Source organism: Lontra canadensis, unplaced genomic scaffold (assembly GCF_010015895.1).
Source record: "Lontra canadensis isolate GAN:19392208 unplaced genomic scaffold, GSC_riverotter_1.0 scaffold70, whole genome shotgun sequence".
Lineage (NCBI taxonomy): Eukaryota > Metazoa > Chordata > Mammalia > Carnivora > Mustelidae > Lontra > Lontra canadensis.
This window is the reverse complement of record NW_022631064.1, coordinates 6,829,514-7,117,871: the sequence shown is the minus strand read 5'-3', so window position 1 is coordinate 7,117,871 and position 288,358 is coordinate 6,829,514. Positions and strand designations below refer to the sequence as shown.

At 37.7% G+C, this 288,358-nt stretch overlaps 1 protein-coding gene and 2 pseudogenes across 6 annotated transcripts; all 3 read right to left on the bottom strand.

The window, feature by feature from the left end:
* Window positions 1–114,963: 114,963 nt before the first annotated feature.
* On the bottom strand, window positions 114,964–243,498 carry MPDZ (multiple PDZ domain crumbs cell polarity complex component). Of its 6 annotated transcripts, XM_032880579.1 has the most exons (47): window positions 243,439–243,498; window positions 240,265–240,431; window positions 217,052–217,261; window positions 216,517–216,656; window positions 215,665–215,878; window positions 214,814–214,942; window positions 212,583–212,792; window positions 210,164–210,278; window positions 209,736–209,824; window positions 203,291–203,474; window positions 202,239–202,310; window positions 200,451–200,560; window positions 198,074–198,220; window positions 197,041–197,205; window positions 195,127–195,315; window positions 193,176–193,385; window positions 191,355–191,471; window positions 188,863–189,030; window positions 182,851–183,135; window positions 182,456–182,579; window positions 174,097–174,295; window positions 167,863–167,967; window positions 164,238–164,330; window positions 154,847–155,024; window positions 151,935–152,045; window positions 147,310–147,408; window positions 146,497–146,568; window positions 143,864–144,026; window positions 141,953–142,149; window positions 140,742–140,833; window positions 140,430–140,520; window positions 138,052–138,132; window positions 131,661–131,753; window positions 131,501–131,575; window positions 130,201–130,375; window positions 127,892–128,037; window positions 127,064–127,147; window positions 126,739–126,932; window positions 125,909–126,056; window positions 124,265–124,351; window positions 123,126–123,216; window positions 122,136–122,179; window positions 121,163–121,285; window positions 119,858–119,962; window positions 119,178–119,290; window positions 118,241–118,364; window positions 114,964–116,377 (listed from the first exon to the last, which is right to left on the bottom strand). In XM_032880579.1, exons 1-47 carry the CDS (start codon window positions 243,452–243,454, stop codon window positions 116,231–116,233), a joined length of 6,291 nt encoding a protein of 2,096 aa, XP_032736470.1. In that variant the 5' UTR covers window positions 243,455–243,498; the 3' UTR covers window positions 114,964–116,230. The 6 variants fall into 6 exon arrangements, with proteins under 6 accessions (XP_032736470.1, XP_032736471.1, XP_032736472.1 ...); XM_032880580.1 differs by lacking the exon at window positions 146,497–146,568; XM_032880581.1 differs by lacking the exon at window positions 167,863–167,967.
* LOC116880991 lies at window positions 177,712–180,741 on the bottom strand (annotated as a pseudogene).
* A 37,066-nt stretch (window positions 243,499–280,564) lies between the features above and the next one.
* Window positions 280,565–281,250, bottom strand: LOC116881028 (annotated as a pseudogene).
* Window positions 281,251–288,358: the final 7,108 nt, after the last annotated feature.

Here is a 288,358-nt window from a genome sequence, read left to right as displayed (position 1 = left end):
AGATAAAGAAAAACAATAAAGCATGCAAGAAGGAATAAGTAACTAAGACTATAACAAAGCAGAACACAAACACAGATAACTCATGGTGAAATAAATCTGATAACAGGCAGATAACAATATTTAAAAGAAATAAATATAAGAGAAGAGAAAGTGTTTCAATTATAGCCTTTATAAGATTTTCTACATATAAAAAACTGTAAAGGTTGGATAACAAAATTAAATAGATGCAGTGTAGTATTGGCAGATGAATAGATATATAAATCAATGGAAGAGGATACAGAAATGGGCCCTCACAAATACATTCAACTAATTTTTGAAAAAAAGTATGAAAGCAATTCAGTAGAGGGACAGTAACTCTCCCAACAAGTGGTCTGGTGCAATTAGACATCCATAGTTTTTTTTTTTTTATTTAAATGACCATATATAAAAATGAATTAAATGACCATATATAAAAATGGACTTAAATATAAAACATAAAACTACAAAACTCATTAAAAAAATAGAATAAAACTTTCAGTATCTATGTTTAGGTAAATGATTCTTAGATTTGACACCAATATCACAATCATTAAAAAACTGATGAATTGACTGTCATCAAAATTAAAACGTTTGCTGTGTGAAAGATCCTGTTAAGAGGATGAAAAGACAGACTGAAAGAAGTGAAAGTGAAAGAAAAAATTTATATATCTGACAAAAGATTAGGAGAATGTATAAAGAATATATAAAGAACTAGAATACATAGAACAAGAATATGCATGGAACTCTGAAAACTCAATGTAAAAAAAAATCCTGCAACGCAACGAGAAAATTGACAAAAATCATGAAGAGACATTTCACTGAAAAAGATCGACATTTGGCAAACAAGCATATGCAGAGTTGCTCAGCATCATTAGTGACTACAGAAATGCAAATTTAAACCATAGTGAGCTATCTCTCCATACCCATCAGAAAAGGCTAAAATAAAAAATAGTGATGACACCACATGCAGGGAAAGAGACAGGAAAACTGGATCACTCACGCATTGCTTATTGGAAGCAAAATAATACAATCACTTGGGAAACTTATTTTTTTTTAATATAAAACAAAACATATGACCTAAGAATTGCACTTCCGGACATTTATCCCAGAGAAATGAACACTTAGGTTTACACAGAAGTCTGTACCTGAATGTTCTTAGCAGCATTATATATAATAGACCCAAACTGGAAACAGCCCAGATGTCCTTCAATGAGTGAATGTTTAAAAAAAATAGTGGTATACTCAGAGTTAAGATAAAGGAGTAGTAGGGGAACCCTGGGCTTGCCTCCTCCGTCAATAAAGCTGTCTTAATGTCAGATCATTTAGAACGCATAGGAAACAGATCTGGGGACTGGGAAAAGGATCTACATAGTTGGAAGGAGAGAGTGTGGCAGGTGTGAAGTGTGTGTGGACATGAACCAGTGAAGAGAAAAGCCATGGTGCTGTGGGGGGCAGGGAGCCCTTTCTGTAGAGGGAAAGAGAGAGGAGGAGAGACTGGTGTTACCAGGTTTGTGCAAGAAAAAACACCTCCCTGGGACCACTGACTATGGAGTCAAGGGGAACTGAGTGTCATAGGTTTTTGCAAGCAACACATGGAGCTCAAATTCTGAGGTTTTAGAGGTTCATGACATTGGCCAGAGTCAAGCTATGCATGTGTTCCTGGGGAGAAGGAGGGTACAGTCCTGGAAGTGGATAACCTGGTGTACAGATCGCCGGGTAGTACTGGGAGAGAATGTTCCCCTTCCTGGAATACATTGAGAAGAGCTATTTGGTTCTCCAAGGACAAAAGACCCTGCAGGCACCATAGAGCAGGCATTCACCGAGCAGGGGACGGGAGCACTTGCAGTGGGCTGATAACCTGGTCCCTGCTTTTCACTGTGTTTCACCAGAGACTCAGGGCATATGCACAAGCTTGTGACTGTTTCTCTGGGACAAAAGAGCACCAGACACACCGCAGCAGAACTCCCCTCTGGAGAAGAGGAGTGTATCCACGCCCTGCTGGGTCCTTTCAGATCTGGAGTTTTGAATCCCAGCTGTGCGCCAGAGATAAAATGTGGGAGAACTGTGGCACAGAGCTCACCAAAGCCCTGGACCCAGACAGGGTAAAGTCAGGGATCTGACAGAGATCTGCACATGAGGGGGAGAAATCGTTCATTTTTCTGTGAGTGCTTTCTGAACAGGCTCAGCAGTGGCTTCCTCTCCCCAGGCAAGACAGCAGGGTGATGCCATCTTCCTCCTCCCCCCCACCAGCACCAACATTCAGTGAGCAACACAGCACCCCCAGTGGATTCTGGAGCTGCTTACAACAAACCCTGTCCCCCTGCACCTTGCAACTGTAGTTACTGGGACAGGTTTGACAGTAAGCAGCATAGTGGGCCTCTCCCCCAGAAGACAGGCACAGACAGGCATCCTGCATGCAACAAGTGTACTGATCATAGAGTGCTCCAAAGTGTCACCTTCAGTTTTTGTGGAAATAGGACAAGGCTTTCTTTTTTCTTTCTTTTTTTTTTTTTTTTGAATCAGGCTTATAGATCTTATTTTTGTTTCATATTATTTTCTTTTTTTTTTAATCAGATTTCTTTGTTCTCTCCCCCCCCTTTGGAATCAACTTACGGTTTTTTGATTGCCCGTTTGGTTTTTTTCATTCCTTTTCCTTTCCTTTCCTTTTCTTTTTTTCCCCTTTTTATTTATTTATTTCATTGTTGTTGTTGTTGTTTGGGGATCAGGATTTTTTTTCTTTTTTTCCAGGCTTATTTTAAATAAAAATCAAATCACACCTAGTTAAAGGTCCAAATATTCCCCACAGCAAGCAAGGAGGAACTCTACAGAAGACTGACCTGTGAGAAAGAGCAGCCAAAACACAACAGCAGAGTGCAAGGTAAACACCAGAAATACTTCTTGAAGTGCCAGGCCCTGGAAATATATATGATCCCCTTCTTGATACAGTAGTATTCTCAGGAATAGGAAACATACAAAAAAACAAGATGGAGGAATTCTCCGCAAAAGAAAGATCAAGAAGAAATCAGAACCAGAAATTTTCTCAAAACATATACAAGCAATATTGCTGAACAAAATTAGAACAACAGTTAAAAGAATACTAGCTGGGCTTGAAAGATGCATAGAACAGACCAGAGAAACTTTTGCTGCAGAGATAAAAGACCTAAAAATTAGGCTAAAATTTTAAAAAAGCTATAACTGAGATGCAAGCCAACTGGATGTAATCCCAACAAGAATGGAAGAATTAGAGAAATGAATAGGTGATATAGCAAATAAAATTATGGAACATAACAAAGCTAAAAAGAAGATGGAAAGAAAACTATTTGATCATGAAGGTAGACTTAGGGAACTAAACCATTCTGTAAAGTGCAATAATAGCCATATCATAGGAATTCCAGAAGAAGACGAGTGGGAAAATGGGGCAGAAGGTTTGTTTGAACAAATTGCAGCTGAGAACTTCTCTAATCTGGGGAAGGAAACAGGCATTCAAGTCCAAGAGGCACAGAGAGCTCCCTTCAAAATCAACAAAAATGGATCAATGCCAAGACATATCACACTGAAACTTGCAAAATACAAAGATAAAAAAGAGAAATCCGAAAGAAGCTAGGGACAAATGTTCTTTACCTACAAGGGTAGACGCAGAGGTTAATAGCAGATCTGTCCACAGAAACTTTACAGAAGAGAATGGCATGATATATTCCATGTGCTAAATGGGAAAAATATGCAGCCAAGAATACTTTATCCAGCAAGGCTGCCATTTAGAATAGAAGGAAAGATAAAGAGTTTCCAAGACAAGCAAATACAAATTAAAGGAGTTTATGAACACTAATCCAGCTCTGCAAGACATGTTAAAGGGGATGTTTAAAGCAGGAAAGAGTGACCAAAATCAATAAAGACTACAAAAGAACAGAGACAGTTTACAGAAACAGTGACTTTACAGTTAATATAATGACACTGAATTCATATCTATAAATAATTACTCTGAATGTAAATGGAGTAAATGTGCCAATCAAAAGACATCAGAATGAATAAAAAAAACAAGAACCACTGATATTCTGTTTACAAGAGACTCATTTTAGACTCAAAGGCACCTCCAGATTGAAAGTGAGGAGATGGAGAACAATTTGTTATGCTAATGGACAGCAAAAGAAAGCTGGAGTAGCCAAACTTATATCAGATAAACTAGATTTTAAACCAAAGACTGTAACAAGAGATAAAGAAGGACACTGTATCACAATAAAGGGGGTTATCCAACAAGAAGATCTAAAAATTATAAATATTTACACCCTCATTAGGAGTAGCCAAATATATAAATCAATTAACAACAAACTTTTAAAAACTCATTGATAATAATACAATAATTGTAGGGGTCTTTAATATCCTACTCACAGCAATGAACAGATCATTTAAGCAGAAGATCAACAATGAAACAATGACTTTAAATGACACACTGGACTAGATGAACTTAACAGATATATTCAGGGCATTTCATTCTAACGCAACAAAATACACATTCTTTTTGAGTGCACATGGAACATTTTCCAGAATAGATTACATAAATCTATTTATGTCACAAATCAGGCCTCAACCAGTACAAAAAGACTGAGATCATACCAACCATATCTTCAGAACACAATACTATGGAACTTTACATGGAGATTAAAGAACGTCCTACTGAAGAATGAGTGGGTTAACCAGGAAACTAAAGAAGAAAATTAAAAATACATGGAAGCAAATGAAAATGAAAACACGACCTTTCCAGAAGCTTTGGAATGCAGCAAAGGTAGTCTTAAGATGGAAGTGTACAGAAATACAGGCCTTCCTCAAGAAGCAAGAAAAATCTCAAATACACAAAACGTTACACCTGAAGGAGCTGACAAAAGAACATCATGTAAAGCCTAAAACCAGTAGAAGAAGGGAACTAATAAAGATTAGAGCAGAAACAAATGCTATAGAAATTTAAAAAAAAAAAAAAAGTCAAACAGATCAACTAATCTAGGAGTTGGTTCTTTGAAAGAATTAACAAAATTGATAACCCCCTAGCCAGACTTATCAAAAGGAAAAGAGAAAGGACCCAAATAAATAAAATCACAAGTGAAAGAGGAGAGGTCACAACCAACACAGCAGAAATACAAATAACTGTAAGAGAATATTATGAGCAACTATATGCCAACAAATTGGGCAATCTTGAAGAAATAGGAGTTCCTAAAACATATACACTACCAAAACTGAAGGAATAGAAAATTTGAACAGATCCATAACCAGCAAAGAAATTGAATCAGTAATCAAAAATCTCTCTCACTAAACAAGAGTTCAGGGCTAGATGGCTTCCCAGGGGAATTCTACCAAATATTTAAAGAAGAGTTAATAACTATCTTTCTGAAAGTGTTCCAAAAAATTGAAATGGAAGGAAAACTACCAAAGTTATTCTATGAGGCCACCTTGATCCCAAAACCAGACAAAGACCCCACCAGAAAGGAAGATTATAGACCAATATTCCTGATGAATATGGATGCAAAAATTCTCAACAAAATACCAGCAAATTGAATTCAATAGTACATTAAAAGAATTATCCACCATAATAAGTGGAGATTTACTCCTGGTCTGCAGGGTTGGTTCAATGTCTGCAAATCAATGTGATATGCCAAATTAGTAAGAGAAAGGATGAGAACTGTATGATCCTCTCAATAGATGCAAAAGAGGAGAGAGAGAGAGAGATTTTGACAAAATACAACATCCTTTATTGATAAAAGCCCTCAAGAAAGCATGGATAGAAGAAATATACCTCAACATCAAAAAGGTCCATACCAAAGGCTCACAGCCAATATTATTCTGAATGGGGAGAAACAGAGCGTTTCCTCTAAGGTGAGGAACATGACAAGGATGTCCACTCTCACCACTGCTATTCAACATAGTATTAGAAGTCCTAGCCATAGCAATTAGACAACATAAATAAATAAATAAATAAACAAACAAACAAACAAATGCATCCAAATCAACAAGGAAGAGGTCAAACTTTCACTCTTTGCAGACAATGTGATACTCTATGTAGGAAACCTGAAAGACTCAACTAAAAAATTGCTAGAACTGATACATGATTTCAACAAAGTCACAGGATATAAAATCAACATACAGAAATTTGTTATTTTCAGATTATGAAATAATTGGAAACAGCAGCAGAAAGCAGCAGAAAGAGAAATCATTTATAATTGCACCAAAAAACATTAGATACCTAGGAATAAACCTAACCAAGGAAGTAAAAGATATGTATATAGAGAGCTATATGCAATTAATGATGACATGAAGAAATGGAAAAACATTCCATGCTGATGAATTGGAAGAACAAATATTGTTAAAATGTATATACTACCCAAAGCGATCTACACATTCAATGAATCCCAATCAAAATGACCAACATTTTTCACAGAACTAGAACAAACAATCCTAAATTTTATGGAACCAGAAAAGATTCCAATTACCTGAAATAATGTTGAAACAGAAAAGCAAAGTGGGAGACATCACAGTCCCAGACTTTAAGCTCTATTACAAAGCTGTAATCACCAAGACAGTATGGTACTGGTACAAAAAAAGACACATAGATTAATGGAACAGAATAGAGAACCCAGAAATGGACCCACAACTCTATGGTCAATTAATCCTCAACAAAGAATAAAAGAATGTCCAATGGAAAAAAGTCTCTTTAATAAATGGTGTTGGGAAAACCAGGCAGTAACATGCAGAAGAATGAAACTGGGCCACTTTTTTACACCATTCACAAAAATAATCTCAAATTGATGAAATACTTAATATAAGACAGGAAACAGTCAAAATCCTAGAGAAGAAAACTCTTAGACCTCAGCTGTAGCAACTTCTTACTAGACACATCTCTGGAGGCAAGGGAAATAAAAGCAGAAATGAACTAATGGGACTTCATCAAGATAAAATGTTTTTGCACACTACTGGTAGCTGTAGTCATTTGAATTAATCTCCAGGGAATTGTGCTAAGTGAAGAAAAAAAGGCCATTTCCAAAAGTCACATACTGTATGATTCTATTAATATAGTCTTCTTGAAATGACAGAATCTTACAAATAGAGAATAAATAAAGAGCCAGAAGTCAGGGACTTGGGAGAGGGGTACAGAGCAAAGGAGATGGGTATGACTACAAAATCATAGCTAAAATCATATCTGTTTATTTTTCAAATAAATAGAGAATGAGTAAATCTTAACTATTAAGCTGTATAGGCTTAACTATATAGGCTATAGAGTCTGAAAATACAGGTGAATATATATAATGATATATTCACACATGTAGTTTTATGGCTATTACAATACCTAATGAGTTGAATAATGCTATATTGGTGTGTTTTCCAGGCTTTATGACCATCTAGTATTTTATAGCTTTCTTCCATATTTTTCTATGGTGATAGCAATATACAGATATCATTGCCTGAACAACACTCATTTATAGTGGAAAGAATGCATGCTCTAGTCTGAAATTTTCAGTAGGAGCCAAATTGCCTTTTAATTTGCTATAAGGTCCCAAACCTAAAGCTCAAAAGAAGCTATGTCATGCCTTAGAGTGTCAAGCTTGATGATAAGCATTGGGAACCAAGTTAAAATTCATCCTATCTTACCAAAGTTTTTTATTTAGTCTGTTATTTACCATAACCAATCTGTTGTCTAATGACACTGATGCAAATTAAAACCAAAGTTAAATCTTTAATAAAACACTGTTATTTTAAAAAAAAAGATTTATTTATTTATCTGAGAGAGAGAGAGAGAGAGAGTATGCACAAGCAGGAGGGCCAGAGGGAGAGGGAGAGAAAATCTTAAGCAGACTACATGCTGAGCACAGAGCCCAATGTGGGGCTCTATCTCAGGACCCTGAGTTCACAACCTGAGCTGAAATCAAGAGCCAGACACTTAACTGACTGAATCACCCAGAAGCCCCAATAAAACAGTGTTCTTAAACTTTTTATGTTCTTACCATTAAAAAAGGGTCCCAAATGCCATGCTTTCCCATGGGTATACTCAGAGTTAAACCCAAGTTCTAGTTTGCCAGACATAGCTTCATTCCATTCTTGTATCATGGGACAAGTGAACAATGACATTGCTGTCATGAGTATAATGATCCATTTCAATTTGTAGATAAAGTAAATAACTCACTAACCAGATATGAACTTCATGAAGTCAGGCATTATTTTTTAGTGAAATTATGTATCATATCTCTACCACCCTATACAATGTAATAAATATCTATTGAATAAAGGATAACTGAAATAGTATAATTTTCAGCCAGGGTAACTATATTGAAATATAGTTAGAATATGTTTTAGAATACAAACAACTATAGACCTTTCAAAGGGAAAAAGACACAGACCAAAGATAGAGCCAGATTACTTATGTGTGCTTTCATTTCTCTTTATTTTGAACCAATTAGTAATTGAAAGCTAATGCATGAGCCACCATAGGGATGCTTAATCTTAAGAAAATTATGGAATTTGTAAAATAAGGGTCTGTTCTCTCCACCTGAGTTAATTCTACTGTCTTTTTATCTTTGCTGCCCTCCTCTGGAATTTTTATATTACCTGGTTCTCTTTTCCAAAGGATATATGCTTTATACTTGCCTTTAGAATAAAACTATAGAAGGAAATTTAAACTTTTTAATTTCTATTTTGCAGTGCTTTTTGCTCCAATTTGATGATGACCTGGGGGAAATGAGAAAGAAATAATTTCACGTCATCCCTATGTTTTTCACCCAGTGGCACATTTGTGCTACTTTGTAGAACTCTCAATGCCACCTTCTGAACAATCTAGGAAATGGTTGGTTATTTTGAAATCTCTTCTGTAATAATACCATTTGACTTTTTATTCTGCTATTAAGAAATACATTTCTTTCTTGCCATCTTTTATTTAATAATCACCTTTCTTTCCCTTAATCATTGTCACTTGTATCACACTACATTATATGTCTTACTCGGTGTTTTAATTATGAGCAACAACTTTAAAGAGTGTAAATTTAGAGTATTTATGTGAATTTTCATATAAATTTTTCTGTATGCTTTCTGAATATGTTTCTCCATTGTAACCAGTTAAATAAGTTAATATATCGAAGCACTTAGAACAGTGCTAGATAAATAGTATGGGCTTTAAGCTCCAGAAAAATTTAATATAGTAACAATACCACTCATTTATTCCCTGAGAGTAGATTATATTTCACTCTCCCATCTCCTTTGTAACATAACAATTATAATCTTTTGCATCCCTTAGATGAGTGCTTCTTAAATCTTAACATGTATATAAACTACTTGGGGAATCTTCTCACAATGTAGATTCTGATCTGAGAAGCACTGACATTCTGCATTTCTAAGAAGATCTCAGGTGTTGCTGATGCTACTGGTGGTCCAAGGAGAACATTGAGTAACAGACCCTAGATCAGTGCAGTTTAGTAGAAATATAATGTGAGCCATGTATGCAATTAACAATTTTTCTAGTAACTGCATTTTTAAAAAATACAAAGAGGGGAACTTGGGTGGCTCAGTGGGTTGGGCCTCTGCCTTTGGCTTGGGTCGCGACCTCAGGGTCCTGGAATCGAGTCCCACATTGGGCTCCCTGCTTGGAGGGGAGCCTGCTTCCTCCTCTCTCTCTCTTCCTACTTGTGATCTCTCTCTTCTGTCAAATAAATAAACAAAATCATTAAAAAAAAAAAAGTACAAAGAAAGAGGTGAAATTGACTTAAATTGTATATCTTATTAACCTGGTATATCACATGACATCGTATATTATCCCATATATTATGTATCAAAATATTGTATTAGGTCAATGTGTCTAATATATTATGACCTCAACATGTAATCAATATAAGAAGTTATTAAGATATTTTTACTTTCTTGTTTGCATCCAAAATATTCAGAACCTACTGTATATTTTGCACTTATAGGACATCACAATTTAGAGAGGTCACATTTTGGGTGCTCAGTGCTGTATGTGACTAGTGGCTACCCCACTGGACAGAGCAACCCTCTACAGAAACACAAGGTTTATACCACTGATGTGAAGCCAAGGGTTAATGAACTTTGGGAGTATGCTACCAATGGCAACACCTAAGAAACTGTGTGTGATAGATAAGTCCTATCTGCGACCTATCTCTAGTATCCACAAAAGACCAAAAAAAAGATGTTCATCTATGCACGTATTCTTGTTTTCCACGGTACCCACAAACAGAAGAATAAATAAATTTCTTCCTGCTGAGGGAAGCTATTTAATTTGTTGTAACATTTGTTATAACAAAAGAGGACTTTCCTTGGTTTTTATTTATATTTCATTCATCTTTATGAAACTCAACCCGTTCGACCCAAGAACAATTCTCTACTGCAACTGATGAACTAGATTAATTAATTTATCTAAAACCTCACTTATGCATGTCATTATGTTATTGAGGATGCTACAGAATATTATATGATTTCCTAATTATTCAGCATCACTGATCGGTGATGAGTCTTATACCTCTAGTGTATCGCACATGGAATTCTGCACTAAGTAGCATTATTATTATAAATATTGTTGTCCACACAGTGCATGGCTGGCTTCCAATTTTTCCTATTTTATGTTAATTATTCAGTTTATTCTCACCCCCTGGTCTTCTAAAAATGACTTTATGTTTTATATCATTTTCAGAGATTTACAACACTTTAGATTCTTTACTACTTTATTCTGTGTATGTAGTTATGGTTGTATTTTATATATCTAGCACAATATTAATCAGTTTTCTATTATCACAAGATTTTTCTAAGTCTGGTCTGGGAGGCAGTCTCATGTACAGACATGTTGGCTTTTTGTTCCAGAGCTAACTTTGGTTAGTCTTGTGTACATGCAATGGGTATATTTTACAGAAGAGGATTCATCTATTATAAAATAAGCCAATGCTAATTCAACTCATAACTCTTAAACATTCTATTTCTAAAGATAATTTAAATCACTGTACAATAAATAGCATGTATAAAATAACATACTTAAGGGAAATACCAAAATGAAAGTAAAAAGGAGGAAAGGAAGAGAAGTAAAGAGTGATGGAGAACCTGGATTGCACCAGATTTTGTGCTAGGTAATATTTTCACTATTTCATTTGTTTCTCTAGCGCTGCTCATTCAGCGGGAGACATTGCAGTGTAGTGGTTAAGATTAAACCTGGAATCAGGTGTGGTTGAACCAACTCCAACATTTAGTTAGCTTTTTTGGTCCTTTGTTTTTTTCACCTATAAGATGAATGGGGGTGGCAATTCAGTATGCACCTCATTAGGGGGGTCTGAACACTATAATAAGGTAGTTTATTACAACTCAATGATTCAACAAAATTCTATTGAGCACCTACATTTCAAACTGTTGCAATCCTCAGGAATTCAGTGAAAAAAATGATCAAAATTCCTCTGCTCATGGAGCAAACATTCTAATGAAGGGAAACTACAAAGCAAATATGATTAAGTGAACATTATGTCAAGTGGTGACAATGAAGAAAATTGAAATAGGATAGGGATAATGAAGAGTGATGGCAGCTATTGTATACAAAGTGATCAAAGATTCATCCTAGGAAAAGTGGTATTTGGGAAAAAAATTAGAAGAAGTTATAGAACGAGCCATATGAATATATAAGGGAGTCCCTTCCAGGCAATGGAAATAAGTGCAGAGGCTCTGTGATAGGAATATACTTACTGAGTATAAGAAATGGCAATTAAGCTAGCATGTCTGAGATACAGTGAGTGAGGAGAAACATTTTAGGAATTGAGGTCAGACAGGTCATGGGAGACTCAGCGTGTGGGACTTTGTACACTACGTTAGAATTTTATATTTTATTCTGAGGGAAACACTTTGAGAAAAGCGGTTCCTTTTTTCATGTCCTACTTTATGTTTTTTAAAGGATGACTCTGGGTCCTATATGGAAAATAGACACAAGAGATGAGGGCAAAAGCTGAAATCATGTAATGACGAGGACCAATGTAGTAGTCATAGGGATGGTGAGAAGTGGTTGGGTTTTGAATCTCTTTGAATAATAGTGCCATCAGATGTGCTGACTTACTGGAAATGAAGATGAGAGAAAAATAGATATTTGATATAAAAAATTTAGCCTAAACTACTAGAAAATAATGGTGCCATTTACTAATATATGAAAGAATGCAGGAGTAGGGCATTTGTGGGGGGGAGATGAAGAGTCTGTTGAAAACAATTTAAGTTTGATAATGACATTAGATATCAAAGTAAGTAGTTCTATATCCAAGTTTTGAATATTGCTTAAAAAGTCTGGACTGGAGATATACACTTGAGTTTAGGAGATGAAAATACAGTATTTAAAACCATGGGATTGGGTAAAATTGTTTAGAACTAGCTGAAACCCAGGAGAGTTCCAGGAAATAAGGTATTTCAAAGTCTAAAAGTTAAAAGATAAAAAAAAAAAAAAGGAAGAGAAAATAAAAATTGAAAAGGAACAGCTAATGGAGTAGATGAGGAACCTTCAGAGATGGATGTCAGATGGCAAATGAACAAATCTTTCCAAAAAGGAGAGGGGAGCACAACTGAATCAAATGCTGGTAATGGGTTGATTAGATGAGAACTGAAAACTGACCTTTGAATTTGGCAATGTAGAGATCATGATGATGTTTTATAGTAGTAGTTTCAGAGGAATTCTATGAACAAAATTCTGATTGTTTTATTTATTTATTTATTTATTTTTTGCTTAAACGTAGTCTTTTTTTTTAATGGGAAGAATTCTCTTCTTTTCTTTTCTTCTTTTCTTTTCTTTTCTTTTCTTTTCTCTTATTTCTTTCCAGTGTTCATTGTTTATGTACCACATCCAGTACTCCATGCAATACTTGCCCTCCATAATACCCACCACCAGGCTCGCCCTACCCTCCACCCCCTTCCCCTCCAAACCCTCAGTTTGTTTCTCAGAGTCCACAGTCTCTCATGGTTCATCCCCCCCTCCAATTTCCCCCAACTCACTTCTCCTCTCCATCTCCCAATGTCCTCCGTGTTATTCCTTATGCTCCATGAGTAAGTGAAACCACATGATAATTGACTCTCTCTGCTTGACTTATTTCACTCAGCATAATCTCTTCCAGTTCCATCCGTTGATACAAAAGTTAGGTATTCATCTTTTCTGATGGAAATGTAATACTCCATTGTTTTCTTTTTGTTTTTTAAGATTTATTTATTTATTTGAAAGAGAGAACAAGTAGTGGGGAGGGGTAAAGGGAAAAGGAGAGAATCCCAAGCAGACTCCCTGCTGACCGTGGAGTCCTATGAAGGGCTGGATCTCATAGCCCTCAGATCATGACCTGAGTGGAAATCAAGAGTTAAACGCTTAACCAACTGAGCCACCCAGGTGCCCCAAAATTCTGATTCTTTAAAAAAGAATGAAGTGGGGGGGAGAATGAAGGGGAAGAAGAGGCAAAAGTGAGTCTTCAGAACTTTTTGGTAGAGTTCTGCTCTGAAGGGAAGTAGAGAAAGGGGATAGGAGCTGGAACAACAATATGATATAAAATAAAATGGAAGTAATTATTCCCTTCCCTCTGTCCACATCACATTTGCATTGTGAGATATCATGTGAGCTGGCCAGGTTACTCATTTGACCATGAGAATGTAGCAGAAGTGGTGGTATTCTAAGCATCAAACCACTTTGCACACTCCTCTCTTTCTCTTGAAATCCTGCCCAGTCACTATATTTACAAGCCCAAGCTTGATGAAGACATGTGTCCCAATCACTCCATCTCCTTGGTTTACTTCCCTCTATCACCCAGGGCTCAGACAACTGACCCTCAGATGCAGAGCCACTTAGCCAAATGACAGTTAACCATGATGCATGAATGGGCTAGTCAAGAGCTTAACCACACAAGAGCTTAACCCACCCTAAATTGTCAACCCACAGAATTGAGCTAAAAACACGGCTGTTGTTTTCAGCCACTGATTTGGGTGGTTCAATGAAACCTATCTGATACAGAAAGGGTATTTGTTTGTTTGTTTGTTCACCAATGTTTACTGTTGTTTGTTTTAACATGGGAGATATTGTACCATGTTTGTCAATGGGAATAGTGCAGCAGAAGATAAAAAATGATTATGAGTCTGGGGACAATTTAAGAGCAATATTTGAGTCAGGAAGTAAGTGTGGGTCTCTGTGCACTAGTGGGAGTACTGACCTTATAGGAGCATGGATAAATCACCGATGCAAAAAGGAATTGACAGAGCACCACAGATTACAGTAATTGCTCAATAAATGGAAGCCCATATGTTTAAGTGGTATGACTAATCCTTGAGGACATGAATTTCAGATGTGGGCATGTGACAATAAGTCTTTCTGGTTCCAAAGCCACTTCTAACAGCTGCTAGGAATCTGCTCTTTGCTTTGTTTGGAATTCTTTTGTCCATTATCTCCATAGATCCAAATCCCATCCATTCTTTGAATACAGAAGTCTTCCCTCACTTTTGCAGCTGGAATTAATCTTTCATACCTCAAAAGCCTGTAACAATTGTCTCAGTGATTTCAAATACAACTTACAACTTTCTAACTTGTCCTGTAATTGTTTGGGTTCATAGTGTCTCTTCTTTAATGAATTATAAACTATTAAATATAGAGTTTATGTCTGATTTATTTTGAATTACTGCAAAATTTACCTAAACATAGTATGTAATGCACAAATATGAATTAATGAAAAGGTTAATATAATTAAGCATTACGTTTAACATCATGGCATACAGAGCCAACTGGGGAAAAATTTCAAAGCTGACCCAGTTTAACGAATTATTCTGGGTGATAACTGACTGTCTATCTTTAGACACTTGAAAAATCTACTCATTGGTTTATGCTCATGAATGGATAGATTAGATGTGGTGGAAGAGTTTCTCAGTGATTTCCTGTAAATAACAAAATTTTAATTTCTGAACTGGAGACTATTAAGTTCAACAACTATCCTTTTGCAATTTTTTTTTGCCTTTTAAGGAGACACTGTTGCTCCTCTAATTCCTAACAGTTCATTTAAATTATCTGAACATTGCAGATGCTGAATATAGAAAGTCATCCTTGTGGACTTCAGCCAATGGCAACATAAAAAGGAACACACAAAAATGCTTAAAATAAACATGCAAAATAGTGAGTATGAGGCCTCCCATATACAAAATTCTTCTTCGTTTCTCACTTTTGCCATAAAAAATGTATTCCAAAGCAGTAAATTATTCTAGAAATAAAACCCAAATATTTCTTTGCACAGCCACCAATATCTGTGTATCATAAAATTCCCCTAAAAAGAGAAGATAGATTCCTCTATTCAGTTACACAACAAAGAGATATTTAGGGAAAAATAAATCATGCTTATCTGTTACCTATTGGAATGATTAGGTAGAGCACTACTTGAGGAGCAGCACAACCAGGGCCTGCCTGTAAGCTGTAGGGATCACCATTGTACGTGCCTGTGTTATAGACTCATCTTTCAAAAGAGCTATAGCCTACGTATGAAACAATAACAAGTATGAGTTCTCCCAAAGAGGTGGGTCTGTATGTCTCTGAAAACCAGCTCTTTTAGATTATTTGCTGGTCCATTTTCTAAAGAGGGGTACCAGCACTCAAAGTAGATCATACACCAAAATGGAAGACCTAAAACTAAAACATCTAGAAAAAAGCATAACTTTCAAAATTCAAAAAGACAACACGCATCCCAAAGAAGAAATGAGAATGGCAAATAACAATATAAAAGATGATCCTCATCTGCTATTATTAGGAAAATACAAGTTTATAACCACTAGGAGAGACTACTACCCAGCCACTAGAATTAATAATATGAAAACACCCATCGTACCCAATTTTGGTTAGAATGTGGAAAAAACTGAAATTCTCATTCATTTCCATGCAAAATGACACAGTCATTTTGAGAAACAGTTTGGCATTTTTAAAATAAGGGTAAACATACATTTACTAACCAGATATATACCCAAAAGAAATGAAGGGATATGTCCACACAACAGCCTGTATGTCAATCATTACAGCAGCTTAAGCAGTAAATGCCCCAAACTGTAAACAACCCAAATGTTAAAAAACTGGTGAATGGATAAATCTGATTTGTGAGTAGAATACTATTCAGCGGTAAAATAGAACAAACTACTTATATGTGCAACAAAATGAATGATTCTTGACAGCATTTTAAGTTAATGCTTATAAAATACTGGTGAAGTTAGAAAGCTTGGAAAGTTAGACTCAAAAAACCAATACTGTACAATTCCACTCTAGGGTAGTCAAAAAACATCAAAACTCTGGAAATGGAAAATAGATCAGTGGTTTCTAGTGGCCAAGAATGGAGGAAGGGGACTGACTGAAAAGGGGCACTAGGAAGACTTTTAGAGTGATGAAGATTCCATATCTTGATTCTGGTGGCCATTATACAACCGTATACATTTGTCAAAACTTGGAAGTAGGTTTTCTGTATGTAAGTTGTATCTCAATTAAAAAAGAAAAAAATTAAAACCGGTATTTAACCCTGTTCAGTCAGGGTTATGAATCATTGCAATTGTCAAACAATAGGTATTTTATCTGTACATGAGTAGAAGTTGGTGACTATTCCAGTTGTATCTGAAATTTCTTGGTCAAAACTTATCATTGAAGAAGAACCAGGTGCATCCTGATTCCAAAATGTCTAGTTAACTCAAGGAAACAAATGTAATTTATCTTACAATACTTTTCTCAAAAGAATTAACGAAGGAAATTGTCACTACAGGAAGTGCAGTGGCTTTAAAAATTGTGGAACCAAGTAAAAGGTTAGCAAACAGACACTAGATTGGTTGATGAGGTTCTCAGAGAGAAATAATAAACAAAGTTTAGCATAGAAGTAAACTTCCTTAGCTTTGTTCTTTCTTATTATCTTGGATCAAGATAAATTCTGCTCAGGCTAATTTGGGGTATGTGTGTGATTCCTCGAAGGTTTTAGCAAAACAATCTTTAAGAAGTCTGTGCTTTTTTTTTTTGGTTAAAAAAAAAAAAAAGTCTGTGCTTTAAATTCCTGTAAAATTCCTGAACGTAGAAAGAGCGGTTGGTCCCAAAGAACATGTGTTTAATTTTATTTTCATTCATAAGGAAAAGTATAAAATATATAAGATAAACTGTTAACCCTTACTCTGGCTGCTGCACACAGAAGGGTTTGAGATAGGAAATGAGAAGAGGAGGTCTGCATTCTTATTCTGGTTCTTTAATGAAGAAGACACTTCCTCAGTTTCTTAATTAAAAAAACACCTGAGTTCCTGTTAGTGTTGGTTCAAGCAGAACACATTTATCTAGGGACACGACGGGGCTGGATGTGACTGCCAACAAATGCTTAGGTGGCAACATTTATTATGCACGTCCTTTGTGAATTCCTTTTCAGTGGTACCCAATGGACTATAAATTTCTTTTGCCATTAAATGCTGATTTGTGCCTGAACATGTTTGACCACATCCCAGAGTAGTTCATTTCCAGTTCTCTTGTAACACACCTCCAACATTTGCATCTTTGCTGTATTTTTTTTAAATATCTTACCTGCTTTTCTTGCTGACTTTAATATAAATTAAAACTCTGGAATCAGGGGCGCCTGGGCGGCTCAGTCAGTTGAGCGTCTACCTTCAGCTCAGGTCATGATCTGGGTGCTGGAATCAAACCCCACATCTTTGCACTGTCAGGCTCCCCTCTCAACAGGAAGTCTGCTTCTCCCACCCTACCCACCACCCCCACTTGTTTTCCCTCTCCCTCTCTCTCAAATAAATACATAAAATCTTTAAAAAAAAAAAACAAAAAAAAAACCTCTGAAATCATTAGAGGGACTTTCCTGCTCCAAGATCCATGAGCATAAGAAATAAACTATTGAAACTAATGTTTTCACTGAGGAGGTATCTAAATCAACCAAAGTAGTAAAAGCAAATTTTTCTGAACCAAAAAGGAGAGGAAAAATAATTTTCAAAAAAGTTTAAAAATTCTGAATGTATATGAAATACACATTTTTTTATACATTCTTGAAGAAATGGTCACCCAAGAGAGCTTTATTTATGTGTGCTATTTTATTCAGGTCATTATTCAGCTATTTTCTGTGGCTGTCAAAAGCAGTAAGTATACATGTAATTACATTCTGTAATATAATGTCTGCTTAATCACTAGATGTCTGTCTGTGTTTTGTTTTTCTCTTTGGTGTGCCCTACTTTTAGCGTAGAATGAGTTGTAATAAGGAAAGGAACTTTCCACATCAGAATTTATGTCTAGAAGTCATTACTAATAAACATATCCTTTCTTTATCAATCTCATTAGATGTTCTAAAGTGGCCTGAAGGTCTCTGACAACCTTGTTTTTAATCTAATAACATATTAAGTGGGGCATTTAACTGATCCACATACGGAAAATACTTCAATTACATTATATCCATTCTCTGAAATCAGACATCATGGGGTTATTGATAAAATATTCTGTTTAAAACTTCTTCTCATGTTTGTCCTAACTTTGTTTATAATGTGCAACATTCAAAATGGATTAAATGCCTGACAGAGGACAGTAGTTTTAAAAGATTATGGTATATCCATAAAATAGAATATTGCAAAAGGATTTATAAATCTATAAAAGCATGGATTTATGTTCATGAGGTATTGCAAAGTGAGACGATCAGATTACATAATAATATGTATAATAAAATGCAATTTGGGGAGAAAAATGCATTCTTTGCACATGAGGGAATTTAGAGAAACAATACTTAAAACAACAAACACTAAGATGTTAACAGAGGCTATAATTTGGTTGCATTCTGGGCAATAGTTTCTTCTCCTATTTATATTTTCTCATTTTTATAAGGAATATGAAATACTCATGTAATGGAAACAACTATCTTAAAAGTCATTAAAATCCTCAAGTCAGATTCTTGGACCAAAGAAAATAACTAGAAACCAGATCTATTAAACCAGAGCTATTAAAATAGATTCTATTAAATAGATCCTATTAAATTCTATTAAAATAGAAACCAGATCTATTAAACCAGATCTATTAAAATAAATACAGAAAGCTGTATTTTAATCTGTAAGTTTACAGATTTTTAATATGCTAAATTACTTCTCAAGATAATGTTCTGCAAAAGTAATTGTAAAGTCAAGAATGAAACAACAAATACGTTGGTTGGAATAGAAAAGGCAGTTTAATGCCTATATCAGCATAAGAGGACTCTCCATAAGTTTTCCGGTAGTTTCACAGAAATATTCACAGAATATTACCAATGCCTTGACTCATTCCTCCTAATGACCCAGGAAGGTGTCTGTTGATTAAAAATAAGTTACTACTGCTACTGTGAAATAAAACCCATTAAGAAGCATGTCATAGTAATAACAGAAATAATAATAAGGCACTTGATGGGGTTTCTGGATGGCTTAGCCAGTCAAGCATCTGACTCTTGATTTTGGCTCAGAGAGTGAACTCAGGATCATAAGACAGAGCCCCATGTCGGGCTCTGCACTCAGAGCAGAGTCTGCTTGTGATTCCCTCTCACCATCTGCCTCTTCCCCTCTGCACTGACTATAACTAAATAAATAAATATAAATATAAATAAATATAAATAAATAAGCACTTGTTCAGTGTTTCACCAAACAATGTCCTAAATGTTTTACATGTAAAACCTTCTGACTCCTCAAAACTCTATGATATTATCCCAATTTTTTAAACGAAGAATCTAAGGCACATAGAAATTAAAAACTTACCAAAATACAGTTCATTAGTGGCATGGAAGAATCCAAATGTAGGCAGCCAGAGTCTTTTCTTCATGACTATGATATTCTACTTAATAACAGAAATCATATCCACAAGTAGACAAAATTTGTGTTATAGTAGAAGCTATTTTGGTGGACTATAATGGCATGTTCTATCCAGAAATCTCATCTGCTAGTTCCGAGAAGTTTTCTCCCTGCACAGATGCACCCAAGGCGCTTATGGGACCTTATATGCTCCAGGTCTAGATAATCTCCTTCAAGGTTTCCATGTTGCCCACAGTGTTCCTGGGTATTTTCCACTTTCTATATGCTCTGAGATATATTCTGCACACTGTGCCTTAATGGAATAGTGTTGACAAACAAAATAACTGGAGGAAAGCAGAAGAACTTCCCTCCCATATCTCTTCTGGAGAAGCCACCACGAATTCTCTCAGCTCCTTGACCCTTCTCCTATATTTTTTGGTTTTTTTTGTTTTTTTTTCACTGAACCCAGGAGATGAGGAAAAAATAAGGCCCCACCATGGCCCCACATGTAAGGGAATGTCTTGAACTTGGCCAACACTTCCCCTGGTAATAGTCTAATTAACCCTCCATATTTTTACCAAGTTTCATATGTTTTAATTCAAGAACTAGTCTGACAGATTAAAATTGTCAGCATGGTAAACTCTGGTACTTGTTAACACCAGGTAGCAACACTGACTTAAACAATGGGATACTTAAAAGGTTAAACAGCAGCACAATTTATAAAAATATGTATCCTTTTCTCATTAATTTCTTAACTGTTTTTAACCTTTGGGCAAAATAATGCACATTTAATAATATGCAGAAATACAAAATAATTTTGGTATTACCTTTTGCCCACTTAATTTATGGTTTGTAATGGCCTAGCACCAAATTTGTGTAGTATCATTCAGCTAATGCATTTTGATAAATATTCTGTGAATGTTCTCGAGATGATAGTTGGGATGACAAACCCCTGAGTCTCTGTTCCTTTTATCAATCCTAAATTTTCTGGCCATAGGTGAGTGGATTCTGTAGTTGATACAAACAGAAGAAAGAGCTGGAGGAACACAGCTTAGCCAACTTCTCTGTTTCTATTTTACTCTGAACTTGCTACAACCAGTTATTGTTTTCAACCATGCTCCAGTCACTAATATAATGAATCCAAATCCGGAGAAAAGTCTCTGTGTCAGAATAACTAGTTCCCTATAGGACAAATTCAAAATCTCTGAGGCAAAAGAGAGAGCATAATTGCTTTTGTCTGTGTCTCCTGCCTCTTCCGTACCATCAGTTCCACCCCCTTTCTCAAGGTCAACATTCAAGGAAATACTTAGGTTTAGAGATATCACAAGAACCCTTTATGCCAATGCCTAGGTGACTTCAGCTTTTTTCTTTTCTGCCTAAATGCATTTGAAGTCCTCAAATTCTTTGACAGGCTCTCCCCTAGATGATTTAGCGAATGTGTGGATAAAACAGAATACTTACATTTGAAAATCCTGTGGAATAAATATAGAACAGATCAACTTTTTAAAAAGAAATGTGCTTTTAAAAGAATGTTTGAAATTTTCTCAGTGACAAATACTCTTCGATCTTTCAGGTGGAAGAAACAGTCACTAAAAGGTGAAAGTAGGTCAATTCACATTGCTATCATTCCCACTCTACTGACTCACTCTCATTCAGTTTGGGTAATGATTACAATTACATGATAACCCAAATTTTCCACCCCCGAGCTGTGCATTTGTCCTAAGGCTGTTGCTGAACAGCAAAATTGCCTCAGGTGACTATGCCCCCGTGCATGAAATTATTTTCAACAGCCTGAAGCATAACAGAATGTTTTATGTGACAAGTTTAAGAAATGTTCAAAAAGATTTGAATTTTTGAAAAAAAAAAATAACTTTCATCATACTTGCTCTGCCATTTCCAGAAACAGTGTCAAACTAATATATAAATAAAGTTGCTTTCTAACACATGAACACCCTTATTTTCATGCCATCCCCTGCATCCTGCCTGAGATAGTTACTAGCTCCCTTGGATTATTATCATCTTTTGAAGAAATGCAGAATCAAACCTTGTCGAAGGAGGAGAACTGAACAATGACAGGTAATTAATTCAGATTGACTTTTTGTTAATTCCTGAAAGGTACCGGTTTGATGCTTGATAACATTCAGTAACACAGGAGCACAATTTGGAAGAATCAGTGAAGTATTGACTCTGTTCTAGACTTATATAATACCATTCTTCGCGATTTTCAGAGCCTTTCCAAGTATAAGCCTGTTTAGATGAGAACAGCATCTGAGCAAACAGCTACGAATTAGAAGACGCCCACAGGCATGTATCCTGTTCTCTAATACTTTGCGGGCAGGTGATTTACCTCAGGGACTTTCAACAAGACACAGTCAATAAGGCACTAGGCAAGCAGCATTTCAGAAAACTCTACTGAGTTTCTTTTTTTTTTTTTTAATTTTAATTTAACATTATATCTTTTTTTTCACATTTTATTTTATTTTACTTCTTTTCAGTGTTCCTACTCCCAGTAATAATTGGTGTCAACTAAACTTTTTGAACCTTATCAATTTATCATGCATTTATTCAAATGTATACCAAAAAAATATCTACGAAGGGAGAAATCCTATAACCTGGTAGTTCCATTAGTCAAAATTGTCCATAGTGAGTTGACATGTCAGCTCATGACAGTCAATATAGTATTTCCATGAGTTTTTCTAGAGGAAGAGAAGGTAGGAGAGAGGAAACAATGAAAGGAAAAGGAAACAACAATATTAAAATGAAAGGGAAAATGGTGCATTGAGTATATTGCTGTCTGTTAAATTTGTGATTATAAATAAGAAGATGTATAGAACAGATTTACCTGGTTTCCTGGATGATTTTCACATTCAAACACTGATTTCATTTGTTCTCTTTTTTTCTCTGCTTCTTCCTGTCCAATCAATCTTTTTCATTATCTGACTTCAGTGTATAGGGTTTTAGGGGAACCTGGGTGGCTAGGTTGGTTAAGCGTCTGCCTTTGGCTCAGGTCATGATTCTAGGGTCCTGAGATCGAGCCCCACATCGGGCTCCCTGCCCAGTGGAGAGCCTGCGCCCCTCCCTGCTCATGTTCTCTCTCACTGTTTCTGTCTCTCTCTCTCAAATAAATAAAATCTTTTTAAAAAGTATATATAGGTTTTGAAAGTTATATGCAACCAAGGGGCATAGCAGGCTTCAGAGAAAAAGACATGAGATGTGGAGGTCTTTCGAAGCTTGTGGAAGAATGTGGGCAAAGGAACAAGAACCAGGAGGTAACAGCAGATACTCTCTCTGATGAACAAGGAGCAGAGACCACACTACATCAATGGAGGCAGGCAGAAAAATGGTAGGATATTAAGTTAGGTAGATCTGATAGATATGATATGAGCCCCATACGGAGATTTAAACCTAAGGTACTGTATTCGTTTTTCATTGTTGTTGTCAGAAATTACAAACATAGCAGAGTAAACCAACATCCGTTTATTATCTGCCAGTTTTGTAGGTCAGACGTTCACATCTCAACTCAACTGGGTCATCTGCTTTGAATCTTAAAGGCTAAAATCAGGTATTCTCAAGGCTGTGTTATTTTCTGCAGGCTCTAGGGATAAGTTCATTTACAAGGTTTTAGGTTGCTGGCTGAATTCAGTTCCTTTCAGGAATAGGATTAAGATGCCTATCCCTTGCTAGCTGCCAGACAGAAGCCTGTCTTTGCTCTTAGAGTATGCTTGCATTTTTTCTCATGTCTTCCATGTGGCTCCCTTAATGATGGCCAGACAAATCCTTCTCACACTTCAAATTTCTCTACTCCCCCTTTTGCCATGTTCCTGTGTGTACAGCCAGGGAAAGTTCTCTACTTTTAAGAGCTCACATGATTAGAAAGTGTCAACGCAGATGATCAAAGGTAATCTCCTTATTTCTACATGCCAAATTTCTTTGCCATGTAATATCACATATCCACAGGTTTCAGGGATTTGGTCATGGATGTCTTCAGAAAGCCATTATCTGGCCTACCTTATATACCTTCTCAGATTCCGTTGACTGCCTCCTTCCCTCTCTCTTTGTCAGCATCCTTCCCATGCAGGTGGCCCTTCCATGTTTGGTCTAAAACGAAACATGATACCAAGGCCATTGACCTTAAGCTTCCTAAATGACCACTGAGAGCCCTAATGATATAACCTGAAATGTGAGGAAGTATGTTCCTTATAGGGTGAATCTATCTAGGGAACTTGCCAGTGTCCTCCCTTGGTCTCTCTCCAGTCTACTGTGAAATTTTAACAGCATGGTAAGGTATTAACCACATTGCTTTGCCTCTTTATTAGCTTCATATCCTCTTTTCCTTATATTTCCTCCACCCTATGCTTGTATCTCCTAAATAAAGTATTAGTCTTATAATCTTTGCCTGAGGCCCTACTTCCAAGAGGACATTGACTTTTTTAGCTGTCCCTCCATAGAGGTGGACTCTAGTAAGACAGCATTTGACCTACTGGCAAAATTGAATGGAGGAAATTTGAGATAATACCTTTATTCCAGAAATACAGAATTGGGCTAATAAATACTAATCTCAGTCTCCTTTTAGTCAAAATTGAGGTGACATGGATCACCACGTATACTGAAAAGCAAAGAAAGTTGGACTGCTCAAAGGGAAAAAGAAAATCAGATTTATGGAGGAACAAAGATTACAGACCACGAGATCTCTGACGGATAGGTTGACTCACAGAAAAATGGAATTAATGCTTGCCTTTGTTCCTGATGAATTTTCAGTTTCTGTTTTCAGGTCCTCCTGATGAGAAGCACTTGTATTTTCAAATGAATTTTCTCCCCTTGGATTGAACTAGTTTGAACAGTGGTTCTGCTATTTACAATTAATGAAACTATTTCAGTTGTTGTTCTGTAACAAACCATCCCAAAGCCCAGTGGTATAAAACAGCTATCTTATTGTCTGGGTTCTACGGATCAAGAATTTAGATGGGATATACTGGAAACCATTTATTACTTCTTCACAGTACCTGGGAAGGTACTGTGAAAGGAAGGCTTAAAAGGAAGACTTGAAAGCTAGATGTGGTGATTCAATAGCTGGAGGGTGAAATCATCTGAAGGTGTCACCACTCATGCATCTGGTGAATCTGGCTATTGGCTGGGCTCTTCACCAGAACATCTTAACATAGCTTTTCTATGTGGTCTCTCCCCATGGGCTAGTTAGACTTCCTCACAGCATGACTTGAACATTCCAAGAGAAGAAAGAGGTGCATGGCATTTTTGTGATCTAATCTCAGGAGTCACATACAGTCATTTCTAATACACATAAGGTCTGAATCATCAAAAAGGGCCACCTAGGTTCCAGGGCTGGGGATATAGACCCCCACCACTCCATTGTTGGTGGGGGGGATGTCAACATCCTACTGTAAGAATAACATGTGGTATGTGAAACCTTGTTACAGACAATTTTGGAGAATACAATTTGACACAGAAACTGACACTAAGACAATAGGCAAGTTGGAGCCAGATTCTGGAGGTTTCAATGACAAATGGAGGGTTTGGAGTTCATTGTGGAGTCAAGAGAAAGTGATGATTCTTGAGCAGAGATGTGAAATGGGTACAGAAGACTTAGGTGGCTAGGAAAAAGGATTGTCTCATTTAATATGTCCAGCAGTTTTATTGTCTAATGACTAATCTATTGTACTTTGAAGGCAAAAAAGACTGACACTGTCATTACCTGTATCAAATGCATTCCCAATGGTCTTGTGTTACTCTGCCAATGTTGTTTCATCACAGAGCTAAAAACTAATGTGAGCCTGTATTTTACAAACAAGTATGCAGAATAAATCCGCAGATACTAGGGTTTATGGAACCAACATAAAGCCTATGTTGTTTTATTCCATTGGAAAGATGGTTTCCATTGTCTCTCATTGCGCTGACTATATGTAAAGAAAGTACTACTCCCTCATCCTTATTTAAGCTCAACATTAAAGGATTTCTTCGCACAAGAAGTTTTGGCTTGAATGGAAGTTTTTTACTGTCTTTCTATTTTTGAGTTATGTCAAGTGACTGCAAATATCTTCACAGTTATTTACCTATTTTGTCTAATCAAGTGGAAAAAATTTGAGCAATACCTGACATTCTCTCACAAACATAGTCTGAGTATGATTTCAGATTTAGGATGAAATCCTAAAAGCCAGTGAGGAAAGGAAGCGAAATAAATTATTGGTAAAGTCTTTCTCAAAGAAAGTAGTCCAAAAGCTTTCATCAGCAGCATTACTTTTTCCTTCTTCTTGCCAGAAAGCTATTTATAAATACTATAGAAATACACATTTTTTTATCTATCATCAACCTATAACATTGCATCTAGAAACTTGTTAAAAAATCTAAAAAGAGTAGCATGAATTAAGGATACCATGAAGAATGTTTTGTATCCAAAAAATTGCCAGGTACATTTATTTTATCTATTTCAAAAGCTGTTTACTTAGCTTTAAATTTACTGGAAATTTCTTTGCTTACATCTTTCAAATGTATTTGGCCATTTTTTGCTTAATAAGAGGGTATAGAGATAAATTCAGCCTTTTTTTTTTTTTCTTAAGTAACCATCTTAAAATAACCCAGGGAATTGTTCTGGAATAAAACAAAGGTTAAAATATACCTTAGATTTTCCTATTCAGTACAGTACTTACAAGAAAAAAGACCTATTGTTTTATGAAAAGATTTTGGTTAAATGGGCTCTATGGAAGCAATATTTCATTTCTTAAAATAACTTCAGTTTTCACAGGAGTTCCAGTTTTGCACTCATAATATGCTTTACACTGGGGAAATCTGCCATTTCCGTAGGACTGATCTGCAAGGTGTTTGCTTCCTAAACCAAGGCAGTGAGCGTTACTGAGAATAGGCATACAGGTAAAGAGTACACCCTATTTGTTTCATAGGTTTAAACACTTTCTTGAAGTCTGAGATGGTATCTTTTTTTTTTTGAAAGTATTAAACAAGAACTTACTGAAAGGTTAGTTTTTATACAGCAAGAAATACCTAAGCTTACTACAACCTACTGCAATGGCTGTCTGCTACGCCTCTACCATCTGATTATTAAATTCTTTGATGACTTAGTGGACAGAACTTGCAACTGTTTATCAGGTCACAATATGCATGATCTTGAACAGCCACATTAGAAGACATATGTGTAATCCTTAGTTCTGTCAGCAAGAGTCAAAATATTTGATTCACCTTGAATCTGTGACTGAGACATTCAGTTTCATTAAATCACAAAGAAAGACATTAAATTTGGAATAAGAATATTGTTATTTTCTTTGTTTTTATCATTAAGAATCTATCTGGCCTGTAATGTATGGTCCCAGATTCTATGTCATTGCTTGAATTCTCCACTTGTGCTTCCTTACAACTGCTGATCTTCTTGGAAATTCTTTCAATGGAGAAGACAAATAAACAAGCCATGGATTGCAATGCAAATCATCATGACCAGTGGGAAAGGCTCAGCTAGGTTCATTAAATGATCCCCCTTCCTTGCTAGGTAATCAGAGGCAAATTACTCATTCTTGTCAAGCTCCACTTTTCTCAGGTGAAACAAGAGCTTCACACAACCTCCCACGGCATTTAAGAATGAGTTCATGAATCAAGTAGTCCTACCCTTACGGGTAATGGGCCGAGCACAGTGCCTGGCTGCGCATGTGTATCCAGAAAATGCTATCTGTGATGGTGTGAGCATGACTGTTTACTATAGAGATTGTATTCATTCACTGAAAGAAGCTTACAGATATCTACTATCTATCTAGGTGATGGGCTAGTACCCTTATGGAGCTTATATTCCAGAAAGCAATACAGAAAATGAGAAAATGAACAAATAAATAATTCAACAGGCTGAGTTAGGTTTGGATTTTTGTGTGTGTTTGGGGGAGGGTTGTATTTGTTTTGTTTTGTTTTTTTTCTGTTTAAAAAATGAGGTCTGAAGCAGCAGTAAAATAACACGGTCTGCTCTCTGCTGTTGCTGCCTTTCCAGCATCAGCCAGAGAACGGCAGTTCTCTTCAACCTCAGCTGGAAGATTGCACAATTTTTCAATTTGTTAAGAGGCACCATGTGTGAAACTGTGGGAATGAATCACTCAGCACTGGTTCATGGGACAGAAACAAAAGGGACTGCAACTCTAAGACATAATCTAAGGGCTCATGAGTGAAACATGCCAAAGGTTTAGTCACCGGGATGAGAGGCAAGCTGGAAAGAGAGAAGCCACGCCAACCAGCCTACCAGAAATGTAGGACAGATGTTTGTCTAAGAGCAGATGGAAACAAAGCCTGGCAGCTACACGTCTCCTCAGACGGGCCGCTGTTCCTCTGGGTGTTTGTGTGCGGCGCCATATGAACTGACAACTAGAGAATGTGGATGTAGGGCGAAAGGGCGGCTTTACTGTCCGTGAGTTCAAAGAGTGAAGACGTCATGGTCTAATCACCACTTAATTTCTGAGGCTCAGTCTTCAAACCTAAACTTGATTTTTGGTGTTTTGCTTTGCCATGACACTCACCGGCCATAAATAAATGGCAACAATATTTGTCTATGACTGTGAGACAGCTTGATTTTTCTCTCTGCCTTCAGAGCTCTAGGGGTGGCTCCTTCTCCACACCTTATGGATATCCCAACATGCAGGTATTAAAATGTCCAGTATGATTCAGTTTGATTCAAGGCCAAGGTCTGTTTGTACCTTAACTTTCCATCTGTTTTTATCAGGGCAGAAGATGGGGGAATAAGGGAATAGGCCAATGTTGTAATATTGTTGCTAGGATAACCGGGCACCTGGGTGGGCTCATGGACAGTGCACCGACTGGCTGGCCTCTTCAAATATTTTCTCGGTTTGGGTACATCACTGGCAACTTATACTAGGGACCTATAGGCAGGACCCTCTAGATGGCTCAAACACCCACAAGATCTTTGCCACACCAAATGTGGATCTACAGTTTACTCTACTGTGAGTCCCTCTCTCTTCTCATGTATCTATTTCAGCCAGCTACTACTTCTCTAGATAAAGTCAGGTGCCAATTTAAGTCATGTTTCTAGATTCCTGTAGATACATGTCAGGTTCTCCTGCAAGAACTGTCTCATCCAGTGGCTTCACAGAGACTGGACCAAGAGTGGCTCAAGCTTGTCCCTTCCCATAGGGCTGAGAATGGTCAGATTCTATTTTTTTGCAGGCACCTGCATTTTCTACATTTGATTCTCCCGAGCTTCCCTTATTTTGGCCTGAATGGGAATGAGGATCAGGTAACCAGCCTCTTCCATTCCCTACCCTTTCAAGGGAAAGAGAAAAATCAAACCTCTCTTTTCTCCTAAATATTCCTTTCAAGGAACGCTCCTCTTAGACTTCTAGGGGTCGATCATCATCACTGGATCAGTTCTTATTAATAAGTCCCAGATGCATGTATCTAGCAACTAGCTCTTCTAGAATATGGCATGTTACTATCTATTATCCTAAATTTGAGATTAGCTGAAATCCTAAAACAGCAGAAAAATCCCATTAATAACCTACTCTATATTCATATTATTAAGTTTATTCAAACTGTGATCTAAACGGAGATGTCAATCAAGGATTCTAAAGGTGGAACTCAGAGCACTGGGGTGGCTCTATTGGTTAAGCATTTGCCTTTGGCTCAGGTCATAATCCTGGGGTCCTGAGATCAAGCCTTATGTTGGGATCCCTGCTCATTGGAGAGTCTGCGTCTCCCTCTCCCTGCTCACTCGTGCTTTGTCTCTTGTTTTCTCTCTCTCCAATAAATAAATAATTTTTTTTTAATTCTTAAAGGTGAAACTCGAATACAGAAATCCACAAAACTTATGTGGCACTTTCTTTTCTTTAAAAAGGAATTTATCTGAATAAAGATCTATTTGTACTCTCTCTTGTTAGCAATGAGCTCCTGTTTCCTTCTGTCATTATTTGCAACATCAGACTTTCATCTGTAAGATGGATAGAGAAGCAGAAGTTCATGGGGGAAAGGTAGGGAAAGGAAAAGGAGAGGAGGTTTATGAACAAGTCAGAATTTTTAGATGGTAATTTTAGCCTATTATTCTGAATTTCTTCATGCCACGTTTCCCCCAAAGGGGGGAAAAAAACTGATAAATGATGTATCCTGCTTTTCATGACATGACCTACATCTTTCAATGGATGTGTGCCTGTAGGAGTGTTTTGAGAACAATATATGTGAATTTATCCTGAATAACAGCAGAAATGATCTTCTCGGAAGCCATATCATTCTATTCTGAATATGGCAGGTTGTTCCCAGCTGAGCTCAAGAGGCTTTGAGATGCGGAGGCTGGCTGACTCCGTTAGGATGATGGCCCTCAGGCATCTATTTGCAAGACTTGATAAGCCTAGGGACAAGGGAACCTTCAAAGGTTTGTACTAGGTGCCTGGAGATTTTCAAAATACATTAAACTGATGGATAGAAAGCATCAACGTCCCAGCCTATTGGCTAAATCAGATCCCCATCAGAGAGGTCTGAATTTCCTAGGATTTCCCTAACCAGTTTATAGTTTCCTTAATCCTACTAACCTTGAATTAAAAACCTGTTTGCTTTATTGTTGGTCTTCCAAGACTCTTATGCTCTATATTTGAGTTGGAAAATTTCCTTATCTTGATCTTGTCTTGCCTTCCCTCAATAACTATAGTGTATTTAAACAACAACAACAAAAGAATGTTTATGCACTTGATTATGAGATGTGGACAGCAGCTTGACAAACTCTTACTTTATCAATATCCCAGTATTGTGAAAAATCCTTTGTACTTGTTGTATGAACTAGGACTTAAGCCAGGAAAACCCAGAGTGTTGAACATCCATGATTGGTAGCATTTGTTTTCAACAACAAGGGGTAACTTTGGTATAGGACTTGAGAAACCATAATTCCATGACTAAGAGCAATCTCTGTATATGCCAAGACAATGCCCAAGGAACACCCATGTCCTCAGACCTCACTGAACATAACGCAAAATGACTGAAAGTAGTAATAGCAAAAATTACTACCTAATCTCATTACTCATTAGCCTTCCCTTGCCTAACTGCCCAGCCTCTGCTACCCCCATGACCCCCACTCTCGCCTGTATGCATTTTCTTCTTTTCCCTTTTAACAGCTATCTTATTTTTTCCAGTGTTGGCTTTTTGCCCACAATGTAGCAAAAAGTAAGGTCACTGAGAATTCCCAAGGTCTACGTTTTACAGACTCAACCACACAGAGAAAGAACAGACCAACTACCTCTTGAGCCAAAGTGTTAAATCAAAATGCACAGAGACACATTGGCCCAGCTAGGGTGGTGACCAGTCCCTGAGCCAATTAGCTATAATCTGGGAGCCAAGCACACTGCCATGGGCTACTTTCCTTTCTCGTGGTAACCTGAGGACTATGAGAGCTCTTTCCTAATGGGAAATTAAGGGCTCAAGTTTTCATTCTTTTACTCATGGCCCTGTGATTTGCCAATATTTTACTACCATTAATAAGGATAGTTCTTCTCTAACAAGACATGTTATGGTGGAGAATGATAATTTAAAAAGAAACAAAAGTTCAGTAAAATAGCAGCTATTTTGAATACTTAAAAAAAATCATGCCCCACACTAAATACTTTATATGTATTATCTCCCCTAGTCTTCATAAAACAGTAGGTTCACTTTACAACTGAAGAAAACAGCAGCTTAGCCTGGCAGTGCAACTTATCCCAAGTCACACAGCTAAGAAAGCACAGATTTAAGATTTTGAGAGAGGTCTCCCTGACACCAACATCTGTACCCTTCTAGACCAAGTTGTACTCTAAATGCTATTCTGATAGAAGTGCACAGAAACAGGCACAGAACAATGACTTTCATGGTCACGGGAAGGTTCTGAGAGGAGCTAAAGTATAAACTGGAACCCTAATGATTAATATAATCTATCTAAAAAGGAGGTGTCATGTTCTAGATAAAAGCAACAACGTAAGGTGTACCTGGGTTTCTCAGTTAGTTAAGCAACTGACTCCTAATTTTGGCTCAGGTCATAATCTCAGGGTCATGAAATTGAGCCCCGCTCCGGGCTCAGTGTTGAGGATTGGAGCCTGCTTGGGATTTTCTCTCTCTTCCTCTCCCTCAACCCCTCCCCTCTCTTTCTCTTTCTAAAAAAAAATAATAATAATAATAAACAAACAAGCCAAAAAGACAAAACAAAACAAAAAAAAACCAACAACATAAACAAAGAAATGGAAGGGAGATTATGATGGTTGAGGAAATGAAAAACCTGAATTTTCTCTGAAGCATGAGAAGGAAAAAGTGTTGAAAAGAAAAGCTAGAAGAGAAGCCATTCATATTAGTGCAGGGATCAGTAGGTCATTCCTTCTCATTGTTGAATAGTATATCATGGTATAGATGTACCACATCGTTTATCCATTCACCCATTGATGGCATTTTGTTTCTGGTTTACAAATAAATCCACTGTGGGGGCATCTGGGTGGCTCAGTTGGTTAAGCATCTGCCTTCAGCTCATGATCCCCAGGTCCTGGGATTAAGCCTTGGGTAGGGCTCCCAACTTGGCAAGGTGTCTGATCCTCCCTCTCCATTTGCCTCTCCCCACCCACCCACTGTTTTGCTCTCTTTCTCTCAAATAAATGAATAAAATCTTAAAAAAAAAAATCCACTCTGAAACATTTACATGTTCATTTGTCATTCTATAAACATATCTTTTATTTCTCTTTGGATAAGCACCTAGGAATGGAACAGCTGGGTCATGTACATGGTAGTATATGTGTAACTTTGTAAGAAATTGTCAAATCGTTTTCCAAAGGAGTTATACTATTTTATATTCTTGCTGTGCTATTTAGTATCTCCTTGCTGTCTTAATTTGCATTTCCTGAAAAAGTTGAATATCTTTTCATGTAGTTATTTGCAATTTATACATCTTTTTTATAGGTTTTTTTTTCTTTAAAGATTTTATTTATTTATTTGACAGACAAAGATCACAAGTAGGCAGAGAGGCAGGCAGGGAGAGGGGGGAAGCAGACTCCCTGCTGAGCAGAGACCCACTGATACAGGGCTCGATCCCAGGACCCTGGGATCATGACCTGAGTGGAAGGCAGAGGCTTTAACCCATTGAGCCACCCAGGTACCTCATGCAATTTATACATCTTCTTTGATGAAGCATTTTTTTTTTCAAATCATTTTCCCATTTTTTAAACTAGATTGTTTTCTTATTATTGAGTTTTGAGAGTTCTTTCTGTAATTCAAGTCCTTCACAGATGTATGATTTGCCAAGTATTTTCTCCTTGTTTGTGTGATTTTTCCCTCTCTTACCAGTGCATTTTGGAGAACATAAGTTCTTAATTTTGATAACATCTAATTTAGTAATGTTTCTTTTGTGAATCATGTTTCTACTATCTTATCTAAAAATTCTTAACCTAATTCTAAGGTCACAAAAATTTTCTCATGGGTTTTATTTTACAACTTTCATAGTTTTAAGTTTTACATTTAGGTGTATAATCCATTTCAGATAATGTTTTGAGTCATATGGAAACTCAAAGGCCCTAGATTAGCCAAAACAAAAGAACAAAGTCTGGGTACTAGCTGATGCCAAGGGTTATGACACAACTACAATAGTCAAAGAGTGTGGTATTGGTCTAAAGATAGACAAATACATTGATGGAACAGAACAAAGAGTCCAGAAACAGGCTCATTCATATACAGTCAACTGCTTTTCTTATCTTTTTAAGACATACAATGTTTTTCAGTTTTTTAGATTATTCAAGTATAATTGACATACAATCTGATGTTAGTTTCAGGTGTACAACATATTGATTCAACCGTTCCATGCATTACCCAGTGCTCATCAAGATAAATGTAGTCACTGTCACCGCACAATATCATAACAATATTACCAACTCTACTCCCTATGCAGTACTTTTTATCTCATGACTTACTTGATTTTCAACAAAGGTACATAGGTAATTCAGTGGAAAAAGATAATCTTTTCTACAAATCATGTTGGAACAATTGGATATCCACATGTAAAAATAAATAATAAACTATGATCTATACTTCATGAGATCTAAATTGACTATAATTATTTGTTGTTATTTATTTATTTGAGAGAGAGTGAGAGTAAGGGGAGGGGCAGAGGAAGAGGGAGAATCCTAAGCAGACTCTGCCAAGTGTGGAGTCTGACAAGGGGCTCAGTTTCATGACCATGAGATCATGACCCAAGCTGAAATCAAGAGTCAGACACCCAACTAACTGAACCACCCAGGTGCCCCTAAATTGGCTATAATTATTAATAAAATTGTTAAAACCTGTTGCCAAAGATATGACTAATAAAATCTTGATTAATGCAACAGATACATTAGTCCTACCAATAATGTCAGGAATAAAATGACATCTATTTAAGAGTAAAAATACCAGAAGGGGGCAAAGACTTCATTAGAATAAGAATATCATATATATGGTACATAGATAAAAACAGTAAAACAAAAAAGCAGGTGCAAAAATAAAAAGTCTTAAATTAGATCAAAGGACTTTAAAAATGAAATGTCATCATTTCAGAAAAGAACATTTCCTTATTCCAGTTGTTTTCAAGCCTATTTTTAGTCGTGGAACCCTTTATTCAAGGGAAATCTTAAGCAGACATAAAAACAAATAACTCTGGTTGAAGCTAGGGTATTTACATTAGCTTACCATTTCCCATCCCCATCTTTTACTTACACATAATATCTATCACTGAGGTCCCTACAATACTTTAGGGAGACCTCAGTTTGAACACAAGGTTCTCTGTGAGAAGGTGAGAGGATCTGTCCAGGGTGAGTAGAATTGTGGATCATCAGGAGGTTCGTTTTCAGCTTTATTAGATGTGTATAGATAGTTTCCTGAGGCTATGATACCAAAGCGAGACTGGGTGGTTTAAAGCCACAGAAATGTATTGTCTCGCAGTTGCATAAACCTAGAAATCCAAAATCAAGGTGTTGGTTAGAGCCATGATCTTAACATTTATTTAATATAATTTTATATATAATTATATATAATATATATAATTTATGTATATTTATATATTACATATTTATATTTTATATATTATATATAATTTTTATATAATTTTAAAGCCCCTTACAGCTTCTGGTAGCCCTAGAAATTTCTTGGTTTGTGACGGCATTTCAACTCTAATCTCTGCCTCCATTTCCACAAGGTAGTCTCTCCGTGTCTTTACATCGATGTCCTCTTATAAGGACATTAGTCACGTTGGACGAGGTGCCCACCTTCTTCAAGTATGACATCGTTTAACTAATTACCTCAATTACCGCAACAATCCTATTTCCAATAAGGTCACATGCTAAGGTACTAGGGTAAAGACATCAACATATCTTTCTTGGGGGGTGGGCACAACTCACTCCATAACACTACATAATTCCAAATTACTCTTTAAATTGGTTGTACCAATGTTCACTTCCAGTAAAAATGTATTAGAATTCACTTTTTCCCACATGTTAAGCATTATCAGACTTTATAATCATGTCTAATTTTATAGCTACAAAATGGTACTTCTCTGTCCACATTCCCCTGACTACTAAACAAATTAAACACCTTTTTACATGTGTAACAAACATCCTGGCTTCTTCTTTTGTGAATTTCTTTTTAATATCATTTTCCTAGTTTTCTATTGGGTGGTATGTGACTTTTTATTAATTTTCAGGGGGTATTTACAGTTTTGGGGTACTAACAGTCAGTGGCTACCTAAATGTCTGCTGCATTTTACATGTTTAGAAATTAAAGCTCACTCTTTCAGATAACTAACTCTCTTGACCAAAAAAAGGCAGAAACAAAAAGTTGGGGACAAAGGGTAATACACAGAGTTCGCCAACTATTGTGGGAGCAGGAGTATGGAATTGGTTCACCATTATACAGACATTCACACAAACATCTCCATGCTGATTAATTACTCTTTTTTTTTTAAGATTTTTATTTATTTATTTGAGAGTTCGAGATTGAGAGAGAGAGAGAGAGAGAGCGTGCAGGTCAGGGTAGAGCAGAGGGATAGCGACAAGCAGACTCTGTGCTGAGCACAGAGCCTAATGCGGGGCTCCATTCCACGACCCTAAGAGCATGACCTGAGCTGAAATCAAGAGTTGGATGCTGAACCAACTGAGCCACTCAGGCATCTGATGATTAGTCTTATTTCCATGGTAAAATTGCTACTTCATGCCACTAGGAAAGCTACATGTGATGACAGGTCCTTTAGCAGAGAACCCAGAGGGATTTTCCATGACATAACTAAGATTAAGGGGAGAACCAAGCCCCAATAACTGGTTTCAACAATTTCCTCTAATCTCCACAGAAAATATTACTGAACTAATAAAACAATATGAGTACCAGTGTGCTTGGAAATATCATGTACATTTCAAAGAAAGACTTGAACGATTTAACAAACCATTTGAAGGAAGCCACCAATATGAAATCTGAATTGTGACCATGGATAAAAGCCAGCTCATCTTTAGGGTTTATTCTACTTGCAAACATTTAAGAACATGACTAGAAGAAAGAATACAAAGATCTCTGAGTTAAAGGTAGTTGTCTTCTCTTTGTGGCTCAGTAGGATTTGGGAGACAATGACTTTTTAAAGTATAATTTATCCATTATAAAAGAATTGTGTATGTGTTTACACAAATTAATATGGAAATAATCAAATATAAAACTGAGAAAGCATACGCTAAAGTCATACTACTTTAAGTCAAGTTCTCTCCAGTTTTTTCTAAACATAAATTTTTGTCTATTTTTTTTTTTTTTACTTGGTTGATGGGTATGGTAGTCAGCATAAATTGCAGGTTATACTACAGCAAAAATTAACTGTCTTAATACAACAAAGACTTATTTCTTTTTAATTCTGAACGTTCAATGCAAGAACACTTTCCTCTACTCCACAATGTCTCCAGCTGATGGAAACTCATAATTAGAAAGTTGTTTCAGAACTCCTTTCCTAGAACAGTAGAAATAGAAAAATTGCATAGAGGCTTTTCAGCTCACATTTCAGGAGGAAGGACTAGTCAATGGCCCCACTTAATGGCCTGGGATCTGGGAAGGGTAGTCTCCCTGATGCCCAGAAAGAAGAGAGAACTGAATATTGGTAAGCATTAAAATGTCTACCAGAACTAATATGCTTTATTTTCTTTATTTTGCAGGGGTGGTATTTTTTCTTGTATAGTATAGTTTCTGAGGAACTTGGTCTTACACTGTTTCATCTTATGCAATCCAAATTTGTCTCAGACTCATTGGGAATTTCCATGGGTAATGTTATGTTGGCACTTTTTAACATAAGCATATCGCTCCTAAATTCCTTTCTGGAAAGGATTAGCTTAATATAGTAAGGATAAAACTGATGGATATGAGGAGAAACCAGTGGTGCAAGGTAGCAGGCCAGAAGCACTCCTCAGCTGTAACCTCTGTGAGCTTGCCTTTTCGAGAATTTCCAGTCTCAGCATTCCAACAAAACAGGATTTTCTCATCTTAGGTATTAGAATGTAATGTATTTTAATTTATTATGAATTTGAACACTATCCCTTCTCCACTAATGTGGTCATTTCCTTTTGATTTTACTTTTCAAGAAATATTTAGCCTTTTCTCCTTTCCTGTAAAGAAGAAGCCATTGATGAACCACAGGAAAGACCAAGATCATCCAAAAGATGTGTGGGGTGGGAAAGTCACTTTCAGGTTTAATAATGTCCAATGTGCATTTTCATACCTTTGCGGGAAAAAAGAGGATAAGGTTAAAATAAAATTATAAGAAGAGATCTGACCTTTGATCTGGTCTGTAAATTTGGAAAAATATTTGCTCTGCCTTATAGCATTGGAGAGGTTTGACAGAAAAGCCTTTATCACTGGACATGTTGATCAGTGTTCACAGGCCTGCCATTTTCTAAGGGATAGTTCACTCTAATTTCAATCTCTGTTTTTCACACAATACTTTAATTTGAGGAGGGGGAAGACATAATGTATTAATCACGTGTTAATGGGCTTTGTCACCTGAAATTTTAAAATATTATTTGTTCAAACTAATGTTCTAATGTCATCTCTGCCACATGTTAGAACACGCTAGAAGAAATTATATGTCCATTCTCTTGTCAATTCTTGCCATTTGTAACCAAATCCTTTGATAAGGATTTTTGTTGTTGTTGTTGTTGTTGTTAGTTAGTTAGTTAGGTGCTTGATTTCTAATTGATTTTGAACTACCTGGAAAAAAAAGTACATCTTATTTCATGAAAAACACAAAAACAAAAACAAACACAAACAAACAAACAAAACAGTATATTTCCTATGACTGCTGTAATAAATTACCACAAACCTAGTGGTCTAAGTCATCGGAAATCTATTCCCTCAAAGTTCTGGAGGCCAGACATCTGAAAGATTCAGAGACAAAATCAAAGTGTCAGTGGGGCCACACCCCTAACGGAGGCTCTAGGAGAGAATTTATTATTCCTCAGCTTGAAGCAGCATCATTGGAACACAGTATACACTCAGGAATACCTTGAGAGCAGTATCTGTCTGATTCTTTGTCTCTCTGATTGAAGTGTCTCTTATTTCTACTGCTCCTGGGATATTTTCTCTTCTGTGGACTGACCTCTGGGCTCATCATCAAAGCCAATCCAAAATGGCAGCCTTCATCATAGGGACTACATAATGTTCCACCTTGGTTCTCCACAGACTACCAATTCATTCATTATCTCAATGGCCTTACTCCAAAATTTACCAGAGAGACTATCTAACCTGTTCTTTGTGTCAGGTAGTGACTCTCTGTGCAGGCAGCTTATCCCAGTAAAAAAAAATTCAGAATTATGGACTTTGCAGATTCTCTCTTAAGGTGGTGGGTCTGGGAGGAGATATAACTGGTACTTCTAATGTGGTGGACACATATGATAGACACTTTTATTCTTCAGTGGACAGGTTTGCTAATCAGAACCAAGATTAGAGGAAATTAATTGAATCACATTCTTTTCCTTTTTTCTACATAGTATTTCCAGAAATGTGGGAATTCTTTTTTGTTTTTTTTTTCTGGACACACTTTGCCAGGCACCACAAGAATTAAACCTTGGAGATCTTCTGGGCTCAGGCCAAGACATATTATTTTTAACCCCAGTTAAATATTCTACATATTTTTATGTATGACAACTTTTGACAAAATCTATTCCTTCTCATTATAATCTCCCAGATTAAGTAGGGCAACATTGTGCTTAACATATCATTCTCCACTCACTTGAACAACTTCAATGTAAAAATATTCTTTGAGTAATTGAGAAGTAATATACTTTTCTAAATGATGCATTTTCTTATCACTCCAAAGTAAATCATATGATCCACTTTGAAATCCAATCATAAAAACAGAAACAAGGAAAAAAAAAGAGAGAGAGAGAAGTTCTATTTGGATGCTGCCAACAGGCTGGAAATCCCCTTTAAGAAATATTTTAAAATTAAGATAGCAGCTGGAAGCATTTAGTTATTCCAAAATACTTCAGCATTCCTGATAGACTGTCATTTAAGGAAGATTTTTAATCATGCATTTTAAAAAGAAACAAAGGATGGGCTTATCAGCTAAGTGGTTTTTGGAAAAATTGCTTTCTTATGTCTAAGCAAAACAGATTCTTAGATACTTGGCTCCAGAATAGCCTTTTTCTTCTGAATATTCAAGAAAGTATCTCTGAATCTTGCCTGCTGCTTCCCCAAGCCCTACCCCCACCCTTTCAAAGGGCTATAGGCAGGACATGGAAGGGTGTTAATCTCACAGATATTGAACGAGAAAAATGTTTATGGAATTTCCTCTTAACATTTATTACATGCTTTTGTCTGCCATTTTATGGCTTGAACTTTAAAAACTTTGTTTTCCCAAGAGATTCATAAGCCTCTTCCTAAAATACTTCCATCCTTTTTGTTTAATTCCTGTCAAATTTTCCCAGGACATTCTTTTGCTCCCTGAAAGTAGAGACATTAATTTAAAGGAAGTTGGTTAGGTTTCTCTGTGTGAGAGTTGTCCTGGGCCCTCAGCACAGATATCTGCCATATAGTTTAGATGTTGGCCAGGCTGAGGTCTGCTTTACTTTAATGTCTGCTTGCCTACTTCTCAAGTGAGCATAAACTATATGTCACATGAACCTTAATTACTGTTAATTAAGCACACTCATACCCTCATAGGAAAGATAGTACTTAAGATCAAGCTATGACATTTATATGTTAGTGATAAATATACTTTATGAGGAGAGCACCATAAATTCTTTGAGGAGAGAAATTTATCCTGACAAGATTTTCACCTTTCCCTTTGATTTAGAAATTTCACCATCAAAGACTGGTACAAGAACAAGACAAAGAAAGATCATAGTTTAAGAATTCTAAGGAAAAGAAAGTATGGATTAGACAACAGATATCCTTTTTTCCTATTCTGAAAAGTCCAAGTTCCTAAATTTGCTTCCTTTCCAAAGCTGGGTATTAGGTTGTTGTGAGGAAATCTTATGTTTAATGAATAATAATCCATGGCATTTAAAATATGCCACTGGTTAAGTGTAATTAGGGCCACCTCACTGTTAGTCCACATCAGACTGGCATATATGTGTAGTATTCTAATAGTCCATGCCACACCCACACAGCTATCTGTCCCACAAAAAAATTCCCCCTCCCTAAAAGTCCCAAACCTGTCTGACTAGCCAAAGTCACCCGGTGGTTCTTAAGTTCCCAGTTTCTGCCCTGTTGTATTAGTAAAAAACCAAAAGGAGTTTACAAAACTTCAAAGTCAAATTAATATACTATGTGTGAATCTTCTCCCTATAAAATGCAAATATTCCTCTCAAATTATTGGAGCATATTTTCTTTTAATTTCTGTCAGTGGTTTATGCCAGAAACTTGGAAGGACAATGAACCAAGAGTACACAGGCAGAAAGAATTTAGAGTGTCTTCAAGGAACTCCCTGCTACTTGACAAGATAAAATTATCTGGAAAAGAAATCTCATATTACCTAAATTTTGTGTTAGAGAAGAGATAGATGAGCTTCTCTGTCAGTCTTCATTGACTAGATACTTCCTATCACTCAACAGAAGGTGGGAAAGACCACAGCACTGAGTTGTACTTGTCCTCCTCCACTCTGTCCTTAAAATCTCTGAATGTTTGAGAATAAGTTTTTGCAAAAAGTAATGAAGGAAAACACGGCACAAAAATCTGTCCAATTTACAATTGTTCCAGTACTAAATGAAAATCCCTGTTTCTTGTCACCATTGAGAATTCTGATTTAACTTTAACAATGACAACAAAAACCACAAAAGAGCCTTTGTCAGTTTGGTAAGTAAAAGCTGGCATAACACTTTAAAATTTGCATTTCTAACTTTACAAACTCATGCCTTTTTCCCTCAGAAGGGAGGAAAGTATTCTTTTTCTTACGTACTCAAGTCAGCTCTCTATGTTGAACATGTTTTTCTTATACTGGTCTTTGTTTTATTAATAGTTTCTTAAAATGGACTGGGTTTATTTTTTGTTTTGTTTTGTTTTGTTTTGTTTTTTTAAGACGGCTTTGTTTGGGGTTTTTTTAGAGAAGTTATAGGTTCGCAGCAAAATTGAGAGAAAAGTACAGAGATATACTATATACTCCCTGCCCCCAGACATCCATAGCTTCTCCCATTATCAACATCCCCAACCAGAGTGGTGTATTTGTTACAACTGACACATCATAATCAGCCAAAGTCCATTGTTTATCTTAGGGTCCAGTCTTGGTGTTGTACATTCTATGAGTCTGGATAAATGTATGACATGTATTCATTGTTATAGCATGTTACATATATTTAAAGCCCTAAAAATCCCCTGTACCCTTACTATTCATGCTTCCCTGCCCCCTGGCAACTGTGGATCTTTGAACCATCTCCCTGTATAATATAATTGAATATAATTAAAATCATATGGTATATAGCGTTTTCAGATTGGATTCTTTCATTTTTGAAATAAGCATTTCAGTTTCCCCCATGTCTTTTCCTGGCTTGATAGCTCATTTCCTTTTAGCGCTGGGAAATATTTCATTGTCTACATGTACCACGGTTTACTTATCCATTCATCTACTGAAGTCTTAGTTGCTCCAAATTTTGGCAATTATAAATAAAGTTGTTATAAACATCCATGGGCAGATTTTTGTATGGACCTAAGTTTTTAACTCTTTGGGTAAATACCAAGGAACACAATCACTGTATCATATGGTTCATATGGTAAGTGTTGTTTAGTTTTGTAAGAAGACACCAAAGTATCTTCCAAAGTGGGTGTTCCATTGCATTCCCACCAGCAATGAACAAAAGTTGGTTGCAGCGTATCCTCCCCAGTATTTCTTGTTGCTAGTGTTCAAGATTTTGGCTGTTCTAATAGGTGTTTAGTGGTGTCTTGTGGTTGCTTTCATTCATATTTACCTGATACAGATCAGGTGGTATGTCTTCTCAAATGCTTATTTGCCATCTGTAAGTCTTCTTTGGCGAGGTGTCCATTAAGGTCTTTAGCCCTTTTTTAATTGGGTTGTTTGTGTTCTTATTGTTGAATTTTAAGACTCCTTTGTAATTTTGGATAACGGTCCTTTATCAGATGTGCCTTTTACAGATATTTTCTCCCAGTCTGTGGCTTATCTTCTCATTCTCATAACATAGGCTTTTATAGGTCAAAAGTTTTTAATCTTAATGAAGTCCAGTTTATCAATTATTTCTCTCATGTACCATATCTTTGTGTTGTGTCTAAAAAACTGTCATCATAACCAGGGTCATCTCAGTTATCTCTTATATTATCTTCTATGAGTTTTACAGTTTTGTGTTTTACATTTACACTCATAAGTCCATGAACAACTCTGATTTTTGTGAAGAGTATAACATCTGTATCTAGATTCATTTTTCTCATATGGATGTCTAGTTGTTTCTAGGATCATCTGTTGAAAGGATTATCTTTTCTCCATTGTATTGCTTTTGCTCCTTCATCAAAGATAACAGTACCATACTGTCTTGATTACTGTAACTTTACTTATTTACTAATCATGAAATCAGGTAGTGTCAGTCCTCCAACTCTGTTCTTCTCCTTGAATATGGCGTTGGCTATTCTGAGTCTTTTACCTCTCCATATAAACTTTAGGATTAATTTGTCAGTACCTATGCAATAACTTGCTAAGATTTTGATTTGCATTGCATTTAATCTATAGATCAAGTTTGGAAGAGCTAACATGTTGACAGTATTGAGTCTTTCTATCCATGAGCACAGAATATTTTTTCATTTATTTTGTTCTCTAATCATTAATCAGAATGTTGTAGTTTTCCTCATATAGATGCATAAATATTTTGTTAAATTTATAACCTAAATAGTTCATTTTGAGGAGACACTAATGTAAACATTTGTGTTTTTAATTTCAAATTCTACTTGTTCATTTCTAGTACACAGGAAAGAGACTGACTTTTGTACATTAGTACCCTTGTATCCTGCAACCTTGTTATAATTGTTCTTTAGTGCTAGAAGTTATTTTGTCCATTCTTCTGTTTTGTTTTGGTTTTTTTTTTTCTTTTTGGAGACGGAGGTGTGAGTGGCAGAGGGAGAGAAAGAGAGAGAGAATCTTAAAGCAGGCTCCATGTCCAGCAGGGAGACTGAAATGGGACTTGATCTCATAACCCTGAGATCATGACCTGAGTTGAAACCAAGAGTTAGGAGCTTAACGGACTGAGCCACTCAGGCACCCCTCTTCCAGATTTTCTACATTGATGACCATGTCATCTGAGAAGGAAGACAATTTTACATCTTTCTCAGACTGTACACCTTTCCTTTTCTTTTCCTTTCCTTTCCTTTTTTATCCCTTTCCTTTCCTTTCCTTTTCTTGTCTTAGTGCATTAGCTAAGACTAAACTGGTTTTTTTTTAGTTGTATTTTTTAAAATATTTTATTTATTTATTTGACAGACTGAGATCGCAAGTAGGCAGAGAGGCAGGCAGAGAGAAAGGGGGAAGCAGGCTTCCCGCTGAAAAGAGAGTCAGATGCGGGGCTTGATCACAGGACCCTGGGATCATGACCTGAGCCGAAGGCAGAGGCTTTAACCCTCTGAGCCACCCAGGCGCCCCTAAACTGGTTTTTAATGTAACCAAATAGCTTAATCTTTTCCCTTACCTACAAACAAGGCAAAGGAAGGGGAAAATGTAAGAATGGAAGAAGCTCAAGTTTGACAGAACATGGTAAAAATAACGTATTTTTATAAAAGATTATATGTGTTCTACCATATATATGTGTTTGATTATGTTCATAGCTGACATCAGTTCTTCGAAACAAAGAAATCATTTGAGGTCAGGATTCTGACCTTTGAGAGATCTGAGTTGAGCAGCAGTTTTCTCAATTGCAAGGGTGGAAGATATCCATAATCAGCTCCTTGTGAAAGGATAAGACTTAAAGGTAGATGACTCACACCATGCAAATGCCAGAGACCTCCAAATGAATGTATTCATTTAAAACAGGAAAGAGGCTAATAAACAATCATTTAGTCATCAACTGTACAGTCTGCTCCTTAATATGAGAAGTCAGAAGTTCCCTGAAGTTTGTAGAACTAAATAAAAAGAAGCTAGTGATGGCCTAGCCTTATACCTGCCCAGAAATGTATTGAGTGAAATAGTCTTAAATAGCAACTGAACAGATTATTATCTTTTAATTTTTCTGAGTATGAGTAAACTAATAATATCCTTTCTCTTATCATCACTTCTGTGACATGTAGCATAGTTTTTATCAGTAAATAATTATAATATTTGATGAGCTGCTTTATTGTCTCTTTCAAAGTATCCAGACAAATACAAGATTTGGATTCTTCTTGAACTAGGTGAATTGACTTGTTAGTTTTGTAGTTTATTTGGGGGGTTTCCCTCACATCAACTACCATGTTAAGCAGAATTTACTCCTGAAGGACAGTTTTACTGAGTTGGTGAATAGGACATGCAGGTGTGGAGAAATGCAAAACTAATTGAAAGATAAATGAGTCTCTGTTCTGCCCTGAAACCAGAGAACAGCAGGTAACACATCTTTGCTTTTTCTTTATTCCTTTTTTAATGTTTTCTTTGTCAATAAGAAATCTCTTTCTTTTCTGTACATTTGTAAGTTAGCTTTTTAAAATTTTTCTCCTATTCATTTCCAAGCTCTCTTAAAATGTGTCAGTTTGTTTTTAACCCGTTAAAACAATTAGTCTGCATTTGTAGCTTTATATAAAGTAGAAACTGGTTTCCAACAGAGGAAAGGGTGGTACATAAACACCATTTTTTACACTCCAGCCAACATCCCACATATGCATTCTCAGATATTCTCACATATGCATCACCATACCTAGGTGATAAACGAAGGTTTAAATTTTTGGTTCTCAATATAGCCTTCTAATTAATTATCTGAGTATCTATATGGCAAGTATTCTTTTTAGCAATTTCAGAAAGGAAACAAAATCTTGCTCTTAACATGGCTGTTAATTCTTTGATAAGACACCATGAAGTGAAAAGGTGAACACCAGGAGAGTTAAATAGTCTATTTTAAAGGAGTAGAATAGACATCTCTGATCATTACACATTAATAATGATATAAACAATAAGAGCTAGAGAATTCAGAGAAATACAAGGGCTAGGGGTCTGTACATAAACTTGGTCAGAGATTGTTCCATGGCTGGTCAGATTTGAAGCATGGGTAGGATTCAGAAAGAAAAGGTGAGGGTACATCTATGGATGGGTGAAGAGATTAAGTGGTGTAAACAGAAATGTTACAAATAAACATGTTGTATCCGAAGAGTGACTTTATCAGTTTAAACATATGGAGATCAAAGTTAAAACTCTCTATCCAGTATCTAATAGCACATTTGAACACTTCTTCTTTTGTGTTCTTGGGGACTATTTTAATAACATTATAATGGAGCATGCCATCTTGCTTAATTCTGCTTTATAGTCTTGCTCTTCAAGTCAACTGAGACTTCTCAGAAGCCGGGGCTATATTCTTGCTCTTTATTACCACTAACATTTAGTATATAATCTTGTACCTAAAAGTCATTTTCTAATCCTTAGTTAGATAAATGAAAGAAGGTGAAATAAATACTAAAAAATAAAATTAATTACTGGAGTTTACATTCTCAGTAACGAAGGCATGAGATATCTGAAGAATGTCTGATTCCAAATGAAATTCTCTTTGGATTTCCACTAAAAAATGAGACCAATTAAAAAATACATTTGAAAATGCTGAGTTAAAATTTAATGGGTTTATTTTTATGTATTTATTCATTCAACAAATATTATTGAGTGCCTACTATGTTCTGGGCATGGTTCTAGGTAAAGTAAAATAAAGATAAGTTAGTTAACAAAATAGATATTAAAATCCCTGCCTTCCTGGAACTTATATTCTAGTAGAGGGAAACAAACATTTGAAGTAGAATCTCTAATATGTATGGTTTGCAAAAATGGTCCAAACTGTTCACCTCTTCCTGTATCCACACCCTTTGCTATGTAACATTGTAGAAACCACTCACTCTGATGCTGTGGGTGGCCATGGGACCAGCTCTGGCCAATAGGACATTAGCAAATTGATTTAAACTCTCTGAAAGCTTGCTGACTCTCACTTCTCTGTGACTGCTAGGAAACCAGAGTCTCTGCTAGCTTAAGGAAGGATAAGAGACGCATGCAGCAGAGCCAAGACACTGCAGTCATCTCCTTGGGACCCTCCTACGTTAGCCAACATCCAGGAGACCCACAGACACGTGAACAAGCTTAGCCCATATCAGTACAGTTGCAGGAATGACCCACAGTCAGCCAGAGAGTAAATTCAGGACATGCCAGATAAGCACAACACATCTGACATGAAATAAATGTTTATAGTTACATACTATGAGGATTTTAGGGGTTTTTTGTTATTGCTGTTGTTGTTGTTGTTGTTAACGCAGCCTTATTGTGGTTATGGCAATAAGTGTGATCGAGAAATATAAAGCTAGAAAGGTCAATAGGGAGTGCCAGGAAGGGACAGTTTGTAAGTTTAAGATAAGGTAATCAAGGGGCGCTTGAGTGGCTCAGTGGGTTAAAGCCTCTGCCTTAGGCTGGGTCATGATCCCAAGTCCTGGGATCAAGCCCTGAATCAGGCTTTCTGCTCAGCGGGGAGCCTGCTTCCTCCCTCCCTCTCTGCCTGCCTCTCTGCCTAGTTGTGATCTCTGTCTGTCAAATAAATAAATAAAATCTTAAAAAATAATAATAAAAAAAGATAAGGTAATCAAGGAAGGCCTAAGAGGAGGATATTTCAGAAAAGACTTCAAGAAGGCAAGACGGACCCTAGCAGGTATCCAGGAGGGAAGAGGGAGACTTTCAGGCTGAGGAAATAAAGTATGTAAAGAAAATGCTGGTGGTGTGTCTGAGGAATCACAAGAAGGCAGGTATAGTCAGAGACAGGAGAGTGATGTAGGAAATGTGGAAGACGTGGGAAATGAGGTCAGGAAAGTAAAGGGAGCAGAAGAGATCCAATTTTGTAGAATTCTAAAAATTCTCAAAGCCTTACATGCTAATAAACCCTGTGACTGTCAAAAAGGAGATTTAGAGTTCTACAATGCCTCAAATGTATTTGATAATCGAAAACTTTTTTTTTTTTTTTTCCCCACAGAGTCTCTGAAAGCACTAAGGTTCTGCAGAACCCACCTGTGGGTAGATTTAATCTTCAGGATCAATCTTCAGATTTAACCTTCAGGTCCCACGCTGAGATAGAATGCTCTGAGACAGGCAGAAACTAGGACCCTGCCAACATCCCAGAAGGTCCAGGCACTTAGGTGGAGTCTGCTCCAAATCATGACCTTCCCAGCTATGAAATTTGACATGCAGCAGATACATTGGTTTTTTCATATGAAAAGTTTCATCTGTGGCATATTATGTGATCACATAAATTTTCCAAATAAAATAAAATTCTACTGAGAAAAAAAAAACTAGTGTGTTAAAATACATTGAAGGTATAAATCACAAAGCCTTCCAAGCTTTCCATTAATAAGAAATAAGGGTAGGTTCTCCAGATGTTTCTAATCCACATCTTTGGGATGGAGAGACAATACTTGAACTTGTCTCAGCAAAGAACATCTCATTTCTAAAGAAAAGGAAGAAATGGAATTGCTATGATGATTTTAAAGATGGATTAACATTGGGGCACCTGAATGGCTTAGTGGGTTAAGCCTCTGCCTTCGGCTCAGGTCATGATCTCAGGGTCCTGGGATCGAGCTCCATGTCTGGCTCTCTGCTCAGGGGGGAGCCTGCTTCCCCCTCTCCCTCTTCCCACCTCTCTGCCTACTTATGATCTCTGTCAAATAAATAAATAAAATCTTTAAAAAAAAAAAAGATGGATTAACATTGAAGTGACTTTACACAGAAATGCACATGGCTATTGAATTGTTATAGGAAGTATCAACTCAGTCCAAGATCCCTGAAACTGGACAGATTTGCTGTTTCTGTTGAATTTAAACCACATCCCTTAATTGCTTCATTATACCTTTAACCCCACTCCTTCCAGTAACAGCTACTTCTTGAAGAGTAAAAAAGAATTTTAAGGGCAAAAATGTATAGCATCTCCACCCCCCAAAAAGTTACTATGTGTATCATTTTAATCAAGATTTAGATATTTATTGCTTCCTGAGAAACCCAGTCTGCTAGATCCTCAAAGATACTCAAAGTATGGGAACAATCCTGGCCAAATGTAAATACACTGTGGCTAGGGAGGTAAGGTAGCATTTTTATGTAAAAACTATTAACTGTTCAAAATAAACTGAATTCCTCAGATACTAACATTATAGAAGTTCAGTAGAGTAATAGCAATTACTTTTTGGGATGACTCAGGCGATCAGGGAAAATTTCAGAGATGGGAAACTTTTATTTCAGCCTTATCACATACACCTGAATTCAGTTACGTAGGTTGAGAGACATGGATACGGGTACAAGCAAGGCTCTGGGTAGAAACGTATATTCTTTCCAAAACAAAATGAGCAAAACAAAACTGTAGCAAGTGTATCAGCCACCTATCCTGGGTGGAGAGGGGGTACCAAACAAGAAAGCCAGTTTTCCTGGATCTAACAGCCTAGAGGAAGAACAAACAAACAAAGAGAAATGAAAAAGGGAAAAAAAAAAAAATCCCATCCAATTGTGGTAAGTGTCGTGAAGAAAATAAAACAAGATGATGGTAGAGGGCAGGGATAGAAATTTTAGCCAAGATGGTCCGAGAAGACCTTCTGAGGTAGTGTTTGACCTGTGACAAGGACTGGAACAGAGAATGTATAGGGCAAGATTTCCTCAGTTCAAGGCTATAGATTTCTGGTGTCCTGAGAGATATCTAAGAGTGACTGAGAGGAAGAAAAAAAGACAAACCCTCTCTGTCGTGATTCTTAGTGGAGATTAATAATGCACATAAGCATATTAAACATGCCTGAAAGTCTTGCCCTGAAGAGAACTTATTTAACTCAATCTTTCTGCAGAATGCCTGAACATGATGGTCATGTTTTTAGTGTGATATGTATCTGGGGGGGGGGGGGGGGAGGTAGGGGAGTAGAGGGGCAGATTATAATATAATAACAATTCTACTGTTGGTTGTCAAAATACTGCTTCATTCCAAACCAAGAAATTTGGAGATTCCAATAAAATAAAACCTGAATAGGGCTCCCTGAAGTCATGCCATATGGCAGCCTATTTGGAGTCTGAACTGTAGTAAACAGGAAACCCATTTAATTTTTGAGCAGAAAATTTGCAAGGTAGTTGCGTTTCAATACAGTTACCCTAACAGTGAGAACACGGGGTGATATAGAATTTGGGAGCCTAATCAGGAAACTATAATTCTAGCCTAAGCAAGAGTGCTGGAACCAGGAAAGAGCACCAGGAATGAAGACTGAGAGGGGGAGAAGGAAAACTGGGAATGAAGATTTTGCCACACAAGAGGGAGTCTCGTCTGGAACCTGAGAGAGATAGTACATGGTGTGTTAGAGGCAGTGGGTTGGTGCTGGGATGGCGGACAGAGCAAAAGAAAATTAAATGATGACTGACAAGCAAAGGACGGGCCAAGATGGAAAGATGGACTAGCGACAAAGATTGAAATGAAGTTGAGATTATGATACAAATGGCCCAGAGTGGAAACTTGAGTTTATTACTAATTATTTTATTAGCAAGCTACTGGGGTCTTCTTAGTAGAAATGATTCGAAGTATGTTTTAGTGAGTTTCATTGGCTGCTAGTATGTATGATGAATTGGAGAAGAGAGAGAATGACGATAAGAAGAGCCATTCAAGGTCAACTTCAAAAGTCCAGGTGGCAGGTAAGTAGTGCCTAAGAGAGGATGGCACAGTGGAAACAAGAAAGAGGGGAGAAATGCTGACCCTGTTTCACAGGTGGGTGCAGGAGCCAAGAGAGACCAAGATTGTGGCCAACGCTGATGGAAAAGAAGAGTGCAGCACACTGGGATATTTAGGGATATTTACTGGAAAGATAGGTTACAGGATTAAAGTAAGGAGGGAGGTAGCAAGTACCCGGGAGCAGATTCTCCGCTCAGTCTAGAACATGCTGAGCTTGACTATCTGGTGGGTTATTCAGGAAGAGATGTTCCACAGCTGCTGTGTCTGTCCTCCCTCCAATCTCCGTGTGACTCTGAAAGATACTTGTCCTTTCTATGACTCAGTGTCCTCCTCTATAAAGCAGTGATCATAAATACCAACCTCATAATGTTATTGCAAGGGTTACATGAGTTAGTATACTTATTAGTATCCTAAATAGTGTATGAGTTAGTGACCTGCTTAAAACAGCGTCTGGCACACAGTGTTTTCTAGGACCACAGTTAGGTTATTTTAATTGTTGTTGTTACTGTTTTTAAATGACACAGATGAAGGACATTTTTTAAAAGATTGTATTTATTTGAGAGAGAGAGTGCACACAAGCAGGGGGAGCAGCAGGCATAGGGAGAAGCAGGCTCCATACTGAGTAGGGAGCCTGATGTGGGACTCAATCCTGAGATCATGAGCTGAGCCGAAGGCAGAGAAGCTTAACCCACAGAACCACCAGGCACCCCAGATGAGCGACTTTTTTTTTTTTTTTTGACAGACAGAGATCACAAGTAGGCAGAGAGGCAGGCAGAGAGAGAGGAGGAAGCAGGCTCTCCGCTGAGCAGAGAGCCCGGTGTGGGGCTCCATCCCAAGACCCTGAGATCATGACGTGAGCCAAAGGCAGAGGCTTTAACCCACTGAGCCACCCAGGCGCCCTGATGAGATACTTTTTAAGCAATGAACTGGAACGATAATCTTCAAATAACTTTTTCTACTCTCAGAATTTGCTTATACAAGCCTTCTTATTCTTCGTGAGAATGAATAAATAATGCACGTTGCTATGGACTTTATATTTTGATTTTCAAATGCAAATTGAGAAAAATGGCACAGTAAAGGCATAAATGCACTATATCGTTGCTCTATGTGCATAATGGTGTCAGTTTCTTTGCAATAGTTGATTCAACAGGCCATTTTAGTAACATATAGACCCAACCTAGACTTTGAAGTAATTTTTAAGACAGTTCAAGGCAGTTAAATTGGGGCAGATTTGAGCAGGGGGGAAAAAAAAAGTCGCTTTATTCCTGAAGATTCTACCTGAACTGTTCACATCACTGACACTCTTCATCAGATTCAGATTGGACACAATGAGGGCTAAGGTTAGGAAAATTTTAGGGACATAAATTCTCCAAAAATATACGACTATGAGCGTATTAACCAGTTTTAGTAGAAACACCTGTTTATTTTACATCAGAATATTCAGCGGTTACAGTGTTGCAGTAACAATGCAAAGATGATTACTGCAATTTAATGAAGCTGATTGTAAACTGCTACTTAATCCAGCCTGTCTCTCAAAGTGGCCCTTCACAAAGGAAAGGATTATCTCACCAATACATCCTGCTCTGTGGTGGAGTGAGGATGCTTCACCGGTTCAACCGATGATGGTTTTCGGGAAGCAGCTAATACCCTGAGGAGGCAGGCTCGGAGGAGAGAGGTTCCTCTTCACAAAGGGAAAATGGTTGGTTCACATGTCTGAAAAGCAAACGCCTTAAAAATAAAATTGCAAGGCCTGCTTTTGGGTGACATTTTAATATCTGAAAAAATATTTTCATAATGTATTTTTTAAAGATTTTATTTATTTATTTGACAGACAGAGATCACAAGCAGGCAGAGAGGCAGGCAGAGAGAGAGAGGAGGAAGCAGGCTCCCTGCTGAGCAGAGAGCCCGACGTGGGGCTCGATCCCAGGACCCTGAGATCACGACCTGAGGCGAACGAAGGCAGAGGCTTAACCCACTGAGCCACCCAGGCACCCCTTTCATAATGTATTTTAAATGAGGATTCTGTTTATTTTAATTCAGCCTGTCCTCAGAGTGACCGATAACATCTGTTTAAAATTCAGATGAAACATAACTTGAGTTCCGTGAGGAAGCATGTACAGATTAGATTGATGTCTTTACAGGTTTGAGTCAGAGAGACACAGAAGAAATTTTTAATATTTCAGTTTTGGTAACAAAGGTATGCGGACTTACTTTTTTAATGCCAACCAAGCCATGGAAATAGAAAGTGAAGCAGAGGATGTTTTCACTTTTGAGCACAAGTTTCCTGGTTTTGGCTTTTGCAAAGATTCTGTTTCTTTCCTCTCAAACAGTACCAGGAATGGAAAGACATTTTTCTTTAAATTCGTAAAGAGCATAACGACAGTTTGGTGTTTAATGTGTAAAACACCTGGAACTAAAAGAAAGTTGCCACAACACACAATTTACAATTATACTTTATATGAAAATAACGCACAATCTCCAGTTAGCTTTAGTTTTAGAAAAAATCTCTCTGTACATTTGAGTTTATTTTCAGAATCTTTTCAGAATCTTCCACCGCTGAACAGGAAGTGGCCATGCTTACAAGTACGGGGCACTGGACTGATTAGTTTGGTGGGGAAAGTAATTGAGTCTCCTGGTGCCTCCCACATAATATAAAGTCTATAGTGATTTAGCACAAGCCGGATGGTAGAAGCACTTTCCAATTTTTTTTTTTTTTTTTTTTTTTTTTTTTTTGTAGGGGGAGATGACCTCATTCTAAATACCAACTATTCGGTATTTATACTGGGCCGTGCACACAGAGGCAAAGGCCTGAAAGAATTAAACTGACACAGAATGAGATGCATTCGTGGTTAGGTGAAGAGTTTCAACTCCTTGAAAGCATAACCATAAAATCATTCTTTTCTCCCCAATAACTGTTAATAAATATATGCCATTCACTGATCACATCTTTTTCCATGTTGGTAGTAAGTTCAGTCTGGTTCTTCCAATTTTCTCTTTTTTTAGGTCATTGGAACGGTCCCTCTTTCTTGCGCTGGCTCCCCAGTGTTGGAACAGAGGGCCTGGCTGAGGCTGCAGTTCTCCCCCGGGGCCAGACAGCGGTGGCTGCTGAGGCCTGGGGCTGGGTGTGGACACAAGCCTGCTGCCAGCTTTCTAGTACCTGCTATTTAGATTAGAGAATCCTGAGATTGTTGATGTTTATTATATGCAGGACCTGAAAGCAACCAGGAGAGACTGACATGGGAGGTAAGCTGACAAATGAAACGTTAACAGAGCCAAGATTAGAAATCTCATCCCAAATTCCCACTTCACGGCTAACTAACACATGAAACCCAAGTGAGTTCTGAGCAACAGGAAGTTAGGAAAATTTCCAGAACCCCTGACAAGGCCATGCTGATTTAAAAATCTCAAACTAACTTAAAATAGTTCAGGAATTGTTCACAGTTCAGTAAGTGGGGAATGGACAACCCAGGTGGGAAAGAGAAAACAAAAATAACAAAACTAAACAGGCAAAAGGTAAGAAAATAGCTTATGTATATACATAAAGGACACATTCATCTTGATTGTTCACTTTGCAAGCATAAGCTGGATGAAAGAAGATTTTCTGTCTTTCTCCACTGTACCTGTATTCCCCAGCACTTACACCACTGCCTAAAACATAATAGGATGTCAGTAAATAGTTATTGAAAAAAATCAATAATTATAGCCGGATTTTAAAGAGCAGATATGGCAAGTGATATAAGTAATAGGATCAACACAGGCTTTCAAGGCAATAACGGTATTACAGCACCAAGGCGGAAGGGTGGGCGTGATGGCCTCCGGAAAATTTTAAACGTGCCCATTTGGCTCCTGTGATGGTAGGGGCTCTTTCATGCCTGCGTTAGAGTATTGATTAGATTGGGCTAATGTGTTGTTCGTAGGTCTGTCTTCCTTACTAGTCCATGATACTTGCTTTTCTCTTGCTTTGTATAGTGCCTGGTCCATTATTCAATAAATACTAGAAGAATGAAAAGACAAATCAGTTACCTGAATAGCAAACAAGATACCAGATGCATTAATAACGGAAAGACCAAGAATTCCTTCTGATTTTAGATGAAAAAGAATTATCGGGTGATGTCCTTCTCGAGGTTTTTCAGGCCCTTTGGACAATTTTGGTCAATTAGTCCTTTCTTTAAACAGAGTAGGGGAAAGAATGCCTTCTTCCTCTGAAGTTCCACCGATAACCACATGATGGCGCTGGCGCTGCACCGTAAATACAGACGCAGCTGGGCAGTGTGGATTCCCTGGGCCCTTCCATGTGCCTCCCTCTCCCTTCTTTCTGCCCCCAGTCTTTTGCTGTGTTTCCCCTCAGGTCCTCCTTTCCATCCAGTCAAGCCTGATACATATAATACTTGCCAAGAAGCTGTCAAACTAGAACCGGGTACTGCCCACCTGAAGCTGGTATGTTCTTTGTTCTCTGGCAGGCCAAATTCTGTAAATTCCTCCCATCTGAAAGAAAAGAAAAAAAAATAAAAAGAAAGAAAAAAAACTAGAAACATTTTGAATGCTATTTAAAGCTGTGCATTCTTAGTTTGAGATATAAGTATTTTTATTTCGCACTTGATTGGCCCTTGCAAGAGACCTCTTCTTCCTAAACAAAATAGCCAACAGAGTAAATTATGTCCTGATGAGTTAGTTAGTAGAATCCTCCCAACTAAGGAGACTGAGACTTAGGGCTTTGACAACATATACAAAAGAAGTAGACTCTTAGAGAGAGAGTGCATGGCATATGGATGCCTGCATCCAATGTAGACTAGAAAAACAGAGAACAAAAATAAATTACTTGGAAATCACCTACTTGCTAAGAATTAAAAATAAGTATAGAAAGCAGATAATTAATGTGGTTTTCAAAACCAAAAGGAGAATAAAGATTTTCAGTGTAGCAAACTAATATTTTATTTTTCTATTTTGATTGAAGCAAATATTATAAATGGTGAAATGCTCCAAGATTTACCTTTCTTTATAAGCAATTTTGTTGAGATAATAATTTATATTTTATAAAGCGCATCCATTTAGGCAAATAGTCCAGTGAGTTTTGACAAATATGTATCTGCTAATGTCCACCATCACAATCAAGACACAGGACATTCCCAATGCCTGTGATCATTCCTACAGGCCCTCTCAAGTCAATCCCTCGTCTCCCTGATCCTGTTTTTATTCCCTCTGAGAATCCTTTTACTTGACCTAGGTCTTCATATAAATGGACTTATATAACTTACATACCCTTTTTGTGTCTGGCTTCTTTTGCTGTTTTTTTTTTTTTTCCTTATTGTTCATCTATGCTTTAGGGTATATCAGCAGTTTATTCTTTTTTAGTGCTGAATAGTGTTTGACTATCTAAGACAATTTTTTATTCATTCGCTTCCTGGACATTTGATTTGTTTCCAGTTTTAGTTATTATAACCAACACTGATATGAACATGCTTATCTGAGTGTGTGTGTGTGTGTGTGTGTGTGTGTGTGTTTATGTGTGCTTCATTTCTTTTGGGTAAATACCTAGGAGTAGAATTTCTGGGTCATAGGGTAAGTGTGTATGTTCAAGGTCCTAAGTAATGGCTGAAGTTTTCCAAAGTGATTGTATTAGTTTCTAAGGGCAGTCATTTCCAACTGGACAGATTAAAACAGCAGAAATGACTGCTCTCAGAGTTCAGAAGTCCAGGACTCCTGAAATTGGGTAGTGTGATACCAAGTTATTGTTCCAACCAACCTCCCTCTGAAGGCTCTAGGAAGGATTGTTTTCCACCTCTTCCGGTTTCTGGCGGTCACTGGGGATCCTTGGTGTTCCTGGCTTGTGGAAGCAGAATTCCCATCTCTGACTCTGTCTTCACCTGCTTTTTTTCCTGTACGTCTCCTGCGTCCCTGTGTTTCAGTTTCACTCTTCTTGTAAGAATCTACCAGGCACTGGCTTTAGGACCCATCTTAATCCACTATGACCTTATTATTATACCTGCAAAGACCCTATTTCCAAATAAGATCACATTCGGAGGTTCCAGGTAGACAGGAACCTGGGGGGACGTTGCTGGGCCCAGAATCGTGGTTGCTTGAACATGTTTAGACCCCCCACCAACATCTATGAAAGTTCCAATTGCTCCGCATCCTTGCCAATCTGGGTATTGTCCATTTTCAAAGTTTTAACCACCCTGGTATGTTTGTAGCAGTATCTTATTTTGGTTTTAATCTGCAATTCCTTGATAACTATTGATGTTGAGTATCTTTTTACATATGTATTGGTCATCTAGGAATCTTCCTTTGTAAAGTTTCTAAGATGTTTGTCCATTTAAGAATTGGGTTGTCCGGGGACCCCCGGGTGGCTCAGTCAGTTAAGCGATAGCCTTCAGGTCAGGTCATGATCCCAGGATTCTGGGATCTACTCCGGCATCAAGCTTTCTCCTCAGCCGGGACTCTGCTCCCCCTCACCCCTGTCTGCCTTCCTTTTTCTCTCTCAGTCAAATAAATAAGTAAAATCTTAAAAACAAGAATTGGGTTTTCCTTTTCTAAAATTGATTTGTGGGAGTTCTTTCTATAAACTGGATATAAATAGTTTGTCAAATACAGGTATAGAAAATATTTTCTCCCAGTGTTTTTCTACAGTGTCTTTTAATGAACAGGAGTTTAATTCTGATAATGTCTGATTTTCAACTTTTTATTTTACGTTTAGTGTTTTGGTTTTTTTTAATTTTTTTTTATTTTACATTTAGTTGTTTTTGTGCCCCCTCTAAGAGATCTACCTAAACCCAAGTTTGCAAAGATGTTATATTTTCTTCCAGAGCCTTTGTGGTTTTAAGTTTTATGTTGAGGTATCTGATCTGTAGTGAATTAATTTCTGTATATAATAGTGCAAGGTAGGAGTCAATGTACATTTTCCCCCCCACATTTATCATGATATTCTGGCTCTGATTGTTGAGAACACTCTTCTTTCTCCATTAAACAGCTTTGTCTGAAAATTGACTGTTTTGTTGAAAATTAATTGGTGGGACATGTTCTGTTTCAGTGATTTATTTGCCTATTCTTGCCACATTGTTTTAATTACTGTACTTTTATAGTCAGCCTTGAAACAAGATGGTATGAGTCTTCCAACTTTTTTCTTTCTCAGGATAATTTTGGCTATTCTAGGTACATTTCTTTTCCAAATAAATTTCAGAATTAACTTTTCAATTTCTACCTCAGAAACACTTGTTTGGATTTTATTGAAATTTAATTTAATATATATAGTAACCAGACTTTTTAATAGCTAATTTGTAAAATCCATTTTGTTAAGACAATCTCATTTTCTAATCTTTAAAATTTTCCTTAAATTGCCCTGTCTTTGAAAAATATGTATAACAGTCTTAAGCCAGATCAGAATTTATTTTGAAATTCTTGGAATTCATCCAATCCATTTTAAGCTACTCTTCTTTGGAAATACATAATAAAATAAGAAACTCAATAATTCAAGTCTGAGAAAGAGTTTTTCTGACATTAGGAAAAAATGTACATACTTATAAGTAAAAACACAACTTAAAAAATGTCTTGGAAGCTTTATTTTAAAACAATCAATTCCCATTTTATTTGTTAGTTTTTAAATACTTTTCTGTGTACTAGATTTGATAGAAAAATATATTGTGTTGTTATTTTAAATCCTGTATTCAAATTATTGAAAATTAAAAACTAACTAGTTTTATCCACATTGTTCTTTTAGTTCCCCATGCACTTTAATTATACATTTGCAGTATATATGTACAGAACATCTGAAAAAACAAACCCCACTGAAGGAAACAACTGGCATAGTCTACTTTTCAAATATTCTCAATTTTAGCTTATTCCCATTCTTATTTGTATTCTTCTCTACATGGAATATTTCAGTGTTCAGGAGGTAAAACCGTGAGAACAGAATGTTAATTATTGTTGTACTCCGACATTCTTTCAAATACCCTGTTCCATGGCAGTGCCGCATTTTAAAGAAAGCAACCCCACCTCCATTCTCTCCTAGAGACTTCCATTCACATGATCCCGACCTCACCCTGTTTTTCAGTGACTGAAATACCTAGACTGCAGTATACTGTCTTTTATCTTCCCAAATGCAAAATGATGAAAGCTGCAAGAGTAAGGAACCATTGTCTGAAGCGTCACAGTGATTCAAAAAACCGCCCCATCTAAGAAGAGTTGGAAAGCGGGTCTCCATGTTGCAGGTGCCATCTGCTGGGATTGTCGGGAAGCACAGAATTCAGCTTGCATCTCCCTCACTGAGATACCGTGGATGATTCCTATATTCCAGAAAAAGTATTTTTCCCCTCCGTATAATATTTCCTGAAATTAGGATGTATTGGAAAACCTATGTTAAGATTTAACGTAGGGACTAGTGTTTCTTCCAATCAAAGAAACAGATAACTGAGTTTATTATAATTAAACCAATGCAACAAAGATTATGAGAGTAGATCAGTTTGGGGAGTGGTATAAAGACTATTTATAAAGAAATTAATTGAATGAATTCTAAAAATCAGTATTATGAATGCTTCACAGTTATTAAGGATTATGTTTATGAAAATGCTTAATGAAAACAGAATTGTTTATATTACTATAATACTAATGAGGAATAAAAGACAAAATGTATATAGGATTTAAACTCAGACTAAAGCACTATTGTACCTGGTTAAGAATGAAGGATTCAGCAGCCTTGGGTTCAAGTCTCACCTCCACCCTTTATTCCCCCACATGATATTGGAAAAGTTAATCACCCTGAGCTCAGTTTCCTTATCAAAAAAATGTTTAAAATTACAAAGTTCATAGGTTGTGAAAACTAAATGAATGTGAAACCCTTAGAACACTCTCAGGCATAGACTACATTCTCAATGGAAATAATTATGAGAATACAAGAAAAATAAAACAACTTGGGCCAAAAATCAAAAGTTAATTTTTGAGAAATATTTTACATTTTTCATTAAGGATTTTGGCATTTCCTAATTTTCTAGTGTGAACATATTTATGTCAATAATCAGGTAAATAAAGTAGAAATCAAAACAACAGGTATTAAAGGTAGTTCCAATGGGGCAATTACACATAACAAAAAAACTGTAACTAGCATCAGGCTTCAATGCAAGCTTCAGGCACCATAGACCGGCTTTCGGAAATGCAGCCACTCCCAGGCCAATCCAATGTTAGTCCTAATTAGGACCGTCTGTAAAAGACGCACTGGGCTCCATTCAAAACACTTGGACAGCTGGGAACATCAAGACAGAGAGGCACCGCTGTCAGAATCTTCTGTATGGAGCTTTGCAAAAGCACAAAGTAATTAATGCAAAAAAGTGATGGGTCTATACTTCCTGCAGCAAGAGATAATGTTCTTGGTTTCTAAAAGTAAGGATTGTGCAAGCCTAGCATTTCCTAACGCATTTTATGCATACCCGTCAGGGAGGTGGGAATAAATCTCTCATGCTGGTAGTTATGGTTTTCCTTTAAGATCCCATAAAAACAAATAATCCTTAATTACGTAAAGATAAAAGGGAAGGTCATAATGAAGAAATTGTTAGAAAGGTATGGAAAAGCATTGTAATGCTAAACCCTGTACTATGGCAGTCAGGAGTTGCAAAAGATATCAATTTTAATGATATGTAAATGTTCCCATATATTGTGGTTATACAACTCCTAATAATGTAAAGGCCTGTTAAGCTTACACATAAAGAATAAATATAACACAGAAATTTTATATGCTTAAACTTGGGAGTGAGATTATGTCCTAATATCTCATCTTCTTACACCTAGTGGTTTATGTGTCTATGAATTTACATATATAAACGTACAACCACATGCATACATGAATTTGCTTTTGAGGTTACAGAAATGGAACAGTTTATTGTCTTTAATTACTTAAACTTGATTCCAAGCACCCATCCCAATGGGTTGTCTGGGAATCCAAAGTCCATCAGTATTAGGACTTTCTCTTTTTTGCTCCAAGGCCATATGATGCAGCAAAGCTTAGGAGTTTTGTTTGGCGTGGGGTACGGGGAAAGAGCGAGCACCAGTCATCTGGAAACATTGGCAGCTGCTCAGATGCCGAAAAGGTCATTACTGCTTCTGTGTCATTCTTGGGGCATGTGAACACTTGCCCAGCATGGGAACCTCGATGTCGGGAGCCCACTCTCCCCTTCAGGTCCCTCTCTGGTCTCTTGCCACCACAGTCCCTTGGGTTAAAAGGAATTGGCTCTGAGCTTCCCATATTCTGTCTGTGGCATTCCTTCTATTTGGGGCATAGAATACTATTTTATGTTTTAATCAGGGAAAGATAAAAGAACCTAGATAATTCTTTCCACTCTCAATAAATCCTGACTAGCCTTTGCCTGGATGAGACTGCAAAACCTCCTTACTGAAGGATAGAGACTAAATATTAAACTAAATGAATGTGATGCTTTTTGTGTTGCTATAATAACATTCTTAAATCTTCTCTACTCCCCCGGCCCCAATGCCTACCCCTCACTTGGATCAGGCAGGGGTTCAGCTGAGGACACCGAGGGAAGCATGGAAACAGAAAAGCAAAGAGGAGCAGAGCTCCATTCATCACGGTTTCTCTCCTACCACCTCTGACAAGATCAGTCACGTACTTTGCAGGGTCAAGTTCAAAATGAAAATCACGGGATCCCTTTTTCTAAAATGATTAAGAGTTTCAAGACTTGACCACAGAACATTAAACTGAATGCAGAACTTTCTAAGCATGGGACCCTCTGTGCCCGCACAGGTCACATGCTCCCGAAGCCGGCCATGACCCCGGCTTCATTCAGTTCTCCATCGCCTCCCTTGTGATTCAAGTCCTTCCTAACTGATGGTCCTTCGTTAGATTTGCTCCCTTCAGAATCGTCCTATAGGCACCTTCCAAAGAATTTGTTCCTAAAGTAGATGTCTGGTTCTGTCCCATCCCTACTAAAACCCTTCAGTAAACCCCTACAGGGTGATGTCCAAGTTACAGGGTAAGCTTGGAGGCTTTCTTCCACTTGGCCTCTCATCGACGGGCCACATCCAGCTGTTCCTGCTCTCACACGCTGTGTTCCACTCCGTGTCGAAAAGCAACACCTTTTGGGGATCATGGAGTCAACCTTCAAACAAGTGGAGGGAGGCAAGACGATACTCAACGGTGCTACACACAAAACCTTCATTTCCCGTCACTAGTAGTCTGTCCTTTCAGGAGATACGCAGCTACCAGACATGGTAATTCATCAGCACAGGGAAGCTCAAGGGCCAGAAAATCAAATGATGTTTCAAGTGTGCTTGACATTTGTAGACACTATCAATGCCATCATTTCTAATCCCGTCCTGATACAAATTCTCAAATGTCCTAAGATCTAGAGATTTCCTCATTCCTACATCTGTTATGTGTTTGTTGATCCTTCGACTGATCTTTCCTGTCCGCTTGCTGCGTGTTGGACACTTTGCTAGATCTGAGGCCAGGAAGACGAACAAGGAAAAAAATTAGAAAGCTGTAATCCCTTTTTACAAGGAGGTCATAGTTTAAAGGATATGAAGATGACTCAGTCAACAAGGTGATCACAATATAACATGCTGTGGCTGCCGTGTACTGAGCCCCTACTCAGAGTCAAGCACAGCATTAGGGATTTCATACACGTGGTTGCTCATCCTCAAAAAACTTGGGCATTCTGGGAGACCTGGGGCTCCAAGTATATAACTAGCATGCTATAGTAGGAAAAGTTAGGATTTAAGTTTGTTTGATTCCAAAGCTCTGTTCTTTCTACTATGCCATGATGCTATTTCTCATATATATTAATAGTACCCCCAAGTTGACACGTACAAAGAGAAGGAACCAGCAAACCTTACCCCCCATTACAGAATAAGTGAGGCAAGAGTAGAAAAAGTGATTGGCCTCAATGGACAGGAGTGAAGGGTGAAGGGATGGCAGACCACAGTAATGTCCAATTCCAGGAACCGCGAGTAGTCTGGAAGGAAAGGACCACGTGTGCTGTTGTGATGTTTGGAGCCAAAATGTAGGGGAAGGACCACATCATAAGACATTTACAGGCCATCTATAGAGGTTAAACTTTGTTCAGGATGTGATGGGGGGGGCACTGAGATGATTCAAGTGGGAAATGACACATCAGGTCTGAATTTTAGAATTTGGAGACCAGAATAAAGGACAAAGAGACTGCAAGTAGAAAGACTGTTCAGCAGACCATTGTAGGCAAAGAAAGTAAGTTAGCCTGAACAATGTCAGTGGGAAGGAGAGTAAAAAGAGGGAGCCCAGGAGTGCCTGCACAGCTCAGTTGGTTAAGCGTCTGCCTTTAGATCAGGTCATGATCTCAGAATCCCAGGGTTGAGCCCCTCATTGGGCTCCCTGCTCAGCGGGAAGCGTGCTCCTTCCTCTGCCCTTCCCCCCCACTCATGCTCAGTCTCTCTCTCTCTCTCTCTCAAATAAATAAATAAAATCTTAAAAAATAATAATAAAAGAGGAAGCCCATTTTAAGAAATATATAGCAAGAAGAGAGATTTGGTGTCCAATTAAATCAGGATTTTGTGATGGGCAAAAAAGGAATCTGGATAGACTCTAAAGATTTTTAAGTTAAATATTTGAGTGAAAGGCCCTTAAACTCAATTTGTCACTCTGATCTATAACCCCAACTGAGTTGGTCTTGCAAATTTACCTTCTGTTATAATCTTCCATTTAAGAAACCATGATTTTTTCTTTACGCTGAAGCCAACCTTCACTCTCTGTTTTCCGAATCCCATTGTTTTGCTGTTTCTCTTTCAGTAGGAGGCCTATTTGAGTTCAGTAATAACTATGGACATGTTTTCCTCCCTTCTCAATTATTCTTCATGTTATCCCAGGATAAAATATTCCACAGCTTATCAGCGTGGTGACTCTTTCTACCTCTACAGTTCTCTACTATATACACAGCATCTCCACAAACAGGTACAGTCTGATCCCTTTTGAGACAGCCTGAGAGGACTTAAATTCCCTATTTTAAAATGAAGAAAACGGCACTTTCAGAGAGCTTGTGCTTTTTCTGTCCAAATAGGGATACAGCCCTGATTGCAGGTTTTCGACGACAGCTCCGTTGGTCTCTTAAGACTCCTTCCTCTCCCAGCCAAACAAGAATTTTCTTGACCGATAACAGTGAAACGGACACCAGCCTTGCAATTAAGCGTGAGTATGTGTTCTTTTAAAAAGTAGGGCACAAACAACTTTCAAGATCTGGGGAACCTAAGGCTCAAGCCAGTTTCTATTAAATAAGGATTCATCTGGTCACTTGAATTTCCTCCTCACCCTCCAGAGACATTATGGGTGATTGGATTCGGGCAGTTTGCACAACACGGTGATCAGCTAATTGCCCCACTGCTTACTATAAGCACAATTGGCTACATTGGTTGGAAAACCAACCCAGGGAATAGGGCTATGAAATTGGTATTGAAGCTTTGGCAGCAGACGGGCTGACAAGGATACTGAATGAAAAGCTAAAACACAAAGCACAGCTTGTTTTGTTTGGTTTAGTTTTTTTAACAGTAATTTCTAGTGGCGGAGACAGATGTTTCTTGAAGTGGCAAGAGATCTGCAAAGCAGAATGTTATAGCACTTACTGTAATTGCTTTATTAATATTGTATGTGTTTATGGCTTCTATCTTTTGGCTTGTGGCACCTCTTACTTTAAATGACTTTGCGTTTCCTGATGACTGGCAGTTAATCTTTCCTTCAGAGATCCTTTGAGTCACATACCCAGGTCTGCTCCTGCACAGTGAATTATTTCGTAGGAAGCGGCCGGGATTTTTGTTGTTGTTGTTGTTGTTGTTGTTTTGCTTTTATTACACTTAGAAGCCCTCAGGGGGCACTGGAACACCATCAGAGAGAGCAGTAGATGCAGAGGGACCTCTAGTTTGCTGAGAAATCGACACCCTGATATCCATCCGTCCCTGCCACAGAAATGACCCATTATTCCCCTTGCCCGGTCTCAGGACTTACTGTCAGCTCGAGTATCCTGAGAAGGACCTGAGCGATTCCAATCCAGGAGACTGAAAAGGCTAGTTCTGTTTGGAAAAATCAAGCTTGCAGTTGGTGTACCCTAAGTAACCTCTTTTTGGGTGTTTGGTTTATTTCGCTTCAAAGAGTAGAGGTTGTGCTTTCATTCTCTTCCAATGCGCTACTGCAAAGAAGGAAGAAGGAACTAACAAGGAAATAAACCAACACAGCAAAGTTAAACTTGGAGTTGGTATTTTCTGAGAAGGTTTGTTAGTTTTCCCAGTGGCCTTTGCATGTCTTCCCTTCCCAGGCCGAGGGAATTCTGGTTCTTTCTGTGTATTCTCCAGTAGACCCCTGTCAGGCAGCCTGTTCACTGAGGTTTCTGGTTGCAGAGGGGAGAGGGACTTCCTTCAGTCTTAGTTTTGCGGTTGACATTGTTATTGCTGTAAATTGCTTCCGGACTGCCCCTAATGAGAGCCCGTGAGTTCAACATAGGCCCTGCTCAGCCAAAGGCCATAAGGGGCACATGGGAAAATCAGCAAGGCCTACCAGAAGATCCTGATCACCAAGACATTGCTCAGAACTGCTGGGACTTCCCTCAGCAGCCGGCACGCGTGCCATCAGCATTCGGCACCACGTTGTGACCGTCCCATCCCTTCATGCCACTCTCACAACTGGAGTCCTTGATACTTGGCTGGTGAGAAAGAAGCACCTTTCTTTAATTCATGTCTCTCAGAGAAAGCCTACTCAATATTTAATTTTAATCTAACATGCCACATATTTTCCGTGCCAAGAAATTGCCCTCTGGTTATGCATAATTCATTGTAGTGGACAAGACCTCCATCAGTTGAAGAAGACGTGCTCTGGGGACCTGGGGGCTGGAGCCAGCAGGGGCACCTTCCATCTGGAGGAAGGCATTTTAAATCGATCAACATAGATTGCTTCTATAGAGAATGAAATTACTAGTAGGAAAGAAGAAAAACACACCAATGGAGTAAAAAATATGTGGAATTTTTTAATACACCTTATACAAGGGCATAAAGAAGAGCAGCTCAGAGCTCATCATAGACAACCTTTCCGAACGTCAGGCTTCTCACCCGGGGCCAATGGCCTTTCTTTCATAATGTGTGAAATGGCTTTTAGAACGACCCAAGAGAAATAAAAAGGACTGCGTGTATCTATTTCCAAGGTGTCCCATTTTTTTGTTGCTTTTACTTTGCAAATATTAAGAAAACGAGCCAATATTTGTTTTTTTTAAATTCTCTTAGTCAAAAAATGCCTAATGATAAAGATTACGAGAACCTGCATTCCACCATGACAGATCTATAATCACCTCTGTTTTTATCCTCAATAATCAACACTCCCTTCCCCCAATCTAATCTAATTCCTCTCCTTTAAAAAAACTTAAATGAGGGGCACCTGGGTGGCTCAGTTTGTAAGTATCTGCCTTAGGCTCAGGTCAGGATCCCGGGGTCCTGGGATGGAGCATCGAGTCTAGATCCTGCTCTGTGGGGGGCCTGCTTCTCCCTCTCCCACTCCCCCTGCTTGTGTTCCCTCTCTGTCTCTCTCTCTGCCAAATAAATAAATAAAATCTTAAAAATAAAAAGAAAGAAAAAGACTTAAATGCTACTTTGCTAATATAAACACAAGAGGGGGAGTGAATACCTATAGACATTACATTTCATGTACTTAGGCTGATAACATCTTGCAGGTAAACAGATTATTATAAAAGGCCAGGTTACCAAATAATATTATTAAAATACTGCTATTCCCTCAAGCTGTTCAACTGCACCACCAATCTGACACATTAACATACTGCATAGAGAAAAGGCTGTACTTGCTATATTTTCCCCAGATTCTGTTTCATTTAAAATATTGTGTACCAAAAAAGTCCTTTTTGAGATATTGCTTATCCACAACATCCCTGAAGTGCTTTGACAGCTAAGAGACTTTTTTTTTTTTTTAAATCACTGAGCCATGCATTTGTTCCTCCTTCATGGGTTTTTCTGTTTTGGTTTGGGTTTTTTGTGTTTTTTGGTATCACTTACCAGCATTTCACTTTTCCTTATGGTTAGTTCGTAAATGGTACATTTTTTTTTTTTTTCTGTGTGGTAACCCACTTTCCAAAGGGATATTGCTGACTGGAAGCTACCATACTTTATTTTTTTAAGATTTTATTTATTTGGCACAGAGAGAGAGCACAAGCAGGGGAAGCTGCAGGTAGAGGGAGAGGGATAAGTTGTGGATGCCGGGGTTCTGGGATCATGACCTGAGCCAAAGGCGGATGCTTAAATGACTGAGCCTCCCAGGAGCCCCTAGAAGCTACCATATCATCCCTGTACCTTATTTCTGACATGCTTTTCTGGCCCAAGGTTGATTTTTTTTTTTTCCATTAGAATAAAGAAGAAGAAGGCAGAAAGGCAGGAAGGAGGAAAAGGGTGTGAGGGAGGGGGAAAGAGAGAGAGAAAGAAACTCATGGATATTTTCCCTCCAATTTCTCATTTTCTTCAATTCCAAGATGTGCAATTCTCAAGAATATTATGTTCCCTGGGCTGATCAGTATTCTCTTTCAATAAAACCGCAGGACATAGCTGTTGGGCACGGAAACTAAATGTCATGAATTCAGTGCCCTGCTACTTGGCAGGAAACTCTGGCTGCATGCTTTTTATGTAATGTTTTTTTTTTTTTACCTCCACTTCCTTATTGTGCTTTTTTCAACAAAAGTTAGACAGTAATAACTAGTACATTTACACACTGCAGTTAATGATTGTAATAGTATAAGGTAAGAGGATAAATACTTATTAACACAAAAAAAGTACAGTATAACCCTACGATGAATAGAAAAAATTATTTCAGCAGTTAATGAAAACATGGATACATTTGACAGAATTACTTGGGGGAAGAAAATCGCTTGCATGCCTCCCGGGGGCAAATTAACTGGGTGTGTATGTGTTTAATCCTTTCAAGACTGTAAAGTATAATTGTTATAAACTGCCACCCTCTTTGCCTCCTACCCAAGTCAGAGTAGGCACCCCCCAGTCCTATCTTACCTTTTGGTAACTAATTTGAGTTTCTCTTCCCAAGATGCACCACAGTGCTGCAGGAAAGGAGGCTAATAATGCCTTCCTAGGAAATTCTAGATTCTGTTCCCTGGGGTTAATTGTTGATCGAATAATGGCCAATCAGAGCAATAGCCATTTGGATGAAGGGGGGGGGGGTGCTATGGATAGAAAAAGGAATAAAAGGAGACTTTCAGAATACATTCCATAGATTATCTAAATTCATTTTTTGTTATTAATTAACACTTTTATGTCTTTTGATACTGCCCTGTATATTAATGTACTGGTGTAATCTAATTAAATAAAAATATATAAATGGGCTTTCCATGATCCTCTTGTTCCTTGCTAATCTATCCCTTGACAAAGAAATTTCCCAGGGATATATGAAATATGTACTGTTCAGAAGAAGGCACTCATCCCATGTAGGGAACTAATCTATCAAACCTCAGAGGAGTAAAATAATCTTAGTTAAAGACATTAGGAAGTAATTTAGCAAGATTAGTAAATGAGCAGCATAGAGGGAGCTAAGATCTGACACTTTCTGATTAAAAATGTCATGAAAGTGAAGAAATTCTCTTGAGACAATTAACTTATGAAGGAAATTCATTTTATAGTTCTTGCAATTTGATATGAATCACTCAACTACTCTGGCCCACCGCTCTGTCATAGCAACTGTAAAAGAACAGGGTTGGGAAGGGTGGCTACAGCTCTAGAATTATTTGCTTTAGGTTATATTTAAAATTTGTCACTATTACCCAGAAAGTGACCAAAGACTTCAGGAGATGAGGACGTAAGTATATCATCATAGAGCTCTAGATAATATTGACTTTTGCAAAGTAGATTTCAGCAAGTCACATGTAGAAACATAGGATTCTACTGCCAGAGAACTTAAGAGTCCCCCCAAGAAATGATGGGAGACACTAAACTTTTCAAGAAATCACAAAGAGGAAGAAGAGGGAAATGATTTAAGAAAATATGTCACTGGGCAGCAGACATGAAAACAAAATTTGGGGAATAAGAAATTTATTGGGGAGGGGGGGGATGATACCCAAGAGAGACAAAAGGAGAAGGAAGCTGGTTGAGCAAGGAAAGCCATTAAGCAGGGCAACAGTGCAGATCAGACCCTTGTGAAAGGAAGGCAAGGAGGGGCAGGACTGGCCAGGGGAGTTTGGACAAACTTGGACAACCCAACAGGAAGTGCAATAGAAAAGCGCTGACTAGATGTGTCCTGACAAAATGGCCACGTCCTGGAATCCCCTCCACGCTCAGACATGGCTGGGGACTTTCCAGAAAGCTCATGGTCCTGGCCCAAAGCCGAGATAGTGATCTCTTGCTGTGGTTTTGATTGGCATTTCCCTGATTATTAGTGATGCTGAGCACCCTTTCATGTACCCATTGGCCATTTGTATTTCTTCTTTGGAGAGGGATGGCTATTATCAAAAAGACAACAGGTGTTGGTGAGGATGTGGAAAAACAGAAAACTTGTGCACTGCTGATGGGAATGTAAACTGGTGCAGCCGCTATGGGAAACAGTATGGAGGCTCTCCCAAAAGTTAAAAATAGAACTACCATATCCAGCAATCCCACTTCTGGGTATATAGCCAAGGGAATTGAAATCAGGATCTTGAAAAGATATTATCACTCCCATGTTCATCACAGTGTTATTCACAACAGCCATGAAAACAACCTAAATGTGCATCGATGGGCTGTTTTTTACTTAAATACAATTTTAGTCCTCCATTTTGCTCTAACTGTTGCATCTTGTAATGTATTGTACTATGTGTGAGGTTCTAATGCATCTTTTCTAGTGTCTTATATAATAAGCACATCACCGATCTAGTCAGTGCCAACAGATTAATTCAGTTCAAAATTTTTTTCTATGCACCAATGCAAAATTATAATGTGTTTATTTGAACATCCTAAGAAAACACCACAGGTTATGACATCTATGAAGTTTAATTGGTAATTTAATTGAAATTAATGCTTTTATAATGATAATATTGTTAACTTATTTTTCCAGTTGAACAACATAAGTATGGAAAAATTTCATAATTTAAAATAAAGACATATTAGTAGAGATAATGATTATGACTGAAACAGTAAAGAAAAAAGAAGGAATAGATTTGTCACAAATACATAAAATGGAAACTGAAATTTGTTGGAACAAAACAAAATAGTTGTCTGTTGTATAAAATTTTTAAAAATTAAGATATTATGATGCAGTTTTGATGCTTTTGTGAATGCGCTTTTGGATAAGATTAACATTTAAATCGGGGTGCCTGGGTGGTAGAGTTGGTTTAGCGACCGACTCTTCATTTTGGCTCAGGTGGAAATCTCAGGTTGTGAGATCAAGCCCAGCATCAGGCTCTACACTCAGCACAGTCTGCTTAAGATTCTCTTCTCCCTCTGTGTCTCCACCCTATGCTCTCTTTCTCCCTCTCTAAAATAAATGAATAAATTAAAAAAAAAGATTAACATTAAATCAATGCACTTGAGTAAAGCATATTGGCTTCCATAATGCTGGTGGTCCTCATTCAATCAGGCAAAGGCCTGAATAAAACAAAAGATTGACCTCCCCATGCAAGAAGGGATTTCCCAGGATTTGACCTTTGGACCTGAACCATAACACAGGCTTTTTCCTGGATGGTGGGTGTACTTGCTCCGTCATTCTTTCATTCCTAATGATGGCCAAAGCAGGGGATCTGACAACTTCGCAGAACTTCCTCATTTCCTTCCTTTGGCTCTCCCTTCTGAAGGCTCTGTTTCTGAGAAGGACTCATGCTGGAAACTGACATCCTCAGGGATTATGGACCTGGGTCTTCATAGAAAGGAAAGTATAAGTTCAGCCCTTGGAAAGCACAGAGTCAAAGGGCAGAAGCTTTCCTGTTATTGTTCCACCTTTGGTCCTCTTCCTGAATCTGTGTTGATGCTTTGAGACAAGAAAAAATGAGAGCCCGGGACTTAGTTCTTACTCTTCTCTCCCTTAGACAAACTGAGGACATTAATTATTCATGAATAATGTGCTTTTCTGCACTAAATTAGGACCAGTTTTCCTTGCCTGTTATTCATTTTTAAAGTAGATAAAACAGTTTTCTGTTGTTTCTTCTCCAAAAAAATCAAGTAACCAAGGTTTCCCGTATAAAGTCCTCAGCTGATATTCCCACCAGCCGTTTTTTGCAAAAGCACACAGATCTTCAGATCTTTAGAAACATCTAGCTCCATTCAATAGGAATCTCTTCCCTAAGCACAGCTGGGATAGCATCTGATCAGCCTCTGCTTTGCTCTCCAAGTCAGCCCTAACACAAGAGGGAGGATTGCCCCCAAACACACATGCCATGAAAGACAGCTGATGAGCTGTGTTAAGAAACTGTCCCCCTCAGGTGTCCTGAAATGCCTTACAAAGTCAAATTACCACCCATGAGTAATAGCATTTGGGATTTACCCTAGGACCTTCTGCCACACCCAGGCAGATGGTCTGTGAATTCTGCATGAAATCCTAGTTCCCACTCTAACCTCTTCCCTATCCAACTTGCTCCCTCAAAGGATCATGTTTTACTCCTTCCTGAGAGTTTCCATGTGTCTCTCTGCTCCAACATGACTTAGAAAAGTGAGAAGAACAGGAAAAATGAGACTCAACTTCTTCGAGGGGGCAAGGTTTAGAGTTTCCTTATCTGATTTGGGTCTTTTTCCCCAATATTGATTAAAAAAAAAAAAAAAACAGTAAGAGGATCCATATCCCCAAAAGAACATAGAAAATCAAATCAGAATTTCCCAGGAAGTAGAACTTGAGCTCATCCATAGGACAAAAAGTGTTCCCAGAATAAAGGAGCTCACTCTGCATCCTCTGAAGCTCTGAGTCCACAGGTAACTGGGCCCTGAGGAACACATATGCCAGAGTGGCATTCTAGGCCTGCATCACATGGCTATGGAACGGTCATGGAGGGTTCCTAAGGGTACAGGAGATGACAGAAGGGGAATAGTGCACCCACTATCTAGGCCACTATATCCCCCACCCTTTTCTGGACCTTACCATTTTCTACTCCATCACTCTCTATGTCATATATATACACTAGTACAATTTTCTATTTATTCCACATATAGCCCAGATGCTAGCTGGGTTCACCTCTTACCCTTGGAGTTTTTGGCTTTGAACCTGTCAATTCTATGGCAGCCTTGAAAGTCTGCCATTTACTCTAGAATTTCTGCTAATTCCCTGGAATTTACACTCTTGAAATCTCCTCCATTCTTCATGCCAGTTTCTCCACATAATCAGTTTCAGCCTTGCATCAACCCTAACACATTCTAAAGCCTCCTGTCCAAGCATCCCCAAAGGAAGCCATTTTCACAAAAAGACTCAGTGAGCAAAATTGCTTTTACTAAATACTCCGTACAGATCACAAAGTGTGGATAATCCATCCCACTGCAAACAATACACATTCTTCTCTTGGAAACTGTTTTCTATCTAAAGTGCTTTTGGGAACTTTATGCCCTTCCAGCTCTCAGCTCTCTTCCCTCTACCTGAATAGTGTCCTCCCTTGTTTGTTCTCTTGTCCCTCCCAGGTCTCCACACCATCACCATCACAATATTTCAAACTCTCTCTTTTTCGTATAGATATGTCAGCTCTCTCAATCCACTGCCCAAACTTGGATAGCCAGACACGTCCTGTTTTGGAGGGTGAGTGAGCCCTTCACTTTGGCATAACCAACTTTTAAAGAGAATTTTTGGAGTGCTATGGAGCCATATTTTCTGCTTGTTTTGAATCATATCTGTACGTTAATTCTTTTATAAAGGTTTTCCCAATTTTTCCCATCAACTTGCTAACTTTTCATCAAAATCCTTATTGGTCTTTCAGTACCTATTAGAAATAAATGTTGGTGGAGCCCCTAGGTGGCTCAGTTTGTTAGGCAGCCAATTCTGATTTCAGCTCAGGTCATGCATGATCTCAAGGTTCTGGGATCAAGCCCCACGTCAGGATCCTTATTCAGTGGGGATGCTTGAGGAGACTCTCTCTGACCCTCCTCCCCTTCTCTAAAATAAATAAATAAATAGATAAATAAATATTTTTAAAAAATAACTGATGGTGGTTACCAGGGGCTGGAGGGTAATGGGAAATGGGGAGGTGTTAAACAGTTGTAATGTTTCAGTTATGCCAGATGAGTAAGTTCTAGAACTCTGAGGGGACAACACAGTGCCTGCAGTTAACCATAACATTGTACTCTTAAAGTTTTGTTAAGAGGTTAGATCTCTCCAAGCCTTAAAAAAAAAAAAAAAAAAAAAAAAAAAAAGAGGTTAGATCTCCAGTTGTGTTGTTATCACGAAGAACCATCATCCCAACAAAAACCAAATAGGCAAGAGCCAACTTTAAGAGGGAATGGGTTTGTTTGTTACCTCGCTCATGCTAATGATTTCACAAATGTAAACATATGTTCAAGCCTACCAAACCGTACATGTTTAGTACCTACAGTTATTTGGATATCAATTACCCTTTCATAAAGTTGTTACAAATGAGTTGATATTGTGGTATACATGTTAGCCATACATTTAAGAGATTTATACTACTTATGGCCTTATTCTTAAGATTTTACACTGGAGAATTTGAGTACTATATCATTTCCTTACTTTGATTTCTTCAGTTCTGTTTTTAATGTTCACGAGTCACTTTGCCCAGTATTCCCAAATCTTTCCCATCCATGGTATGTGGCCTCACCGGAGGTGGTAGCTCCTCTCTTCCAGTTTCCTTCTGCATCAGTAACTTCTCCAGAGTCACCTACCTACAAAAGGCTTACATTTCAAGCTCTGCCTTACCCTTATCTACTCTCCCTTCAGAAAAAAAAAATAATATATGTATATGTATATGTATATGTATATGTGTGTGTGTGTGTGTGTGTATCTTTGCTCAGAAAAGTCATTCCGCACATCATAGTGTTTCTGGCATTGTCATTTGTGGCCTCACTCTACCCCTGATTGATAGTAAAAACTCCCATATCTCTAAGTACCCTTTCAAAGTTGAGCAAAATCAAGCTCTAAGAAAACTATTTCCAGGTAGAGTGGGACTTAAAGAAGAATGGGACTTAAAAATGGCCCAGCAGCTGCATTTTTATAAAATGTCAAAATCAGAAAAGGCAAATCTGGAGAGTTGTTCCAAATGAAAAGAGACTAAAGGATCACAATAAGTAAGTATAATATATGATCTCTAACTTGTTCCTGCACTGGAGGAAAACCATGTTGTAGAAGGCATTGCTGGGTAGATAAACTGACAAAACTGAAACAGAGATGGTGGCTAATATAAAAATCCAGAGTTCGCATCAAATTACACAAGTTGATAAATGTACTGTGGATGTGTAAGGAAATACTCTTTTTCTTAGGAAATACACACCAAAGTATTTAGGAGGAAAGGGCCAGGATGTATGCAACTGCATTTCGAAAGTCTGGGACAAAGAACAATGTTTATAGAGACAAAAAGAGAGCAAGTGAGACGAATTATAAACACTAAGTAAATTTGAATAAAGGGTACTGGGACATTCTTGCAACTTTTCTATAAGTTGCAAATTGTTTCCTAAAGAACAACTTTGAGAAATAGCCCATTGATCAGTCCCACTAAGTTTTAGTGCCCCTTGAGATGAACAGACTAATGTCCACCACCATCACACTCACACCCAACTCTTGAAACTGAGGAATTCCAACTTTTAAACGGTTTTATCAGGTTGCTATCTCAGGCAAAAACACTGGGATTGTCTGATTACAACTGTAGTTGTAACGCTATCAACTGTCAACACGGGTTTTAAAAAAAGATTGGAAAAAAAGACAAATGGAATAAAAACATATACTACCTATAAAGACACCAGAAGAATCACATTAATCTCACAATTTCAAAACCTTGCCCTGTAACATACCAGCTGTGTGACTTGGGAAATGTCATTTTACATCTTTCTTTTTCAGTTTCTTTCTTAGGAAAGCACAGATAAAAATCCTTGATCACATAATAAATAGTAGTTGTGATTAAGAATACTAACGGAATTAATAGGAGATAAGCAGACCTGAAATGTCTATTTAGAAGATCCCAATTTTTCTGAGTGCATCTGTCACAGCTCCCAGCTTAATAATGCATGAGCCACAGTCCTACAAGCCCATAGATTGATTCTCTTTGCCAACATGGAGTGCACCATTCTCTTCTTTCTGTGTATCAATATTACTGCCTCAGAATGTCCATCTGCCCAGGACCCACTCCAAGCCAACCACACCACACTTCCTCCTGCCCTGGCCATGCTCCAGAGCCTTTCACCTCAGGCTTGTCTCTTCCTTTAGGCCCCCTCCCAGGGTTGGGTTAGGCATATTTCACTCAAATTCTATTTCTCTTCAAACCTCTTCTACATTGGGATATACCAGTCCTGTGTTGGTTTTACCATGCCTTCTGTTTTGGTACTTTTTTCTTATTCTTCATTTCCTCTCTAAAATAATCAACTGATAGTTGTCATTTTCTACTAACAGACACCTTTTGTTGCCAGCGTCCTACAAAATAAAAATAAATATTCAGGTACAGGCGTCCACTATTCCTTTCTATGTACATCAGTGTCTCCATCTAGAAAGAAATCTATGGCTTCACAATGAGTGTGACTTTGCATTTGGAAATTGCAGATCACGAGATCTGGGGAAGAAGGGTGTACTTCACCAGATTCTTGGTCAAGACAATGGAAACTCCCAATCTGAAAGCTTGAGACAATAAAACATGAGGCTTTATTATGCAGCCCAGTGAGAAATATGACCAAATGATTTTTATTAAAAAGACAAGAATACAAAGGTTTTGGCACTTGGCTTATGTCATTGCAAATACATACCACAATTCAGAAATGGTTTTAGAAATGTTTCTTTTGAAGTAATTTTTTTTTTGGTCTCAAATACTATTTTTTCCAGGTGTTACTTTTACGAAATCCTATGTAGCTTTAGCATTTCAGGGTTTCATATAATAAAACAATTATTTGAGGAAAAAAGGGAAACTTTTCAAATCCTAACTAACTGGAAGATTGTATGATAGCCAGTATTTCTGTGCTCTGCCTTCCTTCCCCAAAAGAGAAAATAATGAATCAACTTTATTTCCAGGAATGAGAGAAGAGATTTCAACAATGGAACATAGGATTGTGAAAATGGGTATCAGACCCAGGTAAGGATCTAAGAGTTAAATCAGTTTAACTCTCTATTTTACATTATAAGGAACTAAGTAAGTTCCGCAGAAGGTTCGTCCAGGACTACTCATCTGCAAATAGTACATCCAGGACTTCGTTGGCCTCCTTGCTCCTGCTGCAGGCATCATCCTACTTCATGGCCCCGCATATGGCAACTCTTCCACAGCCTTGTCTCCAATATTCCTTCCCCTCATCAAGGCCTCTTCAGGGCTTTCTAGACAGGCTGCTTCAGAATCACATCTTGAAATACTTATTTCCATTCTTGTTTTCCTTCTGTGATATTAAGATTGAACGTGAATGGAAAAACCCCATTCTTGTTGATTGAAGCCCAATTTGATAGCATCTGTATCAAGGGCTCCTTTCTTATTCCTTTTCTCTTACCTCCATTTATCCAACGTTATTGAACCTTACTGAATGCAAAGCACTGTGGTAGATGCTGAGGAGATGAAGAAGAATAAGACAAAGTTCTTTCCAGAAAGAATTCAAAGTATTCCTTGAGTCATTTCTACTGTCATTACTGAGGATCTAATCCATTCACCAGTTTGCAGTTCTCTTAGTTCTTGCTTTTTTTCTATTTGACAGGACACGGCCTAGCTAACATGAGCTGTAATTTGTTGACACGAATACTGATACTGTCTTCCCATCTATCCATCAGTCTGTTCTTTATCTGTCCCTTCACCTATTTGCTCCATCAGCTGAAGATACTATTCTGTTGTCTAGGACAACAAGCTGCCCAATTTATTAGTTGGCCTAGTATAGGCATGTTTCATTGCATCACCTATTTCTCATAATGAATGGTCTTTTGTCCGTGGGGTAAATAGTTTTGAGTTATGTAAAATGAAAACCTGTCATACAGTGGTTTGTACTCTTGTCCCCTTAGGGATGAGCATTCTAAGGGGCTTCCTCCTATTTTTTAAAGCTATAAAATGACATTTAAAAATAGTACCATATAATCAAATCTTTTCAAAATACCAGAAAAGAATGGGTAAATGTATGGAAACTTGAGTCTTCATGTTCTTAATGGCTAGTCTCTTAATTAACAGCTCAGAAATCCCACCTGCTGTCAAAATACTTGTGCATCTTTTCACTTAATTTTTATATGACCTCAAAGACCCCTAGTTTTGTTTTTTTTTTTTCTTTCTTTCTTTCTTGGAGATTTACTTTACTTCCCACTTCATGTTTCTCATAATGTGTTTCTTTCAATACACCTTCTAACTCAAGGAAAACCTGAAAAGAAAGACTGTTTTCTTTGTTAAAATACAAGAGTCTTCTTGACAGGGAGGGGCTCTGAAATAAAGGGAGAAGTCTTGTTAAAACTTTGAGCTGTGCTTGAACACATCCTAAAATGATTAAATTGTCTGTTCCGGTTATAAATTATAAGCTGGGTAGTTTAAAGCCAACTCCCATTAACTAATAAAATGGAAAATATTGGAGTAGGCCAGATACTAGTTTTCTGTGAACTGCTTCTTTATGAATTGCAATGCAAAATGTTCAGTACAAGTGACAGTAAACAAAAGTTGGATTAAAAAAAAAATGCCTGGAGGATATGTGATTCACAAGAATTATGGAATCTGTTTCTGCCTCCAGATAAAGTCTACTAATAAATTATAAGCACATCCATGTAGCTGCTGATACAGTAACAAATATTGATGTAAAACAAAACTCAGAATACATTTTTTTTTGCAGCCTGAATCTTACAGTCCAGTCTGGCAGCTCTATGTTACTCAGACATTAATGAAGGGGAAATTATTTATTTATTTTTAGATTAAACAACAACCATGGAAAGCTGGATGTCTATCTAATAAGGAGGCATTAGAGTTCACATGAGAGGAACGAATTCTGGGGGAGACCAGATTTTGTATAATGCTAAGTCCCCCTAGAGGTCAAATAATTGGTACCTCTAATGAAACTAGCATATAACAGCAATAAAAGATGAGCTTAGATACTTGCCTTCTTGTTGCTTCAAGCAAAACCACAAAATGTAAGAGTCTACCTTACCTTTCCTTCACAAAATAATAATATCCAATATTTTATCTTCAACTGACTAACTGCATCTTTGTCCTTTGCTTCCCTCCTGAGAAGACTTCCATTTTGAAAACTTTGATGGAAAAGTTGACTCTTTGTGATTGGCTTCGATTTTTAATACACACTGGAAAGAGCATATACTCAAAAGACCCCCAGTATGGAAAAGAAATCCTGGATACTGGTTTAATATCTACCTTGATTTAGCTGTGAGAACATGGGGAATTCGTTTAGCATCTCCGCACCTCTGTGTTTTCAGTTACGACACTAGAATGTTGGCCTGGATGACCCATATGATCGCTCTTAACTGGAGATTATGACTTTGTCAGCTCTAGCTTGGTACCCCCAAGGCTCGTTAAAACTACCCCAAAAATGTAGAAATGAGAACATGATATCCATACTTCATCCTGAGATTTTCTGATCTAATCGATCTGGAGTGAGTCCTGGCTGTGACTATTTTTAAAAGGCTCCCTGAAGATTCCAATGTGCATGCAAAGCTGATGACCACTGTTCCATAAAACCCTCCCAAGGCTTCCCATTTCTCAGTGCTTACTGAAGCCATATCCCTGAAACCAGACACAATAGTCTGAATCATCCAACTGGGCATTTCTTTTTTTAAGTGCTAACTTCAGCTTTCCTTTCTGGTGAGGATTGTAAATGTCTTCCTGTGTGTCCACAGAGTCTACTGCTGCTCAGGGCAGGTCCTGAATGCATTTTGATGACCGAACCATTTTTTACTTACTGGAGATATTCTTGAATTGCAAAACAGTTACAGCTTTTGACTTTATAAACCCTAAACAACCTTAAGCTTGCAGTTTCTACCGTCTAAGACCATCACCATGTGTTGTAGTCCGTCCATTCATGAGACTCCTGTGCTGGGCTGGAAGCTCCATGGGAGAAGGCCATCAGTATAAAGCCCTGTATCCTATTACCTCGTTTCTAGTTAAACACATCAAGGCATTGAATCAATCACTGTTGAATAATTTAATGAAGAAGTAAGTATGTGAATGAATGCATTTAAAGTCATGCCAGCGTATCATCTTGTTCATGGAAAGTAAGCATCCCGTCTTCATAACTTGAGATGGTCTGTGTATGTGTTCATGTGTACACATGTGCATGCGTGTGCATGTGCATCTCTACGCATGTTGTGGGTGTGTGTTTCAGATGCACAATCACTGTGAGCATCCTTAAGGGGATCCAAAAGTTGCTGAGTATTCCAAAGGATCCCTCAGCACCTCTTGGTTCTGCACAGCTGGTAGCTCAGCTCGCCGTAGCTATAGTCCTGGGAAATATGGTATTAATATCGAGTGAACAGATGGTGTAGGGTGTGTTACTTAAGACAGTTTTGCCAGGAGGTAAATTTATGCTTTATAAATGTACTTCAAAACTATGCTATTTGATTTAATCACTTAATGCAAAGACAGCTGCGTACTATATTTGCCTTAACTGCAGTTATATGGGTTATCTGCCAATCTGTTAATTATAGTATTTTGAAAGGCTTCAGGAAAAAAACAGTAATTATACAGATTGGGGAGGGGGGAGTGAGAGAAAGGAACATTTTTGAAGCCTAAATTCAGACATTCATTCCCAGCTAACACAAACTTATTGAAGATTTAGAAAACCTGTTAGTAAAATGGGAGTGGATGGGATGGTCTCCCTTTGAAAGATACTCTGTGAGTGTGTGTGTGTGTGTGTGTGTGTGTGTGTGTGTGAGTGAGTGTGTGAGTGTGTGTGTGTGTGTGTGTGCTCTCAGTGGGCATTAGTTACCATGGGTAACCACCAGGGAGCTGGGAATGAAGCAATTGGACAGAGCTCCAGCCCACTCTCTAAGGTCTTTGGGCAATTGCCCCATTCCATAACATTTTTAAAGAGGAGGAGGAAGATAAAGAAGAGGAGATTCTACTTTAATTACAGACATCATTCTGCCCTTGATTTTCTCATACTCTCCCAGAATCCACTTGCCTCCTGAGAGGTCTGTACCTACATTTTCTCTGCTAAGCAATTGCAGTAATGATTAAGCAGATTTAATTAACACTATATAGGGGGAAAGGAGTATTTTAAGCATAGTCTGACAGCTTCCTTTTCTTGCCAAGGACTAGATGCCACATCCTTGTAGAAAAGTCTGGCCCATTTTCCCCATCCCCTGGGAATTATGTTCAGGGAATTTCATTGTCATTTTGAGACCAAGATTTCCCCTCAGTGGGCAACTCTACCACAATAAGAGGTTTAAATGGAACCTGCATTATAAATCAAAGTATTCTGGAAAGGGCATTACAGATTATCTGATCCAACTCCCTCTTTTCACAGCTGAGGAAACTAGAGACCCAAATCTTTAATTGATTTGCCTTCCCATATTAGTTAAGGAAAAATTGGGAATTTGACCAGTGTCACGGAGGGGAAATTAAAGTTCATGCATGGGAGGCCAACATTCCAAGACAGGAGAAATTTTTTTCTGGTTTATACAGAATTGCTTATGGCACAGGGTTGAGTGTGGGAGTGTGTGTGTGTATGTGTGTGTATAAAATAGCTTCCAGGGAAACTGCCACTAGCCCAATTACCCACTTCCGTTGTTCCAAAGAAGGCATTGTTCCTAGGAGGTATGTCAGCTTTGGGGAATTCCAGCTGTTTCCAGATTCACAGGCCCACATAGAAAATCTAGGTGTCTCCTGGAATCGTCACTTAACCAGCAGTATATTGGCAATCCTTTTCTTAGATACTGTGATTTAGAGTAAAAAAAAGAAAATCTCCTACTGTCATCAAAGTTAAAATCTGCATCTGTGTATGCCATTATTCTTGTTGCTTGGAGTGATTTCTGAAACAAGGGAGCAAAACCAACTTTATTCAGTCCTCTACCAAATTCAATTGAGAATCCTCTCTTTATAGCTCATTTGTGTTTTCCATATTTATAGTTCTTTCTATTTTAGAAATCTAGTAAGTGTTATTTTTTATTTATTTTTTATTTTTTTAAAGATTTTTTATTTATTTGACAGACAGAGATCACAAGTAGGCAGAGAGGGAGGCACAGAGAGGAGGAAACAGGCTCCCTGTTGAGCAGAGGAGCCCGATGCAGGGCTCGATCCTAGGACCCTGGGACCATGACCTGAGCCGAAGGCAGAGGCTTTAACCCACTGAGCCACCCAGGAGCCCCAAGTGTTATTTTTTAAATAGGGAAAAAACACCAGATCTGCTCAATTTCAGTCAACTGGTCTTTGTCCAAAAAGAAAAGGTGGTTTTAAAAAAAAGCATAAGTTTTTCGACAAATGGAGCTGGGATAACCATGCATTCATATGCAAAAACATAAATCTAAACACAGACCTCCTATTTTTACAAAAAAATAACTGAAAGTGGATCATAACTTTAAGAGTAAAATGAAGAACTATAAGACCTCAAGAAGATAACACAAGATGTCTAGGGGGTCTTGGGTTTGGCAATGAGTTTTTAGATAGGACACCAAAAACATGAGAAAAATGCAAGAAAAAAATTGATAGTTGGGTTTTATTATAATTAAAAACTTTTGCTCTGTGGAAGTCATTGTTAAGAGAATGAAAGGTGAGTTCAGGCTGGGAGAAAATATTTGCAAAACATGTATCTGATAAGTGACATATCTAAAAAAGACAAAGAACCCTAAAAACTCAAATATAAGAAAACAAACAACCCCATTTAAAAATGGGTGAAAGATCGGAATAGACATCTTTCCAAAGAAAGAGACATAAGTGGAAAAAAACGAGTGTATGAAAATGTCATATGATATACATCATGAGGGAAATTACAAGTTAGAACAAGGTACCACTGCTTACGTAATAGAATGGGCTAAAATCCAAAATACTGACCACACCAAATACTGATGGCAATATAAAGCAACAGGAACTTTCATTCATTGCTGGTGGGAATGTAAAATGGTACAGCCAGTCTGGAAGAAAATTTGGCAGTTTCTTGCAAAAACTGAACACATGATCCAGCATTTACACTCAGTGGAGTTGAAAGCATCTGTCCACACAAAAACCTGCACATGAGTGTTAAGCAGCTTTACGCATACTTGTCAAAATCCGGAAGAAGGCAAGATGTCCCTCCATAGGTGAATGGTCAAACAAACTGTGGTATATTCACATAATGGAATAAATTTAGTGATCAAAGAACTGAGTTACTAAGCCACCAAAACCATAGAGGAATCTTAAACGCCTATCGGTAAGAGAAAGAAGCCAGTCTAAAAAGGCCACATACTGTATAATTCCAACTGTCTGACATTCGGGACAAGGCAAAACCATAGAAACCGTAAAAAGATAGGTGGTTGCCAGGGGGAGAGTGGAGATATTAATATGTAATTTTTAGGATGATGAAACTTTATAGCTTTATGATGCTATAGTGGTGGAAAATGGCATTATGCATTTGTCGAAACCCATAGAACTATCCAACATAAAGAATAAGATTTAATATAAACTATGGACTTCAGTCATAATAATGTGTCAGCACTGGTTCATTAATGAATGCAAATGTACCACACCAATGCAATACAATAACATGGACAACTCTGTGAAGTGAGTTGGGGAGCCATACACAGAAACTCTGTACTATCTACTCAAATATAAAGTATCTTTAGGGGCACCTAGGTGGTTCAGTTGGTTAAGAGTCTGACTCTCGATTTTGGCCCAAGCCATGATCTCATGGGTCATAAGATCCAGTCCCATGTTGGGCTCCCACTCAGCATGGAGTCTGCTTGGGATTTTCTCTCTCCTTCTGCCCCTCTCTCCACTTGTGCGCTCTCTTTCTCAAAACAATAAATACAATCTTTTTTTCTAAACATTTTTAAAACATAACATTTATTTTGAGAGGCCAGAGTTTTGGGTGATGATGTTACCAAAATAAAAGTCTCTGGAAAAAGGATGTGGTGCATTTTTTTGAACATCTTCAATGCTGGCAAGCATTATTTTTATTGTAAGTTTCTGAAATAATCAAAAGTCCTTCCTTAAAATGTAACATAGGTGAAAACTTCTGTTTATAAATCTAGGAAATAAATTTGTGTTTCAAAGACTAGAACTAAATATGTTTATGGTAAAACATATCTGTGAAAGATGGATTTTTAAAAAGATTATGAATGATGACAATGTTATTAGCAGACTGCACAGTTTCCCAAGATAACTGTTGTGGAAGACTGCCTTCATTCAGAAGCTCAAACTGATTTTCATAAAATCTGTCAGAAATAATAACCTGTTTCATCGTACACATACACAAGGAGGAGTAAAGAACTAAAAATTTGAGAGGAACAGAAACTTGACAGAAAAAGCAGCAAGAGAAAAACATGCACGGGATAATACTGCCAATAAAAAAAAGAGAAATAATTCCTCTTTATTTATAAGGCATTTTATTGGTACAATAAATAAATAAATAAAGTTAAGAATAGGTTAAAATTTAAAATGTATAATATGTATGGTAACAATATTTTCTTATAGAATACAGAAGATACCCAGCTAATTATGGGAATATAAGTTACATGTACAAGATCATCTCTATTGCTTAGTATGGCCTGAGGGACAAGCATATGTATCCTTTGTTCACAAAACTCTTCTTTCTCATAGATTCTGCTCACCTACAGCCACACCTTCTGTACTTTCAAGTTGCCCTAGAGTGCCTTTTAAGTCTTCATGCAGGAAGACTTTAGATACATGATTTAAAAATGGATTAAGCCAACAAAGGGTGTTACCCAGTGCATGCCCGTGGCTGTCTGAAGCACAAGCTCGGACAGAGAGTTCAGGATGCAACTTCTGTCTGAGAAATGCAGTTTCTCTTTGCCCAGGAACAGTAGACAGGATACCACTGAGAAGAACAAGACTTTTCCAAAGAATGAGAATGGCTTTTAACCCTGGCGGATTTGCGGTATCATGATGTGTATTGCTTACGGTCCCAAGAAGGAGCCTTAAATAACTGAATCCCATTGGATTCTTGTGAATATGATGTAAATTAATAAGTTTGAGTTCTCTACAGAAACCAAGGTACACTGCTGACTTTAGCATTCATTTGGCACTACCTTCAATTTTCCCCCCATTACTTATTTCCCCAACTAAACTGTAATTTCTTTTTTTAATTTAGAAATGCCGTGTCTTCTTTTTTGGCTTATAATACCACATTGCCTTGAACATAGTACATGTTGAAAAATATTTAATTTTTTAATTTTTTTAAAGTTTCACTTAGATTTTAATTAAATATAAGTAGTTATTCGAAAACATACATGGTGCAGGTTGTAAATTTTTTGTTTCCCCTTTTCCTTCTTGAATGTATTATTCTTTTAAATTTATTTCAAAACTATATCAAAATCAACCTAACTTCCTTTCTCTTTTTATTTGCACCAAGATTATTACAAATCCTATCACATTAATGTCATATGCTACTTACTGTATACTTAACAAACATGTTCAAGAAAGGTGTGAAGATGGCTGTTATAACATAATCATCTGGAATTTTAAGAATTCCTATTTGCTCTGAATGAACACTTCAGTTCATTTTCAATTTCAGCATTGAATCATATTTTGATATATGTGTCAATGTATTTAGAAATAAAATACAAAATTTGACAAGACATAAAACAGATTTTTATAGAACAGTTGCATTTCTACAGTATAACTTACACATAAATTTTAAAAATTAAATCCAAAGTGTAAGCTTTTAATTTCTGACTGTGTTTAAATAACTTGTATGAGACCTACAGTCTTGCTGTTAAAGAAAAATAAATAACTATAAAACTTAACAAAATATAAAAGACAATTATATTCAGATAATGAAAAATAGGCAGTGCAGAACTATGATCTAAGAGGAAAAAAAATAACTGAGATCATTCCTATACTCTCCCTGATGACTATAGCCTTAAGGTTTTTTTTTCTGGACCATTGTGCAGGACAGCAGAACTCAAGCAAAGCACAGATAGCAAAAATCAGAGTTTGGGGAAACTAGAACAACTGAACTTTTCAGGAAGATTACAAGAAAGATAGTAACTATGCAGAAGGGATCTCCAGAAGTTTGAATAGGAGTCCCACTTAATCTGTTGCTGAACATTACATTGTACACACACAGGATGAAACTTCACAGGAGAGCCATTGAAGCCCTGTAAAATAAAGTTTCCAGGGCTCACACAGCTTAGAAACAAACCTGTAGAGTCTTTGTTGAAAACCCAGGGCATTCAGTATTGACCATTAAAAAAAAAAAAAAAAAATTTGCCTTAGTAATAGAGCTAAACTAGCTATAGAGTAAAAGTTACTCCATGCCATCCCTGATAGTGCTGAAAAGCGAGATCTAAAAAATGAAGCTGATGTGTAAATGAATTAACTACCTCAGAACCATATCCACCACTGTTTAAAGAAAGACAATAAAACCAAACAATTACATGCATAAATAATCAATATGAAATTTCTAGAAATAAAAACCATAATGTTGAGATGTCCAGCGTCCAATAAAAATGGACTAAACATGCCTAGAAGCTAAGCAATATAGCCATTAATAAGGAAAAAAACAAAATCAGTAGAAACATGCATTTATGAAAGTAATAACAGAATTAATAAAGACTTTAAATGAATTATTATAAATCTGCCCAAGAGTTAGAAGAAAATCTAATATCATACAGAAAGAAAAGAGATAAATATCATTCTTAGAACTAAAAAATATCTGAAATCTTAAAATTCACTGGATACAGCCAATGACAGACAATACAGAGGACCACTAAAATAAAAGACCTAGCAGCAGAGAATGGCAAACTGAAACATAGGAAGAAAAAAATTGGGAAAATGAACTGAGGAGGAGGAACCTATGGCATAATAGTAAGTGGCCTAAAATACATATAATTGGAATCCCAGGAAAAAGGATGGGTGATAAAGCTATTCCAGTAGTAATGACCATTTTTTCCCAAATCTGATGAAATCTATGATTTAACACATTCCAAGCAGATAAATCCAAAGAAAACTACATCAAAACAAACCATAATCAACTTGCAGAAAAGCAGACATAAAGAGAATTCTTAATTACAACTAGAGAAAAAAAGGACACACTGCATATTGGGCAATAAAGATGAAAACAGTATCAGAAAATATGTAAGCCAGGAGGAGTCAAGATGGCGGAGAAGTAGCAGCTGAGACTACTTCAGGTGCGGGAGATCAGCTAGATAGCTTATCTAAAGATTGCAAACACCTACAAATCCAACGGGAGATCGAAGAGAAGAAGAACAGCAATTCTAGAAACAGAAAATCAACCACTTTCTGAAAGGTAGGATTGGCAGAGAAGTGAATCAAAAGGGACGGGAAGACAGACCCCGGGGGGAGGGGCCGGCTCCCGGCAAGCGGCAGAGCAACGGAGCACAAAATCAGGACTTTTAAAAGTCTGTTCCACTGAGGGACATCACTCCAGAGGCTTAACTGGGGTGAGGCCCACGCGGGGCCAGTGTGGCCTCATGTCCCGCAGGGGCACAGAAGGATCGGGGTGTCTGAGTGTCGCAGAGCTCGCAGGTATTAGAACGGGGAAGCCGGCTACAGAGATGGAGCCGAGGAGTGAGCTCACAGCTCGGGCTTACCTTGAACCGGTCGCAGGCTCGGTGAGCTCGGAATGCGGCCGGAGGCCAGGCAGACGGGAGTAATTGGGCGCTGTTCTCTGAGGGCGCACTGAGGAGTGGGGCCCCGAGCTCTCGGCTCCTCCGGGCCGGAGACTGGGAGGCCGCCATCTTCATTCCCGTCGTCCAGAACTCTACGGAAAGAGCTCAGGGAACAAAAGCTCCCGAAAGCAAACCCGAGCGGATTACTCAGCCCGGCCCCTGGTAAGGGCGGTGCAACTCCGCCTGGGGCAAAGACACTTGAGAATCACTACAACAGGCCCCTCCCCCAGAAGATCAACAAGAAACCCAGCCAGGACCAAGTTCACTTACGAGGAGTGCAGTTTCAATACCAAGGAGAGCAGCGGAATTCCAGAGGAGGAGAAAGCAAAGCACAGAACTCATGGCTTTCTCCCCATGATTCTTTAGCCTTGCAGTTAATTTAATTTTTTTTTTCTTTTTCAATTATTTTTCTCTTCTTCTGCTAATTTTTTTTAACTTTTACCCTTTTCTTTTTTAACGTTTATTAACTGGTTTATCTAATATATATATATTTTTTTCCTTTTTATATTTTTTTCATTATTGGTTTTCTTTTTTTATTTGTTTCTTTTTTCTTTTTTCTTTTTTTTTTCTTTCTGAACCTCTTTTTATCCCCTTCCCCCCCCCCTCACGATTTGGGATCTCTTCTGATTTAGCTAAAGCATATTTTCCTGGGGTTGTTGCCACCCTTTTAGTATTTTACTTACTCCTTCATATACTCTTATCTGGACAAAATGACAAGGCGGAAAAATTCACCACAAAAAAAAGAACAAGAGGCAGTACCAAAGGCTAGGGACCTAATCAATACAGACATTGGTAATATGTCAGATCTAGAGTTCAAAATGACGATTCTCAAGGTTCTAGCTGGGCTCGAAAAAGGCATGGAAGATATTAGAGAAACCCTCTCGGGAGATATAAAAGCCCTTTCTGGAGAAATAAAAGAACTAAACTCTAACCAAGTTGAAATAAAAAAAGCTATTAATGAACTGCAATCAAAAATGGAGGCTCTCACTGCTAGGATAAATGAGGCAGAAGAAAGAATTAGCGATATAGAAGACCAAATGACAGAGAATAAAGAAGCTGAGCAAAAGAGGGACAAACAGCTACTGGACCACGAGGGCAGAATTCGAGAGATAAGTGACACCATAAGACGAAACAACATTAGAATCATTGGGATTCCAGAAGAAGAAGAAAGAGAGAGGGGAGCAGAATTGGAGAGAATTATTGGAGAGAAGTTCCCCAATATGGCAAAGGGAACAAGCATCAAAATCCAGGAGGTTCAGAGAACCCCCCTCAAAATCAATAAGAATAGGTCCACACCCCGTCACCTAATAGTAAAATTTATAAGTCTTAGTGACAAAGAGAAAATCCAGAAAGCAGCCCGGGAGAAGAAGTCTGTAACATACAATGGTAAAAATATTAGATTGGCAGCAGACTTATCCACAGAGACCTGGCAGGCCAGAAAGAGCTGGCATGATATATTCAGAGTACTAAACGAGAAAAACATGCAGCCAAGAATACTATATCCAGCTAGGCTATCATTGAAAATAGAAGGAGAGATTAAAAGCTTCCAGGACAAACAAAAACTGAAAGAATTTGCAAACACCAAGCCAGCTCTACAGGAAATATTCAAAGGGGTCCTCTAAGCAAAGAGAGAGCCTAAAAGTAGTAGATCAGAAAGGAACAGAGACAATATACAGTAACAGTCACCTTACAGGCAATACAATGGCACTAAATTCATCTCTCTCAATAGTTACCCTGAATGTTAATGGGCTAAATGCCCCAATCAAAAGACACAGGGTATCAGAATGGATAAAAAAACAAAACCCATCTCTATGTTGCCTACAAGAAACTCATTTTAAACCCGAAGACACTTTCAGATTTAAAGTGAGGGGGTGGAAAAGAATTTACCATGCTAATGGACATCAGAAGAAAGCAGGAGTGGCAATCCTTATGTCAGATCAATTAGATTTTAAACCAAAGACTATAATAAGAGATGAAGAAGGACACTATATCATACTCAAAGGATCTGTCCAACAAGATCTAACAATTGTAAATATCTATGCCCCTAACGTGGGAGCAGCCAACTATATAAACCAATTAATAACAAAATCAAAGAAACACATCGACAATCATACAATAATAGTAGGGGACTTTAACACTCCCCTCACTGAAATGGACAGATCATCCAAGAAAAGATCAACAAGGAAATAAAGGCCTTAAATGACACACTGGACCAGATGGACATCACAGATATATTCAGAACATTTCATCCCAAAGCAACAGAATACACATTCTTCTCTAGTGCACATGGAACATTCTCCAGAATAGATCACATCCTTGGTTCTAAATCAGGTCTCAACCCATATCAAAAGATTGGGATCATTCCCTGCATATTTTCAGACCACAGTGCTCTGAAGCTAGAACTCAATCACAAGAGGAAATTTGGAAAGAACCCAAATACATGGCAACTAAACAGCATCCTTCTAAAGAATGAATGGGTCAACCAGGAAATTAAAGAAGAATTGAAAAAATTCATGGAAACAAATGATAATGAAAATACAACAGTTCAAAATCTGTGGGACGCAACAAAGGCAGTCCTGAGAGGAAAATATATAGCGGTACAAGCCTTTCTCAAGAAACACGGAAGGTCTCAGGTACACAACCTAACCCTACACCTAAAGGAGCTGGAGAAAGAACAAGAAAGAAACCCTAAACCCAGCAGGAGAAGAGAAATCATAAAGATCAGAGCAGAAATCAATGAAATAGAAACCAAAAAAACAATAGAGCAAATCAACGAAACTAGGAGCTGGTTCTTTGAAAGAATTAATAAGATTGATAATCCCCTGGCCAGACTTATCAAAAAGAAAAGAGAAAGGACCCAAATAAATAAAATCATGAATGAAAGAGGAGTGATCACAACTAACACCAAAGAAATACAGACAATTATAAGAACATATTATGAGCAACTCTATGCCAACAAATTTGACAATCTGGAAGAAATGGATGCATTCCTAGAGACATATAAACTACCACAAATGAACCAGGAAGAAATAGAAAGCCTGAACAGACCCATAACCAGTAAGGAGATTGAAACAGTCATTAAAAATCTCCAAACAAACAAAAGCCCAGGGCCAGATGGCTTCCCGGGGGAATTCTATCAAACATTTAAAGAAGAACTAATTCCTATTCTCCTGAGACTGTTCCAAAAAATTGAAATGGAAAGAAAACTTCCAAACTCATTTTATGAGGCCAGCATCACCTTGATCCCCAAACCAGACAAGGATCCCATCAAAAAAGAGAACTACAGACCAATATCCTTGAGGAACACAGATGCAAAAATTCTCACCAAAATACTAGCCAATAGGATTCAACAGTACATTAAAAGGATTATTCACCACGACCAAGTGGGATTTATTCCAGGGCTGCAAGGTTGGTTCAACATCCGCAAATCAATCAATGTGATAAAACACATTAATAAAAGAAAGAACAGGAACCATATGATACTCTCAATAGATGCTGAAAAAGCATTTGACAAAGTACAGCATCCCTTCCTGATCAAAACTCTTCAAAGTGTAGGGATAGAGGGCACATACCTCAATATTATCAAAGCCACCTATGAAAAACCCATCGCAAATATCATTCTCAATGGAGAAAAACTGAAAGCTTTTCCGCTAAGGTCAGGAACAGGCAGGGATGTCCGTTATCACCACTGCTATTCAACATAGTACTAGAAGTCCTAGCCTCAGCAATCAGACAACAAAAAGAAATTAAAGGCATCCAAATCGGCAAAGAAGAAGTCAAACTATCACTCTTCGCAGATGATATGATACTATATGTGGAAAAGCCAAAAGACTCCACTCCAAAACTGCTCGAACTTGTACAGGAATTCAGTAAAGTGTCAGGATATAAAATCAATTCACAGAAATCAGTTGCATTTCTCTACACCAACAACAAGACAGAAGAAAGAGAAATTAAGGAGTCCATCCCATTTACAATTGCACCCAAAACTATAAGATACCTGGGAATAAACCTAACCAAAGAGACTAAGAATCTATACACAGAAAACTATAAAGTACTCATGAAAGAAATTGAGGAAGACACAAAGAAATGGAAAAATGTTCCATGCTCCTGGATTGGAAGAATAAATATTGTGAAAATGTCTATGCTACCTAAAGCAATCTACACATTTAATGCAATTCCTATCAAAGTACCATCCATTTTTTTCAAAGAAATGGAACAAATAATCCTAAAATTTATATGGAACCAGAAAAGACCACAAATAGCCAAAGGAATATTGAAAAAGAAAGCCAAAGTTGGTGGCATCACAATCCCGGACTTCAAGCTCTATTACAAAGCTGTCATCATCAAGACAGCATGGTACTGGCACAAAAACAGACACATAGATCAATGGAACAGAATAGAGAGCCCAGAAATAGACCCTCAACTCTATGGTCAACTAATCTTCGACAAAGCAGGAAAGAATGTCCAATGGAAAAAAGACAGCCTCTTCAATAAATGGTGTTGGGAAAATTGGACAGCCACATGAAGAAAAATGAAATTGGATCATTTCCTTACACCACATACAAAAATAGACTCAAAATGGATGAAGGGTCTCAATGTGAGAAAGGAATCCATCAACATCCTTGAGGAGAACACAGGCAGCAACCTCTTTGACCTCAGCCGCAGCAACATCTTCCTAGGAACATCACCAAAGGCAAGGGAAGCAAGGGCAAAAATGAACTATTGGGATTTTATCAAGATCAAAATCTTTTGCACAGCAAAGGAAACAGTTCACAAAACCAAAAGACAACTGAAAGAATGGGAGAAGATATTTGCAATCGACATATCAGATAAAGGGCTAGTGTCCAGAATCTATAAAGAACTTAGCAAACTCAACACCCAAAGAACAAATAATCCAATCAAGAAATGGGCAGAAGACATGAACAGACATTTCTGCAAAGAAGACATCCAGATGGCCAACAGACACATGAAAAAGTGCTCCATATCACTCGGCATCAGGGAAATACAAATCAAAACCACAATGAGATACCACCTCACACCAGTCAGAATGGCTAAAATTAACAAGTCCGGAAATGACAGACGCTGGTGAGGATGTGGAGAGAGGGGAACCCTCCTACACTGTTGGTGGGAATGCAAGCTGGTGCAACCACTCTGGAAAACAGCATGGAGGTTCCTCAAAATGTTGAAAATAGAACTACCCTATGACCCAGCAATTGCACTGCTGGGTATTTACCCTAAAGATACAAACGTAGTGATCCGAAGGGGCACGTGCACCCAAATGTTTATAGCAGCAATGTCTTCAATAGCCAAATATGGAAAGAACCTAGATGTCCATCAACAGACGAATGGATAAAGAAGATGTGGTATATATATACAATGGAATACTATGCAGCCATCAAAAGAAATGAAATCTTGCCATTTGCGACAACGTGGATGGAACTAGAGGGTATCATGCTTAGCGAAATAAGTCAATCAGAGAAAGACAACTATCATATGATCTCCCTGATATGAGGGAGAGGAGATGCAACATGGGGGGTTAATGGGGTAGGAGAAGAGTAAATGAAACAAGTTGGGATTGGGAGGGAGACAAACCATAAGTGACTCTTAATCTCACAAAACAAACTGAGGGTTGCAGGGGGGAGGGGGGTTGGGAGAGGAGGGTGGGGTTATGGACATTGGGTAGGGTATGTGCTATGGTGAGTGCTGTGAAGTGTGTAAACCTGGAGATTCACAGACCTGTACCACTGGGGGGAAAAAATATATGTTTATAAAAAATAAAATTAAAAAAAAATATGTGTAAGCCAAATGTATTAGTTTGCTTGTGATGCCATAAACAATTGTACTGCAGACTGGGTGGCTTAAGCAATAGAAATCTCTTTCCTCACAGTTCTGGAATCTTAAAGAAATAATGTCTAAAATCTTACCCACATTTGATTAAAACTATAAACTTACAGACCCATGAAACTTAAGTACAAGAAACATGAACAAAATTGCTCAATACCAGTAGTAAAGAAAAAATCTGAGAAGCAGTAAGAGGGAAAAAAAAAAAAAGACACAATCTATACACAGGAGGAATGACAGAGAAGATAGCAGATATCAGAAACCATACAAGTGACAAAAGAATAGAATAACTTCTTTAAAAGTAACAAAAGAAAAAAAAAAAACCCTTCAAACTTAGACTTCTATATTCAGTAAAAGCAAAATAAACATTTTTTAAGATTTACAAAAGCTGAAAGAATTAAATACCAACAAATCCACGTTACAAGAAATGTTAACGAAAATGTTCCTTCAAACATGAGGAAATGATACTAGATAGAAATACAGATCTACAAAAATGAATAAAGGACAATGGAAAAGATAACTACATATGCAAATATGTAAGTTTTATTTTTAATTATTTAAATCTCTTCAAAAGATAATTGACTTCCTAATATAACAGCAATGCAGTGTGGAGTTTATAACATATACATAAATAAAGTATATAAGAAAGTCAGCACAGAAGTTAAAATGGGAGAACTGAAAGCATACTATTGTAGGCTTTTATACTAAAACTAAGTCACATTATATAATTTGAAGATGTGTGATAACTTAGAGATGAATACCATAAATCACTAAAGTAACAAAACAAAGAGTTATAGTGTATAAGAGGAGATCAAGTGTAATTATAAGAAATATCTATCTAGCACAAAAGGATATATAAACATGGAAAAAATGGAACAAGGACCAGATGAGGTGGAGGTAAAACAAATAGCAAGATGATGGATTTAAAACTAACCATATGATTATCATCCTACCAATAGTCTAAATATACCAATTTAAAAAGTGGTTATCAGATTGGATATAAAAGTAAGAGCCAATTCTATGCTGCCTATAAAAAAATGTACTTCAAATGAAAAACCAATTGGTTTAAAAGCGACAGGAAAAGGAATGATACAATGCTAGTATTAATGAAAAGAAATCTGAAGTGTCTAGATATATATCAGACATAGATTTCAAAGCAAAGCATACCATTCATCAAGAAGACGTAACAGTGGATCCTGGGTGGCTCAGTCAGCTAAATGTCTGACTCTGGATTCTGGCTCAGGTCATGATCTTAAGGTTGTGGGATCAAGCCCTGTGTCAGGCTCTATGCTCAGTGCGGAGTCTGCTGAGATTTTCTGGCTCTCCCCCAGCTCTCACACTCTCTCTTTCTCTCAAATAAATAAATAAAATCTAAAATAAAAAATAGAGGACATAGCAACCTTAAATCTTAAATGTTCTTGCAACTAATAATATAACTTTTAAAAATGAAGCAAAAACTGATAGACTATAATGAAAAAATATACAAATCCACAGTTTCAGTAAGAAATTTCAATCTCCCAATCTGAACAACATTCAACCAGTTTGATCCATTTATGGACCACTCAACCCAACAGGAGTGGAACATTAATTTGTAGTTGTAAGTCTTTCCACAAAGGAAACACCAGCCCTGGGTGGCCTCACTAATAAATTCTACCAAACATTTATGGAAGAAATAATACCAATTCTACTGAAAAGAAGAGAATATTCCTCAGTTTGTTTTATGAGGACCATGTTATTCTGATAAGAAAGAATAAAGCCATACAAGAAAATAAAACTACACACAGATATCCCTCTTGAACATATGTGTAAAATTTCTAAACAGAAAATAGCAAGTTGAACTGAACAATATTTAAAAACATAATACATTATAATTAAAGTTGGCTTTATCCCAGGAATTCAAGGTTGGTGAACATTTGAAAATAAATAAATTACAGTACTTCACCATATTAATAAACTTAAAAGAAAATTCAACTCAAAGGTTACAGAAAAATCACTGGAGAAAATCCAGGTTTTATAAATACTCCCAGTAAACGAGAAAAAAGGGAACTTCCTAAACCTGATAAAGGGCATAAGCAAAAAAACCTGCAGTTAATTTCACGCCAAATAGTAAAGAACTAAACTGGACAAGGATATAAGTTCTCACCACTTCTATTCCATATTACATTAGACTTTCTAGCTAATGCAATAAGGCATGAAAATAAATTATCCATATTGGAAAGGAAAAAAAAACTGCTTTTATTCACAGATGATATGATTGCCTATATAGAAAATGAAATGAGGGATGCCTGGGTGGCTCAGTTGGTTGGGCATCTGTCTTTGGCTCAGGTCATGATCCCAGGGTCCCAAGATAGAGCCCCACATAAGGCTCTCTGCTCAGTGAGGAAACTGCTACTCCCTCTGCCCCCACCCATCTTGTCCTCTCTTTCTCTATCTCTCAAATAAATAAATAAAACCTTTAAAAAAAAGAAGAAGAAAATAAAATGAAATCTGCAAAGAAGCTACTAGAATAAGTGATTTAGTAAGTTTACAGGATACAGGATCAATGTTAAAATTAACTGCATTGTTATATACTAACAAAAAACAATCAGAAATAGAAATTTATAAAACAATACCAATTGCAATAGTGTCAAAAATAGAAAATATTTAGCAGAGATAAACCTAACAAAATATATAAAGGAAAATACTCTGGAAAATATAAAAGATTGCTCAGAGACTTAAATAAAGAAGAAATATATTTGGCTCATGGGTCAAAAGACTCAAGGTTGTGAAAGTGCCACTTCATCACAAATTGATTTATATATCCATAATAGTACATTCAAAATTATCAAAGGCTATTTTATAGAAATTGAAAATTTGATTTTAAAATTCCTACAGAAATAGAAAGTACTCAAAATAGCCAAAAGCACTTAGAAAATTAAAAGCAAAGTTGGAGGATTAACACTACCATATTTTGAGGTTTTTTTTAAATCTAGAATAGTGAAAACAGTGTGATATCAATGTAAAATTAATAAAATAAATCAATAGAAAAGAAATAGACTCACACATATATGAACAACCGATCTTCCCTAATAGTGCAAATGTAATTCAGTGGAGAAAGGATAATCTTTTCCAACAACAGTGCCAGAACAACTGAACATCCATGAGTAAAAAATGAACTTGGGTATATACCTCACACTATATATGAAAATTAAATTAAAATGAATCATAGACCTAAATGTAGAGCATCAAACTATTATACATATACCAAACAAAGTAGAAGAGAATCATGTGACTTTGAGTTAGACAAAGATTTTTAGCTGCATGATCCGTACAAGAACAAATTAATAATTGGGCTTTATCGAAGTCCAACTTCTGCTCTCTCAAAGATAATGGCAGAGAAAGAGAAAAATCATAGATGAGGAGGAAAAGTGTATATAATACAGGACTTGCATCCAATATACATAAAGAACTCTTAAAACTCAATAATAAGAAAAAATAGCCAATTCTTTTAAATGCCCAAGAAAGATTTGGATAGACACTTCACCTGAGAAGATACACGAAGAGTAAATAAGCACACGAAAAGTTGTGTGTATGAATAATGAATAATGAATAACATCATTATTCATTAAAGAAATGCAAATTGAAACTGCACTATGAAATGGCTACACATGTATTAGGATGACCACAATTAAAAATCCTGACCACACCCAGTGTTGGTGAGGATATTAAGAAACTGAAACTCTCATACTTGGTTGTGGGCATGTAAAGTGATATAGCTTTGTACTTCCCTATAAAGTTTTACACACACATACACACACACATGCACACACTCTTTCCTCATGACCCAGCAATTCTAGCAATAGATTTTATCCAAGAAATAAAAATGTTATATCAGCACAAAAATGTTTTCATGAATCCTCTTAGCTTCTTTACTTATCATAGTTGAAAACTGGAAACCAATGTCTATCATAGTGGCACGAATAAACAGACTGTAAACATCCCAACAGTGAAATACCATTCAGAAATGTACCACTGAGACATACAATATAGATGATTTCAAAAACAGGCTGAGCAATAGAAGCCAATACAAAGAGAATACATACTTTCTGTGATTTCATTCATAGAAATTCTAATAAAGAAAAACTAATCTGTAGTGACAGAAAACAGATCAGTGGTTCCCTGTGACAAGATGCGGTCACTGTGGGTAAGGGAACTTGACGGAAAAGGGACACAATTGAACTTTTGGGGATCCTGGAAACGACCTGGCATGTAGATTTATTCAAATGTAGTTAAGAACTTTGGTTAAGCCTGGTGCATTTTACTGAATATAAATTCTGCCCTGTTCAAACTGATTTTGGCTATTGTTTAAGTCGACAAAGCATCCTGACCAAGGCACTGTTCAATAGCGAGATCTACATCATTTTCTCTGCTTACTGAACCTCAATTTGTTCTCGATCAAAAAAAAAAAAAAAAATTAATGGGCATTAAAGGAAAGAAAAAAAAAAAACCCTTCTAGAGATGTGCCAGCTTGCTTTCAAAACAATCATTTATATAACTGAGATTAAAATGTAACTGGCCTTTTCAGCTGAAGCCGATAAAGATCTGGGTTGCGGAAACTTGTTTTGCTGCTCTATAAAGTAGCTTCAGTATCACGGGCACTTACTAGGCGGAGATCGTGGCGCAACCTTTCTGTTTAAAGACTGGAGCAGAACAGTTGCATTCCAAGCCATAATGATGTGGTCGAGGGCAGGACAGGGTTTGGAGGTGCAAGAAGGCTTGCTGGGGATTGACACAACTGTTCCCATGCAGTAACAGCGATCCTTTTGCATGGCTTGTGTTTTCCAGTCCCATTTTGGTCCACTCTGTAACATTTTTTGCCTCCAGGAATGCAGCTATAGCTACAGTTTTGGCAGACACAGGAACGGATAGAAGTCAGATGTGGCTTTGAGTCATAGTCTGCCTCTCGAAATTTCGAGATATTTAAATAAAAACCTTCCTCAGTGAAAGTTGCCAAATAAGATATCTCATTCAAATTAGGTCATATTCGTGAGCTAAATAAGAGTCCTGACAGATTTCCAATTCCAGAAAAGTCACTGTACAAACAGAGGTCTTCATACCTGAAATACCAATGTTCTTTAAGGTCTAAGGATTTCTCCTCTGCACTAAAGAGATAAAGTAACATGTTTGAGGTTAACTGTATTTTTTAAGAAGGAAGTGTCAGAATCCACTGTGGCTGTCTCCCAAGGAATCCCTTCTAAAAATATTATTACTGGATTGCTTTGATATGAGCACACTGTCTCCTTAAGATCATGTCCTTGTAGTTCCCTAAGAAGGGCCGATGTAAAATGGACCCTGTCTGAGTAATAATGGGTTTACACAACAAGGAGAAAATTAAACTGAGCCAGGAGGCTTTTCCTAGGAAAAAAAAAAGAAAAAAAAAAAAAAAAAAACTAACTCTTCTTGCAAAGCCTTTCCAGGAAGTCACTTGTCAAGCCCAAGGCCACATCCAGAATTAAATCCTTTGCAAATCTCCAAAGTGAATTTATGCAGAAGGGACAGAATACCAAACCTATATCTGTAGGAGTTTAAAAGTAAATTTTGATGATCATGTACAGGAAATGTGGAGAAAATTCATCACCTAAGCTGGTAATTGATAGCATTGTCTTTGAGACACTGTAGTTTGCTTGCAATAATCTCAGCATCTGTTTAAAAACTCTCCACTAAATAATTTTGTTCTCTCATGGGGCACCTGGGTGGCTCAGTGGGTTAAAGCCTCTGCCTTCAGCTCAGGTCATGATCTCAGGGTCCTGGGATCGACCCCGCGTCGGGCTCTCTGCTCAGCGGGGAGCCTGCTTCCTCCTCTCTCTGCCTGCCTCACTGCCTACTTGTGATCTCTGTCTCTCAAATAAATAAAATCTTAAAAAAAAAATAATAATAATTTTGTTCTCTTGAACTGGAAGAAAAAAAAATAGGTGTCACAGAGCACGTTTGTGTGCAGAGCAGAAACTTTACCATTAGCAAATGCAGGTGTTAAAATTAATTTTCTTAGAGTTGTCAATGTCAAACATCTATTAATCTAGAGACTTTAGTTCCCATAAGGAAAAAATAAGAGTATCCAGCATGATGTTTAGAATTTAGATATACTTAATAATGTGCTAATTTTTATTGAACAAATGATGATCTGCTCTATGCCCAGCCCTGTTTCAGGGAATAAACAGTAATTCAAAAGTATAAGTAAAGGTCTAACCATGTCTAATAGAGTTTTCTAAGGAAATCTCATATTGGTTCAAAATGTTTCTCTATGGTGTTCCATTTCTCAGATGATTAAAATTACCATTTCTGTAAATATGTTTGTAGAAAAATTCGATTCTAAGTGTCCCAAGGCCACACTACTAGCTAAGTTTACTTTTTCTTTTTTTTCCCCCTACTGAGGGACTTTTATGCACAAAATGTTGAAGACTGCAGTGATGATCACTGATAATGCCGGAAGCAGAAATCAGAAAAATGATTTTATTTTTATCAATGAATTATTACAACATAATTTTCCTTTCTTGTATAAAATATAAAAATAAGCACTTACAAAATTTGTCTAAATTGGATCAAAGAAAAATTTCAACTAAATCTTTCTTTTTACCAGAAATGAAGATCTTTTTGTTAGGAGAGAAAGATAAAGAAAACTGAAAACAGCGATTTTAAAAAGTCATTTTTCCTCTTCAAATTCTAGCCATTATGTGCAGTAATAGCATCGTTGAAAAGCCAGGCTTCTAAGTATCAAGTATTTCGTGTGGCTGTTGTTTTAATATTCTTCATAAAGAATTTCTGGTTCAGAATACAAGGAGCTTGGCTTTATCACATACATTTTCTGACGTGAAGTTAGATTTTCAGGAAGATTTTCTTAAGAGCTGACTGAACAATTACTTGATTTAGTGCTTTGTATTTTTTTCAATAACTACTGAAAAGCCTGCGGATATACTCTTCTTTTTGCCTGAAGTATTTACTTCAAAAGAAGAGCTAATTTTTATAGAATCAGAGAGAATATAATCAAGCTCTCACATTTGGGGAAAAGGGTGTATATCACTTTCTACTCTGCTTTGTATCTTGGGTCTGTTTCTGAGGAAATATAATGTTCCAATATTTTAGAAATGAGAAACGGCTTTTTTCCTGAAGAATCCATTTAGCTACTCAGAATGAGAAGGATGAGCTGGGGACAGAGAGGGGCATCGGGGGGGGGGGGCTCTGGGGGGAGGGTAGAATAGATAAAGCAAAGGATCATGGACTCTACTGCCCTCTAGTGGGGATGCTCTCCAGACAAAACTGAACTGTTTCACCGATTTCCTTTATTCTCTAGTGGGCTTTATTTTTCCTTTGAGAATTTAAACTGAATGGAAAGGTCTTTAACGAATTGACAATAGTTCCTGGAATCTCAGGAATAGCCACGTTGTACTGCATTGGTCATAGTTATCATCTGGTCCCTGATTTTTTTAGGTCACTGAGGAAGAATACCAAGCGCAGAATCATCACTATAAAACCATTCCTGGAAAGTGCTCTCTCCCTCTTCCTCTCCCCCCAAATGCAATAGCCTAGTTTCAGAACTGTAAGCACGTTTCCCCCCCGAGTGCCTCCATTTCTCGTAAACATCTAACGTCCTTGTCACACGTTGAAGCTGAAGAATTAAGATAACTCTGGCCCGGTGGTGTCACTGTTGCACTGTCCGTGCGTGTTTACCTGCGCCAGGCTTGGTTGTTGAAAGCTAAACGGTGATGGTGGGGGTAAGCCTTATATTTTAATGTGGGTGCAAGGTGATTTCACCTTTACATTTATTGACTATGTCTCTCAAAATCATAGGTTAATCCTTCATTTTTTACCCCTAAATTTTCCTTTCAAATAGGACTTATGCTTTTTAGAAACTCGCACTAAAACATCTTAGTAGTGTTCATTGCTAATCTATATTTATCAATTTCTAATGCATTTCCATGTACTGAATGTGCTCTATAATCAAGTATATTTCCAACTGCCTCTACATGCACTAGTGCTTTTTAAGCTGCACAGAATATTAAATTACCACACAATGGCTCCGTCTGGTAATCTGATATTGCCATTGCTATTATACAAACACAGACATTCAATCAAGGTTATGTAGGGAACTCATGCCAATAATAACCACAATGGTAATCGAAATACAATTGTGCTTCGTTTTGCTTTCATGTAACTGTCCCAAGACTTAGTAGCTGGCGTGATAAGAAACTGAGAGGGGCATTTGCCTTATGTTGCCATGGGAGGGCAGGTAATGTCTAAATCAACTCCGATTCACTGACACAATTTAGGAAACCACGAACTTTATTTAATCCCTGCTGATTCCATCCAAAATACCATGTCTCACCTAACGCCCAGATGAAACATGCTGTACGTTCTCCAGTATGGCTTGCTCTGCATTTCCCATCCCTTACATTTGCCATCGCCCTGAGCTTCCTCTTCTGTCAAAGAAAGAGATGACTTGAAAAGATCTTTCAAGTAGTTTCGTGCTGGAAATTTCTATATATTGATAACGATGAACAGAACTCTTAATGGTTTAACGTCTGAACTTTTGATAGGACGGTTCAATAAGTTAACGATAGCAATCCACTATTATTTATTCATCTTCTTTACCCAAACTTCAATTGTACGAGGTGAGCCAAGAATAATCTGGCTAATTTTCCTTCAATTTAGCTAATATGGTAAGATACTATTGTTATAAGTTATTTAAAGTATTGAATCCTTTTAAAAACATCATTGGCATCTAGCTGCACTAAATCAAGAGTCACTCATCATCAGAAAACTGAGTTTTAGTCCTAGTTTTACCACACGTGACTGCTAGCTTCGAAGATGATTCATCAACAATATTAGTGGATTCTTTCCTAATTTAAAATTCTTAATCTTGGGCGCCTGGGTGGCTCAGTGGGTTAAGCCGCTGCCTTCGGCTCAGGTCATGATCTCAGGGTCCTGGGATAGAGTCCCGCATCGGGCTCTCTGCTCAGCAGGGGGCCTGCTTCCCTTCCTCTCTCTCTGCCTGCTTCTCTGCCTACTTGTGATCTCTGTCTGTCAAATAAATAAATAAAATCTTTAAAAAAAAAATTCTTAATCTTACTGAAAATCAGAAAGTTCCAGGCAAGTTATTTAGTAACACCTTTGGAATGATGCCATGCCAGGGCCATAGGATATGATCAATGTTTTGGTCAAAGATAACAAGCTAGAGAGGTGGCAGATAATTAGAATATGACAATATACCCAAGCACAGGAGCTGACCAAGTTAGAACAGCCAGCTCGGAAACATATTTCACCATCAACAACCTGGCTTGTACTCTACACCTAAACTTCCAATGTCAACGAAGTTATTTTTGCTGCAACTTAGTGGCTATGCCAAACGCTAACCCAGTGTTTCCCTCTCCAGCTCCAAGCCTCCTGCAGGCTGGACCGTGCACAGAGGATTTCCTTTTCACCACTCACAACTCCCATCCAGTTCCTTTAGGGAGAAAAAAAAAAAAAACTTTCTCTCTCAAAAGAAAAAAAAAAGTGTCTTATGGCCCGTTAAGTTGTGTGGAATAAGAAACTGAATGAGAACCCAGTCCTTCTGTCTCAAAGTTCGAAATCTTTTGGGGAGGAGTATAAAAATGGCTAAATCACTTGAGCAAATAGAAGTCTGTGTGGTAGAGGTGTGCTCCCTACACAGGCATTCCTTAGAACTTGAGTCTTACTGGATATTTTTGGTCACATGGGTTTGGGTAATCATAGTCTACACCCAGTCAAGATTTATGGTATACTGCAGTATTTGACAGTCTGATACACTGGACGTGAAACACATCTCTTTAACTGGGTAGAGCCAATGTTCCAGCCATTTATTTTTGGACCATGATTTGTGAATATATGACGCTTGAAAAATACCGTGCCAGAGATAAAATTTCATCAGCATGAGAAGAAGAAAGATGAATTCTTATTAATAATACGTACTGTTTTCTGAGTATGCATTATGTGCTAGGTCCACCTTCCATGAGAAGCACTTTAACACATAACAGACCATGAAATAGAAAACTTTGTGAAAAAATAATTTGAGCTAAGTCTTGAAGAATGAGTAACCCGGGGACATGTCTGAGGAGAAGGTAAGTATAAATAGAAATGTGAAGGCCAGCATGTGCCAATCACATTTGGAAAATTATGAAGTGAGCAATAGGCCCAGGCTTCATCAGGCTTCATCAGAATAAAACTCAGGAGTCATGGGAAAATTTGGGGCCAGGTTGTCGATGCGTCGAATCCTAAACAAGGAATAGACTTTTCTAACGGATGGAAAGCCTGAGACACATCTGAGCAGCAAGTAGCATGTTTGAACGACTGGACTGGGTATTACCAGGGATACATGTAGGTCAAAGACACACACTGGAAAGTAAAAATCAGGACTTAAAAAGAATGAGTACTTTTCTCACTTTTAGGGCTCTTGAATATGTCTAGCAGTTTTCTTCAAATTCTCCCCAAAAGTGTTTTACTCTTCCTTCATTTCCTCCTCAACGAAGCCTTGTTTTCCTGAAACATTCACATCTGACACATCTTAATACTAGTTTTTCAGGTAATTTATCTTAAATGTTAACAGAATACAGTATTAGCAGTGTTTATCTATTTTTTTATAAAAGCTGAAAATATTTTAACCCCCTTTGTGAGTTAAATATTTGGAGATGAGGGAACCCATTTTATAAAGCACCAGCGAGGCATGGCCGGATAAACAGCAGGAGGACTCTCTCATTCAGAAAGACGGACACTCTGCCAGAGCTAAAGGCAGGTCTAGGTCAGTGGGCAACCGTATGGCACCTGGCAATCTGCACTCCTAGTCCAGATAAAAAGACAGCAAGAAAGGAGAGACCCTGAGATAAGCCAGAGGTGTGTCTCATTCAAAGCCTGGGCATGTGACAACAATGACAAATGCAAGGCAGGCCATATTGGGAAACGTACAGCATGTTTTATCTGGGTGTTAGGTGAGACATGGTATTTTGGACGGAATTCTGTACTGTCCTTGGATAGGGAACTAACAAAGACCAAGCAGATAAACAGACTAGACAATAAAAGACCAAGGACGAGGACAAGAACAAGAACAATAGGTTCTATACACAAGTGATATGGAACATAAAGGAAATAGGGTTTTGAATCAAGGTAAGACCGGTACCCAAGATAACCACTTTGATCTCCAGATTGCAGAATGAAAGTAAATTCTTAACCTTCTAGTTTCTGCTCAGGGTACCCTGTGGGGAACAGGGCTAGATCTCTGCCAGTGACCGTACAACATGGCCCAAGGGAGGAGGGCAGTTCAAGGGAAGGAAGATTCTTCCGTTAATAGACCAGTCTGGATACAGACAGTCTAGCCATTGGCTAGAGCAGTGGTAAAATATGCCCCAAGTCCTAGCCTCAACCTTCTTCATTCCTACCTATCCCCAAGTAAAATTGTGAAACACCAGCCACTGGGGAGTTGGAGATAGCCTCTGTGCACGGGGACTTTAAAGTTGGGTGGGAGAGAGCGCCGAATCCTAACCACTAGACCACCAGGGAGCGTCTAAAGTTGGGTGGGAAACAGAAGTGACATAAACTTTTTTGTCCTGCCTCTTAAAGGACTTTCCACTTGGTAATGAAATGCACCCACCTCCTTAACCAAAGGGAGAAAGACTTTTTTCCCTCCATGTCACCAAACTCACCCAAATCATCCAATGCTGCCTCCATCAGTGGAGGGACTCTCAGTGACTAGTTCTGGCACATGGTGGGTTGTCCACAGGTGATCAGGTGGAGAAGGGGACAGAGTCAGGGACTACTGGTCAACTGCATGTAAGTTGGCAACCAGGGGTCGTCACTCAAGGGCAATGGGGCACTTCATCTCAACCTCACAGTTTTCTGGTCCTTATGCTGGAGGTTTCTTCCTCTCCCCACACACCTCCCACTTCAGCTCTTCCATCCTCTTATTCTAGCCTGATAGAGCTTTGCGGAGTGAAAATATTGTGTGGTAGGCACCCAAACATTCTCCTCTAACATTTTTGCCAGCAGCTACTCGGGGACTCTGCTTATGTTACAGTGTGGTCTGGGGAAGGGAAAAATGGCTTTTTGCTTAGGAGAGAGAGGAAGGGTGGTAAAGGGGGACGTGGGGGGAGGGATAAGCAATGTATAGGGAAACACACATACTTACAGTTCCAGATAGAATCCCCTCACAGACCTGCACATTGCTCTACACATACTCACATACCCTGCCTTGCCTTCCCTACAGTCTCCCAAATAGGGAGTTTTTGGGTTTTTTTTAAGATTTTTATTTATTTATTTGACAGACAGAGATGACAAGCAGGCAGAGAGGCAGACAGAGGGGGGAAGCAGGCTCCCTGCTGAGCAGAGAGCCTGATGCGGGGCTCAATCCCAGGACCCTGGGATCATGACCTGAGCTGAAGGCAGAGTCCTCAACCCACTGAGCCACCCAGGTGCCCGAGATAGTTTATTTTTGCTTGCTATCACTTGTTTATGTGCTCAAACCAGGTAAGGGGATGATTTTACCATGAAAAGTGGTCAAAATCAGAGATTCAATATATTTCCTAGGAGCTACTCTGTGCTGCCCTCCATGATAGTCAAGGAGTGCATGGAACTTTGGGTGGGGTTGTGCAAAGGTGCTAGATCAAGCTGGCATGCTGGCAGGCTCAAGTGGTCATTCCAGCTGGAAGGTGGAAGAAGGAAATGGGGCAGCACGTAGTGCGAGGAGAGTGCTGGAGAATGAGTAGGGGAGGCGATATAATTTTTAATCCTTTCTTTGAGAGAAGATTAGGATAAAAGTCAGCCAAAAGATTTTTAAGAAGGTTTAATGAGCCTAACATTTAAGATTTCATAAATGAAATAGACTCTTTTTAGTCTTATTTTTCGGTTCCCAGACTATACTTCTTGGAATATAGCTCATTTATACTAATACTACATGTAAATTGTGGTTTACCTATTGATCTTGCCTTTATGAAAACCAGCTTTAGATTTCAAGTCTACCATAAAATTTGTATATGGAATTTGACTAGGGCCGACAAGAAAGACAAAGAAATTGGGGTGCCTGGGTGGCTCATTCGGTGAAGCATCTAACCCTTGATTTCAGTTCATGTCATGATCTCAGGCTGATGAGATGGAACCTCTCGTGGGGCTCCCCAGTCGGGGCAGAGTCTGCTTGAGATTCTCTCCCTCTCCCCTGCTTGCATGTGTGCTCTTTAAAATAAATAAATCTTAAGGAAGGAAGGAAGGAAGGAAGGAAGGAAGGAAGGGAGGGAAGGAGGAAGGGAGGAGAAGGAAAGGAGGGAGGGAGGGGGAAAAGAAAAAAAAGAAGAGGAAAGGAAGGAAGGAAGGAAGGAAGGAAGGAAGCAAGCAAGCAAGCAAACAAGCAAGCCAAAGAGATTAGAAAGTTGATAAATAAGCTACGGGTAGAAAAGGCTTAGTTATCAGGGATGTCATGTTTAGTGATGGAATACTAAAGGAAAATAAAATTCCATGAAACTAACTCACTCAACTTGCATGGGTTTTGTTTGATTTATATTTGTCAAGAAGGGTTTGCAAGTATCTCTTCTAGATGAAATGTTAGTGAAATTCTGAGAATTTCTATGGTCTTTAGCCTTTGTAGTCCCCTTGATTGTTAACAATTAGTGTGTCCCTTGCCTCTGAGCCCAGCCTTAGGCAACGAGCTCTCAGTCCATGCATCTAAACCGGGGTCTTTAATGTTGTAAGGCTTGCCATCACTGCTCTCTTCCACTTTTATTGATCCAAACCAAAGACCACACCCTTTCATTTCCAGAAACTTAGTTCCTACTTATTTCTCTGAGAGAGGCAAGGAATCGTTCTTCCTACAGTCTTGAACTAGAGTAAAGATAACAATGTCCGTATTGCAAGGGTACTTCTCTAACAGGATATGAAGAATGCATGAATATCCTTCACTAAAGGGAGAGTTGTTTGGTGTGTGGAGAAGGGAAAGCTGCGAAAGATCTCACAGAGGATGTCTTTACAGCCACTGAGCCTCTACCAATCTGTTTCTAGAAAACATCCACTGTCTAGAGACTTCATGAAGAATACAGGTGAAAAAAAAAAAAATTCCTGGACCAAAGACTACTCTGGTTATCAACTCTTACCTTATTCATCAAATATACAATCTGCTCTAGCCCTGTGTGTTCAGTTTTTGTTAGTACGTTTGTTTGATTATACTTCTAGCCAAATCTACACTAGAAAACTATTGGGGGGACTGGGACACTTACTTAGCAATTTAATCCAGAAAACTAATTTCTTCTGAAATATCTAGATTTGGGCTTTATTTCATTTCTCCTCTCATGCCATCCATCGTGATGCTTCTCATGACTTTGGGTGGCTCACAAGATAAAGGAGGGAGGAAATAACTTTTTCCTTGCATGATATCAAGTGCCATTGGAATTGACTATTCTGATTATCATGAATATTACCTAAGGTAAATGTCAAGGAGATTAAGAAGGCCTAAGTACTCATTTTTATGAAGATGTATTATTTGTCCAGCACATGGGGCACCCATTTTGATATGTTGTTTAAAATGGGTTTGATTAAATAAGATACACATAATACTTTTTTAAAAAATATATTTATTTATTTATTTATTTATTTGTCAGAGAGTGAGAGAGAGAGAGAATGAGAGAGAGAGAAGACACAAGCAGGTAGAGTGGCAGGCGGAGGCAGAGAGAGAAGCAGGCTCCCTGAAGAGCAGGGAGCCCGATGTGAGACTCGATTCCAGGACCGTGGGATCATGACCTGAGCCGAAGGCGGCGGGTTAACCAACTGAACCACTCTTTTCTGTGATAAAGATTATCTTAGTGAGCTACTCTAGTTGATTAAGAAGAATTCAAATTCCAGAAAGATTTAAACCATGTTGCTAGCTAGATACCATCCTTTCCCCTGGTAAGCATCCACTAGACCTAAGTTTTGCCAATATCTACAGAAACAATCAGCAGTTACAACCTGCCCTTCATGCCCTTGAGACCGTGAGCATTTTTTTCTATTTCCTCAGAGAGTGAAAAATATCCATGACTTCTCACCATTCTCTTAGTCTCACTTCCCCAAAGCTAAACAAACCCTTTTAAAAGAAGGGGAAGAGATAGAAGCTGAACACCAACAATGTCTGCCATTGACATTATTCTTGGTTTGTTTTTCTTTGATCTGTCCAAGTCTGTCCCAAAATGATTATATCATTCACTATTTATAATCACTAAATACTTATGAAGCTCTTGGTAATTATATGCAATTATATGCAATTTGTGAGATTTTGTAAACTCTGCTTTTTGTCCTCAAATTAGAATTAGAATTGACCCTGCTCTATTATTTTCCATGGACCCTGAGGAAGCCCCTACTTATCCTTTACATACAATGATAGAAATTTTACCAGAATAGTCTTGGGGCTAATGATCTTCCCCTTTCCTCTGAACTTTTTCCTTTCTAAAGAAATAACTCTTTCCTTCTTCCTCCCATCCCTCTGCTTCTCCCTCACTTCTCTCTCCCTTGCTGAGAACTGCTGAGCTATTATTATTTTCAATATGGTAACAGAGTCCATAATGTAGACAAAATAAAGGAACAAAGTACAATACTTTCCTGTAAAATGTGAATGTCTGAGACACAGTGAGGATTTTTTAAAAAAGTGGTGGAAATATCGTACTTGGGAAGGATGTGGGTTTGTTCTTCAGTGAATCAATGGTGAATATTTTTTAAAAAGTCATGTACTGCAGGGGCGCCTAGGTGGCTCATTCAGTAAAGCATCCGACTCTTTGTTTTGGTTCGAGTCATGATCTCATGGGTTGTGGGATGGGATAGAACCCACATCCAGTTCCTCACTCAGTGGGGAGTCTGACTGAAATGTTCTCTCCTTCTCCCCCTGCCCCCATGCTCACTTGCTCCCATACACATTCTCTGTCTCCAAAAATAAATATTCTAAAAAATTACGTACTGCAAAATAAAAAATATATGCCACCTCATACACTGGAAAAAAGGGATATATGTGATTTATTAATAAAGCACTTTGTCAGTAGGAATGTTTCATTTCTAGGACTATATAATAGGAAAATGACAGCATAGACAGCATTGGTCAATTTGATAACTTTTTAATCAAAACACCTATAAATGTATGGTTTAAGGTAATGTATAACAATGGTCTATGTTTTAAAACTTTAAAGACTTCCATGTTCATTACATATTTTTGACTTTCAAAAACTTGGATGGAAGATATTATTCCTATGAAGAAATATATTAAGAGAAACTAAGTATCTGGCTAGTAAAAAATCTATGGATCCAATCCTACTTTTTCCTCTTTTGAATTTTGTAACATTTTTCACAATCCCATTCAAATTCTTTAGTAACTAAATCTCCATTCTCTCCGGTATCCAGAATCCCCATATAGAAAGTTGTTACTTTTATTTCTTTTTTCTTTTTTTCATGTGGAAGGTGAAAAATAGAGATGCTCTTCAGGAGTAAAATCGTGGTAAGTATGTCACCAAAAAAGAAAAAAAAATGTACAGTCATAGAGGAAAACTCACAAAAGCCTTGCACACTCTAGTACTTGACATCACAACTTCACATGGGCACGTCTATCTGCCATTGATCACTTCTGCACAGGTGGTTGTAGACGCTGTATTCTTTGGGATCTCAATGCTAAATCATGTTTAAGGGCAATTCTTGGCCCTTCACAGTGTCCAATGTTGAGAAAACTGAAAAGTATGGTTTCTTTTACAAGTACTCATAAACTATTTCATTAGCAAGTGAGTATTGAGAATGTTTATAAGCTTACCCCATCCAATGTACAAACTTAGGAACGACCAGTCTGCTCTCTGGTTCAAAAAACCACCACTTTGTCGCATCCAAGGGAAAATGTGCTGCAGTATCCCAAGTAGACATTTTTATTTTCCCAATCCTCACCTAATCTTAAACAGTATGAACTTTCATACAGCTTGAAGCTTATCGTCAAATGTGATCACCACTTGGGAAAAGTTCTGCTTAAAAGCAAATCCCCTTTTGTTGACTCCTTAGCAATTAAAATATTAAAAATTTAAAAAGAACTTAATCATTTGTAGTACATGCAATTCCCACCTACATTTCCACAACTGATTTAGTATCAGTCACTTGAGAAATAAGGTCTAATACAGAAGAAAGGACATCCTAACCTCACCGACATGGCAAACATCTGACATCACCGACTTCTTTCTCGAAGACTGTTCAGTCTATCAAATTAACTTAAGATTTTGCTTATTTGAGGGAAAGAGAGAGAACACAAGCAGGGGAAGGAGAGGGACATGCAGACTCCGTGCTGAGCCCCCCATTGGGGCTCGATCTCATGGCCCTGAGATCAAGACCTGAGCCAAAATCAAGAGTCTGACGCTCGGCCATCAGAGCTACACAGCCCCATATTCCTCCATATTAACTTCTACTTTGTTCCCTCCCTTCTGAAAAGGAACTGCATGTGAAAAGGAGGATGAATGTAAAATTTATCTTTCCCGACTAATTTAACACAAAGGACTGAGGAAGATAGATTATGTGAGTGATGGATAGTGTATAATTTTCCATTTACTTTTAAAACTAGATACTTGTCTTATTATGAAAGTGATGTGGCTAGATCAATATAACTTCTCACCGGGTTTAAGTCATTCCTGCCCCAAATACATCTTTAAATATGAAGTTGCGGCACATCCATCTCACTGATCAGTGAGAGTCTGCCGTTCTCAGTTCTCCTGAATTGTTTTTGCTTTTGCTTCCCATTCTAGCAGAAATTATGAGGAACTGACTAGAATGAGCAAGTAAGGGGCACTTCCCAAGAGTATTTTTAAGTCAGAATATAAATGAATACTAGTGACAGTGCACTCCAGATGACCCCACGATCCCACAATGGATATCATCATCGCCCTTGGGTTCACAGACTCTACCATTTATCAGGTGCCATCGTGTGCAGACACTTCATCTCATTTGATACTAAAGGAACTGTGAAGAAGATGTTATTATACCCATTTTACAGACAAGGAGTCAGAGGCTCAGAGAGGTCAGCTGCCTGCCTGTGGGCAGTCCCGCCAGGGTATGGATCCAGGACTTGGGAGTTAGAGGTCCATACTCTACACTCCATTTCGGAGAAATCTAGAGTTCCTTCAGCATAAGACATTTATTGGCTCTGACTTACATTCATGCAAGGCAAAGTGGGTGCTGGGACATTGAGGACTTCATTACATAAATACCCGTAATGTACAGAGAGGAAAAACTTTAGAATCAACTACCAAATAGAAGGAGTAAGATCCAAGGACTTAGAAGTTAAGGTAGATGGGATGTAAATAATCCTGTTTGTTATCTAAATGGCAATAAAATCACAAATATACATTTTAAATGTACAGTTCATTTACTAACTCTGAGATTAAAAGATAAAGAAATTATATGCTCCTTAGACTAAAAAACCCTCTTCTTTTCTCCCCACCCCCCACACTTTTTCTTACAAGTGGGCCAGCATCCTTTATCACACAGTGAACACCTAGCTCCAGATCTCCTATTTTGGTGGGAACTATGTTGGAGAAAGAATAGTTTGTCCTTTTATTTTTTAAAATGTGGGTAAGAGAAATATAAGAGAAGTAATAGTTGTGTATAACAAATCTCATGAAGGCATTTAAAAAAATTCTGAAGCTGCAACTAGAAGATGCTGGTTGTCTATTTAACTGCACAGGTATCCAATGGCCACAACCTGAAGTTCATGAGAACTCACATTCCTTAAATTAAGAGAACTCACGGTAAATTCTAAAAAGTTCAGTGACATCACTGAAATACCCGTAGCAAAACAAATTGTCTCTATAATTCACTATACTGACATACTTCCCAGAGTAGCTGCTTCTTAAAACACTGAACAAGTTTCTAAATATCTGAGTGATAACTGGCCAGTTAGTTTGTACCTATAGTGAGAAATCAAGTAAACTTTTCTAGGATTCAATTAGTAAATTTATCTTTTTAACTGATGTGTAGCCAGTAAAATGTAAACTTAAATTTAAGTACAGGTTCGAGAGCGATCTTTTTCTTATGGGGCTGACATCTATTTTAATATTCACAGAAAGGACAAAAGACCATGACTGTAGTAATGACTTATTTTTAAAATTAGGTAAATATTTAATTATTTCACTTAACTTAGAGAATTGCATTTTTCCCTTAAAAAAATAAGTATGTCAGGCTGTGTATTTTACATATTGTGTTGCCTCACTCAAACTTGTCTGGAGCCAGTGAATGAACATATTTCATATTCAGTGGAGAGATTTTTATCAGTACACTTAAAGGCAGCAGGGTGCCTGATTAGCTATGCCTGCCATCTGCATAGCCCTCCAGGTGCAAGAGGCATTAGCTTTATTTAATATTACCACAACATTAATTTTACTCCATTAATTTATGTCATTTCTCCTTTATCTCAAACTCAGACTGCCAAAACAAAAGCACTGGAGGTGATGACCCAATTCCGGTTTTAGATAAAGGCTTATAAACAAAATCTTAACCCCATTAGCAAGAATATTCTTAAGAACAGGAATTGACTGTCTTGCTTTCACATTTTAATAAAGGAGCCTATAAACAAAACCTTCCTGACTTTGGTATCATCAAGTTTTCCCAAAGAGGGAGTATCTTCCGAGATCACTGTTGCAGGTGGCAATGACAAGGCACTAGAAAATACTACATCACATAATGAAAAGGTATTTTCTTCCAGTTGCTTTAAGTAAAGAGTTACCTGCTGAGTCATTACTACCATTTTAACATTTACTTCTCCCTTTCTAGCAAAGCGAGCAGGCCTTCTGACCGTTGGTAGGTAAGAGTATCCTGATGGAATTTAATAAAGTGGGTTTTGCTTGTAGTTACTTTATACTTATGGAAAATTATGTTAGTTTTCCATTTAAAGTATTGAGATACAATTTCTCTTGTAACCACATTTAAGTTAAAAATTAGTCTATATTTAAAGAAAAATATTTTGTAATCATACTGTTAATTACTAAATATTATACAAGTTAATACAAGGATATGGAACACATGGATTGTATGACAACTGGAATTTTGGTATAAACTGATTTACACCCACCCACTTTAGAGGAAAAAGACAATATTACACAAAAATGAGAGGTGAAAGCTATTAAAGAAAGCTATGGAATCTATATTACTGTCTACCAGAATAGAACACACATGCACAACTATTACCATTTCTTGATAGATTATCCCGGGCATGGTACCAATGCTTAATATAGAGTTACCTCCCTGGATTTTCCAAACCAAGGTAAATCCATATGTCTTACCGAATGGAATAAAGTGCCGTTGGGTTAATGAAGTTCAGAGGAGTGAAACTTTGTGAAATATTTCAAGGTAGATTCAGGGAAAAAAATCGTTATTTCTAATACATCAGTAAGAAAAGAAATGAGAGAAAAAGTATGTTTCCCAACGACAAGTGTGCTATTTCTGAAAATATGTACCCACGCAAAGAGGAGGAGGGCGGGGGAGGGAAGGAGAAAGGATCTCAAAGTATTCCCAAGGGACACAACCCTCTGAAAAAATGCCCAGTGTTGCATGAACAAGTTGAATCTCCTCCTAGAAACTGCCCAAAGCAGTCTTTTGATGGTTGTACTTTCAGAATCCTCAAGAAACATTTTTAGTGAGGGAATTCTGAGATCACGGCCATAGATTTGCCTCCTTTTGACAGAATTCTTTCTAAGAGCCCACTATTGAACTTTCAGTACTTCCACAGTAAGTAAAATTCTTAGATAATACAATTTTTTCTAATTCACATCAAAATGAACCATATGGACAAAACACCCATATTCTGAAGGGAAAAAGTAGCCAGATATCAAGTATACAAAAGTCACTTTTAAAACATTTGCTCTGCCTAGTTTTTGTGCTCTTGATTTAGGAATTTTCTTGCCACCCACAATTTTTTTCCATTTGAGGGGACAGAGGCTAATCCCGTCTTACAAATAACTCTCTTTTGAAAAGGTTAAAGTTAAACCTTAATTCCTAGTAGACAAAATTGAGGAACATCTTTGCATAAATCAAGTGCATTCCAGAACATGTCACGGACATGAAACAACACACCAGGGCTGCTGGAAGCAGCTGATGATAGTTTGGACATTCTAACACCTAGAGCGGAGGAAAAAAAAAAAGTCTCTTTAGCCCTGTCTCCCTGCAGGCATCCTTTCAACCTCTCTACTCACGAAGAAAGATCATAAATCAGTGTGCACCATCTTCAGACAAGCAGACAGCTGACCAGATCTAGGGCAACATGGGACCGGTCCCCTCAGAGCAAGGAATAGGGTCCTTGGCTTCACCAAACCTATCACACTCTGCTTAACACTATGACCAAAAAACAAAACAAAAACTCGTCCCTTTTCTTGTCTCATCTTTCACGAATGTTCATGTTTTCATGCTTCCCGCTCCATCCTGGTTCTGATGTGTGGAGCCTACTGACGTGTGACATCGCACCATGAGGAAATCCGCAGCTGCACACGAGCTGGTGCTGAAATGAAACGCCTGATTATTACTGTTCTCCTTAGTGTGATCGTCATCACTGTCCTTTGGGAGGGATCGCAAAGAACACGAGAAATGTGTAGCATTCACCAGTGTGATTTAATCACATGAGGCATTATATGGCACCTATAATGGGCAATTCACGGTCTTGAGTTGTGCATCACAATGACTGTAAGGTTCAAGTCCTCAAACCCTTTGCGCAAACACTTTCTTCCACAGATAACTTGTATATCTACACAAAATAATCAAATACAGGAAGCATAAGCCTTTGTCACATCTCACCAATGCTGGTGAATCTATATATTCCTCTCAATCTTTCCCTTCCTTCCTCCCTCCTCTTTCCTGTGCTGACTTTGTTAATTAGTAGCAATGCAGGGGGTGAGCTTTTCTTCAGCATTTTTATATCCCTACAATGGCATGCCCAGTTTCTTTTTTTGCATTTAGCATGAAGGCTACAGCTAGCCAACTAAAACAATATTAATACCATGAAATGAATCACAACCTATCCTTTAATCATTCGCAGGCTCAACACACATGTACAGCTCTTCTCCTGTCAGCCAGGTACAAGGATGGTAGCCATGAATATAAAAACATTTGAGACACTGTTACTAGTGTTCCCAGGCCTCCGTAACAATACCACAAATTGGGTGGATAACAACAGATATTTATTCTTTCACGGATCTGGAGGCCACAAATCTGAAATCAAGGTGTCAGTAGGGCCAGACTCCCTGGGAAGGCTCTAGGGAAAAATCTTCCTGACTTCTTCTAGTTTCTGGTAGCCCCCAAGGTGGTCTTTGGTTTGATTTTTTGCCCCAGCTTTACAGGGCCTTCCTCCCCTATGTCTCTGTGTCTCCCTCTATGTCTCTGTGTCTCAATACAGCCTTAAGGATTTAGGGCTCAGCATGATCTCATCTTAACTAATTATATCTGCAAAGCCCCTATTTCCAAATGAGATCACATTCTGCGGTTCCTTGTAGCTGTGAGTTTTGGGGAGGTGCTTCTCAGACAAGTATACACACTTACCTGGAACTGTTCTCCGTGGGGTTCCCCCACATATTTACTCCAACTTTAATTTGGTTGGTTAAGCCACTCAGCTCACTCTACCATGGAGTGTCGAGGAGAATACCTCCTGAATTGTTAGAATGCGTGGGCCTATCCATTCTGTGTAAGAATCACAGAAGGCTTCTATTTTAGAACCGGATGCAAGCTTTGAGATAAGATGACCTATCATTTTATAGATGAGTGAATCAGACGGAATGCACACATTCATTGGCTAGTGAGGGGCAAAACAAGCAGAACAATGTTCCCTAATTCCTTGCTCAGTGTTCAAATCAGATGTTTTGTGTCTATCAACATAATAACTTCATTACGACTTCTTCTCTCTGAACTAGCTTTAGCTTGACTACCCCCAAGAACAATTCACAATGTTACTGCATTAATACAGCACCTTTGGAAAACCAGATAGAGACAGGACACTTCAGTATTAGGAAAACTTCTGGATGTAAGAAACATCCAGGTTTTCATCATGGCGTCCAAAGTTCTGATTGTAACTATGGACACCATGTGTTCAGTTAGACAGGATAAAAACCAATTTTAAATTGTAAATCTTGAACAATATAATGGAACTTTTTCCCAGTAAAAAGAACAAACAAAAAAATACGCCTGTTTCTTTATTTCTGCACCATGAAACTTGTTATTTATTCACTTCAGTCCTCCATTTACACAAAAGTGCTATAATAAAATATCTGTACACTACTTCTGTTACAAATATAGATAATATTTAAAGTGACTTTATATATTCTAATGTAGGAGTTTCACGCTCTAAAATGGGAATGAACACATGATAATTCCTCACCAGTTGTCTCAATAAACAGCTCCATCTGTTTCCCTTAGTCTTAAACTATTGTATTATAAGATGTTAATATAAGGCAATGAAATGAAATTATGTTAATCCCCTTAATTTTTCTATCAATTTACTAATGGCACACAACCAAAATAATTACTAACACGTTGCTTTTTTCTCTGTCATTAAGATTAATGGTAACTGAAGACCAATTGCACGGTATGCGTTTTTAGTGTCGCATCGGTTTAAACCAGCATTAAGGATTCTGAGAGACTTCCATGTTCCTCCATGGCTAGCACGGCTGCTTTCTAGAGAAACTACAGTCAGTAGTGGGTGGCATCACCATCTTAGTTACAGAAACATGGAAATATTTTATAACAGGTCAAAAATAAAAATGAACATCGAGATTTGCATCAGCTGTGTTCTTTATCAACTTAGGACACTGTTTCATATAATCGTTATTTACTCAATCTTAGGAACCTACTTTAGGAAGAAAATACACATGTGTATATTAAAGGTAGGAGATGCAATGTTTTATAATAGTCAAATACTGTAAATACTGAGAGTATTTTTTAGGATTTCTATTAGAGATAACTGTTTTCTTTTCTAGTTAGAAATGGGGAGAGGAGTTACTGATATAATGAAGTATTTTTTAAATAAAATTTGAGATTTTCTTCTTTATTTTATATTTTCATTCTCACCCTAATTTACTAAAGCCATTTCTCTTACGTTCAGTTTGGAATTATTTTCTTCTTTCTCTATAAACACATGGTCTCTATGAACACATGTTCAGCACATCGTAATTTCTGCACATGTGACTGCTGAATGTCAGACATCTTTACAAAGAACAGGGCTTACCTACACACACAGTCCTTCCCTTTGAGTTTATGTTCACAAAATCCAAGGAGAAAGGAAAAATGATGCTAGGTTGCAAGAAAATCATTTCCACATGAGAAAAACAAACTTAAGTGGTACTTCCCCCCACTCCTAGAGTTCTGAAGAGCCTGAAGAAGATGGCACAGGGAAAGTCATCCGCGAGATCAGTTCCGTTCCCTTCACAGTGTGGGACAGAGCAGGGGGTCAGTAAATTCAGGAGAGAACCATCAAAGTGACAGTTCCCTTCGTCCGCTTAAGGATGGCCACAGCTTCTTCGTGGGTCACCCCTTCCAGACTCTGCCCATTGACAGCAATGATCTGATCACCCCTTTTGAGACGCCCATCTTCTGAGGCTGCTCCCTGCAATTATAAAGTAGGCTTGTTTGCTTCTCAAAAAATGCTGCCTCGCAGCTACACAACAGAAAAAGATCGAAACAAGAATGCAAATTGCTCTACATGTACACACACATGCCCTCAGTACTCCCCGGGTGCTCCACGGACATAAGCAATGATGACCAGACACAAAGGAGGTCTTGCTCCTAAATGGTTTTACCACCAAGATTCCAACTGCAGAGAGAATCCAGCCATCAACAGATTAGTTGGATGGTTTTTTGGCCATTCGGCACAGCAGTTGGTGGGAACTCAAATTAATAAAGAATATTTGGGAATTTGCCTAGGAAGAATGATTTCATAGGATCCAGAGTTTTTTTTTATCCTGTAAAGAAGGTCTACAGAAGACGACAAAGGACTGGACAGGAACAAAAGCCGGTTTACAGGACATGGGCATGAGGCCATGGAACCCGAAGGTATGCAGAAACATGAAGGCCACACACACGTTGACAAGGGCAGGGTAGAACGCGAGTCCTAAAAAGTCTAACTGTAATTCTTTCTGTGGCTTGAAGAGGCTGCTCGAGCTGCTTGTTCTTTACTTTCCCAGGGCGTGTGGAGTCTTCGTATTTCTTATGGGCCTTAAAATGATTCAGATTAAACACAGACATTGCTGTGTGAAAAAGAATCCCATCTTAAGGCATGCTTATAGTAGGCAATTATGCAATTAAATATAAGATTAAAAATATGGAAAAGTTAATGAGGAATCCATAATGATGAAATTCTTAAAATATGTTCTAACTAGCATGCCTTAAATAAATTGTTCCAAGGCTGAGGAAACGGACTGCATGACTCTTCTATTCACTGACAAATGCTGTTTGTATTTTTGGACATACCAATGGCTTTTAAAAAATCTCTTAAATTAAGCCTTTAACTAGGTTGCTGTAGATACAGCACTTTAAGTTGGTTAAAAATAATAATTCTTTTTCAAAATAATGGAATAAAACCTCCACAGGTAGGCACTTTAAAGGATGACAGTGCTAATCTAAAGCCCTGGGTCAAACTGTTTAATAGGTCAGCTGTAAGGTTTGTTTGCTCCTTTGCACTGTAAAATCATGAGGTTCCAGATTTTCTCCTGCAGGAAATTATGTCCAATTTTGGAGCTCCTGAAAAAATGTCTTAAGAACATATTAACAATAATTATATGGGTTTGAATATTTTAATGGCTTCCGCAATGTTGCAATAAATTTATTCTTATTCTAAACATGCTTAAAATAGCTTACTATATCATTACAACTAAATGCAATTTTTAAAAAAACTGAATTCCCTAATTGCAAATAGCAGGTTTACTGCAGGTGACAGAGCTTCTGGATACTCTGCAATTTTTTCAGTTGTGATTTTTCTATTTTATTCAATAAAATTAAATGCCCATAAATGCTCTATTAGTTATTTAACCTATGTACCTATTTTACATACTTTTCTGTGTCTGTTCTATATTACCAAACCAAAAAAACACAAAGGAAAAGAAATGCCAGCCCTCTATAGCATACATATTTAAAATATCCCATTTTCAAAAGACATTCAGTCATAGGCAACCTGTTTTCAAAGGACAAAAAAATCAGGCATTACTGTTGAACTAAAGTTCATTAATATTTTTATTACATATTGTCAAGTGTTCCCATGGAATTTCAATTTGAGCTTATTTTCCTTTAAACATAACTAAACCTCAAATTGAACAAAAATATTTAATGACTTGTTCCTGAAGGGAGTTCCAAAAGAAAATGATCAACTGCTAACCATTTGGCGTTACCTCAGGCCATAAACTAATAAGCCAGCTGCTGACCACTATTAATGAATGTTTGGGGGGACGGGGGTGGTTAAAATGTGCAAGCTTACCTTCGCAAACACTGTTTTAACATAAATGGGTAAGTCTCCATGAGGGCTTCCATATCCTCCTACTATGCTGAAGCCTAAGCCATCTGGTCCTCGGTCTAGTGTGATAGATTTACACTGAGGAGGTCTACAGTAAAGGGAAGAAAGAAAAAAGAGGTTTTCGATTTTTAAATTCATACCTGTAAGTTACGGATGACCTGACAGCCATCTAGAACCAATACAAATCTCAGTGCTACTGACAGTGAGTATACCATGGGTATTTTGGGGATGCCTGCCCTGTCCATGCATGCTGTGATCAGTATTTTAAATTTACATAATCCAACAAAATCCTATTTAACCCCCTACATCTATTACTCATTTACAGTTCCCCTAAACTAACATGTTCACAACACGTTCTCATTGAAGGCATGCACATTCTTTCCACGGGTTCCTTAAAGGAAGAAGGTTACAGCACAGAGCTCTAACAGTGGAGTAAGTCAGAAACATCAGGACTCCCAAGCTCAGAGAGAAACAGCCATTACTAGCAATGTAAAGCCTGCATCACATTATTTAAAAATTCTCAAATGTTCCTCTCTTCCCCTCTTTATGGTTCAACTCTTTTGTATGCGCATGCTGGGGAACTGTGAGTTTTTTAATCAAAAGGATGATTTAGTAAATGGGTTGGTAATGTTGGAATTTCTAAAGGGCAGAAGGTTTCAAAAGGTTCCTTCCATGTCACACAGGGTAGTGATGTCAAGATGAAAATGGTCCCCAAAGAACGCAGAGCCAAAACCGTGGGAAGGGTAGTGGCACGCTATCTGTCTCTACATGATAAACTAAATCCATGCCACAATTATTAACAGTTTAGAAACACTTGGTTTTCGTATCTCAAACTTCATCTCCTGTGTTTTCACCTTTATGTGAATGGTAGGGACACAGAAACCACAGTATATGCACTCACCCTAAATCCTCCTGAAATATGCTGCTTGACGTCAGCCCAGTGAAAGAAACACCAGAACTGGCAGGCTCCTGCTGATGACCTGTGACCACACTCACATCTCCTCCGGCAACTACCTGTGCATGGGAGAAACAGAGAAAGACACATGTTCCTGTGGCTAGGGAGGGAGACATCAGTAACTCTCCTTCAAAAATAGCATTTGGATTAAAACATGTCCTTTATTGTCCACTTAATTATTTCTGTGAACCTGATATACAACATAAAAAGAAATTTCACAAGGTCCGGAGGCCTCTTTAACTGACAGGAAACATCTTTTAGTAATTCAATTCTGCAAAGTTCTTTGATGTTTTCAAACATGGTCTCAAATGCAGTTATTTTTTTTAAAAAGCTTTAGAATAAACAGCCACTCATACCACTTAACATTCTAACCATTAATCATTTGCAGCTAAGACCCTGTATTTTTTTTTCCCCTTTAGATATAAAGTATCAAACAATGAACGTATCAGGATAAAATGCTTCATACATACTTTCTCAGAACTCTCAGTGTAATCATTTATGTTCGTGGGAAATATTAAATGAAACAATATCAGGAGACTTAAGAACTTTTACTGCTCTAATGCTTACAGCTCCTGTGTCCTCTAGCCACCCAGACTGTGAAGAGTGCTTGGGATACAACTCTTTACCTGCATTTCAATGGAGCCAGAGGCATTTTTCAGTAAGTTCACTGCTTGGGTGTGAGTCATCCCCTCCGTGGAAGTGCCACAGATAGTGACAATCCGGTCCCCAACCTGCAAGGGAGACAAGAAACCAGCCGTCTGCTAAAGCAGCCGTGGAGAGTGAGGCCAGGACCGGAACAATGATCTCCTTCTCTACCCACACATCACGTACACACTGCTCTCAGCAACTGAACTACAACCGAGGAAGTGGGTAATTTCAAGAATTAGCCCCAACAGAAAGAAGCTGTCCATGATGATGGAGTTGGTTAGTCTCCAGGGGAAGGGGGAAAACCATTCTTCCCTCTCTTCACTTCTCCTGGGGAAGAGACAGCTTCTTATTAAAGAATAAAATATCTGATATCATTTAAAACCCATAATTTCTTTAGACGTTTTTATTACACACATTAGCTATGACTCCAAGTCAGCTGCGACTCAAGGCCAAGCCTGGCCAGCGGCTTGTTTTTGTTGACAAAGCCTGGACGGAAGACAGCCCTGCTCCTTCATGGCTTTCCCAGGGCAGAGCTGAGCCGCTGCCACAGACGCCCAAGTATTCATGATCAGTCTGGCACAGAGAAGTTTTCTGCTACGTGAAATTATCGATGTTTAAGTGCCAGTCAGTCACAAGCTCAGCTATCAAAAGAGACTGAACCATTTCTAGTTTAGGACTAAACTAAGTGGTTAAGTTGTGAGACCCTCTGTGATCCATGAGGCCACACAGATTTTACTTCATTGAGACCTGAATGGAATAGTGACCTGACTGCAGAACTGGACAGGGAGCATCAACCGGGCTCCACCTCAGCATAATCCCTCAACTCTGAAGCACGTTTGGTATAGTTTCACTACGTAAATCACTTTATATGAAACTTCTCCAAAATGGATGATCAATTGCAACATAAACGATAGTTTTCAATTTAATGATGTTGCAGTGACATTTAAGCCAGAGACACACGTAAGGAGAAAATTTCATCTCATACTGGTGTTCTGAACCACCTTGTTTTAACTTATCTCACAGAGTTGGAGACAAGTAAAAAGTAGTAGGAAACAAGAGCAGATGTTCCCGTCTCATTTACTTGTCAATCTGCACGCCACAGCAAACTCTCCTCTCTTCGTTTTCCTCACCTTTGCTCAAAGCCAACCTGCCGCGGTCAGATTAGGGATTTAAAAGCAGATACAGGCATTGAAAATTGGCTGCAACAAGAGATGACATTCAAAGGGTTTATGAAACCTTTCACCAGATCTGCGAGGGCTGCCGCAGTTATGGGGAGAACGTACCCTGAGTTTCTGGGTCTGAGCTGCAACTCCATTTGGGTGCATCATTGCAATAAATATAGGAACATCACCAAGTGGGCTGCCCACTCCTCCAGCAATGCTGATTCCCAGTGAGTCAGTAGGCCCCTGGCATGCAAGAGATGAAAATATTTCAGTCAATGTGATATTTTCAATTGATGTTTGGTTTCTTCGGCCCGATGCTGTACAGTCAGCTCAGGTCTTGGAGGTGTGAGGTAATGCAGCTCAGGGAAACTGTATTACTTCATTTGACATGGGTCCTTAGTGTGACTTAGGAAAAGAAGCATCTGTCCAGGAAAATAAAAGGAATCAAAACACATTAAATGAAAATCATGCAGTGGGGATGATGAAAAGCAGGTATACTGATGAAGTGAAAGATCCCAACTTTGGAATCAGAGAGATCTGTCTTCAAAGCCAGGAAACCACACTTATAGATGTTGGGACCTGACCAAGTTCGGCCCTCCTAATGAGTCACTAGATGTTCACGGACAAAATGGAGCTCAGAGGAGCCCTCCCGGGGGCTCGCAGAAGATATCACGTGAGACGATGATAGCATGATATGTCTTCAAGAACGCTCAGCAGAGAGCAAAGGCTCAATAAGCTGTAGCTGCTTTTATTTCTCTCTTGTGCACGGCTGTCCAGGGAATCTGTTTCACGGGAATAAGAAGGATCTGTGGGAGGCAGAGAGGCTTGCTTCGCAGTATGAGAAGTGAGAGTTGGGGCGACACCTTGTGTGGGGTTGGGTGGAAGCCATTTTTGGCAATACAGGATATGCCAACAATGATTTTTCATATAAGGGCCTGTGACCAGGAAATTCAGTGAACACTACTGTGGTATTCCCGCTGTATACAACACATAATATTTCTGATGCTATGGTAAAATAGTGAGACAGGAAAATACACATGGAGATGCCCCTGAGGTCAAAAGAGTTTATACCGTTCTCTCTTCCCCAAGTTACCTTTTTTATTTCAACTGTTCTTAATCCCTGTATTTCAGATGCCACTGTAAAGTAAAAAAAATATGGTTATTAAAGTATTTTTATGTTCAATTAAATTTTAGTCAATGCCTGAAGCTGGAATGGAACTGAGATACAGTGTATATATATATATATATATATATATATATATATATATATATATTTTTTTTTTTTTATAAAGAGAGAGGGTGCTCAAAGTTGCCAGTACATATGACTAAATCTGTCTCACACAGGGAATCTTTATTTTTCCAGTTGGAAAAATGTGCATACCACCCCATTTCTTCCTTCTTATTTTAATCGTTGATTATATAAACTGCATAATCCACTTTGAATGAGTCAAGGGCAGAACAGGCTTTGGATAGAAAGACACATGTGCACAGCTGAGAAAAATAAAGTCATGGACACATTAAAAGGAATTCATGGACTTAAGTCGCTAAATTTCTAGAATATTAGTCACATTGCAAACAGAGATTGCCATATGGTTAGTTCTTCAATTTGAACAACTTTCAACTACTGCTCCAAGCCAAAAAACCCTCTGCATCATGATTTCATGTAATTAAAACACAGGAGGATCACACTAATTTTCTCAATCAAAATTTTTGCAGTCTTCATGGAAAAAGAAGTCTTCACTTAATAGCATCTTCTGAATTATTGGTGTTAGATTAAACAGAAAAAGGAAATAAAAATCAAGCACACCAGTCTGCTTAGTAAGAAAAAAATCACAGAATCAGGATTCTAATGTTTAGTGTATTTTAGAGAAAAAACAACGAATGGAAAAACTAAACAACAAAGACACAGCTTCATGTAGTTCAGAGTTATTTGCCAACACACACCTTTGCACCCATATTAGGATATGAAAAGATCTGGGGAACGAGAGCTCAGAGGTAAATTAATACAGGGGGGAAAAAAATCAGTGTTGGTTACCAAAATTCAAACCAGTAAATCATGCTGAAAATATCAAACCAATCTTACATGCATTCTTCTTCAAGCTACTTTCTAGAGACTCAGAGGTGCTGGATCCAGAAAGTGGAAAAGTGAATGATGACAGGCTGCCTTCACTCATCTACAAATACACAACAATTATTTTAGAAAGTGAAGTAATAATATCCCCTAAATACCACTTATTTCAGAATTAAATTTTTTAAAAAGATTTTATTTATTTATTTGACACAGAGAGAGAGAGAGCACAAGCAGGCAGAGTGGCAGGCACAGGGAGAGAGAAAAGCAGGTTCCCCACCAAGCAAGGAGCCCAATGCAGGACTTGATCCCAGGACCCCAGGATCATGACCTGAGTCGAAGGCAGACACTTAACAACTGAGCCACCCAGGCGTCCCAACAGAATTAAATTCTTTTAATGCAACTAGAGAGAAATATCTGTGAAGCAACAGTTAAGCAACAGTGGCATTTGATAATTTGAAATCTAATGATTTTTTTTTCTTTTTATGCAATAATTTGCCTAGTGACCTAAATAAATTGAAGCTAAAAGAATGAATGAGATTTATTCCAACAAACTAAAATTTAAGTGGCTTTTCATAGATTCATAGTTTCATTCAAGCTAAATTTAAACTGATGTTGTACACAGACTGGGGCTTATGAAGAAACTGTGAAATAGGGTCAACTGGAAATGAATGGTAGTGTTGAAGGGGTGAGTAAAGGGTCTTTAAGGATAGGCTGACGCATACACACGTGAGGAGGGGCGTGCCACAACCCTGAACAGACACGGCCATGAGCTTCATCCATAGTGGCAAGCTTCTACAGTTCACCTTACATGGGATTTTTTCAGTTGAATACTGATAAATATTTGTTATAAAATACTTTAAAAATACATCACCTTGGTAGGCTTTACAGATATTAATTGGTTAATTTGCACAATTATGGGAAGAAAAACAAAGAACAGTTGAAAGGAAATTCTTGAGAATGTCTTGCAAACTACTCAAGGGCTCCACTGTCTTCACCCATCCACGCTCACCTGTGGCTCTTCCCACGTCAGACTGCAGCCCACTCTGCTGAGCTGCCAGAGACCCAGCCTGTGCGTGGACCCCATCAGGGCCATCGTGGAGTTGCTCTGGCCCATGGACTCTATCACCCTGATGAAGCCCACAGCTACCCACCTGGCTGCTTTGAGAAGGCCTCCTCTCTGAATGAAATGGACCGGCTTTGATTCTTCCAACTTCCAAGGTCACTGTGCCTAGGGAACACTAGTGGAGTGGTTGTTTTAGGAAACTGTTTAAATAAGATGCTACAAAAACAGCATGAAGGTTCCTCAAAAAGTTGAAAATAGAGCTACCCTATGACCCAGCAATTGCACTACTGGGTATTTACCCTAAAGATACAAATGTAGTGATCCAAAGGGGCACATGCACCTGAATGTTTATAGCAGCAATGTCCACAATAGCCAAACTATGGAAAGAACCTAGATGTCCATCCACAGATGAATGGATAAAGAAGATGTGAGATATATATATAGATAGATATATATATATATATATATATATATATATGGGAATACTATGCAGCCATCAAAAGAAATGAAATCTCTTGCCATTTGCAATGACATGGATGGAACTGCAGGATATTATGCTGAGCAAAATAAGTCAATCAGAGAGAGATAATTATCATATGATCTCCCTGATATGAGGAATTTGAGAAGCAGGGCTGGGGATTGTTGGGGGGAAGAGAGGGGAAAAAATGAAACGAGATGGAATCGGGAGGGAGACAAAGCGTAAGAGACTCAATCTCACAAAACAAACTGAGGGTTGCTGGGGGGTAGGGGTTTAGGGATAGGGTGGCTGGGTTATGGACACAGAGGAGGGTATGTGCTATGGTGAGTGCTGTGAAGTGTGTAAGCCTGATGATTCACAGACCTGTATCCCTGGGGCAAATAATACATGTTATTTGTTATATGTTCTATGTTAATAAAAAATAATAAATAAATAAATAATAAATTAAAAAAAATCCTTTTGGGATTTCCATAGACAAGGATACCTCCAATCCTTTGTGGAAAGAGCCTTTCTAAAACATAAAAAAGAATAACATCAAGCAGCAGCAGCAGCAACACCCAGTGTCTGTCTCACAACCTCATGGTTTACATGGAGACTGTGCTGAGGAGAAGAGAGACTGAGAATCGAGCTACTGTCTCGGGAAGCCTACTGGTTTAGATATGCAAATACACCAACTCAAGGCTTAACAAAACAAAACAGAAACAGTAAGACAACCGTGACCCTGACAACTTGTTTTGTCCTTAACAGATAACTGGGCAAACTATCACCACACCTACACCCAACAGACCGATTACACCCTCCTGAAAGAAGCCACATTGCTATAAACACAAAACAGGAATTGAAGACAACTTCCCTGTGACCTTTGACACAGAAATCACAGGCATGCCAAAAGTACTGTATCATCGAAGGTGAAAGCACAGTGAGGTATTTTGAGATCCTGGATTTCTGGAGTTAGACATACAGGTTTGAATCTTACTCTCTGATTTACCAGCTCTGGGGCCTTAGTGGATGTCTACCTTGAAAAGTCTCTTATTTAATAATAAAAAAATACACAGTATAATAAAGAGCTATTACAGATTTATTATTTAGAAATTTATCACTAAAATATGGTTATCTTACCTAGAAATGTGCCTCATTTGAGAAAACATTTTAAATAAAGAGCACTCAGTGCTTATTTGACCGCGTTCGCCCAGTGAGTCTCTCTTCCTTCTCCCATCCTGCTGCCCAGAGTCCTCGCCAGCCTTCGAGCTTTACCTTTAGCAAAGCAGCCACAGCCTCCTGGGTGGCGTTACGGACGTCCTCTCCATTCACCGTCAGTATCTGGTCTCCCTGCACCAGTCTTCCGTCTGCATCGGCAATTCCTCCTTTGACGATGTCTGACACAAATACTCCAGTATCATTTCTATAAACATAATTTGGAATTTCATCTCTTTTCTGACAAGTTTCTTTAATCTGCTTCCTCAACCCTTTTCCTCTGCTGCCACAGCTCCCTCACAGTATGTCTCTGTCTCTCATCAATGGAATTCTTTGTTGCAAGAACATATTTAATTCTCATTGACCAAATCATGAGTTTTTTGAGGTCAGGAACCATGTCTTATTTAACATGTTCCCCAGAACTTAATGTATTCCCTGTCACACAGCAAGTGCTCAAGAAATACCAAATAGGGCACCCAGGTGGCTCAGTCGGTTAAGAATCTGCCTTCAGCCCAGGTCATGATCCCGGGGTTTCGGGATCGAGTCCTGCATTCCTGGACTCCAGTCCTACATTGGGCTCCCGACCTAGCAGGGGGTCTGCTTCTCCCTCTGCCCCTCACCCCACTCATGTTCTTGTGCTTTCTCGCTCTCTCGAATAAATAAAATCTTTTAAAAGAAATACCAAATAGTTTTTATCTAATAGCCTCAAGATCCCCAAAAGACTAACTTAAAAAGCTCAAAATGAGGTCTTTAGATTAGCTCCCTTCCTGAGTGGGCTGACTACAGCTACTCAAAGAACACCAGCAGCTGATAAACATTGACTACTGCTATAAAAGGGCTGAAATTCAATCATTTCCAAAGATCATGAGGTTTGCCCTCTTCATTCGTACCTCTTCCCAACAATACTTAATCCCAGGCCTTTCCCTGGCTTCTTCTGTAGCTCGACAGTGAGGGTGTCATACACATCTTCCTCTTTGTACGGAGCCTCCTCTCTGTAGAGCGTCAGCCGCACTCTTTGTGGAGTCTGTCTCAGGACATTAATTGCTTCATCATGTGTGGCCTTTCTCAAGTCAATCCCATTCACCTGTACAGAAATGGGACACTGTGAGGACCCAGGTCTGTCAAATAAGGAAAGAGCAAAAAGGAAGTGAAAGAAACAAAGGAAACAGACCACCCTCCCCAGAGTAGCTTTTTCTTTGTTAATTATAAAGGTACCTCTAGAATCTGATCTCCAGCCCAAAGTCTTCCATCTTTACAAGCTGCTCCTTCTTCATAAACTTCGTGGATAATAATGGCGCCCTAAGGGCCCAGACAAAACATATTCATGCTTTAGCCCATTCTTCCTAAGACTGCTAAGCAGAAAGGAAGTCAAAACACACCATACTTTTAAATATAATGTGAAGGGTTATATACTCACTGGATCCATAGGGAGTCATATCAAAAGTCAAAGAAAAGTATAATGGAATTTTTGCTACAATACTCAAAGAAGTTTACATATCTTTCTAATGACAGGGACATATAAAGAAAAAATTATGCAACATACAAATCATACATATGTACATATAATAGGTATACATCACCTTTCCTATCACAAATGAAATTGACAGATATACTTCACTTTTCTTAGCCACAAATGCAATAATTAGATTTTAAAAGATTTTTGACATTTAGAAAATTTTGTCTATAATTATCCAGTTTTTCAGACTCCTTTCAATATGGGCCCAACCCAAACATATCCAGTCAGTAAAAAGGCAATTAAAATATGGTAAAGACCGGTAAACTAACAGAAATATTTTGAACCTAAAAGTTCACAATCACAAGTGTAACTATCTTATTGAGTCAGCACTCACTCACTTAAAATAAAAGTCCCAGTACCCAGTTTTCGGTGTTTGCTCTTTGAATTAAAATAACAATGAATTATGCATTTTTCTAAGCTTTTATGTTTCATTTAATAAAACAGATAGGACTCTCCCTGATAGCGATCTCTCAGGGCTCACTGGAGGGGCTGCTGTGTATCTGAAGCACCTCGGGGAACGTCCTCACCAGCAGAGTGTCTGACCCTCCAACGATGCTCAGGCCCAGCCCTGTTCGCCCTTTGGAAATCTCAATGGTTGTTTCGCAGCCTGGGATGATGGGGCAGGTTGCAGGATCAGAAGCAAAGATCGCTGGTGTTGACGACCTGCTTGTACCTAAAAATAAATTTTAAAATGAAAAGAAATACAAATACAAATAGATCAAATGGTATAAACAACAAACCACCACCCCACCCCACCTCCGTTGCCTGTCGGGGACAGAGCAGAAAAAGGGTCCAAGGTTACAGACAAGAAAGATTTCAGATTTACCTTAATCTTTTAGTTATATTTTAAACATATCCAACAAAATGATTAAATCATCATTAATTTAGGGTGGTGGATACAAAGTTACGTTTTGCACTATGGTACATTTTCTAAAATGCTAGGGATGATATGTGTAAAGGAGCAAGAGCAGAGAGCTGAGCTGAGCCTCTGGTTTCATGCTGATATGCCACACTTCACTAGAGCCAAACAACCTCTTATGAAATTATTATTTGTACAGCTCAGAACTGAGGTATGTAGTGTTCATCTAAAAACACATTCTGGGAAGACCACAAAAACACAAAGCACATCATCATATCAGTAATTCTGCTTGTGGTGCCTGCATTTCAAGTTTTTTTATGTTTTGATTTTGGTTTTCCTTTTCTTCCTATCCTAGAGCATCTCTTCTTATGTAATCAAATCTGTGCACATAAGCAACTGGATTTAATATCTGAGTTTATAAAACAAGCGAGACAAGCAGTTTCTTTCTTTGCGTGTCTCACTCGATGTTTTAGAAACTCAGATATTAAAATCTGGTGCATATATGCTCAGGATTGAAGAAATAAGAATAGGTTATGAGAAAACAAGGAGATTATAATTTCAAACCTTGTTTTATGACAGTCTTCATATCATATGTTTTATGATATACCAAAGAGCATACAGCACACGTCATGTTTTGAAAAAGCTGAGACACTTGGTAGAGTAGCTTAAGGCAAGAGGCTCTCTCTTTAGGAAATCAGAGACAGACTAATTCTTGCTCCTGAAATGGTAAGAGCAGGTGTAAAGATATTTCTCTTATGTTACATCTTCAAGTAGCATTTCACATTTTTATAGACAATGCTATTTTGGGATCAACATAAAATTGAAAAAGGAGACAATTTCCATAAAACCTTTTAACATTTCAGTGAGCTACCCAGTCTTTCTAAATAAAGGATTACTTTGACCAGATATGTATTACTTTAAGAATTTTTTTGTCTAACTATGTTATATATGTTTTAAACTGCTGTATCCTTAAAAACCTGTCAAAAGAACTTAATGTTTCAGTCTGGAGGCCAAAAGAGATTTTTTTTCTTCCATTGCAGAAAAAGCCTATATGTTTTACTTTTTTCAATGCTGCAAAGCTTGAAATTTACTGTCTTATTTTTTTTCTTTTTTATATACATAAAAAATAAGCAGAAATCATTACAGTGGTGAGTCAAGGAAACTGAGGTACACACCTAGATATCTTGTAAGGATTGATCCCTCTTCCATTTTTTTTTCAATTATTTTTTAAAGTTTTTTTTTTTTTTTTTGACAGAGCACAAGTAGGCAGAAACGGAGGCAGAGAAGGGGGAAGCAGGCTCCCTGCTGAGTGTAATTTTTAATTTTAATTTGTAATTTTTAATTACTGCTTTAATTTTTGTCAAAAAGTAGCTTAAATGGATAATTTGCCTCAATTTGCTACACTGGCATTTTCATGATGCTCACAAGTCTCATTCCATGGTCCACATACAACCATTTTCATATAAAGGATCTACGACTCCGAAATGACAGAACTCAGATCAATTGTGCTAACTTTAGCAATGACTATTGTTTTTAAGAGTTTAAGATACAGTAATGCAAGGCACTGTATCCATTTTACCGATTAGAATACTGAGGCTTTAGAGAAGTTACATTACTTGCTCAATATAAAAAAAGGAATATTCAAAATGATGATGCTACTTCATTGGTCAAATGCGTGGAATCACAGGTACCTTCAGCAAAAGATCCTTGGAGAGCAAAGAGCAGCTTTAGAGACTCAGAGTGGGAGGATGGGTTCCCTAAGGCCCTGTGGCTGGTTAATGTGCAGCACACAGTTCCCTGCCTAACAGTCCAGTGATCTTTCCTCAGGAGCCCCTCTCCTTATACCATCTTTTCACCAAAGCGTTCCCTGGCAATGGCCTTTCAAACAATCAAGCAGGTGGCTCCCAAGCAGGAAGCTGCCCCTGGGGGGTTTCAGTGCACCACACAAGCAGGAACCACAAGAGACTGGCCCCTTACTTGGGATGGACTCTGGTTCCGGGGAGCCAGAAGATGGCGCCATCGGAGACAAGGAGCTGCTTTTCTGTTCTCCACTGGCCGTACCAGCCGCCGAAGCCACAGTCTGGGGGTCACGATTCTCAGCACAAATGCTAAGTTTCACTGTTGTCTTTGCTGTTTTCAAAAGACTAATAAACTGGCAGGGTGTTGGTGTGGCAGAGAAACAAAATTCAAAAGCAGATGAGTAGACATAAATCAGTAAGTCACTGTTACAATTGGAATCCCTTTCCTTGTCAGCACTTGAGAAGTCAAGAAAGAATACTTGTCATTTCTTTCTTGTTTCTCAGTTGCTGATATTAAGGCCAAAGTTTATTTCTATTTTAAGTCTAGTTTTGACCATATTGTTCTTTATACAAGTACAGGGTTTTCAATGTTTGACATTTCTAATTAATCTCATCCCTACAAACTTAGAAGATATATATATATACATACATATATATACACTTCCTGATTCTACTGAGAATCTGAAACAACTTACACAACCCTTTTAATAAAATGGAAACTCAGCAGGGTAAGGAAAACTGCAACAGAAGAGTCAAGCCAAATGGAAAGTTAAAACATGGACATATGGGCTAAAAGGTTCAACCTATACAATTATTAAAGTTGAATTTGAAAAATGGTTTAAGCTTCTTGCTGGCCAGTGTAGAAATAAAAACATTTGCACACTAAATCTCAAAAGAAACACAGCTTTTTTTCTTGTACTTAATCTATGAAATGCCTCAAGTGAAACAACTAGTAAGTTTTACCACTTTTGAGGACAATAAAACTCATAACGGTTTAATCCCAATGAAAGTAATGCATTTAATGACTGAGTCTGTTTATAAAACAACAGACAAAGTGCATATTTATTGGAGCAAATATTCATAAAAATTTCTTCAGTCTTAATATGAAGTTGACCTTCATTTAGAAGTTACAAGTTTCTGGGGCAAATAATACCTTACATATTAATAAAAACAATTTAAAAAAAAGGAGTTGTAAGATTTCTAAGGGAAAATGGAAATGATATTTATCAAAAATGCCCACTGAACACTGAATTTTCTAGGCAATAGAAAATACGTTAATATCATTTGACTAGAAAAATAGAAAATAGAAATTGAAGAACTTCCAAAGAATCCCTTCTTTTCCTTAATGATATCTGTCTAATACAAAGTCTAGTAGAGCTACATGGTTCCAATTCCCTATAACCCCCACACCCCACACACACATTGGCCATGCCCACGGAAGGGCTAACAGTTTTATTTGCTTCCTTTGGGAAACATACCTTTTCAACAGGATAGCCAACAACGACTTCATCGTCTACAGCCAAAATCTGATCTCCAACTTTGAGCCGTCCATCCTAAATGGAAACATGTTAAGATTTAGGGTGATTTTATAGAACTAATCCCCTTCTCCACCACTTTATGACAGTGAGAAGGCCTCACCTTGGCTGCCACCCCATGCTCGGTTAGACTCTTTATGATGACTCCGCTAAGCGTATCTTCCTCACTGATGGCAATGCCCAAGCCCCCTTGGTCCTAGAGAAATAGTAACAATTTAGAAAACTTGAAGCAAATAAAATTTATCCAAAGGAAAGGTATATGGCCATAACTTCTGAACATTATCTTCTACCCCAGGGCTAGAAAACAGATTAAAAGCAATCTAAAGTTCATTAACAGAAATTTCTTAAGCAAACTTTCAAACTTTTTAATGGAAATAAATTTTCTTCTATCAAATATTCAAATGTATTCATTCCTCCCATATGTTTACGATTTCTAGTGCATTTACCCTATATATGCAGTTACACATCTCTAGTAACTTTTAGCAAAATATCCAGAGAATAAAATGCATTCAATAACTGAATGAATATACAACATTTCCAATGCAGTTTTGTGAACTGGCTGATGCAGTAAGTCATTAAAAAAAAAAAAAAATCAACCAGCTTCCTCTTCCTGGCCTACAGCGAAGAAGTAACAACCCAATCAGGCCCCTTCATCCCATCCCTTCTCCTGAGCAGACAGACTACAATTACTTCTGCATGCTCTGTCCTTTCTGGGGCAGAACACCCAACATTGTTTCCCCAGACACTTGTGTTTTGATTTGGTGCAGAGTGAAAACACTCTCAACTCTGAGCCCAGGGACATGCACTGAAAACCTGCCAAGCCTAGAAAGCTATACGTATTTTGTCTCTATTTTCCACATTTTCTTTTATCAAGACCAAATATTCAATAGTAAGACTTTTGTGTTTCTTTAATGTTTACATTAATAAAATTAAAATGGGGTTTTGAGTATTTTCATTCTGGTTAGGGCTAGCAACCATTTTCATTATAGTTTCTACCCAGGAAAATGTAAAGCAAAAGAGAGAAAAAGGAGATTTTGCCATGGTTTCTATGTAAAGGATATGTGAGAGCTGTGCTTGCTACCAGGCATTTAGGATCATGATTGTGACATCAAGGTAAGGCCACACCATCATTTTAAAGATTATCAACATCGGGGCTTTTCTGAGGCAAAGCATTCATGTTTGATGAGTTTCGACTGTCATTGTGCATCTCTCTACACCATACTCTCTTTCCGCAGAATCAGTCACATTTGTAAGACACAGAAAACTGCATTTTTAGGGTGAGCAGAGCTCGGTTCTCATTTACTTCCTGTCTAGCTGTAGGAAGTTGGATATGCCACCTAACGTGTCTAAAACTCAATTTTCTTATCTAAAAAATGAGTAATAACACAGCTGACCCTTGAACAATGTGGGAGTTGGGTGCTGACCCCTCTGCACATATGAAAATCCATGCATAATTTCTGACTCCTCAAAAAATGAACTATTTAGAGCCTTGTTGACTGAAAGTGTTATCAATAAAAACAGCTGAATAACACATTTTGTATGTTATGTGGAGGATATACCGTATTCTTCCAATGAAACTAGAGAAAAGAAAACGTTATTAAGAAAATCATAAGGAAGAGAAAATACATTTGCGGTCCTATACTGCATTTATCAGAAACCTCCACTTAGAAGTGGACCCACACAGTTCAAACCATGTTGTTCTTGACCAATCATGAGACTGCTGTGCGGTAAGAAAGGGACCGGAAACCTGATGTGCTATATACAGTGTTGTTATTACACATACCCTCCTTCTACTTATTACCCTACAGGAAATAATCAAATATATTTCAGATACATTTTCTAAACTTGCCAGGATTTTGAGACCCTGAGTCCCGATCTAGCTGGTGAAAGAATCAGGCTTAATGAAGGAAGGTGAACGTGCTACCAAAAAGATGAAAACATCTAATTCAGCTAAACACTCTATTTGGGATTTTCTATACCAATGGTCTTTCCTATTACCACAAAGAAATATTTGTTTGAATAAGTAATACGCTACATCTACAATGACTTTATGTATTCAACTCTGAGATCTGATTCTCTCATTGCCTATTCTCTTATCTGCAGTCAGAAAAGTACCTTAGCAGTCCAGAGGGCATTTGCTGGTTGTTTACTTAACAACATTATCATATTCCTTCCTACAGGCTCCTAGATTTTTGTCAGAATATCCCACCCCCTCCCCCTGCTGCCTCAAACAACAATCAAGAGCATGCTCTCGCTCTTGCTCATTCTCTCTCTGCCTATGTTTTGGGTGTTGATTTTAAAATACACTCACAAACTCCTTCAAGAAGGGGATCCTGGACGTGTGATGGACTTGGGTTACTGAACTGTAAAATAGAGAATAAAGCAGAAGGAATGGTGCGTATATCCACACCTGTGTCAAAGGCATCGGGAGCTCTGTCCTTGCTCTCTCTTGGATCCCGTGCTCTGAGGGAAGCCAGGTCCATGTTATGAGGACATGAAAGCAGCACCACAGAGAGCCAATGCGGCTTCCTCCCAGTGCTCATTTAAGTCAGCCATCCCAGATGCGGCTCTTCCGGCCTGGGTCAAGCATTCCTATGACACCAGTCCTAGCTGGCACTTTGCTGTCAAACTGTACAGAGCCTGACCAGACCACCCAGCTGAATGGCTCCCAGATCCCTGACCCACAGAAATAGAGATAATAAATGTCTATTGTTCTAAGATTCTAAATTTTGTGGTAATCTGTTATTTAACAGTGGATAAATAACTCCAAGGACGGAGTCTGAATGACTTGGCTCAACAGTACAGTTCTATTCCCATGGCCATAGTCCCAAGCTCAGGAGCTGGAGTGTGAACAGAGCCGACTCAACTAGCATGGGTTTCAGGACTTTTACTCAGAATGACAGCACAGCCACTTTCCTCCCAAGCCCCTGACCACAGGTGAGAGAAGCAGCACATGACCCCAGCTATGGCTGGCAGACATTCTAAGACAGAGGAAGACCAGCCTTGGGATACAGCTGACCACTGACAGCTGTGCAGGAAGAGGAAAAGAACTGGTTCTTGATGACACTACCGAGCCACAGATCAACTATCCTGGAAGATCGCTGCCCAGGAACCTGAGCCCATATCCCCCTCTTTCACTAAGTCTATAGGCGAAAGGTTTTTTGTTATTACCAACAGGCGGTGTCCTAAGAGGAGCCATGAGCTACACATCTGTATATATAATATGCCCCAGTCCCACTTAAAATACTACAAAAATAAGCATATCCATAAACACATCTAAAGACAATCAACTGGCATCAGAAGAGTAGGATGAAATACAAATAAGGATAACAGGGTTGTGAGTGCGGTTTCCCAGCTGAATGCTTAGCTCTTCACCTCACTGCTGCCACGGGACATACAGCCCATAACAGAAAAAGGTCTGAGAGACACTGTTCTGAGCCAGTTATCAAAACACCACCATAGAGAGAAGGTGAAACAAATTAAGGAAACTTCGTTATGGAGTAACAGTTGTATCATTCAACAGCCAGAAGAGAGTGAACAAGAATTAAAAGTAGAACGAAGTCAAACCACCATTATTATCAGGAGAGCTATTTTGAAATTTGGAAGATTCCCCAAAAATTCAGAAAAAAACTAAGAAATGCTATTTAAAGACATTCACCCTATAAAACTCATATGGACTTGAAATGGATCTCTAAAAATTGTGCAAGGTTGCTTCGAGGTACAGGTACTTTCCTAGGACAAAACTGCTTAAAAACCAATCTTGAATCAAAAATCTTTTGTCTGTAAAGTGAATAAGCATTTCCGTCAGTCACTAGGGGTTCAGATTATACACACTATAAATTTCCTGCTTATATTTCTATTTTCCCACTTAAAAAATATTAAAAAGAAAAATAATCAGGGCGTCTGGTGGCTCAGTCAGTTAAGCGTCTGACTCTTGATTTCAGCTGAAGTGTTGATCTCAGAGTCGTGAGATCAGGTCCGGGGTGGGCTCCAAACTGGGCGTGGAGCCTGCTTAAGATTCTCTCTCTGCCTCTCCCTCTGGTCTACTCTACCCCACCCCCAACCCAGCCGTGCATTCTCTCTCTCATAAAAAAAAAAAAAAGATAATTAATCTGTCCAGAGAGTTTCTAAGGAGTCAAAACAGAAATGGCCTGTTACTATCATTTCTGTATTGAAACTGTTATGAAAACCATTCTCTCCTTCCCAACTCTCCTACACTTGATGTCTTTCCCAGCATACAACAGCATGTAAGCTGCCATCCATTCTTCCCTCCTGCATACTTAGTATGAACTATGCCACCCATACTATATGATAATGGGAGAAAAAGTAACAGGTTCTTCTTTTTCAACCTGTTTGCAATATAGATGTATAAAAAATTTATCCACATGAATGTTTATACATGAGACATGCTTGAGCCAGGCACAGCTAAACGACAAATGAATGAAGACATTACCAGTAAGCATTCTATAGGCCAGAATACCGAAGGAATATTTCCAAATAAACAGACATGAGATTAAGCTAGATTTTCAGTCATACAGGACTTAGATAATCTAAAAGAGAGCAGAAGGGCACCCCAAGTTGTATAAGCACAGGTAAGGAGGGATGAATTCTTAAAATAAATGGCCGTGGGCCCTTGAAACATTCAGTCTGAATGAAGTAGAAGATTCTTATAAGCAACATACAGGTTTCGGAAAGGTAAACAGGCCCCAGGCCCAAGTTGAAACAAGGAATGGAAAATGAGACTTGAAGGTGTAAGACCAGAGTTTAAGTTCTAACTCTATCATTCTGAGCAATGAGGACTGTTATAAGTGGGAAAAATAAAATGATCTCACAGGTTGCTGAGAAGTAAACAACATAATGCACGTGAGACTTTGCCATTAAATTTTTTCAAATAATCATAATTTTTAAAAATACAAGGTAGTATAAATGACAAAAAGTTGCAGATGAGGTATGAACGTTAGCAGGCTGGTTAATTCTCCCTTCTTCGCCTTCTTGAGTTTTGTCTGCACAGTCGACTAATAATGGGTTCAGCGTGGACAGGTTTATATGGTATGCTGTGTCTTTTAACCTGTCATTTTTAGCAAGGGCTTGTCAAAGGATGTTTTTAAGCACACATTCTGTGCAGCATTCAGAAACTCATGGTTTCCGACTTCATAATGACTTGAATAGTGCAAAGCATAGGCTGTCGTTATGCCAACTACTTACAAATGACTCATTTAATCTTTACAGTTGGGTCAAAGGTAATATTATCATCTGCAGTTTACTGGTGAGAAAACTGAGGCAAAGGAAGATCACATAATGTGTCAGCTATGTACTTGATGAAGCAAGGACTGAACCCAGATTCTGGAGCCAAGGCTCGTAAGCACCATGCTGCCCTGCCTCATAGCTGGGCAGTGGCCCGTGGACCCCTTCTCTTCTGTCGGCCTGCAGTAAATATAGCCCTGCTCCATGCCAACCCATGGCCTGCCTTCCTCTTCTCCCTGTGCGCTTTGCTGCTCTCTCTGCAAATATTCTCCCTCGTCCACCGCCTACCCCTGCCTGCATTCCAGCATGAGCCTGCAGCCCCTCAGAGCATTCGCAGGTTTCTGCTCAGCAAACCACCTCTTCAAAAGTGGTAATTTGAACCCAATGTTCAGATCTTTTCAGAAGTAGATACTTCACTGATGCCTATCAGTGAAGCTTCTAGAAATGTGAACTTTCAGTTTTATGAGGGGCAAAGACTATAATCTGTTTCTTTCTTTTTTTTTTTTTAAAGATTTTTTTTTTTAATTTATTTGACAGACAGATCACAAGTAGGCAGAGAGGCAGGCAGAGAGAGACAGGAGGAGGAGGCAGGCTCCCTGCTGAGCAGAGAGCCCGATGCGGGACTCGATCCCAGGACCCTGAGATCATGACCTGAGCCGAAGGCAGAGGCTTTAACCACTGAGCCACCCAGGCGCCCCTCTTTCTTCTTTTTATTTCCTCCAGAGCAGGCCCTTAGTAAATGTATCAAAAGGAGAGGGGCGTCTGGGCTGCTCAGCCAGTTAAGCCTCTGCCTTGGGCTCAGGTCATGATACCTTAGTCCCAGGATTGAGTCCTGCACTGGGCTCCCCGCTCAGTAGGGAGTCTGCTTCTACTTTGTCCTTCACCCCATTCTCATGCTCTCTCTCTCACTCTCACAAATGGATAAATAAAATCTTAAAAAAAAAAAGACACTGCTAAATGTCATACCTTGGGATAATCACAAAGGCAGGAAAAGCTTAATCTCTGCTAAAGTATCAATTAATACAGTAATTCTCAAATGGTTGTGTGCATGGAATCACTCAGAAGGCTTATAAAGACGCAAACTGTGGGTCCACCCCCAGAATTTCTCATTTAGTAGGTATGGATGGACCAAATGTCTGCCATTCTAGCAAGATCCCAGGTGATGCTGATGCCGCTGGTCCAGAGACCACACTTCTGAGAACCAGAGAATCAGATTACTGGTGTAAAAATTCAACTCAAAGCACATTTACCTTGGGAAGCTCCAGATGTTGTACGTTTTTAAATGAACAGAGGTCCACAGCTGCATCGGAAGTAGTACCACTTGGCTCAGGCTGACAGAGGGAAGGAAACGGCAAAATAGACAACTGAGGTGTACGTACTTTTGTTTGCTTAATAAGGGTCACTTGCATCAAAATTATTTCACATGTTATAATTAATTATTATTAACATTTCATGACATTTATGAACATTATATTCTCTTCAAAAGACTAAGAAGGTATGATTAGACAAAAATTATTTTCGAGCACAGAGACACAAAGTGGTTCTCCAGATGGCCTGTATTTATTCTCTGGTGAAATGCAATGGCAGCCCAGCTACCCAGCAGTGGGACTCACTAGCACACAGGACTCAAGCAGAGGCACCATCCACTGTTCTTCCCTATGTTAGTCATCAAGGAAATTCAGGAGCTATTAAATGTTTTACTTGAAAATTATTAAAATATTCTATTTTCTTAAGGGCTATATCTGTGGTACAATTTGTATGAAAATAAAATTTTCTCCTTTATAATCTTGAAAAATCACCTAACTCAGTTCACTATTATGAATGATTTCTCAGTTCACCAAAACAAGTGACGTTCATCATGTAGAGACAGCCCAGTGCTCACACGCTCCTTCCGGGGAAGCATTTCCTCTCACACTGTAATCATCATGGCTCCTCTCACTGTCAGCTTTTCATTCTCTTTGCCTCCCTTTATTCATCCTTAACAAGTATCTCGGGCTTTGGCACATCAAAAGTCCCACAAAAAAAAAAAAAAAAAACCTCTAAATTCTATGTTACCCTCTAGCTGGTGCCTTTTCTTTTCTAATTTTTTTAATCCATCATTTGCTTTCTCAAAAAACACTAGTGACCAGCTAGTTGCCAAGTCCAATGGACTCTATTCATCTCCTTACTTGACCTCTCCTCAGCATTCAAGATTGTAGAATATACGCTTCTTCTTGAAATATGTCCTCCTCAGCTCTACACAACGCGCTTGCCTGGTCCTTCCTTGTTACCTCTGGCCACTCTTTGTTAGGCTTCCTCCTTGTTTTATTAAAGAATTCTGACTTTGGCCCCCTTCTTCTAAGTATTCCTCTGCACAGAAGAGTTCCTATGGCCACCAGATAACAACTATGCACCTATGGGAATTCATCTCTAAACTCTAGACCAAAAGTCCCAATGTACATCTCTACCAGGCTTTTCAACAGGCACTTCACCCTAAAACTGCCTCAAATAGAACATTTTATATTTTTACAAATATCTGTTTTAAAATTTTTTCTATTTTGGTAAAAGTCAGCCATCCACCAAGTCACCATGTCAGCCATCCGGAAGCCGTCTACATCTTGTCTGTTGCATTCACCAGCCTAATCCCAGCCCAAAAAGAAGTACCTGGTACAAGGCAGACAGTCCATAAATACTTGTTGTATAAATAGATACCCAACCACTGGCTGTTCCTCACTGAGTACATTTAGTTAGGGATAAGGTAATGCTAAGTTGGATCCTAAACTTCTGAAACTTCTGACTTAATCATTTTCTTCCTTCCTTCTTTTCTTTCTATCTCTTTTTATCTCTCCTTCTCTCTCTCCCTCTCTCCTTCCTTCCTTCCCTCTTTCTTTCCCTCTTTTCTTTATTTTCTTTCTTTCTTCCTTTCTTTTCTTTCTTTTTTCTTTCTTCCTCCTTCCCTCCCTCTCTCTCTCTCTTTCCTTGCTAATGCAAGGCCTTCATTATCTTTCTCCTGAACTATTCCTCTAATTTTCTTATTCCCTTTACCTTAATTTCTCTTCCTTGAAACCTTTGATTTTTTTCTCTGAACCATTTCCAGAGAAGTACTTAAAAATACAACTCTTACTCTTTTGAGTTCCCTAAGACATCAAAGACGAAGTCCCCATCACAGTTCTCATGATGACCCTATCTCCCCTTTCCCAGTGACCTTTTCCTCACCAGCTCCCCAATGCCCATCTCACCCTCCCCACTATTCAGTGCTGCCCTGCAATTCTCATTCCTTGTATCTGCCAGAGCCTGCATGCCATTCCTTAGTCCATGCCCCCTGCCTGGAATGTTTTTGCCCACCCCCCACCCTGTGTCTTCTACTTCCAACACATACTTCACATGTGACCTCACCTAAAGAGTCATTGTCATGATCTCTGCAGAAGGAGACTTGACAACTTTTTCTAGCTTCATTATTCCCTATGTAGACCCTTCATGGAAGTGGTGTGCTTATTTACATGAGTGTTTCTTATACTAGGCCCCTTCAGGGCCAAGACCATGAGTCATTTATCTTTAACATTCCTATAAGGGATCGATACTTGTTTGCTGAATTAATACATAGCATATCAATAGAATCTTCCCAGAGAAACAAACACAAGATACATACCTCCTTATTCTGAGAATGCTCTGAGGTAGAAGGCAAAGGTTCTACTGTATTTCCAGGACATACAGCCATCTGACTCACTGCATCTTTATTTCTAAAAGAAAAAGCACTGACCTATCACAACATAATGATTCATAGTATTTTCATTCTTCTCCTTGAAGACTCATTAGGATTATTAGAGAAAATTCTGCAAGCCCAAAGACCTGGGACTAAAATACTCAGACATTTAGAAATGTTTTATTTTCATTTAAAGGAACTCTGAATCGAAAGACTAAAAAAAGGTATTTAGTAATCTAGAAAAAAGAAAATGCTTACCTGATAAAAATTATTTTTACTTTAGAAGGAGCACATTTAATGATTGAAGAAGCATTCTGATGACTTCTTCCATATAAAATTTGACCATTGATCTGTGAGAAACAAATAGCATTAACTGAGCCTGAAATTTGGAATTGGCTAACCCTTTATTATCCTTTCTAGCTAATAAAAAGTTCATTTTTTCCCTTCTTTTGAAATATTACATGTATTTTCCTTCCCAGAACATGAACCTGACTTTGATGGTGAAAAGACAAGCCCATGTTTAAAGCCAACATTAAAATGACATGCAGGTGGTCTGATCTCCACAGACGACAGAGGCACCACCTGGACTGACTGTAGAAAAGTAGAGAGTGAAATTCCTGGCAGGCACCAGGCTTCCAGCATATTCTGTACAAAGCAAAGGCTCTCCTGGAGGCACTAATGACCTGCACAGATCATCCTGGGAAGCCCCCTATGGCTACAGGTCTTAGTTAATCTCAAAACTCAGAACGTGGGACTAGGCCACAGGGAGGAGCACCACAGGCAGATTTGGGATTTGGGAAGCGGAAAGTACCTACTAGAAACTGCCAGTTATCTAGTCAGTCAGCCATTGCTGACTGAACCTTCCCAGCCAATAAGGAAACAAGAGTGCAAGGAAGAGTATTAAGGCAATATATGGGCACGAGGATCCCAGCTTCCAGAAGGCAAGGACAAACAAAACAGGCAAATGTAATTCTAAACACTAGAAAGTATGGTCCAGGAATTTATTCTGTTTGGGCGGCTGAGTTACTGTTTTCGTTACTTAGCCTTAACCTTGACCCCACTGCACGCCACCCGCATCACGTCTACCATTAGGAATTCAACTTCCAGAATGTCCAGTGGCTCAATCTCATTACTGAGGAGTGATTGGTCATTTGACTTTTCAAAAGCTCCTAATAAAAATGCAGCACACAAGAAAATGTTTTTGAATTGTGATCGTTATTACTATCTTGAGGCAAAAATTGTTTCTGGTGCTACCCAGTCGCAACCTTTTAATGGAAGTTAATGGGAACACAGACTCTACTTAGCAGAGATTTGGTTTACAGCCAAATGTTCTGCAGTGCCTCTATTTTATTAGGCAAGCAGTTGTTTTCTCGGTCACCATATGAGGCCCCGGTGGATTTTCTGGGAACTGAGGATTCCAGCGCACCAGTTCAGCAAGAGTAAACTCTGCATCCTCCGTAGGAACGTACCTCCAGAAGCTCATCTGCAGTCTGCAGTCGACCGTCTTTCCCGGCTGCTCCATTTGGGTCGATCCCCACCACAAAGACACTCATCCTGGATCGGTCTTTGTTCCCAGCCAGACTAAGACCCAAACCACTACGACCTTTCTCTAGCTCAATCATGTGTAGTTCTCCTGTTAGGGTTCCGTAGCGCTCTCTGATATTTTCTACACACAACAACAAAATGAGAGGCATGAAGTTAGTTTACAGCCGATGTTTTACTATGGAAGGTTATTTAGCTTCAAAAGGGCATTCCTTGGACCAAAATGTAAATCCTTGGCAGCTAAGAAAAGCGAAATAAGCTGGCCGCCTAGGTGTCAAGACTGGTTTCCGGGAGTATCCAAACTCTGAGGAATTTCTCTGCACCCAGTGGGCAGAGTGAGGAGGAGCTGATCTGACTGATCAGTGCACCGGGGCGATTCACATTAACAAACTCTCAAAAGACTCGGATTCAAACAGAATGCCACTCTATCGTTTGCAGAGGAGAACAGAGCATTCAGAGGATTTATCTTCACTGACCAGTAAGAGCTTTGCACTCACAGCAAAACTGGCGTGCACGTCACGTCGCGTGGGGCAGCTGCTTGGTACGCAGATCCAGAATATAGGGAATGCGTGCTTTCGTTGCACAGAGCCATCAACCAGGACACATTAAGGTACCTGTCTCAGCTTCAGGATACACGCCCTATTTAGGTGAGACCATTCATCTCTCCCATCCCACACATTCAAGAGGTAGAATTTATTCTTGAATCTGAGAGGACAAGGCTACATGGAGGTGCCCTAGGCCACAGGAGCCAACACTCATTTCCAGCCCTGTAAGTGCATCATCCTGAAGGCCCAGCATAGCTGGGCCCAGTCAACCACAACACATGACACCATAATAAATTGCTCCCTTATGGCATTAAGTTTTGGGGTGGCTTGTGATATGATATTCTGTCCCATGGTTTCCTCAGAGTATATTCTGGTCACCTTAATAGATTAGCAATATACTCTTATTTATTGAAAATAGAAAACCGCAAACTTCACAAATCATCTCTTAGAAAATGTTACTATGCGGCTGATGTCTTGCATTCCATATTGATTCTTAACTGCATCAAATTTATAAACTTTCATTTCCTGATTCCTTCTAGAATCTAGCAGCACAATTTTCACACCCTGTACACTTCCTAAAAGCATACACCATGGCTTTCTTAGAGTAATTATACTTTCAAAATGAAACGTTCTTACAGCACTGATAGATTGGTAACTTTTCACTAAATTTTTAACATTTCCTTGTAAAAAGGCTTATTTTATTAGAAAATAGAGACACCCCAATGATCCTAATAACAGCTGCCCCTGAATGCTTCCTGTGCGTCAGACATTTCAAATTTAATGTTACCAACCTCGGGTAAGGACCACATTTTCAAAAGAAGGGTGGCCAAGAGGCAAAGACTTTGAGGCAGTTATACAACTTGCGAATGCCTCAATATCATCTCCACAATTATTCTGTGTTACCAACTTAGTATAGAAAATGCCAGAGTTCAAGGCAAGATACCAACACAACCAGATTTTATAATGAGGACTCTGAGGTCTGGGAGAGGCAAGAACTTGTCTGAGATTCTCAGGTGGCAGATCCTGTAGCAGCTTCTGAGAGAGGGCCCTGCCCTCTTTAATGTTCACACAAAGGGCAGAGTGGGCTTTAGCAGGGAGAGTCATTTAAAGGAAAGGAAGAACATGATTTCATGCCCTGGGAATGCGTGCTGTATTCAGTATTTTTTCCAATCAAAATTGCAGCACGTATAAATAGAGCTGAAACATGCTTATCCATCCAGGACATAAGCTTCGAGAAACCCAGAGCTATTTCAATGTCTCTTATAACTCAGTGCATCACAAAAGACAACTTACTCCAGCTGTAACCAAACTCATCCTCTTTGTCCACGTCTTCGGAGAGTTTGCTGGCAGATGACTGTGTATGATCACCGCTCATTTCTGCAAATGCTGAAGAAGGGGGTGGAGGCACATTGCACAAAGGAGCCTTTTCTGGCTCGGATTCGGACTGACTGGGTGCCTGTGGGAACAAGAAGAATGCAGTGCGTATGCGTAGTCCAAGGAAGAAAATCTTCAGTAAAAGAAATAAAAGTATAATTGACAAAAACTGGCTTTAAAATATCGAACACATAAATAACAGAAAAAAATATATATATAATGGTAGACAGGAGTCAGGTAAAGTTTAAATACACTAAACAAAATACATGTTCAGAGGTTAATTTGTTAAACTGTTATTTGGTATTTTCGGCTAATGAACTCTTCAATTTGAAGGCTTAAATAACTTTAGAAAAAAATTGTACAAACTCTCCCTTTTGGGAAAAAAACTCCCGTTCAAAAGTCTTCATAAATATTCAGGGGTCTGGGTAAGATTTTGTGGGCCTAGAGAAGTCTTCCAAGAAACAAGAACGAAACTAACAAATAATTTAATCAAGCAATTAAAGTCCAGAGGTCGCTCATCAGACTATATATATATATACACAAATAATTCTTCACTGCTACCTGAATCCTCTCTCCAAATGACTCTCTTAACAAAGCCATGAGAATGAGCATTATACATGCAAGTTCGTCTACCACAGGAGCCAATTAGTGAGCACAGAGCACCCAGACTCAGATCTGAGGAGCTGGCTTTAAGCGACAACACCATCTTTCCCTTGACAACACCAAAGGCTTGAAAGGTAAATGAGCAAACAGGAGAGACCACTGCACACAAACCTGAAGTGTGGCATACTTGCTGTCACTGAGGGGCTATGGGCCCTATTTCAAAAAAGGGACTTCATATCAAGTTCTTCTATTACAGATTGTTAAATAGAATATTAGAGTTCAAAAGGCCCATAAGTCACTGAGTTCATTTTATTCATTTTGCACATGAAAAACTTGAGGCCATGAGAAGATTTTGTTCAAAATCACATTGGTACTAGATTTCTTTTGCCTTAATTCTTAATCCAATGCACTTTCCATTACACCAGGCTCTCTCCTCCAATTTCCATAGTAAGACAGTACCAAATTCAACAGAGATACCCAACTTAAGTTCTAACCATGGTATGAAGCTGTCCCTGAAGCCCTGATCCTACATTTTTCCTATCCTTCTTTATTTTACCTTTCATTCATATAAAATACCTCTGATATACCTCATTTTGTTTTATATGTGTGGATGTGGAAAAAGACTACAATTTAAAAAAACCTCCAGGGGTGCCTGGGTATCTGCCTTCAGCTCAGGTCATGATGGGATTGAGCCCCACATGGGCTCCCTGCTGAGCGGGAAGCCTGCTTCTCACCCTCCCTCTACTACCTCCCTCTGCTCTCTCAAATAAATAAATCTTTTTAAAAATTAAAAATAAATAAACTTCCTATAGAACACATCAAATAATAACCATGAACAAATATTTAGGAATTACTAATTGGTGTCAAGAATCAGAATAGCACAAAATATACCTAATACTAAAATGATATAACATTGAATGTGATCTTTCTTTATTGATTCAGAAACCACTTCAGGATTCTAGGCTGCCCCAAAATGAATATAATAAACATCAAATACTGTTTTTCTAATAAAGTAAAAGAGCTGAATGGCAGAGACTTACAGGCAACAGATTTTCAAGTTACAGAATCTACTGTGTTAAAATGTTTGGTTTATACACAACTAGCCACACAGACAAAAAGTACCAGTGCAAATGAAACCCTGTCATCTTCCCAAATGCTGTGCCATAAAACTCCAGGTCAACAAAGTACAAATGAAATGACCAAAAAACAAGAAACCTCATTTGATCCAATCCAGGTTTATTTAACATATGAAGGTTCGGGCAGGGGGAAATATATAATTTACAGTTTTTCTGGTTAAAATAAAAAAAAATACTTCACTATAGTAACAGAAAATGTTAACAAGTATAAATTAAGCCCATTTGATTTTTTAAAAAGGGAACAAAATCTGATTTAAACTTCCCATAATTTTAATAAATTTATGGATGCAAATGAAATAGATCTCACTTCATAACTTTCCTGAGCTTCCATTTACCTTAAAAATCAAACAAACAAAAAACAAACAAAAAAAGAAAACAAAAAAACCTACAAAATCTGCCAGTCTAAAAAGTCGCTCAGGACTTTAGTTAGGCACAAACTTTTCATTCTGTTGAATAAACTAAAATGGCATCCTAACATTACTGATAAATCATAAAGCAAATACAAGCTTGTATTTACAAAAAGGGGCAATTAAGTGTAACCCTTCATTCTCAATGAGATCGGTGTAATTAGATTATTATTGATACTTCTTAATCAAAAACTAATGTACTATATGTTGGCTAATTGAAAATAAAAAACTGTCACATTAAAAAAGGCTTATTAATAAAAATACAACTTTTTAAGATCAGTTAGCCTTCATCGGGGGGGAAAAAAAAAGGCAAAGTGTGCTTGAAATCACTCCATGCCATGTATGCACACAAGTATAACACACACACAGCACACCTTATTCACGAAAATTTCACACTGAGACAAACCTTAAATGGTGTGGGAGCAAAAGGGTTAGTTGGGGAACAACGGAAGGTAACTCTACTTGAATTCTGTAATTCCTACAGTAACAGAAAACATATTCCTTCAGGTACAGCATCTTTGGTTATCCATATTATAGCAACATGAAAAGCCAATGAAAAGTCATAAAATGTTTCCTGAAATTGTTGAAAGCTTCCTTCCTCATCATGATCAAATTATAATGAACAAGTTCTTATAAGTTTTTGTTTTAGTTTTGGGTTTGGAATTCTATTAGAATATGAGAATATCCACGTTTAGGCTTACAAGCATTGAAACAGTTACATGCTTCCTGATTCAGGCACTTAGCTTGGACACATTTTATGAACATTCAACACACTCCCACATATACCCAGTTATCTGTGGAGTGACTAACACACACAAGGGCTTTTAGGACCACCTTGTATAAGTTTGAGAAGGACTTAAACAAATACAAGGCTTTAAATAAATTTTGTGTGGAAGTAGTTCATACATTTGGCAATTAGCAAAAATTTAAGTATCAGAAACATAAACTCACAACAAAACAGAGGAAAGAAAGGCACTGGACTCATGATTCTCCCCTACTGTTCAAGAGAGCCATCTAATTTCAGCTATAAAAATGAATATGCTCTGGCAAAAAAATGTGCTTAAGAAAGGATTTGCATGCCCACTCCAAACACACGGTTTTGTTTTGTTTTGTTTTCTTCCCTGCCCAAATTTAGTAAACAGTGAACTAGGACAAAGGCATAGTAACAAAGAATGAAACGTTTGCAAAAGGCAATGGCAAGACAATGGCATTATCCAACCTTGTCAGCGTTGAACTGTAGAGAATCAGCAAATGGGTTAGTGCTGCTGAAGTTGTACTTAGGGTAAAGGTTGTGCGGCAAGGAAGGCAAAGGGGATTTCTAAAAGGAAACATAAGAGGCGCTGAGCGCAAAAAAAAATGTACTTAACACAACTTAATTTTAAGAACAACGTACTGATTGAAATCACAGTGTGAAACTAGGTCCTGTCAGATCTAGTGATTAACAACATCATATTCAACAGTCGAGAACTAAAGGTTTACCTCTAGTGTCCTGGATCTATACCCGAATCTCAAACTGGCCACCAAGGAAATTAATTCGTGAAACTGATACTAAATTTCTTTTATTTTCACTATCACAGAGAGATGCACATAAATTTTGCCCACTTTATATATTTATCTATGTTCCATGCATATCAGTGAACAGGTATCAAAATTAAAACCATAACTGTTTTTTTTGTTTACATTTAAAATTATGTTTTTTGTAAAACAAAAGGATGGTCTGTTTCAGAATGCAAATTAAACATTTGTCTGCTAGTTCACTGGTAACCCTCATGACTCTTTTATCTTGTTTCCCAGGAAGGAAAATTCTCATACTTAGACTAGAGATTAAGATGGCTTCAGATCAATAGTAGTTTCTCATTTAAAAAAAATGAAATCAACAATTTTAAAGAAATGAACCACTGTTCAGTGATGTTCTCTATTTCTGCGTACTTTTTGTGGAGGCAGAAACACTGATTCTTTAAAAAATTTTCCTATAAAAGTTCCCATGTTAGAGGAAATGTATGAGGCTTTGAATATATTTGAAGTCCTTCATTAGAGGGATTCTCATAGATTTTTGTGGCTTGCTTGATATATGCCCTGAGCTAGGACTATTGGAGTTGAATATACATATTAAAGGCAGGATGACTGCCAGATAGAATTTAGCATTTTCATAGTTTAAAAAAAAAAAAGGAAAAGTAATTTCCTCAACACAATAAATTCTTTTCCTTCTTTTCATACCCGCTATCTTTTTCTTTTATTGACTATATCTTTCAGGGGAAATTGCAGACATTTAAAATTCATTTTGGCTCCAATTAAATGTTTGTGTTACTTCTGTCTATAAAAAAGTCCTACTGGCAAGCATCAAGAGTAGGGAGAGGTTGTCATGTGACACCACCCTGTCTGGGAGAACACTCTGGAAAGACTCTATCCTCAGTACGCCTGCACTAAAGCTTATGCCACATTACCCTTTCAATCTGCTCTTCTTGCAATGTTTTTCCTACAGAGGGAAGACGGGAAAAAGAAATGGGCACAATGACATTTCTGCTCATCTCAACTTTCTCTCTGCTTTTCAGTTTAAATGTCAACTCCTGCTTTACAAAAGAAAAGATCACAAATGCCAAGGAACACGACCATTTATTAAGGTGGAAAAAAATGACTAGGCAGAGATTAAAAATATATTCTACACAAAATAACTCAATGCTATGGAAGTTGGAAATTATTTCCAACCCTCATACATAGAATTTTTAGGCTTTACATTTCCTTTATAATTCTGTAGAACAATTAAAAAAATAGAACCATAATGGCAAGAAATGGAATATTTAGAGAGAGCTTTAGCTTTTTGTTTTGCTTTATAATTTGTTTCAATTTCCAGCTCTTACAGGATTAGAATTTGGCCCTGACAACAAAGTATAAAAGTACAGCATGAGCATGGCAAATGAAGTGGTAGATCTATTACTATGAAAAGATTTAGAGAAATAGGCCGTATTTCTTATTAAAAAATCAACAATGAAACTCCGTTTATAGTTCTAAGGGCTGATAGGAATGGAAATGTTATTAACTAAGAAGAAACACAGGGAAGACAAAAACATTCTCTGGCCCATATTAACAGGGCCTACCCTTTGGGGAGACAATGTGGTCCACCTGACGGTAATAGATCAGGAAGTATGGAATTTATTATTAAATATTACCATTATTATTATTCTCTGTTCTGTGAAGTTCTGATTCTTGAATAGTCTACGTGCCAAAGAGACTGTCTTTTCAGCCTAAGATTTTTTTGAAGTTTAATTCATGTACAAATAAAACATTTTCCATTAAGAGACTCTTATGTATTTGTGGGGTTTTTTTTTTCCCTTTAGATTACTAGAGGCATGATTATTTCATAAGGAAGTAAATCACTGAAAATCGAGTAGATCTCATGTTAAATGCAAAATTAATTCTGATTTCTCAAAGCTGAATGCATATTCAGGGGAGGAAAAAATACCTTTCCTCTATTCATCTAAGGTTTCCAGCTGGATCTCTGTAATAAAAAACAGATTAACAAGAGAAAAGTATATATAAGTATTGATTTATGTTAACTTTTATGTGACACAGAGCCTTCATAAGATAGCGAAGACCAGGAGGAATGGTTAAACCGGAATATTTTGACACTAGGTTTGCTTGAGAGTGGAAAGTCAGCAAAATTTGATAGGACGAGAGTATGAGCTAAGTGGGGAAACGGCGGGGGGGGGCGGCGGGAAACTTAGCAAGGTGTGTACATTCAGATCCTTCCCAGGGCCCCTGAATCTCTGGAAGTAAGGATCTTCTTTTCTCCAGGTACAGGGAGGGCATCTCTCACATGAGGGTGTTTATGACCTGCATCAGGGGAACAGGCCAGGGTGCCCCATGTTGGGGCAGTATGCCCTGAATCCTGGCACATATAACTTGACTAAACATGTCACTCTAGGCAAGATTTCTCCTGGAATAATTGCTATAAAATCAAGTGTCATTATACCTCAGAGAGTAAAATAGGAATATTTTCCAGGTGTGTGAGAAAAATACCTCCCCAGCTCATTAGAAAATATGACTGGCATTGAAAGAAATGTTTGTAGTTTAAGTTTTTAAAAGTACAATGAAGAAGCCTATTCAGCAGTCTATAGTATTGTCCTACGTGATATAAAAGTTGGAAATTAAGAATAAAAAGAATAAAACCCACCCACACAAAAAAGAGTTTTAAACTTAAACAGCCATTCACCAATGCCATCGTGCTGTATCTATGTTTGACACAACAAACAGAAACAAATGTGGAAAGATTTGTAGTTATTTAAACAAACTGAATACCATTTGAAGAGAATTCAGCGTGATGCGGCCCAACCATTTGGCAGATTTTCTCATCTGAATGGATAATTATTACCTAACAACCGAATGATTAAAACTGCAGATGTGAAGATAACTGCTTACATTAAGAACTACTGAATTCATCTTTTACAGTAAACCCAGACCAGAGCTACACCTGTCTTTTTTGTTGTTGTTAATTTTATTTTTCCAGTGTTCCAAGATTCATTGTTTAAGAACCACACCCAGTGCTCCATGAAATATGTGTCCTCCTTAATACACCTGTCTTGGCAACAAAAGTAAAGACCAACAGGATAAATTTGGTCACTCTAAATTACATTGCCCAGAATACTGACAAGTTACTTTTACTGATCTCGTCTACAGAAATGTTTGCTACTGTCTTTCCATCATCTGAGCACTGATTTCTTATATTCTTAATTTTAAGATAAAAAATTATAAAATAATTATATATTTTAAAGTTTTAGATGGTTCTTTTAATTTCCCTCACATATGTTGACATTTTCCTTTTAAAGACAACCAAACCTCAAAGCTAATGAGCAGGTATTTCAAAGAGAATCACTTTGACAGGGTTGTTTTGTTTTGTTCTGTTTTCACTAAAATCCAGAAGTAGAACCTCTATGATTTTCAGGACATCTATGAAGCTCCTGAAATGAGATACAAACTTTTCAGGATTGTGTGTTTTTCTGAAGAACTTTCCAAGGGGTATGTGGCCCAAATATGCTCAAGAACTTCTGCTTGTGTAAATAATCTTTTTCACTGAGACATAAAGGAATAGTAAAAAAAAAAAAAAAATAGTTTCAAACTCGGCATAATTTTCTTCTTCAGAATCTTTAGGGCATATCAAATACACAAGGACTCGCTTAGTATCTTCTCCATCAACAACATTCATTAAATGGATTAAAGCCATTTTATCTGTCATGACTGGTGGTAAATTGGGTTAGTAGGTTTCTGTCTATACTGGGGGCTATTCAGTGATGAAGTGCCCATGGCTGGGAAGCAGCAATTATGAAATCACTCGTATATAAACATACTGCTTAAATTTCTACTATGTAGAATGTCCAGTGGGACAGACAAATACATTCAAGACGATTCACGCATGATCATGGGATTACATATGCTGGAAATTCTGTCTGGAGGATATATGCATTAGGAAAATGTCATCTCTCTGGCTTTTCAGGGACTGAGAGGTCACATATAGTAAGCTAAGTCATTATACCACATTCCTCTTAACGACTTCAATATTTTGTAACTACAATGAATACTAATAATTATCCATCTAGATACCTATGGCCACCAATGGATCCTACTTCTGTGTGTTTTCAGTAGACGTGAAGTGTTTATTAAACATGGTAGAAGGGATTTCCAGGACAACTCAATTAAAAAAAGAAAAAAAAAACATTATAAAATTTTAATAAGTCTCCTGAGATTTTAAGACTGGGTATCTGCTCCTAGAGACAACTTGGCCCTTGATACATTAGATTCCAAGTTGAACATTGTTTGGATTTGCCTACCTTGCCCTTTTTGTTCGCTTACCCTTGGTCTGTTTATAATGCTCTGTACCATAAAGACTACAGGGTTGCCTGCTTTCCGAATGGCTTCCACAGCTTGCTCATGGCTTGCATCTCTGAGGTCCATCCCATCCACCTGCAATGGAAGGCCTCAGCTTAACATTTCAAGAAGCTATAGAACAACAGAACAATTTGTGGATCTGGAGTTCTGAGGATCCTGGGGGAGCCTCCTGGGAAATCTGTTCCAGAATCAAAAATAATTGAGACTACCTGTGAGACTCTAGAACTTTTCATTGTCCAGCAGACTTGTGGTCCCTTATTTTGACACTGACTTCTGTCCCCATAATCAACTGAAATAATCATCAGTTGAAATGAAGGCTCTACTTCTACTTTCCTTACAGTATCGGTTATCCCTTTAATAAATCAAAATCATTAAAGAAATAATAAAAGGGAACTGCCTCACAGCACTGTGTTCATCATGAAAGTCACTGTACACGTTTTCTCCAAATCCATTAAAGATTTGTTCGGGAAATAGGTGGGCAATATTTTGTGTGTTTCTCTCTGTACAGGGAAGCTTGAAGTAAAAAACAGAATTCTAATGTTGAGAAAAATCAGATTACGGCAAGATTAGCTTTGAAGAAGAATCTTTGTAGTGGACATGACAGGAGCTGGAAGCCAAGAAATTGCGCTTGTTAGTAATTCTTCTATAAATAGCTTGAAAATGAATGTTATTTTGTAACTTTTTATTGACCATGGATTGCCTGGGTGATGATCAGCTCAGCTTACATACTATATAAATAGGAAGGAAAGTAGTTTGAAAGGCCAAATGCTAATCCTGCCAGAAAACTACAAGATACTATAATCATTTTATCATTTCCAATTACCAAAATAGGATATATATACAACAACATAGCAAAATCAGAGCAGACACAATTCTGGAAAAGAAAATTAATTAGATCTCTGCATAGAACATTATCACCTTTAAAAGAATTACATGCATTTAATTGAAAACTTCTTTTAGATTGACACTTAGGTAATGTAATATGCATGTCAGTACATATTAAAAATGGCTTTCATTTTTTGTAGAACAAAAGTTAGTATAATAGTAAATAATAGAAGTTAGTCTACTATATATCTCATTTGTAGAAACATTTAATAGGACATTAAATATCTTTGCTCAAGTCCAAAGGACTCTATACTCAGAATGGAATACTTTGCAGGTCTCGACTCGTCTAGCCTAAATACTTTTTTAGAAACTTGGCAGAGACAGGTTTCAGAATCCCCAGGATTATGGAGGCCCAAGGCTTGCTTACTTACTAGAAAAGGCCCCATACATAACAGCCCTTAACAACCACTGCTAAACAGCACACAGTACTTTACAACACACAAAATCAGACTTTCTTTTCAATTTGAAAGGGATGGATGCTTTAACTCCCTCAATACCTTTAAACAACATTTTAGTGCAAACTGTGATCAATCCTTTCTAGAAATAATTATAAATATTTCTTACTTTTTCTCCTTAGGTCAAAGGTATTTAATAGTGAATTATCCATAAAATAAACTGGCCTATGATAATCTGAAATTGGGAACAAGCGTTCTTTAAAAAGGGGCTAAGATATCCCCTAAAGAAAGGTAAGGATGCAGAGAAAGAGAACAAGCCCACCATTCTTCCTTATAAATGGTTGGAGGAAAAAACGAGACAAAACAGACATGGCCCTTGTATCCTCCCAAGCCTCAATCTTCCTCCCTCTTCAGCTTTCACAGATAATCAACCAGTAAAGGACTAAATCAATATTAAAAATATTCATTTTAAAGTTAAAATGTTGTAACCTTCACAATCAATGCATTTTAATGGTAAGTTATATGGATTTAGAAAATGAGAGACAATCACTTGTATAAACCAAATATAATGGTCCTTATAGTAATAAAGTTATTGGTTTCTACCAAGAAATTGTCTCTTTTGCCTGACTCTATTATCCTGACAACTTAGCAAATCTGGGTCAGGTACCCTTCCTCTACCCTCTTAACTATAACTATACTTTCCCTGATCAGATAATTTATCACACTGTTCTGAAGTGACTTGATTACTTGTTAAGTCTGTCACACTTGACAGGCAGGCACGCTGCCTTGTTTACTGCGGAATGCCCAGAGCCTGTGATAACATCTGGAATGCAATAGCTGCTCCAGGAATATTTGCTGAGTAAATGACTAATGACCATGGGAGAAAAGTCTATTTAAAATACTATACTTCGTTTTGAATTAATTTTACCAAATCAATTTTATCAAATACTTCTCTTGCATAAATCAAAGTTACACATACATGAGTGTGTAAATACACACACACACACACACACACACACACACACTCCTCAGTGATGAATGGGCATAGCACTGAGAAAAAGAAAGAGGGAAATATGAGCCTGGATTGTGGGGGGTGGGAGCATTTATGTAAAAAATAATCTGGGTAATTAGCATAAAAGATTTACTGAAAGGACTCACTTGGAAAATAATCTAATAAAGTTAATCTACAATGAATTGATCACTACAAGCATTTCTTAAAATAAAATCACTGGAGAACGTAGCTATTATCTACATATTTTGTTCATGTATGTTTAATTTCAAACAATTCAATTTTTTCCCCAGGAAATTTGCTTTGTTCTTTCAAATAGAACTTCATTATTTTAACTGAAGGCCAATGTTTTTTAAAATGGTTATATCTCCAAACATCAGTCTCTGAATCAAGATACATAATCTGTCACCATGCACTAAAGAGAAAGATTATGGATGAAATGGGACATATAAGAAAGAAATGTTTTAACCACAAACACATTTTACTTTCACATTGGGTCAAGTGACCAGTGTGGAGACGATGATTCCCTTAGTAAAGAGGATAGAACAGAGGAAGAATTTTGGCACAGAAAGCTCACTAGAGGGTACCTCTACTATTCTGTCTCCAGGTTTCAAGGTTCCATTTTTGCCAGCTGGACTATCTTCAAGAACATGTTTGATGAAAATGCCCCTCATCACTTCACCATTGCTTAGACGACTTCCCATGCCTCTTCCACCAACAATGCTGATACCCAAAGATTTGCTTGGTTCTCTCCAAAGTTCAACCCTATAATGATAAAAAAAAATAATTAAACTCTTATAAGAAAGTTTATGGGGGAAAAGCCTCACAATGCTGTGTTTTGGAATGATTTTTGGATAGGAAACCAAAGGTGTAGGCAACAAAAGACAGACAAATAAGACTTCAACAAAATTAAAAACTTTTCTTAACCAAAAGTATACTATCAATAAAGTAAAAATGTAACTCACAGAATGGGAGAAAATATTTGCAAATCACTTTCTGGATAAGAGATTGATATTCAGAATATAAAGAGAACACCAAAAACACAACAGTGAAAAAAAATCTGATTTAAAATTGGGCAAAGGAGGGACGCCTGGGTAGCTCAGTGGGTTAAAGCCTCTGTCTTCCGCTCAGGTCATGATCCCAGGGTCCTGAGATCAAGCCCTGCATTGGGCTCTCTGCTCAGTGGGAGCCTGCTTCCTCCTCTCTCTCTCTCTCTGTCTGCCTGCCTCTCTGCCTACTTGTGATCTCTGTCTGTCAAAAAAATAGAATATTTTTTAAAAAATGGGCAAAGGAATTAAATAGACATTTCTCCCAAGAAGATAATCAAATGGACCATAAGCACATGAAAAGATGTTCATTTCACTAATCATTAGCAAAATTCAAATCAAAACCATAATGTGATACGTACCCCATACCCACTGGGATGGCTACTATCAAAACAAAAAAACAAAACAAACAAACAAACAAAAAAAAAACAAAAACCAGTTACCTGGGTGACTCAATTGTTTAAGTGTCTGCCTTTGGCTCAGGTCATGATCCCAGGATCCTGGGATCAAGACCTGCATTAGGTTCCTTGCTCAGCAGGGAACCTGCTTCTCCCTCTCCCTCTCCCTCTCCCTCTCCCCCCTGCTCATGCTCTCATGCTCTGTCTCTCTCTCTCTGTGACAAATAAATAAATAAAAATCTTTAAAAAGAAAGAAAAAAGAAAAAAGGAAAATAAGTATTGGCAAGGAGAAACTGCAGAAATTGGAACCTTGCGTAATTGGTGGAATGTGAAATGTTGTAGCTACTATGGAAAACAGTATAGGACTTCCTAAAAAAAAAAAGAAAAAAAAATTGAAAATAGAATTGCCCTATGACTCGACAACTCCATTTCTGGGTATATACCCTCTCAAAATTACACAAAGGTTTTGAAGAAATATTCATATAGTCATGTTCATAGAAAAATTATTCATAATAACCAAAGGTGGAAGCAATTCAAGTGTCCATCTAAAGATGAATGGATAAACAACATGGTATATACATACCATGGAATATTATTTAGCCTTAGAAAGGGAAAAAATTCTGGTACATGCTACAACACATATGAACCTTGGAAACATTATGTTAAGTGAAATAAGCTAGCTAAGTGAAATAAAGGACAAATACTATACAATTTCATTTATATGATGTATCTAGAATAGTCAAATCCATAGAGACAGAAAGGAGAATGATAAAAGGTTTCACAAGACAAATGAAAACGGAGATACAACATATTGGAACTTATGAGAGGAAACAAAAGCAATTCTGAGAGGGAAATTGATAGCAATATACACCAACATTTAGAGACTAGAAAGATCCCAAATAAGCGATCTAACTGTATGCCCTAATAAACTAGAAAAAGAATAAACTGACTCCAAATTCGGCAGAAAGAAGGTAAGAGTAAAGATGACAACAGAAATAAATGAAATAGAGAACAAATAATAGGAAAGAGTAACCAAAACAAGAGTTGGTTCTTTGAAAAGATAAACAAAATTGACAGACCCTTAGCTACACTAACCAAGGAAAAGGACCCAAATAGAAAAAGTTATGAATGAAAAATAAGACATTATAACTGTTAGCACAGATCAAAGGATTATAAGAGGCTATTATTATTAACTATACATGAACCACCAACAAACTGGTAACCTAGAAGAAATGGAAAAATTCTTAGAAACATACAACTTACTAGGATTGAACCAGGAAGAAATAGAAAATCTGAATAGACCAATAACTAGTAAGGAGATTGAATCAGTAATCAACAGTCTCCCAACAAAGAAAAGACCAGAACCAGATGGTTTCACTGGTAAATTTTACTAATCACTTAAGAAGAATAAACATCAATCTTTCTAAAACATTTCCAAAAATCAAAAAGGAAGGAACACTCCCAAACTCATTGTACAAGACCAGCATTATCTTGACACCAAAACCAGAAAAGTTTACTACTAGAAAACTACAGTACACAACATTGCTGGTGAATAAGTATGCAAAAATACTCAATAAGATATTAGCAAACTGAACTCTGCAGCACATTAAAAGGACCACTCCCCAAGATCAAGCAGGATGTATCCCTGGGATGCAGGGATGGTATCAACCAATGTGATAAATCCCATTAATAGAACAAAATAATAGAATCATATGAACATTTCAATAGAGAAAAACAGCATTTGAGAAAATCTGATAGGTGTTCATGATAAAAACTCAACAAATTAGGCATAGAAAGAACATATCTCAACATAGTAAAGGCCATACAGAGTAACGACACAGTTAACAACATATTCAATAGTGAAAGGATGAAAGCTTTTCCTCTAAGATTAGGAATAAGACAAAAGTGCCCATTTTCATCACACCTATTCAACACAGTACTGTAAAGCCTAGCTAGAGCAATCAGCAAGAAAAATAAATAAAAACATCGAATTGGAAAGGAAGAAGGAAAATGGTCTCTATTTATAGATGACATAATTTTACATATAAACAAATCCTAAAAACTCAATCCAAAAACTGTCAGATCTAATCAATGAATTCAATAAAGTTGTGGGATAAAAAATTAAAATGCAAAAATAGCATTTCTATACACTAACAACAAAGTTTCTGGGAAAAGTTTATCTCATTTACAATAGCATAAAAATAATAAAATAGTAATACATTTAAAGAGGTGAAACACCTCTACTCTGAAAAGAAGAAATTGATAAAATAAATCCAAGAAAACATAAATAAATTGAAAGGTATCCTGTGTTCATGTGTTGGAAGAATATTGCTAAAACATGAAATATAATCACAAGCCACCTACAGATTCAATGCAATTACTATCAAATAGATTCCAATGGCATTTTTTAAAGAAATAGAAAAAACACCACTAAAATTTATACAAAGTCACAAAAGACTCTGAATAGTCAAAGAAATCCTGAGGGAAAAAAGAACAAAGCAGAAGGCATCACACTTCCTGATTTAAAGCTGATTTAAACTATAAAGATTAAACTATACAGTTTAATGATTTAAACTATAAAATTTTAGTCATCAAAACAGTCTAGTACGGACATAAAAACAGACACATAGACCAACAGAATAGAATCAAGAGCCCAGAAATAAACCAAGAATGTAAGGTCAACTAATATTTCATAAGGGAGGTAAGAATACTCAATGGAGAAAAGACAGTCTCTTCAGTAAATAGTACTGGGAAAACTGAATATTTCTATGTAAAAGAATGAAGGTGACCCATATATTACACCATTCACAAAAATTAATTTGGATTAAGGATTTAAATGCAAGTCCTGAAACCTACTGGATGGATTAAGAACTTAAATGGAAGACCTGAAACCCACTGTGATGATATTTCTATAATATACATAAAATCAAACCAATATGCTATATGCCTTAAACTTATCCAGTGATGTATGTTCAATTACTTTTTTATAAAACTGGGGAAAAAAGAGGGGTGCCTGTTTGGCTCAGTGGGTTAAACCTCTGCCTTCAGCTCAAGTCAGGATCTCAGGGTCCTGGGATCAAGCCCTGCATCAGTCTCTGCTCAGTAAGGAGTCTGCTTGCCCCCGCCCCCACCCCCGCCTCTCTGCCTACTTGTGATCTCTCTCTGTGTCAAATAAATAAATAAATAAAATTTAAAAAAAGAAAAAATTGGGAAAAAAGAAAGAGAAGGGCAGTTGCCAGGGCAGGGGGCAGAATTGGGGAATTATTTAAAATTTAATGGGTAGAGATTTGTTTGTTTGTAAGATGATGTGTTCTGGAGATAGATGGTAGTGATGGTTACACAGCAATGTGAATGTTCTTAATGTCACTGATCTGCATACTTAAAAATGGTTCACATGGTTAAAAATTATAACTAAACTTTAAAATATTCAATGTAATAAAATGTAATAAGTTAATTTTTGCCAATCTTATCATTTATTGAAGTTTTACCAGTAGCAAAACAAAATCATTTTCGTTTCCCAATTATGTGTTTTATAAGGTCTGATAAACACTAATGTATTTCTGAAGCTGATTTATTACAGGTAAATACTGGATTCACACGTTAGGCTGGGACATGGACCCATATAAAATATAAAAGTACCATTTTCCAGGAGCTCTAATATTGCAGACACTAAGTAATCAAGAAATTCAACAACTCCTGAACAGATGGTAACTTCTGAGCTTGGCAATCAAATCAAGGAAAAGAACATTCCTGCACACACTATGTCAGAAGCTTATCCCTGTAGAAGTCTTCTTTGCCAAGGTAGACCGGGTAACTAACAGTCAGGGCATGGAAAGCAGAGGCTGACAGTATCCTACATGATCTGATTCTACCGCCACCTCCCCAAACTCGGCTCCCACAGCTCCGTGCCCTCTGTTCTCCACTCCAGTGACCACAGCATCTTCTTGCTGTTCCTGAAGCTCATCAGGCCTGCTCTCCTGCTTTGGGGTGTTGGTGCCTGCTACTTCCTCCGCCTTGAATGCACCTCCTCCACCCATGTAATACGCACAGACGCTCACATTTAATACCTGCTCGGAGCCATAAGAGCTATGAAAGCATTAAGTTCCTGTCTTATGGGAAGACTGGCACATAAGAAGGCCGTTTGCAGTGAGGTTCCGGGCTGAGAAGGAAAAAGCAGAGAAACCTAGCAGAGAGCTCTGAGATAACGAGCCTGTTATCTGCTCTGTGCTGCGGGAAGGGAGACAGTGCTGGACATCAAACAGGAGAAGAAAGCATGGTCCAACATATGCCCTCAATCTGAGGAGCTTTGAGGAGCTCCCAGAGGCGAGGAAAGACTGGACTAAGGACTCCTGTGTGGTGAGGGCTATCCAGTAAGAAAAGGCTGGAGATAAAAGAGTACCAGGGCTGGGGGAGATGAAGCACGTGAGGTCAGCGTTTTTTACCTTATTAGAAATCGATAATCCTAGAAACTCTATTTAGTTTGGAAGGATGTGACCATGTTCCCGAATCTTAATAATGTTTGTGTAAATAGTTTAAACTAGTTAGAACCCTAGTCATCATTTTCTTTCCCCCTGGGAATTCTGTGAAAGATAAGAAGCAAAATCCTCCCTTGTTTCTTAAAGCAGCTCCTAAGATAACACGGAAAAGTAAAGAAGTCAGAATATTTAAACATTTGTAGTAAACATTTAAGAATTCAGGATACATACATAGGACTACTTAACCCTTCTCTATAAAGGAAAAAAAAAATGAAAGAATGAAAGAAAATGTCTGCTAGGGTTCTTTGTAGTTAGTGTGAAGTGGAAAGTGGTTCTTATAATTTCTTTTTTTTTTAATTTTATTTATTTGTTTGACAGATTACAAGTAGGCAGAGAGGCACGGAGAGAGAGAGAGGAGGAAGCAGGCTCCCTGCTGAGCAGGGAGCCCGATGTGGGGCTCGATCCCAGGACTCTGGGACCATGACCTGAGCCAAAGGCAGAGGCTTTAACCCACTGAGCCACCCAGGCGCCCCGGTTCTTATAATTTCTTAAATAATAAAAGTATTAGCAGCAAACACTCAAGAGCTTATCATGTGCTCAGCATTATTCTCTAGGTGAATACCACATACTTTCATTTAATTGTCACACCATCCCTATGGGATGGATACGCTTATTAGCCCCACTTTATAAAGGGAAGAGGTGCAGAGAGATTACACAATCTTTGGATAACAGCCCTGTCTGCCTATATGGGGTCCAGCAGATAACAGTGTTATCAAATACAGTGTACTCTCTGGAAGAAAGGCTGTAACTTCTTAAAATCCTGGAGAAGATAACAAACACAGGGCTGCCAAAATGACCACAGTGCTGAGGAACCAGACTCCCCTCACTGAACGGAACACTGTAAACATTCTTTGGACAGAAAAAAGGAGACCTATAAAAGTATAGTTTTATAGAACATGTTCAGAGTTAATTGGGAAAATGGCAGCCTTTCTTGAAGCCTATACACGGGCTTACAAAAAATGAAATTCAGAAAAGCAAAGGTAAAAGGGATCTGAGGCCAGGCTGCCTGAGCTCTGAATTGAGTCCCTGAGTTTGAGTCCTGACTTCTTGCTACTTAACAGTTGTGTGACCCTCTGCAACTTACTTAGTCTCTCTTACCTTCCTCAGCTGTGAAATGGAGCCAGTAAGTCTCTCTATAGCAGAGTTCGCTGTGAGGATTGTATTAATGAATGTATGCCAAGTGTAAAACGAAGCTTTGGCATACAGCAAGCAATCAATCTTTTATCACTCTTACGATGACGACTGGGATTATGACTACTGAAGCAATGAAAGCAAGATTCAAAATTCAATCCATATGACGAGTGAGAAAATGTGCACCCCACCACCTTAATCCTGTTTGGATCATACATTGTTTATTAAGACAAGATACCATTTTCTAACTATCAGGTTGACAAAAATGTGTTGTTTCAATGATCATATGATGTGGTAACAAGGTTGTGGGGAAAAGGGAACTCTCATATATTAAGAATTGAAGTAAAAATTGGTACAGCCACCTTAAAAAAGCAAGTTGACAACTTTTGATAATATAAATAACACATTTAAATCTATGAGCCAGGGGTGCCTGGGTGGCTCAGTCAGTTAAGTGTCTGCCTTTGGCTCAGGTCATGACCCCAGGGTCCTGGGATGAAGTTCAGTGTGGGGTTCCCTGCTCAGCAGGGAGTCAGCTTCTCCCTCTGTCTCTGCCTCTCCCCCTACTTATGTGCTTTCTCTCGGTCAAATAAATAAATAAAATCTTTAAAAATAAATAAATAAATCTATGAGTCAGCAATTCCTCTTATGGATACATACCTAGATAAATTCTCATAGTTATATATAAGGAAATAAAGATATTTACTGCAAAGAATTGTTACAGTAGCAAGTAAGTATTAATTAGTCAAATATTGACCTGAGAATAAACCGTGGTGCATTCAGATGTTGAAATTCACTGCAACAACTGCACTGAATGAATGAAGTATCAATGAGACAGACATCCAAGACACTGGACTGAGCGAGAAGCAACAAGCTAGAAAGTGATACGCAGAGTATGCTACCAATTCTGTCAATGGAAATCACATGCAAAATAAGAGTAACAGCTTATTTAAAATTTTAAAATATACACTTTGCTAAAAAATATTCTCTATTTCCGCACAAAGTAAACTTCTTTTAACAGTAGAAATGAATGTCCCATCACGTTTCCCATGTTGTATAAAAGCTCTGGTTATTTTGGTAAGCATCCTCTTACTATTCTGTGACCTTTTCCCAAAAAAGTACCTTTGTTAGTGAGTGCAGGGTATCTTCTTAGGATTTCTGGAAGCTCCACCCATACTCTCTCTGTACCACCTTTAGAGATACCTCAGGCTGGTGTGAAGACTAAAATTGAAGCTAGAAGTATAAAAATCTTCCAGTTCAGAAGCTACACCCCAATTTTTCTCATAATAAAATTCTAAATTGATTCCTGTGTCCAACATTTTCTCTTTGCTTAGTTATTAGTGATGATGGTGACCACTGACCAGGCCAACAACTGAGACTGAGTGCTCACTATGTATCAGAAACCGGACTAAAAATTTCATGTGCATTATCACACTGAATTCTCCAAATTTAAAAGATTTTACTATCAATCCCATTTTATAGATGAAGTAACTGAGAGCTAGCAGAGATTAAGAAATTTATCTTAAGAAGTGTAAAAGTCAGAATTCTAACATGGCTCTTATAGACTCTAAACATTGTGCATATTGCTTTCTAAAATCTACTTTTCCTCTAACAGCATTATTAAAATTGACAAATCTATCTTCTTCTTTAACTGTGATTTCTGTCCAACAAAATTCAAGTTTATCACTATGATCACCAACTACAAAATAATTTCATCTAACTCACTTTTGCCTTTATCCTCATATAAATAAAACACAACATAATCTATTTTCTGCCACAGATCTAGCATTTATATTCTGTTCTCAATGTGAATAATGATGTAGAGAGACCTTGATTCTTTAAGTAGGCTAAATAGCTTCTTAAGGAATTCCAATGAAAAAGTCATTTTAAATGGCTAGAAATGTTTATTGTTTTTTGTGTAAGCAACATAATATGTTTCCTATACTTTGAATAGGACTCAACCTAAAAATGTTTAAACATAAGCAAAGAAAATCATCAAACTGTATTACATTTATGAAAGTAGAAATTTTTCTCTCTGGAGGATTTTATGTATTTATTACAGAATAAGTATTAAGTGTTTCCTAAGTGCAAGAAACCATTATGATAGTCACTTGTCGATCTGTTTAGAGGGCATAGCCAATGACAACTACTAATATTTTACACTCAAGGTAAAATACCTTATATTTTTCTTTAATTATTTTGTGTGTCTCTACGTCTTGCCTAATCCCCAGTATATTATACTTCCTTGAAGGCAGGATTTAGGTCTCATACTTCCCTTTTATTCACAAAATCATCTTCATCCATAATCAGGACTCAGTAAATTCCTATGAAACTCAATTTGATTTTACTCAGCATGAACACAAAAATATGCCTTAGTGATGCACAGTGTTATATCTGAACATATTTAGGAAAACTATCTTTTCTACTATATATGAAACTGGTTCCAGACAGAGCATGGGTTAAAATAACTGCAGGCTGTGATAACAAGATGCTTACACACACATACACACACACACACACACGTTTTGAATATATGTGCTACAAATGCTAGAGAAAATTTAAATTACCATTTGGTGGTAAACCCAAGATCGAGCTCTATAGAAAATATAATCCATTCCCAACTACTTAGGCATAATTTTCTCTAGTTATTTGTATTTAGCCCTTACTATATGACATATCCTTGTATACATGTTAGTTTAGACCCTGTGTAATAACATACTGTTCTTTCTATCGCACACAGGAAGAAATGGAGGGTAAGGGATATTAAAACGCCTTGCCCTATGTCAGAGTAGCAAGTTGTAATCCAGCACTAGAAACCACACCTCCCTATCTTTAAACACTGAGTAGGCAGAAGACAGAAATCATCCTTACCGTCTGGGCTGGTTCCAATTACTATATGCTGCATTCTGAAGCTCACTTTCTTCTCCCTCTCCTTCTTCCCGCTCTGGTAGTTCTGGAATGTCTCTGTTAAAAATTTACACAGTGAATACTCCAAAATCCTAGTAAATCCTAGTAAAACCATTAAAATGCAAGTTTTGTCTTATATATATTTTATTTTCAATTTGCTAAAAATCAGAACTACTTCATATTTTCACCACCTTGGTCAATTTTACATTAAGGGGAAAAGAAAACCTGATCAAATGAAAATAAAAACCTGACACCAGAATCAATTTACCATAAGTTAGTCTGGAGATAGAGCTGAACACTAAGATTCTTAGCTAGTCTATTTCTTTCCCAAGCGTGGGAGAATAAGGAAAAGGATCAAGAAGGGGAAAATACCAGAATTTTAAAGAAAAATCTTCAACAAGTATTTCTTAAAAACAACATGTAAAAGGTAGAAACACCATGTGGGTTATAAGCTTAAACAGCCCTGGTCGATCCCTGCCTTGAAAATAAGGCAGAAATTGAGCATCTTTCTTTCCTAAGGATGGGCCAGAGTTTTCTCCTCAAGAAAGGCAAAATACGCTTCAAGTCCAACTTCAGTTCATCCAGAAAGCCCCACACTCCTTACAGAATACTCCTTACAGAAAGAAGTTTACAATGCCCTTGTATTTAAGGTCACTTTTCAATTCCTGTAGGAATTCAGATTTTGCCAAATGCCAGGCATGTAACAAAATGTGTCCAGCCTGTTAACTAATTATAAATTAAATTACAAATAACCATATCAATAAATACTTTGTTTTTCCAAAGGGATACTTTGTATCACTGAGTGACACTGTAAGGGCAATAGAGAATGGTTAAGTCAATTATGGTGAGTCCTTATGCTCTTAAACTTGGCTTTCTAAAGATGAATGTCTACATATTCCTTTGAAACACAGAAGGCTATAAAAATTCTGATTTAATAAATGTTTGCAATTGATTTTTATAGAAATTTAATACTCTAAAGAAAATATACACTCAAATTATATCCATTTTCCAGCGACAGGAATACTGAACTCTGTCAAATCACACAACCTTTAGACTGAGATCAGAAGTCATAAAACCCAATAATCATCTGTGTTTGAATGTTTCACAACAAAAATCTTTGGAAAGCAACTAACTACCCAGGCTCTCCCTGAACATGTCCTTTTTCCTTTGACCTAGATGTTAGATTTTTGCTTTTCAACTATTAAGAGAAAATCTATTTGCCTAACTATACTACTGACTGTTTTATGTTTGAATTCCTCTCCTGAGCAAGTTGAGGAACAAGGTTCTGAATGAGGCTGGGTTCCAACAGCCTAAGCCTGACAGTGGGACAAGACTTTTGGGAATGGACCCAAAAAAGAGATTTTATTTTATTTTCCAGAAAGAGGGTTTTTAAAAAGGATGTTAAGAAGCAGACTGAGAAGGAGACAGACTGAGGGAAGCTATAGCCTGAAGATGCAGGGCACAGAGGTGAACATGAGGCTAACCCTTGGGAAGCAGAGCTGGAGAGAATAGGACAGAGGAAGCAAAGTATGAAATACAGATAATAATGAGAACTTAGAATGAGTTCCTAAAATATTCAGTGACAGCCATGGGGAGCGGGGGGTGGATCTTACTCATCCAAGCTCAGAGAGCTACCTGGACACACTCTCAGATACACTGGACACATGTTCCTGCCTTTTGAGCTATAAAAAGATTAATATCCCGAATCCTCTGATACAAAACCCCCATGTTCTTCATATGATTCTATAATCCTCGAATCCTTTCATCAACCCAGATAAATGTGTTGGTCACCCCTCATTCATCTTAGAATGTGCTTTACAGAACTCAAGTGTTGTGTGCTCCAAGAAGCAAAATGGACCAGTTCTCCTCTCCCGAACTCACCTGGCTAAGAATGAATTAGACTTCTTTGCCCCTGTGTCTGAGTGTTGACTACCAGTGACATTTCTATCAACTATAATAACTCACTATAAACCTGCATCAAGATACCAGACATTGGCACAAAGTCACACAGTAGAGTAACAGAGGTAAGAACTGAGGCCATCTAACTGCAAACCTGAGCTTTTAACCTCCATGCCATGCTGCCCCATATTTTTATTGTACATTTCTTTCTTTGAATCCAATGGTTAAGAACCTGGAACCTGACTGCTTATATTCTAATATTAGTTCTGCCAATTATTAAGTATGAAATTTAGCCCAAGTTACTGAGCCTTCCTAACAGAGATTCCTCTTCTATAAAATGCAGATTGTTTTGTTCTGAGGCCCGTTACACCAAAAGCAGATACACTTCCTCTGCAATGGAGCAGGTGGTCACAGCACTGGACAATCCAGGCCATTCTCCTTTCTGTGCTGGGAGGGAGGCACAGTGCTGAAAGTGGCTGTTTCTCTATGACTTTTGAGAGCTTGTAAGGCCTTACAACTTAATAGAAATACAATGTTACCTTGGCATAGCCTTTACACTATTTGAAGTAATATCTTAGGGGGACCCTGAAATTATTGCTTTGCTATTATGCCAAGAAGCTACAATCATTCCATACCATGAAGCCCGAGACAGAAACTCCAGAGAGGAACATGGCTGAACTCCGTAGAGGGTGAAGTGAATACTCCTTCTCCCACAAAATTCATAGGCCCTAAGGCCTATGACATTGTTTCCCTTTACTAAACACATAGCATACCTTTCCCTCCCCTGTCTGTATTACGGCAGTCATGAGGAAACAGAGGTGCGCTATCAAGATACCTGCAGAGTCACGGACACCGGGTGTTCTGGCATGTTCTCACATCCTATACAAACAGTGTAACTCTTCTGAGAAGGCTCCAGGATGTTTGCAGAGCCATTTCTGCTCTAGCCTGCTTAAAGAGCAATCCCGTACTCAGTGGCCAATACAACTGAAAGAACAGCCCCAGGGCTGCGAATGTAAAGTCCTTCCTTCTCCATGGAAAAGCAATTCAACAATATTTCGTCCCCTGTGCTGGACTCAGTCAGCAGCAGCATCAAAATTTAGTTCCTCCCTTTGTTAAGGGGGGGAAAAAAACCCCTTTCCCTGCATTAACTGTTCTTAATACTTTATGTATCAAAAGCATTTTAAAAAGACATACACTGTTTCCTAACATGCACATATACGAAGATGCAGCTCAACACTCTCCAAGGGTAAGAACTAACCATTAAAAACGTTTCTGAATCTGTATGCCTGTTAATAAAAAAAAAAAAAAGAATTTCTGCATGTGTTTGAAAACATTTATGAAAGTAGAAAAGGCACAATACAGTATCATACAAACTGTAGGCTCCAGCAAAGTAGTGAAATAGTTCTGAAATTTGAGGTGAATTCCCCAAACTCTGTATGTGAAGAGTACTATACAGAGTGGTGCCGCTTAAGATGATTTTCATCTCTTGGTTGGAGTTTTCATATATTTTCAACACTATATGATACTTTCCTGGAGTAATGGGGAGGCTGGGGTAAATACTTCTTTTTAAAATCTTGAAAGAAAGAAATCATTCTTTCTCATTGTTAGTGCCCCCTGACTCTGGCTTCAGACTCTTCTGGGAGCTCGCGACATCTTTCACTCCCTGCAGCAAGTTTACTGCTTCACTTACCTGCCAGAGTACGAAGAAAAAATATCCAGAGCCATTATTCCTCCAGATTGTGGCCCCAAACTTATTTTGAACTCTTCCAAACGTTCTGCAGGCACATAAGTAATTCTGGAACAGAACACAATCCATGAAAAAAAGGAGGAGGAGGAGGAGGAGGAGGAGGAGGAGGAGGAGGAGGAGGGGGAGGAAAGCAAAGTTTTGCCTAACAGAAAAAGACTCCAAAACACAGAAATAAAATATCTTGTCCCTGCATCCCTACTTTTTCACACAAATCATTTAATCAGCTTATTCAGCAACTCCAAACTCGGAAAGGATAAAACATCCTATAGGCAAAAAATAACAGATTAAAGTTTAAATTTTTTACTTTATATTTTAAACAATTAAACTTTAAAATGCTGATAAACTATATGTTTACTAATAATCATATAGGGGAGAAAAACAGCATTATTTCAATTTCTATATGGGAAGACTAACAGTCTTTTTAGAAAGATCCATTAATCCTAGGGCACGTGAGTGGTTCAGTTGGTAAAGCATCTGCCAGGGTCCTGGAATCCAGGCCCTCGTGGGGCTCCCTGCTCAGCAGGGGGAAGTCTGCTTTTCCCTCTCCCTCCACCCCAACCCCGACTCGCGTTCTTTCTCTCTCTCTTTCTCAAATAATAAATAAAATCTTTAAAAAAAGAAGATCTGTTAATCCTTACAAATATAAGTTCTTCCATAATACATAATTAATTATGGCCATTAACAAGTATATAATAATTACATGTTAGCTCTATGAAGTTATGAACCTGAAGGTCTGAAGTTAAAACTAGTGTAAGTTTATGGGAAGGCCCTCTTACTAATTTGTAGCAATTCCGTAATAAGTTATTTTGGTTTTAGAGAAAAGCCTGATGTTTACACTTGAATGATCACTTAGTAATTAAGCAAGCACCGGCGGAATGCCTGCAATGTGGAAGGCACTGAGCAAGATGTTGACTACAGCTATAAAGTTCAGAAACTGATACTCGAAAATTCAAGTTTACTGCTGTCCTATAAAAGACTACATAACGACTATACCTCCCTAGATCTTCAACTTAATAGTTAGGTAAGAGGAACAGTGAATTGCAATTTGGTTCAGCACACTGTGCTAAAGTATGTGTCAAGTTTGTATGTATCAAAATTACACAATATAAAAATCATGAAGACTATTAAACCAGCTATCCATGACTTACCCATGAAGACAATAAGTACATAAAACCTGAGCAGGGGAGGGCATGGATAAAGGACTGTCTTTTATGTCATAATAAAAGCTGAATTCTGCCACTGGCATTAATTTACTGCGTGAGAAAGACATGTAATTTCAGACATATTGGTTATTCCATAAAAATCATTCACCTCTGTAAGGTCACTTAAATTTGGCGTCAGAAGACACAGCTCTGTTTGCTCATCAGAGTGTAGTGGGAGGGTAAATCACCACTACCAAATCTCCACATTCTCAACTACAAGAAAGATGTCACTTTTCATGAGGCTATTGTAAGCTAAGGAGCATGAAACAAACAGAAGGCAGTGCTTCTCCAGCACATCAGCTAGCCTGGTCACACCTGATCACTCTGCAGACTCTGGGTACCCTTGGGAAGTCTCTTTTCATGACACTTTTACCTCCAGCACCAAAAAATAAAGCAGAAAGCACAGCTCAGAGGGTTTAGGAATACACTGGGAGACAGAGTTGCATTCTAATTCTGGCCCTACTTAATTTATTCATCCATGAAAACACCTTCTTTATGGTGTTAAAAATATATTGAATAGTAAATTTGAATTTATCCCTTCCCAAAATAATGAGTAAAAAATGTATAACACATTACGTCAGGAAGACTGATTCTATTTTATACTAAGACTAATAAAGATAAACCTAAAACTAAAAAACCTATTCAAGAAAAGTGGTATTGGGGTGCCTGGGTGGCTCAGTTGGTCAAGTGTCTGCCTATGGCACAGGTCATGATCTCGGGGGTCTAGGATGGAGCTCCAAGTCATCAGGCTCCCTGCTCAGCAGGGAATCTGCTTGTCCCTCTCCTGCTGCCTCTTCCCCTGCTTGTGCTCTCTCTTGCTCTTTCTTTCCTTCTCAGATAAATGAAAAATAAAATCTTTTTTTTTAAAAAGTATTATTTCTGAAGATTCAATAAAGGTAAAACATATAAAGTCAGGAAGAGGTGAAAGAAGGAAAGCTAGAACACACTAGTAAAGATAATAATCAGTTCAAAGTATTATGTTTTTAAAATGCTTTGAGAAGGAAAAAATATTTCTATCACAAACAATGCCAAAAATGAATTTTCCTCTATATTTGTCCCAAACTGTTTTCCCTTTTACCAAGGGTAGAGGACAGGGAGCTTTACAAATATTTTTCTGATATTTTAGACAGCAGTGAGAAAGGGGAAAGAAAGCAGCTTTTGCAAATATTTACCCCAATACACACAGTGAGGACACCATAAGATTCCCACAATGCAACAGCACACGCAAAGCATTTCTAACACACTCCTGGTCATACAGCACACCTCCGGATCCCAGGAAGGGCACCAAAAATGAAATGTGGTCTGAATAAACACACTGGAACAGCTTCTTTGAGAGCTGTGTTAAAGATTCGTACACGTAAACTAACCTCTGGTTACAAACGGAGAGGAAGGAGAAAGGGCAGCATCAGTGATGCTGACATGTGATCCGGCTACTAATCCAGAGACGGCGCCTGCACGCGCAGGCGGGATCACGCCCCACAAAAGAGCTTGAAAGCTCTGTAGTTGGAAAATATGATTTTCAAATGAGTTCACAATCGTCAGTGCAATGTGAACATGTAACAATCTCACAGTGGTGTTGATATTTACATTCTCATGTAAATGAAGAAAGGAAAGCCGAAATGTATACTCTGAGTCCGTATCTGGATCTATCCTTGCAACGGGAAGTTACAAAAGCATGAAATGGTTTTCACAGACAAGTTGTAACACACAGCCATCATGAGCTTTTGAATCACCAATACTCACACATAAAGGGGGGCTCGATCATCAGCAGGTGCTGCAGAAAATCTAGAATGTGAAGCATACGCCGCAGCATCTTTTTACAATGGTGTTAACAAATGTCAATGTCTTGAGCGGAATGTGAGATGCATACATATGTAGTTAAAAGTGGGTGCTCCTGGTTGTTTTTCTTCCCCTTTCCACCTCCCTCCCCATCTACACCTCCCCCAGAAAAGCATCTGTTCTTTACTGGTGTCTATAGCAGTGATTATTAACAAGCATAGAAAAATGTAACTGCAATCAATCTTTTATTCCTTGATCAGGAATTCATCCCACACTTTAGGTTAAGGCAGGTGAATTCTGATTCAGCTCGGTAATTATCTGGCAGATGTTAGAAGCAGCTGCTGCTAGGCACAAAACCCTGGCTATTATTACAGAAATATAAGAGCTCCTGGCAAGGTGGAGTGAGAAGTGAAACAGAATGCATTCTGGTGCGGCTTCACATCTGGTTTTCCATACAAAATAATGAAACCTGGAACTTAAACTGGCTGTTCTTGAACTCTTGAAACTCAAAATTATCTACACAGGCACGCATGAGCGCACACACACAAAGTGCCTTGCTATCTATCGCAAACGGCAGAAAAGAAATTCAGTGCCTTGTCTTCAATAAGCAATGCTTTTCCTAAAACCAATCAGTTATGTAACTGAACTATGTAGATTTTTTAAGGTCCCCCAATACACTCCTCCACTGGCATCCCACCTTCATAACAAGACACAAAGGGGAAGAGACACGGATGGAGCCTAGATCTGGGTAATGACTACAAAGCTTAATGGGCCAGAGGCAATGTTATGGCTCCACTCAGAGTAACTGGAGGGACTCGCTTTCCTTTTGGAAGGATTATTCACAAAGCTCTTAAGGTAATTCTAAACCTTCTGCTTCAGAAGAGCTAGTGATAGGAAAGGGACAGGGCCAAAACATTTCCTGCAAAACGGTGCTAAGCTCCAGTCCATCTAAATGGCTATTTTTTTACCACTTAACACCCTTTTTCTGAAAAAGGAGTATATGATTCGAATTTCTACCATTTACCCCATGAGTCAAACTATAACCATCTGAATCTCAGCCTTAGTAGGACACTTGGGAAGAAATCAGTATGTTTTGTGATTCTGTTAATGAATGTGTGTGTGTGTGTGTGTGTGTGTGTGTGTGTGTCCATACACAGGTGAGAATATGAGAAAGAGATTAATTGGCTAATTGATTTCTAGAGAAGAAAAAGTTGCAGGACTTTTCTTATTCACTTTTTTAGTTTAATATATTACATTTTGGAGGTGCCTGGGTGGCTCAGTTGTTAAGCGTCTGCCTTCAGCTCAGGTCATGATCCCAGGGTCCTGGGATGGAGCCACACATCAAGCTCCCAGCTCTACTCAGCGGGGAGTGTCCTTCTCCCTCCCCCACTCCCCCTGTTGTGTCCCCTCCCTGGCTGTCTCTATCTCTGCCAAATAAATAAAATGTTTTAAAAAACAATAATAAGATATTACATTTTGACTCCTGGGATCCCAAAGCAATAATTTATGAAGTTACCTCTGACATCCTAAAAAGCCCTGCCAAAGCTGCTGTAAGCACAAGTGGGCCCATCCTGGTGCTGACCCAGAGCGTGGGAAAACAAATAAGGCAAATGACAAAAGCAACAGAAAGAAGGAAAGGAGAAAAAGGACTTTGGAAGCTTGAAAAAGCACCTGACAACTTCCCTAGAGTTGACTAGATGCCTAATTTATGCCAAATTAATGTCACGATGGTCTTATTCCTTGGCCGCTTTCTAAGTGTTTCAGTACATTAGAACTGAGGGGGACGGCTAGATAACCAAGCACTGTTTCTGGTGCACGGAGTGCCAGAAAGTGGGCAAGGGACCTGCACCAGTGCTCATAGCATAAGACATCCATATCACACAATCAATTAGATGTTCAATTACCAGGCCATGTGTGTTTTATACTACATCTACACTATGTGAGCTAAAAGCCTTGCAATAAGGGGTCCCCATGTGGGTCTATAGCCTTCATCTTTGAAGCTAGAGGAATGGACACTGGCCCATAAGTGATAAATAAAGCTCTTAAAGTTTCTCTGTTTTCTTAGAGGCACTGAAATTTCTAATGTACTTGGACTCACATTATTAAGGTAATTAAGGAACTGTCACAAGATGAAATGATCTATTCCATTATAAAAGTCAAAAGAGCATGAAAAATTATGAAAGCCTGTTAGAGAAATTCCACCCCCAAATAATAGTACTTTCGTATAAGATGGCAAAATCCACTTCAAACAGTATAAATTTTTCTGCTTTTAATGACGGCAGAATGAAAGACACACTGGTAATATATTTTTTTCTTACCTAAGCTCTAGTAATAGATACTTTGCAAAAAAGAATAATATAGAATGAAGTCAGTAAAATAACATTAATACAGCAAAGTTTCCCATAATGGTAATCATTATATAAGTTTAAGGTAAATAATCTTTACCTGAGCTCTTATCTTACTATTTTATCCCTTATACATTAAATAAAAATATTCAATCATCAATGCTAGAGAAAAAAAGCCAAGCTATTACATTGATGAGGTGTGACAGAGTCATGAACTGATTTTTGTGTTGGCTCAAGAAATGTTTAGTAACTTTAAAAACCAAGTCACATCTATAACATGCTTTTAGCACATTATGGGATTATGGGATGGTTTAAGAGCTTACTGACAAAATATCCTACATGACCTACAATCGGACTATACCAATATACTGGTGAATTCTCCTGGAGCATGATGTAGTTAACCAAACGGTAAATGATGGGTCAGACTGACACTGTTCTTTATGGTCTTTTCCATGACTGGTCATTAAAGAACCAGCTTAGTCCTAGGATTCACATAGGTCAGTTGGGTAGTACACGGTTCCTTACATTAAGCCAACCCAAACTTCTCTGAAAGATCCTGAGTGGACCCTCCTGCTCTGTGAGAGATGTCTCAGGATTTTGCAAAAGCACTGGAGCAAAATTAAACACAGGAGGCAAATCATTTTCAAATATTTCAACATTGTATAGTCTTAAAGAAACTATGTCTATAATCAAGAACTACTCAGGAATAGTCAAGTTCCTGAGTGATTTATATTTAATAAATATGTGATAATTTTTGCATATGAAACAGAAGTACCTACTGAAAAGATTCCAATTCATGAATTGAAATTTTTGAATTTCCCAAGCCAAACTGGAGTGAACATAATACTTACTTTATGTCAGGCCCAATGAGAGAGTGTCTTCTCAACATCGCTCGTGCCTGGGCATTAGTTAAACTGATAGTAGATTCTTCATTAATAGATAAGATGCAATCCCCAACAGCAATCCGGCCATCTCGACTAATGGAACCTCCATGAATAATGCTTCGAACAATCATCCCCAAGCCATCTTTATTAGCACTTACTGTCATCCCTATGGTAAAGGAGAAGCACAGATATGTATCAAGTTTGTGACCCTCCAAAATTCATGTTAACTTGAATTTAATAATCCCTATGGATCCATAGATAAAAGGAGCAACTTTTTTATCGAATTAAAAAAAACAATCAAAAGGAAAGAAAAAAAGTTTCTAACATAAAATAAATTTTAAGTACATTTTTTAATGTTTCTCAACTTGTATCCAGAAAAAGACATTCTATGTTGACTGCACTAGAAATGAAATAGATCTACACTGTGGACTGAACAGAACTCAGGCTATTTGATGTGTTGCCCCTTAAACAGAAAACTCTCCCAAGGCAGATATTTTGACAATAACAAATCAATTTTATAGCAGTTCATCTCTTATACATATAAGAAAATAAAGAGAAAGACTACAAATGGAAAATGAGTTGCATAAATTAAGAAACTCCAGGCTTTCACCTTATTTCTAGATCATTTATTCATTTACTATGTGTTTACCACATACTGACTATGTGCCAAGTTCTATGCTGATTTCATGAGATGGAAAAAGCAAGAAGCTTGTACTCAAGTCTTACCCTCAGTGCCTGATGTATAGTGGTCTGTTTAACCAAAGGGATGTATTCTAATCTCTCCCCATTTCATCTCTGAATCTGAAGTCCTAGGAGCTCCAGATCTCGGTATTTCATTGCCCTCCTGACATGTTCCTTAGGTGGCTAATAGGAAATGCAGCCTTAGTATAGAAAAATTGAATTTCCAAGTTTCCACTTCCCGTATTTCACCAGGTTCCTTCCCCTCTTTGGCAACGGCATCATTGTGCTACTCTCCATTTCTCAAAACAGAAATGCTGGAGTTGTTCTCGAGTCCCAGCTCCCTCGCTCTCCTCGTATCTCTAATCCATCATCACGTCCTGTCACTTCCAGCTTCAAAATTTATCTTGAACGCATTCACCTTTCTCTGTTTCCACACTAACCCTACACCAAGCTGGCACTTCTTGCCTCACTTTTTGAAACAGCTTCCTAATTGGTCTTCCTAATTGGTCTCCTGACAACCACCAACGCATTCTTCTCAGAGCAGACACAGCGACCATTCAAAAGAGACAGATCACATCACCACCTCGCTAACAATCCTTTACTAGCAGTGCTAATATACAGCACACCTAATTGGCACAGTCTGTCGGGCACTGATGGCCTGGCCCTCCCGACATGTGTCCTTCGTGAGCACCAAGCCCTTGGCTCCCCATCCTCCAGCCACATGGACTGCTGTCAGAAACACACCCAGCCTCTCCCCACTTCACAGAGGAGTCTCTCCCCAATACTGTTCTGTAGCTCTCACACAGCTAATTCCTTCTTACTCTTCAATATCACTTCCTCAGAAAGGGTTTCTCAATAAATCCCCTCTGAATTTATGTTTCCTTCTCACCCTACCCTCATATTTTTTCAAAAATATAAAAATTTCTTCAAAAATATAAAAATATAAAATTGAAATTATATTTAAAACTGTGCATAATATTATTGTAAGTAGGGGCACCTGGGTGGCTCAGTCGGTTTAGCATCTGCCTTCAGCCACAGGTCATGATCCCAGAGTCCTGGGATCAAGTCCCATGTCTGGATCCTGGCTCAGCAAGGAGATGTGTACTCTCTCCCTCTGTCAAATAAATAAATAAAATATTTAAAAGATTTTTTTTTAATTAATGTAAGTAAATTCACTTAAAACCAAGTGCCAAAGTCCCTTCCAAACAAGATTACATAATTAATGTAAGGAGAGCTATAAGGCTGTAAGGGTGGTTTATAAAAACTTGCTTTAAGATTCCTTTTTAGGTTTGCATTTTGTGTATAAAAGTAAAGTAATTCTTTTAAATATTACTTTTAATAATACCAAATTGGACACGATATTTCAAGTATCTTTTTCTTAATTTTTAAAAAAAGATTTTATTTATTTGACAGGGAGAATGAGCGAGAGAGAGAGCATACGCAGGGGAGGAACAGAGGGAGGAGGAGAAGCAGGATCTCCCCCCCACCCCAATCAGGGATCCCCATATCAGGCTCAATCCCAGGATACAGAGATCATGACCCGATCCAAAGGCAGATGCCACCGAAGTGTCCCTGTATGTCAAGTATCTTTTTAGGAACAACCCGGATTTATAATATGTTTCCAACTTGGTATTTCATGCCTGAAAATGGGACATCCAAGCTTTAGTTATCTAGCTATAGTTCTCTCACAGAAATAAACCATCATCAAATGTATTTAAAATATTGTTAAAACTTATACTAATGATTTGTATTTTATTTCATTTTTTTAGCCTCCACAAATGAAGTTCTATTGGAAACTGACCGTGGCTGTTCCCTGCGGATCCTCCATGGCTGCGTTCATGGCACACCAGCAAAGCTGAGCAGGCACAAGAGAGGTTGTACGATCTATAAAATCGAATGTATTTACTGTCTGGTCCTTTACAGAAAAAGTCTGCTGACCCCTGTCTTATATCATCATGGGAAATTTACTAGTCCGTGGCTGTACCTCAATTTCCCTAGCCATGATCCCTAGCCTTTTTTCCTAAGAGCTTGATCAAGGTATAACTGACAGGGGAACTGTACATATTTCAAGCATATAATGCGAAGACTTGATAGACGTATACCTAGTGAAATGGTCACCACCACAGTTCAGTTACTTAACACATCCATCATCTCACAGAGTTACATTTTCCATGGGTCTGACAACACTTAAGACTGATTCCTTTAGCAAATTTTAAATATACAATATGGTACTAACGGTGGTCAGAGTGCTGGACATGAGATCCCCAGAACGGACTCACCTTAGAACTGAAGGCTTGTATCCTTTGACCAGCGTCTTGCCATTTTCCCCACCCCTAAGCCCCTGGAAAACACTATTCTACTCTGTTTCTGTGAATTTGACTTTTTAAAAAAGTTTCCACATATGAGATCACACGGTATTTATCTTTCTCTGGTTTATTTCACTTAGGTTCATCCATGTACACAAATGGCAGGAGTTCCTTCTTTCTCGTGGGTAAATAAGATTCCACTGTAATGGACACTTATTTTTTATTATTTTTTTGGAAGCACATTTGTTGATTTTAATGTTCCTAAGAACTGTTTTCTGGAAGATTTTCATTTTTTTCCCCCCAAGTTTTTATTTCAATTCAGTTAGTTAACACATAGGGTAGGACTGGTTTTAGGAGGAGGATTTAGTGACTCATCACTTACATATAACACCCAGTGCTCATCACAAGTGCCATCCTTAATACCCATCACCCATTTCAGCCCATCCTCCCAACTACTGCCCCTCCAGCAACTCTCACTTTGTTCTCTACAGTTAAGAGTCTCTTATGGTTTGCCTCTTTTTGTTTTTATTTTTCTTTTGCTTCCCCTATGTGCATCTTGCATCTTGCTGTTTCTTGTACCTGGATGACTTAGATCTCATTCATCAGCCTGCTAAACTCTTCCTTTTTTAAAAAAATAGATACCACCCCCAAAATTTTCTGATATCCTTGCTTCTAACTGGTGGGACTTGCTGGAGCAGAGCAGCTGAGTTTGATACAAGTTCAATATCATTTCCACCAAGAATTAAATCATGTTTCTGGGCTTGAGATATTGAACAAGCAACCCTTGGCCTCACATGAACCCTGTAGATATATTTTTCACCCAAGACATTTTGGATTTCAACAACAGAACCCTTGTCCTGAATCACAATGTTGTTGGGGAAATGAGCATTCACAGACCTTGATCTTGTACTGAAAGACCAGTGTAACACCCTTGATCATGCTCTGTACATGACAACAGAGAGTGCAGACCACAGTCAGTTCTGTTCTAGTTCCCCACCATTTGTCAACACGGAGTCTCTACTTTTTCTTTCCAAGGAGACTGAGCTCTATATAGATGTGACTGATGTCCCTTCGCAGGTCTCCTCTGGGGCCCTTCTCAATAACAGTGCATCCCTTTAGAGTGAGGTCAACATCTTCTGGTCAACAGCCTGAGTACTGACAATGGGTCTTCATTCTTACAGTAGATGCGACAAAGAGCTCTTAGGCTTTAATTTTAAAATCAGAGACACCTGGGTGGCTCAGTTGGTTAAGCATTCATCTCTTGATTTCGGATCAGTTCATGATCTCAGAGTCGTGAAATTGAGCCCCATGCTGGGATCTGCACTGCACATGGAGCTTGCTTTAAGATTCTCTCTCTCCCCCTCCCTCCGTCCCTACCCCTGCTCTTGCTCTCTTAAAATAAATATATAATTTTTTAAAATGAAATAAAATAAAATTGAGGTTTAGATGAATTTCCTGATATAATAGAAAGCAAGAACACTTCACCTTTCACTATTTTTTTTTCTCCAAGAACTGAATCATCTTAGTATTCTTTTTTATGTCAAAACTTAGAAGTTAAGGTAGAAGCAACCCAAGTGTCTAAAAACAAATGAAGGAATAAACCAAAGTAATACTCAGCCTTAAAAAGGAAAGAAATTCTGAAAATAATGTTTTTAAAAAGGAAAGGAAATCTTACACATGCTATGGATGGATGCGCTTTGAAGACATTCTGCTAAGTGACTAAGCTAGTCAATGGGACAAATACTCTACAGATCCCCTTACATGAAGAACTTAGGATAGTCAAGACTTATAAAGACAGAGAATAGAATGGTTGCCAGGAACTAAGGGACAGGGAGAATACTTATTATTTAATGAGTACAGAGTTTCGGTAGGAGAAGATGAAAAAGTACTAGAGATGGTTTGTGGTGACAGGTGACAACAATGTGAATAGACTGTCACAGAAATGTATACCCAAAATATTTTATTTATTTTTTAACTTTTTTTTTTAAATTATTAACATATAATGTATTATTAGCCCCAGGGTATGGGTCTGTGAATTGCCAGGTTTACTCACTTCACAGCACTCACCATAGCACATACCCTACCAACTCCTGCCCATAACCCACCAACCTCTCCCTACCCCCCTCCACCCCGGCAACCCTCAGTTTGTTTTGTGGGATTAAGAGTCTCTTATGGTTTGTCTCCCTCCCAACCCCATCTTGTTTCATTTATTCTTTTCCTACCCCTCAAACCCCCCATGTTGCTTCTTGACATCCTCCTATCAGGGAGATCATATGATAGTTGTCTTTTTCCGACTGACTTATTTCACTAAGCATAATACCCTCTAGTTCTATCCACGTCATCGCAAATGGCAAGATTTCATTTCTTTTGATGGCTGCATAGTATTCCATTGTGTATATATACCACATCTTCTTTATCCATTCATCTGTCGATGGACATCTAGGTTCTTTCCATAGTTTGGCTATTGTAGACATTGCTGCTATAAACATTCGGGTGCACGTGCCCCTTCGGATCACTACATTTGTATCTTTAGGGTAAATATCCAGTAGTGCAATTGCTGGGTTGTAGGGTAGCTCTATTTTCAACTTTTTAAGGAACCTCCATGCTGTTTTCCGGGTGGTTTCACCAGTTTGCATTCCCACCAACAGTGGAGGAGGGTTCCCCTTTCTCCACATCCTCGCCAGCATCTGTCATTTCCTGACTGGTTAATTTTAGCCATTCTGACTGGTGTGAGGTGGTATCTCATTGTGGTTTTGATTTGTATTTCCCTGATGCTGAGTGATGTGGAACACTTTTTCATGTGGCTGTTGGCCATCTGGATGTCTTCTTTGCAGAAATGTCTGTTCATGTCCTCTGCCCATTTCTTGGTTGGATTATTTGTTCTTTGGGTGTTGAGTCTGATAAGTTCTTTACAGATTTTGGATACTAGCCCTTTATCTGATATGTCATTTGCAAATATCTTCTCCCATTCAGTCAGCTCTCTTTTGGTTTTGTTAACTGCTTCCTTTGCTGTGAAAAAGCTTTTGATCTTGATGAAGTCCCAATAGTTCATTTTTGCCCTTGTTTCCCTTGCCTTTGGCGATGTTCCTAGGAAGAAGTTGCTGCAGCTGAGGTCAAAGAGGTTGCTGCTGGTGTTCTCCTCAAGGATTTTGATGGATTCCTTTCTCACATTGAGCCCAAAATATTTTAAATGGTCAATTTTATGTACCTTGGACTATGCTAAAAAATGATGTAGCCTGACATACTAATAGAACAAAAACCTATTCGGCTATCTCAACAGACAAAAATATTAGACAAAATTCAACATTACCTCAGCCAGCTAAAAACAGGCACACAATCGAAAGGCTCAGTTTATAAAATCAAGTATGCTCAAACCATGACTCTTACATGAGTCTCCCAACTGCTTCCAAAATACTTTACCAACCTATGCCAGAATGGTCTCCAAACCCAGTCTGACCCTGTCACTCTTCTGCTCTCAGCAACCACTGCCCATAGGAACCTCCAGCAGGCAGGAGGATCTTAGGACAGGCCTGTGTCCTGCACAGGACCCTGGCAAGTGTATCCCACCCATCTCTCCATTAGCATCAAGTCTCACTCTGCCACTGTCACGCCTCACTTCATCCATGCCACACAAAGTTCAGTAATGCTTCATAGGTCTCTGCTTCAGCTCTAGCAGCTTCCCAATTATGTGATAAATTATGTGATAAATTTTCTCTGAAGTCTTTCTAAACTCCTCCATACTCAGAGCAGGGATCAGCTATTCTCTCCTTTAAGCCTTCTATGTTCTTCGTATAAATGCATTTAGGATTTGATATGTCAATTTGCTTACTCTCTTAAACTCATATTCCTTGAGGAAAGTAGTTAAATTATGGTGTCTATGCACAGTGACTTGAATATAGAAAACAATAAATGTTCAACAGTTGAATTAAATAATTACACGAGAATAGGGATTTTCACATGGGCTTTGCAAAATCTCTGCCTTATAAGAAGGTTAAAAAAAAGGGTGGGGGGGATTCCATGGTCAATTAAATATAAAAAATGCTGGATTCTATAACTTCTTAGAGATCCACAATGCATATTTGAATACCAAAGATACTGAGAAGCAATGCAAACAAAAACCTGTCTCCTTAAGTGTAATGTTCCCAACTTCTAAACTTGTAGCCCATTTATAACTTCTATTAACATCTTATAGAATTAGTATTCAAAGTAACAGGCTTTCATAAATACTTCACTAACAGATGAAATATTTCTGACACATTTAGATATTTATAATATGTCTCATAATGAACAAATTTAGAAAGTTCTATAGCTTAAGTTTTATATTACTTTATTAAATGTAATATATAAGAAATAGTCAAGCTAAGTGAAATTCTTTGCTATAATTCTGCACTTAGCTGCTCTTGGTAGTACCCAGCTGCCACCAAATGGAACAAAATTTAGAAGGAGACAGAGACTGGAATTCTACTCACCACATAAGTGCTGTTAGACTTCACTGCCAAGTCTCAAATTTAACAAGGAAACAAGACTCTGCCATAAGATATCAATGCAAAGGGCACTGCTTGGTTACATGACAGACGGAACAAGATCTCTATGTAGAGCTAAACAGTGTCTTGGGCTGCAGCTGGACACTCAGAGCAACTAGTTTATGATTCTATTAACCAGCACCACATGAGCACAGAAAAACAAATGTGCTCTGCCTCCATATAGTTTTTGGCTATTGTAATTAGGATTTTATTTCTAAAGGAAATCTTCTTTCCCCAACTCACTAGGTTTTGTGATTATTAACCAGCCTCAACCCCTTTATGGGTAAAAGAGGACACAAAAACCCCACCACCTGGGAAGCAATATTGCATAACTTGCATTTATAGTTTGGTGGTGGCACACCTGGCTGTCTTTTTCGTCTTTATTTCAGTGAATGAGAGAAATTAAATACAAACTGACTTATGCATGACTGGTAACATTCAAAGAAACTAATAATTTACTTTTTCAAAGAATTCAAAATTCCAAATTGCTGACTTTTCATTTCCTAAGAATTCCTTTTCTGATTTGCTGTTTCATACACAAACAATTCATATATCTTTTACTTGAATGTGAATGAGGCTCATGCATACTTTTAAATAATTAAGAGAGTGAGGATTTAAGCTCGTCAGAAGTAAACAAACCTGTTAACCATTTCAGGAAAAATAAAGAGTACATAAAATGAGAACCAGAAAACCCACAGGAACACTTATAACATCTATTTTATTGCCTACAGCCAACAATGCTAAAACCGTGTTCAATATTTCATCTCTGGCAAAGGGGTTGAGAGGGAAGATACATGTGGAAAGGAAGGAACCTACCTAGGCTAGAATTGCCTTTTGCTATAGTAATAGTCCTCTCAAACGATTCTTCAGACAGGTTTTGGAGCATGACACACTCTGCAGTCGAGGTCAGGGAGCTCTGCTGAATTAAGAACTCGGAGCCCTGACAGAAAATAAGTAAGTAAATAAATAAATAAGTCACATGGAAAGGAAAACAAGACTTTGGAGTATGATTTCAACACCACCCCTGTTCTCTAATTGGCTGTGCCTTCTTCAGCAGGAAGCTATAACCAAAATAAGTTCATAGGTCGGATTCTGAAAATCTCAACCTCAAGAGAGGATTTGCTCTAAAGGCAGAGATCAGCCAGAATACTCCACAGTGCCACTGTTTATAACCTCACCATAACATACAACACATGTATTTAAAATGTTACCTTTCCCGCTGAATCAGGTAGCACAGGAGAAGGACGTTCTGCACTTGATATCATTTCATTTGGTGGGTGAGAGTCAGCCCATGTTCTTGTGTTTTCACATTTGTATTGCTGTTCAATAGCATTTGCAGGTGTATAATCATTTGCAGCAAAGCCAGAGGCAGGACCCATGCTCAAGTCTGCTGAAGACGGACTCTCATCTTGTCTTTGCAAGAGATTCTGGGTGTACAGTTCCTCCAAGGACATGTGCAGATCAAGTACTGGATCTGAAGAATTTTCAGTAATATCCTGATGATTAAAGAACAAAAAATAAAAGTGATAGCCAGAGTTACATCAATGTATTTTGCAAGACCATTTCTTAATAAATAACTAGTGGGGGAAAAAACCACAATTATTCATTACTCAAGAAGCATTAGCAAACGTACAAATTCTTCTCTTAGCTGACATTTGCATTATCTTTGTTTTTATAAATGCTTTTGAATACATTTTCTGTAGATCATGTATGCCATGTTCAACTGAGTTATACCTGCACTATATAGCATACATGATATCATTTAGATGCAATACTGTGTTCTATTCACAAACAAAATTATAGTTTAATCCACAAAGGAAAGCAAGTGACTTGTATTTTTAAATCTTAAAGAGTAGTTCACTTTCAATCAGTATGAAATTCCTATGTAAGATCAAGAACGTAAAGAAAATATTGATTCTGATTTACAAGAATCTCTAAGGAAAAATTATTTTGATAGGCATTTCTAGATATTTATAGAAAACAGAAAGCTATGCAACTCAAATTATTATAGGGAAAATTTTCATAGACATTCTGCAAGATAAACAAAGGGAATACCAAGAAGGTGTATAGTAAGATGTAGGCTCTACTCTAGACCCCCCTATTAACAACCTATACATCACAACAGAACCTCTCTTGACTTTATATTTAGTTTCTAAAATTCTCTGAAACTCTAAAATTCTAGTTCAATGTATACATATGCATCTATTTACAACAGATATATTCTATCACTTACGTGCTTTGGGCAAGCAGCTGCTCCATGAACTGCTACTGAATAAACATATCAGTTTTCCCTTTAATTCTCTTATTAATATTTTTAAAATATAAAAGTAACATATGAATACATTATCGTCAGGAAAGATTCAGGCATGCAGGTATACATATGTGTGTGTGTATATAGAGTATAATATGAAAGCTCTCCCTATGGCTTCCACTTCCATTTTTTCCCCCTGTAGAAAGAGCTGGAACCAGCTGAATATCTGTCAGAACTTTCTACTCACTTGCTTACTAAATGTGTATAAGTACACAAGTACACTCACACATACAAGCAGTTACACATTTTTAAAACTAACCTAAACCATTAATTAAGTAGAATGTTTTACTTTCTTTTTTGAAGCATCTTTGTATCTAGACATGAGAGATTTCCATGTCAGTAAATAAACGTCAACCTCAATCTTCTTATGACCACAGAGCCACCCCGAAGTATGAAAGGCCCTGGAGTGCAGACTCCAGAATGCATGTTCAGACTCTCATTCCTCCACTAGCCATCCTCTGTGCCTTGGTCCCCTCATCGATTAACTGAAGAAAACAGAAGGACCTAGTTCAGGACAATTGGGAGGACATAGAGTTAATACCACGAAGTACTAATAACATGTCTGACTTAATAGAAAATGCCCAATAACTGTTAGCCATTACTGTTATTTGTATTATACATCTTTGTACATGTGAGAAAATGTATTTAGTATAAACTCCTAGAATTATGGGCCAAGTAATATGCACACTTAAAATGTTGGTACGTATTGCCAAACAGTCCAATTTTCTCTCACAAAAATGTGGGACTACCTGAGAACTAATTTTGCCAACCCTAAATAAGTTTGGTAATTCGATCTGAAAGAAATATATTCTAGTAAACATAAAATTTAGTATTTACTATGCATGTCCCTGACAATTAATGAGGACATGCCATTTATATATCTCCTGTCAACACTTTCTTCATATATTCTATCCAACTTCTCATCAGGGGGATTCCACTTGTTCCTATCATTGATATACTCTGTAGGTAAAGTCTGTAATATATACAAGTATTTCCCCGGCCTGTTACTTATCTTTGAGTTTGCACATGTTCTATAGATATACATGCAGAAATTAAATACTTTAAATTCTTTATGTAACTCTTTATGAAATTCTTTACATAATCAAATTTATCAACACTTTGTACTACAGAGTTTCAAAAGTTGCTTAATAAGTTCTTCCACACAAAGAAAAAGAAATGCTTTCTAGTCTTTTCCGTTTTATAAATGCTTTCTTTTCAGGTTCCGTTTTAACCTTTCTAGAATTTATTTCAGGGTTTGATGTGAAATACGGATGTTTTTCTATTTTTTTCCAAAAGGTAATCAATTTTTCCAACAGAGTTAATTACATTCCTCTTATCAGCATAAGTTATGATCTTTCTGGAATTATCAAATATTCCTGGCACAAAGAATTGAGGCAAATGGGAATATCATACAAGCAAGTAACATCCTTAGACTCTTCAGGAACAACGATAGGAAACCATCATCTTCCACACTGCTGGAACCTAGACAATAACCTGTTGGCCCACTCACACAACTTTGATGATTCTGTTCTAATGAAAAATAACAATGCACATACTACAGAATTAGCTTCTGTATTACTAAATTAATTATAATACTTAGCAGCGTATCATCTTCCCTAAACCTCAAATAAAGATAACAATTAAAACTGCTTTTCATCACAAAAGGACTCCAAGCCGCCCTTGTTAGCTAGGGTTTACTATAAATCGTGTGACAGAAATTTCCATGCATTATTCATAAAGGAGTTAACACAGACACATAGAAAAGAAAGAGCTAATCAACACGGCAGACAACATACGCCTACTTCAGAAACGTTTCTGGTTGCTGAACAACCAACTGAGTTTTATTTTTAAAAGTCTTATGGATCTCAAAGAAAAGCAGTTCTTCCCCTGTAAGATGTTCGAAAATAACTCCATAATTTCCTAGTGCAACTTGGTACCCAAACTGAAGTCTTGCAAAAATTCACATTAACACATGCCTCTACTTGATACATTCTTATTCTCCAGGAAATAAAAAAAATAAATAAAAAATAAGAGGTTAAATAAAAATGTCAAATACACTTGAAGAGAGCTGTTGAAGGGTGATGAGTGAGTTAGGATGATACCTGGGCACGCTATTTCCCTGGATGATTTATTTATATAGACTAGCTAAGTCCTGAAACATTCACTGGACACAAGCTGGTTTTCCTCATAAGCGGTCCACCACAGAAGTCCTTCCACACTCAGAAAACATACTAAAAGCACAGCCACTCCAACTCACTGTCCTCCTCCCATTGTTCCTGACACGAGGTACAGTACTTCCTCTAGTGTTTGTGCACCAACCCTACTGAGCCAAAAAGGGACTTCTTTTGTGCTTTGAGAACTTGCAGTTTTGTTCCTAAGACTTCCACAGTGATTCCCATCATCTTGACTAGAGTGATTACATTAGTTTTTTATACTAAGTGTTTCTCCAAAGAAACAAACAAACAAACATTTTGAGCTTGGGTGTGAAGGCAGCAATAGTGAGGCTACAGAATGACAGTAAGTAGAGATCTATAGGAATAGGTATATTTATTTATTTATTTATTTAAATCATGGAATCCATTATTTACAACTTCTGGCAGCATACCTGACCAAGGTGTAACTGTTTGTACATTTCTAACCATCAAGGTTATTACATGTCTCGCAAAGTCAAAAACCTGAGGAATCACTGAGATGCTCACATTCTATACTTCTTTAAATCAGTATGGAGGCTTCTCTGTCTTCAATATTATATATTATAAGGTTTTATGTTATCAATTAGAGGGTTCCAAAATGAGCTCACTCTTAAGAAAAGTGACCAGAAAAAAAAAAAAAGGCCAGTTCTAAATTCCTTAACAAATTGACATTCTGTCTTTTTAAAATAAATTTCGTGCAAAGAAACAGGAAGATGAATACATCACCTAGTTTTTTATTTACATACAATTTTCTGGTAAATATCTTGGTGCTATAAAGACACCACAAAATAAAAACAAACATAAAAAACAAACATAAAAAACAATGTTGCAGAGATTTACCACGATGCAGAAACAGTCCTACTTTCTAAGAAAACTGAAAGCACACAGCAGTTTCACAATGTGTTTTAAAACATCCTCATTAATGTCTTCTTTGTTGTTTTATAGTTTAAATATTTCAGTTGATAGGCCAGCTTGCCAGAATGTGCTTCAACAAAAGAGTAAACTGCTCAGGAATTAAAAAGAAAAAAAAAAAAAAAAAGAGGCAAATAGACTTCAGTAAGCCAATATGTTGTGCTGCATACAGCCAGCATTTGCCCTGTAAAATATATGCTTCTCAGTATGCAGATTGTGTAATCCCTTTAAGTAACAATTACTAAGTTAAACAATGCAATCTGTCCCACTGGCAAGAGGCATTACCCTATGCTGTGGATTAGGAGAGTCCATTAGGAGACGAACTCAGCTTCCAGCCCCGAGGCCAGTAAAGACTGAACACGTTCCAGACAGGACCGGGACGCAGGCACATAGACAGTCTCAGGTGTGGTGAGAGAGGAGCAGCTGCTCCATTCAAGATTATACCTTGCAAACCAATTCAAGGAGACTTCCCCGCATCATTTGCAAGGATAACAGGTGCACCCTGAACATAAAAGAACATGCTTTGAAAACGTTCTGGCCCAAAAATTACTTGTTAATCAGGAAAGGAGGAAAACTGTGCTAGACCTGTGGAAATTCTATTTTACATCTTATTCAAAAATACAGATATCCTTCCTGCTGAATTCAATTTATATGGAAAATATATATTTCATATATTTAAGAAAGTTACTGTCTAGTCTTCTTATCTTGACTTTTAATATTTATGGTTTATTTTCAACATGGAAGAATAAAGAAATTATATCCATACATGAACTCTTTGCCTAGATTAGATGTTAACATTTTGCCATATTCTCTTCAATCTCTCTTTCCTCTTAAAAGGATATAATGTATTAACACATTCAGTTGAATTCCCATGTTTCCTTCTTTCTCAAAGAATAACTTCTTTCCTGGAGTTAAAAAAAGTCATTCCTATACATTTTTAGTTTTTTTTAATACACATACACACATACTCATAAAATACACTGAACTGTTTTGTGTATTTGTATTTGTATTTGTAGAAAATATAAAAAAACTCCAACAAATCAATATGAAGACAGACAACACAATATAGAAATTATCAAAAGATATGAAGCGGTCACTGACACAAGTGAAAACCAAAGGACCAACATATGAAACAGTATTCAACTCACTAACAAGCAGAACTCCAAATGCAAATTTCAAGCCCAAAAGATAGGGCAGGTTTTAAAATATTACTTATTAAACACTATAAAGTACATCACCAAGAAAATGAAGAAGAGTTGGGGCATTCATGCCAATAATCTATTTTTAAAATATATCTGGCACAGATATGTTGAATAGTAACTAAATTCTTCATTCATATCCAGAGACTTAACCATACTTTGCCATTCACTGTGATTTCTGTGTAAAGTATTTGCTGGCATCATTTTATATAAAAACAAAAGACAGTATTAAGTTTCACTTGTTATTAAATATTAAATTAATCCAAAAAATATTTTACTATCCAACTCTACATGAAAATCAATTTTAAAACCATTCAGAAAATAAAGTTATCCTCATGATTTTTCTAAAGCAGACACAGCTAAATAAATACACAATTTGAGAAATACATTCCATTAAAATTTTTCTATCTTATAAGTCCTACTCAAAACTTTGAACCCTTGGCTCTATCATTCCATACAATAGAACCTAGACTTAAATAGTACCTAGTGGTCCGAGAGATGCTCAATCAACACTATCTGAATAAAACTGCACTTTAATCTGATAATGAATCCATGATTGGAAAAACACAATGCTTCTAACATACCACTCCCACAGTTCCCCCTCTGTACCTTGGGAGGAGAAGATGGAAGGGAGGGACCATAGTTCAGGCCATCGCTACAAGCGCTGCCGTGAAGAGATAAAAGAGAGGCTTGAGTGGAGTAGATACTGTCATTATCAGGAGAGTACTGAGACTCAAATGTAGATTCATCTGCTAAGTCAGCCTCATTTGTGTCCACCTGGGAACCAAAATGATAATGTCAGCTGGGAATTCTGGTTACATATATGACATGTCTCCACTTGAGACTAAAAAGAGTACCGGCATTCGTCCTGTCTCCTACATGACCTCCTCACCCTCTTCAACACGTCGAGACAAACTGGGGCTGGCATCAGTTACACATTCCACCAATAAGAGGACAACAGCAACAATTAACAAAAGGCCCGGATTAATTCAAAGTTTTAAGTGATTTCATATATTAAGGAAAATATTTACTTTGTCCAGTTCACATTATTTTTTAAAACCACCTGCCCAACTTCTAGAATTATATAATAAAATGAAAGAGGTCAACACTTTTTCTATTCAACCAAAATAAACTACTATTCAACAAGGCAGTTAGGCAATTATCTATTTATAAAGCTCACTAAAACAATATATTTTAAGTTATTTTTTTCAAGTAGGCTCCACACCCAGTATGAAGCCCAATGAGAGGCTTCAACTCATGACCCTGAGATCAATACCTGAGTTGAGATCCAGGGTCAGGTGCTTAACTGACTGAGCCACCCAGGTACCCCTATTTTAAGTTATTTTAAACTAGATTTTAAAACCATCCGAGATGATGATTCAGAACTTGCTGGTGATCATCAGAAACCAAAAAGAATATCTGTGATTTTATACTGAAATTATACTAACAAACAAGGGGTCTAATTATGGTGATGGGGAAGCTACAAAGTTGTGAACTCCTTTTGCTGGAAAACTCACATAAAGCAGAACATTTCACTAAGTATTATCTAAAGCTCCTCTTACTATCTTTCATGGTAGAACCAAGTGAAAGAATCAACTCATGAGGAGTTTAAAGCTCTGTTTACAATTCACTCAGTTACGCTTTAAAATAGGTAGAACTAACATAATTATATTATTATATTATCAGCATTTTTGGTCTTGATGGCAAAATCCTACGTGTTCTACTTCTTTGTGATTTCAACTTATTTTGCCAGAAGAATTATAAATTATACCAGGTCACATTCTTGCAAAAACATGCCAAGAATATAGGTTTGCCACTTCCAAGTGACCCTCCCTCTAATAATATATTTTAAATATATGTTCAAATTCACTAGTGAACTACTGTGTGGAGGTTTACCCTTCACAAATGTTTATCAGGTACAACATTCTGGAAAGTAAATACTTCACATCACTATCTAGATAGATGGCATTAACTAAGCTTTGTGTCATGGATTATTGATGATATTGTAATATGATATTATTGTATTTATTATAATATACACCAAAACTTTCCAAAAGGCAGTTTCAGGAGCTGGTTAATTAAAAAATATTAACAAGAAGAACTATCTCCCAAAAATTAGGTTTATCAAAATCAAAGAAATAATTCACACTCTGTTCTAAAGCAAGATGTGCACAACTGGTTAGAAATACATAATGGAGAATGCCATGGGTTTTTAACCTCACTCTATTCTGATACACTAAAACAAGGATTTCAAAAGCTGAGCACTTCCTTTCTAGTCATACTGGGTACTTTTTTCCCAAAAGGAAAAGTTAGGCCAGGAACCTGGTTTTAATAGGAGTAATGGAATAGGACATCCAATTTTTATATTTATGTTGTATAAATGTCATGTTTATTTATATCTGATATTTAGCTTTACATCTTAATTATTGCTACAGTATTGTCTCCTCTACTAGAAAGTAAGGTTCTTAGCAGCAAAATTCATGCATTTATTCATCAAAGTGACTTCCAGTGGTCCAGAAATATTTATTCTAATGAATGATTTTATATAGACCAAGTAAAAATAAAATTTCAATTTAAAATTTTGTAGTAAATCAGTGATGCTTATTATATTTTGTAATCATAGTAAACATGGGTTTTGACTATTTTGGAGACTTCTGTGTTCTTAATAACTGAACCAATTTACGTGGTTTTCACATTATTTGTATCGAATGGAAAAAAATATACTAGTTACCCCATTCAAAGGTAGCCAAAACAACTGATTAACTGAAAACAGCTAAATAATGCCTAGAAATGCCCCAAGTATGAAATTAAAGCAAACGAGTGCTTCAACAACTTTTGGTATGATGTAAAGATTAATTCTACTAGTTGTCAGAATGCATTGCTAACTGAATTTCCTCCCTAAATCAGCAAATAGTTTCACACGTGTTACGGTTTTTCTTCCTATTTTGAACTATAAGAACCACTAGAATTGAAATGAAAATGTCTGGTTTTCCAAAACATTATGAACAAAGAGTTTACAGTAAGATTTTAGAATATTTTGAAAAGCAAAAAATAAGACATAAGATTTCTGAAAGAAGACTTGATATGTTGTGGCCACTAACCAGAGCCAAGTCAGCCCTGAAGACAGCTCTGTCAACCAGCCCTTCCTCCTCGCAAGAGTGTGGTGGGTGGAGAAAGGAATCCTCCTTAGAAGAAACATACCCTTCTTCTGGTGAAAGCTGCAGGGAGAAGGAGACTCAGTGTTTGAGGAGGAGTTTGAAGGAGAACAGCAAAGAGGGAAGGAAGGAGAAAGATGGGGGGGTTGAAAAAAATAAGAAGAGAGGGAAAAAATGGGAATGTTTTCAAATGATAACACGTGACTTAGACACAGAATGATGAACATGAAATATGATAAATATTCATATTTAATGTTTTTATTTGTTAAGGTACAATAAGGACATTCTTCTAATACCAATAATACCAATACATCATCTGTTAGATGAAAATCCCTTCTAATTTTTTCATTCTCCTTATAAAAGATCAAAATCAATAATTTTTTTGTATTATATAATAATCTTCTGGTCAGTTTCATCTGCCAAATATTCTGGCTAAACAATGACTCTTAATGTAAAAATAAGTAAGGGGCCTTTTAGGTGTTAAGATATAAAAGAATTTGCAGGGGAAAAAAACATTAAAAAGGAAGGATCATCTCCTCTCTGTCATCCCTTACTAGAGTATTATTTTAAAGAATCTCATTTACTTGACAAGGAATGTCAGAGAACCCTACAGTGAAGTCTCTCAATTGAACATAGCTTAAAAAAAAAAAAACAAAAAAAAAACTCTACATGTACAGATTCTAAATTACATTCCTAATCTATTATATCACACTGACGGATCACACTGATGGAAAACCTAATATATTTATTCCAATCTCAAATAAAATGGCCTAAAATAGATCGTCTTGCCTACATCACCCTGTATCAGCAACACATGCAGAAGTTCTCTTCTTTCCTCTGTTGTCATAAATATATTTTCATAGATTACCAAACTTCTTTGTGGAATACAAAGTGAGGCATGAAAAATCCAATTAATGTTGCAAATGTATTAACAAAGCTTACTATTTGAACAAATTCTTTCATAAAGTCAACAAATTGTTCTTTGATGTTTATGCAAATGTACCTATGTGTTTGTGTTTTCTTAAGAAAAGGTGTATTTGCCCTTTGACTTAAAAATATATTTATACATTAAAAAAGCCCCACGAATATTGAAAATGTCTCTAATATTTACGTGCAATTAAGTGGTAAGTGCTATGTTGTAATCACTATATCTAATAAACATACTGACATTATGTAGCATGAACTGATTAGTTGTTTTTAATACTGCATTAATTAATGACAGGAGGGTGATTGCCTCCCAGGAGAAGAGCCACAAGTTGATGAACCTACTGTGAAAAGTTCAATTTCTTGCTCGGCAGTAATTAGACAAGAAATATGTTGAAATCAACAGAATGCAGGACCCTAACACACACTGACAAGAGATTCTACTTTATTCCACTATAATTAAAGATTGCACTGCTAGTTGTGAATGCCCTTAATTTCTCTAACACCCCACCATATCAGTATAGACATTTTAAGGCATATTTGTTTTAAAATATTCAATTCTGTATTCATCATGACCTTATTACTGAATAAACAGATCAAAAGCATACCACAAAACCATAAAGTTATAAATTTATTTCTGAATCTTTTTCTGTCCTTTATTCTTTTAAAAAAATATTACTCAAAATTAAATCTTTATACTCACATGGACGGCAACCATACTGATGAAAAATACCAAAAGTCACAATTCACTCATGAGAACACTTTCTGAAGCTAAAAGTAAGCCTAAGAGCCATTTTGTTTACAAAATGAAAAAAAAAAAATTGATAAAATCCAAATTCTTACAGGTAACGGCTTAGCAACTCCGATTCTCACAGTTCCAGCTGGCGCGCCCTTCAAAGCCTGCACGGCCTCCTCCAGACTGCTGTTTTCCAGGTTAACATCATTGACAAACATGAGGCGATCTCCAGGAAGAAGCCGACCGTCCTTTTCGGCAATGCCGCCAGGCACCAACGAACGAATCACGATCACAGTGCTCGCTGGATCAATGGGATCCTGACAGAATGGGGAAGGAAAGAAAAATTAAAGAAGAGTGTAGCTCCTTTTTTTTTTTTTAATATTTTATTTATTTATTTGACAGACCAAGATCACAGGTAGGCAGAGAGAGAGGAAGGGAAGCAGGCTCCCCGATGCGGGGCTCGATCCCAGGACCCTGGGATCAATATCCGAGCCGAAGGCAGTTGCTTTAAGCCACTGAGCCACCCCGGCACCCCGAGTGTAGCTCCTTTTTAATTGAAAAAAATGTTTTCACAGATTGGCCACTGAATTATAATGAATGGGTAACTGTTTCAAGTCTCACAAAAGAATTTTCATGCAACACTTCTCAACAAATTATCTAGGTAAACTCTATCTCCATTTTGAAGAGTGTAGGAAGAGTTCCCCTAAAGCATGGCATCCTTAAGTACCAAGCTGTTCCTGAGTACACCACTTCAATTGTATAGATCACTATAAAATTATCATTTTAACATTTTGATAAATTGTCCAATCTTATAGCTATCTTGTGAGGCTGGATGTCAGATCCACAAATTACTGACAACAGCATCTGCTTGTTTCTTTTTTAAAGATTTTATTTATTTATTTGACTGAGAGAGAAGACAGGCAGGGTGAGCGGCAGGCAGAGGGAGAAGCAGGCTCCCTGCTGAGCAAGGAGCCCAATGCAGGGCTCCACCCCAGGACCCTGGGATCATGACCTGAGCCGAAGGCAGATGCTCAAACGACTGAGCACCCAGGGAACCCTATAACAGCTTTTGTTTAATAGGATGTTACTATTGTGAGACATCAGTAGATGTGAGTGTACTAAAAGGTCAGGCCTATCTATTAGAAATGAAGAAATACAGAAAGAGTCCATGAAGTATGTGATGATGCAGTGTTTTCAGATATGCAGCAACCTTAGTATTAGAACAAGGCTCCACAATCAAGCCCTATAAAGAACACAACTCCTGGGAGTCATTGGAGATGGCTCTCTGGTTCGGTATTAATTAATGAGGAGCAACAGCTGTGCTCTCTCACACAGGCATAAACATTTCCTCAGTTACTCAGCACAGAAAACAATGCAGGGTAAGCATGCTACACTTGACCAATTTAAGCTTCTTCATAAATCTAATCATTTAGTCAATGACAAGAATCCCATTCAATTACAACTCGGTAATTCACTTCAGACGAAAGAAGTTAAGTATTTAATACTTTGAGTCTTACCACTGAAATATGAACTAACAATGATGAGCATGGAAATAAAAATAATTTAGACATGTTCCCCAAATAAGAAAAAAACTGTATTTCTATGATATTTCTAAAATGTATGTTCTTCAAATTTTCAATGGAAGTTCAAAGTTCAATGAACTCAATGTTAAAAGAAAACTTACATTATATAATAAACCATATAAATTATTATTTTGGAAGATTTGCTAGAAACAAGGAAATGTCTTTGGTAACTCTAAAATATTAACTACCTTTCCTCTTATCTACAATATACCTTGAGTATATATTGTCTTTTTTATTTTTTTTTTAAGATTTTACTCATTTATTTGATAGAGAAACAGCAAGAGAGGGAACACAAGCAAGAGGAGTGGGAGAGGGAGAAGCAGGCTCCCCACTGAGCAGGGAGCCTGATGCAGGGTCTATCCCAGGACCCTGGGGTCATGACCTGAGCCCAAGGCAGACGTTTAAGGACTGAGCCACCCAGGCGCCTCATGTATCACCTTAAAAAATTAAAAAATTTTAAATAGGATGTATTTACCTGATAATCTAAAATGCTAAAACCAAGTCCTTTGTTCCCTTTCTCCAGCTCGATATGCTGCACATCAACCTCCCACATGGCCAAAGGTCCTTGAACCTCCTCCGCATTCTGACCCACGTCGTCGGTCATCGCCAGCACAGGATCCTCAGTCTCCGAGGACCCAGTGAACTCCCCTAGATCTACATGAGGCTGGGTAACAGATCAGACAGCTCTTATTTCAGGGGCACTAGATTAGCAGACATGTACCAACACTACAAGGAAAAGGGAGAGTCCCAGCATCTGTCCAGAACAAACCACTCACAAATTAGAATAGAAACAGCTTATCATGAAACTTTTACAAATTAAGGGAGTAATTACTGAAGGTTGTTAAAGTGGTAGAAATACCTAACATGGAACCGGCATTAAAAATGTATAGTTCAAAGATATCCTACAAAAATACACAGTGGTTATATCTCAGCAGCATGAGTGTGGGTAGTTTTCACTTTTTTTCATCAGTGTCTATGTCACCTCTGTAGTCAGAAGAAAAATGTAAATCTACTTTGATATTAAAGAAAAAATTCTCATGAATAACAACTCAAGAGGATATGGCTATATGTACAATTTTGTACTCTCTGCAAACAAAGGTTCTAAACTGTTGTGACTTGAGCACATGATTATTTCATTAACAAATTAGCAGGCACAGTAGCAAGACAAGATTTGAAGTCAGACTGGCATGGGCTTAAAGGCTGTGTTGATGATTTCTTAACTGTGTTGCTTTGAGCAATATTCTTAACCTGAACTTCACAATTACCATTTGATAGAATTGTTAAGAATTAAATGAGTTAACATATGTAAAGCACTTGCCACAGAAATAGAAATACAAAATGTTAGCTTCCTTTCAGCAAAAATAAAGTGAATCTAAGTTAATTCAGTTGTCTTCATCTGTATGAACATATCAAATTTCAGGAAGACATGTTTTGATGATGAAATTCTAGTTTATATACTATCTTTCCTGTTAATTATTACACATCCTAGGACCATAGATACAAATCTGTCCACCTGCTTTATTGTAATAATCCCATGCATAACACATAAAAATACATATGAACATGTATGGTGCTAGAGTTCTATGTAATTTGGAATTATGTCTCTTATTCACCCTACTCCTCTCGTTGAATATTACATTCTTCAAGGCTTTCAAAATTATTCTACTGTACTGATTCCTGCAGTATAATGTAAGTCAATTTCTAAGATCATGTCTCATTATACCTTAAGTGAGATTTGACTAAAACTCAAATTACGTAAAGTCCAAATCTTAACTTTGGATATCTATGATGAGTCCTCAGAAAAGCTGATGAGCTCTATTTCTTGATATTTTCATGTAAATGAAAAAGAATAAGCAAGTATTATGGCCTCAAGTTTTTACATTTAAAAAGTATAAAAAATATGCAAATAAGATCTAAAATCACAGAGATGTGTCCATCCATATGATAGCTATTCCTAGAGCAGTAATCTTGTGACAACCATTAAGTATCTCTTGTTTACCACATTTATACTATATACATCAATTTTCTCTCCTATAAATGGGCACATTATGCGTATATTTTTCATAGGAATATTGTGAATAAATTATCAAGCATAAAGGGCCCAATAATACCTAATATCATTATATTGCAATAGAAGACATGCACTATGATGTAGATTTTACAGAGGAGAAAAGAGAGATTCAGAAAGATGAAATGACCTGCCCAAGGTCCCAGAGCTAGCAAGTGTCAAGCCTGACTCAAATTCATATTTGTCTGACTTCAAGGTCTTTCCTACAACCCACTGATTTTGAGGGAAAAAATGCCAAATGAAAGAAAAAAAAGATTTAAAAAGTTGTAGATGCCATTTAGACTTCCCATTATTTATTCCCATTAGTCTCAAACCTGATACCTTTTCTGTCAGTTCAATGTCACATAAGTCCAGGCTATCCAACCCTGTCTGGCTGGTGGGAGGCACAGTTCGTCGACAGCACACCATTGTCACTTCAATTGGCAGTTCTTTTAAAATAGTCACCACATCTTGGTGATTTTCCCCAAGCAAAGTTATGCCATTCACCTGTACAAAAAGAGAAGTTGCCCAAGAGAGAACATTTCATAATATGAGTACTCTTTTGAAAGAAATCTTTTATTAAATAAATATGAATTTTAGGATGAGTACCATAGTTCTGCTGTGCTCAGAACTAGTTACCTATAGTAGTATGATCTAAAACGTTAGAATTGTGTTGAAAATGCGACCTGTAAAGAACTCAAGAGAAATCACTACCCTTCGCCCTTATTTCATGTGCCAGAGTAGTAGTTTGGAAAAGAAGAGGTAATAAAAAAATTAAAAATACCCAGGACTGAAGAGAAAAGGAACAGATTACTCTACAAATTGATGTTTTATATCACTAGGTGAAAAAATCAAAATGGAAAATGGTACATGTTTTATGCCTGTATGCTTTTAAAAGTGGGGGGAAAGAATATATCCAAATCTTAGGTCTTCATTAAACATGTCTGGAAGACTGCACGGTACCAAATATGACAGCAGTTACCTAATGAAGGGTGATGAGAACTGGCTGGAGTAGCACAAGGAAGAGACTACTCACCGTCTATGTTCTTTGTGACTCTGGAACATGCGAAAGTAATACCTCATCTAAAAATTGAATAACTGTTTTAAATTTTTTAAAAGAAAGTTTTAACAGTTCTCCGGACTAAAACAAAGGAAAAACACCCAGCATGGAATTAGGTCTGAAGATCAGTGCACAGATTTGAAATTCCTACTTTGGGCGGATTTTTAATTGTGTATTTGTCTCAAGTACACTTTGGGGGGGGGGAATTTAAAAAATAAGAACTTACTTATTATGCATAGTATGATTACACATTAAGCCTCCTGCAGCCTTTTCAGAATTTTATTTAAGGGGACGGGGAACGGCATAGCTCCTTACCTCCAACAGCTCATCTCCACTGAAAAGCTTCCCGCTGTGTCCAACAGGACCTTCTGGTAGAACAGAGCGAATAAAATGATGTCCCACTGTTGCTTCCAGACTTATCCCCAACCCACTGCTCTCACTGAACTTGCTCACATGGGCCACCTGCAAGGAAAAAATCCTCATGAATCTAGCATTTCCTCTTTTGTTGTTTTTTCTTTCTCTCGTGTGTAGATTTTATGTCGACCCCCAAAAAAGTCAACTTGCTCACAAAAGCTTCAAAAATCTTCTTGTGGAGCTACAAAGCTTTGGAGCTTTGTCTCTGAAAGAGTAATGGTATCCATCAGCTTCAGGAACCAACACAAATGCGGAGGAGGGAGTCAGATGCCAGCACCCGAGAGACTGCGCAGGGCGGTACCTACAGATGCTGGCAACAATGGAGGGTAATCTCAATGACCACGGAGGAAATCAAATGCCTACACTTGAACAACAGTACAGAAAAGACAAAAGAAGACACTTCTGTGCCAGGGACTGGGCTAACCCCATTACATAGCTTATTTCGTGCTTCGCATAAATCATTCCAATGTCTATCCTTGTTTCCCAAATTAAGAAAATGAAGTTCAAAGAGGGTATCTTACCCAGAGTCACACAGCTATACAAGAACTTTGAACCCGACACTGCCTGAATCTAGAGCCCACACTTCTGGTCCTATGCTGGTATCAACAGACAACACTGGTCATTAAAAGTGAACCAAAGCTTCAAATAGGAGAATGAACTTCTTATTTCCTACTGTTACATTAAATAATGAAGAATGTTAGGAAATCACCCATTTTCACAGAGAATCCAATAATATATTAAAATCAGAAGGTATACTAAAGATGATCTACTTCATCCCTTATATTTTATAGTTCAGAAACTAAGCGGTACAGGAACTGAGAAAAATGGTGTTTAATTAAAAAAGATATTTCTTCAAATCTTGCTGATATGTGCAAGGGTTATTATCAGACACTACCTCATCCAATTTTTAAATCAACTGGGATGAAATCCTTCTCACTCCTTAAAACCCAATGTAAATATCACTTCATCTAAGCAGCCCTCCAACTCCAAGTACCTCCCTGATAATGTCTATTAATCCTTCCTTCTACTCTACCACTCCTCTTATGACTATATTTTTGCTGTATCACCACAGAGCAAACAATTTAAAGTCAGATCTATCTCACTTTTGTTTGATGAAGGCCAATCAACAGCGTGGTTCTTACCTATAGCATGCTTCACCCTTGAGAGATTACTGGGAATACCACCACCAGACAATGTGCACAAAAGACCGCCAAAGTTCAAGGTCCTGGGTCTCACCTCTATGACAATGTGGTTCGTTAAACAGTTCCCTTCACTATCAATTACCACCACAGAAGTGCAGTCTCAGTGATCTGTCCTGGCATGTTAACCCTACCCCATAGAAGGAATGCTCAACCTTCTTTTCATGCTAAATTAACTACAGTTAAGCTGGATCTTATTGTATTCTTCCTTGACTTGATTAAAATGGTAGTTAATAGCTGTACTTACTTCCTATTTGACTGTTAACCATCTTGAGTGTTTAAAAAAAAAAAGATCCTTGCCATGAAGATTAAATGAAACATTAAGACTACTGTTTGGCACAAAGTGCTCAATAAAGGCTAGTTGTTATTATATGACATCTGTTCTTCGATCTCTCCTAATCTAGAGTCCTTTGAATATTATAAGCAATATGAAAAATTCTAATTAACCTAGTATTTTATTTTTTCTTTTGAAATCCCTAAAATTCGCTGGTATACATCTAAAGATTGATAATTCACATTACGTTTGTTAAGTCTCTTTTTAGGATATCAGGTCATGATTGCTATATAAGGTATGCAAACTATTAATAAACATAAACATTCACCATGGCATAAAAGAGGATGCAGAATTAAACCCCTTATGCAAAGTAAATATGTAAGGATAGAGTGGGGGGAATAATCCTCTTAGAACTTTAATATATAAGATTATGATGATTTTTATTTTATCTTTAGGTATATTCTGTCTCTCTATTCTGGTTCTTTCTATAAATTCCAGACTCAAGAATTGAAAAAAGAAATTACATTTGTTGAAATAATATGGACTACTGCTCAAAATATTAAAATATTGATGAACTATGAGTTCTAAAATTTTCATACCATTTTTTTCAGTTCCTTTGTTAATATTCAACTTTCTCCAAACTGAACTTTTAAAGTATCTGAGTCATTTAGGTCTTCAAAAAAATGGTCCTGGGCATTTGCTACTTCTCTAGCCCTCTTTAGGAAGATCATCTTTATTTCTGTCATGAACTTCCTGCTCAAACACAGTTATAAGTTAGGAAGTTAGGGAGGCTGAGCTAACCTACCACTATTTCATAATTAATCCCCATAATCCTTTGCCACTTTGTCAGCAGGGCAGCTTCCTGTTGCTGTGCATCTTCCGTGTCTTCTCTGTCTGCTGACAATAGCGGATATCCTGAAATAGTCAACACAATTAAGTCAGTGACAAACTACAAAAACCTCCATAGTTTTACATTCTAGTCCAGAGACACTGTGATCAGAACCTGTCTGTTGTAGCAAGTCTGACTCTTCACCCAGTATATGAACTACTCTAATTTCTCTACTCATTTTATATTAGAGTATAACTGACAAGAAATATCCTATTAGTTTCAGGTATATATTATATTGGTTGGATCATTCCATAATGTTATGAAATGATCCCCACTATAACTCTAGTTACCATCTGTCACTATACAAAGTTATTATATTATCGACTGTATTCCCTATGTGTACAATAACCCATAACTTATTTATTTTATAAATGAAGTTTGTACCTCTTAATCCCTGCCTTTCATCTACTTTGCCTGTTCCCAAACCTCCCCACTCTGGTAACCAACAACTGTTTCCTGTATCTCTGAGTCTGTTTAATTTCTTTTGTTTGTTTGTTTTCTGAGGACCAGCACTAAGGTAGATGCATTAGAATCATTTAGAAGCTTTTCCTTAGTTTGTTTAAAAAAGAATTGGGGACTTCTGATTCTTAGAGCATCTCCCACCCACTCTCCCATATGCACATTCAAAAGCAAAGACAATATCTGGGCTTTCGGGGTGATTCCCCCACACCCATCCCTACTTACTATATCAAGTTTCATGCTCTAAAACTTTTTTATTCCTTCCCACTACTCTTGATCTCACTTTAGCCTAAATAATTTCTTCACCTATTAGTGTAAAAATGGCAGAATGCAATTAACACATATGAATCTTCTACATCACACTCCCAGGATATTATTACAAACACAAATAGTCTTTTAAAATAATAAAAATAATAAAAATCAAAATTTTCAACAGAAAAAAAAACATTAATTAACAAAGTAGATATTTTAAAGAACCATAAAGCTTCAATGTAACTCTTTAGTGAAGGGCAGCATACACATGAAGAAAGGTCAGTCTTGGACTCTGTTCTGTGGATTTAAGCTACCAAAGCACCTAATGCAATGTGACAGGTAAGGAAAGCACAGAGCTTCCAGCATAAAGATGGCAGTAATATTCTGGCATACTTATATAGTAAAATACTGCTCTAAAAATATGCTTAAACAGCTTGATGGAGTCTGGTTTTATATTAAAAGAAATCTCAGAAAGTTTCAATAATTTTTCCGTACAATTCCTTCCCCAACCAATTTCCCAATATTAAGATTTTGAATTCTTGAAAATTTGACAAGAAAAAGCCTCCCAAAACTGGAGAGTTTCATTTCTAAGAGCTCATGCTTTAAAAAAGATTCTCATGTTTATTTTAAAAACACTTGATAATTTTATTATTGCTTGCTCAATAAGATATGGACATGTCAGTGGAAGGAAAGGGATTGACTAAAACCTTGTGCATAACTGATTGATTCCTAAGGGTTCTGGTTTTAACAACATGTAAGAAAGAATAATGTACAGCCAGAAAATATACCAGGTGTAAATGAACTATTTTAATCTACTAGAGAAATTAATCTCTTCTATAAATAAGGACTAGAAACTATCTCTTTTGCTTTTTTGATAGATTTTTTTAACAATTTACTCTCCATAGAGGCTCAATCTCATTTACAAACACAGTCTCTCTACGAAGCAAATAAACAGACGATAAAGAACACAGGAGCATCACTCCAGGTGTTTACCTTCTTCTTCAACGGGTAATATGCTGGTGTTTCTACTCAAAGATGAAGACTCTTCATCTTTTTCATAATTTTCTTAAAGATAAGAATATTTTAGTAGTTACATCTATAATATAATCAAGCACATGAAATTTTTCAAATCCCACTGATTTATCTGAACCCCAAAATGAGTGTTCCCTGTATGTAAACTTATCAATAACCACTTGTACTTAAAAGGGAAACTCTGTTAACATGATAAAGAATAAATTTCTCAGGGCCCCTGAGTGGCTCAGTCAGTTAAGTGTCCGACTCTTAAATTCAGCTCAGGTCACAATCTCAGGGTCGTGAGACTGAGCCCCACATCGGGCTCCGTGCGGAGTGTGGAGACGGCTTGAAACCCTCTCTCTCCATCTCCATCTACTCCCCCCCCACTCACTCTGTCTCCCTCTCTCTAAAAAAAAAGCAATAAATTTCTCGTGTGATTTGCCTCCCTGTCTCCTACTGCTGTAACAAACAGTATATGGCATAAATACCAGAATGGTCAATAGTTTGAGAAATGAAGCAGCATTTTCAAAACAAAACCCTGACTTCTACCAACAAACTTACATCAGTCAGCTACCAGGGGGTTTCACTAATTTTCAGAGATACTCATGTACCAACAGCTTATGAATGGCATTTCTAAATGTCTTATTAAAGTAGATTCCTCCAAGGAAGGCTGGACATTTGGGAACATGAGGCTTGCAGACCTAGCCTGGGCAGAACAGGCTCCCCTGAACAGAAAACACGGCAATGACTCCCAAAAGTAAGGCAGGGATCGAAAGGTAAACCACGTTTCTGACTCTGAAATGTGCCTCAATCAACAGGAAAGAAAGAGACCTGCTTTATTCGGGAGCTCTTTCTGCACTGAATGGACACATAGCTAGTTCTGGTTAGTCCCAAGGTCACCAAATTTCCTTTTTATTTGGCTCATAATGAATAGTGAGGACTAAATACCATTCTTGAGGTATTTTCGGAATTAGAAAAAAAATCTAAATGATGTAAGGGTCTAACTGAAAACCAGTTTAACCAGGCATTACCTTTGCTTCCACCGGCATTCACAGGAGACAAAACTGCATCCTTTGTGACATCCTCCCTTGACGCAAGCTCAGCCTCCTGCTTCGCTCCTCTCCTCATTAGTGTCAGGTGCACAGTTGGTCCTGTGTGTCGCAACACCTCTACTGCTTGTTGATTGGTAAAACCCTGAAGGTTTGTGCCATCTACCTGTGATCAGAAAAGACACGTTAAAAAATAAATGAATATTTGTATTATCAATTCACCAAATGCGTGTTTACTGCTTGTTAGTGGGAAATCAACAGGACTGAGTACCCCCTAATTGGAGAATGAACTAACACCCGGCTAGGGGACCGGTAATAACTTAGATGCACCAGAATTACCCAGGTGAGTTTTGTTTTATTTTACAGATGATGGTGCCTCATTTCTAGACATCATGAACCAACAGTTCCGGGGTCAGAATATTCTTTTATGTTCCTCAGGTGACCCTGACACACAGTCAAGTTTGGAAGCCAGTACTATGCAGTGTATAAACATGTAGAAGACAATGAGAAAAGTGGTCTCTGAGAGTGCTGATGTGTTCCATATCATACTTACTCTGGCTTTAAAAAAGAAGGATGACAAAACCACCTTCCTTATTTCTTTGCCTCTTCAGAAAACACATGTGACTTTCCCTTTTCCTAGTTCACAGAGGATAAAACATTTGAAGATGTGCTTGTGATCTTTCCAAATTACAGATATGATCATATCGTCCCAAGACTGCCTTCCCTAGGACACTCCTTAGTCCAACTTTTCATATTGTGAACATAGCTTAGAAAGACCTGTGTCAACTCTCCCCAGATGCACCACCAATCTCATCAGGCATGGCGCTGCCTATCCCCTGGGGCCTCCCGCCCCTGAGGGCTCATATCCACTCCTGCCCTGCAATGTTCGCCTCAGCCTGGAGGCCTCTGCAGACTCTGCACCCCCAGTCTCGACTCCCTGAACTTCTTTTAGCCTGTACTCTCTCTCATCTGCCCACCTAGAAAACACCTACACTTGCTTTACATCTCAGTGCAATACATTCCATAACTGAACTACCCTAAGGTCTCTGACTATAGTTAAAGCCCCCTTTACCATTTCTCCTTCCCAGCATCTACCATAATTTTAATTTATATTCTCTGTCATTATGAGTTTTGTGACTGCATGCTCCAAGAGGACAGGCTCTGATGTCGCCAAAACATACTGCTGTTTGTGCAATAGATATTCATCCCAAATGGGAATATAGAGCCTTCAGTCCATATGTCAAGGATTTATTTGTAAAGCAAGTTACCTCTTGGAACAAATAAACTCAGATTATAGCATCTTACTTTAAATTTAAACCTCAAAGACAAAAATTAAAATAAATGAACATGTTATTTACTATCAGTAAAGAAAGTAAGAAAAAACTCATAAAAAATCTCAACTTTAAGGATCCATAAACATTCTTAAAATTCACAGAACTTATTACAAGTTTTTACCTACAATAGACTTTTATTGTTCGACTCTTTACAGATTCAGTTTAATTTTAACAATTCAAATGCATATGATTTTATCAGCTTAATAGCAATAAAGCTCAGATACATTTTTAAAAACCTGCAGTCTTCCTTTATTTTCAAAATTTGGTGGCCTGAATTTAAAAACATATTCCCTACCCAAATGTCAGAGATGGTACCAGCACAGAAGAAACTGGTATAATGGAATAACCATGGACTTTCAAAAGTCAATTTCAAAAGATTTCAATTCAGATTTCTCAGTGTCTTCATCTGTAATATGGGAATAACGGTACCTATTTTCCCAAAATTACAGTGCCCAGTACTTTACACTGGGAAGAAACTCTGAAGCTGGCATTATTAACAGACTGAAGAAGTGATTAAAAAACATGAAAATCTCAATCTTTCTTGAGAGAAGTTTCTGTTCAAATATCACTACATTTAACATACATATGAGATATGGTCAACAAAGCCCAAATCGGGGGTCCCAGACAGGTCTGGTCTGTAACGATCACAGGCAGAGTTAAGACATGGCTTCAGACATAATCATACCACAGACAAGAATGCTCTGGAACTAGATGCAAGGGCAGGAGACTGCCTGTGTGATCTCTTAGGGAAAGCTCCAATAACCTCGTAATGCACAGAGCAGACACCACAATTAGCAGGAACAATGGTAAGAGAATTACTAGTTGAAACAACTAGAAAACCCCAGCTCCTGAGTACACTCAATCTAGCCAGCCCAGCCCTTCCACAGTGCCCCTTACAGAGATACATAGTAAGAGAGAACTGGAGCTTATTAACAAAGTCAGAATATCAAAAGCAGCATCTGACGCCTTTCCTTCCTTACCTGCTTAATAATTTTTTAATTTTATTATGTATTTATTTTAGAGAGATTGTGAGAGAGAATGTGCCCACCAAGTGAGCAGGAAGAGGGGAGAAGGGGGAGAGAGAGAGAGACTCTCAAGCAGACTCTGCACTGAGCGAGGGGGGGGCGAGGTGCAGGGCTGGATCTCAAGACCCTGAGATCACGACCTGAGTGAAATCAAAAGTCAGACATTTCACCAACTGAGCCACCCAGCTCCACGATATTTTTTTTTTAATCAATCATAATTCCATACTGCTTTTACCAAGGATTTCTATACATCAATCTAAGAAGAGTGAATGTATGATTCCATCTGATGAGCAGTTTGGTCAACTTTTTAAAATATAATAGAATCCCTTGATCAAATAATTCTTTTTTTTTTAAGATTTTATTTATTTATTTGACAGACAGAGATCACAAGTAGGCAGAGGGACAGGCAGAGAGGGGGAGGGGGAAGCAGGTTCCCCACTGAGCAGAGAGCCTGATGCGGGGCTCGATCCCAGGACCCTGAGATCATGACCTGAGCTGAAGGCAGAGGCTTTAACCCACTGAGCCACCCAGGCACCCCTGATCAAATAATTCTTAAATGGAATACTAATAAACAAAGCGGAATAACATGGAATCATTCACTCTATTCCCTCCCCTGTAATGTCTACACGGAAACCCTAGGGGTCAACATAGCACAATTTGTAAAACAGGAATCTTAAAGTAAGCTTAATGTTATAAAACAATATCTCGGTCAGGAGAGGGTGGCTGGGTTATGGACACTGGGGAAGGTATGTGCTATGGTGAGTGCTGTGAAGTGTGTAAACCTGGCGATTCACAGACCTGTACCCCTGGGGCTAAAAATGCACTATATGTTCATAAAAAAAAATTTTTTTAATTAAAAAATAAAACAGTATCTCCTCAAAATAGCAAGAAATAATTTCTCAATCTTCTCACTGCCTGGACAACTACAAAATAAAAACGGAGTTCAGCTCCAACAGCTGCTACCAAAACAAAGCCAGGAAAAACAAAGACTGCAGTTGTGAAAATGCAACCAGTGTGAGGAACTTTACCACCAGTATCTCAAAAGTCCACAAGATGGTGATATTTCACAAAAATTAATGCATGGCCAAAAGTATTGCATGATGTTTCCTCAGAGTCTGAGATGCTCCTAACTCTGAAGGAAGAGAATATTGCTAAAAGTTAAAACTCGGAACACTAATAACAGTGAAGATAAGTGACTTTATTGAAAACAAGAAAACACTTCATATGAAGGAGACCTCTCCTTTCGAGTCAATAATTCCCTTTATTACTGATCTTACCTAAGCAAAACCCTATGTGAGGTTCCACTTAATGGAAATAATGACAAGTTTGGAGGAAAGATATTGTGCTTTTAAATGTGCAATTATTTCAGGCCTTCAGTAAGGATCTGCTTCATTAATTAAACTGTACTTACATGCGAAGTGTTATACCAAGTATTTTAACGAATTACTCATTTGGTCTTCCTAAAAATTATACAAGGGAAAGTTTCCTTTTCCCCACTTTGTAGGTGAATGAAGCTTACTAAGCAGTTATCATAGGATCCAGCAATTCTATGCCCAGGTATAAACCCAAGATAAATGAAAATATACATCCATACAAATCTGGTACATAAATGTTCACGGCAGTGTTATCCGTAACAGACAAAAAATGGAAACAACCCAAATGTCCACCAATTAATAAACAGGTAAATAAAATGTGGTATATCCATACAATGAAATATAACTCAGTTATAAAAAGAAATGAGGAATGGATACATGGTACAACATGGATGAAAGTTGAAAACATGCCAGGCAGAATAAACCAGCCACAAAGGACCACATACTGCGTAATTTCACTTACATGAAATATACAGAGTAGGCAAATTTATAGAGACAGAAAAAGACTGGTAGTTTTCTAGTGCTGGGCAGTTGGTAGAATTAGGGACAGACTGCTACTGGGTATGGGGTTCCCTTTTAAGGAAACGAAAAGTTTCTAAAATTGACAGTGATAATGGATGCACAATTGTGAATATACTAAATTAAGCTACTGAACTATACCCTTTAAATGAGTAAATTGTAGGTTATGTGACTTATATCTCAATAAAGCTGATTTTTTTTAAAAAAAGTTTTCTAATGGATTAAAATATGTATCGTGGGTGCCTGGGTAGCTCAGTGGGTTAAGTCTCTGCCTTTGGCTCAGATCATGATCCCAAGGTCCTGGGATCAAGGCCCGCATTGGGCTCTATGCTCAACAGGGAGCCCGCGTCCCCCCTTCCCCCCCCCTTTCCTCTCTGCATACTTGTGATCCCTCTCTGTCAAATAAATAAAATCTTTAAAAAAATAAAATAAAATAAAACAAAATAAAATAAAATAAAATACATACCTCAGGGAAAAAAGTACCCTAGCTATGTTTTCAATTTTTAATTCAGTAATAGATATGGATTTAGAGTCTATATCTATGCACACTCTCTCTCCACTCCTTTTCTCCAAAATTAAAAAAAAATAGTTAATTTTCATTGTATGACAAATGAAGAGACAGTGGTTAAAACTCATTCCCAAGTCATAGCCAACTTAAGTGGCAAGCACAGCTTGATCTTCATAATAGGTTTCAAGGGGTGAACAAGTGTACTTAGTTTTACAGAACTAAGCCCAAGAAGACTCAGGAAGTTATAATGTAGAAGTGGGCACCCCCTTTTTTTAATTGCAGTAAAAAACACATAACAAAAAATTAAGCATCTTAACCATGTTTACCTGTAAAAGTTCAGTAGTGCTAAGTTTACTCAGTGTCATGCATAGATCTCCAGAACGTTTCTACCTTGCGGAACTGAAACTCTGTACCCACTAAACAGCTCCCCATGTACCTCTCCACTCAGACTCTTGCAACAACCATTCTTTTTATAAGTTTGACTACTCTAGGTACCTCATGTGAGTGGAAACATACAGTACTTGTCTTTTTGTGACTCACTTATTTCACTTCGAATAATGTCCTTAAGGTTCAACCATGTTGCAGGATGTGACAGAATTTCCTTCTTTATGAGACTAAATAATATTCCATTAGATAGATAGATAGATAGATAGATAGATATCACAGTTCGTTTATCCATTCATCCATCGGTGGACATTTGGGTTTCTTCCTCATCTCAGCTATTATGAATAAAGCCACTATGAACAAGGAATCTTATGTTAACATTCTACATTCTTATCATAATAAAATCCCAAAGAAACAACAAAGTCGTAATTCAACATAAACAAATATATATTAAGATAAATAGTATTCTCCAAAATGTCCTCCAAAGAATATTAATAGATGTTTGAGGAAAAAGGAGTCCACGATTACAAAAGTTTAGGAAAACCCAAAGTAAAATAGCTGACTTTTCTCTAATTGCAGAACTTCCCCAAGTCTTCGATTTTTCAATGTGCATTATGAATCCCTAAGAGACCTTATCAGTTTTTGCTAAACTTACTTGACCAAGAAGCCACTGGTGTAGGGTCTCTCAGATAGGTGTTTTTAAGGAGTACCTAGGGCAGCCCAGTTTGCAAGAACACTGAACTGAAGTTGTATTCTTCTGTACACTGCCTTGAATAGCAATATGCTCAAAACATACTGAAGTTACTACAAAAACAATGACGGGCTTGATCTGATTAAGAGGGAGTTAAGATCTATTTCTTTTATTCCTGTATATTCTTAGAGCTAAAAGAAGCCCTGGACATGGAGCCAACAACAACACAGTCTCATTCCGCTGATATTAAAAAAAATGCACACATCCCAAAATTCAGACTCAAGTACACCAAACATTATGGTATCTGGTCTTTAGATTGTCTGCAACTAAAGTATAATAATGTAACAAACTCATTACAACCAGAAATCAGATATATCAGAAATTATTCTATTATTTAGAATTGAGATCATTGAAGCTTCCATCCAATGCTCTTCCACAAAACAACAAAACGGGTAATTGTAATGACAGCTTCAAATCACCAAAAAGCTTAAATTAGTATGGAGCTAACTGTAGTTCTCAAAACTGAGCAAACTAGGAGAATGCATTTATCAACCATGAAAATTAACAAAGCTCTTATTAAATGTGTTACTTACTGCTATAATTTGGTCTCCAATTTGGATTCTTCCATCATGTTCAACAGCACTGCTCTTTGTAATGCTCTTTACAAAGATTCCCGAAGGTTCTAAGATTAGAAATAGGGTTTTTGGATTTTTTTTTTTACTATTTGCAAAGCACACTCAAAAACTATCCATCCTTTATTCTCCAAATATAAAGTCCTAGTTTTGAATAAATATAAATCAACAAACCATAGGAACTAAACCAACAGAAACTTAGTCTCAAGAGTAAGACAGTGATTTTGTCTGTCAAGCACAGTATCAGAGTTTTCTACAGTGTATTATTCCTAAGGAAGTTTTTGATCAATTTATCCAACAATCTGAAAATACAGAATAGTAATTCACTATTTTACAAGACAAAGATATTAGAGGCAATTCCCAAATTTAAAAAAAAAATATGAAACTACCTAATTTTTTATCTCCAATGTAACCAGCAATGGTAATTCCTAATCCTTGGACATTTTTAGTGAGTTCTACATCAAATGTCTCACTTTCTTCACTTTTCTGAGTAGAAGCATCAACCTAAAATAAAATCAATCAATAAATATGCAGGACAATAAACCTGTAAACAAGATAAATTCAAAAGGCAACAACCTATATTTAGGAATAATATATCATAAGATGGCAAAGAACTCTGCTAGAAAAGGACTACTCCTCCAATCATGACAACATGAACTGAGCATTACACTGTTACTCAAAAGTAATGTCAGCAGTAAGGATGAACACCCCCTTATCAAAGAAATGCATTATTATTTGTGTATACAAAATTTTAAAAATCAAATAGTCTCTTATTAACAAGTTCTATTTTCAGCATGGTTATCTTTATTTCTACAACTGAAAGAACTTATGCTTTGAATTCAGGTCAACATGTTCAAATCTGAATTTTTCTAATCATTGCTTTGCTCAACTGTCTACCAGGAATAAGAGTAATAAGTCCAACTAACATTTATTGAGCAGTTTCTACATAACAGACACTTGACATGTCTTAATTTACTCCTTAAAACAAGCCTGTAAGGGAGGTAAAATTCCTATCAGTTTTTCTCTGGGGAAAGTGAGGAACATAAACCTTTTCAAAGACAAACGGTAAGCAATCTATTAAAGGCAGAATTCACATACAGATAAGTGGGTTGCAAAACCCCTGGTCTTAAAATGCTCTGCAGGGTGTAAAATGCCTAGTAGAATACAGGAGCCACAGTGTCCACTAACTTGCTGCTACTGCTATCTTAAGTGGATAGCTGATGCTAACACCACGAGTGGAGTTAACCTATCTTCCAGATATTTTATTAATATACTGATGGTGATTTTGAAAACCTGTGAAATGCAACATAAAGCTATTTAAAATTGTTGTACTGTATTTGTTTTGTAAATTCAGACTTTAACTTGAAAAGCTCTTTATATGGAAAGTATGCCTTTCTGCATTGATCTTCATTCCTGAAAGACAGCTGACAACAGGTTTCTCTACCATGGAAAACTGTTATTAATTATACACTGGACTGAAGGGCAAGGTTCTCTGAATTCAGTGTTAGCGGACTAGTGCAGTAAGTCATCAGCAAGCTTCTGGCATTATGTGCTTGTGTGGTACCAACAGATTCCCCAGAAAACCTTACAAAGATCACAACAGAATGAAGGCTCGAATGGACATATAGGCTGGGGCTTGCTGGTAATTTTTTTTTTTAATTTTCTTTAAGCAAACTCTGACTGTATCTCACTGATAGTCCATCTAAGTGAGATATAATTTTATAGTAAAGTTTGATTTATTTTTTCATTGCACATAATTATCTGTGCAAACTTAGCAAAAGTTTAAAGTTTAGATAATTACAAGAAAATGACAGGATGAAATCTGCTTCAATTGAAACAAATGTGTTTTCTATTTTTAATAAGACTTATGCGAGTGCTATTTTAGAGGGTGGCAATTTGACTATCGAATGGTTTTAAAAGGGGCACAAGCTTCAGAAATGATGATATGCACAGAATAGATATTTTTCTAAGCTTTCAATTACATCAAGTGGTTTTCGGTAGTGCATTCATTTATATGTTGCTGAATAAATGTTTTGTTTACCACAAAAGAATGTGATTTAAATACTTTCACACACAAGCTTTCTTTCTTTACTTCTTTTCCTCTGCAAAAAATAGCAACTAACTCAATCCTAAAAACAACAGAATCATGGAAATTTCAAGTGTTCTAATAAAGTTTTAAAGGGCTTGTGGAGGAGGTTAGGCTATTAAAAAAGAATCTGTAGCAACTAATTAGAAAAACTTCAACAGAAAAAAAATGATCAATGTTTTTAGATCTATGAGAAAGGAATACATACAGGACCTGCATTTGCTATAGAGCTTACCTAGAAATTGGATGTAATTCTGTTCTTAAATATTTAAGAGATTTTTGGATAAAATTATTTTGTTGATCCTCCTACCCCTATTCCTACCCCCAAAACAGATACTAAAAGGGAAGTGACTGAAGGAGAATGATTGGAACTCACAGCCCACCTAACAGAGAGCCTTCTAAATAAAAGAAAGGTAAAATTAAACATTGAATTATTAGTAGCAAATAATTCTTGAAAATTTTATCATCTTTCAAAAGATTATCCTCAAAAATGTGCTTAGAGAAAAATGTAAAAGAGTAATCGAGAATTTTTTAAAGAAACGTATTTTTCATCTGTTACACATGATTCCTAATTAATAAGATGTTATTAGTGCTGAATCTACACTTGAATTTTCATTCTTTAGCACTAATATATGAATATTATTAAGTCTAGTTTCGAAACGTCACTATTATCTAAATGCTACTGTCTATGAGGTTCTGAGTAACTGTTTCTATCTACTTACCCGCATTTCTGGTGTAGAAGACGGGGATGAGGAAAGGGTGATGCCCAAAGAGGTGGGTGCTGCTGGTTCTTCAATGGCACCTCTTGCAATCATCAATTTAACCCTGTTTCCACACTGCCTGAGCACTTGTGCTACTTGCTCACTGCTCATTCCTGCTAGATCCGTGTCACCAATCTTTAGAATGTGGTCTCCACTGCACAATCGCCCATGCTGAATAAAGAGATCCATTAATCAGGCTACTAATATTTTAATTTCATCAGGGAAATCCTAAATGAGGGAAAGAAAATAATTTAAAAACAGCAGTAATGTGAATTACCAATCACAGAACATGAAACATGTGGTTATTATTTTAACTGTCTTTTGATGCATCTTAACATTATTCAATGTGATATAAGTAACTGAAATTCACAAACATTCCTTAAATCAATAGTTGACAACAGCATTTCAATTTGATTTCTACCCACTGTATATAGGAAAATATTAGGTCTTTTATAAGTTTTTTGAGAAATAGAAAAAAAGAAAAGAAAATGCCACTAAGCAAAGATGAAGCATATGCAAACAAACACACATTACTCAAAAAATATAGAAAAACCACTAAAAAGCAGTGAACAAATAACACATTTCTGTCTTATACTTTCAATTAAAAATCTCCCTAACAGAATAATTTTCAAATGAAATAGATGAAAATTTAGATGGAGTCTTATTATACAAACACTATTCACTAGAACTTTCTGCAGTGACAGAAATGTTCTGCATCATCCAGTATGGCAGCTACTAGTGACATGTGGTTATAGAGCACCTGAAATAGTATCCAGTCCAACCAAGGAACTGAATTTGTCATTTTATTTAATTTTTAAAAATTTCCTTTATTTATTTTAGAGAGAAAGAGCTCAAGCGGGGTTGGGATGGGTGTGGGGTGAGACAGACAGACAAGAGAGAGAATCTTAAGCAGACTCTGTGCTGAGCATGGAGCCTGACTCAGAACTTGATCTCACGACCCAAGAGACCATGACCTGAGCTGAAACCAAGAGTCGGACACTTAACTGACTACATCATCCAGGAACCCTAGGCATTCATTTTATTTAATTTTAATTAATTTAAACTTGAATTTTAGAAGTAGCAAGTAGCTACAAGCAGCTACAGTATTGGGTACTGCAGTTCTATACTGAAGACAAAGCTCAATTTATTGCAGACCAGTAACTAGGGGAATTTCATTAAATACTGTTAGAGGCTGGCTAATATTTAAAAGGGAGGAAATATTCATATTACTGTGCTACTGTCAATACCTCTACTGATAAAGCTGCCATTAAACAGGCCTTTCATTTAGGAATATGAGAAATATTTCATGAACTGACTTAACTAGGTTAAGTTTAAACATATAATGCAAAAACAAACGACTTTATAACAAAATGTTATAACCAAAGAAAAAGTCACTTAACACTAGAATTTCTCAAATTAAAACATAAGTTATAACTAGTAACTTTACAACAATTTTTCTCACATATATTCCAGCAGTGTCACAGAACATAAATGGCAATACCAGCACAAACTACTCCAAGTGATAAAAATAGGCTGTGCTCCATTTACAAAGATGACACAAGTGACCCATCACTAAAGGGACTTGTTTTTTTTCTCAATAATAAAGTATTTTTCCTTCCATAATACTTTGTGGCTGTAAAGCAGCTGACTAGTTTTACAAATACGATTTGTGATCATAAAATAGAGGGTAGCTGCCTCTATAATGATCAAATCCATAACCTGGGCTTTAATCTGTAGTTCTACAAAAGTCTTAAGATCATTGCCTAAAACTGTAACCTAAGGGGTGCCTGGCTGGTTCAGCTGGTTAAGCCCCCAACTCTTGATTTTGGCTCAGGTCATGATCTCAGGGTCCTGGGATCAAGCCCCGCACTCAGCGGGGGGTCAGCTTGAGATTCTTTCACCCCCTCTCCTTCCACCCTCCTCCTTGCTCTCTCATTCTCTCTCTCTCTCTGAAATAAATCTTTAAAAAAATAAATAAATAGAACTGTAACTTAACATCAATGTCCCTCTTCAAAGATCTTTCTCCCAGGGTTAAGAACACACTTTCGGAAAAGCCCTACAAAACAGAAGCTTCTAACCCAGCTTCTTTGACATTACATAAGGCCAAAGTTTCTTCTTCCTAAGAGAAAATATAAAAGATGAAGGCATATAATTTGATAAAGCAACATAAAACACCTACTGGAGTAGCTTACCTGGTCAGCTACTCCTCCAGGCAGAATGGTTTTTACTATCACTCCAGTTGCTTTTCCTCCAACGATGCCAAATCCTAGTCCAGATCCATCGTTCACCAGTTCAATAGTCTCCACATGCTGCCAGTGAACCTAAAAACAAAACTCCTATATGAATTTGAAAAAATTGGGGAAAACTAAAGTTTTATTATGACTGAGATTTTTGTGAAAATTATTTTGTGATTGGTATCAAATAATGGAGTTCGGATATAATAATAAGCCTTAACAATGTCCCTTTCATTTAGTATACTTCCCTTTCAACAGATAGTTACTGCTATTGATATAGTAATTCCTGAAATTATCAATACATCTTTTTAGTAACCACATTTAACCAGTTGAAGATAGGCACTGATTTGCAAGATCCTTTGTAGAACTTCTAAAAAAAGAAAAGATCAAGGAAAAATCATCACCTGTTAAGATTATTTTCTATAAAATCTTGCTTCACAGGATTTCAAATTAGAGGACTCCTTAAAGTCACTGACTGCTAACTCAAAGACTATAACTCTATAATTTATAAAGCAAAAACAAGACTATTATCTGTCTACAGATAGAATCAGGTATATTGAAAAACAGATTTTTTTTTTTTTTGAGGAATGTGGTCAACTAGAAGAATACATAAAGAAAGGTAAAAGTTGACTTAGAAGGTAGTAACTTAATTATAGTTAAATAACTAATATTCCAGTGAGGGAGAGATAAAAGAATAAAATAGGAAAAACTCAGGAAATATAAGGACCTACAAGAAACGGAAATCTGTAGACTACCAAAAAGAACTAGAAAAATAATATCTGTCCCTTTTACAAATCTTATGTACTCACCGGGTTAGAGTGAGCTGAAATTGTGCTGGCTGCAGATGGAGACCGGGACACTATGGGGCTGATGAGTTGAGGCAATGAGCCTCTGGCAATAACTAGCTGGACATTATCTTTGGCTTTCTGCAGGATGCTGATAGCCTGCTGATGTGTAATTGTCTGATCAAGTGCCTGTCCATTGATAGCAAGGATCTGATCGGTTTCCTTCAATCTTCCATCTCTAGCAGGAATGAAGAAAGGGGTTGAAGACATCTGACAGCTCTCAAGAAAATAACAGCTTCTTTGGCATATATTTTCAGGTTACTTTTAAGCCAGTTTTCTAATGTCCACACTTTTTAAGCTTTTCCCTGCAATTTTACTTTTAAAAATTTAAGTCTGGGCTCCAGTTATCCACTCCTAATCAATCTCTCCCATTTAAAAGCCACCTTCTTTATAGCTACTCACTCAACCGGTATGTTTTGTCTTAGATAAAAGCAAAGGTGGATACGTTTAGTTGTTGTTTTGAACATATTAAAAAAATACAGCTCAAGTTATCATGGGTCACTTGTATACTTTCCAATACTGCAACTTTTAAATCTAATCAAAAAGAGCCAACTTAATAATCATGAGACTAATGATCTACTCAAATTTTCCTTTCCTTTCTTTTTAAAAAGTGATTATCACTGCATTTAAAAGATACTCTCCCTTCCAAGGACTTGCTTTTTATCACAGTAATGTTAAAAATTTCTAAAAACTGATTAATAACAGGTTATATTAAGTTTCTGTTTTTATTCATTTTCTTTCTCTAAATTTTCCCAAGGTCTTCAACACCTTCTGAATACAGTATCAAAAACAGAGATGATGCCATGAAAGTCTTACCTGTGGGCTACACTGCCTTCTTGGATCTCCTGCACGAATATTCCCAGTTCACCCCGGTTTTCGCTCCTGAGTCCCACAACACTAAACCCAAGGCCTCCACATGGAGGTTTAAGGAGCTCAAAAACTTCTACGTGGCGACCCTGTTCAGGAAACAAGGCAAAAAATAAAACTGAAAGTTAATCACTCAATTCAGTTATTTTATTAGTGGTATTACTAAGTTTAAAAAAATAATTTAGAAGAATTTCCTCAGATAACCTTTATCACTCATCACCTAGAATGATGTATTTTATTATTGATCCTGAAGAATTTTAAAAAAAGAAAAATGAAACAAAAATTTCTTGACCATCCAATCTCACACAAAATTCACTTCTTTTCCATTTCAATTTTTTCAGATGTTAAAAATGTCCTCATAAATATATTTAACAATATATATTACATATTTATATAATGTAATATAAACATACACATATTCTTCCAATTATTCAGGACTTGATAACACTGTTCTATTGTAACTAACAAGTAGAAATATTCTTACCTGGGCCATATTTTTGATTAGTTGATCAAATTCATCACAAGCAGGTTTCCCATTGACATGTGCAGTACCAGATCCTGTAAATGCTTCCAGATTCCCATTATTTGAAGATGATAAGAACAATTCATTTTGCAGAGGAGGAATTACAGCTGGGCTGAGATGTGGAATGTGAGCATATTCAACATTTGAAATTGCCGATGTTGTAGTGTTTACCTGAGAGCAATATGAAGATTATTAACAATTCTGACATTCCATAAACTATTTCGTAGAAAACATCCAGAGGGGTAATAATAAACTACATACGAAATTTCAAAATTTCCATTTCCTTTGACTGAGCTACTGAATTTCAAGAAATCAATTTCAAAGAGAAAAATGAGAATAATACACAAAGATGTGTGTATAAGGATGCTCAATGCAGCATTGTTTTTATTAGGTAAGAAAAATGTCAAAACCTACCTCCAGTGTTCAACTTTAAGATAGCCATTAAAACACACACATACATACATATTCACATGCACACTGAAGTGCAAAAGGCCAGCTATCGACCAATGTGTACAGTATGACACAGTGCACATTCAAAAAATGTTTATATTTATATTAAATGTGGAAAAATATACACATTATAAAATATTATAATAACATTAGTTGTCCCTGAGAGAGAGGGCCATTTAATCTTTTATATTCTTGAATTTTTAGAATAATATACATAGCAAAGAATTTGGTCCTTCCTGAAAAGAGGTCTGACCTGTATTCCCAGCCTCTAGGAAGGAACCTCTAAACCCTTGGAGCTTCCAGATATTCATGGTGAACTCCAAGTCCACAAGATACCAGCCCAAACTGACACTAAGCTAAATCACATAGGCAGTCAATCATGCCTATAAAATGATACCCTAATAAAGTTTCTGAACACCAAACTCAGATGAGCTTCCTGGGGTGGCAAGACTCTGTGCATACTGTCACACACCGATTCTGAAAAGGAAACATTTTGTGAGGAAAATGGAAGCTTCATATTTGAAATCCTCAGGCTGTACTATGCGTCTCTTCTTTGGGCTGATTTTATACCTGGATCCTTTCCTTTCAATGGACCATAAGCATGAGTAGAAAAGCTTCCAATAAATTCTGTAGGTCCTTATACTGAATTATCACACCTGAGGGTGGTTTGGGGAACATCCAGAACTTGAAGTTCATCTCAGAAGTAAAGGTGGTCTTTTGTGGATTCTTCCCTCTAACATCATAGTCAGACCTTAACTGTTTGCTCCTGGTATCAAAAGTCTCCAACAGAGTTGGAAATCTGGAGGATTGTGCCCTCAAGCCTTGCAGTTTGGCTAACTCCAGATACAATGACATAAGTAATAACAATGACAAAAAAAAATCATTCCATTCTGGAAAAGCATTCCATGATTACTTGTATGTGTCTATTACACAGATTATCAGGTTAAAGCTAAATAATTTCCCATTTCTGTAGGATGTCTGTACTGCAAATTTTTACCCACAATTATTTATCAGAAAGAGTAAATCAGTAATACTTTTGGATCACTCTCTTAACTCATCTCCTGCACTGTGTCCCTCACCCAGCAGGATACAGCTACACCGACCCCTTCACAGTTCCTCAAAGCAAACTGCTCACCCTATCAGCCAAATACATCCTTCCCCCAACATCTACATGCTTATTGCTTAATTTCATACAGGTGTGCTCAACTTCATCCCAGAGAAGCCCTCCCTGACAACGCTACCCAAGACAGCATCCCACCATTAATGCTCCACGAGCCTACCCTGTTCTGTTTTTCTTCTTGGCACTTGCCATGGACCCTGTTGTCACAGAGCTTCCATCCCAATCTCTGTGGACAGACTAGAATGTAGAATTCCCCAGTGAAGGAATTGGACTATTTTGTTCTCTCTTATGTCCTTCATTCTCTACAGGAGTGCCTTGCACCGAGGTGGTATTCAATATACATTTGCAGAATAAATGGTTTTTTTTTTTTAGGGACTTACTCTGATTTCATCTCCCAACAACTCTCCCACTATCATTATTTCCATTTTTCAGATGACAATATATATATTTTTAAAGATTTTTATTTATTTATTTGACAGACCACAAGAGCAGAAAGGCAGGCAGAGAGAGAGAGAGGAGGAAGCAGGCTCCCCACTGAGCAGAGAGCCCGAAGCGGGGCTCGATCCCAGGACCTTGGGATCATGACCTGAGCCGAAGGCAGAGGCTTTAACCCACTGAGCCACCCAGGTGTCCCTTCAGATGACAATATTACACAAAGGCACATACCTAATAAGTAGACTATGATCTGGATTTTTTCAAGAAGTTGTTCCTATGTACTATACACATAAGAAACGGTCATTTGAGGTATCATTTCTAGAAATAAGACATTAGGTAAAATTTACATTGACAGAGCAATCAAAATATTTTATAACGTATCACTAACCCATGCCTAAGAGCGTGTTACCTGTCCTTAAAATTAAATAGAAGACTCAGTAAGTTAACAAAGTTACCAATAACCCAACTTATACTGGCTTATATTATACTGGCTATCTACAATCACAGATGAAAGAGAGATCACTGAGTTGAGAAGAGGGTTTTGGGAATCCTTTCAAATGGTTATTTTAAAATCTACAGCAGGAATGATCAATTATTATTTTTTCAAAAGCAAGCTCCTTATGCCAAATTTGATTATTATTATTTTTTTTAATCCTGAGCCATGGCAACTTCAGTAAAGTCTGCCAGCAGAAGATACACCGCTCAGGTTGAAGCAGATGGCATAATGAAATCTGTGACAGGCTGAGGATACCACACACCAAGACCTCATGCCTATAGTATGTTTCCATAGGAGAAAAATATCTGGACTTCTGCTACGGTAAGCCAGAATGAATAAATCACATTCCAAGAATAGAGAGTTTATCTATATGAAGTTAACTGGTGAAACAGAAGCTCTGATTTTATGGAAGACTAGGTGTGAAGGCACTCAAAAGTCAAGTTACAGGACCAGAACAAGCACAGTACTATGAGAATCACAGAAAAGTACTGAATATCAATGGCCTTTTCCAGATTTGTTAAGGCTTTTACCAATGTCAATGACTCCTCCTGTCTCCTCTTGGCCCCTGAGGTCTATGTAAATGTAAGAGTAGAGGTTAAAGAGATCACGTATTTAAAAACTACAATTTAATTATATCATCATACAAAAGGGTTGTTTTTAAATGTGCAGATTTACACTCAGAAAAAAGCACAAAGGCACCTTTGACTCTGCCGTAACTATTTAATAAAATAGCTACCAAGCTATAATCTCCTTGAGAAACAGGAATGGATCTTATTTGTCTTGATAGACCTGTTCACACCAGACACAGCATAAATGTTTAATTAAAAAATCTTGACTCCCATCTTGGTTTATAAATATAAAATAAACAGAAGAAAACACAACTATCTGGTGATTTTTATATACAGATAAACAATCTGTATGATTTATGGAAGTTGCTAGTAAATGAGCAAGAGTCACTAAATAATTATCTGTTCTCTGTTTAAGTTCTGGCTGAATATTTCAATCTAAAAAGGCTTTTTATGGTTTTAGTAAATAAACACATTAACTTAATTTATGGATCTGAATTAGTACTAATACCTAAAACATAATAAAATGAAGATTATGTAAATTACTCAATTAAAAAGTCAAAATTCTTTGTAAAAAGGCAGGATGAAACACCCTTCACATTCGGAAGTATAAATCAGGCCTTCTTTTAAGACGCAGTCAGAGGGGTCCTGGGAGGCTCAGTTGTTTAAATGTCTGACTTCCACTCAGGTCATGATCCCAGGGTCCTGGGATCCGCCCCGGTAAGGATCCCCACTCAGCAGGGAGTCTGCTTGTCCCTCCACCCCTCTGCCCACTTGTGTTCTTTCTCTCTCCCTCTCTTAAATAAATAAATAAACAAAATCTTTAATAAAAAAAAAAATAGGATGCAGTCAGAACAGAAACTGGTTGTTATTTCAAAAGGCCAGATAAGGTAGAACTCATAACACAGGACAGATACTTAACCTAAGTACTTTATTTTAACTTAAAGCATGGGTACATTCATTCACAAATATCTTGATGCATGAGAGCTCCCCACTTCTTTTTTACATGAACTGCACTCATTTAATATGGCATTACTTTCCATCTCAGTCTCTTTAAGATGAAGCAAGAATGTGGACACTTGAGAAATAATTTAAGAAACCCAGATTTTTATGAGATCTTTCTTCAGTGTTTTACAGTTTGACTACACACAACCAATTTACTAATAACTGTTTTATCAATTCATTTATGTAGTCTTTCAAAAGAATTTAAGTAAGTTTTCATGGAAAAAAATCCTTTGCCATAAATTTTTATATTATATAACAAAGTCACATAACTATAAAAATATTTATGACAGGCAAAACAGCTCTAAAAATGACTCTGATGAATGCACATTTATCTGGGGACAGCTGCAGAAGTACACACAAGAAAATGTCTGAAAATAAGTGTTTTGCACTCTGAGCATCAGCCATACATACGCCTTGAAGAACAGTATCCTTCCGTAGCGAGCCACTTATTTGGAGGTGTGCTAAGAGAGCTGCTTCTGTAACAGCATCCCAACAAAACAAAAAAATTCTCTTTGGTTCTCTATACACAATTAAGCTGACCCTGTGGGAAGAGCTACATCAGAGTTAACCCTTCCATTGAGATCAATCAGAAAATTTATAGAGAGTGCTGTGAAAACATCTTTATATAATCTTTAAAGGTATCAGGAAGAAACAATCACTTCTGCCATATTCTTGTCATCAGAAGCAAATCAATAAAGTGACCCCACACTCAAAGAGAAGAGATCACACAAGAGCGTGAACACCATAAGGCAGGGATCACCTCCATCCCAGAGGCTGACTACCACAGCACGTCATAGTAAAACTGCTGAAGGCCAAGACAGAGGGAAGATCTAAAGCCACCAGAACAAAAAGGCACCTTATCTTCCAAGAAGAATAAAACTGACAACTAAACTTCCAAGTTAATCAATGAAAAACAGAAGACAATAGAATTTAAAAAACTAAAAATGAAAAAAAAAATCAACTTAGCATTTTCAGAATACCTTCCCTACACACACACACAGACACAGTACTGCTTCAGAATTCTACGAAAGAAGTACACAAGTAAATTCTCAGAAACACAAAAGATCCCTCAAGAAATTTCCCTAATGCAGAAAAAAGACTGGAGAGCACAAAAAAGGGTTTAAGGATTTAAGTAAATCGGGGCACACCTGAGTGGCCCCATCTATTAAGCCTCTGATTTCATTTCAGCTGAGTTTGTGATCTTGGTGTCATGATATGGAGAACTGCATCAGGCTCTGCACTCAGTAGGGAGTCTGCTTGAGATTCTCTCTCTCGCTCTGCCCTCCCCCATTCGCTCTTGAACTCTCTCTCTAAAATAAATAAATAAATAAATCTTTTTTTTTTTTTTAAAGGGAGTAAATCAATGGCAATGTCTTAAAACAGTAAATAAAATTTGTGGAGTTTTAAATATAGGTAGGAATGAAATGAAATATAGATACATACATAATAATTACACAGAAGACACAAGTAGGGTACAGGAGGTTGAACTGTACTAAGTTCCTTTCATTTTCCAAGAAGTAGCAAAAGTTCTAATTAAAGTAAAATCATAATAAGTTAAGGGTTATATATCTGACAAAAGACTCATGTCTGGCCTAAAGGGAAAAAACTCAAATCTCCATGCTAAAGAAGATTCAATTAGAAAAGGAACAAAGACATTTCACCAAAGAAGATATGTGGATGGCAAATAAGAACACAGAAGATGTTCAGCATCATCATCCATTAGAGAAATGCAAATTAAAAGCTCAAAGAATGTCACTATATACCTATCAGAATGATTAAATAAAAAATAGTGACATGCACAAAATGCTGGTGAGAATGTGGAGAAAATAGCCTGCTTGTGCAGTGCTGGCAGGAATGTAAAATGGTAGAATCCCTCTGACAAAGAGTTTGGCAGTGTCTAAGAAAACAGAACATGCATTCATCCTACAACATGGCAATTACACTCTTAGGCATTTATCATACAGAAATTAAAATTATGCATATGCAAAACCATGCAGCAGCTTTATCTACAAAAGTGAAAAACTGGAAAGAAACAAAGGGTCTCTCAAGAGGTGGGTGCATAGCATGGAATAATACTAACCAATAAAAAGGAAGGAAAGATGAATACACACAACAACTTGGATGGTTCACAATAGCATCATGTGGAATGAAAAAAGGAAAATTTCAAAGGTCCCATACATTATGACTATGTTTATAAAATTCTTGAAGTGATTTAATTATAAAGACAGAAAAGTTGCCAGGGGACAGGGATGGTGGCAGGGAGGGAACAGGGTATAGCAATTAATGAGTGCACAGAAAGATCATTGTGGTGATGGAACAGTATCTAGATTGTGATGGTGATTACACAAATCTATGCAAGAGAAAGAATGGCACAGACTGAAAAAAAAAATGATAGACATTAAACCATTATTAGTTTCTGTGGTTTTGATATTTTATTTTAGTTACCAAGATGTTACCACTGGAGATAACCTGCTGAAGTACGTAGAGGACCGCTCTATACAATACTGAAAAATTACTGAGAATGTATAATTATTACAAAATAAGGTTTTTCTTAAAAGTTGACTCAAATAGGCCAAGGATACTTACTATAATCTTTAGAGTAACCACTAAAAGAATAATAAAATTAAGTATCAGTAGCATGTTAACAGAAGAAGATGAAATAAAAAGTGAACTAGTACCAAAAAAATGAATAAACAAGACAAAAAGAAAAAAAAGGTCAATTAAAGTTTATTAATAATTAAATAACTACAATTTTAAGATTGTATAACACAACAAAACACATAGATGCTATTCACCGAAGATACAAGTTGATAACAGAAAAGATAAAGATGAAAGGAGAAAGATCCACCGTATATACATTGAACAGAAGATGCCTGGTATACCTGCCCTAATATCAGATGAACAGACTTGAAGTCAAGAAGCATTACTGGAGATAAAGAGGGACAATTCATATAGATAAAGGCTCAATTCAGGAAAAGACACGACAGTCTAAGTCATCTAAAAATATAACCTCCAGGGTACCTGGGGCTTACTCCCTCTTTAAACGTCCACCTTCAGCTCAGGTCATGATCCCAGGACCCTGGATCCCAGCCCAAAACAGGGCTACCTGCTCAATGGGGAGCCTGCTTCTCCTTCTCCCTCTGTTGCTCCCCCTGCTTGTGCTCTCCTTCTGTCAAATAAATAAATAAAATCTTAAAAAATTAAACAAAAATATAATCTCAAAATTTGTAGGGCCAAAGGACTCAGATCCAAATGAGAAACAGACAAATTCACAATCGTAAGTAGAGAATATAACTTATTCCTTTCAGTAACTGTAGAATGGGGGGAGGGAAATCAAGGATATGAAAGATCTGAACAACATTCTAAATAAAGTTGATAGAGTCAATATTTAAAAAAGTAGCTCTATTTCCTAGAAAAAAAAAAAAACAGAATCTAGAACTTAAAAAAAGATTGCATTTAAAATGATAAAATTGGGGTGCCTGGGCGGCTCAGTGGGTTAAGCCTCTCCCTTTGGCTCAGGTCATGATCTCAGGGTTCTGGGATGGAGCTCCTGCTCAGCAGAGAGTCTGCTTCCTCCTCTCTCTCTGCCTGCCTCTCTGCCTACTTGTGATCTCTGTCAAATAAATAAATAAAATCTTTAAAAATAAATAAATAAAACGATAAAATTATTTTAAAAAGCGGAATACAACCTAAAGTTTAGAAATAGAGCCATATATATATGGCCACATGATTTAGTGTGCCAGTGTAAGGGAGAAAAGAATGATCTTTTCAATAAATGGTTCTGGTTCAAATGGATAGTCAAATGGAAAATTAACATACATACTTTACCTCATACACAGCCTAAATTTAGAAGCTAAAACAAGCTTCTGATAGAAAATCTCTATATCCTTGGCATAACCAATGATTTCTTAAGTAGGACAAAAAAGGCAATACACATAGAGGAAAGGTTATACAAATTAGACTTTATTAAAATTTAAAAAAAAAAACCCTCTGGTCATCAAAACATATAACTAAGAGACTCAAAAAGCAAGACACAAAGCAAAAACAAAACAAAAAAAAAAAAGTTGCAATATAAATGTCCAACAAAGTTGTATTCAGAAAATATAAAAAAACTTGTTATAACTCTGTAAAGACTGACAAAACAGTAGAAAAATTGGCAAAAGACTTAAAACAGGAACTCTACAAAGGAGGATATCCAAATGATCAAAAGCATATGAAAAGTATCATTAGTCATCATATAGTACTACAACATACCCCTCAGAATGCCTACAATTAGAAAAAGAGGAATTTAAAGCTGACAGTACCAAGTGTAAGCACTGATGTGGAGCCATGAAAATTTTCTTTTTTTTTTTTTTTAAGATTTTTTTTTATTTATTTATTTGACAGAGAGAGATCACAAGCAGGCAGAGAGGCAGGCAGAGAGAGAGGAGGAAGCAGGCACCCCACGGAGCAGAGAGCCGGACGCGGGGCTTGATGCCAGGACTCTGAGATCATGACCTGAGCCGAAGGCAGCGGCTCAACCCACTGAGCCACCCAGGCGCCCCGAGCCATGAAAATTTTCTTGCATTGTAGTGAGAGCACAGACCCACAACTCTTTGGAATCAACCAGCAGAATCTACAAATGCTGAATATATACCTTAAGACCCAGAAATTTCACTCGTAAGTAAACATCCAAGAGAAATCCATATTTAATGAACAGCAAAGGACATGCACTAGAACATTTATGGCAGTTCTGTTTATAATAGCCAAAAACTAGTAAAAACTTACTATCAACAAAGTACAGATACAGTCTAGTACATTCCTACAATGAAGAATGGAAAGGGACTACAGCTACATGAAGGAAAATCACAGACACAAAGTGAAGACAAAGCCAGGAACAAAGCATGTATACTCAGATTGCATTTATATAAAATTCAAATACTTATGGGTAACAGTCAAAACAGTATATGAATCTGACTTCTACAAGGAATCTAAAAAAGCCAATCTCACATAACAGAAAGTAGACTGGTGGTTGCCAGGGGCTAGAGGACGTGGGGAGGTGTTGATCAAAGGGTACAAACTTCCAGTTACAAGAACTTTCTGGGGATTTGATGTACAGTGTGGTCACTATAGTTAACAGTACTCTATGGTATATTTGAAAGCTAAGTGAGTAGATCTTAAATGTTTAAACCACACACAAAAAAAAAATTATTACAGAGGTGACAGATATGTTAACTAACCTCACTGTGGTAATAATTTCACTATGTATGTGTGTATCAAATATCACTTTGTATATCTTAAACTTACACAGTTATATGTCAATTTTACCTCACATAGGCTGGGGAAAAAAAGTGATTCTTTGGGAAGAGGATGAGGACCAACTAAGAGGATACAGAGTATTATGGAGTGTTAATAATTTTCTGTACTTTGATTTAGGTGAAGATTTGTATGTGTACATTCAATTTATAAAAAAAAAATCCTTGAACTACTTAATTTTGCCCTTTACTGTATGTCAATTCTCTTTTTCTCTCTCTTTTTTTTAAGTTTGTAAGGTAAGTGATAAAATCAGAGCACAGAACCTGGCACTTCAATGACTGATAAAACGTACACTTCTCTGAAAGAAAGAAGGTGCTCTGAACAGCCTCCATATTATCAAGCTAAATCTTCTGACAAAAACTGAGATTTTAAAGTTCAATTACCAGGCATTCACCTTAAGTGAAAGAGAATATAGAAACTGGGTATCTGAAGATGAAGCCAAGTCTATTAGTGATGTAGGACTCTCTGCAGGCTTGGTATGGATTCAACTGGCTAATTCCCATCCACAGAATAAATCCTTCAACAAGTGCTCAAGTCAAAATGAATCCTCAGCAAGTGCGTTTTAACCTCATCAGCACACATAGATTTTTCTTTCTCAAAGATTGAGTTTTTATAACTTGTAATCATTTAATTGCACACCAAATTAGAATAAAAAATAATCACTATGTCATCTAATACTTTTATACTGAAGTATGTTGACCCACCCTGATACAAGGTTGATATATTTGTATGAGATTCCAAATTAAAATTTTTTCAGTAATTATACAAAATTAATTTTGTTCCAAAAATACTTGAAAAGTTCAATATCTTAAATATTTTGATCATATGATTATGTACCTAAGTTTAACCAAATATAACATCTTCAAACATGCAGATTCACTTAACTAAGAATAAAAATATTGAAATACTGACTTCTTATGTTTCATATATCCCTTCTGGATTGTTAACTGAAAAGGTAGTTAATATTATTAGCTCTATTTTAATGGCTAACATCAATCTTCCCAGAAGTACTTATATAACTGTCTAGGAAAATGATTGCTTAGGATCGAACTAAATTTCCTAAAGCATTTTTATACAGATTATCAAAACCTGTTTACTGGTCCTGTTATTTCAACTATTCTAAACCCACAGAATAGCAATGAGAATAAAGTAACCCAAATGCTTATATAATTTGATGGATATTTCTATCATTTCAAAGCTAAAATATATATTATCTTGCATTAAGCAAGAAAAATGACCACTACTTTTACAACCTTAGTTTTGGTAGACTTTAAATAAATTTATAAGCATATATTGCTAGTTCAATTTCCCCATTTTTTGTTTGTTTGTTACTCCTTAACATAATGAGAGATAAAAAAATAAAGCACTCTCTGGGGAATTTGCCATAACAGGTGCACCTCATAGAAATGCAGACTGTTTTTGGTTTTTTTTTTTTTTTTTTTTTAATCTGCACCTTGTCTTTTCTTCTTGCAGAACAAGAAAAGTGCCTATTTTCTTGTGAATTTACAAAAATGCTGTAAAACACTCTCTGGAACTGATCCCAAATATGAAATGCAAAAATGGATAGGATACCAAGAGTATTCAATGAAATACAGCATCTAAAATGGTAGCAATCACAGGAAAAAAATTTTAGACATAATAGAACTGTATTTCAAGTTTGGAAGCAAGGGAGGCCTCCTTTTCCATAAATCTTTCAGTGAAATACTGATTAGAGCACAACTCTGATGCATTATTGAACAGGCAAACCCTTGTGCAGTAATTGATGGTGGCACTCTGATTTAATGATCCTTATTTTTAAAGCTAATTAAAGAAATTGAGTTGCATGTTCAAAGGGGATTAGCTTAATGTGACGAGACTATTTTGGACATAAAGTACCTCCACAGCTCCTGAACTAAACAATACAAAATGAAGCAGCAAATTATGAAGTGGTGGGAAGGGGGCATTTTCTGATGGAATAAGAATAATTTCACATTTTCTCTGTGAATTTCGTTTCATTCATTCAGATACTTAGTGAGCACTTCAAATGTCTAAGACATTGGGCTCTAGGGGATGGGACAGTATCTCTTTATCTCTTTAAGATAAAATGCTTTACATAATCACTAATATGTTAGGGATCCTATAAAATTGCTCCACCAGGCATAGTTCACACACCTACTAAGATAGAATACTTTTCTTTTAATAGCTATGAATTGTTAAATAGCAAAGCAGATAGTGGACGAGAATTTGTAGATATTCTTAAAGTAGCCATTGAAGATCTCTGGCTGATAAATTTAAAATTTAAGATTATTGAATTTAGAAAAGAATTCCTTAACCCAAAAATATTTAAGCAGTCATTCTGAGTAATCAGAATGTAAATTTTCTGCATCTGCCTCTGTAAAGTTTCAGTGGCACATTTATCCTAAAATCCCCATGTGCTAAATAAAAAGGATAAATCATCAACCAAGAAACTCAAGATGAAAGGCAAAGAAAAAAATGAATTAAATAGTATCCAAGACTCGGGGTGCCTGGGTGGCTCAGTGGCTTAAGCCTCTGCCTTCAGCTCAGGTCATGATCCCAGGGTCCTGGGATGAAGTCCAGTGTGGGGATCCCTGCTCAGCAAGGAGTCTACTTCTCCCTCTCTCTCTCTGCCTGCCTCTCAGCCTACTTGTGATCTCTCTCCTTCTTTCAAATAAATAAATAAAATCTTAAAAAAAAAAAATTTCCATTAAAAAAAAAGAGTACCCAAGACTCTTCTTGCCTTCTCCCTTTTGATAGAGGCATATATAAATGCTCTATATCAATACTCTAACTAAAGCAATGTCTATTGTTATAGACTATTAAATGACAAGATTAAGTGCAAAACTGCGAAGTCCATACAACATAAGTGATGTCGTCAAGTTAAATGAAAGGCCACATGGCAGGTTATGCTATTGCAGAATGTTCTAGTCTTCATTCAGAGTTGCATCTATGAAAATTTTGTTTATTCTTAAAGCTACATCATAATTACAATCAATACACAATGCACAAAAATGTCAGGATCAGTCAGCATAATGCAGAATATTCCATTTTTATTTTATAAACTAATTTTTAAAGGTCTAAATTTCACTAAAATCTATAAGAATTCTCATAGTTGAAAATATTCAAATCCCCCCCAATTTCCTAAAATGCATATGAATACTTGAGTAAAGACTGCAACCTGAAGTTAAAACAACCACAGTTTTGTTGAAAATATTCAAATCCCCCCAATTTCCTAAAATGCATATGAATACTTGAGTAAAGGCTGCAAAATAACCTGAACTTAAAACAACCACAGTTTTGTCATTATTGTCATAAAATAAATTTTAAGTTTACCATTAAAAAAAAAAAAGTTCTACCATGAAGTAAGATATTACAGGATTCTTTAACCTATCTCCTGAGTTCCTGAAATTCCAATTAAAGTCCACTAATTTCAAAAGCAATGGTTTCTTTTTCATACTTGTTTGATCTTTTTTGATAGTATTTTCCTTTTATTGTTATCAGGGGAGAGGTGTCTGTGATAGGCTGAAAAAAAGGTGCGACATTTATCAGCTCTTCTCATCAAGAGCAATAGTCCATTGCTTAAGTCACTTTAAAAAGTTCTTGATGGAGGGGGTGCATGGGTGTCTCAGTTGGTTAAGCAGCTGCCTTTGGCTCAGGTCATGATCCCCCGGGGTCCTAGGATCAAGTCCCCCATTGGGGGGGGTGTCACTGCTCAGCGGGGAATCTGCTTGCCCTTCTGCCTCTCCCCACTCAGTCCCACCCATCCCCCTCCTCCTTGGCCCTATCCCTCCCCTGCCTTGTGCTCTCTTGCTTGTGCTGTCTTTGTTTGTGCTCTCTCTCTCATATAAATAAAATCTTAAAAAAAAGAAAAGTTATTGATGAAGTAGTTAAAATTAGTTTTATTCAATCTTGACTCTTATCTATAAATCTTTTTAATATTCTGGATTCAAAATGAAAAGTGAACATAACACAGTTCTGCTATATAAGAAGTACAATTCTGTCTGGGGTGCCTGGGTGACTCAATTGGTTGAGCGTGTCTGCCTTCTGCTCTGCTCATGGTCTTGGGGTCTTGGGATGGAGCTCTGTGCCTGGCTCCCTGCTCAGTGGGGGGCTTGCTTCTCCCTCTCTCTCTGCCTACAGCTCCCCCTGCTTGTGCCCCCTCTCTCTGACAAATAAATAAATACAATCTTTTAAAAAAGAAAAATAATAACAACTCTCATCTAGAGGAAAAGCATTATTTTTTGAGTTGCAAGCTGAACTAGCTATTTGTCTCATGAGCACCACATTACTTGAAAAAACAAATGAAAGTTTAAAAAAAAAGGTACAAACTTGGTATACGGCAGACAATTTCTCAAAAATAAACAAAGTCTTTCACTTCAAGGAAAACAACTGACAGTAATTGTTGCCAATTGTAAAATTTGAGGTTTCAAGTGAAAATTAGAACTTTGGAAAACTTGTTATATGCCAGCCTGAGCTTGACACCTTTCCATAATTTAAAGACTATTGATAATACCAGAAGCAATGGTTAGCAAGTATAAATTTTTGGTATTATATAATGTAATGTGAAACATAATTTTCCTGTTTTTCAAATTTTCCAAATGACCAATTTATCATAAAATTATGCATGGTTGAAAAAATACTGAAAGCACAAGGCAGATTTTATTATAATAGAGTACAAAATGTTCACTGATTTGGTTTCTGATTCCACCATATAACTAAACTTTAAGAAACTACCAATAGGGGCGCCTGGATGGCTCAGTCAGTTGAGCATCTGACTCTTGGTTACGGACTCAAGTCATGATCTCAGGGTCATGGGATGGAGCCCTGCATCGAGCTCCATTTGGGCTCCAGGCACAGTGGAGACCCTGCTTGAGCTTCTCTCTCTCTCTGCCTGTATCCCTGTCCCCACTTGCCTGCTTATACACATGTGCTCTTTCTCTTAAATAAGTAAATCTTTAAAAAAAAAAGAAAAAAAAAAAGAAAATACCAATAGTTCTGGTGCACTATCAAAGAAAAGTATCCACAAAAAAGGCTATCCTCCTCCCTTTGCCAGCCAAATATCTGCATGACATGTTCTCCATATACACCAACTAAAACAGCAAATCCAAACAAATCAAATGCAGAAGCAGATATGAGAATCCAGTCTTCTATGAAACAACATTAAAAAGATATGAAAAAAGGTAAAACAATGCCACTCTTCTAATTTCTAAAGCAACAGATTATTGCTAGTTTCAAGTCAATTAATAAATATTTAAAATGCTTCTCAATTTTAATTTCTAACCTGATAAATATCAATGTATAAAACCATATAAATGAAAGCCCTTTGATGTCGTTAGTAATTTTTAAGAATGTAATGGGGGTCTTGAAACCAAAATGTTTGAGATCTGCTGCCTTGGAATATTAAATCTCAGTAGGAGGAGGAAGCACCAAAAAGAGAATCAATACTTACTGAACGCTTGGTAAGCTCCCCACCTAATGCCTTAGAGTTTTTAGATCCATGTTATTTAGTTCCATATTACAACTAATGGAGGTGCAAAAAGAGGTTCAGTGAAGTGTGTATATATATATATATATATATATATATATATATATATATATCTATCTCTACTCATTCTAAGAAATAAACTCTTATTTAAAGTCATCTACTGATAAATATCAATGCCACAATACACATCTGGGCTGTGTCTGTCTCCAAATCCTATCACACCACAGTGCCAGCATCTGAGATCAGCACAACAAAGGCCTCAAATCACCAGGATATCCTTCAGTCATATTCATTATGCTGTTTACAAGGACAGTGAAACAAAAGTGACAGAGCCCTGGCGTCTGAAGTCAGACAGCCTACATTTAAACGCTAGCTCCAGCATATAACCTCCCATTACCTCCATTTCCCTATCCATAAAACAAGGAAAATAACATTATCCAGTACATCTATCTCCTACTAGCTACCACTTTAGAGTACTGTTGCAGTGATGAAACAGGGACTTACAACGCTCCTGGCACACAGTAAGCATTTCATACATGGTAATCACTATGACGATGATGATGATGAATGTTGCCTCCTTACAGTATGGTTACCAGGAAAAACATGAGGTCTTCAAAGTAACTTCAGTTATTTAGCTAATTTATTTATACTAAAAATTATTTCTCTGGCAAGAAAAGGTAATTACTGATGCACAACAGTTCTGAATTTCATGAATACTTACATATCTCTTAATTAAGCAATCATTTATTAGACTTAAGTAAAATATTATATTAGGTACAAAGTAGTCAAAGATGAATATGACATGATTTTATCCCAAAATTAGTAAATGGTTTTCAAACAAATATGAAATGCACTTAATTCTAAAACTCCTTTTTATACTTGGTAAGAACAAATGGCACGTGGAACACCGCATATACACCAGGGTCTAGGCATGTGTGTGGATGTGTACTTGCAGATGTCTTTTCTTTATTTAAATCTCAACACTTCTGTGCTTTCTTAGCAAAACTTCCAAGGGAAAAAAATTACAGAACATAGATTGACCAAAAGTAATATTGTTATCAAAGTATGCTGAAACTTTCTTCATCAAAGGGGTCCAAATAGTCAAATTAAGTAAATCAATATACCTTAAATGCCAAGACAAAAAGAAATTTAGAAACTGAAAACCTAGGGGACAACTGGGGTGGTTCAGTTGGTTAAGCATCTGAATTCGGCTTAAGTTGTGGTCTCAGGGTCCTGAGACTGAGCAGTGCATGGCGGGGGGGGGGGGGGGGGGGCAGGTGGCAGGTCTGAACTCAGCAGGGAGTCTCCTTGTCCCTTTCCCTCTGCCCTTCCCCGCCAACTTGCATGCACACTCTCTCTGCCTCAAATAAACAAAATCTTTAAAAAAGAGAGAGAAATTGAAAACTTAGATGAACAACATGTTAGAATGTTTGTAGTGTTTTTTCTATCAGTCCCACATTTCTAGGAGACAAATAAAACTGATTCACAGTTCACAGTCTGCTTAGAAAAAAATAAAACCAAACCCTACAGACAAGTTTAAATATACAGAAGTAGGCACATAAAGACTGATGGTACTTTGTCACACTGTCTCTCCTTCCACTATTATCCTACTCAGTTCACATCTACTTTAAAAGCCAGCATAATTAGTTAAAAAGCAGAATGAAAGTTCTGGTTTATATTGAAAAGGTCCTCTAGTTAAAATTTGGGGTAGAATTTAAGAGAAATGGCAAATCTTAATGATTCTGAATTTACTAAACATTAAGTGCATAATAAGGAATGCTAATAACTGTTTTCCCAACCTATTTGTTCCTTTACAGAAGAGAACTAACGGTTTAGAAACAGTGTATGACAGATATACATTCTTCTAAATCTACCAATGAATAACTGTGCATTCCAGATTACGTTACACAACGTCTCTCAGCCTCAATTTCTTCTTGGATAAAATGAGGATCGTGCACACTTCATGTAGGTGATGGACGAGCTAAATGAGACAATATCCACAGCACATGAGATCTCCCTACAGGCGATGGTGGTTATTCTTGTTATAGAGCTTCAGATGTAAATCAGCCTCTATTGTGCTTATATTCTCAGGTTAAAAACCTCCTTTAGGTTTTACCCAGTAAATTTCACATTCTTCCCTCTTCTCCAAAGACCATTTAACTTTGTCACAAAAACACCATACAATTAGCACCATTTGCTGTTTTAGACACACATGCATACCCAATAGCAAGATGGTGCTGCATTTTAATCCAGCACTGTATAAAAAGCTTGAACAGTGCCTTCTTGCCCAGGATAAAACAAGAATTTTAGTCCCTCAAAGGCTCTATATTTACAAACTTTCGGTTAAAGGAACAAACATTTAAAAGCTGTTATTGTACCAAAAATAAAGTATTTGAAATTCCTACAGTAAATAAACTCTATGGTAAATGTAAAAACACAAGAATCACTCCTTCTCTTTTAACTTCTCCTAGATAATGTATGTTAAAGTCTCAAGAAACAAATACTTTCCTGTTAGGCAGCTGCAATGCTCTATCATAAAAGTAAAACCATTTTGAGGGTAAGAAAATATTTTTTCATTTTCACAAGCAACATCAACTTGGACAAATTCCATTCCCATTTTAGATAATTCTGGTTAATGGGGTCAAGGCATGTTTTCTTTCTCTCTGTACTTCTTCCCCACACACCGCCAAGTCATAGTTTAACCCAGGCATTCTTGGGAGACAGAAGTTATTCCCCCTTTACTGGCTACTGATGAATCATCTCCATTTTAGTCTCAAATTAGAAACCATAGAGAGAAGGGTGATTTTTTTTGGCCATTTATATAAGTAATAAAGCTGAGGAAACACAGGCATTTCTGCCCCCTACTACGAATCTACAAAACCATATCCTTCTTATTACCAAAGTCAGAACAGAGCAACAAAATGCCCAGTTATCAAAATTCTCATCTTTCCATCAATCTAAAAAATATAACTGTAAAAAATTACCAGTGCTGATGATGCCACTGCTTAAAAGCAACAAACCTCGACAGTTTGGTCATGAACCTGATTTAGCAGCTTTATAAATGAGTACCATTTACATGAGTACCAACTCTCCAGGTGTACCCTGTGAAAATGTGAAATTTGCAATTGACTACTTATTTCTCCAGGCTCTCTGAAGGCTGTTCCTCTTTTAAGACAGAGCATCAGAAAAACATGCATGGTGTACAGTACACTTTAGCAGAAAAGCCATTACTAAAATTATAATTAGGATGTGATGCTGTATTCTTAGTATGTACTCTCAGTATACCACACTCTTAGAAAGATGGAAGAAGCATTTCTTTGAAGAACAATTTATGTATTTCATGATTATAATTAAAGGTCTTATCTATCAAAATATCAGTAAAACCTTTACCTTAATTGTGTTAGGCAGTTTTACTGCAATTTTTAAAATGTGGAGAAAAAAATAAATGATTGTTAAATATTATATTTAATAGAAGTATTAGAAGATGATACAATTTTCAATTTTCCACTTGAAACAATAAAGTTTGATACAGAATGCTGAATGCTAAAGAGGAATGATGAAAAACATACACACAACCTCCCCCCCAGAAAAAAAAAAAAAAAACCTCTACCTTAATAAATCCTTCATCATCTGGTTCCCACGTTTCCTCCCTTGCCAAGAACCCACACACAGGTTGTTGCCCTGATAACACAGATCTGTAGATGACTCTGTATGAGGGTTTCTCAAGCTCAGCACCACACACATTATAAACCCAATAATTCTTTGTCTTAGGAGGCTGTGCTATGCACTGAGGATATTTAGCAATATCCCTGATGTCTACTCATTCCCATGCCAATAGCATGGCCTCTACCACCCCAAGTTACAACAGTCAAAAATGTCTCCACACATTGCTATATGCCCCAATCACCTTCACTTGAGAACAACTTCTCTCTACCCACAAACACTGTTTCCTCAACCTGAAATAATTTTCCCATTCACTGCAGAGAAGTCCTACTCATGTTTTAAGACCCATCTTCTATGTTCCCTCCAATGTAAGGTTTTCTCGTAGTCAAAGTTCATAATTCCTTATAGCACTCACTTTCTTATTTAGTTACATAAAACAAATGTATGTTCTCTTTCCTCCTCTAGATAATGAGAATTTCTTTACTCATAGTATTTTTACTGACTTTATTAATAAATGATTATAAGTCTTCTAAAAAAGCACCCATGAGAAGACCCTCCCATTGCCAAGGAAAATTTGGCTCACTGAATGATGTCTCACACTGACAATATATAACCCTCCCGTGCACTCTGTCTCTCTCTCTCTGTCTATGTGTGTGTATATTTATCTTTATATTTATATGTACTTATATTTATATAATTGTTGTTATCTTTGCTCCTGAGGAGTGGAAATTAAATGGAAATACTCAACTTTAGTAACCGAAGGTCCTTGGAACATCCAGTTCTCTGATATTTTTATTTGGTCTTCGTTTAGCTCTACCTTTGTGGCTCTACCATTAGTTCATACATTTTGCCATCAGAAGTTGTTCCAAATTCTTTTGGGAATGTGAACAGGTAAAACTTAAAAGCATAGAAGTATAAGACAAAATTTTATACCATGAACACTGTATTCCAAAATTAAAAAGGAGGATCCACTTAACCTAATCAACACTGAACAATAATTTCCAACCTGATTCTACATTAAGTCAATATCGCTCCAATTATTTCAAGAAATGTCACAAAGTTTCCAAAGAAAAACTTAGAAAAAAAAATCTGGCTTAAATTTATATACATTATGCAATTGGATAATATGCGTATAAGCCAACACTTTTCTGAGAAAAGAGTGAATGAACAGGAGCATGGAAATATCGAACCACAAGAACAGCCACAAAATAATAGAATAGCATACTCCAAAAAGGCCAGGTATCACAGACATGGAGAAACCTCCAGGATATGCTGGGGCCTGAGGCTCGTTTCCCCTATGAGCAGCATTTGTAACCTGAAATATATACATTATTTCCTCAATCTTAGAATTGGTCTCAGTCGCCACAGCTTTAAAAAAGAATCTCTGCAATATCAATTTCTAAGTATTAATCCTAAATTTCTACCAAAATTAGTAATTTTAATTCACAGTCTTCCTACTCATGGTAAAAAGACATTTAATTTAATGTCTATGGTCAATTCATAAGGCAAGGCAATTAATTAATCAGGAAAGTCGTATCCACCTCTACTGGACTGGAGAAACATCACAGAATAAATATGCAAATCCAATATCCTCATGGCTGACAAGTTTCTATTATTAAACTGCTAACGTGTTTATTTCCCCCACAATAGCTGGATTTCTGTCATGAATACTCATTGAGCCCTGCAGTTATTAGCTGTGATGACTAGGTGACAGTGAGGACACTACTTGAGAATTTGCATCTGACAGATCATTGACACACAGTCACAGTTCTCCTTTTTTCTCCTCTTCACTTAAACAGGAATCATGCAATAGGAAAGGAACTGGAGCTATTAGAGATTATTCAGGTTTAATAGCACACATCCTTTTAGCTGGCGGTTAGAACAATACACAATGTGGCAGAATTAAACAGAGGCATCAATTATGCTCTCAGACCTGTTAATATTTTTGACAATATTTAAATAGCACATCCCTTCAGGGCATGGCTTTTTTGCCCTCTCAGTTACACACCTGTCAAATGTTTAATTTGCCAAAGGGAAACAGTTTGATTTCTAAGGGCAGTCTTAATACTGAAAAAGCAAATTGGAAAAATTACGCATTATTGAAAGGATATAATGAGAAGGATCTGAGGGGGAAGAATAGCTTAATTCAACATGGCATGTCAGCATCTGTCATTAACGCAACAATATGATCACGTTCTCCAATATGCTGTATTTACCTCAGGCTTTTCAATTATTCATTCCTTTCACTTTCTAAAATGTAGAAGGATGATGATGAAGTTGGAGGAGTCAAAGTTTTTGGTAATACTAAGAAAGATGGAGACACTAACTTGTACCCATGGTGCATATAAAATTACACAACTGAAAACACAACTCAGGTAAAAGATAAGAAACAGAAGCTAGCCACTGGTCAGACTGGTGTAACTACTGGTTTAAAAGCACAAAATATGTCATGCCTAGATTCACTCATTAAATATTAAATTATAAATATTAACAAATTAACAGGTAGTAAACTACACAGAAAATCTAATCCTAACACTATAGGTCTGTAATATTTATGTTTAAACTTTAAAACAGAAAATAATACAAGGTTTTGAAAGGTAGTCTAATCATACAAGAAAAAGATGGTTCAACAAACAAAGGACATTGAATCAGTAAAATGAAGACTAAAGTGAAGAGTCACAGAAACTATGAGAGATATGGATGGTTTCCACCAGAATTGAACTCCTGACCTCTAGGAGCCAAGTTTCTACCCTCAGGAAAAAAAGAAAAAGAAGATGTGAGACAGGCTGCAGAATCACAAAATGGGAAAGACTATGCCTTGGGAGGCAAGAAAACCACTTTCCAGTTCTGGCTCTGCCCTTATTACAAACAACTCACTCAAACTCATTAAGTATTTGTAATAAGCAGGGTGCGAGCCAGCTGGTTTTCTTGGTCCCTTTTCAGCATTTGAAGAGGTGACCAACTAGCCAAAAGTCCAAAGACATTTGAGACATGCCTATAGAACGCCCAAACCTCACAATGTCCTGAGTCTTGAAATACATCAGCATTTCTCATCAATACTGTACTTGGTCGCAGACTACCTGGCTTGATAATATTACGCTCAAGGGTTTCCAAGGAGATGTCAGCTGAATCACATGGGACCCAAAGTTTTAGAGCCCAAACCCTACTTCTAATTGGAAATGGTAAAACAAAGTCAACAACCAATAAACCTAGGTCTCCCCTGCTTTCAGGGCTAGAAGGGATACTTCTAGTTCTCTCTTTAGTCGTATTTCCTAACACAGTAGTACTTTTTGTTTCAACTTTTCCTCCCATTCTAATCATATTTTCACATAATATAATAAGGGGAGAAGACATCTGTTCGACTTCTTCACTCTCTCTGAAAAACCAGATAATCTTCCACATCATAATTACACTTCTACTCAGAACACTGATCTCTCCAAACTCTTGCCAATTCATTCTGAAAAGGAGTACCTAAAACCAATCTTTTTAATAACTTGCAAAAAAAAAAACCCAAACACAACTACATATAACAAAAACAACTCTTTTCTTAATTCATGATCACAATTTTTAAAACCATTAACTAATAATTCACTAGAGAAAAATATTTTTAAAAATTCTTCTTTGTTTTTTGCATATCTTTTTTTTAGTATCTAGATTAAGAATTTATGTGACATTAAAAAAATTCCCTCTCTATTGCTATGATTTGTTCTTTTTGCATTTGGCACCTTTTTTTAATTGGAGCTATTCTTTCACTGAATTATAAAACTAGTCTTCAAATTTCATTTTTAACCTTTTAAGGCAGAATATTTGTTAGCAAGTCATCCATAGTAATTAAATTAATGCTGAAAACATTAGAATGAGAACTAACTTAGACTGAAGGCATAAATGAGATTGACTTCAAGCCTTGTAAGGATAACAACAATTTCAAAAAACATTTTTTTTAAAAAACGTGAGAAATGTGATTAAAATAAGAAAGTTCAAAGAACATCTAACTTGAGTGTTCGTTCTGTCATTGTAATGTTTCAATTTTAATATAAATGCTAGGAAATTTCAATGCTCTATTTTTTTACAGGAAAAAAACCAGTGTTACATTTAGAAGTTCTAATGTTTATCACCATCTGATGCTGTCATTGGAAGCAATTGCTACTTACACTCTTTTAAGAAGTGAGAATTGCAATTTCTCTAACTGATGACAATGTAATTATTTCTTTTACTGTCAAAATAGAGGTGATTTCCCTTCCTCACACACATGATTACACATGCAAATCCAGGCTTATCTGAAATCTTTTAAGCGTGCTGAATGTCTGAATCCGAATGCACAAGATCACATGAACAATGAGCCTCAGTGGGATGGAAACCAAGTCCACAGCCATCTACCCTAAACTTATTTTTATCATCCCCTTGTCCTATAGGGACTCATACTTCAGCATCCACACAGCTTTCAACACAATGTCATATCATCTACAATACACAGCAACAACCATTACAAAAATAACTGGGGGTGGGGAGTCACAGTGAATCTGAATGTCTCATTTGGAGATTTAAATGACTTTATTAACTGTTCATTAACACATACAAAAATCAGCCTTTCAGAAAAACACAAGACCGTCACAAGATCTATGCCATGCTGGTGAACACGGCTTTGGGAGAATCGTGTCCTACCTGGTCTTTCAGCTGCTGTACAGAAGCCTGAAGGTTCAGAATCTGACTGAAGAGCGGGCTCTGCAAGACTGACTTGAGAAGGTTCAATTTGTCTTCATTGGCTACATCTCCACGTTCTCGCAGCTTGGCTTGCAAGCGCTCTGCTGCCTGCAGGGCTCGGTTTTTGTCTAAACAGAAGAGCAGCATTGGTCACGAACAGGATTCAAAAGATACACATCAATCCCCGCTTACTAAAAATCCTAAAACTATTCCTTTCGAGAGCATAAAATTGACTCAGAGAAAACAGAACTGGACAATGTCCCCAGAAATATGTCCCTCACACCTTGAAGTTTCTGCTTAGAGAGTCTGTCTGAAAGCAGAGAACTGGTTATAGTGTACGCCACAAGCATCTCATTGTTGCTCCAATTCAGACGGAGTATATTTGAATTCCAATGCCAGCTGTCAACTCTTTCATATAACTATTGAAAACCAAACACTTCATGAACTTGCAAATGCTGATACTTTCACTTTTTCAAAAACTTTATTTACATTTAAGAAAAATTAAAACTAGGGGCGCCTGGGTGGCTCCATGAGTTGGGCCTCTGCCTTTGGCTCGGATCATGATCTCAGGGTCCTGGGATCAAGCCTCACATCAGGCTCTCTGCTCCGCAAGCAAGGAGCCTGCTTCTCCATCTCTCTCTGCCTGCCTCTCTGCCTACTGATCTCTCTCTATCAAATAAATAATAAAATCTTAAAAAAAAAATTAAAACTATAACTTACTCACTAATAATCGGATGTAGATGATGTCACTGATGAGTCATAACATCCAAAATACAACAGTTTCGTATATTAAGGAACAAACATTCTATACTTGACAATTCACTTGAAAATATATCACAACAATATATAACCCTTCAAAAACACTTGTTAATACTCTCTTTCCCCAAAATTAAATAGGATATCCATATATGCATCAAACCAAAATAATTCAAATATTTATTGACCACCTTATATATCAGGCATTAAAGTTACAAAAGTAAGTATTTGAATAAGTGTAACCTTAATAATCCTAGCATCTTACGAGCATGTTTCCACCAGATGGTGATTTTCTATGATCAATCACATTTAAAAACCTGTCATTAAAACTCTCTCTCACTTTTTCACAAGTGAACCCAAATTTGTTTTAGAGAAATGAAGACCATTCAAATATATGTTCTAACAGATTCATCATGGTAACAAGAGTATCTATTATTCATTTGCCATATTACAGTAATCAAAGAGTGGGAATTATCACCACAGACACTTCCGATAGAACCAAATGTGGGATGACGCAGAAATGGGGAAATTAAGGCATAAATTAATGTTGACCATGAGTTCACACGCATACACAAAGTTAAACAAATGGTATTTACTCATTAGTAATTAGTATTTATTTATATTTTTTGAGAGAGAGTGCATGATTGGGGAGGGTCAGAGGGAAAGGGAGAGAGAGAATCTTAAGCAGGCTCCAAGCCCAGCACAGAGCCCAATGCAAGGCTCCATCTCACTACCTGAGATCATAACCTGAGCTGAAATCAAGAGATGGATGCTTAACTGACTGACCTATTGAGATGCCCAATCATAAGTACAATTTTAAAAGTAAATAATGATAAAGGCATGAGAACTTTATTCTGGGTCTTATTTGTATCTAGATTTGTATCTCAGTATACAAATTTGGTATTAATTTCCATGCCAATTCTTGGAAGGTGTGCACGTCAGTAATAACTTACAAAATAAAGATTGGAAAGTGACAATGTCAAGAATTCTCTATTTCTCCTTCACTGTCCACTTTCTTATGAGGAACTTTGCTTTCTGGGCTAGTAGTAGTCTTTGTGGCATGTGACTTTAGTATAAAATGGGGGATGAAGGTAACACGCACCATGTACTTTCATCACTCGCATAGTACCAGGAGCAAAAGTCAGAGTAGTGATCCCCACTATCACAAAAGCAGCTCCTTCTCCTTTTCCTTCCACCCATTCTCCTCCTATTCCCCAAAGCGTGCAGGTATCGAGGCACCAGCCGCAATCATCAAGGCACCTAAGTGAAATCCAGATACCTTCCAATAGCCATACCCCAAAACTTCCCAGGAAAACACGAGGCATTAGGACACCAGGAGAGGGATGGGTGTACATGATATGCCTGAAACTAATTCTACAAACCAGCTTCTCTAAAACTAAAGAGCAGTGAAAGAAAGATTAACATGTGAATTTGGGTATTTCAACCTATATTATCTCATGATAGAAATTAAACTGCCTTAAATCATCACTGAAGTTTGTCAGCCTAAATAATTATTATTGTTATAGCTCAATGGTCAACTTAAAAGCAAAGCTCAGTAGGACTTCAACTGCCAGGGGCGCCTGGGTGGCTCAGTGGGTTAAAGCCTCTGCTCAGGTCATGATCCCAGCAGACTGTGGGCTCTCTGCTCAGCGGGGAGCCTGCTTCCTCCTTTCTCTCTCTGCCTGCCTCTCCACCTACTTGTGATCTCTGATCTCTGTCAAATAAATAAACAAAATCTTTAAAAAAAAAAAAAAGGATTTTAACTGCCAGAAATATAAAAGCCAATGAGTTTCTTTCAATATCAAAAATACTGTTAAGGGACGCCTGGGTGGCTCAGTTGGTTAAGCGGCTGCCTTCGGCTCAGGTCATGATCCCGGCGTCCTGGGATCGAGTCCCACATCGGGCTCCTTGCTCGGCAGGGAGCCTGCTTCTCCCTCTGCCTCTGCCTGCCTCTCTGTCTGCCTGTGCTCGCTCACTCTCTCTCCCTCTGTCTCTGACAAATAAATAAATAAAAATCTTTAAAAAAAAAAAAAAAAAAAAAAAAAATACTGTTAAGCTTTCTGGTGCTATCTACAAACACCATTAACCAGAAGTGGGTCCATAAATCAGAACAAGGTTTACATTAAATTTCATTAAAACTCATAATTGGTAGAACATTTCATATGTCTTTATCTTTTGCTTACAAGTGATTTATTTTTATAGCACTTCAGATTAAATCATCCAAATATAAAAACACATTTCCCTGCCGTAATGCTAGTGGATAAAAACTTCAAAAAACCAAGTTACTAGACAAAATCCTGCTATGTCGAAAAACCATTTCAAAGATCCTAATGGAAAAAGTTCTGGTTCTTAAAGAAAATAAGAAGGAATAGGTCTTACCTATAGTTTCTAACATTTTTTTTTTTTTCCCAAAAGTCAGTGTTCTTCTTTACAATGATTTTAAACAGCAACTAAAACAGAACTCTGGGGAGAAAAGAAATAAAATGGAATGGTTATGTTTTATCACAACATTAAAACTACATAAAAAGTACTTGATGCTACCACAATTCCATTGGCCATTAAAATCTTGTTGATTTAACTTAAAATGGCTTCATAGGCAAAAAAAAAAAAAAAGAAAAAGAAAAAAAAAGGAATCATTTTAGGATTTCTTCAAAATTATTCAAAGGTAATACTAGCATAGTAAGGTAAAAGGCATACAGTGTGTTTTAAATAAGATGGCAGACATATCCAAAATATTTAAGAACTTCTCAACACAGATCACTATAATCTTAGATTCACTTACAGATTCTCACCCACAGAATAAGGAACTTACTTGACTCTGTATGAGAAATTCGGTGGGCAAAAACATTAAAACATAAAAAGCAGAAGATGTAATCCTGCCTTTGATTGCTCACAGTCCTAACTGGGGACAGCATACACACATACCAATTAGAAATAAACTATGACACTCATGCAGTATGTGAACCAATGGGAACTACTAATACATTAAATCATGGATGAAAAACTGAATAAAAGAAAGCATAATGTTAAATGGAGGACGGGTTTTTCAAAGGCTTTCAAAATACCCTCCTCACTATAATATTCTCTTCTCCCTCATTCAAAATAAACTTTCTCAACTCCTTCAACTCAAACAGACTCCTCTTTCTCTGACAATACTTATCCAGATTCTTTGAAGTACCAGCTACAGATTCCCAAAGGCAATGTCCAAATCGCTAACCATACCTCATCTTTGCTGTCCAACAATTTATACGTCCTCTCCCTAGTCACACCCAACCTCTGCCTCGCAGAAAAACCTCAGTCATTCCTTCAATGGAGAAAAAAGGTCTACAACTCATTTTCCTCACTTTTGGAAGATGAAATAGGATTTGTCTGAGAAGGAACAAGTTGCCCTTGTGGTGTCTTTAACAGAAAATGCATCTGGGACAAAAGGAAGTCCGTGATGTATATGAGCAGATGCATAGACCATCCATCAATGCCTGTGATTAGCTCAGTGTAATAACAGAGAACAGTTCGTACTGACTTTCCTTATCCCGATTTAGAATACACTATTTAAAACATCAACTCCACTGGAAACAGTCAAACAGCTCTGCTACTGCCACTTTCTTTCCCTGGTGTCAAGAAAAGAGGGCAACAGCTCTAACTTGGAATTGAAACCTAAATAACAGTGTAGGAACCTTAGTTTCCTAGGAAACTTAATCATTGGGTATACTACAATAAATGAGATAAAGTATAAAAATTTCCAGCTCGCAGTATAACTCACACTGGAAAATACATATTCAGGATTAATGCTGAGCCCATAGAGATGAGCATTTCAATGTCAGGTATTGTGTGGTTTCATGGGGGAAAATACAGGGAGATCTTTAAAATAAACTAGTCATATTTTTATTCTTATTGCCATGGGATACTTCAAAAGATAGCATACTATTGGGTCCCCCCTCTCAAAAACTTACTAACTCCTGACAGTTAACAAATCAAAGAAAGGATACACCAATAGAAGGAAGGTCAATAACTGATACATGCCTAGGAGGAAGAACGCTAGCAAAAGAAGAGCAAGATTGAGCGAGTGTGATCACCTGGAGGAACATTTCCACTGGCCCCTTTCCAGCTGCAATGCCCTGTGAAGTCACCGTCTCTCTCTCCAGAACTAGAAAACTCTAATCACAAATGAACGATACTCAAAGTTTGACTATCAAACTTTGTATCAAACACATCAGTACTGGCTATGCGCAATAAAGTCAGCTCTATCTTCCTCCCCCTTTGAAAAATTAAATTGGAAAGACAAGCGGTATTCATGACCTGGAGGGGGAGGTAGCCCATTGATTTAGAAACCCACTGATTTATGAGGAGTCTGTAGACAAAGTACAGAGTAAGCAGTTCCCCACTGAGAAAAACACTGTCATCCCAAAGTTCATCTACAAGTCGGTTATGTGGAAAGAGAATTACTTTTCTTTTCCCAAGAGAATCTCTTATCATAGAGGTTTTATTTTTGTTTGTTTTGGGTTTGTTTTTTTTTAAGCTCCATTCAATGGCAAGTCAGACATTAGCTCCCAGATGACAGCTCCATTCTTCTGGATTTCAGAATTTTAAAAAAAAAAAAAAAAAAAAAAAAAGAGTTTCACAGTTTCTCTTCTCTGCTCTGATGTCCGTAAAATAATTGTGGGGTTTTTTTTTTAAGTTTTTCTAGATTTTATAATTAGTAGCCATGACAAAGAGGTAAGAGGTTAAAAACAACAACAAAAACCTGTTCCTTTCCATGCCCTATACCCCATCCTAAGGATTCAGTTCTAACTACAAAGAAACTCATCTGTAACCACAGACATTTTGATACAGGGAGAGAGAGTCCACACACGTTGAACTGCATGAATTCTCCTTCTCACCCCACCATCAACCTTCCCTCTTCAACCCCCTCAATACTATGTGGAAACAGAAGGGTACCTGGGTGATAACTATGGGTCATGGCCAATGGGTAAGATGTAAAGAAATTCCAATATATGTCTAAAAACTGCCAAGTTCTGAAGGCTGTTCTGGACAATTCAGGGTAGTTAGTGAAGATGATGAGTCAGAGGGACAGTAAAGAGAGGAAATGAGATGTGGACAAGTAACAACACTAATGCTGAGGCAGAAGCAAGGGTAGTAACAGCAAACATACAACAGCCACCACATCCTGTGCACTGCTTGAAACGTATGTTATCCAACTAAGGCCTTTAATCTTTACACAAGCCACTTACTTTACAAACAAGGAAACTGAGGCACTGAAAGAGGAAGGAACTTGCCCAAGGTCATACCACCAGTACATGATGGAGCCAGATGTGGACCCAGGCAGTTTGGCTCCAGAGCCAACTAACAATTTAACTTCTACAATATGCTGCCTCTCAACAGGAGGAAGATTCACCTTACTCTTCCCCTTCCTCTTGCCAAGTTCAAAACTGTGCTTAGTTTACACTTCACAAGGAGAAACCAGAGAAACAAACGGACCAAAGTGCGTGACGTCTGAAATGGACAGGTATAGACAACTTAACACAACCAACAATCCACACAAAGCTATCAACAACTCAGAACTAAGTATTTTAGAAACTATGGGTAGGTTAAGATCAGTAATAGTCACCATTTATATAATGTTCACGTGTTTAAATAAATCACCTTTGAAACCCAAGATCTGAAGAAAAATCTCCAAGAAAAATAAGCCTCCTTATAGTAATATTCAAAGTATATTAAAAAAAAAAAGGCTGCAATATTTCAAGGTGCTAAATCCCTCAACACAGTGGAAATAGGCATATTAAAATAGTATCAAAAATTAGCTACTGTACACTAGACCCATCTTGTTACTGCCCACGTAATTCTGCCTTAGACACATACTATGTGGGTATAACTGAAGCTGTTAGAGAAGCCATGACACTCAGACCTACAGGTCGTACACCGTAGGTGGCTCGGAGACCTCAGTGCCTATGAAGCACTACAGTGCTGGACTAGGGCAGGCTGTGCATGACATCCTGGGACCAGGGACCCTGACCTACATGCTCTTCACATTATCCTCCACTGCCTTGCATATTACTCTACCTTCCTGAGAAGGCATCAGACGAAGGGAGAGACTCAGATTTTACTCAAGGTCACACAGCTAGTAAGCAGAGAACATAGAATTGAATCCAACTCTGCCTGAATTCAAAGCCCACACTCACTCTATCACACACATTTTCCATATTGTACCGCAAAAATCATATAGTGGACATACTTGTTGGATAAAAAAAAAAAGACTGTGTAAGACAATGTGTTAAGTTGCTAGTATCTGTATAAAAGGGAAGGGAAATGTTTGTGTAAATGAATTAATATGTACGTTTATAAAAGAACAGACTATTTCTGTAAGTTTTCCAAAGACAATAATAGTGGGGTGTGGGGGGCTATGGGACACTAAGAGAAACTTATTCTGCACTATATTTCTTTAGGGTTTTTTTGCCTTTTTTTTTTTTAACTTTCTTAGATTTTATTTATTTATTTATTTATCTGACAGAGGGAGAGAGAGAGCACCATGTATGAGGAATGGCAAACAGAGGGAGAGGGAGAAGCAGGTTCCTCATGTGGGGCTCAATCCCAGGATCCTGAGATCATGACAAGAGCCAAAGGCTCACACTTAACTGACTGAACTAACCAGGTGCCCTGTCTTTGTTGTTTTTTTTTTTTAATTTTATATCAATATAACATTGCCATACTTAGCAAATAGAAATACAGGAAACAGGAATACTTAGCAAATAGAAATACAGGAATTTTCTATTAGCAAAGAGAAAAACAGGAAATACAGGAAAATTAGCAAATAAAAATACAGGAAAATGAATTAATTCTTTAGTATAAGCATATCTTGTACAATTCTTGGGACATACTTATAACTAAACACTAATTTGCTGATTATCTGAATTTCAAATTCAACCAGGCATCCATTATTTTATATGGCAACCCTACTTATGTATATATATTACCTTAGGGAAAAAATCAAATTTTAAAAATCATTTAAAATTTAAGGCCTTTATGCTTCTTGCAAAGCATTAACAACATTAATGTCATTAATAATGACAGAGTTGCCATGTCCTTTGCAAAGCTCTAAAGATTTTAGCTGTGACCAAATGACTGTCCAACAACTCGGTGATAATTGCAGTTTCAGGAGGGGATAAAAATCAAGTCAAATTTGGTTTTATTTAGAAACAGGAACTGATTAGCTGACTAATTGTACTTTTCAACAAGTTGTACTGGTAATGTGTGGGCACAGATTGTAAGTAGTAAAGAATCAGTGCTTCAAACATAAAACAGATCATTCTGTCCAATGCAGATTATATGGCAACTAGCAAGTGAAAATATGTTTTCTGCTAAAAATAACACAGAAAGAGAAACTGTCCCAAATGCATAAAATTTTCTAGTTATCTTAAACAATTCTAACTTTAAAAGAGGTACAAGTTTAGTTTTTGTGGGGTTTTTTTAGTTTTTATTTTAATTCCAGTTAATGTACAGTGTTATATTAGTTTCAGGTGAACAATCTAGTGATTCCACAATTCCACACACCACCCAGGACATGGGCACTCCTTAATTGCCATCATCTATTTAACCCATCCCTCACCTCTACCCCTCTATGAACCATTAGTTCATTCTCTATAATTAAGAGTGTGTTCTTTGTCTTTTTTTCCCCTTTGCTCATTTGTTCTGTTTCTTAAATTCCACATGAGTGAAACCATAGATATTTATTTCTCTATGACTTATCTCACTCAGCATTATGCTCTCTAGCTCCATCCATGCCATTGCAAATGGCAAGACTTCATTCTGTTTTATGAAGAATAATCCATTGTCTATAGATACCGTATCTTCTTTATCCATTCATCAATCCACAGACACTTGTGCTGTTTCCATGCCTTGGCGACTATAAACAATGCTGTTAAAAACAGCCGGGTGGATGTATGCCTTTAGAATCAGTGTTGTTTTTGTTTTTTATTCTTTGGGTAAATACCCAGTACTGCCATTGTTGGATCATAAAGTTGTTCTATTTTTAACTTTTTGAGGAGCCTCCATACCATTTTCCAAAGTGGCTGCACATTTGCATTCCCACCAAGCACACACAAGCGTTTTCTCCACATCATCACCAACACCTGTTATTTCTTGTGTTGTTGATTTGAGCCATTCTGACAGGTGTGAGATCATATCTCATTGTAGTTTTGATCTGCATTTCCCTGATGGTGAGTGATGATGAACATCTTTTCATGTGTCTTTTGGGCATCTGGATGTTTTCTTCAAAGAAATGTCTGTTCATGTGTTCTGCCCATTTTTAGTTGGATTATTTGTTTTCTGGGTACTGAGTTTTATAAGTTCTTTATATATTTTGGATACTAACCCTTTAGCAGATGTCATTTGCAAATGTCTTCTCCCATTCCATAGGTTGCCTTTTTGTTTGTTGTTTCCTTCATTGTGTAGCAGCTTTTTATTTTGTTGAAGCCCCAATAGTTTTCTTTTGCTTTTGTTTTCCTTGCCTCAAGAGAGAAAAAAGTTGCTATGGCCAAAAAGAGGTATACTTTTTTTTTTTTTTTTAAGATTTTTATTTATTTATTTCAGAGAGAGAGAAACACAGCAAAAGAGGGAATACAAGCAGGGGGAATGGGAGAGAGAGAAGCAGGCTTCCCGCCGAGCAGGGAGTCCGATGCGGGGCTCAATGCAGGGCTCGATGCAGGGCTCGATCCCAGGACTCTGGGATCATGACCTGAGCCGAAGGCAGACACTTAACAACTGGGCCACCCAGGCGCCCCAAGAGGTATACCTTTATTAAGTGAGTTTGCTGCAATGCTTTGTGGCTGGTCATCACTCAGCATCCACTTATTGCATTTTTTTAAGACGTTATTTATTTATTTGACAGAGTGAGAGAGAGCATGAGCCGGTGGAGAGGCAAGCAGAAGGAGAGGGAGAAGCAGGCTCCCTGCTGAGCAGAGAGCCCAATGCAGGGCTAGATCTCAGGACCCCAGGATCATGACCTGAGCCAAAGGCAGACATGTAACTAACTGAGCCACCCAAGTGCCCCTATTTATTGCATTTAAATTTAGCATCTGTCTCATTCACAGCTGCTGCAGCACTACCTGAAGTTAGACAAATGCAAGGCTGTAGTCATTTGCAGGTAGTTTGTCATAACGTAAATTGGCAATGAGAGTAAAACTTACACTTCTAATCATAAGTCACATTCTAGGGAAATGTTCACTATCCACCAAAGTTAGTGCACTCATCCAAAAGAAGCCACTCCACCTCTTCTTAGTATCTGTTCTTTTGAACTTCTCCTTCATTTCTATAGGCTTGACAAAAAGTATTCATGAACAAAATTTGTATTTTCAAGCTCATATTTATGAATCTTTCTGAATCCTTTCAACAATAATAGAATTTATTAATCCTTTCTGTCCCCCAGAATGACAGAAAATTAAGTATCAAATAAACTTACCTTTCCAACATACTCGAAATACCAACTGATAGTTTTGTTCTCCTTTTATAGAACAGAAAGATAAATTACCTGTCCAAAGTAAAAAATGCTAAGGGGGCCAGAGGGTGAGAAAAGAACTCAAATTTTGTTAGTTACTGATTCAGCAATACATGGGGCACCTACATGACTGGCATGTTGTTGGGTGGTGGAATTAGAAAAATGAAGAAACAGTCTGGGAACTCATGGGCCAAGGAAACAGAAGAAAAAAGCAAGTAAGCAGACACTTAAAAATGCCAATGACAGAAGCAGGGCACCAAACTCAAATTAAAGAGAAAGGGAAAGCTTCCTGGAAACAAAGACCCCTGCACAGTGTCCTAAAGAACGGGTTAGAGTCACAGTGGGAATGATGAGAACTCCCCACGTGGAGGCAAAAGCAAAAGGCTCCTTCTGAGCACTGCAGGTAGCTTCTTATTCCTGGATTGGAGCAGGAGAAAAGAAAAGTCAGAAGTGATAAAGCTAGAGATGTGTTCACAGGCTAAATTACTGAGGGCCCTGTATACCGTTCTTGAAGAGTTTGGACATTTAACTTTGAAGTTTATTTTGGTGTAGTGTGACATGGTCAAATTTTGTTTTAGAAACATCAGTCTGGTAATGGTGTGGAAGACCTATAAAAACAAGAGAAACTGGAAATAAGAAGGCCAGGTAAGAGGCATTTTCAAAAACATTGTATTTGGAGATAGGGTTTTTAGGATGTACTTAAGGTTGAATGAGGTCACAAGGGAATGGTCCTCATCCAGTAGGATTGATGGTCTTATAAGGAGAGGAACAACTATCTATCTAAATCTTCCTCCCTCCCTCCTTCCACATGTGAGTACCAAAGAAAAGCCATGTAAGGCACAGTGAGACAGTGACCATTGATAAGCCAGGAAGAGAGTTTTCATCAGAAACCAAACCCCGCTAGACCTTGATGTTGGACTTTCGAGCCTCTAAAACTATGAGGAATTAAACTTCTGTTGTTTAAGACACCCAACTTGTGGTATTTGTTATGGTAGCCTAAACTAATACAGATTTCAATCTTCCCACTGCCATGCTCCAAAGAATATGCTACTACACACTATGCTGTATCCTTCTTTTCCAACCATAACCAGGAGAACAAGGGTTAGGCTCCTCACTCAAAGGAAGACAATCTAAGTGCTGACTGGAAAGCTAGAACCGAGGCTAGGCTCTGTCTCTTGGGAACTAAAGAGAAACACTAGAGAATAAACCAAAGATAAGAGGAAGATAAGTAAAGGATGAAAGGCTAAGATAAGGCACAAGCCTGATTTATGAGACTGCGGAACAAATCAGATGAGAGAGATAGAACACAGGTGACATTACAAGAGCAGCAGGTCTTCCTCTTGGGGAGCTCCAACACAGCCAATGAGAGGTAAACAGAATAACTGGTCCCTAAGACACACAGTCACTGACATCCATTCTTACAGTGAACTCCATTTTGACAGAGATTATTTGTAAGAAGCTCTTTATTCCATTCTATCACAGCCTGCTTGGGTATAGCAGCATACTACCACAACCCACACAAACCAATCCCTTCAAGCATTCTGCTATAGAAATACTCTTGGCTCCTTTATCTATTTCATTTGGACACTCTACTTTGTATAAAGATCTGAGGCAGCTTACAGGCAAAGGTAAGTTTAATAAGACCACTGAAATAAGAACTTCACAGGAGGGATAGTTACATCAGAAAAACAAGGCACGGGGAAGCAGCTACTATGGCAGGTGAATAAAATACTATGAAGTAGTCAGTTTCAATCAAAGCCTAAGAAAACCACTAGGTTCCAACCAAACAAAACAAATCTGCTATTGAAAAAGCAAGTGAAATCTAATTGACACAGTTTCATTCTATCAGTGAAACCACAGTAACTCTGAAAAACATTTACAAATAATGAAAATATTTCTAGCTAACAAATTACAGTCATAGGAGAATAGAAATACTTCCATTTCAAACTCCATTAGAAAAACAAGACAAATACACACATTAAAAATTTAAAGTAACACTTTAAAAAAAAAAACCAGAAATGGAACCTATAGTTTATAAACTAGGAAAAAAGAAGCAATCTAAAAGAGGCTGGGAACAGAGAAAAAAAGAAAAAAGGAAAAAATAAATCCAAACATCTGTAGTCACAATAAATATGAATGGGTTAGACTCACTTATTAAGAATAAATTTACAATCCACATTTCAAAAATGCAGAGAGTGGCAGAATAGTTTGATATTGTTTACCTCTATTTTAAAATGTATATAAAATAACAATATATCCTTACATATAAATATATATACACATATTTTCATCATATCCAACAATGAATTAAAAAGACACATTCTTGAAATCAATTACAGTAGTAGTTACTTTCAGACAGATGAAAATGGTAGTCTCAGATCAGAGAGGGATCTAAAGGGAAATTAAGCTTTCTCCATTTTTTCTTAAGGAAACTTTAACTTTTAGAATGTTTTTAAAGTACAAATGCAAAAAGTAAATGGGTTGAAATATTTATGGATAAAATGGTGAAATGTTTAAGATATGCTTCTAGAAGAGGACAGAAACAACAGGACTGGCCATGAACAAAAGGCTGTTAAAACTGAATGATGGATACATGAGGATTCTCTATAATAATAATTTATTGTAATATGTACATTGTAAAATGTACATTTGAAATTTTTTCTAATAAAAATTAGAAAAATAATAGATGGCAGTAAACATGTGAAAATCTTAATGTCTAATTATGCAGGATAGAACTAGAGATGATTATTTCCTTCTTCATAATTCACCATGTTTTTGAAATCCTATCATTCTTCCTCAGGGGGAAAAAAATTTCACCTCAAACTACGAAGTTACTTGAAAAAAAAAAATTTGCCATTGATAAATGTTGCCAGAAAAATAATTGATTCAGGCCAGATTACTTAACTGCAGCAAAAGGAAATGAAATGTTATAAGAACATTTCTTCAAAAATTAATATCTCATAAGGAATTTTCATTTTTAAAATTTTCATTTTAAAAACAAAGCTTTATTCAGATTTCCTGATGGCTACTCAACTGCTAGTTTCACCAAGCAGTTTTAGGTAAGAGCCTTAGAAGCAGAAGCTTATGGCTCTGGATTAGCCAACTCTGTGTGAGAGAGAGAACAGCAGGGCAGGAAGTGATAGATGACTGTAGCTGTTCTACTTCTGAAAGTATATACAGTACAGTCCAAAGTCCCCACATTTGGAAATGATGGGTGAACCCAAGATGGGTGAACACCAATATAAACGCTTCAACTAAGAGAAAATATATTTATCTTTCATACATATTCAAATGACAATTCAATATAATGAATAATCATATAATATATCTAACCTAATACTACAAATGGAGAAATGGCAAATTAATCCACAATTATGTAGACCTATATAAATGAAATTCATTACTCTGACCACAAATCCACATACTCTAAACAAGTTTTGGTGAAAATAGTATCTCATTCCCTTACATAGTAATTTCCTAATAGGGAAAATAAACCTGCAGGAAAATACAGGGGTACCTGGGTGACTCAGTTGGTTAAGTGTCTGGCTTCAGCTCAGGTCATGATCCCAGGGTCCTGGGATTGAACCCCAAATTGGACTCTCTGCCCAGCAGAGAGCTTGCTTCTCCCTCTCCCTCTGTCTTCCACTCTGCCTACTTGTGCTCACTCGCCCTCTCTGTCATATAAATAAAATCTTCAAAGAAAATTTTTTTAAAAAGGAAAATACACAAAATACAGAAGTTGGAATATTATTGGTATACTTACACAATAATATATTATACTAACAAACATGTTCATTGAAATTATTTTTGTATTGAAAGCTACTCCCTTTTATTTTCAAGGCTGTTGGCCAGAGGTAAAGGGTTCACTGTCCTTTCAAAAAGTATGCATGTTCTATCCTTAACTGCAGATTCCCTGAAGCACAGAGATACTTACTTTATAAAGATGCTTACCAGATTCATAACCACTTCCAGAATTACACACTTAAATTATATTTTGTGACACTTTTGAGTTAATCTCTCCTATTTATTGCTCATACCCAGGTATGAAGTAAATGTTAGTGTTAAAAGGACAACAAAAAACATGCAGCTCACAGACATGCTAAAGCTCACGGAGGTGTGGTTACATGACAAATCAACAGTGTGTCTGGGATGAGAACCTTAGGCTGTTACCTATTACTCAACTGATTATCTGAAAGGCTGAGCTTTCTTTTTAAATATATTAGATCAATTCTGCTTACAGTCTACTGTATTAAATTTACTTCCTTTCTCTTTACCCTCCCACATATTTTTTTTAAAAAAACAACCAACACACACACACACACATACACACACACACACACACACACACACTATGGACTCCACAATACCTTCTCTCTGGGTGCTTTTTTACATATTTTCCACCCATAATGTTCTCTCTTAATACATCCCTGTAATGACAGAAGCCCTCCTCCCAAATTGTTAACTCACACCAAACACGGGGACTCAGGGAAAAGATTCAGATGCTTCCGAAAATGCACATTTAGCTTCTTCTGTTCTCTCATTCCCTAGCTAAACTCAGAGGAATTTAGATTGCTGGGCAGTTTGCCACTGTTTGCTACCACATTTTCAGTGTTAAGGACCAAGATGCAACAGGCCAGCATATTTCTTGGACAGAACCAGGCAGCAGGATTCCTCCAAGGGCTGCCCTTGCAGGGGAACAACAATGGGTTGGCATCAGACTCCAGAGGCAGCTGCTGCCCATAAGCACTCACTCCAATCATGTAATTTTCTTGAGGGAAACCAAAAATGCACAGAAGGATTAACTTAGTGCCACAGAATTCTCAGGTGCAACTCCTACGCTGGCAATAAATTCTCCAGAGAAATTACTTCAGGCTCCTGCCTCTTGCCCTTTTGCCTGTCTAGAATGAGGCAACTCTCCAGTGGCCCTGGGGCAAACTGTATCCTTGGTGTTTAGAAATACCGTGGATACTCAAAGCGTCCCCACGGACCCTGAAACATGGCCAGGAGCTGCTGTTAGGACTTACCAACTAGAGGAGGAGGTGACAGTACAGAAGATATCTGTCATTTCTCAGCTGCCCTCTCAGAGACAGGACTTTCATTGAGTTTGTGAGATCTCAATGATGATACTGAGGCAGGACAATATGTGGCTTTGTCAACTGTGACTGAACAATTCCTCAGAGTAAAGCCCTAAAGAACAGTATGCAGACAACCTTTTCAATAGAGACAAATGGTGGAAACGGGCGGGGTGGGGGGAGGGCAGACACGACGGGACACACAGAATATTATAACCTTGTTGCTGTTTCAACTTCTCTCCCCAGCCAACTACTTCAAGTTCATGCTCCTCACCTCTTCTTCCATTTTCTAGGGCTTTTCCAAACTTTTCAAATAACTCTACTTCTGCCATTTCCCCATTATTGTTCCTAATTATTTCTTCTGTTTTGGAATCTTTTCTATAAAAATTATGAGGACCGTCATCCATCATATTGTCTACTTGGCTGTTACAGAGCTTTAAGTACTATACGTAATTAGGTATTTTTATCCCTCCCCATCAATCAGTGCCTCCTAAATTCAGTTTGTGGCCCTCCAGAATTCCCTTGGCTGAATTTCGATAGGAATAGAGATAAAGATTACAAACTTCACTCAGAAAAGAGCAGGCTCAAGTTTCTGATAGGAAATCCTCTGGGAAGAGAATAGTATATTGCAGTGATACATAATGTAGCTGCTTTTCTCCCCAGTGCTCGGGTGACCAGTAGTCTGCACCCCCTGTTGGTTTGCTTGCCAGCTCCTTGCACAAAGAAGTATCATGTGTGTACTGAGAAGGGTTGGTGAAAGATCATGCTTTCTCTGAGCCCATTTATGCAATTCTTTTCAAGGAGCAATTCAAAACCTAAAATTTAGCTGGAAGAAGAAATCAATCCATTTCCTGCAACTATTAATGCTTTATAATTTCAAATATCTTATTTGAAGATGTAAGAAAATTTCGTGAGTTTTTACTCTTCCTATAACATAACTTGCTAACACTACATTTTTACGGATGTGGAAACAGAAGGTCAAAGAGATCACTAACTTCCTCAAGGTCACATAACTCAGACTTTTATTAAGCAATCCTATTTCTATAGCCATTATTATGTGGGGGTACTGAAAAGTCTATGTAATAAAATATCAACAACTATCTGAAAGTATCAGCCAAAAGTAATCTAATTCAGCTACAAGAGGATTTGGTGACAGAGAAGAAGAAAGAAATAATAGGCTTAAAAGCCTTATTCAATCAGATTGATGCCTGTTACTAGATTCCCTGAGTAACAAACTATTTAATTTTCCATGTCATTTTGCTGATTAAAAAAAAAAAAAACCAACTTTATTCCTCAGATATAAATTGACCATCAAATATTCTCTTCTAGAGACAAAGTTTCCAAACATACATTCACCACTGATGTCTAAAACCTAAGCTTCGTTGTAATCGACATATTAAAGTAATAATTTGTTATTTGGGGCTTTAAAAAATGCTATTCAGTGAAAGGAGTAATAAAACTGCATATAAGAATTGATTGCTACTGCATCTACTGTAACAGTAATTCTTCCATGGACTTAAATAGTCTCCATGAGTGACTTTTTTTAGGCAATGAACTAGCATATTTTCACTGTATGAAATTAAACCATTTATGAAATAGCTTTCCTATATCCCTGTCTTCTTAAATAGAGCATATATGCTTCACACATATGCCTTTCCTTTAATCCTGCCAAGAGCTTCATATTAAATATACACATTTTTAAATAAGAAAATTGAGGATCAAAAAGATAAAGTGTTTCCCCCCACATCACAAAGCTTGTCAGCAACAGAGTTATTACTTAAAGTCAACCCATTTCTGACTGCTAGCAAAACCAAGACCCTTCCACTACATAGCTCCATGTTCTAATACTACTATTACAGGTAAGAAAATAGTTATTTACCTTCAGATTACATAGCCCCAGGAACATATCTTTTAGAGTTCCCAGACTACCTCATAAAGCTCACTTTAAAAAAAAAAAAATTTTTACTAATTATGAGATCCTGAGCTGCTATTATAAAGTGGGCATTCACAATAACACGCAAAGCACCCACAAATAATAAGCATACCAGGAACTATTACTATTGTTATTTTGTCTTCTAATAGTGTCTGGACATCAATCTCTCCCTTTTGCTATTTCCAATTTGCTATCAGACTAATCAAGCTTATTAAATCAGTAAATCCTCAACACAAATGAAAATTGATCATTTCTGAATTGGGACTTGCAAAGTGCAGTAAAGTGCAGTAAAGAAAGTACATGGTTTTTAGGACATTTATGTTCCCATTGCTGAAAACTATATGCACTTTTTGTGCTACTGATTACCCCAAATCACCCTACAATACTTCAAAGGAGTAGAAATAAACCCAAATGTTGCTAAGTCTTAGAATTCAGCTTAGTCAAAGAACTGACACTTAAAAGAGTATTGTGTTATGTACCAGAAAAGACAGAGGGAGAGAGCTGGTTTGATGTATGGCAAGACACAGATAAACACACAGAGCAGGAAAGGAAGAAAAAATAATGCGGTAAGGAAGCTGAAATGGAAAAGAGATAGAAAAGATGGAGGGGCAGCAAAATCATTTACAAAACTTTCAGAAAAGTTCTGAACCTACACCAGCCTAAGAAGAGGTAGAGGCAGGGTGTTTTTTGTTTTTGTTTTAAAGATTTTATTTATTTATTTGAGAGAGAGAGAGAGAATGAGAATGAGAGAGAGAGGGGAGAGGTCAGAGGAAGAAGCAGACTCCCCGCTGAGTAGGGATTCCTGATGCAGGACTTGATCTCGGACTCCAGGATCATGACCTGAGCCAAAGGCAGTTGGTTAACCAACTGAGCCACCCAGGCACCCGGAGCAGGGTGTTTACTGGGATCACAGAAGCAAAGGAAGAACTGAGTCATTTCCCCCACCAAAGTGAAATCTGATCTCAAAGGAAGACTTTCAACTCTATCTTTGTCACCCACTAAGCAGACAAACACAGTAAAGATCATTAAGTCTTAGTCACTTTCCGTGTGACTCAGTTGTCAAAATTCCGTAAGATAAAGTATGTGTAAGTATGTAGAAAGTAAAAGTGCTGTGGGAACATTAGGCAGTATTAACAGCAATATTAGCATCAGAATGGCTAACCCACAATGTTTCCTAATTTTAAGAAAATCAACAGCAAAAAAAAGACTATATAAGTACACAGCATTGTATTCAGCAAGTTTTAACTATACACTTATATTCCCCTAAGCAGATTTAGCATGAAATACTTGCCCAGGATCCTTCTATTCTCACTCAAATCAATAGGCACTTTCACATCTAATTTTGTATTCATAGTTTTGTTACTTTTTTTACTTAAGAGGCCCATACCAAATTCTACAAATTTTAGGTCCCCCAAAGTCTGTATCCACCTTTATCACTGAAGCATATGGTAGAGCTGAATATGAACAGGTAACTAACTTTCGAGCTCTCAACTTAGTGGGAAACAGTTAAATAATTACACTGCAACGTGATATTCTCAATTCTATGAGAGAACAGAGAAATCCAGTGCTGTCGGCATGCATCAGAAAGAATTGGGAGGTGTGACATGAGAATTGTCCCTAAGGACGGAGAACCTAGGACTGTATGGGAGACAGCCAGGAAAGGAAAAGGCATGTCTTGCTGAGGGAAGGACATCTGCTAAGGCAATGTCATCATAAAGAAACCAGAGAATTTAAACGACAGGGATCCTATAGCACTGTGTTACCAAACTAAACAGGAGCCAGGAAAGCCATGGCTCTGGCCTACTTGGATGCTTGTACTGCTCGCATAGCAGTGCATGTGGAATGGGTCAGGGGGACAGGTGGCAACTGAAATTCCTTTTCTGGAGAAACGATCTTGGTAATGGGGTAAATAATTCATGAAAAAGACAAAGAACTATGATAGTGTAATCAGATGTTAGGCTGTTAAAGGAAGCCAATCGAAAAATAATATAAGCCAAGATTAAGGCAGATACCAGGAAAACAAGGAAATATACACACATTCATCAGAGGGAATCGAAAAAATTCAATGACCTCTAGATGTGTGCTAGGGGCAAGCAGAATGAGTGAGTAACACCAATGGAGTTGACTTTCAATGGTTCTAAATTGGGAAACTAAGAAATATTGGGACATTGTCAGCTTAAAGAGCAGAAAGAGAGATGTCTTCTGTCTTTAGAGGAATGGGTAGAAATGCATTCCTTGTGAACATATCCAGTTTGAAATGTTTCTAGAAAATAGGAAATATTAAAATTTAAGTTCCAGGGCGCCTGGGTGGCTCAGTGGGTTAAGCCTCTGCCTTTGGCTCAGGTCATGATCCCAGGGTCCTGGGATCGAGCCCCACATCAGGCTCTCTGCTCGGCGGGGAGCCTGCCTCCCCCTCTCTCTCTGTACCTGCCTCTCTGCCTACTTGTGATTTCTGTCCGTCAGATAAATAAATAAAATCTTTAAAAAAAAAAAAAATTTTAAGTTCCATGGGGGTAGGAATTTTTGTTGTTTTATTTTGTTTGGTGATAGTAATGGTCCCTTTTTCTCCCAGGGCTAAGTCCCCAGAACCAGAAATAGTGGCTGGGTCAGATACGGCACTCACCAAATAACCTGCTGAAAGAAGGAATCGACTGCATCTGCGCATCTACAGACAAAAGAACGTGGAGGACCTAAGAGTAGGCAATCACTGGCATCTAGGTGTGCTAAAAATAAAGAAAGGAGATTAATCAGAAAGAAGGTATGCATTGCCAAGAAGGGAGAAATGAAGTTGGAACCCTGAAGAGCATGAACATTTTAAAATATAATGCAATATGTAAGAGTTATTTTAGGGATAAAAATCAATGAGAAATAAATCCCTTGAGGGTACAAAGAAGTGTGGAATAAGGAAGGAAGGAAGGAAGGAAGGAAGGAAGGAAGGAAGGAAGGAAGGAAGGACAGACTGATCCTTCATGCTTGATCACTCTAAGTACCATATTCATAACGCACCCACTACAGCCAACACTCTAGGCAAGGTTATTTCTGATACTGATACCAAATAAAGCTTAATTTGACATCATTTTGGTTCCTAGACCAATGTGAAAACAGAGTACTTATGGAGGATAACCTTGATAAGGTGAAATCAAAAACAGAGAGATCAAAATACCTTTTTTTTTTTTTTTAATAAACTCCACACACAATGTGGGGCTCAAACTCACAACCGTGAGATCAAGTGTCATGTGCTATACCACTAAGCTAGCCAGGTGTCCTGAAATCTAAATATCTTAGCTAGACAACAAACAATTATCTATAAAGTAAATTAAAAATAACTGCATAATCAAAACCAAGATGAAATAAAGTCTACACATAGGGAGAAGAATATATCTAAAAATATATAAAATCAGCCATGATCCTCTCATTCATCTCCATACTAAACCAAAACAAATTCACCTTTGGATCTTCTGTTAATTGAATATGCATACACTCAAGAAGAAAATAAAATTTGTTCACAATTATAAAAGCAATGTTTTACATAATCTGTACTAAAGAACTGCGAGAGAGAACCTTGTACTCCTCTGACCGCCAAGAGATGTCACTGTCTAAATCATCAGATAAGCTTGTCAGTGATAGTCTATGTTCCTGAGAATACACAGAGGAAAGTAAGCAAAACAGATGACAATTTACATCTTGCTGGCAAGATTCCAAGTAGTATAGACAAGGGGAAATTATATAAAGGAATCCAAATTCTTATGAACCTATCGAAACATGAACCTTAGCCATATAAGATAAATAAACACAGACCAATTCAATTCCCTAATTACTAATTCACAGATAACTGTAATAGGCTACACTACCTAGTTACCACATTAATTCCATAGGACTCACTAGGGCCATCTCTGACAACTGGCATTTTCTCTCTGAAAACATTTTAAGAGGTCTTATTTTCTTTCAATAAACATGACTATTTGCTTCTTAATTAACTCTTCTACAACTTAACTACATTCACTAACTGTATTTTACCATGGTAATCAAAGGACTAACTGTTAATACTAAGATTATAGACCAACTTTTACTTTTGTAATAATCCAGAGACCGCATGCCTTAACTGATGTTGTTTGGGTTGGTTTTTGCTCTTTTTTGTTTTTGCCACTTAATTTCAATTAAGTCATTAGAAAGTAGAGACAATCATCTAAGTGTTTGGCCCAAAATATGAGTGAAGCCCACAAAAACGTGTTTTCACAATATGATGATCATCTTTTCTCTAATTCTTTTTATGTGTGACCATCTTAGATGGTCATCTTGTGATACTGAATGGCAATTATTTGGATACTGAATGGCAATTATTTGGATAATTCAGGCATCAAATTACAACTTAATTATCATATTTACTATATGATTATCACATAAATTTGTCTCAAGAAGTGACATATAAATCTATCAAAAACTATAAAAAATATACAAGTAAGAGAATTAGCCAAGCAGTCTTAAATCTTTGAGCTCAATACTGACTTCACAAGGTAGGATACAAAAATTTACAGAAAGCCTCACACTCAGATGACCATTTTTTTGTTTGGTTGGTTGGTTGGTTTGGTTTTTACATAATCTTCTGACATCTTTAAAGATTAGGAAGCTTTAAATCTCTACTTCACATTTTTTAGTTTTTTAAAAATTATATATGATTAACATATTTTAAAAATTCAAGTAACCCTTACATAAGGTTGAACACCAAAGTCGAAACCAAGTTGAAACCGAGAACAAATACAAGACAATGGCCAAAATGCAAGAAAATTCTAAACTACTGGAAAAAAAAAAAGCAAAAAACAAACAAAAACCTCTGAATGGTATATCCATTCAGTACAGTGAATTAGCACTCAGAAATAAATAGTATTAAACTATGAATAGAAACAACATAGATGAGTCCCAAAATATAGAGTAAAAGAAGTCAGATAAAATGAGAGAATTATCCTGTATGATTTCATTTATTCAAAAGTCTAGAGAACACCAATTAGTCTGTCCTGACAGAAAGATCAGTGGTTCCTTGGAGACAGGAGATGGGTAGGTAGGGGAGACAGGAAAGTATCATAAATGGTCATTAGGAAACTTTTAAGGGTGATGAAAATGTTTACTATCTTGATTATGGGGATGGTTACAACTAGGTCAAAATTCAACAAACTGTGTACTTTCAATATATGCAGTTAATCGTATGTCAATTATAAATTACACATCAATAAAATAAATGATCCCTCTCCCCTTCCTGAGAAACGGGTGGGGTCTGAAAGTCCTTAGTTTAACACCTAAAAGATGTTCACTGAACTTCACAGAGCAGGCCAGGGATCAATAATTCTGGCCTCTGGGCTGTTGCTTCTTTGGTTTTCCTACCACAGCCATAAAACATCTAAAAATACCTTGTGATTTAGCCTAATACAATGTATACAGTCAGCAGATTCTATCAGAACAAAAAGGCATTCTCATGTTGTGTTTTTCTGAAAGGTAATAGAGTGACTATGTTTACTACTTCCAGGAAAGACACCAATGTGGTGGGAAAGGGGGTGGGGCACACAAAACCACTGAGTCCTACAGTTGCGGCTCCTCCAGTCCTACAGTAGGAAGGAAATAAATGCTGCCCAGAGGCAGACTTCATGCCTGACTTATTAAAACGAAATATCCTTGGAAGAATGGGGATAGTGAAGAAGGGGAACACCTAACCTAGAGCTTCAGGAACTTTAGACAGCAACAACAAACTTAGAGAAATAGGACCAGTGAAGGGGGCCTAGTAAAGTTAAGGGAAGCTGGACACCTTGTCAAGATCAGGGAGGATCCTTTTAAACTACAGAATAACCTTTAATCTTTCAGATTCTGTCATCACAGTTTTGTTAGGTCTGCGATGTCTTAAGAGCACAGAATGAGAGATTCCCATGACCATTTCCTGCATCCAGTTCCCCAAAGCAAGGCATGATAGGGGCCACCCAATTACATAATGTGAAGTTATTCCAAAATTAACTGTAGGGCTATGTAACATTAACTTTCAAGCAGAGATCAAGATTAAATAATTGATTCTCCACTGGCGTCCTGGGTGCCACGTTATAGTTAGCCATATTACATCTCCTCAGAAGAGTCAACAGACACTGGTTCACAGAGATGGTATCTACATATGGATGTTTAATAATCTCAGATCATATTGTCTTCACTGAGAAAAAGAGCAATCAGTGAAATCTACTGATCCATGGTGCTATTTATTCATATATATTATGGGGGGGACGATATATGGGTGAGTGACTCAAAAGCATGTTTTTTTTGCTTCTTTGCACTTGCCCACCTCTTCCATATTAAAAAAAAAAAGTGTTACTTTTATTAATGAATAAGTTACTAAGGAAATAACTATCTTATGTATTTTATTTACTATGTAGTTTTAAAATATAAATAATGGTAAAGTATCCCAAAACATACTCAAATTATCAACACTAAATTATCAACACACCTAAATAGGTTTTTCCTAATTTTTTGTAGCTAATGTCTGTTTTTCTTCTAAGAGTTTCCTTTTTCACTTTCCCCTCATGCATTTATTTATAGCACCTTAGAGCTGAAGGTAGAATTCTTTACAAGAAAATAACAATGGATATTATTTTCTAAGACATAAATAAAACTAAAAGAAGAATAAAAATCAGAATTCCCTACACTCAACAAATTTAACCACCACAAACAAGAAGAAAATAAGCAAAAATTTAAGTTTCAATTTATTTTTTTTTAACTCAGCAGGCCAAAGTTGGAAAAACTGCATAAACATTTATCTAACTCATCTAATCTCAACACCTAAAGAAGTTTTTGTTATAGATACAATATAAATTATTTATTTAACCTTAATTTTTTCTAAAAAGAAGAAATTTCTGGGGAAAAAATGATTACGTGAACTACTTGCCCACAAAACATGTGAAGTATATACAGTTTTCTGGTCAATGTAATTTAAAGAATAGCTTTGCTGTTTTTAATCAGATTCCAGATGTGTCACAAAGTGTTTACAAACATTAACATTTCCTCTTCGCCAAATTTAATGTTTTACTGAATTTTTAAATAGAGGAAATAGCTTTAAAAATTAATGCGTTTATGAAACACTTAAAAAGGAAAACTAACATAATGCTCTGTCCATAAAAAGCAAGGTCCAGTTTCTCAGTGAAAACCAGGAAAGGAAACAGGCTTCAGGCCAAAGATAAAGAATCTTTTTCCTCAAACAGCAGTTTCTCTTTCTTCCCAAACATCAAATTACCACAATAATGCTTGGACTAACACAAAAGCCTCCTACATGACCTCCCTCCCTTACCCCACACCAGTCCATGCTTCAAGGTCTCTACCTAGGTCTTTAAGAACCTTGTTATGGGCTGAATTGTGTCCTCCTTCTTACCTCCCCAAAATATATAGGTTAAAGTCCTAACCCCTGTACCTGTATTTGGAGACAGGGTCTTTAAAGAGATAATTAGAGTTAAATGAGGTCACTGGGACTCCCATAGTCCAATAGAACTGGGAGAAGAGGGAGAAGATGGCCATCTACAAATTGCCAGCAAGCAATTCTATATTGATCTCTAACTTCTTTGAAATGGTATAACTTCTACTATGTGTAAGACTTTCTTATTCTTTCCTTCATGTGATTATCTTTTTTTCAACCAACACAGTAAGCTTCTAGGGCAATATCATGTTCTCCCTAGTGCTTAAACCAATGCAACATATCTCCAATCCATCTATTATTATCTACTAAATAAACAACTACCTCAGATCTTCTCAGAAAATATTTCATAGGAAGGCAATAGATTATTTAAGTAGAAGTAGTTCTTCATCTCCTTATTTGCCCACACGGAACCCCACTATAATTATTTAATCATAGTATATCAACTTTACCATACTAACCATCACTTCCCAACTGTGTTTATATAGATGCCCTCTTACAAATGACACTATTTCACAAGAGAAAATAATACCTTTCTTGTTATAAATATGGGGTTGGTAATATACATAACAATGTAACTATATCAAACGATTTCCTACTTTAGGCCAAGTGTATTTTAAAATCACATACAACTGCTTGGGAAATATAATAATGATAAAATATATCATCATTCATATGTACCATCAAGCAGTCCTGAATTCCATAGGAAGTTTTCTGCTTCTTTACTTCCAAGTATAGAATTTTCTCTGGAAGATATGTTGTTTGCTCCAGCATATGGGGACATTCCCAATCCAATATATCAACTTTACTTCAAGACATTTTATGAAATTCACAAAGTACTTTGTACGTATCACTAATAAACAAAATGGAGCCAACCTGCAATCCAACCTAAGGGAGTCAAGTCTATGATGTCAGACTTGGGAAGTAATCCGAAGAAAAGAAAGCATCTGCCTTTAACTCACGGCAGTTATCTTCCAGGCAATTCATTGTTGCATGCCAGCTTCTAAGTCCCTTAATCTTAATTCTAGGCACTGGGTCCACTTCGTTTGCAAAGCAGAGAGCTTCCACCCCATAGCAGCTAAAGGCTAAAAGCTTGCATCAAAGCAAAATTACATTTCAAGGATTTCCACAAATCTGAGCACCCCCCATTTGCAGAGATAGAGTTAACTCTGGGGACAGCCTTCATTCTTTCATGATATATGTGCATTTAAAAGGTATCTGAAATGCAAAGAAGTCTTTAAGGATCAAGCAGGACAATGTATATGTGATAGAAATTTGGAGCACACAAAAACTGACATCTTGCTCTGCCTAAGTCACAAGCAACAGGCTTAGGCGATAAAAGGAGTGGGATAAAGTGAGAAAGAAAACCAGAAATGAGAAGGGAAATGAAAAGAAGACATACCAATGGGAGCTAAAGAAAGAAAAGGAACATATCCTAGAGGCATGTATACATATGATCAATCTCAATAATATTTGAGAATAAACTTCATTTTTTTGTTTTAGCAAAGATTTAGGAAGAGGAGTGGTTAAGAGTCAAGCTCCCTCACAAACTAACTTTGCCTCAAGCAGTAACTTCCCTGCAAAAAGGAATCCATGACATCCCCTAACCCCAGCTGCTCTTTACCTAAATAAATAAAACCATAATTCTCAAAGCTACTCGGGTAACAGGGCAGCAAGAAGTCACTAGAACTCACTGCAGAATACCCTAAAATTTGGCCATCTATATTAAATTTAATTAAACATGTAATTTTTGCCAATCAGAAAACCCACTTAATCCTAGATTCTGACAAAGAAAAATACCAAAGGTTAAGAAATCTTTTTGAGAGTGAAACTTATAAATGAGAAAATCCAATACATTAACTTAACTTGTCTACCTATTGGGGAAAAGTCAGCCAGTTCAGGGACACCAGAAACAGAGAGTGAAAGGCAATGAAATTAAACAAAGCACCCATCACAGGAGGGGACATTTAACCAAAAAAAAAAAATTTTTTTAAAGGATGTTATTTATTTGACAGAGAGAGAAAAGGGGAGGAAGAGAGAGACCGCGCACAAGTATGCAGAGGCGCAGGGAGAGGGAAAAAGAAGCAAGCTCCCTCTGAGCAGAGGGTCCAACCCCAGGCTGGATTCCACTACCCTGGGATCAAAACCGGAGCAGAAAGGAGACGCTTAAAGTGACTGATCCACCCAGGCTCAGGCATCCTAAGCAATACTTTCAAAGCGTGCTCTAGGTTTGCAAGTTTTTCTGTAAAGAGTAAGAGTAACATTCCATACTTTGACGCTATACATTCATGTCTCAACTATGCAACCACTCAACTCTTCGACTGTTATTGTGGAATCAAACAAAGACAGTAAGAATCTGCCATACACAATAGGAATGAGTGTGGCTGTGTGCCAATAAAACTTTACTTATGCACACAGATTTTGATTTTCATATAATTTTCACATGCCATGATATATTCTTTTGACCTTTTTCACTATAAAAGTGCACAAACCACTTCTAACTCCTACAGTTTAAGGGAAAAACAGGTTGCTTCTGGCCAATCTGGCCAATGGCCTTCAAGTTCAGAGACCTCCCCTTTCAAAGACCTTAAATGAACTGAGCAAGGACAGATAGACCCGCCCACTTGTAAAATAGCTCATTAGCTAGTAAGAAATCTGGGCATCCCAGACAAGATTATCTCCACCACCCTCTCAACCCTCTCATCCCCTCCTTCAGGCAAGGGCACAGGTGCATCCATCCAGAACTTTACATTGTATAAGAAGCTCAGACCTAGGAAACTGAAGTTTTGTTGTTGTTTTCTTTTTACCTAAATGCTACCAGGTGCTAAAGTGTATATTAGATACGGTTGATTGAACCCTTTAAAAAAGTTCATTGTAATCACATATACCCAAAGTCAGCCTGTAAAAACCCCCAAGCCCCAAACCATCACCTCCTTAGTTTTTCAGTCGTGTTTTTTTTTTTTAATTCTGTTAAAGGTAATCTAAATGAGGAATGTCTACAGAAACACAAAAGGGATGTTTAGAGTACAGCTGTCCACCAAAGCTGGGCGACAGCGTCTAGACACTTTTCAGATTCTTCCCCTCTGGACATCAAACGAACATGGTGAGTATTCTTTCTAGGCTGAAGTCATGGTCCTTTTATCTGATGCTACCTAAGAAACACTAGCTGCCACCCGCACCCGCACCAGCACCCTCCCCACACGCAGCGCCCACGCTCGGGTTCTTCGCCAGCTGAGCAAGCTCTGCAAGCCCCACCCGCAGAGACCGATGGAGACGTCCCGCCGCCCCCGACTCGCCCCTGGCCACTGTGCAGCGGCAGCCACCCGTCCCCCCACCCCCAACCCCCGGCTGTCGCCCGGCCCCTCCTACGTTAGGCAGTCCCAGCTTGAATTTCCATGTGATCTGCGGTAAAGAACAGCCCGGCCTTTGTGCCTCTGCAAAGAACGCAAGCAAAAATTTACACCATCACCACCCGGACACACACACACAACTCCCAAGACACAAAGCGTCTCCCGAACAGCGCTTCCAGAGGAACATCCGGCATCCTCCGGCTGCGAATCGCAGACAAAGACGCCCCATTGGCGCGGGGTAGTTGAAGAGGGTGGCTAGAGCCCACTGCTCCCACCATGGGGGACAGCGGATGAAAGGGCACAGGCGCCGCAGGGGATGGGGGGCGGGTACCAATTAGCGGCGCGCTGGGGGTCCGGCAGACGAGGCTAGAGACGCCAGTCGGGGAGGCTTTCTCCCCCGACCTAAGCGGCCGACACAGCGTAACCGTGGAGGGGGCGTCCGGCCCCGGGCGCGGCCACCCGAGCGGCGAGCAACAGGCTCCCGAGTCCCGGAACGCCTGGCCTCGCGCCAGGCCCGCGGTTCCTCTCCCAAGCACCATCCCAGGGCCCCTCCGGGTGAAGAGAAAGAAAAAAACAACTTTTAAACCCTTTAGAGTAAGCAAGGGCAAAGGGGCGGAGGGTGGGGGTTGAAAGGACTGGGACTAGCGCTCCGGGGCCATGCAAGTAGCATGGAAACTTCCAGATTCCATCCTTTCAAAGAGCCGGAGGAGCAGCGGCTTCCCGGTACCGCCCGGCCGCGCGGGGTGGGGCGAACGCACCCCGCCCGCCCGCCTGCCCCGCGCGCCGAGCCCCCAGCGTCCGCGCACCTTCCCGGCCGGCGCGCGCTCAGAGTGCGGGGGCGCGCTCCGGCCTCCAGGGCCCGGGCCTCGGCGCCGCTTACCCGGCTAGCGGCGGCCGCCCCGGGCGGGAGCGCAGAGTGGGAGGAGGGCTGGGGAGCCGGGGTCGCCGGGGACTCGGAAGCCTCGCCTCGCTCCCGCTCGCCCTCTTCTCTGCTGAAGTAACGGCCCGGCGAGGAGCTTCGGGATAAACGCGCACACTCACGCACGACCAAGAAACTTAATCCCTCCCGGCCGGCGGCGGCCCGACGCCAGCCTCGCGCTCCGCTGCGCCCCCTCCCCCAGCGCCCGCCGCACTTGCGCCGACCGGGGCTGCCAACGAGGAGGTGGCGGCGGCGGGGCCGGGGCTGCCGGGGCTGCCGGGGCTGCGTGACGCCTGCGGCCGGCGGGGCGGCGGGCGCGCCTCGGCCAATCAGGGGGCGCGGCCCAGCCGGCGGGTCCTGAGTTTTAAACTAGCTCGGAGGTCGCTGGGCCTGGGGTGCGGGCCTTGGGTCCTGTGAGGTTGCCTGGGGGAATACCGGGCGCCCCGTTAAATGGGAAAGTCCAATAACAAGGAATAATTATTTTGGCCAACTATGGGCCGTGCAGTTTGGGACATACTTATGCTGAAGAATTGCTCATTGTTTATCTGAAATTCGAATTTAACCTGGGCGGGGGGGCTGTATTTTTCCTTTCTAAATCTGGCAACCTGTGGGAACTGGTAGCTTCTATTTCTAGTTTTGAGGACTTCCCCCCCCCCCATTATGTGGACTGCCTTGTAGATACCTTCTGTACTGGTAGCTTATTTAAGTGGTATGGGATGGTGATGAGAAGCATCAACTTTAATGAGGGGGCATGAGGAGTAATCTCACATTAGTAATCTCACATTCTAAGTAACTTTTAGAACGTTAGTGTGCTTAGACATAGCCGATTAGAAGACGGAAACAATAAACATGAAAGAAGGGTTAAAAATTGCATGGTGCCAGAGAAATATATTCATTTCTGTTCTGTGCCATTTAAAGTTGTGTTTCTGATACCTTCAGTTCCTGAGTCCATCTTTTTCTACGGAAGAAAATAGCTTCCTCTCGCAATACATACATTTAATATTAGAGTATATACATCAAAGGATACTCGGAAGTCCAACTTAAAATATTTAAAAGAATTTCTTTTACTATCGTGAATTAAAAGTTCTGATTTCTTTGTCAGACTTGTAAAATTTTTTGTCTACTAAAAAAAGTGTATTTCTCCAATATTCACCAAATATTTCAGGGAAAATACAATTTTTTAAAACATACAAGGCTCCAGAGGGAAGCTAATTCGAGCTGTTAAATGGACATTTTCAGAAAGCTTCAAAATAGATCAGTTGCCTGCAAATGACTGGGAGTAAAATGAGCTACAGTGCCCTGGTTGGAGAGAGTGTCCTCAGCCCAAGACCCATTGTGCTTTCTCAAACACAGGCATCCGTGTAATTTTGCCTACTGGGGAAATAAAAGCACTGACTAGACTTCTTTAGCATCTGGGGATATTCATCTCCTCTGGGTATTTTGAAAATGAAAGTGAAGTTAGGATAAGGGGAAAACTCATCCCTTGTATCTTCAACACGTCTCTGTCTTGTGTAACCTTTCAATCAGCACTCGCAGATCTCCCTATTGAGAGAGAAAGAGATAGAGGAAGGCAGGGAGGCAATAACTTTACTCCCCAGTCCATCTCTCCCCAGTTACATTTTCTTCTCTTTCCTTCGTAGTTAAATTTCTTGATATCGCCACCTGTATCCGGCTTCCTGCCCCCGTCATTGCACAGAAAGGATTTTGCTAGGCACCAATGATCTCCCCCTTAACTAAATCCAGGGGATATGTTTCTCTCCATATATTCTCTGACCTCTCCAGATGCATTCATACTATTGAACACTCTATTGAAGTGTTGCCCCCCCACACCCCATAATTCCATACAATCACACTCTCAGTTTTGCTCCTTTCTCTTAGGGAGCGGCCAGTGTGTGAGATCTGAAGCTTAAAACAAATTGGGGCTCTGCTTTAAGAAAAGAAAAAGAGATATTTCTTTTGAAAACTTTTTGTAAATATGTGACCGTGTAAACACATTGCTAGGGCTCTTCCCAGGCAGGAGAAAGACTGAGAATCTTTTTTTTTTTTTTTTTTAAGTTGTATTTATTTAAGTAATCGCTACACCCCACCTGGGGCTCAAACTCACAACCACAGGCTTTCAAGAGCCACAGGCTTTCCAACTGAGACAGCCCCAGACAAATACTCTGAATCTTAAGGTTCACTAGCTTCAAGGCAGATCTGCCTCTGACATCAGGCCTCTCTTCAATCTCCTTTGCCAACTGGCCTCCTCTCAGCTTTAAATGCTAGAGTTTCTTGAGTAAGGTCCATGGTAGGGCCGTTCACTGAGACACAGAACTGTGAAAGATGAGCACCATTGAGCAGAAATATCATGGTTCCATTTTGGATAATTTAGGTTTGAGTCAGGCAAGCAAGGAAGTCAAATAAGCACTCAGATATATAGAGAAATCTAGGTTGAAGACAGAATTGATGTGGTTTCAGTGGAGTGAGGTCCTGAGCAGACAGCCAAGAATTTTGAGACGTCACTGGTGCAAAATGGTGGCTTATTAAAAGCACCAGGACTGAACCTGTGGGCAGAAAGACCTACTGCTCTGGGGTTGTGAAGGGGTGGCTGATTGGAGGAGTAAGGAAAAGGGAGGTTTCAAAAGAACTTTCTCTCTCTTTTTTTTTTTTTTTTTTAAGATTTTATTTCTTTGAAGAGAGAGAGAGAGATCACAAGTAGGCAGAGCAGTAGGCAGAGAGAGAGGAGGAAGCAGACTCCCCACTGAGCAGAGAGTCTGATGCGGGGCTCGATTCCAGGACCCTGAGACCCGGACCAGAGCTGAAGGCAAAGACTTAACCCACTGAGCCACCCAGCTGCCCCTCAAAAGAACTTTCATATGCTAAAGATACCTACTAGATACCACAGGCCTTGCCATTGTCAAATTAAGTTTGTGTTTACCCTCTAGCAAGGCATTAACATTAAGATGGCTGGGAGATTCCTTGAAGAATGTCACATGTGTCCCACCCAGGAGTGGGGGTGGGGAAGGTTGCATGCAGGGTGTCTGCTTACGCTTTGTCTTCAGCCAGCCTCCTACTCCCCCATCAGAATTTTAGGAATCTTTGCCCAATCCATGATTAGCAGGAGGGGAAAATCAACATACATAAGCAGGGCCAGTAACTGAGATTACTCCGTGATTTCCACAGATTAGTATAAAAACATTATACTACATTCTCATTTTATCCTATGCTATGGCTTCACAGTATTTATCCTACCTTATAATTAGATATTTAGTTTTATAATGACTTATGCAGTGGCTCTCTGCCCCTCTTAGACCTCAAACTCCAGGAGAGCAGGGACCAAGACAGTCTCATCCTCAGGGCCTAGCAAAAGTTTTCATAGCTAATTAGTCTTCAAATGAAATGGGATAAATATATGACTGCAAGAAGGAACAGTTCACCAATAGAACGTTTGTGTTCTTGCCATAGACTCATGTCAAAGCATCCCATTTTGAGAGGATTCTCTTGTTGCTTAGAAATTCCAAAGGATTCCTCCTTGAATAGCAAAGCATTTCCTTTTGTCATCTTCCAGATCTGGTCATTCTCAATTGCAAAGGAAGGAAGTGCGTGAAATGCTAGCTGGTAGGAGAACACAGAAGAACAATCCATAACTGGGTACTACAGTTCTGAGGGTCTTAAAAGGTAAAATGACGTCTGTTCCATTGAATTACAGGGGAAAAACCTGTAAGACTGAATGAGAGGAAAGTCTAAGGAATTTGAGTCTCTGATTTAATAGAATATATAAATGAGATTAAAACAAAGGATTCTACCTTGTTTAAAAAGACACTATAGCTCAGATCTCATTGAGCAAAGCAAATCCTACATGCCCACTTTATTTTTTTTAAGATTTTATTTATTTATTTATTTATTTGACAGAGAGAAAGAGCACAAGCAAGGGGAGCAGCAGGCAAAGGGAGAAGCAGGCTCCCCCTGGGCAGGGAGCCCAAGGCTCTGCTCCATGCAGGGCTCCAGGCAGGGCTTGATGTGGGGCTTATCTCAGGACCCTGGGATCATGACCTGAGCCAAGGCAGAGGCTTAACTGACTGAGCCATCCAGGTGCGCCCTACATGCCCACTTTAAACAATAGTGTATCAATGGACAAAAAGGCATCTTGTTTAGGTTAATTCTTTCACAAAATTATCTAGCACTTGGGGATGATTTCACCTCGGTGCTTCCCCTTTTGAAGTTAACCCTTATACGTTATTGCTCTATTCTCTTCCTCATGTTCTAAGCCAGAGGGCCCAAGCTTTTCTAGAAGTAACGAGACAGTATGGTGTATTCCTCTGGTTTAAAAAAAAAAAAAAAAAAATTCAAGAGGTTTAAGTAAAATCTTACAAAGAAAGCTAAAATGGAAAGATAAAATAGAGCTGATCTTTTCTATGGGCTGGGTTGAAACTCACTCCAAAACCACAGATTAAGAATTCTTTCTGTTTCATGTTGGTCATGGTCTCTGGGATCTGAAGATGAAGGAATTAGCAACATTGTGTGTACTCCAGCTGTATCTTCAGTGAGGCATTCTCTACCGAAATTTGTTTTTCTCAATTCTGAATAACGTTCAGATCATGTTTATAAGGAAAAAGATTTGGGGGACTTCCAGGATTGGTTTAAACTATTTTGTGTTATAATTCAACAAGTATAAACATAAATACATAATATTATTTTCCATTTGTTGTTCCTCTGTAACTCTAAAACTGGTGAAAGGCCCAAGTACTCTGCTCAAAATCTTTAATGGCTGCTAGAAAGATAGATCGTGGAAATTCAGTTTTTGATACATGAGGATACAGAGGCAGGACTCTTAGTTGCCTTTGAAGCACACAATCTCTGTTCTACCTTCCTAACAGTGGAGAGCCTAGGTGTGGAAGGGGGCAGCCCCATACTGGTAGGTGCACCAGCAAGGCTCCAGGGTCAAAGCTTCATATAAACCGAATCCTTTCCCAAGGACTAAGTGATGCTGGGGGAATTCTAATTGTGGGACAATGGACTATTTCCAGACCTTAAGTAGATCCGATTCTTGTTAATGTTTCATTTAAGTGTCATGTAGGTAGCATGCTTGCCTCTTCCCCTGCCTAAGGGTTATCAGCCATATAACAAATACCCATTTCTAATTTATTACAGTTTGCAGAACGATTTTTACCATCTGTCTACTGGCTGACCGATTTTATAGTTTCAACTGGCCTCTAGTTTCTCAGATAAAAGAGAATACTTTTTTTTCCCAGTCTGTTTACTGTTAGAAAAAAATAGACCATTTTAAACAATCTTTTAACTTTTTTCACCATTGAAAACAGACAAGATTGAAAGAAGAGAATATGAAGAAGAAATAAAGAATGTTAGGATAATGAATATATATGTGTCTAGGAGAGAAAGCCATTAGGAGGAGGGAATGGCTAAGAAAGAATCCCAGGCATGAGAAAAACGCAAAATTATGTCTATTTTGAGAACATGTAGAATAATCTGTCTCTCTTCATGTAACAACTGTTTATAGAAGAATGAGTCAGTGAAACCTACAATGTGTCCAATTGGATCTCATCTCTCTAAGGAAGAAAGGAAGGTCATTGGGAGGTCATGACCATCTGACCTTGAGTTAATTTGCTCTTATACCCACAGAATTCTGGTGCAGTGAGGAAATCCTGGGTAAAAACTTAGGGACTAAGTTATTTTTTGGGTGGAATCCATCCAAACCCTGTTCCAGAATCTCTGACTCGAGTTCATGTAAGCTAGAATGACATTTTGGAATCTCTTTCCTACAGAATATGACACGTAAGTCAGTTGTCCAAATAAAAGTCAAGAAAAATAACCAATTAACAATAATGAGAAAATTTCTTCAAGGTGTCTCTATGTTCTATAAGAATAGAGAAAATAAACTGAATTTTTGAGATGACCATTGTGTTGTTGGATCACATTTTACCTGAAGCCCACCCCATCTCTTGAATTTCCAGTTAGATGAGCTAATAAATCGCCTTTAGTTCTTAAACTAATTTGAATTAGGTTTTCTGCTATTTGCAACTAAATCATTTAAACTGATGAAATGTATATATTCAGCCATTCACGGTGAGCTAGACAGGTACTTTCAGGTGTCAAGGAACACAGTGAAATTACCTCACTTGGAGGGAAACAGTTTGTTAAAGAATAGCTAGGATTATTGGGAAGATGAGAGTCTCCATAGGTGAGACAGATGGAGAAGTGTGACATCTCTCTGGATATACCACAAGCACACACAGAGAGAAACGGAAGGTTGATTCAGAGGATGCAGATCTCAAGACCAGGGTTTCTTAAAGATTTTACACTTTTATCATAATGATGATTCAGCAAAGCCCTGTTTCTATTTACCTTGTTTTCCTTCTGTCTCTAACAATAATTGTTTAAATTGGTCCCTAGGGAATCTGGTGATCCTTCATATTCTGGTTTATTTAACAAACGAGGCAGTGAACAGCTCTGTGTTCTATACACAGAGGAAGGTTAGTTAATTTACGGGCTTCACTTTTAAGGGAGCAGCATTATATTCAGGAGCCCCTAAATTCCAGAAAAAGAAGTCTTTGCTCAGAACCATTGAATGTATTTAAAGAGGGTATTTTTAGGGTGTTTGAGAAATAGACTCCTAGTCACCAGGAGTTCTGTATGGAAGTTGCCTGTGTGTATGCGTGTGTGTGTGTCTGTCTGTCTGTCTGTCTGTCTATATGTGTGTGTATGGTAGTGGTCATGGTGGTGATATCAGGTTGTTTTAATCCCCGTGTTTTGTACCTGAAATTTTGTTTTAACTTTCCCTTATACCTGATATTTCAAAGTTCCCAGCTTCCCTTCAGTTTTTGTAAGTGGTTTAGTCCCCTCCACTGTTGTAATATTTTAGGCCCTAAGGCAGTGCTCCTTGGACTACCTGTGAAGAGTCAGGTTTTTTGGTTTTTGCTTTTAATTTCCAAAGTATCACTGATCAAGGCACTTAAAATTAATTACTAATGATTATATGCCTGAATGTTGGGTCAGTGTTATTGTAATAAAGATTTAAAAAAAAAACATTGAATTTCTTTTTGGACCAGGCTGTCCACAAAGCAATTCTCCAGGACCTTGTTATTCCAACTATGGTCAATAAACCAGAGACATCTTCATCACTTTGGAGCTGGTGAGAAATGCAGAATCTCAGGCATCACCCCAGACTACTAAATCAGAATCTTTATTTTAACTTGGTGTCGAGGTGATTTATATACACGTTAAAGATCTTAGGGAATTTCTAGTCTTTCATCTGTTTTTTGTCTTCCAGGAATGTTCTGCTATATCTTTACCTAAAAAGCTTTTTTCCTCCCCTCTTTCTTCTTTTTTTTAGTGCTTTAGACTGCTGGCATCTTTCCTCACTCATGTCACTGATCAAATGTCCACCTCTGCTGGAGAAGGCTTTTTAGGCTCTCCAGAATGATTGCTGACCCCTTCATTCCACTACCACCACCCCCCCGACATACTCAGCCCAGCTAGAATGTAAGCTTAATAAAAGCAGAGATCTGTCTCATTCCCTGTCCTTTATCCAAGGCTAGCTCAGTGCCTGTTTGTGGGTACAACCACGTGCTGGCTACACTCTGCTTCCATTCACTTCATGGCTCTGCTTACTTCTGGCTCCTGTGACCTCACGTCTTGTGTTTATCACTTTCTCTGTATGTCCTTCTGAATTTGTAGCAGAGAGTCCAACCCAAACTGGCTTGTAAAATAAAAAGGATGCTGGCTTATATAACTAGAAAGTTCCCGAGTAAACTCAGTGGTCAGGTGCAGTTCCCTTACAGCTCTGGCCCTTCCTCTCCGATTCTTTCAGCTTTTCATCCAGTCTGGTGGCTGGATGTCCACCACAGTCCCAGCTCCCGCGTTCCCATGGAGTGCTCCCCAGAGACCATGCACTGCAGCTGCTCTCTTTCACAGTAAAAAAAGCTGCCCCCAAAACCTCCAGCAACATTCCTCCAACACTCCTTAGACTGAATTGGATCACATGCCCCTTCTAAATATGTATACACTTATCGAGTGGCGTAATTACAAATGATGAAATGGATAGATCTTATGGGCACCTTTCATCAAGTTTTGACGACTATATGCATCCTTATAGACACTAACCAAACCAAGGAGTGGAATATTTCCATCCTTCTGGAAAGTTGCTTTGTGTCCTTTCCAGCCAATCAGATGAGTTAACAGTCCCTTGCTGAGCCATCGTGGAGTTGGAAGCCAAAAGAACAATCAGGGACACTGAACCTGTATTTCTGTAAAATGTTGACATTTTATTCATCGTGCACATTAACTCTTAAGAAAATATCGCATTAAAATATGATTTATGCTAATTACTAGCTGTTGTTGTTTGATGTCCTCTGTCTTAAAAACCAAGTGCCACACTCACCTTACTTGCATCTCCCTAGATGCTGCCCTGCAATTAAAGGACCTCTGCTTCTGTCTCTTTGTCTCTGTCTCTTTCTTAATATGATATCTGCATGTGATCTCTCCACATGATGGTTTCAATATGGCTGAACTTTTCACATGGTAGCCAGAGACTCCCAGAGTAGGTGCCCAAGAGAAGCCAGCTCCCAGAGTAGATGCCCAAGAGAAGCCAGAGTAGGTGCCCTAGGGAAGCTGTGTTTCTTACCTGATGTATCCTTGAGAGTCACCTAGGGCAACTTCTGCTATATTTCATTCACTGTAGCAGTCACAAGGAGAGGGGACATAGACTCTGTCTCTTGGTAGGAGTGTCAAAGAATTTGCATAAGGGTATTCTGGGTGACTCCCAGTTGACTGAGTGGCTGGCTCTTGATTTTGGCTCAGGTCATGAACTCAGGATCATAGGATCAAGCCGTACCATGGGCTTTGCTTACGGATCCTCTGTCTCCTCTCCCTCTGCCCCTCCCCAGCTTGTGCTCTCTCTCTCTCTCTCTCTTAAATAAATAAATATTAAAAAAAAATCTGTGGATATATTTTTAGGCCACCATGGATCCCACTGCTTTTATAGCCATTTTTTGGACAATAGTGAAAAGCCCTTATTTTTTTACTATTAAAAACTCTTATTCCAATGAAATTTTTAAAAATTCATCTTCCTTTCAATTTCAAGTGTCTCCTCTTTGCCCCCAAGTTTAATTGGATATTGTTGGTTTCATTCACTCTCTCCTCTCCATTCACTCACTCACTGCTATTTTTGGCCCATCAAAGCTTAGAGCAAGAAGTTGGGGATAAGACGAAAAGGAACAAAATCATCCTTTTACTTGGCTGAATGTTGAAAAGATTCAGGTTTTTTTTAATCTTCAGAGTCAGATTACCAAAAGCCAACTCCCTCTTTTAGGGGGTGATTTAGTGAATTATCTGGTGACCCCCCCCCCAACTCTGGCTCCTTGGCCCTCTGTCCATTATGGGGATGATGTACATTCTTGTGACCTTGTAATACTCTCCTTCAGCTCCTGCTTTCCTGATACACCCTCACACAGCCTCTTTCTGCTAGGGTCCACTTATCCAAGCAGGCAGTTCTTTTGGGGTATTTTTTTCAAAACGGCACCAGTCTAGACTCACTACATCCAAGTTGTCTTTATGGGTTTCAGAGAAACTCAGCATCTCAGCTGCTCCAACTCTGCATATTGGTCTTGGCCTTGCCATCAAGGCAATTCTAGATAGCCTTTCATATCCAGACTTTTCTAGGAAAGAGTGAAACAGTGTTCTCTATGTTCCCCAAACTCCAGATGAGCCAGAACAAGTTTCTCTTATGATGTTCTTACCATGGTCTATTTTTTTAAGTTTAATAAACATTTATTCCTTTAGTTGAACAACCTCTACACACAAAATATATATATGGTTTAGGATCTCTTTTTGAGTGGAAAAGGAATTTAGGTCTCAAAGAGGTTTTGATCCTTTTTCTAGAAATCATTTAACTAAGCTTAAGACCCCTAAAAATATGTAAAAACTGGCTCAAGGAAACCAGCAATTAGATTTTGAAATCAAACCGTGGATTCAGTTAGCGAACTTAAAATTGGGGCAATTCCTCTCCCATAGTTCCTACACACCCAAATTCACCCTGGAAAACAAAAACCTCATCTACTGGAAGACAAAATGGACACAGAATAGTGGTATACTTAACTTCAAGGTGGGCCCAATTGATGGACCGGCAAAGATTTTGAGGGGTTTGAGTTAAGGATGAGAAAAGTGACTGGGGATAACACATGTAAGGATTAGATTGGAAAACTATAGACTTGTAATGACACCAACTACATGACTTTTCTCAATAGCCTATGGGAATGTTTAAGTGGGTTGACCCAAGATGGCTTAGGACTTGGAATGAGCAATGAGGTACTTTTAAAGCCAACCCCAAACTGCCCGGCTAGCTCAGTCGGTAGAGCATGAGACTCTTAGTAAAGCCAACCCCATTTTTTTCTCCTGAGGTGGCTAGTGGATTCATAATGGTCACAAAGACCATGGATAAAGTACTTAAGATTCTAATCAAAGCCAACTTTAATTTTTCATCCTCACACTTGAGGGCCACCAATTACCCAATTCTAGCACTAATTACTAGCTTATGTATCTTAGTCTTCTCATTTACCTAATGTTCAATTTCCATCAGTTTTCATAGAGACCATTAACTAACCACTTTGCAGGAAATTCAGGATTCTACAGATCCTATGGAGTCATGGGATACAACCAGGAGCCTCCACATTTGATGTTAATTTCAACAGTACTGTGGAGACCAAGGCAATTTTGCTTTGATTAAGCAGGATGTATTTTCCTTTTTAAGAGAACCCTTCTGTAATAGGTAGTTTTATTCAATTCTCTTAAAAAATTTGTGGGATTCTTTTTAAGTATTTTTCCAAAGCAACAGTTACACAGTTGGAATATTGGATTCAATATAAAAATGTGTTCCTGGTTAATGCAGTTTACTATGATCATGATTAAACATTAGGATAGTCTTCACATTTCCAAGCAAGATCCAGTTTAAAAATCTTCTTTCCAAACCCCTAATAACAGCCATTTGAGAGTAAACCAGAGCATTACATCACTCCAATAAGCTGTAGGTTTCATTACATGCACCAACAAATCTACATGGCTAGCTTATGCATTCCACTTTTACAGAATTTATTTTATACCTATTATACCAAACAGTTTTTAAACACGGACATATAAACTCCCTAATAAGATAAAGCAAAGACAAAAGTGTTTATCTTATTAGAAACAAGATACACCATCACTTACAGTCTTCAAACATTATTGCACTTTAACTTTCATAATTTGACAATGCATTCATGGAACAATCTGCAGACAACTAAATTTAACAGACAAATTAAAGAACACTTTAAAGCAGACACGACTGCCCTAAATTGTTTAATAGGTAAGAATTTTACAAACATTACTTTGATTAGCGGTAATGGCGGAGCTGGAGAGTATTGCGTCTTCTCCATGCCACTCGGTGAGAACCACCAACAGTATGGTGGAACTCATGACCCTTTCCAAGGCCACGGCTCTTTCGGCCTGCAGGCGTCAGCCCTAGCATCTCCCTGTACTCATGGACTGGTTTGGTGATCCACTGGGTGTCAGGATTTCTTCTGATAGCTTTATGGAATGGATCAATGAGGATAACCTCAAAGAGTTTATATGTGGAATCTTCACCAACCCAATAAGAATTCAAGACTCTTAGAGCCCCACAGTGACGTCCAGCTCGCCCTCTCCAACAGACTGAACGCTTCGTGCAAACTTTAGCTGATTAACACCATGATGGACAGGCTTGCTGTAGGTAGCACCCTTAGGAACTGGGCTTTTGCGGCCACCATGACACACACGAATCTGATACATGACATAACCTTGCCTGGCCTGGTAGCCCAGTCTGTGCGCTTTATCTGGTGGGTTGGGTGGGGAGGCTTGTGGAGCGCAGAGAGCTGGCAGTACTGCCAGCAGTGCACCCTGAGAAGAAAGCACATTACCTTGGACTGCTTCTTCCTCCATAGTTCCTGAATGTACTTGTAAGCGCCCATCTTGGCCTACCTTTGAGCTGATGGCTGCCGCCCGACAGAAAGGTCTTACCATGCTCTATTTTAATAGCTGCACCAGTAAGACCTGAGTTTTAACAGCTCAGCAAGCAGCCAGTCTGGGTGATGAAATACTTCCTCTCTATCAGTCAAATCAGACGTGGTGAGTGATTCTCTTGAAGTTCCCTTGAAGAAGCAAGATTCTGCCACTATGAGGAGTGGTAGAAAAACATAGTACGCTCTCCCAACTGTGCAGTTGTCTCCAAAGGAAGCCTCACTCTGAAGACAATGTTTGAAATCCTACTCTATTTTAATGTAGCCTGAAAGGGTGCCAGGATCCATGTTGTGTTTCTGAGTAAGCTCGTGGGCATGTGTCTATTTCTCAGTTTAGAATATGTGGAGCAAATATCCCTTAGGTCCTGAGATTTAGGACTTCATCAAAGCTTCAAGACAACAAAAAAATGTCCCAACTGGTATCACTAACATTCTGTTAATTTTTTTAACTTTTTTTTTTTTTTTAAGTTGGCTCTGCATCCAATGTGGGGCTTAAACTTACGACTCTGAGATCTAGAGTCACATGCTCTACTTGACTGAGGACTGAGCCAGCCAGGTGGCCCAACACTTCTGGATTGTATATTAAAGTAACATATAATAGTGCCTGTTCCTGGATTATGTCCCATCTGTCTCATTTCTTGCATTAATATCACATTGTTTTAATTGTTATTGCTTTGTAATAGGTTGTAATAACTGGTGGCCTCTTACTACTTTTTTCTCAAAGTTCTCATAGCTTTTCTCAACTAGTAGAAAAATTACTTAATTATATACTTCAATTTATGGAAATTAAGAACATTAGAAAATCCAGTTAATCCAAATTGAATTTGTAGTATATTTTTTCTTTTAATAAAATCTACAGTTATTTGTATTTTTTTTTTACAGGTAGCAACATTTTCAGATTTATGGAATCTGTATCTTAGAGGCAAATATATCAGAGTAATAACAGTGGTGGCATTGAGATGTGTTTCTTTCCATGACATTCCCTTTGAAAATGCAATCAGTTAGCCAGAGGCCACCTATCAACCTACTTTATGATGAGGTGTTAAGTGAGTGATCAAGTTATATAAAGTGTAGGATGCAAATTATCCATGGGCTAAATAATTCACCTTCAAAAGGTCTTATATTTTTGCAAGAGAATTACATATTTAATGAACACAGAGATTATATCTTCTTTAAAAAAGTGCATGAAATTAACAAACATGGTGTATTCCTGGTAACCTTAGTTAAGTAACCTGATTGCGAAATTGAAAAGAGAAAGATGAGAGGAGTATCGGTGGCTCAGTTGTTTAAGTATTTACCTTAAGCTCAGGTCGTGATACCAGAGCCCCAGGATCAAGCCTGGCTTTAGGCACACTGCTCAGCGGGGAATATGCTTCTCCCTCTGTCTCACCTCTGCACTTCTGCACACACCTGTGCTCTCACTCTCTTCTTCCTCTACCCAAACCCAAATAAATAAATAAAATCTTAAAAAAGAAAAAGAAAAAGGAGAAGGTGAAAAATTTGATAAGAGCACACTAACACATCAGCAATACACTTTCAGGGGAATATTTGAGTTTCTATTTTGGAGGGCTCTGCCTCATCACAATAGTATCTGAATTTTGGCTCTTTATCTCTGTGATACATGCCATGGTCGTTATGAACTAGTTCAATTTATTGAGAAGCTTGCTCTAGTATACTCAAAAAGTATGGGTTTGTTTATACGACAGCAGTTCAATTTTGAGGCTTTTCTCTTTTATCTTGTTGCAATTATATTCCAGGTTGCATAAATGATAATATGAGAAGACTGAGTCACATGAATAATATTTATTATAATATTTATTATATATAGTGTAAGATAAAATTTATCCAAACTTAAAGTTCTGAGGAAAGGAGGGGAAGTAGTGAGCCCACCATAAAGAGCTGACTACAGACATGGGGGTAGTATGTGCATCAGAACTGCTCAGAAACCCCATTGACATATCTCCTAATACCTACACACGCTATTTACAAGTACCCTCCTGTCAACACTTTCCTACACCACTAGTGTTGCAGCCGACACCACTATCAAACCAGCCTCACCATCACCTCTGCTACCCCATATCTCTATCATTAACCCTAGGACCACTCCCACAACCACAAACATCCTGCATGACCTCCTGGTTTGGAGAGTGACCATGTGTCTGGACAGAAACTGAATGGCATTCTGTGCACACACACGCACAATGTGGACTGGGCTTATGCACTTCAAAAATCAAATCCTGGAACATTTCCTTTCCCCTCTGTGAAAACAAAGAAACTAGTGAAACTGGCTAGAATTTATTTTTGCTGAGCTTCTCCAACCTGGTTTGTTTTTTGTTTTTTGTTTTTTGTTTTTTACTTTCTTTTCTAGATATCTTCTTGCTTTTTGACCCATTTTGATGTAGTGTTTCTCTTCCAGGTCCAGCATCTCTGCAGAGTGATATGTGATCATAAAAAACCCCCAACTCTGACCCGCCCACCAAAATTACACTTTTGGAATTTTGTCCTGCCATTTTTATCCAACTGCCTTCTGTACTACGTGGCGTGATTTGACCTCATTCAGATCCAACAAAAATTCACAGAGAATGTCTTCTTCCTGAAGTTTTCTCTTCTCTTCAATTTCATGTAATTCTTCTTTCCTGATTGTTTCCATTTTTTTCTATTAAAAAAATGTTGAAAATTTTTAATTATTCTCCACCACTATTGTTTTTCTTTCTAGAGATCAGTGTCTCCAAAACCTTTTGATCAAAACAAGCCATTTCCATATCAAAGTGACTATTGACTTTTTGGCTATAGCTCCTTATCAAAGTAAATTTTACATTTGTCATCACTTGGATTCCCTGGGAAGTGTGAAGTTATTGGGAAATACCCCAGAAAACAACTCTTAGGTAAGGGGATCATGAAAGTAGTAGGACCAGGAAAAGGGAGGTGTCGAAAATTACAGCCTCACCACAAAGCCCCCAGCAGATCCTACGAGTATTCCGTAACTGAGATGTTCCTTAGCATAGTTCCACCTTAAAGAACATGGTCTGGCCTTTTTTAAGTCTATGAAATTTGCCTAACTTATTAAACATTGTTCTAAATACTGTTTCAACAACATCATCCTTACCTATATCTTTGTAGACTTTGCTTAAACAATTTGCTTTTACAGATATTTTTCTAATTCTATAATTGCTTTTCATATAAAATCTAATTATGTTGAGGGAGTTTTGCCCACCTCTCCTTCTCTCCACGTACAAGGCTGCAGTATTAAAAAAAAAAAAATGCAGTGCTGATTACAGCAAGATCAGGGTGCAGTCAGCACATCAAAGTATTCTCAAGTGGAAGGAGACAAAGGCATGACTGACTCAAGCCTAGGAAAGCAAGTACAAAGGTCAAGTCTAAAGGCAGAAACAGGGTAACTAACCAACAGGAAAGGTAGTTGGGTATCTGGATCGGGACAGAAACTGGAGCAGGGAAGAAACTGGAGCAGTGCAAGACTAGGTCAAAAACAAAGCCATTGCTACAAACAGCGCCCGATGATCACAGTTTGCCTTTGTTGGTCGTTTGGTCCTGAGTATGTAGTGAATGAAGTTGTCAGTATGGCTTAAAAGGACACAAAGAAGGAGACATCTTAATATCTGGGTTTATTTCAAGAGAAATGAATCATGAAGAAATAGAAAATCTGGACAGACTAGTTACTAGTAACAAGGTTACACTGGTAATTAAAAATCTCCCAACAAACAAAAGTCCAGGACAAGATAGCTTCACTGGCAAATTCTACCAAACATTTAAAGAATCAATACCAATCCTTCTCAAACTCTTCCAAAAAAAAGAAGAGGGGACACTTCCAAACATTTTAGGATGCCAGCATTACTCTGATACCAAAACCAGACAAGGACACCGCAAGAAAAGTAAATTACAGGCCAATATCCCTGATGCATACAGATGCAAAAATCCTCACAAAATGCAAATGAAAGTTATCAAACCAGATTCAACAGTACATGAAACGGATCACATACCTTGACCAGCTGGGATTTATTCCAAGGATGCAAGGATGGTTCAACATGTGCAAATCAGTCAATGGATATTTATCACATTATATATAAAGTAATAAATTATATATATAAAATATATGTTTTATATATATTATCATATTAAATCAGTCAATGGATATACCACATTAAGAAAATAAAGGATAAAAATCATATAGTCATCTCGATAAATACAGAAAAAGCATTTGACAAAATTCAACATCTATTTATGATAAAAACTCTCCAGAAAGTCGGTATAGAGAGAATACACCTCAACAAAATAAAGACCATAACAAGCCTAGAGCTAACATCATAATCAATGGTGAAAAGCTGAACTGAAATAAAAAATAAGACAAGGATGCCCACTTCTACCATTTTTATTCAGTGTAGTCTAGCCAGATCAGTTAGGCAAGAAAAAAAAATTAAAGCCATCCAAATCAAAAAGGAAGAAGTAAAACTCACTATTTGCAGGTGACATGATATTACATATGGAAAGACCTAAAAAGACTCCAACAATAAAACAAAACTAAACAAAACTGTAAGAGCTAATAAGTCAATTCAGGAAAATTGCAGAATACAAAATTCATGTAGAAAAATCAGTTGTATTTTTATATATCAATAAAGTACAGAAAGAAATTAAGAAAACAATCCTATTTGCAATTGCATAAAAAAAAAAAACTTGGTAATAAGTTTACCAAGAAGATGAAAGCCTAAAAACTATAAAACATTGATGAAAAAGGAGAAGATACAAATAAATGGAAAGATATTCCATGCTCATGAATTAGAAGAATCAATATTGTTAAAATGTCCGTACTACCCCAAACAATCTCGTACTCACAATTTCTATGAAATATTTGCAATTTCTATCAAAATTCCAATGATATTTTTCACAGAAATAGAACACACAATCTTAAAATTTGTATGAAACCACAGAAGATGCGTTTCTTACCTATCTTGGAAAGCAGCATTTTTCAGGATCCCTGGCCAACTGGCTTCCAACTCAATTCCACAAAAGGAAAGAAAAAAAAAAAGGGAGAAACTGTTTTTAACCACTTTGCTTTGGGCAGGCCCTAGCAATGCCTTGTTCCTTGGATATTTCTGCTCCCTCTGGATTGATTCATAAGCCTCCATTAACCCAGGTCTTGAGTTCTGGTACATTTGCATTATCCCTTTGTTCCTTAATTCCTTACTGAGGGCACTGTAAGCTTCCTACTGTAGCTAATATCTGAGAGGTCTCACCATTCCCTTTTGGGTTTTTCTCTCTTTCCAATACATTTGTAGGTCATTTCTCATGCTAAGTTCCTTTTATTAAACTACCTGGCATAGGCGATGTTTTCCTGCCTGAACCTTAATACACCCAACTAATTTTTATGTCTGCTTGAACAAAATGAGGATTGCACTGACTTCTAAGGTCCTTTCAGCTCTTTTATTGGGGATTATGTCCTACTACACTTTCCCTGTAATCTTGCACATCTTTTCATTCATTCATTCATTCATTCATTCATTCAGCTAATATTTATTGTGCTATTGCCAAGTGCTAGGCACTGTTCTAGGTTCCAAGATCACATATAAGAGTAAAAAAATTAAAGTCTTGATATCATAGAGCTTGCATCCTACTGTGAGACAGGAGAAGAAATTGTCCCTTTTTGATGAGGACTGAGAGGGTTCTCCAGATGTAGGACTTTTAGCCCTAAAACTGGAAAAATCCCAGGCATTTTGATACATGACCATCATTCTGTGAGAATATATATAAAGAAACATATAAGTATTTTTAAAAATCTCAGGTAGTAATAAATGCAATGAGGAAAAATAAAGCAGGATGGGAAGAAAGGAATGACAGATGTGTATGAGTTCTCTGTTTGATAGTGTGGTCTAGAAGACATTTGGGATGAAATAACATTGATCAGAGACCTGAATAACTTAAGGAAACAAATATTACAGATACCCAGGTTGAGAGACTAGCCAAAGGAAAGGCCCTAAAACTGAAACATATTTGACAAATGCATCAGTCATGGTTCCAGTAGGAAACAGAGGGCATAGATAAATAAACAATAGTCAGTCAGTAGGGATGCCTTGAAGGTTAGAGAAACTAAGTCAGTTAGTGAGCCTGGGTACATGAAAAGATGCCATTCTGATTTCTCCAGGATGCTAAGCTCTATCTACTCTGCTCACCTCAAAGACATCATCCTAACAATCCCCTCCCACAAAATAAATGAAAAATAAATGCATGAAAAATTTCTTATCCCAAACCAAAGAACTCATGAATTTTTGGGGAAGGAGTATCTTCTACATATTTACCTTAAGTATCCAAGTTCCATTTGCAACCTAGCCAGAACACTAGATTAGAATAAAATACCTTCCTTTAATAACTTAGAATATATTGGGTTATTTAAAGCTTCATTAAAATAAAATTTACATATGTAAAAGAAATGTCACAAAATACGGTAAGATTATGTGACGAGATTACTCATTTTATGTACAATTTTATTCTTCCCTTCCTCCTTAGTGAAGGAATCCTGAATTTTTTCAGGGTGGTAATATATGTTGGGAGAGGCATGGACCCTGAGCATGCCTGCATTTTCTTGTTGGGTATGCCAAGGATGCAAGGTCCTGACTACTCTTGACCCAGACCATTATCCAAGGTTGTTTTTGCCGCAAGTAAGACCAAGAGTAGGTTTGCTTACTACTTGCTATAAAATGTTGTGTTTCCCCAGACTCAGTGCTCTTCTTCTGTAACGCAACTAATTGCATGTACAGGCTGTCATCCAAGCCAATGGCATCATTCCCATGGGATCAAGGGGCCAAGGTAATCTATACAAATATGCTCTATAATGATTAATAAAGACTCAAGAGTCTCTTGACTTCTGTCAGCATCCATAAAATAGTAACAGGATAATGTAATAGCTTGTAAGTTAGATAAAGTCAAATTCCAGATTTGACTTGTGGAAAAGTATTTTGCAGATAGATATGACCAGGTATTTGAATTCTGGCAAAGAATCTGTAAGTGGAAATTACTGGGAAGAATTTGTACAAAGTTTCCCTAAAGAGAGATAGATAGCAAGAGTGTTCTTTC

Excerpts from the sequence above, each read along its gene's own strand:
- MPDZ (XM_032880579.1), bottom strand. Across the intron at positions 144,027-146,496 it reads TTGCTCCCACACCATTTAAG|GCACCCAGTCAGTCCGAATC; the intron begins GTTTGTCTCAGT and ends TTGTTCCCACAG. Across the intron at positions 124,352-125,908 it reads CTGTGGCTGCTTTGCTAAAG|TGTTCCCTAGGCACAGTGAC; the intron begins GTAAAGCTCGAA and ends CCACTCCACTAG.